Here is a 288,358-nt window from a genome sequence, read left to right as displayed (position 1 = left end):
TGATGAAAACAGGTTCATGAAGGGAGTTCTAAGAGTGCGAGATAAATCCCGACCTGTGACTCCCTTCTCAGGGAGGAAGCTACTCGCTGGAATTCGAGTGGAATATGAGAACAGTGATTCAAGAAATTGCTAATGAACGGCAGAATCCTTGAAGAGCTAAGGGGCATATTATTGATAATATGCCCTTGAGAATTCCCATAGAAGCCCATGTTCTGGTGTCAACATGGGCTTCTATGGGAATTCTCTGCGGCATATTATAAAGCCCATTATCGCCACTTTAGCGACAGTTTTCTGCCGCTAAAGCAGTGATAATTTTAACGCCGTGCTTGATAATATGCCCCTAAATTACTGTAACCGTGGGGTTACGACGTATTAATCTGTTATGATGAACTGTTGCTTTCTGTATGTAATAAAAATATCTTAAAGCCTTGAAAGGACTTGTTTGTAGATTTTGCAGTTTTACAAAACCAAGAGAAAAGGGAAATTAAATAAAAAAATAAAACAACATGCCGGTTGCTACACTTATCCACATCTCCATTACATAAAATTAAATTAGTACAGTTACGATATCCACATTAACATGAACGAGGTCTGTAGTCCAATAGTTTCTAATCCATGCGTATCAGCTCCTGGAATCCAGATCACCGTTCAGTAGTACCGGTCCTGCCCCACTCCCCCTCAATTCTTCTTCATCAGTGACTGGGTCTGAACCGCTTTCACTTTCACCATAGCTCTGAAGCTTTTTTGTTACCAACACCCTTGTTGCAATATCATCTTGTGCTTTCTCATCAAATCTAGACAGTTTAAGATGTTCTTTGACCACTGTCCACTCCAGGACATCTCTGACACATCTATTGAGGGGCTCCTGTTCCCATCTAGCCAAAGGTCACCAGTCTTTTTGACAAGAGGAGAGCAAGGTGTTTAAATTTATACAGCATTTTTCTGCCCTTAGGCTTCACCAGCCTACCCAACAAGCATGCCTCCGGTGTGATCGGAGTTGTGAGTCCCACAGCTGTCTCAATCCTTGGTACCACCTCTCTCCAGTATGCCAAAACATTCCCTACATGCCCACGCCAAGTGTAAAAATGTGGCCCCTTCCTTCCCGCATGTGGGAAGCTCTGTCACCTTTGTTAGATAGATTTTAGTAAGGGCATAGGGAGTAATTTAGGTCAGCTGAAGTTAGTTAAAATGTATAAGCTTAAACCTACTATTACACAAAACTTTACGGACCAACTCACAGGCCTGATTCCAGTTCGCATCACTGAATGGGTCATCTAGCTCCATTTCCCATGCAGGCCGAGCTTGCAGCAGCTGCTTGAACAGATCACCTTTAGTGGCCAGGTACAGGAGAGTTATCACGTGTCTTCACTCCCCCCATCGGAGGAGCCCACCCAGCACCTGGACGGGGCGGGCGTTGCTGGGAAAGTGCACCACACCTCTCTCGCCGAATTCTCTAACTTCGCATATTGTAAGAACTGACGGACTCCTACCTTAAATGCACCTTGAGCATCCTGAAAGGTAATGAAGATCTTGCCAGGAAAAAGGTCCCCAGCCAGCAAATAGCTTCCATCTTTCCACTGCTCCATGGACATATCGTTTATATAGCATCAAATGAAGCAAGGTCCCACAACTGTAGCTCCAGATCAAATGCCACCTTATGAAGCACCTTCGTGACCACTCTCTCCCAGATTCCAGCCATCTGACACACCAAATAGGGACTGGAAAGTCCGCCTGTCCCCCTCTCATGAGGAGTCGAGACAGCATCTCATCGCCCATCATGCCCCTCAGCAATCGTTTCTCCCAATTATCTAAGTCCACTAGCCACCTGGCTGCATATTGTAGATGGGTCGCATGATAATAGTGCAACAGATCCAGCAGGGCCACCCAGCCTCATCCTCCATGTCTCTTTTAGCATCAGTAATACAACTCTGCTGTGGCATCCTGCCTATTCTAAGGATATCAGTAACTGTCCAATTGCCTGAACACCCTGTGACTAATGGGACACAAAGAATTTGTGTATAAACATGGGGGGCGGCAGACCATCTTAGTTTTTGGCACCCTGCCCATAACAGAGAGGGAAGTGTGTTCCAGAATTGCACCAACTTACGGAGGTCCCCCAGCACACTTTCTATGTTATAGCGATTTTGTTGTATCGCTGTGAGCCACCATTACTCCCAGGTAACGAAAGCTCTCTGTTTTCCAACAGAAACCAAGCTCCAGGAGGTGCTATCGTAGGGAATCCAACAACTCATCCAGTGGAAACAGGAGTGTCTTGCGGTTATTAACCTGGAGACAAGTCACCTCTCCAAAAGCTGTCATATGCCACATCAGACACAGTACCGCCTCTCTGCGGGAGGGGACATATATGAGCGCGCCATCTGCATACAGTGAAATTACGTGTCCTCCATCTCCTGATGCAATAAAACAGCCAGGGGCTCCAGCGCCAAGGCAAAAAGCAACAACGAGTGGCGCACACCTTGAAATGTCCCCCTCCCCACCGTTCAGCCATCCAAAACTGTTCCCCCCTACCCTCACCAGGACTTTAGGTTCCATGTACAGTGCCTCATCCAGTCCCTAAAGGAATTTCCAAATCTCATTGCCTAAAATACCTCCATTAAGTAAGACCAGCCCACAGTGTTGAAGGCATTTTCTAAGTCAATAGCCTCAAAAGCCATGTCTTGCTCTGCATAAACTGTCTTATGTAGTACATGCATCAGTCTGTTTATGTTAAGAGCCATACTATGGCCTGGGATAAATCTTGGTCTTCATGCACAAGTTCCTGTATCACGACCAAAGTCTTGTCGCTAAGAGTTTACAAAGCACCTTTAGGTTGAAGCTTCACCTGGCTACAAGATGGCTGCACCTTGAGTGGGCTCTGCCGGCTGAGCGACATAATCCTGCAACATCCACTCTTTTGAGTACACATGAACCCTCGGTAATTGAGGACTTACAACCCCGAATATGCTGCGGTGCCTGATGACACCAGACACCGGTGACCGACCTTGCGAGGGCTGCGATGCCGCCTGAGGACGAAGGATGGAGGCGGACCTCTGAAAAACTGGCTGGTGGCGCGAAAGCCGCATCACAAGTCACGAGGCTGCCGGAAGCACACCTGCGGCAAAACTGGCTTCGTAGCACCTGGACGTTGCAGTACCAAAGAAGCAGTCTTGGTAGCCACTGTGCACACTGTGGAAAACTCTGGAGGCCTGTAGCTCAAGCCGCCCCTTCCGCGCTGTGAGAGGGCCGTGGGGCGGGCTGAGAAGTTAGTCAGAGCCGACCTCCCCAGTGGAGGGACAGGGCTGATAGCAGCAGGCCTGAAGTGACGGAGCGGCTGCGACCTGCAGTCTCCTAGGTGTGTGGCGGTGGCGCGGGGCGGAGCAGCCCAAAATTGGACCCTGAGTGCTCCCTTAACTGATGTGGCGGAGGGCCATTGCCTGACGCTGCAATTCACACAATGTGACCCTCCAAGGCCTAAGCCCGGACCTGTGCCGGTGGCTGCAGACAAGGTGTGCCATGGAATCAGAGGAAAGACGAGGCCCTGGGAAACTTCAGGGCAAGCGGAAGTTCATCCGTTCACCTCCAAGGTAGGAGACACAGCCACTGAGACGGGAGGCCGACTAGCGAATGGGCCGCAGCGGTGCTGGAATACAGACAGACGGCCCTGCGCACTGTACTGGTCCTCCCCCGCCTTCATTGCCCCGCACCGTGGAGCCCCCTGCTGGTGCTTGATTTATGCGGATATCCATCTCTTGGAAGTAAGAGACTAAAATTTGGACCCCGAGGCTCCCCCAATACTCACCAAGTCAGACTACCACGTGATCCCGCTCTGCAAGTAGCGCTCAAAGACTGGGTGACAAGGGGGGAAGATGGCACTGCCTGCACGGGGAAGTGCGGGCTGGTAACGTGACTCAAACCTCACCGCTTGCCCAATTCTTTATAACAAGACAATGGGGGTGGACCTGCAGACGGCATTGGGGGCATTGCAGTCCCCCCACCCCCATCGCACCACGAATACGCACACAGACCGGGCTTCAGGGTTGGCTGCCGGTCCACTATCTAAGACAATGGGTACGCCTGACGCTAAGCCGCCTAAACTCACGTTTGAGGGGCGCCATCATACCAGACAGGGTGAACCGGCCCAGGACCCTGACGCGCTGGCCACACAGCCGACCAAAACAGACCCACAAGATGAAGATTTTCCCTGGCTTCTAAGAGATGTCAAGTCAAGTCTGAGAACAATAGACTCCAAGATGGACCTCCTCATAGCCCGTCTGGACCAGATAAAGCACAGGGTTGACGCACATAATGACCAGCTAGAGCACATGGAAATGAGAATATCGGATCTTGAAGACCAAAGCACAGATGACCAAAAGAAGATACTGAACATGGACAAAGTATTTGAACTCATAAAAGCCAAAAACCAAGATTTACAACCTCGCTCCTGTAGAAACAACCTCGGAATAACGGGAATTTCGGAATCCACAAATTTTAATTAAAATGGAGGAATTCATCGAAGACCTACAACGAGAACTTTTTGGCACCCAACTATCTGCTGTCTTCGTTTTGGAGAGAGCGCATCGCACAATTGGGCCAAGACTGCCTCCTGGAGCACCGGCTCATCCCACATTTGCCCGGATTCTGAACTATCGAGACCGAGACACGATTATCCGCAAGGCCAGAGAGTGCAGGGAGGTGCGCCATCAGGGCAAAGTTCCCTCCTTTTATCCAGACTTCACCCTGGCAGTTCAGACCGTGAGACAATAGTTTTGCTGGTCAAGCATACGCTCCAACAATTTGGAGTAAAGTATGGCCTCCTATATCCGGCTAAACTGCGAATTTCACTGGATGACAACACAAAATTCTTTATGGATCCTGCAGCTGCAATTAAATATGCTAAGCAACTAAACAAAAACAGACGGGCCACGTCTAAATCTCTCTGCTTGTCTGAAGACGGTTGCACAAGTGACAATGACTAATTGCAGCAGGAGTCAGGCGCTGACGGCTCGCCTTCATTCATAGAGGCAAAAATGGGGTGATTTTGCAGCCTTGCCTCAGAGAATAGCAGATGCCAAGATCCAAACCTTTACAGCTGACAGCATATTCATCTATTTATTATAGTCCTCCAAATTCTGCTCGGCCACCCAAGTCCTAGTGACAGGGCAGTCCATCGGCGAACCCAGGGCCCCACGGGATGTTTTCCAAATATGTTACGGTGGAATATTTATGGGGCAGTGGGAAGAGGCTGGGTATGTTTTCTCAACCTGTTTCGGGAGGTTAGAGTGGGTGGCTGGGTGGGGGATTGCACACCTGTTTGTTCTAGCTGTTTGGAAATTCTAGGGTGGGTGGATTACTTTTGGACAGCCGTTCATGGAGAAGCATTGACTGAGTTTTTTCCAGAAATCGCATTTCACACTTGGTTGATCTCAACAAGTCACTAACACTGGAGACCCCTCGAAACACCGACGGACCAGCATTGACAAATATATTTACACCCTACCACAATGGTAAGCATTAACTGCTTAACTTGGAACGCCCGAGGCCTCAATGATCACCGCAAATAGCAACTGGTGCACTCATACCTAGCGCGACACAAGATAGACATATACTTTTTGCAGGAGACGCACCTGACTAATAGTATTCTATCCAGCCTTCAAGCCAACTGGTGGGATGAGACGCACCCCGCAATATACTCAAACTATAGCCGGGTTGTCTCAAGCCTATTCAAAAGAGGACTGCCATGGCACACTACAGGCTTTCATATAGACATAGATGGCAGGTATGTATTAATGATAGGCACACTATATAAGCAACCTACGATGCTAGTAGCTGTGTACGTCCCAAACGTTGACAATCCAGACTTCTTTTTGGGCATATGGATACGGCTGTCTAACCAGAGATCAGGGATGATTCTATGGAGCGGGAACTTCAATGTGGCACTATATGTGAGGAACCCGGAAACAAATTTGGAACCAGTGGTTCGTTATGTCAGGTATTCTGGGATCCAGACAAACTGGTCCAAATCGATTCTATTGCCACTGACGGAATCCCCAATGCCATATGCAGGCAAATGTTGGTTGAAATGGGCGAATGAACTAGTCAAATATTTAGGCATATGGCTGAGTAAAGACCTTGAAAAACTATGGAGAGCGAACGATGGACATGCCATGAAATGGCTGGAGACCCGGGTCCCACTATGGATCAAACTTCCGCTCTCACTCACGGGACGCGTAGCCATTGCTAAGATGGTGGTGCTCCCAAAGTTCCTGTACCTTTTTGTGAATATTCCTCTCCCACTCAGTACACCATTTTTTAAACGATTGCAGTCAAACCTGATCACACTCACATGGGCAGGGAGACAACCTAGAGTGTCATACGAAAAGCTAACACTACTGCCTACATGCGGCAGATTGGGCACTCTGGACATGCAACTATATGCACTGTGCGCCCAGGCACACCTTTTACATCACTGACTACATCCCACCCCCATTCAGCTGCATCTAGCAATTGAACCTTACCAGGTGTTGCCGTGGCCACTAAAAACTGCGGTGTTCCAAAAATATAAGTCCCCCAAAGCGGAAATCAGCACGGTGGAATGTGTACGCTGGACGCGGCAAGGCCTTGGTGGACGAGAGGGCCTCGCAATGGCATATGCACCCACTGCTTTCTTAGTAGACAACCCCGCATTCACTCCTCAGCAAGATAAAGGAGCGGCCAGATGAGCAGACACGCACGGTATCAAAAGGTTTGGCGACCTATATCCTGATGTAAAATTTATCCCCAGCTTACTGAACCCCGACTCAGGAACGTCAACATCCTCAGATATGCTATTATATTATCAAATCAGATCCACTTGCCGCACACTACACGATTCCTTCCTTGTCCCTTCCCATTTTTAAAGCTCTGGAATATGTCTTCGCAACTACCTCACCGAGTAAACTCATAATGCGGCTTTACACACTAACACAGACAGCCTCAACAATAGACACCACGGAAACCCGGATGGTCTGGGAGGGGGACCTACACTCTGTGATAACGGAATCACAATGGAATTACTCTTGCGCCCAAATTGACCAGTTATCCCCCAACTACAGATTGTGAATGATACATTTTACCTACCTACACAGGACGTATCGTTCACCAGTACAACTACATAGAATCGGCCTGGTGGTTAACTCACACTTTGTCAAGATGCCATAGCCCGGAAGCCACTTTTTTGCACTTAGCTTGGGCCTTGTATTGCTTCGTGCTTCGTACTTCCAGATAATACAGAATACCACTCTCCCACATGGAGGCTCAAACACAGCGAAGCAATAAATATAACACAACACCACCCGGAAAGGAATTTCACTTTATAAAATGAAGCACATCAAAGACTGTTCTCAAAATAAGGCTTGGGGTTCTATGTTTGCAATGCTCTCTAACAGAAAGGCTTTCCTAGATGTCAAATGAACAATATATATATATATATATATATATATATATAGATATATATATATAAAACAACACACTTGGCAAGTGCATCTGTTAAATGCATAGATGATAATAATAATAAAATGAACACAAGCAGATAATAATGGACGTCCTGCAAGAAATCAGAAAGATATGTACACTAAATACATCAGATGATTACCTTGCATGTGCACATGGACTCTCACACATCACAAAGTCAATACAAAGAAAACACCTCAGATGACTATAGCCACTGGTAGCTGAAGGTGCACACAGACAGTCACGCATCACAGTGACTGTTATAGCCACTGGAAACTCAATATGCACACAAACAGCCACACATCACAATTGCAACAATAAAAAAATCAAACACATCACCTGGTGCAAACTTCATCCTGGCCCACTCCAGACTGAGGGATTCACCGCTGGGGTCAAGAGACTCAGCAACCAGATGCCTACACTGATGATGCGTCCACTGTTCAGGCTCAAACAATCCCGGTTTCCAAGTCAACAAACCTCAGCTTTATAAACTCAAAACCCACTAGAAGGTTCCGAGAGGCCTTCCCACTGCGCCAAGGAAACTTACTGGAATTGCCACTTTCCATGCAAGTATTTTAAAAGGCAAAGGAGTTCCCACGTTCCTTCTGCATTCTCATGTGTTCCAGACTTTATCTTAACAAAGCTTACAAAAGTCTCCGGCAGTACATTCAACAACAATCTTCAAAAAATAAAGCACCCTTGAACGTGGATAACCTAAACAACTTGAGCAATCTGGGGGCCTCCCTGTGTGTGCAAAAAGCTCAAGCTAGACAGAGTCAGAATTCAAGATAACATGAGGGCATGTCAAAGCCAATAGCAAGAACTTAATAATACTTCCCAATATACAACACAATGCACATTGGTTCACCTATAGCATCACACACCACATCTCCCAATGTACAACATAATGCACATTTGAGCACCACTGCTTATAATACTGCACTTCAAGACCAAGAAGTACATTCCACACCTCTCTCTCTCTATCATGCTTTCAAATGCACATCCCACATGTTCTGTTCTTGGCAGGCTGTTCTACTCGGTGACAGCTCCCACTTTAAAACTACAAGAGATACGAAAGAAATCTTCAAGGCAAGAAAGGCACATGCAGGGATAAACAATGTCATACATTTAGGCTAGGGTAAAATAAAACACCAAAAGTCAATTAAAATTATGGAAGTCAAAGGTAATCACGTGGTTTCAAACCATAGCAGTGCCTCTAGCACTACAGGCCTGTCCTAAAATAGCACACTTTTGGACTGGGGTGCACGACAAACTGAGTAATATTGCCGGGCCACCACTCCCACCAGACCCTATTATCTGCCTACTGAACTATGTGGAGAATGTCCCAAGAGACTGCAGCTGACTCACGGCGATACTACTGCTGCTGGCAAAACAAAGGATGGCGATACACTGGGGAAGGTGGCCAGCACCAATTAAACAAGCCTGGATAGCAGACATTACATACTGCCAGGTACAACTCTCGACATACTGGGACCTAATGCCCCTAAAAATGTGACCCAAAGACATTCGGGAAGCTTTTGTATCCTACCTGAGACAAGTTGCTACAGCGGGGACAACCACACCAGATTCAAATACAGTGACTACATAGCTTGATCTATGAATGGCCCTCACCGCTGCAAACCGGGCCTATTATCGCTGATAGTGAGAAGGGTTGAAACCAATGTGTGCTGCTGATTTCTGATGTATTTTTCTCCAAACATTTATAGATGTAACACACTGTATTGTATACTCTAGAAATGAGACTTATCTTCACGAGTGGCTAAGTTAGAGAGGATGGGTTGACTGTTTGAAAAACGATAAATATATTTAAAGAAATGTTAGAATTTATCATGGTGAGGGGCCAGTATGAAGAAGGGTCTGCCACATCACATCCAGGCCTAAGAAGTAGGCACAAGACCCCCTCACGCATTGTGAACGGGGAGACCCCTTCCATCTGTGCCTCTGGAATACCTAACTGCTCCGACAGAAGTGCAGAGTAAGTCTGGTAAAACTCCAGCTGGAAGCCATCGCAACCGGGCTTCTTGGACTTATTAAGTTCTTGTAGGTCCTCTCTCAGTTTCTCCAGTGTTATGTCCACATCCAAGTCTTGCACACTTTCCATGAAGAGTTTGTGAAGCATCACCCTCTCGCGAAATACTCCTGCTGCATCTCCGTCATCTGCCTCCTTAGCCCTGTAAACAACCTGACGATGCTCTCGAAAGGTAGTCAATATGTCTTGTTGTCAGTAACAATCTCCCCCACAGGGTTGGAAGATGTAGTATGGCCAGCACCTCCTGCTCACACCTTAATATCCATGCCAGGAGTTTCCCTGCCTTGTCACCCTCCCAATGCTAGTGTTGTCTGTAGTGTGTACTCCAAAGTATTGTGGAAATATGGATTTTTATGATCAGTTATGTCCCCTATCTTGGACCCCAACGGTTTCATGTATAAATCACAAGTACATGTATGTTCCCTCCAGTTCCAGTTATGAAGACGCAAATACATGTGCGTTCACCGTTAACATGTCCTCTTTCAGATCCGCCATGAATGGGCCGGATATTCCATTCCTAAGTACGAAAGGCCACCGGCTTTATATGGTTCACTTATGCTATTTTTCAGTCCAGGCGAGTAGGCCCTGATTCTGCCATCAAGCTTTTCCTGCCTTCTGCCTCTGAGAGCTCCAGTCTGAGCCTGCATCTGTATCCATGAACTTTGTCCTCATTCTCTGCGCAGCTAACAGTGCCTGATCCAGCCCGTCGCCTGCCAAGAACTGTATTTCACCTTCAAGATTATCTCCTCCGTCCCTATCCAATGCATTCCTGTCTAGTAGTTTAAGTAAACATTCTTCCAGCTACCGAGCAAAGGGCCCGGCTTCTCTGTCTTTATGCAAGTAATTCATAGCCCTGTTACTATGGACGATTTCTGCCCCCGCATATTGTGTAGACACTTAGACGCTTGTACACGCACTCACAGTCAATATAGTCAGTATAGAATAAGGTTCTACTCCGAGAGACCTTTCTTTTTGGATAACATAGTTCTTTAAACATAGGATGTTAGATATGATTTGGGATTAGGTTGACATAACCCCAGACTTTTGTCTCCACATGTAGAGCTAAATGTCAAGTCCCTTTCTCCCTCTAGCCCCACGTCAGTTACACGTCATGCTCGAGTTAAGCACAAGTAAGGCAAAGTTCCAGTACAATTCCAGCAGATCACGCAACCCCCTCCAGGTATCCACCCACACATGACAAATTACCCATTATCATCAAGTGGACGCCCACATGGACGCCCACCTTCACGCCTACTTACACGCCCACATGCTCTTATCTCATTCTCTCTTGCTCTTTTGCTTACGTACAATTGAGAAATGTATATATACTGTACTCTGTGAATAATGTTTTGAGAATATTGAGAATACTTTTGAGCCCCTTTCCAGATCCAATTTTGGTGATGGAAATATTCTCCCTTTGACTCGAGTTATTGGAATAAATCCCTTTATGAATCTGATACCACAGACTCAGCCTCTTGCTTTATGCATGATCTTATTTATATACTTAAAAGTCTGAGAGCGTAATATTTTATTTACCACATAATGGCGCCCGAACAGTTTAATCTCTTTCCCCACACGCCGGAGATGAAGGTCCAGTTTTGCCCCCTTCCACAGCCGTGATGGACTTCAAGCGCGCACGTCGCGGGTCTTCCCGCCAACTCCCTCAGGCCAACGAAGGGGACAGACTGCGACCAGGCATCCATACGAGGCGGTGAGGAACGCAGATTGTCCTACCCAGAGCCCACCTGCGAGAGAGCTGTGTCCGAGGTATACAGAGGCCCACCAGATTCCGAAGTTCCGAAGTATCCAAGTCACGAGTCGAGTCCAGTCCAGTCCAGTTTAGTCCAGTCCAGTTCAGTTCCGAGGCCTTCCGTTCCGAGCTACCCGGTGAGTACCATTGCCGGGGAGGCGTTCTGACGTGCACATAGGTTGTGCCGGTCAAGACGGGTTTGGGTACACAAATCCGGTCTGCACTGTTTCAGCAGTGTATCTGTACTGTTTAGCAGTATATCTAGTATATCAAGTATATAAATTCAGAATAATTCAGTTAATGCCGAGTATTATGTTTAGTGATTAAGTTTTCCTTAGATCGTCATCATCATGGTTGCTCAGTTAAATGTTAAATGTTAAATGTTTTAAATACGTTCTGCATATTGTGGTGTGAATGACTGTTCATTATTGTGTTTATTTGTATTAAGTTTTGTTCAAGATCAAGTATCAGATCAGTTCTCAATATGCCGCTCTTTTCGAAATTAAGACAGATCACTACTAGAAAAGGGGTACTCGAAGAAGCTGTTCCTATTCCTCCTAGGGACACTCCAGGGTACTTCATGTATCATAAACACGGCTTAGACGCTATATTATTTCTTGATTTATGGGTAGACTACACCAAGGAATTACCAGAAAGTCAGAGGTGGCCCGCAGCTGGGACCTGGGATGCAGAGTGCATCATGAAAGTAGAGGAAGAGTTATGGAAAAGGAAAGTCAGACAGTCACAGAAAGACGCCGTTGAGTTATGGCGTAAAGAATAGCATAGACGCACAGAGTAAGCGCTCAGAAAAGAAGAGAAAAGTAGGGAGGATTCAGACAAAGCCCGAGAAAACGTGTTAGTTGAGGAAGGTATACGAGTAAAAGCAGAACAAGTAGATGGACAACGAAACACTCTTATGAAAGAGAAAATGTAGACCAGCTTGGAAGGATGCCATTGAGTTTTGGCGCAAGGAGTCACATAGTAGGTCAGAGTAAGTGTTTCACAAAGCAGAGAGGAGTAGACTGGAGTCTGGAAAAGCCAAGGAACAGATGTTACAGGAGTAATTGGAGTAGGTAAAATGAGCGCAGGCTGACAGAGAAAGAAATACTGACGTTGCTGGTATTTATCCCGTCCTTTCAGAGGACCTAGCAAGAGTGGCCCCAGTAGAAAGACCAGTTAGAGTGCCACCGCAAGTACCACGATACATATAATAATGATATAGTAGCCCAAAGGTTCTTGAGCCACCCACCAAATGAACAGCGCATAGCTGGTGTTTTCATGGTCCAACATTTGATTACGTTGTCAGATGAAAATTGAGAGGGGTGTAGCTGGAGAAGGAGCAACACCTGTGATTTGATGACACCCCTAATGTACAAAGTGTTAATGAAAAATAATTAGTGAAAAGTTTAGCTTGAGAAAAATTGTGGGTATTTCGAATTTACAAAATTGTTCCAGAATCCAGGTTTGTGTTCTTGGTGGTCCAGTGAGCCAATGTGCTGGGTCAAGTCGGTAAGATTATGACCCCCTGAGTGCAAATTGTATGTAAAAATAATTTTTCAATTGAGCGAATTATTGCAGTTTTTATGGAATTGAGTAGTCTTTTTGTCTTTGACAGCTTCAGAGTGAGGAGAAGGTGGGGGCTGTGTAGAGCAGTATGTGATACAGAAATCGGAGACAGATTCTGACCTTGTAGCCAGTGTAGGTGGGGGCCGGTGAGAGGAGCAGAACAGAGGCACTGCTTAGAAAGCTTCTCTGACATCGCATCTGTGTAATGCCTGCAGCCGGAACAACGAAAAAAGTTGGCTGGCAGCCCAGGCTCAGGCCGCGCTGAGGGGCTATTTTTAACTTCTCTGATAAGACAGGGCGGCTGAGAAATGTAAGTCGAGAAAGATTCCCTTGTTCTATTCTGTGCAAAACGAGTGCCCCGAGGAAAATGTCTATGGAGAAGATTTGTTTTATTTTTTAGCAAATGTTATATTGCTTCTGGCCAGAAAGTAAAATGTTGCTCTTGCTTGGAATTTTAAGGGCTATGTGCCTATATAAAAACGATTTTCAAATTCAGACATTTTTGAATTGTGGCCACAAGCTGCCACCAGTTGCATTGGATAAATGATCCAGTGGTTAAAAGTCTGTGAGGAGAGATGAGAGGTGCGTCTTCGTCTAGGACATTAGGGTACATTGTGTTGACGAAGATGCATAGCTCATTTTTATAAAAGAAAACAAACAGGTTCGTGTGTTCTTCGTTTTTGATTATTATTGCTGATTCTGTTTTTATAAAAGAAAACAAACAGGTTCGTGTGTTCTTCGTTTTTGATTATTATTGCTGATTCTGTGTGTCAGACTTGACACGGTGATTTCAGATGGGGGTGTATAGGGCAGGTAAATGAATTATTGATTATAAGCCTGACAAATTAAGCAGGCCAGAATGTTCGCCTCTGAGCTGTAGGTACTGTAATTGCGCATCGCTGCTCATTTATATATGTTAGTGCAATTGTCTATGCTTTCTGTGCTTGGTATACTGATGGCTTGGCATATGTATTTTATATATGTTTTGTTTTTGTGTTGTATTGACCAGTCTGTTTAGCGTTTAATACCAAGTTCTCCTGTGCAAGTACAGAGATAGTCGTGACGACGGCGATCTTTGCACAGCGCTTGGCTGGAACTTGTTCACAATTACTAAATTTCACAGACGTGATATTACCTTTATCATGCTGTCAAAATAGCAGACAACACGTTATCAGTGTATGTCTAATTGGTGTTGGAGATGAATGAAATAAAAGGAAAAATTATGCAAGACTAAAATATTTTTCACATGACTGCCTTTCTCTTATAGACAGGCAGCCTCGGTCATATGTTTCCAGATTGGACATTAAGGAACAATTATGATCTGTGCACTCGCATCTTAACTCTTGAAGGCCTGTTTTAAATAAGGACTGCCACCACAGAGTGACAAATGAGGCTCGGTATTTAGGGTAATGAGAAAATATCTGACAGGATTTCCTTTTTAAAGTTTGCTTTAGTAAGCTCATTCTTGTAAGTGGTGGCCCCAAAAGTTGACTTGTTTTTAAATTAGGCTATTTATTGTATAGGTGGAAATTATTGCAAAATGACTGATTTCTTTAGCAGATAAATTATTAATTATCAACATTAACAACTGTTCTTAAACTTGGTTTTCCGAATATTTAGGTAATTTAGCATTCCTATTAGGGCCTACTAGCATTAATATTGACTTCAGGTTGGTGTAGGTTCATGTAATAGGGACATTTGCATATGAGATGTCATTTGGCTAGCTTATGAGCTAACACAATGAGGTTTGTACATTAATTTGAAGGATTTCTCGCCGTTTCAAATACGCTGTGTATCTCCTATAATTTTGCTTACGCCCAGTAGCTACACACAGGGATTAATAGTGTTGACAAGACACAGGGTTTGATAGTGTTTGACAGCAGTGAAATCTGTTTCAGATTTCCTCCTGTCAAAAAGGGGGGGAAGGAGGAGAATATTGGCTTTCTGCTGGCCCCTGAGGAGGTTCGCTTCCCGCTAGCCCCTTAAGAAATTAAGCCCCTTAGAAATTAGCCCCCTTAGAAATTAAGCCAAGGAAATAGGTATGGTGTTTTCCCCTTTTTCTCATGTTTTATTGTGATCTTTCAGGGGAATTAGTCCAAGCCCCTAATACAGCTTCTACTAAAGTCCTCCCTTGGACACAAGAACACACTGTGGCATTTGAAGAATTAAAGAGAGCTTTATGTCAAGCACCAGTTTTAGCAAACCCTGATTACAACAAATCGTTTATGCTTTTTGTGACAGAGCGGGATGGAACAGCACTATCTGTCCTAACACAAGATCATGCAGGAAAACACGAGCCCTGTGCTTATTTTTCTAGTACATTAGACCCAGTAGCACAGGCTTTGCCTGCGTGTCTAAAATCAGTTGCAGCAACGGCCTTAGCCATAAGACAAAGTGACTTGATAGTGCTGGGCCACCCTCTGACAGTACAAGTACCACGCGCAGTAGAGGTTCTCTTGAACCGGACACAAACACAACACCTGACTGTAGCTAGACTGACAGGCTATGAGCCAACGTTATTTCAACCACACATAGAGATCAGACGATGCAACATACTGAATCCTGCTACCCTTTTGCCCTCCAGTACAGAAAGCGTTTCACCACACGACTGTGTTGAAGTAATACATACCGTGACTAAACCAAGACAAGACTTGACAGACGTTGCACTCCCAGACCCCGACCTAACACTATAAGTTGACGGCTCATGCATGAGGACAGGGGCGGGAGAATTAGTGGCAGCATATGCAGTGACTACTGATACTGTAATAATAGAGACTAAAAGAATAGACATATTGTCAGCAAAAGCAGCAGAGCTCATCGCCCTGACACAAGCGTGCATAAGAGCTAAGCACCTGAGAGTAAACATTTACACCGATTCTCTGGCGAGAAAGAGGTTTCTTGACCTCTCATGGGGCCAAGATACAGCATGGCCCCCATATTCAAGCCCTACTGGAAGCAATACATTTACCAACAGCCATAGCTATCCTAAAATGTAAAGCACATACTAGAGCCACAGATACCATTTCCCAAGGCAATGATCTGGCAGACCGAACAGCTAAACAGACAGCTCAGACCCCACTAGACATGACAAAGTTACAGGTTCAATAAGTGTCCAAAGCCATGACAGTTAGGGATCCTTCCAAGGATGTACAAGACATACAGACACATGCTACGATGGACGAATTAAAGAAATGGTCGGAACAAGGAGGGGTACTGACTGATCAGGGTTGGATGACAAAGGGCAAATCCACATGGTTTCTTTCTGATTCAATGGTACAAATAATCATAAATACCGCACATAGTCCTGCACACTTAGGAGAGAAAGCAATGATAGATAGCTTACAGAATATATGGTTCAACAAGCACCTGCGTGCAGCAGCGAAACAAAAGGTCAGAACATGTATGATCTGTTGCCAATTCAATGCAGGTAAAGGCATTCCGATGGAACAAGGTGGATTCCATCCACCTGACCACCCTTTTGAAGTGCTCCAAATGGATTATATCCAAATAAACAGATGTAGAGGTTACAAATATGTCCTGGTACTAATGAAGCAGGTGTCCCTTCTGTTAGGGTATACCTGGAAATTCCATTGTGTGCGACATCCTGAAGCAGCAGGCCTTGTAGAAAGACATAATCGGATATTAAAATTTGCGCAGACAAAGGTGTAGATTGGATGGTAGCCCTGCCGGTTGCCCTCTTTTACATGCGAATGGTAGCTCATTCTAGAACAGGCTTATCTCCCTATGAAGTGGTCTTTGGTAGACCACCAAATATGTGGGGCACTCCAATGCCTAAAAGATAATAACATGCTGACAGATTACCTGGCTTCCTTGATGTCTGCACTACTCTCTTGTTGTTCGCAGGTTGCTGCCGCCTTCCCTGACAACACCCAGGTCAAAGAATACTCCATCGCTCCTGGATGGAAGGCGCCAAAGTCAGTGCTCTGGACCACGGGGACGGCCGTTAAAGTCAAAGTGCACCTTCACCACTCTTTTACAAAGGAAAAAGACTTTAAACTTGGATTTTGGATTTTGAACACCATTTTCTAGAGGAGACTCCCCAGAAGTTTCCACAAAGCTAAACTTTGATCTAAGAAGTCAGAACCCGTTTGATCAATTAAGTCCATTAGGTGGTGAAGCGGTTGAACATGTATTCTGGCTTGCATAAGATCTTGGACAATAACATTGATATAAAAAAAAAAAAAAAGGAGCAAGATGTGCATCACGATAATATGTATCAGCTTAATACTACATGCTATTTTTCCTCCTATTGCCTCACTTTTACACTCCTCCACTAATGATACCATAAAGCACACATTTAGTGATCTGCCATCCTATGAGCTATCATATCGACTTGCCTTACGCAACAATACCTTTATTCAGATGCTGCACCATTCACATCAGACTAGCAATGCTACAGACTGCTGGGTCTGTGGCCGACTCCCCCCCTATCAGAACTATAAGGGAGTTTTGCCCCTCTTTCTTTATCCGTTCACACACAATGGCTCCTGTGGAGCATGGTTTAGTTTGATTAATTCCCTAGATTCGAATTCCGCAGTTTATCAAGACAACTGGGTATGGGGAAACCTGAACTTAGTTTTGCTTAAAGTCTGCTACCCTAACAAGGAGGGACTTCCCAAAAGAACAGGAACTGATCTAGAACATGAAGTATATGGATTAGGTAATTTTACACTTAACCTCATGATCCTGAACGTTGAATCTGAAGCTACACCAATCTTGCCCGCCATGTCCGTATTCCCAGTAAAAGGGGAATTATGTATAAGAAAGAATGGCTCCATACACATGGGCCATAGTAAATGCACCACTGTAATAAAATTCAGTGATCAAGGCAAGTCTACATTTAGAGCTTCTCGTCATTCCTACTTTATATGTGGCCAGACCGCATATATACGCCTACCTCTAGATTGGGATGGTACCTGTTACATGGCATTCCTCCTACCACCTGTTTTCCTAGCTCCTCCTGATTATCATAGAAATACTCATTTAGTACACAATAGACAGCAGAGAGATCTCCCAATTGTCGATTACACTGAAACAGCATGGGAAAAATACACAGATTTCAATAAAGGTTTCTTTCCCTATATAGGTACAGTTACCAATAGTAAGCTGATACGTAGATTAACCAGAACCCTTGAAGCAGTAGTGAACGAAACTATTTCCGCCTTAGGCAATTTAACAGAAGAGCAGTCTGCTATGCGGATTGTTGTGCTTCAAAATAGTCTTGTCCTTGACGTTATCCTGGCCGATAGGGGCGGAGCTTGTAGGGTCATCAAATCAAGCTGTTGCATTTTTCATACCAGAAAATTCGCCATCTGTATATAAAGCCATAACTCGCCTTCATAAGATTGTAAGCCAGATACACCAGAATCCAGGCACCTGGACTTGGTCCGGTTGGTTTTGGAGTGTATTATCTACCTTTGGATGGAGGGTCCTATCCTTCCTAGGTATTGGCTTTCTCATACTATTCAGTTGCTGCTTATGCCTACAATGTGGACCAGCGATTTGTGGTCTGTGTGCCACATCGTGTATTCCACCACCAAGATTTCGTTCGTCCCAGAAGAAAAAAAAGAAGAACAAATGATGCTATATGAACAGATCAATGGATTGATGAAGATTGATATCTCTTGACGGGCAAGTAGGGGACAAGGAGGGAATGTGGAAATATGGATTTTTATGATCAGTTATGTCCCCTATCTTGGACCCCAACGGTTTCATGTATAAATCACAAGTACATGTATGTTCCCTCCAGTTCCAGTTATGAAGACGCAAATACATGTGCGTCCACCGTTAACATGTCCTCTTTCAGATCCGCCATGAATGGGCCGGATATTCCATTCCTAAGTACGAAAGGCCACCGGCTTTATATGGTTCACTTATGCTATTTTTCAGTCCAGGCGAGTAGGCCCTGATTCTGCCATCAAGCTTTTCCTGCCTTCTGCCTCTGAGAGCTCCAGTCTGAGCCTGCATCTGTATCCATGAACTTTGTCCTCATTCTCTGCGCAGCTAACAGTGCCTGATCCAGCCCGTCGCCTGCCAAGAACTGTATTTCACCTTCAAGATTATCTCCTCCGTCCCTATCCAATGCATTCCTGTCTAGTAGTTTAAGTAAACATTCTTCCAGCTACCGAGCAAAGGGCCCGGCTTCTCTGTCTTTATGCAAGTAATTCATAGCCCTGTTACTATGGACGATTTCTGCCCCCGCATATTGTGTAGACACTTAGACGCTTGTACACGCACTCACAGTCAATATAGTCAGTATAGAATAAGGTTCTACTCCGAGAGACCTTTCTTTTTGGATAACATAGTTCTTTAAACATAGGATGTTAGATATGATTTGGGATTAGGTTGACATAACCCCAGACTTTTGTCTCCACATGTAGAGCTAAATGTCAAGTCCCTTTCTCCCTCTAGCCCCACGTCAGTTACACGTCATGCTCGAGTTAAGCACAAGTAAGGCAAAGTTCCAGTACAATTCCAGCAGATCACGCAACCCCCTCCAGGTATCCACCCACACATGACAAATTACCCATTATCATCAAGTGGACGCCCACATGGACGCCCACCTTCACGCCTACTTACACGCCCACATGCTCTTATCTCATTCTCTCTTGCTCTTTTGCTTACGTACAATTGAGAAATGTATATATACTGTACTCTGTGAATAATGTTTTGAGAATATTGAGAATACTTTTGAGCCCCTTTCCAGATCCAATTTTGGTGATGGAAATATTCTCCCTTTGACTCGAGTTATTGGAATAAATCCCTTTATGAATCTGATACCACAGACTCAGCCTCTTGCTTTATGCATGATCTTATTTATATACTTAAAAGTCTGAGAGCGTAATATTTTATTTACCACAGTATGCCACAGCTCATACAACTTCTGTTCTGTCTGTGCCATACCCCACCTTCCCTCTAAGGACTCTGCCTCCTCCCTCTAGTGCTCCACTAGCTGCTTCTCCCGCGTGGCTCTGTCAGACTCTAATTGCTTTCGTATCCCATAGGTGGTCCCTATGGACACACCTCTGATTACTGCCTTCATGGCCTCCCAGAAATTGGCCCTGCTAGATGTAGTACACCAATTTTGTGTCATGCAATCTGTCAGGGTATCTGCTAGTGATGCCTTACATGTTGGATCTGTCACGACATCTGGAAGTAGGCGCCAAGTTCTCCTATCACACACCACCTCCCACCATTGAAAACAACCCAGTAGTGGAGTATGATCAGAAAGAAAGCTTCCCAAATGTACTGCATCTCTCAGGGTGTTGTGCTGGAATCCCACCCCCAATATACGATCCAAGCGGCTATATGTATTGAGTCAAGGAATGGCAATTGTATTCCCATTACTCTGGGTGAAGTGCCCTCCAACTATCCATAATGCCCAGGATGCACATGACATCTGAGAGTGACCTAATCATCAACGGCGTTGTTCCTGTATGAAGTGGATGTTGATCTCTATGTCCATCTGTGACACAGTTAAAATCTCCCGCCCAGAGTATAGGGGAGCCAATGCTGTCTTGGAGCAACTAGTAAAGAAATGCCTATCATCCATATTGAACGTGTAGGTATTTAAAAGGTTATGGCCTTACCATCTAACGTGCCTTGTACAAATATGTAACCGAAAATATGGCCCTCTATGTATTATCACGATAGATAAGAGATTTTGTGGTTTTCGCTCCAGGCTGCTGTGGGGCGATCAGCACTCTATGTGCCCTTTCAGTGACCAAACATTTGGAGAGATCTCCCAGTTTCAGCACATCCTGCACCCATTGCTCGATAAATTGCTCTGTTGATCTTCCTTCTGAGTGATCAGGGAAGCCCAAAACTCAAACGTTATTGCGGCAGAATAACCGCTTCGCACTCAGCGCGACTGCAGTCTACTCTGCACCACTCTATGCCAAAGCACTCTACATCCCTTTACTCAGAACCAATGTGCTTTACGCCAATCTACACTGCACTCTACACCATTGAACTCTATTATTGCACTCTATGCGACCCTATTCTACCCAGCATCACTGTGTTCTATGCCACTGCACTCTTCTCCACTGCACTCTGCCCCTAAACACCCCTGCACTCTATTAAAGTATACTCTGCATCACTGCACTCTGCTACTCTAATTTATGCCACTCTGTGCCTCTGCACTCTGCCACTGAACTTTTCATTGTTCCAATCTACGCCAATCCATCTAATCTACTCTGCACCACTGCACTCTATGCATGTCAGGACACAGACTGGATAACCACTAACCTTAGAAGCCAGATACAGCGAGAGCGATGAACGATGCTACTTAACCCTATCCCCAAGTATGGAATGGCCTGACAGTACACAACTACAACTCAACAGGAAACACCATTTATGGGGAAAGGGAAAAAAGGGACAAAAGAAACAATAACAATGCGGCTGTTGAAACACACGATGTGGAATGGACCTGGAGCTGTAGGTTTCAATCCTAGTCTTGCCACTCCAGCTGTCTAGCCCCGCGTTTCCTGTAGTAAAACACAAGCACAACACATATGGAAAAGCCACAGTATTAGGATGAGTAAGGCACATAGGAATAATGTGTAGGCACTTACGTTTAGTTTTGCCGCACTCATCCTAACGTAAAAATATACTTAATCCAAAAATAAACCAATGAAATGAATAAGCACTCCTTCAATTGAAACCACAGTGCCTGTGCTCTTAGCCTACAGAGTAACCGTACCCCAGAAACAAAAAACAAGTGTACTTAGCTGGGTGGCTACAGGCCAGAGTTAAGGAAATGTCTTTTATCCATGACAGGGTTAAATCCTCAGACAATGTAATCCTGAATGTATCAGTTAGAGCTGCAACGCGGCTCTTGTGCATGCTCCAGCGCGTTGGCTTAAACAAAGAAAAAGAAAGAAAGCTTTGAGCCGCAACAGCTCGTAGACGCGCTCCAGGGCGTTTGAAAGTCCTACAAAAAAAAAAACAAGGAAAGTGCTCCGAGCCTCTCAACGGCTTATGGTCGCACTCCAGCGCATTACAAACAAGCATTGGCATAGCCAACAGGTCTCGCCTTTGGGACCTTATAAGTGTTTAGCCATGCAACAGTTGCACAACTAAATACTTATAAGGTCCCAAAAGCGAGACCTATTGGTTATGCCAAGCGGCCGTGCGGCCGCGAAAGTGATCGCAATCGCGATCAAACATCAAAGCAGCCGTGCGACCACGAAAGTGAAAGTAATCGCGGTCAAGCGCGGCGCGCGCGCCCGCGCACATGCACTGTAGCTCTAGGCTGGCCTGGTAGCACTTTTTGGAGCCCTCTTAATAAGTCTCGCCAGACCAGCACATGCGCTGGGTCAGGCGAGACCTAAAAATCCTCAAAAGAAAGGAAGAGAGCTCCGAGCTCGTAACGGCTCACAATTGCGCTCCAGCGCGTTGTCCGGGGTATGTACAAGGACAGCGAGAATGGAAGGTAAAGGGGGGGCAGGATGGAGATGTGGAAACGCAGAAGTCTCTTATCTCGAGCATACAGTAGCACGGCGTACCAAAGCAGGATTTCCAGCAAGCTGACATCTTTAGTTTGACAAGCAACAGGCTGCTCGTAGGCTCTGCTTAAATAATTTCTTGAGTGCAAAACCCATGTGATCCTCCCATCAGGGATTAGGGGTGATGTAGCCCTTAACTCACACACACCATTCATCCTGTTTCACGTATTCCTGCATAATGTATGTGTTTCCCCCCACGCTACCTATGCCTAATCGTGACAATCCACTTCACTCTACTCTGAAACCATATACTCTATGCCACTGCAGTCTATGCCGCTCTATTTCCCTCTCCACACCACGCCATTCTCTTCTACACCCGTGCACTCTATGCCACTGGACTAATCACCAATATACACCAATATGCACTACACCACTTTACTCAAAACCAATACACAGTATGACACTATGACAATCTACTCTGCGCCACTGCACGCCCCTATACTCAACTCTGCTCAACTGCACTCTTGCGTTACTTCACACTGCGACAAAAAAAAAAGTAACATTTTTTTTTGTTTATACGTGTTGAAGATTGACGATTCCCAATTGAATCCATCAACGTATAGGCACAGTATGTTGCAACAGCCTCCAGGAGGAAGTCATTGTAATCTTCAGTAAAGTATTCAGCCATCCAATCTAATAAAGTAAATGAACATACAGGTTCTTCGATAGCCGGAACCTCTAGCACCATCATAGGCAAACTTGAGTGTTCTTCGAGATAACTTTGCGCCAGGAAGTCATGGCCCGCTGCGCATATATCTCAATTTCCTACGATTCCATGCGCAGCCGCACAGGCCATAACCCCAATACCAGAACAGTCCAACACATAAGCCACTAAGGGACTCATCAGTCGATCATAATCCGGAGCAGGAGCCGCCGTGTTTGAGAGACACAAATCCAGGGCCCATTCAAATGAACAATCTAGGCAATGAAAAGCATGTTGCACGCAAGTAAAGTACGAGAACCGGAAGGACAATCCATAGGCTACACTCAAAGTGGCCAGAGGTATTGTTCCATAGTATTCAAGCATCCTGTTACGAAGTTGGAGCAGCTGGGGCAGGCTGTCGTGTGGAACAGATTTTGCAGCCATTGCGGAGCAAACAAATCAACAGCAGCACACCAGCAGCCAGGGCGAGGATTAATGGAAGCCCTCCGAAGACGCTGGAAAAAATGGAATGAAAAAATGCCAGTATCACACCAAATATTGTTTGGAACAAGGTCACAACTTTGAAAAAATGCGCCAAGCCAGTTGTTGACGAGGCATTGAATATAGTGTGAATCAGAGCCCCGAAATGAAGTGGGAGATCAGTAGTCAAAAGCGTGCTGTCATGCAGTGGTGATATAGAGTGCAGTGGTGCAGCACCGCAGAGTGCAGAAACATAGAGCTCAATAGTGTAGAGTGACGTATCGTGCAGTGGCATAAAGTAATGTTGTCGAGTATATGGGCATGTCGTGGTGAAAGGAATTTGGTATAGGTACAGTGGTGTAGGGTATATTGGTTTTGAGTAAAGTGGTGTATAGTGAATTGGCGTAGAGTGCAGTGATTTGTAGAGTGCAGTGGCATAGATTGATCGAGTGAGGTGGCGTGGAGTTGTAGAGAGTAATGGAGTAGAGTGCATTGGCGTAGACAGCAGTGTTGTGGAGTGGCGTAGAGTGGAGCGGCCTAGACTGCAGTGAGGCACAGTAGAGTGGGGTAGAATACACTGGCATAGAGTGGAGTGGTGCAGAGTAGAGTGCAGTGGCATAGAGTGGAGTGGCAGAAAGTTCAGTGCTGCAGAGTAGAGTGTCGTAGAGTGGTGCATAGTGGATTGTCGCAGAGTGCCACTGCACTCTACACCACTCAACTCTATGCCACTCAACTCTATGCCACTCTACTTTGTGCCACTCTACTTTGCGCCACTCTACTTTGCACCACTCTACTCTACGCCAATGCACCCTATGCCACTGCACTCCACCATGCACCACTTCAATCTACATCACCCTACTCTGAGACATTGCTCTCTCTGCCAATGAACTCTATGCCACTCTTCTCTGCCTCGCTCCACGCCACTGTACTCTACGCAAATCCACTCTAATCTACACTCTGTAACACTTTACTCTATACTACTGCACTCTATATCACTTCACTCTGAAACAGCCTACTCTATGCCACTACAGTCACGCTACTCTATTTCACTCTGCGCCACTCCACTCTATTCTACTCCCCTGCACTCTACACCAATGCTCTCTACACCACTTTACTCAAACCCATACACTCAATGCCACTGCACTCTATGCCATTCTACACTGCACTGTACGCCACTATACTCTATACCACACTATTGCACTCTGTCACTTTACTCTGCACCCCTCTACCCCACTGAACTCCATTCCGCTGCACTCTACTCTGCACTACTCTATGCCACTACACTCTAGGCTACTGTGCATCACTGTACTATACACCTTTCGACTCTATGCCAGTGCACTCTACTAAGGACTACTGCACTCAACACCACTCCAGTCTAGGCCACTCCACTCGGCACCACTTCACTCTGCACCACTCTACACCAATGCACTCCATGCCACTACTCTATACCACTCCACTCTTCCCTGCACAATGCCACTCTGAAACAATATATGCTAAGCCACTGCACTCTATGGCACTGCACTTTACGCCACACTACTCCACTCTACTCTGTGCCACTCCACTCTGCAATACTGCAATCTAAGCCAATGCACCGTACACCACTTCACTCGATACCACTGCACTCTACCCTGCACCACTCGTGACCCAGTACCACTCCACACCACTTCACTCTACTCTGAAACAATCTACTCTCCTCCACCCTGTGCCACTGCAGTCAACGCTGTGCTGCTCTACTATACGCCACTACTCTATGCCACTGCATTCTTCCGTGCACAACTCTATTCTGAAACAATCTATTCTATGCCACTGCACTCTACGCCAGTTTACTCCACTCTATGCCACTGCACTCTATGTTGCTCCAGTCTACCAAATGCCACTGTACTCTAAAGCACTGCACTCTAAAGCACTGCACTCTACACCACTGTACTCCAAACCAATGCATCCTATGCCACTACACCTATGCCAACTACCTTGCACCACTCCACTTCACACCACTATACTATTCAACATTCTACTCTGTGCTACTGCACGATACCTCACTCTACGCCATATTGCTCAATGTCACTGCACTCTACACCACTCTGAACCACTGTAGTCCATGTTACTGCACCAATCTACACCACTGAACTCTGACAGTCTACTCTGCACCACTCAACTCTATGCTCGTCTATGCCGCTGCGCCACTCAACACCACTGCACTCCATGCCACTTCAATCTATGTCACTTTACTCTGCAACACTGCTCTCTCTGCCACTGAACTCTACACCACTCAACTCTATGCCACTGCAGTCTAAGCTACTATGTTCCACTCTACGCCACTTCATTCGACACCGCTGCAATTTATGCTACTGCAATCTATGCCACTGCACTCTACACCAATGCTCTCTACACCACTTTACTCAAAACCAGTACACTCTGCACCACTGCACTGCATTCTGCTATACTCTATGCGACACCATTGTGCTGTCACTTTACTCTGCACCACTCAACGCCACTGCACTTTACAACCCTACAATCCATTATGCACCACTGAACTCCATGCTGCTCTACTCCGAGCCACTTTACTCCATGTCACTCATGTCACTGCACTCTACTCTGCACCACTCTACTCCACTACACTCTAGACCACTCTAATCTACTGTGCACCACTGCACTCTATGACACTGTACTCTACGTCACTTCACTCTACGCATCTCTACTCTACTCTACTCTACGTCACTGCACTCTAACCCACTTTACTATGCACCACAGCACTCTTTGCCACTTCACCCTACACCACTCCAGTTTAGGCCACTCAACTTGGCACCACTCCACTCTGCAACACTGCACTCTACTCCATTGCAGTCTACAACACTACTCTAACCACTCCACTCTTCCTTCTACCACTCCATTCTACGCCACTTCACTCAACTTTGAAACAATGTATTCTAAGCTACCACACTCTATGGCACTGCACTTTACACCACTCTACTCCAGTCTGCAACAATGCACTCTATGCTACTACTCTATACCACTTCACTCTAACCTGCACCCTGGAATATTAAAGTAATTTCTCGATGCAGTAAACTCTTGTAATTATGATCAGGTTTGTCCCGGGATTGTAAAATAATGAGACACTCCTATTCCTTAATCTAAAAGGCCTAATTGCTTTCCTGTTGATATTCTATATGTAGATAAATTAGATGAACATGTACAGATATGTAGTACTATTGAATTCTGGGCATCATAAACAGAAGTAATAAAACAACACCATTTCTGTCTAGTTTAGAAACGTCATGTAACATTTAGGACTTGATTTAGAGGAATATATATATCGACAAAAAAGCCAATGTCTTACCAGCCCTTTTTCTTGTTATTACTTACTATTTTGAGAGCAGCAGATGGTGGTATACCTTATGGTGTATATGCCACTGGGAACACGTATTCGGCAGCCTGACACTGATAGAAATTACTTTAGGTGACAGCCAAAGTAGCTTGTTTAGTAACATTACTGCTAGAGTCCTTTGCGGGAAAACTTGCCAGTCTCAGGAAAAATTGTGAAAATGCCAGTGAGATGGGGAAATCATTTTGCAGTGTATCAGGGACATTTCATATGCAGGACATGGAACTGGGTACCCAGTTTTGGGTTCTCTTTCTAGGACCCATCATTCAGGTCCACTTTGCTGCTTTGGACATTTTTCCTCGAAATTGACTCCCTTAGCGCAGGCAAAAGCTACTTTGGGAAAATTGACAGCCATTAATCTTAAAATTGCTCTCTTATTATATTAGTTATATGCAGCTATAATCAATTTTTATACCTTTACTTCAGAATAAGCTCTTCAGTATTTTGATGCCTCTGGTTGCAATATTACTATAGCATTTTAGACACCAAGGGAGGTTGTGAAGAGCTCTAATTTTCATCCAGTTCCAGACTGCATGGTTAAAAGGGTATTGCTTATGGTTTGGTATATATATATATATATATATATATATATATATATATATTACCAACTGGCAGTCGCCAGTAGGTAGTTATAGTTAGGACCTATTTTCCATAGGAAATCCGCAACATTCTATTTCGAATAACTTTGGCGCCCGTTGATGAATCTTCGGGAAATTTTCAAAACGTTTTGCCAGCTCCGGTCCGCTCCTATCCTGAAAGTCTCGGGATGATTGGTGTAGCGGGGGCTGAGAAAAAAGGGGGGTCCCAAAACATGTTTTCCCCATGCAATTTCCCATAGGACCTTTAGCCGCAGCTACAGCCCGAACTGCTGAACGGAATTACACCACATTTGGCAGAAAGGTAGACCTTGGTTCAGAGTCGTGCTTTTTGCTTAAATGGTGTAAATTCGTTCAGTAGTTCCTGAGAAAATCAAAAGTAAAATCACATATATATCTGGGCGGAGCCTAACCACACATCTCATCGTGAGATCTGATTGGCTGTCAGCACTTCATCCAAGAAGTGTTGGCAGCCATCTTGGGACCAATATACATGATATCACTTCATTAAAAAGCATTGCAGTTAATAGAAGGTTTTAAGACTTTAGTTACATTATAAATCATTTGTTGATGGTACCATACTCATTTTAGGAATTGTGGTATGTTCTAAGGTGATTTTACCATGTGAAAAAGTCTTCTGCTGGGATATCATGAATCAGGTTTGAGAGAAAACTATTTTCTCATGCTTTTCCCACAGAGGTTTGGAAGGTGATCTATAAGCTAAACTGAGAGCATATTTTCTGTAAATTCACATTATCTTTCTCAGTCATGTGAGAATAAAGTCTGACATTCTCAGTAAAACATGTACATCCAACAAGGGCAGAGACTGTCAGTTGATTCCTTTGTGTTCTACTGCAGCTTCCAAGAGTGTTCTAAAGAACAACTAGAGCACTAACAGTCCTAATTATGATAAACGTATGGCACACCTGAAGCCATCTTGATTGGAATAAAGTGGTAACTCTTAAAATATTTAATTTAAAAAGGAACAAAATGAGGGGGTTCATTTTGCCATAGAAAGTATGATTAGTGCTGCAGAAAGAAAAATTAGGGCACATTTTGAGTGACTTCTCAAATCCTCTTCTATTTCATTAAAAAATTCTGACATGAAGACTGAAACATGCACTTTTAATACCAGCAGCAGACTTCCCTGGTGAGCAGTAGCTTTACTACAGTGATCTAATGAGCAACTAGAGTGCTAACATTCAGAATTTACGGCAAATGTGTGACATATCTGAATACCTTCTTGATGGAACCAAAGTAAAAAACTGAAAGTATTTCCTACTGAGGAGACTGCAGTAAATGAGGAAATTAGGAAACTTCATAACAAATAAATCTCCCAAGATGGCCACCAGAGACAAAAGAGCCCAAATGTAGCCCAAATATCACCCAGATGTAGCCCAAGTATAGCCCGATGACAGAATGTTCCAGAGTGTTCTTAAGAACAACTAGAGCGCTTACTGTCTTACTTATGACAAAACTATGGCGCACCTGAAGCCATCTTGATTGGAATAAACTGGTAACACTTAAAATTTCATAACAAATACATCTCCCAAGATGGCCACCAGAGACAAAAGAGCCCAAATGCAGCACAAATATCACCCAGATGTAGCCCACATGTAGCCCAATCACAGAAGTGTGCAAAACACCTATTTTTTGTGTATTTGCAGTCTTATATAGTGCAGACTTGTCAGGTATTGGAGTGCTTTACATGAGCATTGGTTACATCACACAAGATCAAATTAATTTTGGTTGTAGACATGGGGAGATCAAGTGATTTGACCAGAATCACAGAATGTTGAGCTGAAGCAGAAACTCCAACCTGGTTCCCCAGTTGCAAAGTCTGCAGCTCTGGAAGTAACACCGCATCCTCTCCCCTAGGTGCAACATTTAATCAAGTGGTCAACTGGATAAAAAAACATAAAGATTACAAATAATTTAAAAGTTCTTTGTCGCTATTTGAAAACTCAGAAAATATGTCCTCATTTTAGTTTTTTAGAGCACTAACCATAATTTTGATGCAAATAAGACCCTCTCATATATTTAATTTCTAAAGGAAATGCTCTAGGTATTACAGTTTTGATTACATCAAGATGACGTCAGGCGTTCCACACTTTTGTAATAAATATAGAATGTTAGCAATCTAGCTGTTCATTAGGATACTGTTGAGAGGCAGAGGCCAGGGGCACGGACTCTGAAAATTGAAGGCAGGTAGGAGGGTGCAGAGGCAACAATTTGACCACACTGGGCAGGCAGGAAGGGCCGTGGCAGCACAACAGACTATGGAGGGTAGTGGAAAGGGGGGCAGGGGCAACAAACCAACAATACAGGACTGGCAAGAGAGGCTGTGGCAATATAATAGACCATTGTGGGCAGAAGGAAGAGGCAGTGGTAGTATAACTATACATGCCAACAGACCCGATTCAGCCAGGAAACGTCCAATGTTTTTAAGCTCAAATGGGCTTTATTTGATCTGTCTCCTGTCTACAATCTCCTCTTTTTCAATGTAACTCAAAGGGGAAAATCCATACCCCAGTTTTGTTTCAAAATCTCCCTCTTACCAAGTTCAAAATGTTCGCAAGTATGGTACATTGGATCATGGAAGGCAGGAGGAATTGGGGTAGGGACATGGACTCGGATAACAGAGGACAGGAGGGACATGGAGAGGTGCACCAAACTGACCCTGCAGGGCAGGCATCAGGCTTTGCAGCAGCACAATACACCACACAGGGCATGCGGGACGGGAGTGCAGCACAACAATCCATAGAAAGCAATAGGGAGGGGACAGGACCATGCACATGGACAACAGAGAACAGAGGGGAAAGAGGCAATTGTAGCTAGCTGACCATAATCGACAGACAGGAGAGAAAGCTGCAGCATAACAGACCATAAAGGGCAGGAGGGATGGATCAGGGGCATTACGATGGAACAGACAAGCCAGGAGGGAGGGAATAGGGGTCTGCACATGGAAACAGAGGGCTGGGGGCAAGGGGGCAGGGCAGGAGCAGCAAGATGACCATGGAGGTCAGGCAGGATGGGCACTAGAAGCAAGACACACCATGGAGAGCAACAGTGAGACTATGATGGCATACACACAGACCATGGAGGGAAGGAGGGAGGGGGTCAGGGGCAGCTAGCTGACCACACAGGGAAGGTGGGAGGGGCCGTGGCAGCACAGAAGACCATGCATGGCAAGCGGGAGGGTTAGTGGCAGCACAATGGCTATGATGGGCAAGAAGGAGGGTGCAGGGGCATGCACAAAGGACCATGGAGGATAGAAGGGAGGGTCAGGACCTGGGCACAGACAAGAGAGTTCAGGGGAAGGGGCCTCACAACAGACCGCGCAGGGCAGGCAGGAGGAGCAGTTGCAGCACAACAGACCAGGGAGGGCAGAATGGTGTGGCAGTAAAATGGACCATGGAGGGCAGTGGAAGGGGATAGGGGCATGGCATGTGGGCAGGCAAGGTGGAGGTGGCAGGGACAGGTTACAGTCATCTGACAATGCTAGGCAGGTGGGAGGGGAGTGGCAGCTCCACAGAACACTCAGAGTAGATAGGAGTGGCAGGTCCATGGAACATGGCCGGCAAAAAGGATGGAGCAGGGGCATGCACAAAGACATCGGAGGGCAGGGGGAAGGAGAATAGGGGCAGCAAGCTAAGCACAGTGAATAAGCAGGAGGTCAATGATGGGGCATAGAATTGGGCAATGGAGGGCAGGAGGAGTGGACTGGTACATCATGCTAAATGGAGGGCAGTGGCAGCACATCAGACCATGCATGGCAGGAGGGAGGAGGCTAGTCCATGGATTCAGACAACAGAGGATAGGGAGGAGGGGGATGGGGCAGCAAGCTAACTGTTCAGAGAAGGTGCGTATTAGGAACTTTATTGTTTTTAAAATGTGTGTCTGTGCGAACTACTTAAAATATGAACAAGTATGCAGCATTATTCAGGAAGAAGAGGACGTTTGTGACTGTGACTCCGGGCTCACTTGGCAGAAACACCCCCTGACCCTCCACCCCCCATCGCAAAATGTAATGCCCGTGAAAAGGGTAGGTGAACGCAGTGTTATATAGAACATAGTCCTGAGAGCACAATTGAAAATGATATAGTGTATGGTATAAACTATGCACCAAAAAGTGTGATATAAGATGAACTGGGCGTGAAATATAATATGCAATACATTGTGCGCAATGACAGATTCATTGGAGAGCGCGAGATAGTGCTGGAGCGGGTAATGCAAAATTTTGTATACCCACTCCATTTTGCATGTTGTTTTATTAATTAGATTAATTAATTATAATCGAACTAATGCTTTGGAGTGATGTGGAAAATACTTACCAACCTTACTAATATATGAATTACACGTGGGATTTGCACTTGCATGGCCAAATTAATACATGAACTAAATTCTATACGCATATTAATGATAGACAATTAGAATATTGCATGATATATGTCGCTTTTGTGATTTTGTGATGTAATTGTGATTTGTGCTTAATTTAGTAAGTATAAACTGCACTGAGTGTTGCTTTTGCTAGATAAATACATACACATATGGGTATTAGCCATTTCTATGTATTAATTACGTTTTTGTGTTTCCTTGCTTAAGTTGACCATTTCGAGTGGCCACAAAATGGCTGACTCCTGTATCCGATGAAACCGGCTCCATTGCACAAGTTTCTGGGTGAAGTGCGCATGCGTCACCGCTAGCAACTGTGGCCTGGACCTCAGATGAACATGTACCTTCCAAGGACAGCCTGGGACATCAGCCAAATATTTTGAACAAAGACTGTTGTGTGAACCGGAACTGACAAGGGTCATAACCCAAAAGACACTTTCGTGAGAACCCAAAAGGATAATCCCTGATTGTCCAAACAGCGAACTCGGATGCCCAAACTTTGATACTTTTTAACATCAATTTTACTATAAATTATGGTAGAATAGAGAGGTAATTACGGTTGTTTTCCAATTTCCTGATGTTATGCTGACGGAGAGGACGGTGACACTGCAGGACAGCTGTTTCCCTGAATCTTTGACAGACTGATCGAATGCCCAATTTCCTGATGAACTGAACTTTCAAATTTGACGGGCATAGATTGACGAGACTACTGGATTTGACTTAGAAGACGATATTTAGCCAGAATAGGTAAATATGATGGTCAGCTGCTTGAACTAATAAATGTATTTGCATTAATTAGATAAAGAATTAATTTGTTTCATTACAGAAATGAGTTGGTTTGTTTATTTATGAAAATGTATTAATGCGAAGGGAAAAGAGAATTAGATAATCATTTAAACAGCAACTAGCAGATCCACCGCCAAGATTATGGGAGGAATACCAAAGATGGAATATAAGGCCTAATGAGCAACAGTAGGTGGTGTAGATTTGTCACTCATTAGGGTAAAAGTGGTATTTCCTTCTCATACCAGCGTTTGGAAGATAATCGCCTCACACACGGACTAATGGTGAGTGAATGTTGGTGTTATGGGCCCCACCCGTGAATGTATGGATAATGTGTGTATGTGAGATCTTTGGTCTGTGATAGAGGGAGGGATTTTGCACTCCACGCTGGAGCAGTTTTCTGGTAGCAGAATGATGGTTTGCTATTGTTTTGGTTTGATGATTATTGCTTGTATATAGCTTATTGATTATCGATTGGTATTGATTTATGTACTAACACTCTATGTTGAGTTGCGTCGAGTTTAATGTTGTTGGAACGGCTTCTGGGATGCAGGAAGTCAGAAGTTTGCTCTCGGGAAAGACGGAATTGTTGTTGCCCTGTAGGTACACAGGGGAAACGTGTGACAATTGAAGTTGCACAACGCATTGTCTGGGTTCAATTCGGTAGCATCGTCGTGTGTTGCCATCAGAGACATTTATAGTGTGAGAGAAGAGTGTATGAAAGCAAAGGTTACCTGTGAAGTTCTGGTCTTAGGTACCAGGGATCCAACTGGCATTCTGATAACGCTTATCACTAGAAAGGTAATAAGTATTCTCTGAGCTTGTAAGAAGGACAAAGGAGAGGCAAGCGATGCTTTGTTAACGTATGTCATAATTCTGTAGTAGAACAGACTGTTCGCTGTTCTTGGGAAAGACAGGATTCTGTGTGAATGTACTACATTTTCTTGTATGAACGAGCATGAATGTAAAGGCATTCGGGTTGATTGCGAAACTCTAGGTTTATTTCTCAGGAGCATTGGGTCTCTAACTATGTGTCTTAAATACTAGAGAAACAATTAGCTAATGCTTGTTAGAAAGGTGAAGTAGAGGGATGTGCTACTTTATCAACGGAAGTAATGATTCCGTAGTAGGGCAGAGGTAAGCGCTGCTCTCGGGAAAGACGGAATTCTCGTGAGAAAGGTCTTTTTGCTGTTCTTTGGTTAGCGAAGCGGACAATGGAGATGTTTCTATGTTGTTACTAACAGAAGTGTATGAATTGAAACAAAAACTTACTGAGCAGATTTGTAAAGGAGGGGTAGACAGAAGCAGGAGCAGGAGCAGGAGCTGCCGCAGCGGCTGCTGACGTCAGAACGACCGCGCTGGGATTGGACAGTCGGTCAGAACTGTGAAACGCCCCGGATTGGTGCGTTAGTGTACGCTGCGCTAGGAGTGGAGAAATAAAGGGTGACGTAGACGCTCGTTATTGGTGCGTTAGTGTGAGTCACGCTGGGATTTGAGGATTGTGACAGTGACGTGGACGCTCTGAATTGGTGCGTTAGTGTGAGTCGCGCTGTGATTGGATAGACTAGCGGTACAGTTGTAAAGAGAGACTAGCGATACGCAAAAGGCAAGAAAATGTATTACGATCCACCAGAAAAAGAGAGAAAAACATGGTTAGGAAAAATCAAGAAGTGGTTTAAGAAGGACAAACCAGTTAAAACTAGGGAAGGACAGTTACTTCCTCTACCGAAAACCCCTGCATCTTATATGATTGCGAAATATGGGTATCATACTTGTATTTGGTTAGATAACTGGGTGAGATATACAAAGGACGACGGAGTATTAGCTTTTCCAGAGCATGGTTCATTTAATTTGGCTGTTCTGAGAAATTTGAGAGAAAAAATGATGAATTTAGAACCAACACCTAGACCGACGCAGTTTGAGGCTTTGACGGAATGGGAAGACGAAATGCATGAACGAGAGAGACAAAAAAATGGTAGAGGATATAGGTACCTGTTTGGAAGACCATACGGACATGAAACGCATAGTGATCGAATGAAAAGATGGCGGGATGCGAGTATGACTGAGGGTGTGTTCCCTGTAAGAACTGTTGGAGAGAATGAAGGACGAAAGTGTGTAGAAAAGAGGCATAATGTGGAGTCGAGAGGGTATGGAGTGAATGAGTCCGAGGATGATGTTCTTGATGATATGTTCTATAAAAATCCACCACCGTATCGACCCGAACCAGAAATATTAACTCCAAGTGCCCCAATGAGAGAAACCATATGAATTATAAAATCGGAACCAGAATCCCTAAGTTTGAGTAAAAACAGTGCTACTAGGGAAGTAGAAAAGAGGTCGGAAGAAAAAACAAATGGAGAAAATTCTGCAGAATTAGCGAAAACAACCCTGGAATTAACTGAGAAAATAAGAGAATTGACTAAGAATCTAGAAGCGGTAACTGTTCCAGTAACGATAGGTCCAGTAATGCCTATTTTTGACAAACAGAAGGACAGTGAGCATTGTTTGACAGTCCCTTACAGAAGTAATAAACCAGTAGAACAACCAAGAGTGAGTCAGAATGAGAATCCATGGAGGCAGACTATGAATGTAATGGAACCAAATTTTACAAATAATCCATTTATAGATCAGAATTGTGCAGAGAGACGTATGACAATGATAGAGGCAATGTCAGAAACACAAAAAGATTTTGGACACGGAAGTATAGAAAAACCAGTAGACCATCAACAGAAGAGTTAAGTGAATGGTTAAGAAGCTTGCAGAGGAAAGACAAAGAATCCCAATCAATTGATGTGGCCAAGTTACAAATGGTATTAGAAGAATTAATAGTAGGGACTATCCCAACAGAAAAATTGAAAACCTATCAGGATGAAGAATTACTATTTTTGTGCAAAAGTGTGACCTGGAGAGCAAAAAACGTACATGAAAGGTTAGAAGAAGTAGCAAACGAGATGGGCATTGATATTGAAAAGGTAAAAGCCTTACAGAAACCATATCGAGTAGATTTCACTGAAAAGGACATTGAGAATATGAACACCACAGGACGAATAGGTCAAATTAAGGACATAATCATTTTGTTGAGAAAATGGGGAGACGTTGATAAATGGAGAAGCAGGTGGTATAGAAAACGCGATGATGCCTCAGATAAGACATTTTCAGCCTTTCCCGTAAGAGAAAAGGAGAAGGTAGTGACAGAATGCCCTATGAGAGAGATTCCAGGAGGAGGATATGTACATGTCACATGGACGAGACAGGATATTTTGTCTTTTACGAATGATTTCCCTCGACTACATGAAAAGCCCGTCGAGTGGTACAGGCAGGTAGACAGATTTGTGAAATTGTCTAAAGTATTATGGATTGATTTGAATAGTCTGTTTGACATAATCGTACCAGCAGATCTATGGACAGAGTGCAAATTAATGATTAATTGGCCAACCAAGGAATATCCTAGGGATCTTAAAACAGGAGCTCCAGACCACGAGGTAATGAAGAAATATGAGCAGGTTATGGTATTTTTGAAAAATAAAGTGCCTCCTAAAGAGACAGATTGGGTAAAAATCGATCGAACACAACAGGAAAGTAAAGAGTCAGTACATGCATATTACGAGAGGCTAATACAAGCTTTTAAGCAGTTTAGCGGAGATGAGAATCTGAGTGAAAAGGATTTGAGTCATTTTGTATACAGATTTGTATATGGTTTACGTCCAGAAATTGGTGAGATGATTAAACAGCATACGGTAGATTGGCAAAACAAAAAAATAGATGAAGTATTGAGACATGCTAAATACTTCAGTGATGAAATTGAAGCAAAACAGCGGAAGCTAAAAGAGAAGGCAATTTGGGCACAGGTAAAGGTAGCGGAGAGACAAGAAGCACAATTAGTGGAACAAGCAGGGTCAAAGCTGAAATTTAATACTGGGAAGTATAAAGGGAATATTGAAGAAGCTAAAAAGAAATTTCCGTGTCATAATTGCGGCAGGATAGGGCATTGGAAATCCGAGTGTAAGTTTCCCCTGAGTACTAACAATGAAAATCCATCATTGAACCCACAGGTGCAGCATGAGGTGAGTGGTCAACTGCAGCAACAGAAGCAAGTTGTTCCCCCACAGAATCAGGTGCCAAAACCGCCTTTTCCACAGAGCAGAAACACACAGAAGTATAGTAGTGAATCGGGATGCTTCAATGAAGAACAGGTAAATAAGCCGCCACGCGCTAGCGCTGTCTCGCAGTATTGGCTACAACGCGATGAGAGTGACTCAGAAGAGAGCTATTGACGGTGCCGAAGGGAGGAAGGAGAGTGCATACTTGGTGCAACTCTAGAAGTAGACCAGACAGGACCTTTTGTAGATGGGAAGGTTAATGATGAAAATATTACTTTCCTAGTGGATACTGGTGCTACTCGATCAACTGTTAGATCAGCTGATGTTAAGAATCTTCCTCTCTCGGATGAAACGATCCAAGTAGTTGGTGTGTCCAACAGACAGATTAAAACATATCTTACAGACCCAGTGAAAGTTAGCATAGGGAAATTTTCAGAAATGCACCGCTTTGTGGTGTGTGACACCAGTCCTGTGAATTTATTAGGTAGGGACCTGTTGTGCAAAATGAATTGCACTATATTCTGTACTCCGGATGGAATAGCTTTTGAAACACCAGATGATGATGTATTGTACAAGATGACCATAGCTAACAGAGAAAATGAAGTTACTGAAACATATGCTGTATTCAACCCTGATGAATTACCTAAAGAACTGAGACAATCTGTAAAAGCAGAAGTTTGGGATTTCACTGGAGAAGATGTAGGGCTAATGAGAAATGTAGATCCAATCAAAATAACCGTAAAGGAAGGAGTAACATATCCAAATGTTCCGCAATACAAGTTGACACCTGAAATAATTGAAGGTGTGACTCCTGTAATAGAGAAAATGATCAGGCAAGGAATTTTGAGAGAAATAATGAGTAGTCCATGTAATTCACCGATAATGGGACTGAAAAAGCCTAATGGGAAATTCAGGATAGTACAAGATCTGAGAAAGGTGAATAAAATTGTGGTATCATGTTGTCCCATTGTACCAAATCCATCAGTGATTTTATATCAGATTACCCATGATGCAGAATGGTATACAGTGATTGATCTGTGTCATGCTTTCTTTTCTATCCCATTGCACCACGACAGTCAGCAAATTTTTGCATTTCGTTTTGGTGAGCATATTTTGGCATGGTGCCGAATCCCACAGGGGTATACTTAAAGCCCCTCAATATTCAATCAGTTATTTAAAAAGTCTTTGGAGAGTCTAGAAATGCCCGAAAGCTCTGTATTAGTCCAAAACATTGACGACCTTTTGGTGGCGTCAAAAACACGTGAAGCTTGTGAGGTAGATACAATAGCCTTGCTGAATCATTTGGCAGATGGAGGACTTAAAGTGTCGCCATCAAAACTACAATTTTGCAAGAAGGAAGTGCAGTATTTGGGACATAACATTGAGAAAGGACTAAGGAAAATAACCATAGACAGAATCAGAATAATAAAAGGAATGAGAGCTCCCATGACTCAAAGAGAAGTGAGGATGTTTTTGGGAATGGTTGGAGACTGTCGTCAGTGGATAAGCAACTTTTCCTTGATCGCAAAACCTTTGGTGCGAATAACGAGAAGTGATGTGAGAGATCCCATTGAATTAAACAAGGAGGAATTGGCAGCATTCAGAAAATTGAGAGATGGTTTGTGTGAAGCACCTGCATTGGGTATGCCTGACTATGAGAAAGAATTCGAGTTGTATTGCAGTGAGAGAAATGGATGTGCACTTTCTGTGTTGATCCAGAAGCATGGAAAACTGAGAAGACCAATTGCATTTTTTTAATCGATGCTTGATCCAGTAGCTGTAGCTTTACCTGGATGTTTGAAAGCGGTGGCTGCAACATGTCAAAGTTTGGAGCAAAGCGAAGGAATTGTGATGGGATATCCATTGAAAGTGTTTGTACCTCATGATGTAGCGATTCTGTTGACAAGGAGTCGTACTCAGTATATGACACACAGTCGGCTGACTAAATATGAGAAGGTCATATTGGGTGCAACTAATGTGAGTCTTGCAAGATGTTTGAATGTGAATCCTGCAACTTTGTTGCCTGATGCTGAGATTGTGGAAGTAAGAGATGACGTAGATCATGATTGTTTGGATGTACTTGATTTTTGTACAAAACCACGACCAGATATAAAAGATGTACCTTTGCCAGAAAGTGATTTTGTGATGTTCGTTGATGGGTTTTGTTTGAGAACAGATGAAGGAGTGCTGAGTGCAGCATATGCAGTATGTACAGTCGCAGCTGTAATAGAAGCGTCCCATCTGAAAGGAGTAAAATCAGCCCAAGTAGCAGAACTTGTGGCTTTGACCAGAGCATGCAAGATTAGGAAGAGAGTGACTGTGATAACTGACAGCCAGTATGGCTTTGGAGTGGTCCATGACTTCGGCCAATTATGGCTACAAAGAGGTTTCCTGACCTCGAGTGGAACTCCTATTAAGAATGCAGAAGTGATTGGAACGTTGCTTGAGGCGATACATCTGCCTAGACAATTAGCTGTTGTAAAATGTGCTGCTCATAGTCAAGGTGGTGATTATATCGCCACCGGGAACAGGTACGCCAATGACATGGCACAGTATTGTGCACGAAATCAGAATTCGGTCAATCGGGCTAAGGAAAGAGAAATGTCTTCTTGCTCATTGATGTTTACTAACGTTGTAGTGACTTGGGAAGAGGTAAGGCAGTTGCAAGAAGAGGCAGGAGATGAGGAAATGAGACAGTGGGTAAAAGCAGGATGTGCCCCAAGGAAAAAGGATCATGTGTGGGTCTATCGAGATGGAAGACCAGTTATGCCTGATAGCATGATGTCTACCATGGCACGGATGTATCATGGCCAGGGACATATAGGGAGAGATGCCAGGATCAGGTCATTTAAGCAGACCTGGTACAATGCAAAATTCAGACTTGTAGCAGAAAGTCTTTGTCAAAGGTGCTTAATATGTCAGCAATACAATCCTGGAAGGAAGACAGTAGTGAGTCTGGGAACAATAGGTCGGGAAGGAGGGCCTTTCACCAGAATGCAAGTAGATTTCATTGAGATGCCTCCCTGTAACAGACTGAGGTATGTTTTGGTTGTGGTCTGCCTATTCTCTAGGTGGGTGGAAGCATTCCCAACAAGAAGAAATGATGGGTTGACAGTAGCTAAGCTACTGCTGAGACAGTTCATCCCTAGATTCGGGTTCCCAGTGACAATTGAGTCAGACCGAGGAGGACATTTCCATAATGAGATTGTAGGATTAATTTGTGAAGCATTGAATGTACAACAAAAACTACATTGTGCCTACCGACCAGAGGCTTCTGGTGTGGTTGAACAGATGAATGGTACTATCAAAAATAGAATAGGGAAAATGTGTTTGGCCACAGATATGAAATGGCCTGATGTCTTGCCTCTAGTACTCATGACAATTAGGTCAATGCCAGACAGAACTACAGGATTGAGTCCTCATGAAATAATCATGGGACGTGCGATGAGACATGTGTTTATACCAGTCAACAAGCTGATGACTATAACTGATGACATGGTGTTGGAATACTGTAAAGGCCTGGCTGACGCAGTTCATTCTGTGTTTCATCAGGTTGGAGCAGATGCCACTACACTTGAAAAGAAGCCAGCCCATGATCTGAGCCCAGGTGACTGGGTAAGGATAAAGGTCCACAGGAGAAGAAATTGTTTTGTTCCAAGGTGGGGAAAACCACGACAAGTCATTCTGACCACGACAACAGCTGTGAAGTGTGCTGGACTGAAAAACTGGATCCATGCAAGTCATACATTGAGAATTCCGAATCCGGTGGACAGCACAGGAAAAGAATAGTTTGATGAATCAGAATCAAGTACTGAGTCAGATGACGAAGGGTCAAAGACACGAGAAAACTCTGAAAGGGGGAAACAGAACCAAGTCCAGCTTTGGTCCCCAGAAGTAGCTCTCTGAGAAGAAGATTGCAGATTTCTGAATCCAGCGATTCTGGAAACGAGCAAGAAGCACAGGATTCTAAAAAAGAACACAGAAAGAAAAAAGGGAAGAGTGCTGAAGAAACAATAAGAGAAATTCGTGAAAAGGAAGTACCAGATGAGAGACTGAGAGAAATTCCACCTGAAATAACAAATCTAAGTGAACAAGGGACAGGTACAGAGAGAGAGGGACAGATTTCTGCGGAAGACCCCCGAGGAGGTGTAGGGAACCGCAAAATCCAGTTAGGTGAAGGGACAAGTAGCCAGCAGGAAGATTGTGTGTCGGAGATCCGAGGAGGGACAGAAGTAGGGAAAACAAAACAAGTGGTGGAAGAAGAAGTCGTTGAAAAGACAAAGCAAGTTGAGCCAGAGTCTGAAGAGAGTGAAAATGAAATACCTGAAGGTCGAGTTCTAAGAAAGAGAGCTTGGAGGAATGAAAAGAATGACAAAGGGAGTAAAGTAAAAAGAGTTGCGAGAGATGATGTTTGGCCCAATAAAATAAGGAAACTGAGATATCGACTGACACGAGTGAATTCACCAAGAGCTGAACAGGTGAATGAAGTGACAAGTCAAGAAAAATCAAAAGAAGACGAAATAACTGAAGACAAAAAGAGTAAAAGAACAAGGAAACTTAACCAGAAGTATAAGTCACCGGAATGGACGTACGTGGCTCTGCCTGAAAAGGGAGAAGAGGCAGATAGTCAAGGAAATCCAGAGGAGGCTGTACTGAAAGTGGTTGAGGACGAAGTAGAATCGGAAATCCTGAGAGTTCTCTTGTCCGACATTGGAGAAGAAGAAACGGAAGTTCAGGAAAGTCTGTATTTAGATGACGAGAGGAAAGTGAAGAAGGATGAGATGCCAAACTGAATAAATCAAGAAAACTATTGATGAAGAGAACAAGATATTGAATCAAAACATAGAGACTGTTAGAACCAAATAGGTGTTATAACCTTAGGTTAGAAAACTAGTTGTGAAGTGAAAGAGGCTAAGTCAAAAGACACGGTCCATTTTAACAGAGATGGCTAACATAGATAGTAGAAAAGGTAGATGTACATTCATGAAAAGATGGTGTAAAATGTGTTGTTGTTGTACAGGATTATTAATGCTTTTATGGAGCATCCTTGCTCTTGTCATTTCTTTTACGGCCACTATAGATACATTAGAAGGACATAGTGAAAACAAAACTAATATAGGGAAAATTCCAACGGTAGTTCCAACTAGAATAGATAATAATTATTTGCATAAAGACAGGTCAATAACAGATTTTTCTAATAACATGTTTTCAAAATTATTGTATGAATATGTAAAGAAAATGGATGTGCGGGATTGCTACGTATGTATGCAGTTACCTGCATCTGTTTCTGAAGGAGTGACTTATCATCACCTTCCAGCAACGTATGGAATAACATGTAGTGTGATAGCTAGTTTATTTTATCAGACAGGGAAGTTAGAATATTATTTTTCAGATGTAAATAACATTTTTGCGCAAGTGCCTTCTTATAATAAATTAAACAAAGTAAAATCTGCTAGGATATTAGGTGAATTTTTCTTAGAAACTAAAGAACTAACATTAGAGTATATTTTTAGAAACAATTTGACATGCAGTTTGAAGAAGGAGGAAAAGACATTCTTAGACATGGTTGAAGAAAGGAGATTGAAAATGCAAAGAAAGGCAGCAGAAGGGAAAGTGGAGAAAACAGTCTGGGATATAGAAAAAGAAAAACATTTGAAAGGAGAAGCTAGTCCAACTATAGCTTTAGATTGGCCTCAGAAAGGGAAATTTTGCATTCGAAGGAATCAAACTGTGTATGATAATTATTTTCTAGGTAATAGTGAGTGCCATGATACATACCGAATCATGGGTGGATGGGGATTTAAAGGTGGTAAAGATCCAGTCTTTCCTGGATTATATTTTATTTGTGGGAACAGGGCATATTATCGTTTGCCAGACCATTGGTATGGCACATGTTACGTAGGCCTGGTCTTTCCGAAAAAATTTCATATGGATAGAGGAGAAGATGGTGTACATAGTTTAAGTAATCATTTAGCGAGGAGTAAGAGAGAATCTTGGGCAGAAATTGTAGGTGACATTTTTGAAGCATTGATACCAGCAGTGGGAATAACTCTGAATGCAAACAAAATTAGAAAATTATCAACAGTAGTGGATCGCTTGTCAACAAGCACCGCTGGAGGATTTTTATTGGTTAACACTGAAATGGTTGCCATGCGTCCTATGGTAATGCAAAATCGACTTGCCCTTGATATATTATTGGCAAAAGAGGGTGGAGTCTGTGGAATGCTGAAGGTTCAACATTGTTGTACTTACATTCCTGACGAAAGCAAAGATCTGAAAATTTATATTAGGAATATTACTGAATTGCATGATGAAATTGCACCACTGGAGGTTGAAGGTGTTTGGGAAAAGATTGGAAAGAAAATAGCTGCTATTAAAAATTTCTTAGTAAAGCTTGGTAGTACATTTATAGGCAAAATATTGTTTCCGTTAACATGTGTAATTTTCATATTATTAGTAATTAGATTAGGTTGTATGTGTTGTAAAAATAAGAAAAATAAGAAAAGAATAAACAGAGAAAAATTAAAAGGAAAGGACAAGGATCAAGATAGAGATTTGGAAGAGATAACATTAGAAGAATAGAAGGAGAGTATGTATAAAACAGCAAAAAGAGAAGAAATGGGTGAAAATGAATTATGATTAAGAGCAAGAAAACATTCTAAAGATTCCGTAAGACAGAACAAACTTTTTGGGTGGTATGGTGATAAAATCACCAAAGGGGGGATTGCTGGAGCGGGTAATGCAAAATTTTGTATACCCACCCCATTTTGCACGTTGTTTTATTAATTAGATTAATTAATTAATCATAATTGAACTAATGGTTTGGAGTGATGTGGAAAATACTAACCAACCTTACTAATATATGAATTACACGTGGGATTTGCACTTGCATGGCCAAATTAATACATGCACTAAATTCTGTACGCTTATTAATGATAGACAATTAGAATATTGCATGATCTATGTCGCTTTTGTGATGTAATTGTGATTTGTGCTTTATTTAGTAAGTATAAACTGCACTGAGTGTTGCTTTTGCTAGATAAATACATACACATATGGGTATTAGCGGGGGAATAACATTTAATTAGCCATTTCTATGTATTAATTACGTTTTTGTGTTTCCTTGCTTAAGTTGACCATTTCGAGTGGCCACAAAATGGCTGACTCCTGTATCCGATGAAACCGGCTCCATTGCACAAGTTTCTGGGTGAAGTGCGCATGCGTCACCGCTAGAAACTGTGGCCTGGACCTGACCCCAGATGAACATGTACCTTCCAAGGACAGCCTGGGACATCAGCCAAATATTTTGAACAAAGACTGTTGTGTGAACCGGAACTGACAAGGGTCATAACCCAAAAGACACTTTCGTGAGAACCCAAAAGGATGATCCCTGATTGTCCAATCAGCGAACTCGGATGCCCAAACTTTGATACTTTTTAACATCAATTTTACTATAAATTATGGTAGAATAGAGAGGTAATTAAGGTCGTTTTCCAATTTCCTGATGTTATGCTGACGGAGAGGACGGTGACACTGCAGGACAGCTGTTTCCCTGAATCTTTGACAGACTGATCGAATGCCCAATTTCCTGATGAACTGAACTTTCAAATTTGACGGGCATAGATTGACGAGACTACTGGATTTGACTTAGAAGACGATATTTAGCCAGAATAGGTAAATATGATGGTCAGCTGCTTGAACAACTAATAAATGTATTTGCATTAATTAGATAAAGAATGAATTTGTTTCATTACAGAAATGAGTTGGTTTGTTTATTTATGAAAATGTATTAATGCGAAGGGAAAAGAGAATTAGATAATCATTTAAACAGCAACTAGCAGATCCACCGCCAAGATTATGGGAGGAATACCAAAGATGGAATATAAGGCCTAATGAGCAACAGTAGGTGGTGTAGATTTGTCACTCATTAGGGTAAAAGTGGTATTTCCTTCTCATACCAGCATTTGGAAGATAATCGCCTCCCACACGGACTAATGGTGAGTGAATGTTGGTGTTATGGGCCCCACCAGTGAATGGTTGGATAATGTGTGTATGTGAGATCTTTGGTCTGTGATAGAGGAAGGGATTTTGCACTCCACGCTGGAGCAATAGCACAGGCACTAGCGCGTGCTATGCGATATGTGCCTTGGAGTGTAATATGCACAGAGCAGTGTTGTGTAACCTTACTAGTCTCTAAAGTTGTAATATAATATACGTGCTGGGGAGTGTAACGTTGCATATGCACTGTGACAAAGATATGGATCCCAGATTGTAATATGTATGGCATAGCGCTGTGCGTTATAACATAGGCATCGAGGAAGGCACGTTAGATGGGGCAATATAACCCGTGCGAAGGCAAGTGTGGCATGACATATTCACGGGGTGGTGTTACAGTGCACATGGGCTAGAGAGTGTCATAGCATACGCACTAGCTGGTGGAATACAACACAGAGGTGAGTGGCACTCGGCGGGCACTGGTGGGTGTAACACAGCATTGGGCTCAGCCAGGAGCGCGCTGTGACTCTCAAGTGAGGTTCGTCTCCTTTCCAGAGAGTAAAATAAAAAGTATTACATATCCGGTGGTGGATGTGTGTTTTATTAACCGTGAGGGGGGGTTTCTTGCATAGTTTTGGTCGAATTTTTGTCGAATCCCCTTTGAATGGCTTGGTGTGCGTGTGTATTAAATGTGCCCGTCAATAGCTACCCATGTTTGTATAAATAAACGACAAGGGCGTCTACTTGGAGAGTACCCATCGGCGGGGGCGCCGGGATTAGGCACGGTAGGGCGTCAGACACATCAGAGCTTCACTAGCGGTGTAAATACATTCCATGTGGATTCATTGTATGCATAGTCGCCTTTCAATGAATAGCACGCAAATCGTCATGGTGATAGGTACGTCTGGTTTGTCCAGCATGTCCTAGGTGTTTCTATAAATATATATTTTTTTTAAATAATAAAAAACAATGGCCGGCCACGGGGGATGGGGTCCCCGGGGCCACAAGTGGCCTGAGGAGGGGGGCAACGCAGCCCCCCTCCTAAAGAATCTTTTTTTTTTTAAAAGGCCATGCCCCGGGGGTTGGGTCCCTGGGGCCGATTAAGGCCTTGGGAGGGGGGCTACACGGCCCCCTTCCAAAAAAAAAATTCTTCAAAAAAAAAAAAAATTAGAAGGCAGGACCTGGGGGATGGGGTCCCCAGGGCCAATAAATTAGGAAAATAAGGATGGCCACACAGCCCCCCGTCTTAAAAAATAAAATGAATAAAAGACCGGCATTGCGCCGGAGGCCACGCCCCCCTCCTTGCAGCACTCTGCAAACGCGCCCCCTGGCGAGTTGTAAGTTGGGGAATTAATTCCCCTTCAATACTGAGGGTCCCTGAGGACCAATTAGCCCAACAGGTATCTCCAGTATGCGCCAGGGAGCTGCGTTGCAGACAGGTGTTCTGAGACCACGCCCCTTTTTTACACCTCTGGCGCTTACTGGAGGTACCTAGTGGGCTAGTTTGACCCTAGGAACCCTTAGGATTCAAGGGGACTTAATCTCTCAGTTTAGAATGGCCACAGGGCGCATTTACACAGTGGTGAAGGGAGGGGACGGGGCCTCAGGTGACGTGTGCAAACACGCCCTGTGGCGCGTTCTAAGTTGGGGAAATAATTCCCTTTCAATCCTGAGGGACCCTGGGGGCCAACTAGCCCACCAGGTGCTTCCAATAAGCACCACTGCGCTGCGTTGTAGAGAGGTGGTGCAGGCCGTGCCACTTTTTACACCTCTCTGCAACGCAGCTCTGTGGCGCTTACTGGAGGTACCTAGTGGTCTAGTTGGACCCTAGGGACCCTCAGGATTTGAGGGGACTTAATCTCCCAACTAAAACCGGACACAGGGCGTGTTTACACAGTGGTGAAGGGAGGGGACGGGGCCTGAGTTAACGTGTGCAAACACACCCTGTGGCGCGTTTTAAGTTGGGGAAATAATTCACCTTCAATCCTGAGGAACCCTGTGGGCCAACTAGCCCACCAGGTGCTTCCAGTAAGCGCCACTGCGCTGCGTTGCAGAGAGGTGGTCTAGGCCGTGCCCCTTTTTACATCTCTCTGCAACGCAGCTCTGTGGCGCTTACTGGAGGTACCTAGTGGTCTAGTTGGACCCTCAGAATTCAAGGGGACTTAATCTCCCAACTTAAAACGGCCACAGGGCGTGTTTACACAGTGGGGAAGGGAAGGGACAGGGCCTGAGGTGACGTGTGCAAACACGCCCTGTGGCGCGTTTTAAGAGGTAGTTTTAATCCCCCTGCCCTATTATATACTAGGGGCTTACAGAGGAGGCCATGCTAATCACAGGGTGACCCCAATGCATAGTGTTCCCTAGTGTATGTAGGTGTTTTCACTGTATTCTAAGTGTCTTTTAACATAGCACTGGCTCTAGGACTGGTTAGTCAGACTCAGTTACCACCAGTATCCGTCTGAAAAAGTTGAGGGTACAGGATGATTTTGCAACAAGGCTTCTTTCTGCTCTTCTGTTTGTTCTTTCTGCACGTTATCCTTCTTCCTGCACTTTTCTTCGTCTTTGAGGACTTCTGTTGCTTCTTTCTGCATTTCTTTTTTTTCTTTCTGTGCATTTTATCTTCTTTCTTCACATGTCCTATCTCTGTAGGCATAGTTAGAAATTAGTATTTAAAAAACCTTTGAAATTCACTGAAAAAACCATAGGTTTCAGGCACGTTATAGTTAGGAATTAGCATTTAAAAAACCTTAGAAATTCACTGAAAAAACCATAGGTTTCAGGGGCGTTATAGTTAGCTGGACTTTTCACTCGTACAAAACCATTGAAATTCCCCCGTTATAGTTAGTTCAGCTGTGTACTTGTAGTTAGGTCAGAGTTTGCACAGGAAGAGTTTTTTCCCCACTAATAACTTTAGTTGTTTGACAAATCTGCACAATGACTTTCCCCCCTAAAAAGTTCATCCACCTTGGCTCCTCCATGGAAAGTTTTATGTCATCCATCAAATGAGGGCCAAGAAAAATGGGGTTGGGCATTGCCAAAACATTTACATCCCATACAAATTCCTATTGGACACTTTTCTCCCCGATGCTCAAAAAACAAATTTTCCAAAAAAGTTGGACTTTAAAGTATGGTTTGTTATAAATCTGTTCAACAGTTTTTGAGAAATTAGCATTTAAATAGAGGCTCGGGTTGGGCAAGAAGGGGTTAATGCTCAGAAACAGTTAGGTTTTCCAGACAGCTGCTCCTGCAGGAGTTGATCACTACAATGTTTTTTTTTGTTTGTTTTTTAAATAGTGCCTAACGATTGACAGAGAGAGCCTTTTCTCCTGTCAGACATTTTAATCCACACTACTGGTGCCGGTGCAACAGGCCCAAATTACCTGACTAGCTGGTCATAACTGAACAAAATGTCGCAACCGCTATTACTTGATTTGGGGACTCTATCCCCTTTATCCTGAAAAAGTTTTTTAAACCAGGTAGGGACACCCTGACTTCAGGCAGTTGTAGGGTAGGACCAAAACCCCTGAAAAGAGATAATAAAAAAAAAAAATTCAACCCGCCGTTTCTTTGGTACACCTGCGGCCCTCCCATTAGGCACAGTAGGAGCCATTGTGCAAGTTTCTGCCCCCATTGTACCATGCTACATAGGGTGCAAGCTTGCGTAGCAGGTTCAGGTTCAGGAAAAGTACAACAGTCTCCAAAAACACAAAAAAGAAAATACAGGTTGGGCACACAAAGAACGTTGGTTGTATGGACCATCTGCTATGCAAAGTAGGTCTGTCCGGCTATCCGCGAGGTGGGGAGGGAGATTGTGGTGTAGGGCATGGCCAGAGGGCTAGCCATGACTGTGTGTGGCTGGGGCACTGGCTGCAGGATGCCGAAGGGGGTTGGACATATGTAAACGTCACTGAAAAAACACAAACGTTAAAGTGATGATGTAATTAGGTATGGTAATAAGGTCTTCACTTATGCTGAAGAAGAGGAAGAAAAAAAAGCTGAAAAAGAGGTTCAAGTGACGTGGTTAGGAATAGACCAGAAATACAAACTAACATTTAAAAACAAAAAAACAACTGCAATTCACCAGTTATAGTTTAAATTGCCCAACATGCACTGCTGATATCTCAAATGGCACCACCAAAAACACCATAGTCATAAACTGCAGTTACTGTGTATACACTAGGATTGCAGCATTTATGTAATGCTTACTACCCCCTATGAGGGGCACTGAAGCGCTTGCCTACATGAGTAACATGCTACACCAGTGTTTCCCAAACTGTGGTCCGGGGACCCCCAGGGGTCCCTGACACTTTCCCAGGGGGTCCGCAGGCAGCAGTTTAAAAAGCACTGCACTTGTATAATTAGCAGTTTTCCAGCAACATTAAAAGTGCCAAGATAACACCAGTGATTAATGTACCTGCTGGAGAGAGATGAGTTTTGTCCTGTGGCAGCTTTGAGTTACCTAATGTAGCACAGAGGGTTAATATGCCTATTGCAAAGAACGTGTACTGTGCATTTTAAATAATAGTATTTTATGTGCATAGGCGAGTGGGTTACTGCTTTTGTCACAAAGATTATTTTGTTACTGTGCAGTACATAAGTGACAACTGTAATCTAGCACAGTGACCTATAAACTGTCATCAAAGAGCTGCTTGCAAACTGCATGGTACAAGTTAGTAACTTATGTTTTTTCCCGGTCTTTCATTATCCCGATGCTGCTAAAAAGGTTTATTAGGGTGGAAATACATTTTTATTGTTAAAGTCAATGCTAACCACTGTCTTATGTTCTGAATCCCGAGTGTTTTGTGCTTCTCCAGACCAAGCACTCTTTAAAAATGCCTACCAGTATAAATGACATGTGAATCCTACACCTTGTAGTCCTCTTTGTCTTATGTATCATTTTCTATACACTGATTTACACTTATGATTAAATCTCTCTATATGTGTGTGATGTAAAATGAAAAACGTGTTGTAGACTGCACCATTGTTTCCTAAATTTCTTTGGGGGGGGAGAGCCTCCCAAAGCCCCCTTTGTAGTGGTCAGGCACATTCAATGCACTTGGTGTGCACCGTATGGGGACTGGTCTGAAAACATTTGCCAGGGCTGCTTTGGGTTTCCAGTCTGGCCCTGGCAGGAGTAGGAGCCTCGTACTGCGAAATAAAACCAACCATTTAAAAGTTAATCACAGAGATGCAACACCAACCTTCCCATTAAAATTTTAGTTTGCAAATTCTTTCAATATAAAATACTAAGGGGGATATTTACAAAAGAAGTGGTGGAGCGTGTCGTTAGCCTCTGTGGCTTAACGACACGCACCGCCACTTAAGAAGCGCAGGGCTGCACCATATTTACAAGAATATGGTGCAGCCCTACATTTTGCCCTGTGCTGGTGCTACACTTAGCAGTGTAGTGCCAACGCAGGCACACTTGCAACACAGTGCGAGGGTGTCTGTGTGCAGGGGAAGATTGTTTATGTAAAGGAAGGTCCCCCCTTCCTGCACATAAACAATCTTGAAATAGGGTTTTGTCACTTGTTTGTGTGCTGCTTAATGCAGTACACATGGAAGTTACAAAATGCCATTTTTTTAATGATTGTTAATGTGCAGGAAGGGTCACCTTCCTGAACATAAACAATCCAAGGCGTTTTGCTTTTTCCATGTGTGCTGCACAAGGCAGCACACATGGAAAAAGCAAAAATGAGGAGAAATAAAGCATTCCTCCTCGTTTCGCCAAGTTAGGACCTGGTTTTCCCTGGTGTTAATTTTGGCGCTGCCTCCTATTTACGCTGCCCCTGTGAATAGGGGGCAGCATCAAAATCAATGGGTTTTGCGATGGAATGCCCACTGCAAAACCCACTACCCAGCCCTTTCACGCTAAGCATTGCGCGAAAGGGGGCCTTATTTACAAGGCAGCGTTAAGCCATATTAAGTGGCTTACCGCTGCCTTGTAAATAAGGCGAAGCCCCTATCGGCACGCGAACGTTACAAAAAGTGATGTTTCCATGGTGGTAGGGGTTTGTAAATATGCGCCTAAAATCCTTAGTATTTCGAGTACTTGTTTTGTGTGCACACGTGTTTATTTTATTCGAATTACTGTTTTAACGTTCGAAATTTAAATCATACAAATTGCTTGGGGGTCCCCGAGTGGTGACTCAGTGGGGTCCTCAGGAGTCAAAAGTTTGGGAACCACTGTGCTACACCATATAGAGTGTGTGGTAAGATGCTTTTTGTCTTGATCCTATGTGGGAAGTGTTTCCATGCCATGCATGATGGCCATTGAACAGCAGTTATTGTGCTATGGGCCTCAGCGAGGAGCGCTGTGTTGGATGATGAAGTGTAAGAAACAGACATGCAGTTTTATGGTTTTCAGTATTCTGTTAGCTTGGAGACTCTCTGCATGTCTTTCATGGTATTTTATATGATATAGTCTGCTTCGCTGGTTACTGCAGTGCACTCAGTTGTGCAATATGAAATTTGTTTACTTGTTGTCCTGAGCTTGCATGGTTGGAGGGAGAGAGAAGTAAAAAGATCGGTTTGGACAAGCATTTTTATTTTCATCCCATTGCTGAGTGTCTATGTGAGATGTAAGGATGCGGTCAAATTGTACAGATGTTTTGGACCTGTAGTGAATAGACTATATTAAAGAGTACTCCAAAGTTGTCCACGGATGTGTGATCGATCTTTTCATTCCATGCCTCTTCATATGCTAATGCAGTTTTTTTTGGGCTGTACGGTGCTGGTGATGGCAACCCTCATAGCAGATATGTATTATGTGAATTTAATAGGTATAAGTTACAATATGTTACTGACCACCGCATATTATGGTTTTAGTGTCATCGTGGACCAGAACTGTTATATATGGAAGTACAGAAAGTTAGATGTGCATAGCATGAAAAAAGCAAAAGCTCTGGAGGCAAGTGTTGCTGTGCAAATTGAAAGATATGTATATGTATATATATATTCACTGAAAAAACCATAGGTTTCACACATGTTATAGTTAGCGGAAATTTTACTGATAAAAAACCAATGAAATTCCCCCGTTATAGTTAGTGCAGGCAACTATAACTCACGCGACCACAATCCTCTGCTGATGCTAATACTGTATTTAGACACTTATTTGCCCATGTCTTCTTCCATACATTTTTAGCTATACATATATTACAAATATTTTTTTTTCATAAAGACACATATGTCATCAGCAGAAGATTGCGGTCACGTGAGTTATAGTTGCCTGCACTAACTATAACGGGGGAATTTCATTGGTTTTTTATCAGTAAAATTTCCGCTAACTATAACATGTGTGAAACCTATGGTTTTTTCAGTGAATTTGCAAGGTTTTTTAAATGCTAACTCCTAACTATAACGTGTGTGAAACCTATGGTTTTTTCAGTGAATTTGTACGGTTTTTAAAATGCTAAGTTACTTTACGCCATTCGTGGCGTGCGCGCCCACTTAACGCAGTTCGTTCCGTGCGCGCACGGTGCGCTTCGCGCACCGTGCGCGCACAGTGAGCACGCGGTGCGCTTCGCGCACCGCGCGCCCACTTTACTCAGTTAGTGCCGTGCACGCACGGTGGGCACGCGGTGCGGTACGCGCACCGCGTGCCCACGTTACGCTAGATGGGCCATGTACGCACGATGCGCTTCGCGCACCGTGCGCACATGGAGGACATATGATGCACTTCGTTTTGAAAGGTAATATTTTAATTTTTCGTACATTTTATAAGCCATGCACAAATGGTGCCCTTCGGGCACCATTTGCACACGGGGTGGAGAGAGTGTGGATAATTTTTTTTTTTATGATTTTGTTTTTTTAATATTTTAGTTTATCTCAGCTCTAATAAGCCATGCACAATTGGTGCCCTGCGGGCACCAATTGCACACGGGGTGGAGAGAGTGTGGATAATTTTTTTTTTTTTTACATTTTTGACCGTACGCGTACGGTAAGCGGAATCGGCGAAATTACCGAAAAAATAAAAATTCCGTTTTTGGCCTTGGGGGATCTTTGGGGACTCCCTCAACATGGCTATGTGTGTGGGAGCTGTCTAAACAGCCCCTTTACATGTTTTTGGGCTTTATATTTTAGAAATCACTCTCAGTGCGAGAGAGAAAATGGCGGCCGCCGCTTCCTGGTTTCGGCCGATTCAAATGTTTACTAAGATCTAAGAGCCAATCAGAATCGCGCTCGCGCACGCCACCGTACGCGTACGGTAAGCGTACCGTAAGCGCACCGTAAGCTGGCTCAGATATATATATTGATTTAAAGGCTATTTTCTCAGAATCTACTGAACAGATTTACACCAAACCTACAAAAGGCACTTCCTTGACCTGAGGACTACCTCTCTGCCAAATTTCTAGTAATTCTGTTCAGCCGTTCGGGCTGTAGCCCTGTCTAAAGGTCCTATGGAAAAATGCATGGGGAAAAACGCGTTTTGGGACCCCCCTTTTATCTCAGCCCCCGCTTGACGAATCCCCCCGAGACTTTCAGGGTAGGAGCGGAGCGTAGCGCCCCACCTATTTTGAAAAATTCGCGAGGATTCGTCGACCGGCGCCAAAGTTATTCAAAATAGAATGTTGCGGATTTCCTATGGAAACGTGGTCCTAACTATAACTACCTACTGGCGACCGCCAGTAGGTAATATATATATATATATATATATATTTCACCATTTACAAAAAGGAGTTTGGGGTGCAAATATACTCCAACTTAAACAAGGTCAAGGCTGAGCACACCTGAGATGGGTTGCTGAGGTCTGTTTTAAAGCAGGTTGAGGCTTATAGCCAAAGCCTAAAATAAACCTGTGAGAAAACCCAAAGCTTCTGTTGACAATAGACTATCCATAGGGCTCCTGGTTTTATGGTATTTTTTTTTAACATTTCCATTTGTATTTATCCGTATTTATTTTTAGGCCGTTTTACCTGCATTTATACATACTTATTTTGTGTTTTGTGTATAAATGAAGTTGTAAACTACATTTCCATATTTTTTTCAACCGATGGACGAGCACTCATACTTTGATGTCTGTCGTGTTTTAGCTACTTATGCTGCCAAATATTACATAGCAATATATCCACTGGTAAATACTAGCATTATACCACAAATGTATATGGACATATTTAAGGAAATTTCATCCGGTTTTTTAATTTCCCATGCTGTCCATCTGCCCAGCTGTTCGTCTATAATTCATGAAAGAGAGTCACTTAAAAGCAGCAACATTTTTTGTATTTAAACACATTGTTTTTCATCTGTAAAAGTTCTTAAAAAACAGGCAGCCTTAATTAGCCACCAGTGTATATCTCGGCACATGCATATGTTAAATAGGTATACTACAGTGATATGGACAGCTCTATGTAACAAGGACGTTTAGAAGATGGGGATGTTCATTTCTAGAACTTAGCTGAAGAATTTGAGGCATAACACATTTTAGAATAATGTAGGGATATCCAATTTAGTGGTAGTTTATCTCACACTGAGGTTGGAAGCAAGGCTGTAGGTTTGTATGCCACTCTGCCCATCTTAGGAATGCGTGTAATTTATTTTAGCAAACAATGGAGAACTGGCCATAGGGCCTGGCAGAGGAGTTTTTTTTATTGGCAAGTGCATACGTGCCAAACTCTTCAGTGAAAATTCCTAGTCATGTGAAGTCTTTAAGAGGATCATCACATTAAGGTGAATTGTCATGTTATGACCATTGATTAAGAGCACATATCACCCCGAAGGGTCTAATGGCACTGTAGCGGAGCCGATTAAGGAAGAATCCAAGACATAAGAAAATGGATTAGAATAACCAAGTTTTCAGCTGCTTTTTAAACAATTTGTGATCTGTAATGGCTCGGATAGGAGTTGGAAGCTTGTTCCATTGTTGAGGAGCTAGGAGGGAGAAAGATCTACCTCCATGTTTGGCAGTTCAAACTCTAAAGGGGGTGGGGGGTCAGAAGATAATTTCCTCCAGACCCAAGATTCTTTTTTGGTAAATACTACTTGAGTTTCTTAGCTAGGTAACTTGGCCCAACACCGTAGAGGGACTTGTGTGCGATATACATAAGTTTGAAACGAGTACGCTTCCTGATTGGGAGCCAATGCAAGGAACTCAAGATTGGTACAGACGAGTACTGAGATAGGAGATTTAGCACTAGTCTGGCAGTGGTGTTCTGCAACATCTGGAGTCTAGTACATAAATCTTTGTTAATGGAAGCCACAAGTGCATTACCATAGTCATAATGGCGAATTATTAAACCCTGAGCCAACCAGAGGTATCCATTGGAAGATTTTTCATAGTGTTTGCACGATGCCCTAGCATGTGGCCAGGGAATGGTTTACGTGATCCTTCATGGACAGCTTGTCGTCTATTATGACTAGATTCCGTACCGTGGATTTCAGAGCTGAACAAGGACCCATCACTTCTGTCTTGCACGCATTAAGCTGTAGGTAGTTTCTCTGCATCCAGTTGGTTATGCGAGTCATACAGTTCATAAATCTGGTTCTTGTATCATCAGGGTTGGGTGCAAGGGTGATTGTCAACAGGGTATCATCTACATATGAGATTACATTGAAGCCATATGCTCTGATTACCCTTGCCAGAGATGGTACATAGAGGTTAAACAGGATGGGGCCAAGCATTGATCCCTGGACCCCTTTGTCAGCCCCTGAACTACAGATTAGGGATAGGGATTCTATTTGGACAATGCTGGTATGTCCATTTAAAACGTTTCTCAGCCAGTTAAGGACTTTGCCTCCTACTCCAATCTCTTCTAGCCTATGTATTAAGATTGGGTGAGAGACAGTGTCAAAGGCAGCCGATAAGTCCAATAGGACCAGCATTGCTGACTGCCTACCATCTAAAGAGCATTTTATGTTATCCACTACCTCCACCAGGGCAGTTTCCGTGCTGAAACCTGATTGGGAAGGGTCAAACACTTGATGGCTTTCTAGATAGGCCATTAGTTGGTTAACCAGGGATTAAATTACCTTTGCAAAGTATGGCAGCAGAGATATTGGCGGATAGTTATCGAGTTCTTACGGGTTGGCTGATTGTTTTTTAGAATTGGTTTAACCCTTGCTGAATTCCATTTGATAGGAACAGTCTCCAGATTTAAAGACATATTAAAAAGCTTGGTGAGACTATTAAGCAGTGCAGGAGACAGTATAGACAAAATGTGAGGTGGAGCTAGATCGTATGAGGAACCCGATTTTATCCTCCTGAGTTAGTTCGGTAAACGCATCAAAATGTGCTGTCCTATGTATGTTCATGCAGTAGTCCTCAACATTTAGATCTACTATCCTGGGATTAGAAAAGATGTTATACATTTTGTCTATTTTTTTCGTCAAAAAAGATAGAGAGTTTGTCTACCCAGTTTTGTAAGGAGGGGCTGACGCTCTGACAAGATGAGGGATTAGTGAATTAATTTATAATTCCGTACAGTTCCTTTTGGGAGTTGGCTGCACTGTCAAATCTGTTGACAATATAGGTTTTCCTGACTTCCTTAATGTTATTTAAATAATGTTTGCGGGTAAGTGTGTAGGTTATTTTGCCCTCTGTCGTTTTTGTTGCCCTCCACTTACGTTTCGCTCTTCTGTTTGCCAGCTAGTCCATTTTCAGAGAGTCTATGAACCAAGGTAAGGTTCTGCCTTACAGTTTACTTTGATAATGACCTTTGATATCGATGTAATTACATCCAGGGCCTAAGTGATTGCTTCCTCCAAGACGTCTAGTGCGAGGTCTATGCAATCTAGATCTTCCAATATGGGTGGACTAAAATGGGTGGCGAAGGAAGCATGGCTGATTTTTCTCCATGGCCTTGTCAATTTCTGTTCTGGGATCCTTTTTCCTTGAGAGGTTTTGTATGTGGAATCTCAATAGACTATGGTCTGACCAGATCAGGGGAAGGGTTCACCATGAAATTTGCTTCGTTTGTGAATACAAGGTCAAGTGTGTGTCCTGCAATGTGTTTGGGTCCAGTCACCCTTTGCCTTAGTCCTAGTGTGTTGAAATTGGTAATTAGCGGACTGGTGTCCGTATAAATGGATAGCTCTACATGGAAATTGAAATCTCCAATACGCAGAAAATTATCTGTGCAAATATATGGGGGGGGGGGGGGGGCAATAAGTTCAATCAGGCAGTTACTGAAATTGGTTTTAGGACCCAGGGGTCTGTAAACTAGGGCACCTCTCCAGGATCCCTTACCGGGTGTCTCAAATTTACAAATACACAGTTCAGTCCAGTCAGAGATGAGAGATTACTGTGTTTTGATCTTTGATCTTGCACCAAAAGCTATTGCCAGACCAACCCCTCTTTTCTTATTTCTATCTAGTCTAATTAGCTTGTATTCAGGAGGAAAGGCCATTGCCACGTCTGGAAGGGAAGGGCTGTAGGGTGTAGCCATGTTTCTGTTATAAAACAGATATCCTGCTTCCCTGTGTATAGCAAACTCCAGACCTATAGTGCATGTTTAGGGATGAATTGTGCATTAAAAATAAAACTCCAGTAGCTCTTTGTTAAGTTCCACTGTGTTCCTGCCCCTGGAGACAGTGGGAGAGGGCCTTTGGGGAAATATGAACTTACACTGATGTATGTGTGTACGGGATTTGTAAAGCGCAGGAATCACCCACGTAAATATTAAACAAGGTAGGGCTCAGACAAGAGCTCTGGGGCACCCCCTATTAAGTTTCACAGTTTAGGCACGGAAAGGACCCAAGTTGAGGTAACAATTCAATTTTGAATATACGAATTTCCATTGTGGTATCTAAGACTGAGTCAATAACTGACTTTCAGCGCCTCTTTAAATATAATGGCAAACCCGCCACCCACTTTCCCTACTCTATCAAGTCTAAGAATCCGGTAGTTCTCAGGGAGAGCAAGGGAAATATCAGGCATGGAAGAGGGTTTAAGCCATGTCTCCATTAAGAAGCCTAGGTCTGTCAGAGGAACATGGCGGCCGCTAGCTAAAGGTCGCGGCCGCACCTCACCTCGGGTTCCTTCTTCTCGGAGAATGGCAGGGGGCTGCGTCTCTTAGCTTCTGTGGATTGATTTTTTCGATTTCCTCTTGATTTTTCTCTTCCCTCGCCTCCCACGCGCAACACTGGCGGATTCCGGTGGTTCTCCCCCGTGAACGCTTCTGGCCTGGGAGCTCCGCGGCTGGAGGTGGGAGGAGGCGGCGAGGCATCGGAGACGCCGTGACGCCCCCTGCTTTTGGTTCCGGGTCACGGGGGCAGAGACAGCACCCGCGGCGGCTGGAGAAGTCTGCAAGCTCCTGGAGCCCTTTGGTGACAGCTGTTGGGGGTGAGCGGCTACACCGACAAAAGAAAGGGGTGTGCCCCCAAACCAACGGCGTAGGTGCGGTTTTGATCCGGGGGGGGGGGGGGGAGCGCTACAAGTACCGGTAAGACGAAAAGCATTTGCTAGTTTGTTTTACAGTGGTTTGCGGTCTGGGGGAAGTAACACCGATCTTTCTGGTCACTGTATGGAGGTGAAGGAAGGCGGATTTCAAAAGGAAATATCCTCGCCTCCGAGAGTGGGCCGGTACACTTTAAGAGCTAGAGTTGCATACACTTTACAGAAATCTGAAATTACCCAGCCAATTGTGACCCCTAAAAAAACGTCTACATTAAATCAAACAAAGGTGAAGATAAGGAGGTCGGCGGCCAAATTTGGTGAAGAAGAGGAGTTCAAACAAAGAGGGGTTCCCAAAATTAAAACCAGAGCAAAAAAGAAACCTGCTTATATCACCAAAATAACCCCCTCTCTAAAAACATACTATAGAGTTATGGCTTCCACCGCAGAGCTAAATGAACCTACAGCGGCAAACTTGGAATAATCGGAGGGAGTTTTCACCAAAGTAAAGTCGAAAATTAAACAGAAACCCACTGTAAGCGACGGGAGTGTTTCCCCCTCTATGACTCCTTTTTCGCAATGCAAACAAAGGGGCTTAAGCAAACTACCAACGCATCTTACTGATATCCTGGCGCCTTCGGTCTTGCAGCAAGCTGTGACCCTTTCAAACAGGTTCAACGTCCTAGGCGCACATGATGCCCAGGAGTCGCCCGTTTTGACTCAAGATCTCCCCAAAGAGAAAATAGACCCAATGGTAGAGGAAGGGATCACACAGCAAGGTACATTAACGGGAAGTCCGACCGGGAGTGTTGACGCTGTAGAGGGTTCTGAAGTACGATCCTAGTCTGACATACTGATCGCCATGAAGAAGGAGATGCTAAGTGGGTTCAAGGTGTCGGAGTTAAACCAGGCTGAGCTCGCCGGCAGGTTCTCGGTCTCTGAAGCAAACCCGGCGGCAATTAAGGCATCCTGCGAAGTCCTGTCTCAGAGGCTTGATGAGGTGGTGGTAAGGACTGACCTTCTAGAAGCAGAAATTCCTGGCATTAAAGAAGCTATTAGTGGGGCAGCAAAGGATGTGGTAAAGCTAACTCTACAACAAAAGGCTTTGAAGGGTGATATTGAAAGGTTGGAAAATCACTCTAGAAAGAACAATCTAAGACTCCCTTAATGTCCCCGAGAATCTAGAAGGATCAGATATAAAGGGGGTTTGTTATTTCCATACTACAGGGGTCGGTTTTGAAGAATCTGCCAGAAATTGATTTGGTATCAGAAATTCAAAGAATTCACCGAGATCCCTATAGGAAAAACCTGAGCAAACAGAAACCCCGGAAGATATTGGTTAATTTCCTTTCCTATTCTGTAAAGGAACAAGTATTGTCTATGGGTCTCAAGGAGGGGTCTGTGACTTTTTCTCCCAATGGTACGGATCCATTCACTTTTCAGGTCAGACATTTTTCATGTAACGGCCACAAGGCAGTGGGGGCAGATTGGAGGAATTGAGGAGCTTGGGAGTCAAGGCACATTTGAAGTTTCCGGCGCAGCTGCGTGCTATGTATAATAATCAGATGCACCTATTTCATACAGTTGAAGAGGTGGACTCCTTTATGACTGGCTTAAGGAAAGCAAAGTGAATTCAAATCAAGATGCGTCTGCAATAGTGTAAAATACATTTCTTGTAAATTTTCTTGGCCCCCTTCCTTTCATTCTCTTTATTTATTTTCTGTTTATTAGTTAAAAGCCCGCGGTGAGGGCGACCAAATGGGTTTACCCATCTGTAAGGGAGGGTTCCTCAAGGGGTAAGGGATACACACGGGAATGCAGGAGGGAAGGGGGGTCGTTGGGGAGCACTGGGTGGGGAACACCAGGGGTGGGAAGAAAATAAAAAGAAATAAAAACACCTCATCTCACTTTATGTATTTAATAAATGATTGGACAATCAGGGGAAAGGGTTTTGTGAACGGATGGCAGGTGCAGTAATAGTTCAGGCTGGTTTGAGTTTTATCTCCTGGGATGTAAATGGCTTAAGATGTATACGGAGGCAAAGATTAATAATGAAATATCTGGAGCTTGCAGAAGCACGGGTTTGCCTCCTGCAGGAAACTCACTTGACTGCCGGGGAGTCGAATAAACTATTCTCAGGAGTACCCTGGATTAAAGCCTATTGTGTCTCGGATCAAAACATCAACAGCCGTGGAGTGTAAGTTCTGGTTAAGCGGGGGTTAACTTGTTCGATCAAATCTATTCAGACCGACCAATCAGGGAGGTGGGTGATCGCGCAGCTGGATTTTGGGGGCTCCGTTTTAACGTGTGCTTCATTTTACGGTCCGAATGTTGACCATCCCTCCTATATTGTAAAGTTACAGTCTAGGCTCATGTTGGAATCTCCTCCTATAATTGTTGGAGGAGATTTTAATGTCCTGTTAGACCCCCCCATAAAGATAGGTCGAATCAGGGGCGTTACACTGGGACCCCTTTGATCAGATGTGCAATGAAGAATCTGATCCATGATTTAGGTCTGGCCGATGTCTGGAGGGATATGAAAGGGGACAGGGCAGGGTTTATATTCCATAGTAAGAGATACTACCATTTTTCTAGGATCGATTACCTGTTAGCTAGTAAGAGTCTACTTGATAAATGATTAGATATATCTATTCTTCCTAGTCATCTATCGGATCAGTCCCCGGTTTTGTGTCATTAAAAATGTAACTAAAAAAATACAATCGAGATGGACACTTAGCAGGGGAAGGCTAGATGATCTAGAAATAATTCAGGCAATTAAAATGTCATCTTTGGAGTTTTTCGACTTCAACATAGGCTCAGCAGCCATAGAGGTTGTATGGGATGCCTTTAAGGCCAGCTTGAGAGGCCGATTACACAGCCTCATTAGCTCAAAAAATCGTGTTGAAGGACGCGAATTAAAATTAGGTGACGAAAAGATCGGTTTATTAGAATCTGAGCTCCTTAAGTCATCAAAATTTCCTGAAAGACAAAGTAAGGTGCAGATTGAACTCGAACAGGCCAGACAAAACTACAGAGGAATTTTAGAAAAGAAGTGTAAGGCCCAATGGGAAAGGAAGAAAATGGAGAATTACGAATATGGGGAGAAGGCTGGCGCTCTCCTGGCATGGAAGGCTAGATCTGATCGCTCAAAAAATGATATGGACGAGCTTGAGATAAATAGTCAAGGGGTTAGATCGACAAATATAGGTGATATACAAAATTCCATGCTTACTCTATTTTTGGATTTAAATAGGGAGAATTTATTCCCCTCTAAACAACTAATTTGTGATTGGCTGAGCTCAAAATCACTCTCTTCATTAACTCAGGCTAGTAAAGACTTCCTCGACTCTCCAATTGCATTGGAGGAGAGAAGAACTCAAATAAAGATCTCTAAAAATAACAAACCTCTGGTACGGATGCCCTGCCAATTGAAGTTTACAAGTCCCTCTCCGATGAAGTAACCCCAGTTTTGGGATCCCTGTTTCGTTCATTTTATAGTCTAACAGGTCACATCCCAAGTTTCTGGAGGGAGGCAACTATTGTCTTAATTCTTAAGCCTGGGAAGGATCCTGCTACAGCGGACTCTTACCGCCCAATCTCCCTGTTTAATGCAGATTATAAGATCTTTATGGGCATTTTGGCAGGGAGATTGGGTAAATTAGTCTTGGGACTGGTCAATACAGACAAGAAAGGGTTTATTAATGGGAGATACATTCAGGAACAGACCCAGCTCCTTATCGGAAATATCGACCTGGCGACTACTCAGGCGAATCCTTGGCAGTGGTCGCGTTAGACGCTGCCAAGGCTTTCGACAGGGTGTGTTGGACCTACCTCTGGGAGGTATTGGAGGAGATGGGTTTTGGTCCAATTTTTATCCACACCCTGAGAGGATGTTATCAGGGTGCTTCAGCTAAAATCCTTAGCAATGGCTCACTTACTTCTAGCTTTGAAATTCAAAGAGGGACCAGGCAGGGCTGTCCTATTTCACCCCTGCTATTCGATTTGTACATTGAGCCTTTGGCTCAGGCTATAAGGTTAGACGAGTCCATTCCTCCGTTTAAGACTCAGCAATATCAGTCCACAATTGCACTATACGCGGACGATATAATTATATATACAAATAATCCTGAGATAACAATGCTAAAGGTTGGGTTTTTGCTGGAAGAGTTTGGCTTAATTTCCGGGTATTTGGCTAATTCCACCAAGACAGAGGTTATGTGTTGGAACATCGATCAGTGAAGCGGGGCCACCAGTAATACATTTAAATATCTTGGGATTATAATAGTGAAAGATCTTGAAAAAATCCTACTGATCAATTTGGATTTTTTTTAAAAGGAAATAGACCAGCTTTTTGCAAGGTGGAGGAACCTTCCTTTGACCATCTTTGGGAGGGTGAATCTAGTAAAAATGATCATCCTCATTTAATGAGGTTCCTTTGGGGTTTCCCAAGCATTCTATTTCCAAGTCGCAAAGTAAAATCGGGAGTTTTATTTGGCGGGAGAAGGGCGTGAGGTTATTGTGGAAAAAACGGAGGCGCCGTTTAGCCAAATGGGTATTGGCCCTTCCCGATATCCGTTGGTATTTGGCTGCTTTTCAATTTAAAGCTATCAGGATGCTCCTGGCCGAACCAACAGCAAGTGCCTGGGGCAAACTGTTAGGGGAGTCGGTCCCCACTGAAGGAGGGGGGTGTAAGGCCGGGTTTCTCTACAAGTTTGGTTCACCAATTTTTTTTTAAAAGAGTAAGGTTAAAGGTCATCAAAAATGCCTTGGAAGTTTGGTATAACATTCGTACTAGATGTGGGATAGGTTATTATTCCGACCACGCTCCGATTTGGGACTCCCCTGGGACCCCCCTCTGTCTTCAGGATAGTATGGCTGTCCCCATAAAAAGAGCGGAAGTCTCCATATGGTCGGATCTGGGGGATGAAAGCGGCATACACCCCTGGGAGGTATTAAAAGTAAGAATAGGCTCGGGGTTATCAAGATTTAAGTTTATTCAATTAAAATCTTGGTTTGAAACGGAAAAGGAAAATTTCTGAGGCAACAGGGAGGTGGAAGCCGTGCTTAAAATCACTCAACATTTGAAGAAGGAAATTTCAATATGGTATAGGTTTTTGATAAACGCAGATGATGCGGGTATTCCACAACAGGCGTCAGTATGGAATGACTCTGCCTTCGAAGCCGATATAGGGTATCTCTTGGAACCTTCTTTGAACTTGCTCTATAAATATACTAACTCAGCTAGCCTGAAGAAAAAACATTTTTTTCTTACCAATCGAATATATTATACCCCGGATAAAATCTCGAAATTTGCCCCAACCCCTGAACTGAAATGCCCCAGGTGTCTGCTTCCCAAGGCCAATCATATACACATCTTTTATGAATGTTCAAAATTAGAAGTATATTGGACAGGGGTGTGTAGGTATTTATGTAAGGTGAATGAGAAACAAAAGCCCGATTCACCTAGTGAAAGGGCAATCCCTTTAAGGACGTAATCCCTCACTCACCCTGGGTGACATGCTTCATCATATGGGATTCTCCTCCCAGAGAAAAATCCTAGTTTCTCTGGGGGCTACAACCCCCTCTATGAGAGGGAGGAGCTCAGGGATGTTTTGATTTTGCACTAAAGGATAGACTAAATCCACATATGAAGAGCTAGGTGTGAGTGAGGGGTGCAGTGCTAATGAAATGATAGTGCAGTGAGAGTGTGTTAAAACTAGTCACGGGACGGCAAGGAGGATTCTCTTGACACCACCGTACCGATGCTAGATTAAAAATGTGAGCACCACTAGTTCAATATAACCAATGGTGCAATGCAAAAGACAACGGTCGACATGTTTCAGCCAAGGCGCCTAAATAGGCTCGGCTTTCATCAGGACCTTGATAGCTACTGCAAGAAGGAAAGAATTGTGTGAGAACTACACAACAAAGGATACCGTGAACACCCCAGAGTTGCTTGTCGGGTGTACGTCACCTTTACAATTCAAACATCACCCGTAAAAACTGGGTGGGAAATTGACCTCCACCTGGCAACCGCTCAGGAAGGAACACCGCTCTCTCCGTCGGAACCGGGCCGGAATGAGTGCCCGGTTCCGACGGAGAGAGCGGTGTTCCTTCCTGAGTGGTTGCCAGGTGGAGGTCAATTTCCCACCCAGTTTTTACGGGTGATGTTTGAATTGTAAAGGTGACGTACACCCGACAAGCAACTCTGGGGTGTTCACGGTATCCTTTGTTGTGTAGTTCTCACACAATTCTTTCCTTCTTGCAGTAGCTATCAAGGTCCTGATGAAAGCCGAGCCTATTTAGGCGCCTTGGCTGAAACATGTCGACCGTTGTCTTTTGCATTGCACCATTGGTTATATTGAACTAGTGGTGCTCACATTTTTAATCTAGCATCGGTACGGTGGTGTCAAGAGAATCCTCCTTGCCGTCCCGGGACTAGTTTTAACACACTCTCACTGCACTATCATTTCATTAGCACTGCACCCCTCACTCACACCTAGCTCTTCATATGTGGATTTAGTCTATCCTTTAGTGCAAAATCAAAACATCCCTGAGCTCCTCCCTCTCATAGAGGGGGTTGTAGCCCCCAGAGAAACTAGGATTTTTCTCTGGGAGGAGAATCCCATATGATGAAGCATGTCACCCAGGGTGAGTGAGGGATTACGTCCTTAAAGGGATTGCCCTTTCACTAGGTGAATCGGGCTTTTGTTTCTCATTCACACACCACCTTTTCACCTTTCTTCTTTCCCCTTTTTGTAATTTTAGACCTCAGGGTTCTTAGTGTTTATAATACTTTATCTGGGGATATAATCCTGTGCGGTCTTAAAACTGTTCCCTTTGACCCTCCGGTATCTAACCGTTTTGTAATAGGTATTTATGTAAGACCTTTGGAACCGATATTGTTTTGAACACAGCCTTGATCTTTTTTGCCAATGATCAGGTGTCCACTGCATGTTTGGAAAAGTCTCAAAGAGGTTTACTGCTATGTTTGATTTTGCTGAAAAGATCCCCCCCCCCCGAAAACTGAAGACTGGTTAAAGTCTGCACTTGCAATGGCTCGACTAGAAATAATAGGAACTAGTTCCAGCTCCCCTAATCTCTGGGCACCATTCATAAAAATGGGTAGAGAACTGAGACTATGATGATACTCAGGGCTGATAAGGAACATGGTCCTATGATTAACACCTAAATCCCGGATGATAAAGGGGATTGGTTGGATAACCAACACAAGTGCAGGCGGTCGGAGGGCGCCCCGTTAATAACTAAGACCGGATAAGTTCTGCAAGCTGTTTATAGGTGAGATGAGGACAGAAAAAAACCCTAGGTCTGGAGATTCTGAACTCACCAGATTCCAGTGACGTGCTTAGGTATTGAGCGTACGTTTGCTAACAACCCCTTCCAGGAACACCGTTGGTTAGTAATGTGAGGTTTAGCTTGACTGTGAGATACTCCAACCTCCCCTGTCAAACTCTTACCGCCAACATTATCGCCTGGTGTGTTAGGTGTAGTGCCACAACAGTTGCAGCGGCAATCTAAGCAGGCAAAAGGACCTTCCAGATTGAAAAATGTAAAAGCATGAAAGCAAGGTATCATGCTATGCCTCACCTGTAGAGGTTGTGAGGGCGTATAAGAGAGCCTAGGAACTTTATCTAATAGCAGATGGGCAGAGTTCCTGTCTCCTGGCGGTGGCCTGGCACGGACGGGCTTGCCTTTGATTGTACTTGAAAGGTCATCTACTGTGGGATGCTAGCATAGAGGGATTGCAATACAGTGTGTGTTTTTAAACGCATCTTTCTCATTCAGCTGTGAGTTCCCTTTTAGAATAGCAGTATGAGGCCATTATTTGAGAGCAGGTAGAGGTTGCTAGAGTACCCTGATGTTAAAAAAAGGAAAAGGGCAGAGGTCCTGGACAGGTCCAAGCAGGCTTGCCTTTGTCCATGCCCTTTCCTGTCCTAAATAGGCAGGCGCTGGGGGAGGTAGGTGGCGAGATGGCAACTTGAGCCCTAACCTCACACCTGTGAGAGATCTCTGCTTCCTATCACGTGCGCTCTGTCCCTCCGCTAAAGCACCGACAGAGGGACGCTGGGTAAGGCAGGATAGGGGTAAGTGAAACCTAATAGCACCTGGTGGGTTGTAGATATGTCGAGAGTAAAGGTCAGGGTATTAGAGGCTAAACTATAGCTAAAAATGCCTTCACATATAAAGTAAGAAAGCACACAGTTAAAAATGTGAGACACTCCAAATAAAATACCCGTGGTGTGGGGTGAAGGAGACACAGAGTCCTCAACCACGACAACACTAACGTCCTGACTGGAGATTCCGCAAACTCTTTTTTTGGAGGGTGTTCAAGCTTTAAAAAGTGGGTAATCCCCATTAAAGTCTATAGAGGCATTTTGTGTGTGAGGTGGGAGAACAGAGTTTGAATAAAAATAAAAAGGGTAACATCCACCAAATTAGGATGACTTTACAGATATGCTATGTGTCCAGCATGTGATTAAGGTTTATATCTATTATCACATGGCTGGTGAGAGAAAACTGGCCACAAGTGTAGCGCATTTAATTGTTTCAAGTCAACAAACCCTACAGGACATTGTCACAATGACTGAATGAGGTCATCTGAGATGCCATCGACTAGGTCGTATGAGATGCCATGGATTAGGTCATTTATCATGTCACTAGAAATATATGTGTGATTATAAGCGGCACACGGTGGGGGGCACAAGCTATAGCTTGCTCAGTAAACTATAGCAGGTGAATTTCAGTGTTTGTTAATTTTTCTCTCATTTCAACACCTAACTAGAAGATCACCTTAACCTTTGTATTTTTTCAGTGAATTTCTAATTTTTTTTAAACAGAAGCTAAGATTTTATTACCATACCTAATTTAATGTCCCTTTTTTTTTAGTGAATATACATTTATACAGCTATATATTTTTTTCAATGGAAAACACTGAGGTTAAAGTGAATTTATAATTGGGTATGGCGATAAATAAACTAGAAATGTACTGACAAAAACCAAAAGGTGACGTTTTAGTTTGGTGAAAAAGTCAGACATTACGTCACGTTTTAAATGCAAAAAAAAAACAAACACGGAAATTCAGCAGCTATACTGAGCTAACTATAATTTGCGGCCCGTCCATGCACTGCTTAGGACCTCACAAATCACACGGCAAAGACTGTCCGCAGCACAAGCTTGGACACTCGTGCCTGGTTAATTGCCACGTGTTCAGCTATCCACAAAGTACTTGGTTAACCTAAGGAAGGCTGTATGAGTGAATGCCAATTTATAATTTACATGATCCTGCATCATTTTATACTTAATTTCATATGTAAAATCCTTTACTATCATATACAGAGCGTGGAGGAGGCACAAGGTATTGTTTTCGCTCAGTAAACTGTAACTAGTAAAAAATAACTGGTGACTTTTGTTGTTTTTTGCATTTAAAACGTGATGGTATGACTGACATTTTCATGTAAATAAAATGTCACTATAACCTTTTTTTTTGTGTGAAGTTCTAGGTTTTTCAAAATATAAAGTTAGATATTATTACCATAAAAACTACAACGTCACAACCCTTTTTATTGTATGAATTTCTGGGTTTGCTTTTTTTAAACATAAAAGTAAGATGTTATTCCCATAAAGAACCTCTGCAGGCAGTCAACCCCCCGCTGCTCATGGCAAAGCAGTCAAGCCCTGTAGGTAACCCCGCCCCTGTGTGAGTCTTTGGCCACAACCCTAATTTTCTCTATTACCACAGAACCACACAGGGCCCACGCTGAATTCAAATTTGTCCCCTTTGGGGGGTCCTTCTTGCAACCCCATACAAGGCTTAAGGGTTCGGGTATCCCTTACCCTGCTGTCTTCTGTATGCTTTAAAAAATATTTTCAGGACTCTGTTATGGCAGCCACAACATTTTACTTCATGTTTCAGCCGATATCATATTGATCGGTTCCAACCAACCCGAACTTATTTGCATTGTTTTTTGTTGAATGAGTCCAGTAGCACAAGATATCTATAAATTAGAAACTTTAATATCTATAAAATGGCTGAACAGAATTACACCAAATCACAAAATGCATGCCTGAGTAAAGATCTAATTTTCCTCCAAATGTGTTTTAATTCTTTTCAGCCATTTTTTCATATCCTTGTCTACTTTTACTCATGGAAACTGCATGAGGAAAACGTTTTTGGGGCCCCCACCCTCCTTTTTAGGTCTCGCCTGGCGAAAGCAACGCATGCGCTGCCCCAGCCAGGAGAGCAACTTTTGTAATCAATTCCGCAAGGGCTCTCATGCACGCGTCTGCAATGGAAAAAGATGGCTGCTCCCGCCATTTGTCCATTGCAAACAGCATGCGCGTGTCCCTGGGACTGTGGACAGTCCCACGCCATTTTGTTGCCATAGAAACAAAATGCAGCTTTGCGTGTTTTTTTTTTTATGTCAGCCCCCCCCCAGGGCACAAGCGGGCATCCACTTCTGTCTTTTTGCTGAGAACAGCTGTCCTCACAGAAGTGGATGCCTGCTTGTACCCCGGGGGAACTGCAGGGCAGCCGTTAGCATTTGCAATGCAATAGGTCTCACATTTATACGAGTTTGAGCTATTGACATTGCCAATGACAATGACTTTTTTTTATGTTTCAAAAACGAAAACAAGAATAAAAGCCATTGCCATGTCAATGGCTCAAACTCGCGTAAAAGCGAGACCTATTGCATTGCAAATGCTTGTTTTTCTTGCCTTCCAGGAAGGAGATCAAGTGGACTGACTTTTTGGGGAGAAAGTTTTGTGAAGATTTATCAAGACACGAACGTTTTTAGCCCCAAAACACTCTTCCTATGGAAAGTGTGACCTAACTAGAACTACACAATGCTGATCAACACGGGTGTGTGTGTGTGTGTGTGTGTGTGTGTGTGTGTGCGCATATATATATATATATATATATATATATATATATATATATATATATATGTGTACACACACACACACACATATGCAACAATGTCATTAATATCTGGTAAAAATATGAGTTGTAAATATCACATCCAAATCCTTTATTGGACCATAGTATGCATTGTAACCAATTGTGTATTTTTTTTTAAACAAGTAGTTAATTATTAGATTACACCATTTGGTTTTCTGAAGTAAATTAAAAACAAGTTTAATTATGTTGTGTAGAAGGTGGGGTTTTAGTGGATGTAGCATTTGCTGTGCTGTCTATAGTGAGAGGTTTTTGAAGCGCTCAGCTGCAAGTTACCGCTACAAATCGGCCGTAAGTGCATTAACAATGTTCAGGTTTTGTTTACCTTTCATGAATACCATGCTAATTAAATAAAGGGCAACAACAGTGAAACTCAACAGCGCGGTTTTTGGGTGTCATTATCCAAATTCATTATCATGTCTGGAGACTAATTAGAGAGGAATCCAAGTAAAAAAAGAGAGGATCCTTAGGAAAGTGCTTTGTCGGAGTCCTTCTACTTTAGGCCTTATGTGGCCCAATGCCACTGTTCCCTTCCTGTGCAGCATTTTCACACTCTGCTGCTGAAGGGGTGCTGCCCGTGAGGATTAGAATGGGCTCCAAACATTTCCAGGAAGAATTCCCAAAGCTGGTTCATTATAGAAATACAAAAGTTACCTTCCTGCGAACATTCGATTCAAAGGGCACATAGGGAAATTACTGTTCTCCTATATGATCCAATGTGCGCACTGTGTATTAAAGATACCTCTTTTGTGCTTTGTGCTGATCCTCAATCTCTCTCCTTTCATCTAAGTGAATGTAAAATCATTTCATACTAACAAGTTGAGCTTCCTGTTTTTCCGAACTATCTCAGACTCACACATTGAGATTACTGTTCTAACCTTGAAGGTAAATTAAAAATAATGAATGAGACTGCTGCCTTGAATGGTTTCCTCTGGAACAGTTGAAAGGCACCAGCAAACATATTTTCTGAGGCTGTATCAATTGCAGAATATGCGCTAAACAAAGCAACACCTAGTTTGCTTCTCATCTTCTAGCATCACCAGTCTTTAAAATAAAATACAGTTCCCGATGTCCGTATGAATTACCGGAAGGTACCTTAGGAAGACGCACAGAAAACTACCATACATGCTTTGCACAAGAGTTTAGATTGTGGAATAGACATATTTAATACTCTAGACCATTCCACCTTAACAAAAGATGTCTTGCTGCAACAAGATGACTGCTCGGATGCAGAGACAACAGGCTTAAAAGTAATCCTTAAATAGAAACGACAGCCTAGAGACCCAGCAAAATATTGAAATAGCACTAAAACGTGCTGATAAATTTGGTGGCAATGATGAAAGGAGACAGCAATTAAGGGTCTTAAACTAACAGAAGAATGCAAATGTCATGCAGCACAGAGGGTGGTTTGAAGTAGTTACCTCAAGGGATGACATTGTTCATCATTTAGATGTATTTTCTGGAACAAGGAGGGACAGAGCGATTTGAACAAGCAGAGAAGGAATCAGAAGGCAGTTGACATGAAATGAAAAGCTAGAAGAGTCCAAGAGGCACGATCCATTTCTAGAGGACTAAGCTCTTGTCCAGGGCAAAAAGTGCATTATCTAAAGATGCAGCTTGACTGTATTATCAACATGCCCACATATGTGACGACTGTGATTAAAAATAGGGATTTATGACCTCAACAACCTCATATCGAAAAACACTTTAAACCTGGTGACGAGGCGGTAGCTGGTGAACACAACAATTATACAAATTGAGGCAAATCAAATACTCTGCCCATCACAGTGGTCTGCATTCACTTCACGTGAAGATATGAATCCCAGATTAAGTGGTCCTACTGGTTAATAAATAAGAGACTTGCTTAGCTAGTCTCAGTTACTTTTGCACTAGGCCAACACACTCTTGCAGCCTTAGGGGTTAGGCAACCCAAACCCCTGCATTAAGTGCTTGAAAATGAAGGGGAGAACCTTTTTTTCTCTCAAGTGTGGAGCCCAGATTCTGGAAAACATTGTGGAGGGAAGATGGGGGGGTTAAAAATGGTGACCTTAGGCCAAATAACAATAAGGTGAATGGTATGTCCGGTTTTTAAAGTATTTAACTCAGACTTGCAAACTTCAGTGCAGGGACAGCTTTATAAGTATAAAGTCCAGCGAAGTGGGATGCATTTTCTAAGTGTGGAGGTCCTGTGTAAGGGCAGGGTACTTTTTACATTTAAAATACCAGCCTCTGGAACTTGTTGGCAGGAGCATGGGAGCAACCATGGATGTTTGAATTCCCATACTTCTGTGTAACAATGGAATGGGTGTTTACTCAAGTACGGTGCCTAAATCAAATGGTGCACTTGTTGGATTTACCAGCGTTGAGGTCGGACATTGGGGTTGGTAAAAAGCGGGTTAAGGGGGCACTTTCACAAATGTAAACCACATTATAACGAATATTCATATACTTATCTAATAACCTGATTTGTCTGTAGGCACTTAAATAATTTAAATTATTATCTCCCTGAATGAAACCTGTGACTACCAGGTCTCGGGATTTGTGCTCATTCGAAGTGGAGGGAAACATGTTAAGTCAAGAAGCTAGCCTCGGAAACACAAGGAACATTAGGAGTGATAGTGGTGTAAACAGGGACTTTCCAAGTGCCAAGCACATGCAGTTAAAGTCTCTACCTGAGATTCAGAACAAGCCAAATGGCTGTTGCATACAGAAAGTTCTTTCTTCGAACTGTCTGGCCCTTGCATGTACTTTCTTTTCGTGCCTTCTTCCATAATACACATACATGTCCCCCCCCTTAATTGATGGCAGGTTTGGAAATAAATAAGATGGTAATTATTTGGGATAGTATGGTGGGGCAGAATGTTAAGGAGGGGTCAAGGGAAGGCGGACATCAGTCTGCTACAGAGGATGGAGACTGGTCATATGTTGAAGAAAGATTGCACTGTCTGCGACTACCAGGATTTTGGGAACAATATAAATTGTTTGCAATAGAGATTATTTTCTAGAACAGAATATTAAATTTTTCTTAGAACCTTTTAGTTTGGGGAGAGTGAAGAGTTAGACCGAACACCAAAGTTCCCTAGAAGTTCCACTACGAACATATTTTTGGCACACATTGTGCACTTTAACCTACAAAGCAAGTAATGTCTTTTCTTGTCATATCAGGTGGGTGGATGGTTAAATTCCCATCTCTATAATCTATTTCCCAAGAAAGCAGGGCAAAAGAAGTATTCTGACACTAGGTGTGGAATCTCCTCAAACAAGACTTTCTAATGGTGTCCCACCACTGAATGTCATTTGCTTCATTTCTCCTTCGAGGACATTGCATAAACACGGCACATTTCAAGTTTTCCTTTAATTGTTTTCTATCTGTTCAATGTCTAATTCTTCATCTATATTAATTGTTTTCTATCTGTTCAATGTCTAATTCTCCATCTATGTGAAAGATACAGCTGCTAGTGCCACCCTCAACCCAGGATTCAGCCCCACGCAGAGCTCTGCCACTTCCCTGATCAGCACCCACCCTGTGCAGTTCTTGGTCTTCCCAGCTCACTCTCCAGTCAGTGGTGCTTAGGCTCTGTCCCAGGCTTGGCTGGGGCATTTGGGCAAGGCTCTCTCTGTTATTTCTGGGGTTTTCTGGAGCTTGAGTTCTTCTAAGGCTGTGCTTAAGCGCTGGTGCAGGAGTAGAGGTTGCTTCGGGGTTGGTGCGAGGCACTAGTGCATGACGCTCCGCAGTGCTGGTGAAAGTCTCTGGAACTGGGCTAGAAGCTGGAGTGGCGCCTGGCATGACATACATGTCCCAGGAACGTGTTCGCCAAGAAGTGGTGCTGGTGGTACTACGTGGGAACCGACTCTGCAGGCTACATTCATCCGTAGTGCTGTGAAGGCAGCTTAGGCTGTGGAACGTCAGAAGATCCTGTAAATGGAAAAATATTGATCAGTATAACTGCATAAGCAAATACATTACACACTGCATGGCTGCGTGACTCCCACTCTTCTCAGAAAACAAGAGGAGAACAGGAGAACACTACTGGTGTGCTCGTTATCATGTACTATGTTATGACCTGTGATCCTTGCAATCGCCAGTGTGCTTGAAGGGAGGGGAAATTGAAAGAGTTACATAGTTAACACAAGTTGAGGGTTTTTCAAAGAACTGTTATATTTAATTTGCTGACTTTGCATAGATAAATATTAACTGGTAACTTGCTAATTAAGGAATATTATTAACTAAAAGCTTGATTAACTTCCCGTGAGAAACTATCTGGATTGGGTAAAAATGCTTACAATTATTGATGCTCTAGAACAGCAACACTGTATAAAAAACCCCAGATGTTGGTTACCCAGGAGGACTTCTAGACTCAGGGCACTGTGAGAACCTTTTCAGGAGTCCCAGGGAGATGGTGATTACTGGGGTTAAACTGTGTCTATCAGAAAGTATTACTATTGGAGTCCTGAGCCTAAACTTACTATGGAGACCAAAACTGAGCACCAACGACACCCCTTCAGGATTTGTCCCCCAGTGTAGTGAAATTGAGCAATCCAAGGCTTACTCATAGAGATCGAGTGGGGTTGGAGACTCAGAGCTCTATAAAATAATTTATACAAGTCAATATGTCCTGCCAGTGTTCAATCCTTGAGAGAGAAAAGAAGAAAAAAAGGAGTACTTTAATTAAATCAAACGTAAACGTACAACACAATACTGCACATAATGTGTGCGAAGCAGAAAATTAAGTTAGGGATTATATTACTCTTCAGAGATTACTGAGAAAGACAGTTTAGGCTACTCCTGTAGGACAACCTCGTAAGATACTCTTGTGACACAAATCCAAGTGATTTCCTGGGGGTCCCCTCTGCTAGAAAAGGAGGATTCATAAAGTCTTTGTAAGGCAAAATGGCTGAACCATGGATCAGTTCTGCGATTTTATTTTACCAGTCAGATGTTCTAATTCAGAAACATCCCATATGTCATTTGGGTGTCATTAACGTACATAAATAATGTTGATCCTGCTTGATGGAATAAATGCAGTAATGTTCAACATATTTATGTTGAACAGACGTGGGGACAGGACTGAGCCCTGTGAGACTCTAAACTGGAGCTCTTTAGGACTGAAGAGAAAGGGAGGAGGTTGAACTATTAGTTTCCTGTCAGCTAAAAAGATTTTAACCAAGATAAAGATGGCCCCTTATACCTATCACCAACAGACTTGTTAACAGAATGGTACAATCTATAGAGTTGAACGCTGCGGAGTGTTTAGGAGGCATTAGTGCTCCAGGACCTCTGACATTATTCATCTTCCTAAGGTAGCCCAGCATTGAAATAATCAATTCAGCACTACAACAAGGACGAAACCCAGTTTGTTGGCAACCAAGAAAAAAGGGGCCTGCAACTGAGAAAAAGATATTCTTTCTATAATCTTGGACAAAAATGATAAATAGGGCAGTAGTTTTGTGGGTCAGCAGTTTCCAAGAAGGGTTTTTTTTTTTTAAACAAAGGATAGAACACTGCATCCTTCCAACAAGAAGGAACCTGGCTTGTGTTAAGTGACAGACAAGATAGTCCCAATTGCGGAGCTGAAGAAAGGCACCAATTGCTTAAAATATTTATCAGGACAAATGTCCAAAGAAAAGCCTGAGGGGTGGCTATGCTGAATCATTAAGTTTAGTTTTGATTCTGCAATAGGTGTAACTATTTCTAAACTAGGCATAAGGTCTTTAAAAAAACGGAGACTCGTAAGTTTGCCTTTAGGAGAACATCTATCAAGATGAAGTAAAGCAACAGTTTATTCCTCAATATAGCTCTGATTTTCATAAATTTACCTATAAAAAACTGAGGGCTGTTTACAAAATAGAAGTTGGATGCATGTCCAGATTCCAAACAACTGGTTATTGAAGTTCTTTTACAATTTTAACCACTTTCAATAGATAGGGCGACACAATCCTTTATTTTTGCATTCGATGGAGAGGTAACATTAACAATTCAATTTATACAATTTTGGGGGGGATGAGGGGTTGCCCGTCTGACCTTCTTTCGGTGTTCCTTTGATAAGATAAGGAAATGTTGTTTGCGTCATGTTATATGGCCCCAAAGCACTGATAGCGATGGAGAAAGTAGGCGCTTTGTAAACACCCAGATGATTTAGCCTGCCAAAAGTGTTACAACCAGCTGACCTTATGAGGCAAACTGTAAGCAGGATTTGAACAATTATATTGTTAAACTGCCTAGGCTTTCAAGAAATACCTTCAGGAAGTACCCAGTTGCTCGTGAAATAGGTGGTGAGTTAGTCAGATTACAATGTCCCGGATGAGACCCTGATAGGGTATAATGGTTCAAAACATCGACAAACCACCCTTTTTGGTTGCGGATCTCGTTTTTGAAATTTTCGAAAGTCATTGTTCAACCATTGGGTTTGTTACGGTCTCTTGTCTTGGTATTTGTGTTTAGCATATATGCTCACTATTTGAGCACTGTGTCGTCTGCAATACGATCACATTATATATTTCGCACCTTGCTCTTAATAAGACAGTGTAAGAAATTGTGTCAATAGAAAAGTGTACAGTACTTATTACAAATTATATTCAGTATTTAATAATTATTGAAATGTACAATTGAATATGTCTGAAGCAAACAAGAGGTTCCCTATCAGATGAGTCCCACCGAACAATTGTTGGATGATAGCATGTTATATTATCTGCACCAGAGTGAAATCTTACTTTCCTTAAGCTCATCTAAAAACTATGGGCGAGTTTATTCTGGCTGCCATAGGGAGATGTGTGGAAGGGCTTCTTGGAATACATTTCTAACCATCATACAGAGAATTTGATACAGACTTTCAGTAAATGTAATAGATGTTAGGCACTTTCTTAATGTTGATATTACTAATAATGCATTTGCTGATGCTTAAGGATTTACTATTAACACTATACATTCCCTAGTGGCACAGTTAGCTTTCAATAAAATTGTATGAACAGATGTATTATGATAGTTCAGAATGTCTCAGTGATTTGTGGTTACACCTATTCTGGCATGTTCTGAGGTAATCTGTATACTAATATTTCCTTGTGAACTATGCCCAAGAAAAGTCTGGTGAGACTCCTGTTTGTTCCCCTGCTTTGCAGATCACTAGGCTACACACAGCACATGGGTTTGAGTAGTGAGGGAAATCTACCCGAAGGGTGTAGGGTGGCGAGTCAGAATTACTGCAACTCAATTTGCTATTACCAGTTTGTATATTAGCAGAAGCAGCATTTATGTGCATCTAATCACTGTTATATGCTCTACTCGGGGGAAATGTAGCATAGTGTTACCAATTACTAGATACATATCATGCCAAGTGTGTCTCATCCAGCAAAGCTTTCGGACACTATTTGTCTGCATTTATGCTGCAGCCACCATTAAGTAGCTTTAATACAGCAATTCAGGCAGTAGGCCCAAATCAAACTGATTACTAGAATAATGTAATGCTACAGGTAATTTATACATTGCGAGATCATGTATTGACCATTGACTTCATTTTACTCCAACTACATTTTGTGAGCACGGGGGCGCTAGAGGGCGCCGAACCAAGATGGCCGCACAAGTGTGAGGCTCTCGCCAGACTGGGTGCTTTCACGATCATTCATGCCATCCTGACCAGACTATCCTCGACCTCACCTCCACGGCTGCACAGGCGGAAACCTGCGCTGCACCCAGATACTCGACTTGTCCCTGGAGCCCGCCGAAGCGCGGAGATACACGCTGTGGTTCCCCCCCGGCCGGGAGAGAGGGCCTGTCTGCGTCCGGCGCACTGCGGGGGACGCGCTCTACGAGAGCCCGGGGCTCCGAGGCCTTCGCGCCGTGGTGACGACTCTGCCTGGTGGAGCCGCGAGCGACGCTGGAGGACCGGATGGCCGGTGGCCACCCCTGCCTGCGACGGGTGCTGAGACGCGGGCTCCGGGACATCTTCGTGGCTGCTCGCACACCCTCCGCTAGCTGAGGCCTGCGCCCGTGACTGGCGCGCGCGGACTGCCGCTGACCCCGCTGGAGATCTTCGGGCGCGGCCTTGGGGGCTATCCTGTTCCCCCCCCCCCCCTCACGCATCTACGCTTCAGGTGCCATCCGTCCGGGGCCTGGCTGCCGGACCGCACCGAGTGGGACTTCGGTGCGTGACCTTGTTGGCGTGCTCTGCCCTGCAGGACCCGGCGGGACGGCCTGGGAGACCGTGGCGGCTGCTGCCCCCGCCTTGGTGTCCGTGGCTGCTTGTGAGGGGAGGTTGCGGCTCCGTGGACGGGTGCTGCCTGGAGTCCCTGGCCTGCTCTATCCTTGCCTCGCCCTAACCTGCCGGACTACTGGCCAATCCTCGCTTGCTGTTGGACTCCTCTAGGGACTGCCTGGGCCGGAGCCGAGCGGATTGTGACTCACCCTCTGCTGTCCTTCGGGTGCGGGTCGCGACCGACGGGGGTCGGAGGCTGCTGAGGCCCCCCCCCCCCCTGTGCTCGCCGGCTGGTGGCCCGCGCTCCCTGCACGCTCGATCGCCTGAATTGGCTACCTCCCTCGCTCCAACGATCCTAGCGGCAGATTTGGGGCTTCGTGCCGCCCCTCTCTATTCGCGGGGTCGCGGCCTGGGCTGGACGTGTCCCCTGCCTCGTCTGGACTGCTGGTGGGGCGGCCTGTACGGGCCCGGTGACGGGGCGTCATGGGGCGCAACGACGCGCGACAGTCCAAGCTGTCGTTTGACGCCAAGAAGGCCCCCGCGCCGGCGTCCGAGCCTGGCCCATCCGCTGCTGTCCCCCCTGATGACGACTGGAAGGCTCTCCTGCTGGGATTAAAACAAAGCTTAACTACCATAGACTCTAAAATTGACAACATTACTACCAGGTTGGATGGTGTAGTGGCCAGACTGGAGAGACACGACACCCGCATCACAGAGACGGAGGATAGGATCTCCGCACTGGAGGACGGTGCCACCTCTGCAGGCCGACATGTCACCCAAATGGATCGTCTCCTTAAAATAATAGCGGACAAGAACGAGGACCTAGAATCGAGGTCCCGTCGCAACAACGTCCGCATCCTGGGCCTTGCGGAGACCACCAACACCGGGAAAATGGAGGTCTTCATCGAGAATTTGTTGGCCGAACTGTTTGGGCGGGACTCCTTCTCTCCACACTTCATTGTGGAGAGGGCACACAGGTCCCTTGCTGCCCGCCCCCCTCCGGGCGGCCAGCCTCGGCCCATAATTGCACGCTTCCTTAACTATCGAGACCGGGATGTGGTGCTCAGGCGTGCACGGGAGATGGGAACGGTGCCCTACTGCAACACTACGCTGTCCTTCTTCCCCGATTTCACTGCATCGGTGCAGGAGGCCCGTCGGAAATTTGCAGTGGTGAAAAAGAAACTACAGGCCCGGGAAATTCCGTATGCGATGCTATACCCCGCTAAACTTAAGGTCTCACACCAGGGCAAACAATTGTTTTTTCAGCAACCGCAGCAGGTGGAAGACTTCCTCAAGCGGCAGCGCGGGGACTCGGCGGGGGGTGCTGCCGGGCCGCGGCCCTCCCGGTCGCCCTCTCCGATGGAACAACAGGACTGAACGTGTCGGGGGGGCTGCTTCCCCCCCTCGGACTCACTCTGCTGTTGGGACACCACATGCCCGAACGGATCATCATCCTGGTGAGGTACCTCTCTTTGTTTCATGCCTACATCATTTGAATGGGTCGCTGACACACTTGGTGCCCGGTCGCCCACCTCCGTCCCACTTTGAGGGCCTAGTGTGACTCTGGGTTCCCGTGGGTGCAAGTAGGGAGGTGGTTGGCAGGTCTGGCGCCCCTAGAGCACGACCCCCCAATGGGCGCACCCCAAAGTACCCCTTTCCTCATCAAGGCAGGGGTAGTTACTGTATTTTCTCTGTTTGATGGGTTGTGTTGGATAGTGAGGGGAGGGGACGGGTGGGTGATGTGTACCCGGCCAGTTGGGGTTGCCGGAGTGGGTGGTCGAATGTTCCGCTCTGCATCTGGGCTCGCTGTTTGCTCAGCACAAGATGCGGAGGGGTGGGTGGGGGAGTTCAATGGGGTTTTGTTATGGAGTTTGTTACTGAGTGCTACGCGCAATTGCCAGCTGCGATATCATGCCACTTATGCCTTTCAACGTGGGAATGGGGGATTTAACTGATAAGCGCCCTGCGCAGAACTTTCAGTTACTATCATGGAATGTGCGAGGGCTAAACGACCCAAGGAAGAAGAGACAAATCCTCGGCTACCTGACTCGGCAGGGAGTGTCAGTCGCCATGCTCCAAGAAACGCACCTGCAGCCTGGGATGACCCCCCCGTTTGCGTCGCGCTGGGCAACGGACAGGGTGTTCTCGTCATACTCAAGTTACGCAAGGGGAGTGACCATTCTAGTGAGACGGGGGATGGGGTTTACTCTGGCGGGCACTGAGGTAGATTCTGGGGGGCGGTACTGCATGGCTTGGGGGACACTGCACTCACATACAATTCTGTTTGCTTGTTACTATGGCCCCAACACGGATGACCCTTCTGCGCTCCTCTCGATGTGGGGTAAGATCCAATCCCTAGGTATTTCCCACATTATACTGGGGGGTGATTTCAACACTGCACTTCGGCCTGGGATGGACAGGTCACACCCGCAGGCATCACATTACACGCACACACAGCGCGCGTTGTTGAATATAGTGGACGACCATCGCTTAATTGATGCATGGAGGCACTTTCACCCCACGTTCCGACAGGGCACCCACCATTCCGCGGTACATTCCACCTGGGCGCGTATTGACTACGTGTTCCTCTCATCTGGCCTCTCCCCTTGGCTGGGTGGGGCGCTTCACCTGGCTCGCACCTTTTCTGACCACTCTCCGGTCCTTCTGTCCCTGCGCATTCCCCTCGCGATCTCCCCTTATCTGAGCTGGCGACTGAATCCTGCACACCTCACAGACCCGGTGTTTCATGCGGAACTTGAGCAAGACATAAAGGATTTCTTTGAGCGTAACATAAATTCCGTCTCCAGCCTTACTACAGTCTGGGAGGCGTTCAAAGTTACCGTGAGAGGATGGTGCATAGCTAAGGGAGGTGGGGTCCTTAAGTTTCTACGCGGAGATTTACTCAGGCTCGAGGCTGAACTCCGTAAGCTGGAGAGTGACATGGAGCGTACTGGGCGAGATCCTAGCACAGCGGCACAGCTGCGAGAGAAACTAAATGAATACTCGGAAGCCGCTGCCGCGGAGAGTAAGTTTCTGGGAAGACCCTTTGTCTCCCGAGTATATGGTGAGGGCGATAGACCTGGCAGGGCGTTAGCCACCGCGACCCGCTCCCCCAGGTACAGTAACTACGTTGCTACCCTGATGGATGAACATGGCACCCCGCAGCGGGAGCTTTCGGACCAACTCAAGGTCCTCACGGAGCACTACAATAGGCTATACACCTCCCAACGGACTGCACCGATTGCGTTACATGGATACCTTGATGACACCGCGCTGGCATGGCTGGGCCCCACACAGCAGCAGTTCCTCCACCATCCACTGGAACTAGATGAGATTACGGATGCCATTATGTCCATGAAGTCGGGGAAGGCGCCAGGGTCGGACGGGCTGCCGATCGACTTCTACAAAGCCTTCAAGCAGGTGTTGGCCCCCATTCTGCAGCAGGTGTACTACTCCTCCTTAGAGGAGGGATCCCTGCCGGCCACGATGCGAGAGGCCCTTATAACGTCTTTGTTAAAACCTGGAAAGGCGCCGGAATATTGCGACTCCTACAGGCCCCTCTCACTGTTAAATGCAGACGTTAAAATATTAGCGAAGGTCCTGGCTACGCGCCTTAATCTCCTGATGGAGCGCCTTGTGCTTCCGGACCAGGCCGGGTTTGTCCCCAACCGGGCAACTTCTCATAACTTGCGCACACTCCAGGCGGTGATTCAAGATATTGACCCGAAGAGCGAGGCTGCCGCGGTCTTTCTCGACGCCACTAAGGCGTTCGATTCCCTCGAGTGGGATTATCTACTGGCCTTGCTGGAACGGATGGGCATGCCCTTCAATTTCTTGGACTGGATCCGACTGTTATACTACCGGCCGAGAGCAATGGTGCTGCTTAATGGTGCCCGCTCCCCCCCCTTCGAGATCCACAGGGGGACCCGACAAGGATGTCCCCTCTCCCCGGTGCTGTTCGCACTAGCTATTGAGCCCCTTGCGGCCAAGCTTCGGCAGCATCATAATCACCGATCTCTCATATACCCTGAGCGCCAACTGCTCATTGCACTATATGCGGATGACATGACTCTGTATGTGCATAAGCCGCGTGAAAACTTGAACCCTCTGCTGCGGGAGGTCACTAAATTCGGCGCCCTCTCGGGGATTCAGATAAATTGGACAAAATCTGCCTTGTTCCCCTTGACTGACAGCACTACACAGTTCCCCCTGGATTATCCCCTGGTTTGGGAGCAAGAGGAGATCAAATACCTGGGCATCCAAGTGACAAGAAATCGGAAGGCCCTGATTAGAGCCAACTACGGGACAGTGGTGGATCAACTCACAGACAAAATTACCCGGTGGATCCGCCTCCCATTGTCAATGGCAGGTCGGATCTCACTGATTAAAATGGTGGTCCTCCCCAAGCTGCTGTATCTCTTTACGAACATTCCATATAGTCCGGGCGCATATTTCTTCCGCGCCCTCAATTCCCAGCTCTCTCGTCTTATCTGGGGAGGCAAGCAAGCCCGACTCGGGCTGCGAACCCTTATGCTACCCTATCACCAAGGGGGGTTTGACGTCCCCAATTTCCAACGATACTATGATTGCGCACAGGGTCACTTCGCCGCCTATTGGCTGCGCCCTCCCCCCTTTATGGCGCACTTGGCGGTCGAAGATGGGTATATGAGGCCGGAACAACCTTCCGGATATTTATACACACCAGCCCGAATAGACCATAGAGATCCCACCACGGTCGACTGCACTGTCAGTGCCTGGAAACGTCTGGCGGACCGCATGGAAGTAAAATTCCTATACTCCCCTCGTATGGCCTTAGCCCACGATCCGAGGGTGAGTGTGGCCCGAGAGGAAATTGGCCGTAGACTGCTGGCAAGGCTTGCGGTTCACACCTGGGGGGATCTGTACCACCAGGGGAGTTTCCGCACAGCTACACATTTCTTCAAGGATACCACTCCTTCCGTAATGGATACCTTTCTCTACATTCGGCTTCGGCAAAATATCAAGGCGATTACCCCCGATTTTCCGAGCGAGCCTGACACCGTGGCGCCCCTCCATGCACTGCTGCAGAAGGGAACACCGACACATGTGGTCTCTATGTTATATGCTCACGCACAGGCCGCCCCCTCCCCCCCTCCTCTCCGAGCGCGTAGTGACTGGGATAGCGATCTGGGGGAACCACTGTCGGACGCTCAGTGGGAGGAGAGCTGCTCCCATACCAGCGCGGTGACGGGAAATGCCCGCCTTCGCCTGGTGCATTTTAAATTCCTGCATCGCCTCTACTTTACACCCGCTAAACTACACCGTTTCGGCCTCCGGGACAACGATTGCTGCCTCCACTGCAAGAGGCCAGGCGCGGACTTCATGCACTTGGCGTGGTCCTGTCGGGCCGTTGCTGCCTACTGGGAGGAAGTGTTTGCAGCTCTTGCCGAAATGATTGGGGTGAGCATTGCCCCCTGTCCTAAGATTGCCCTGCTGGGCCAATCCAACCCCGATATCAAGGCGCACCGGAAATTCTTCGCGATGGGCCTACTGTTGGCAAAACGCCATGTCGCATGCAGGTGGGGGCGAGGGCGAGCGCCTAAATTCAAGACGTGGCTGGATACTATGACAACTTGGCAGGAACAACTGCACAACTATTCGGACCTTCTGCCTCACAAATCGCGACCCAAGGACCTGTGGGGTCCCCTCACTGCGTATCTCCTGAAAATGCGGCTCCCAGACGAGCCCACTGCAGGTACGAGCGGGGCTGTTGCAGGGGAAAGCCGGTTCACCTCGCCGGCTCCAGCGCCCAATTCACTGCCAGCTGACACTGCTTTGGCCCCCCCTCCCGCGCTCCCTTAGTTCCCCATACAAGCGACGCCAGCGCTCTCGCTGCCCTCGGCTGGGCTACACACGTCCCGTGGAATCACCTAACACCCATGGGATATGCGGGTGGTGGGTGCCGCGAGCTGATTGTCCCCCCCCTCCCCCTCCCTCCCCCCCACTACGACTTGGCATACGCGACGTTGCCGGCGGCAGCGTCATGTCCTGATTCTTTACTAGGGCCTTGCTATGCCCGTCCAGATCATTGGACTGTGTCCCGTGGCACGTGACGTCGACACCTTGGGTGGGTCCCACGTGCCATAGAGTGATGTGCAGCCCGCACAACCAGGCACCACATTGCCACGGCTGCCTCATGCTAGGTACGCTGGATCCTCGCTGGAAGGGCGCTGTTTATGTAGCACTTGTTTTTGTTCCGTTATTGAAGTTGAATGAAACCTCAGGCTCCTCATGCTGGATCACTTCATGCAGCTCTGATTATTCCCTACTACATGCCTACACAGTACTAGTTCCTATGCTTCGCGGCCGGCCCGATTGGGTTGTAGGCGACATGCTGTGTAAACTAGTGATTGCTTTTCAACATATGTTCATTGATGCCCCAACGCATGTGGTTGCAGCAGGCCTGATCATTCAGGTTGTAGGCATACAGCTGTGTACTATTTTTTTTATGCTCAATAAAGGTTTTTTAAAAAAACAAACAAAAAAAAAAAAAAACTACATTTTGTGAGCACGGTTTAATCTGGTCTGTCTGACCCTGCCTTTCAGCTGCGAACTCAGGCAGGCACAGGTTACTTGCGCACACATAATTGGTTATGTTCTCACTTCACCTAGTGTGAGAGATAAGCTGCTAGAATAGACAGTGTAGGACGTGTACAGAGTGCTAGAATGAGAAAGTTAAGAATTCAGCCTCAGCTCTCATCGCAGCTGTGACCAGCTCAGTTGAGTGACCTTGACGCAGTAAGTGCAGCCAGCACCTACGGCACAGATGAAAGGAGGGGGAGATTTTAGAAAATTCTCTCTGCGTTAGTAGAGTATAAAGATGGATACCTCTTGGCACTTTGACAGGAACTCTCCTGGGAGTGGACACGCTGCCAAGGGCTTTTGTGCCTGGTTGAGACCTCCGGCCTGAGACTGTCAACAGGTTCCCCAGGCGTCCTGGCAAGGATGATGCTAAACAGACAGCCAGTTAAGTATTTCAAGTTCAAATTATTTACTCTTGTGCACAGTTATCTTTCTATGCATTAATTCTTGTGTATATACCTTCACTATATGCATTTATTGTACATGTGCATTATTGCCTTTTGATGTTTGGGAACTTGCTGCAATAAATATTCTCCTTTATTTGCCAAATGAAATGAGTGTTGAGCTTTGTTTAGGTTGTATTTTAGTACTCTAGAGTCCTATTTTGAAGAGTGTTCAAGTTGTGTCTGGGTATTTTGAAGTCTTGCTCAGGTGTTCTGAAGAAACAGCAAGACATTTTGGCGTCACTTACAGGAATCAAAGTGAAAGGGGCAGAACGTATGGCAGGAAAACAAAAATGGATAAAGTAGGTTCCCAGATACTAAATGAAATACCAGGATGGGAATTCATTCCATATAGTCCGCTTGCTCAGGAGTGGTCGCATTTTACTGGGTTGAGGGAGAATTGGAGTGTGTGCATGTCTGATGCGCAGCCAGAAGATGTATTAATTTGCCTGCAAAAGGTGCCAATTGAAAAAGGAAAATAATTTTGTACATTGTGTCAAAGAGGCTCTACCCTCTGAAATGCTAATAGGAAAATGCATGAAAAATGTATTGTTAGAAAAGGAGCGTGAAGCAATGGAAAAACAGTGGTGGAGGCCAAGAATACTTCTGTAAGGCAGTCATTTCATAACAGATTGTTGCAAAATAAGTTGGAAACTTATCAGCTTGTCACTGAAAAAACGGCGATACGTGTGGCACAATATAAATGAAAAAAGTGGAGAGGATGGGCTAACAAGAGAAAGGCGCATTTGGCTATTGACAAGACTGGTTTCAAGTGGAATCCAGAGCAGTGGGATGGTAACATATGGATCATCAGACTTTAGTCAGATTCTGGAGGAGAGTGTTTTCAGGATATTAGTCACAATAAGACGGAGGGTCGAAAAAACATGCAAGTACAGCCAATATACCAGCTAAAGTTACAGCAACCATCCACAAAATCCACAGGGGGTTGTGCCGATCTCCTTGGAGGATATCACACAGCAGATTAGTGATGTGATATAGACAGATTTTGGCAGAGGTGGGATGAAACATGAATTGCACGGATGGTGCGCGTGCTTAATTTAGTTGCCCAGGGAGTGCATTTAAATCATGAAGTTTTGTATACTAAGCAGTGAACCTGTTGTGCAAGAAAAGTTTAAGAATTTCAGGAAAATGCGCAGACCACTTTCAGGTTGGCAGTAGAAGGATGTTCACACAAATACCCAACTGAATCAGATTGGCCGCCAACTGTTAAGCCCTGGTTTACACTAAAGGATGTAATGCAGAGAATGAAAGAGGATGCAATGAAAACTGCAATTCTCATGGGTGCTCCTCATGATTTGATGAAAGGATTGCTAAATACATCAGTACAAAATAAGATAATTTGTTTAGCTTCCTCAGCCTACAAACACGTTATAATGACGTTGTTGATTAATCAAACAGGCAATCCCTTGTCTGAGGTGCTTGATGCAGTACATGAATTGGGTGAGTTGGGGGGAGAGGAACAAGACTGAGGGGTCGTCCTCGTCTGAAAATCGTACTGATAATAATAGTGTCGTTAGGAGAGACATGTTTATGGTATTGTTGAAAGACAGGGTGTGAAGGGAAGAAATTGGTTCCATGAGCATGTGAGAGATGTAATGGAGGCAAGGGCTGGATAAAAAGGAAATTAGAAAAGATGAATCAGAATGTCAGAATGATAATAAACAGGTGAATCAGAAACAGGTGGAGACAGAGGTGAAAGCAGGAAAAAGAAGAGAAGGACCAAGAGAAAGAACCCCGTAGGGAAAATGAAAGAGAACCCTGTCTGATATGAGGAGGGGGGGTGGGGGAGAAGTAGGAGTTATGACCAGGCAGATGAGGACAAAAGCAAAAGTGGGGACAGAGATTAGGAGTTTCCTGAAGACCATCGGAGAGTTTATCTGGAATGGACATGGGCAAAAGTGCGCAGGGCCAAACTCCGATGTAGGAGTGGGCTCGCAAGGATTACAGACCCCACGTTAGGGTTGAGATTTATTGGAAGAATGGGAACATCCAAAATGTGCGAGCCCTGTGGATATCAGAGAGGAGGCCTCTTTAATACATGGAAACCCAAAAAGGTTTAAAGGACAATATTTTACAATTATAGGTTTGGGTGAAAAGGAAACACCAGCAGTATAAACTACAGTCTATAAAAGAGAAAACACTGTTTTGATAGTGCCAATTCTTGAGAAGATCATTGGAATTGGCATCCTGAAATGCATGACTTTGTATTTAGAGGATGGATGTTATCAGTTTGCATCAAAAAGGTACATCTCAGTAACCAGCAGGAGCGTAGGCCATTTAAAGATTCCTCCAGTGAAGGTGCCCTAGGCTACTTAGATAATTCATATGAAACAGTACAGAATTTCGGGAGGACCTGAGGAGATAATTGAGACCCTATGAGACTTGAAAGAGGCAGGGGTGATGATTCCAATCACCACCGCCTGGCATAGCACAATGTGGCTGGTGCGCAAAAGTGATAACAGTTGGCGCATGACAGTTGATTACACGAAAGAAACATGAGTTTGAGTGGGCGAGCAGCAACAGAATGCATTTGAATCAGTAAAGGAGACTATACAGCGTGCCTTGGATTTGTGGCTAATACGAGAGGGGGATATTGAGCTGAATGCGACAGTCCAGGGGCAGTATACCAATTAGAGTTTATGGTAGAAACAAGGAAAGAAGAGGGACCTTTCAGATTTTGGGCAAAGAAGTTACCAGATGCTGGAGAGCAGTACACTCCATTTGAAAGGCAGTTGCTTGCATGTCATTGGCCCCTGTTGGACACTGAGCAGTTGACCCTGGGGCAGGATGTGATTTTCAGACCTGAGATTCCTATAATGCAATTAGTGATGAGTTCCCCGAAGACTCATAGAATAGGGCATACAAAGGAAGATAGAATAATCAAGTGGAAGTGATAAATACAAGACAGGGCCCGAGTAGGCCCCAAAGGTACAGCAGATTTGCCTGAGCCGGTGACGCAGGCGCCAGTGTAAGATACAGAGGTGTTACAGGATGTGCCTGAGATACAGGAGTCCCCTGGGAAGTGGGGTGAACCGTTTGCAGCATTGTCTTCAGAAGACAAGAGACATGTAATGGTTTACTGATGGCTCAGCCAGGTATGTGTCGTACAGTTCTGTGCCCAAGAAATTGTTAACTACTACTAGTAGCCAGTTTGCAATACTGAATGCTGTGTATCAAGCTTTAAAGCAAGAATTACCTGGAAAGTATTATATTTACACTGATTCGTGGTCTACTGTCAATGGGTTAGCTACCTTGCTTCCCACATTGCATGCCCATAACTGGATGAGACATTCAAAAGACGTGTGCGGTAAGGGAGTTGTGGCAAGAGATCTGGAAAATTTTACCGCAAATCTAAGTTACTGTATACAACGTAGATGCTCACTACGCTACAGCTACGGTGGTGTCATTCCTTTACAGATGAAAAAGCCAGCATTTTGGAGGCTGAGGTGGAGACACAGGATTCTGATTTGGTGGGAATGGCTAAGTGGGCACACCAAAAATGTAGTCACCTGGAAAGAACGCCACTAACAGGTGGGCAGAGAACAGAGGGGCGCATATTCCCCTAGATTTGATCAAAACTGCGTTTATGTAATGTACCATTTGTCAGCATACACAACACAGACCAGTCCTACAGATGGTGAGAGGTCAGTTAGGTAGGGGAAAATTGCCAGGACAGATAGACTACATTGAGCCAATAGCAATTATTATATATTTTTTTACTGTGTTTTATATAGCGTGAACTTGACCCGAAGGTATAGGGTATCAGAGCGCTTTACAAGAGCACTAGTTGCTTTACATGAGGACACATTCATTTTTGTTAGGCACAGGGATATTAAGTGAATTGCCTGGGTCACAGGATGTTGCGTGTCACTGCCGCGCAATTAGTTGGGGTTGTCTGTATACATGTACAGTGGTGGATACTTACTCTGGCTACTTGATAGCCTTTCTGTGTGAACTCACCACTAAGCAGAATGCTTTGAAAACACTGAATCTTCTTATTTTGTATTACGGTATTCCATTGCAGATTCAAAGTGATAATGCTTCTCATTTCAAAGGCAAATGGGTGCAGGATTATTGTGCACAGCACACAATAGAGTGGATATATCATATCCCTTACTCCCACAGGTTGCGGGACTAATTGAGAGAATGAATGGATTGCTAAAAGCTCTGCTGAAAAAACACTGTCAGATGGGTCATTAAAAGGTTGGAGAGATAACTTGGATGATGCATTGTTAATTTTGAACAATAGACCTTTGACAAATGCAGTAACTCCATTAATGCGAATGTTGACACCAGTTTTGCAGATTCAGCCTCATATGGCCACTAATACTATCATGTACTGGGAGACCACTCACAGGGCCTTACCTCCATACTGGGCCACCCCAGATCCTGATTTACATGCTTTACAGATGCACAGACTGAAATCCAGAGATGTAGCTTTAATTGAAACCCGTGTTGGAATTCAAATTCCCCCGGGGCATTTTGGATTGATTGCCCCTCGCTCAGGCTTGCATTTAAAGGCATCTAAATTTTGGGAGCGGTAATAGACTCTGGATAACCAAGGAGAAATAAAAGTGATACTGTTGAACAGTGGAGACACTGCTTTAGTACTGCAACCCAGAGATTGAATTGCTCAGATTATCATACCAGTTTATGGAGGAATTGTTAGGAAGGGGACTGCCCCAGCCCTTCTTACTGTACGAGGAAAGGGAGGGTTCGGCTCCACTAATAGAAAGTCGGGAGCCAAATTATGGATCGCATCCCCCAACAACCCCCTTGAACCTGCTGAATTCATAGCTACAGGAAAAGACAATATCCTAGTTGTTGAGACCTGGAGAGGAGAAATGGAAATATGTGGCAACTGATTCATCTGATTTGCATGAATGAATCATTCTGGTTTGTTCGTTGTTCTTCTACATCACAGCAGTGTGTTTATGTCCCGATTGCACCGACTGGACTGTATTCGGGCGTGTCAGGAGGGGACCGGGAGGGTCTAAGGATGCCCACTGCCAAGGGACTCAACCGCCAGCATCAACTGATATTATTACAGCAGCCGGAGAATATGTGAACTTATCTGGCGTAAAATGTGCTCAACATAGCCCATTTCTGTATGCGAAACATTAAGAGCACCCTTAACGTTATCTCAACCGGTTTAGTTGCAATACCTACTCCTGTAAATGTTAAATAACACATCTTTAATACTACCAATGCTGATGAGGTGGTAGTGGAGAGAGCGATGTCAGAACCCACCTCTCACTATACGAGTATTGTAGGTTTAACCCTAAGATAACGGGAAATCAGTGGAAAAATATGACTCATCATTTACATGTAAATCAAAAACGGGAGAAGAGAGGTTTGGAAACGGAGGACTCTGCCTCCTAACTTTGCTGTAATCAACCAAAAAGAGTCCACCTGTGCTGTTTGGACTATCTTTCCACTCTATTTACGGAAAACAAAAGCTTTTTAACTCCTGAAAAGACCTCTCCACTCTTGCATCATCAAACTCTTCATAGTATTTGACTAAAAGTGCTCCCATGTCTCAGTTGGGCGCAGCACGGCCGGTTCTGCAGCAGAGCGGACAGAACCAGATGATGAAGCATGCCACCAAGGGGATTCTTGGTGGGTGCGGGTTATTTTAAGAAAAAACTTTTTCTTTCCTTAAATAGAGTGGAAAGATAGTCCAAACAGCACATGTTGGCTCTTTTCATATCAGAACATACAATATTTCTGCTGCAGACATTTGTTATAGTCTTCCATGTGATCTTGCCAAAACTAGGCAAGTGTCAGCAGCTAAGGCTTGACTGTTCTAGGAGTAACATCTCCAGACAACAACATACATTGCATCAGTTACGGAGTGATTGTTTGTGTACTACTGTACATAACAATTTAAGTAGGAAACAGGCTCTATATATACTACACCAAAATGAGGTATAGTGTGTATAGAGACCTGGTGACCCCAGAGGTAGGCAGAGGTTAAAGTTAGATAGAACCTTACTCTCTATTTGTGGTATAGTGGTCAAGCAGTAAGGCAGTATCAGAGGACAGTGTTAAGCATTTGATGTACCCACTCAGTCAGCAGATGTATTCACACACTCAAGAACTGAACTCTAGACCAATTGATTTTGTCTAAAAAAGAATATACTGTTTGATTTTTAGAACCAAGCAAGCCTGGCACAGGTAAACATTAAGTACTTTACAGTAATACGTTGCTGAATGTAGAACAGTTTGAAAACGCAATAGGAATAGTACTTTGTTTGATTTACAGGGGATGCAGTAGGTTGCAATACTTAGCAAATACAGTACATTGAAATGCATAAGCTTTTTCAGTAAATTACAGGTAAGTTACTTTTCTAACTCAGTGCTGGATACCTAGATTCAGCACTGGGACATTTCCTGGTAATTAGATACGTTTTGGTTATTCGTGCAGTTTTTAAAGAATATTTTTAGATTTCAAAACTCCACACTTAAAAACTTTTTGGAAGAAAATTGTCAATGTTATGCTATGGAGGAAAAACAGGTTATCGGTTCAAAGGTAAGTTATCGACTGTGAGAGTTAAGGTTCTGGAGTTAGACTTAGGGGTCCCCCAGGGTCAGTGATGGACTCTTGTTACACCCTTAGCGGTACTAGGGCGGCCGGGTGCAGAGTGTTGAGGCCCAATGTTATCGAATGGGGGATAGGGGCTCCCGGTTGGTGGTTGCTGGCAAGCAGGCCACTGGGTTGTGGGACCAAAGCTCCTGGACTTTAGCTCAGGGCAAATGGGGAGACAAAGTGGCACCAAAGGTGCACCCTCAGCGGCACTAGGGTGGTCGGGTGCAGGGTGGTGTTTCGAGGTCGGGTGCCCTGTTTTCAATGGAGAGACTCCGGTCGAAAGAAACACTGCAGGCTCGGGGACGAAGACCTTCTGGGTGCGACCACCACTGGAGGGGTAAGTTGGGGTGTCTTGGGTTGGCTAGGCACCGCTGGTTGTGGCACACAACCGTGGTGCATCGGGTGCAGGGGTGCCTTCTGGCGTCAGAATATCTGACCCACTCTTGGTCGCGGTAGAGGAGGTCCTCTGTATTTAGGCTGTAGGCGTCGGCTGGGGTCTTGAGGCTGGTCTGGGATCCCCGGGTCACAATCGCCGGGGAGACCTCCTCTTGGTGTTTTTCCACTCTAGCTCGGGCCGGGTTCGGCGGGTGCAGAGTGACTGGATTTGCGGTCTCCGGCTGCTGCCAGAGGTTGCAGTTGAACAAATCTGGTGTTCACGGGAGAAGCTGTCTTTGGAAGTGAAGGCAGGCAGGTCCTCCGGGCTTTTTGAGGTTGCTGGCTGCAGGACACACCGGGATTTGGCAGGAGCAGGTTTGAGGGGAGACAGGCCTGTAGGGCTGGGACCTAGTCAGTGGGCGTCGTCCTCTTGTTAGCTCTGCACGGCTCTTTGGTCCTTCTTATCTTCTTTCTTGTCGTTTCTGGATCTAAGGAAACAAGGTTCAGGGTGCCCCCTAAATACTAGATTTAGGGGCGTTACAGGTAGGTAAAGGACAGGGACCAATGGGTCCCTTCCCTGGGGTGGGTACACCCCCTATCGTGCCACACTCCAGTGGGAGGGGGGCAGGAGCCTGTCTCTGGGTGGTTGGGTCCCCCCCATCCTCAAGATGGCGGGGACTCGGAGGTGTGCTTCACCTCGCCTCCCCCACCTGAGGGGTGAAGTTGGCAGAGGTGGGCACACCTCTTTCCCTCGCTTGTTTTTTCCGCTGGTTCACCTGCCTAAAGTGGGGGGTAGAACCAGTGGGGACCAGTTGCTGAAAGCAGCAAATGGTCTGGGGAAGCTCACAAAGGCGGCATGCCTTTGAAGCTTTTGCAGTTCAGACACTTTGTACACAGATCACATTGCAAACCTATTTGTAAACCAATTAGTGCATGCTAGTTTACAAACAGGTATTGGCATATCAGACCCACAGTCTGCAATACAACCAATGAGATGCACACTAACCAGAACTTCGAACAAAAACACTTGTGTAGCTTAACTGTTGCACAGGTAAATCAAATGAGAGCTGGATCATTTGAAAAAGGTTGTGTTTAGATAGAAAGGTTATTGAAGGTACAAACTCAAATCCTGCCAATTATAGCCTTTTCTACACTAGTCACAAAAGGATCTTCTTTAGAAAAAGAGGAGTGAGGGCCCACTGTCTGTGGATTACCAAAATCAGGTTTATTCAGAGGCAACATTTGTTCAGAGGCAACATTTCTGCTGAAGGGACAAGCATACAGGCTACCGGAAGGCCACTCACCTTAGACGTGTCCCATGGTGCCAACCTAGCCAATGCGGAGACTGGTACTGCAAACTGACAGCTGGGTGGAAAGGTGGGGAGGTAGGTGGAAGCTGCACTTGGGACGCTAGATGCAGTAACAGGCTTCTCCTTAAGTGCCTTTTGGATGAGAAGTACTCTTAAATAGAATTGGATCTATAAGGCATGGATTAGGCAGAGGGGTTTGAGGTCTTAGAATGTTGTGATGTATTTTTACATGATGGCCTTGTGTCTTTTCACACAATGTCAGCAGACCTGGTCAGGAGAAAGGGAGTGCTCATCGTCCTCTGGCATCTCACCGTCACACTGGATGATGTATTTAGATGAGCCCATTTTACAGAGAAGACCGAGAAAGGCTAATTTGGACTCACAAAAACATTAGTACATATGAGAATATATGAGATGTCAGACAAAAAATTATTTTGAGGAGGAAAGGTGCCTGTAGAAGATGAAAAAGCTTGTGTCAAACACAAAAGGTGCTACTTGAACTTGCTCTATTGCATGTTAGAAAAGAACTGAGGTACAATGGCTGTGCATATGGACCCTTGACCACAACGTCAGTTCTGATCAATGTAAAAAACTCATTGCAGTTCGGATGTATTTTTCTGTAATTTTGCAAATTTATATGTTGTTTTGTAAAAGAAAAGGGTAGAAAATCATGTTATATATAAAAAAACTTGTTTCTCAGAGGAGCAGCTTTGCAGCTACAAATAATCGAACATTACGTGCCTGGGGAGGATCCTTTACTGGACAAAACCAGTCTTTTGAGTGGGTAAGGGAGAACATTTGGGGGAATAGGAGTTTTCGGAGTACAGTGATACAGCAAAGAAGTTACCCAAGTTTTGACTGGTTTGAGCAATAGGTTATGTAGCACCACAGACAGAGTTAGGCAAAAGGAAAATGGCGACGTGTGATCGGAGGCAAGGGAAGGAATTATAGAATTTGTCACCAGAAAAAGAGAAAGCATAGAAAAACGAATGATGACATGATGTCCAGAAGGAAGAGGTGCATAATGAGGGGAAAGGATGGATATCCACTGAGTTTTGGGTGATGGCAGTCATCATATGGTACCAATATACCAGGTATTGAGAAGGACAAGTGTGCGCTGGCTAATGCAAAGATGCCAATAAATCAACAAGAAGCAGAATGTAAGAAGGGTGATTTGATACAATTAGATATGTAGGCAAACAGCTTTTATAGAGGGCATTTTGCTATAGCAAGATTGTACGTGACCATACAGGCTCTTTGTAGGTAGGTGGTGGGGGAGCTGACTAAAGACAATCTTCTGTGTGTTGGGAGTAAGGGTTATGTTATCAAATGTCCGTGGTATTAACGATGTTTGAATAGTTCTTACAGTAACTACAGACCTTCATTTACAAAACAAAAGTTAGGATCTGGAGTTTACAGGCCAAATACAATTGTTTTAAGTATGGGCATGCGGTGGAATAAGTATTATCTCCTTGATGCAATACTATGTGTAAAGGGAGGAAAATACATATGGCTGTGTGTTGCGTGGCAGTCCCCAGGGGTTGAGAGGAACACAACCTCTGTGTGAATTGTATGAGGCCTCTGGGGCTTCATGAGCAGTGTCCATGTTTTGGGTACAGTAGAATACCCTATGGGCAGGAAAAGGTGGATGTCCTGGTATAGTACGATGGTGGTGCCAATAGCTGGGAGAAGACTACTATTCTAAGAGCAGTTGTGAAACTGATGTGAATAAAATAATGAATGTTCTAGGTGCCCTATGAAAGGGTTCGGTTTTAGCAAGAGTACATATTCTAGGTGCAGTGTGACAGTTACAGAGACTAAAAGAGTGAGGCTATTCTTGTAGTGAATGTAGCTAGACTTTTCAAAAGAGGGCTAATATAATGTGTACAATCTCAACATACACAACGGAATGGTTGTGATATACACAGCTGCACTCAAAGTCGGTCAAAGATCCAGTTACCCTCCTCTTTGGGTAACCCGTTTCAACATCTGTTAATTAGATAATTTCTAAACACTGTGAGGAGGCACACCAGGCGAATTACTAGTCATCTGATAAATTAAAAATACAGATAAGCTTCAAAATTCAAATTTCGATGTCAAAATGTCCAAATACGTCCAATAATCTATTTAAAAGTGCAAAAGTCACAGCAACAATTTGTGGAAGGAAGATTTTTTTTATTTTATTCAGTCTGATCATTTCCTGTATCAGGTCAAATAAGTCTTATTTGCAAGCAAACAGAATACCATGATGTCGTACTAGGTTACTGCGAGAAGAACGGACCCTTATGTAATGCTGAGAACTCAATCCACTATGAATCAATAGAGCATTACATCATACAACACATATTGGAAGGTTACGTACTTTATACAGCGGAATGAGCTGTTGGTATAAGGAACAAGACTAGATTTTGTTCACAACTCAATGCCCTGAAGAAGTCTCTTTGTCTATGGGACAAAACGTATTGGCTGTATTTCATATCAGATGTAACAAGAATAAAATTAAGAATTTCTTACACTGCAGGCGCCTCATATCTCGGTTGTACCAGGCCAGGAGGGCTGATTCGAATGGCCCTATCCCAAGGGCATTTGTAGAATGGATACGGACATAAAGGCACCTCTGGGAGACGGGGACTGGAAGATGGTGGGCGCTGTCACACACCATCTCATGTAATGCCCACTTCCGGCTTAATCAGTGTAATTATTTGCATCGTACATACATGACACCGGAGAGAATAAATCGTATGACTCCAGATAAACTCAACTCATGTCACAGGTGTCATGAGGCGGGGGCTACTTTCATGCATATGGCCTGGGAGTGCCACGGGGTACAACGCATTCGGACAGAGGAGGTGGAGAGGGTCAAAAGCAGTGTTAGCCGTCGTGTACAATTGACACCAACCCACTGCTTGCTAGGGTTAATACACAAACATAAAAAACAAACCAAGATGGTCTATAAGCTTCAGCAACTACTATTAGTGTTAGCGCAGCGTATAATTGCGATTGTCTAGATAGGAGTGCGAGCGCTTGAGGTCACGGCGTGGCTGAGGGATGCCCGTAAATGGACATTAGCAGAGGAGGTGCACATTAAAAGGTGTTGTAGAGCCGAGAAACTAGAAGAGGACTTGAAAGCGTGGAGAGCACTCAGGCAGGGGCATGTGGTAGGGGAGACAGGCCATCCCTAGTAGTACATCTGGGGGTAGCAGTTGCCCAAGCTCTGAAGAGGAAAGAGATTAGCTGGCTGGTGTGATTGGGAGGGACCCACATGGGATTGATTATCTATGTCCAATAACCGGGAATGTAACTATTGTAGATAATTCAAAGCTATTAATGAAGGCTCACTATGGAATGTACACCTGTGTTAATTGTTATTTAAAATGAATAAATAACGTGAATAAAAAAGAATTTCTTACACAAATTGTTCCTGCAACTGTTCGACATTTTAAATACATTATCGGACATATTTGGATGCTTTACTTTGGAATTTGAATTATGAAGCTGATCTGTATTTTTTATTTAGCAAGGGGCCAGTAATTTGTCTGGTGTGCCTCTCTCAAAGTGTATACACATTGATATAATGGGTGTATTGTGCTAAGATTTAGAATAACCATTTGGGTGTAGTTTGAGACTCCAGTTGTTGGGAGAAGGGGAGTATTCTGTGAGCAATGTGATCTCCAATAGTTAAGAAGACACTTCTGCTCTGGGTGTAGTGTTTTTAAGAAGCTGGAGACTTGTGGTGCAATCACAGGCAAGGAAACATGGCCATTACTATTTGCTCCCCTGGCAGGGGTCTCACCTGAGTCATCTTGGCAAGGTCCAAGGAAGGTCTTGGCTCTTGTGCTTGTGTTTTTTCTGGGTGCCTTCGCTTCATTGCTGCCTTCTTCTCATGGAGGACACATGGCTGGGAACGGCTCCGGGCCAGCCCTCCCCCTGTCCGTCTCAGAAGCTCTGGGGTGGAAGCAGGTGTACTGCTCATGGAGGGTGGGCCATACTCTGAGGAGACCAGCTCCCTGGAGCAGGAGAACGACCTTTGCATATCACCCACCATTGGGTCCTGGCCCCAGATCTCGCCAGCTTGCCCATAGTTGCCAGACATCCTGAGGGAATGGTGCCCAAATCCAGATGGCTCGTATGATGGGGAAGTGGCAGCAGAGCTGGACGGGAGGCTGAAGCTTGAGCTGCGCTGCATGTGATTGGAATCATAGGAGTAGTGCTGGACGCTGCCCCCACTGTAACATCGCCTCTTTTCTACAGGTGTCCACACTCTGGAGCCATGGGGTCTCCAGGAGGTGCGGCCTGAAGATCGCTCATCTGAGAAGGAAAGAGACCGACACTGGCGTTTGCTGGGAGGTACAGATGGGGTGGTACATGAGTCACTGATGCTGAGGCCCTGGATCAAGCTAGTCACCCCACCTGCACCAAAGGACTCCGAGACCTGGGAAAGGTCATCTTTGTCATGTTTTGGAGGGCAGTCCCAGAGAGGGGGGCTTGACTCGTCCATCTGCAGAGGACACTTCATGGTCAGACTTTCCCCATCACAAGGGTCCTTCTCCTAGAGGGGAATAAGAGTACGGGCGAGTTAATTCTACATATGAAATATTGTAAGATGTTGCATGGCATAAAGCACCATTACACAGGGCAGCACAGAGAAATAAATGCAACAATCAGAGAACCAATACAGAATGTTATGTATGTTTAACTATATGGGTATTTGTTTGGCGTGAACGTATCTAGGAAGCAATGGAGCGCTAAAAAGTCCCAAATTTTTCTGAAGTACTGAAGAGAGGCTATACCACATTAATGCTGGGACCGGTGATGGAAACTGATACGGTAAATTTGTTATATTTTAAAAAGTGGGATACAGAACTCAATTTAGAAATCCCAGAAAGCATATGGGATATAATCTAGTTTAGGGCTGCAAAGTCCTCAATTTGCTCACAGTACAAAGGAATATCATAAAACACTACTGAAATGATATTTCAAACTGGCAAGATTGAAAGCTATGTTTGGGCCTTCAGACCGATATTGGAGGGACCGTGTTGACAAAGGGACCATCTCACAAATGTGTTGGACATGTTCAAAAATCTAATGGAACAGGGCAATAATGCTACAGAGGATATAGATTAAAATAAGAATTTCACTCAGCATTGCATCGATGGTGTTAGTGTTTTTATTATACTGGGGATTACAGCGCTTACCTACTGCAATCATTTATGTGCAAAGCATTACACATTTTCTGTTAGCAGTCAGGCAAATCTACATCCCATTCCTAGAAAATGGGTAAACTCCACAATATATCTTTGGTGAACCAAAATATGGCCAACATATGCCATGGAGAAGCTCATATCTATCATCCATTATAGAAAGGAAGTTGGTGAAGGTGTGGACTCCATTAAACACAAATGTAAAGAGGCGAGAATTTGGTGGAAATGTTACAGTCTATATTCTAATCACAGTGAGACAATCCGATTTGTATAGCATTTCCCAACACCTGATTACTAAACACACTTGTGCCTGTGATAACTGATGACATTTTAACCATATTGTGGCATACTTGAACAACTTTACTTCCAGTCATGCATAATTGTGATACTCTGAATTAGTGTGCAGCTATGAATGCCCAATGGGAATGTGCTTGTAACTTTGGTGCTGTGAAACTCCTTGAAGGAAGAATTTGCAATAACTTCCATATTTAGATAATTATAACAATGTGCCAAATAATTATAAAGGTTTATTGACAGCTGTTATCCAGAAGTTAAACGCTGGGCTTAAGCTGAATGTCCAAATTTGAAAACACACCAAATGTGGCTGAAGCATGAACTGAGAAAGCTGTACAGTCCATAGCATCCAGTGGTGCCACACTAAAATAATAGATGTGGCGTACAGCGGATCTTAAAGAATCCCGTTTGTCATAACAATCGGAGGGTGTTTAGCTTAAATAAGAGGGATGCGTAGCGGTTGACTTTTACAGGTTTTGATGCCTTTCCCAATTGGAAGTACTCAGTCTCAAATAACACAACACGCACAGTACTTTCCACTAAAAAAAAAAGTATTAAGAGGATGATAACCCTTCCATGCTCTAAGTCAGTGTTGCTAACTTTGAACTGCCTTATGAGCTATTATGTAATATATTTTGCAATCTGCAAAACTAAATACAAAACTAATACCAGTTTTATGCCAAAGGAACTGAATTTGTACTCTTATGGGTTTAAAAAGTTTTTAAGGGATATAGGGAAGAGGTTCTTGTGTTGCCATAACAGTAATCGTAGCAGTAAGTGTATGAATGTGTATACACAAATATACACCATGAAAGCGATTTGGTATAACAATTTTGTTTTCATGTTGGAGGGTTTTCCACACATTGCTACATGTTTTGAAGGATGGGGTCGGGGATTTGTGGGGCAATAGTTTGCAGAACCTACATTCTAATTTAATTGATGTTCAAGTCATGCAAGAACATTATTTAGATAATAATGAACCTGACAAATGCCAAGACCACAACTTCAATGCATCATTGTTAGTATTAATTCAAAACATATTAAAAGGCTGATGATTTTATTTCAAAATTCTTGTGAGTATAGATTGCTACTTATGTGCTGATGAATTGTTGTGCCATTGCTAAGGCTCATGTGGCAGACTAAAATGTTTAGAGTGGTCAGCTTTTATGGAGCAAGCAAGGATGGTATTTAGGTGTGAAAACGGCTAGAATAAGACTTGCTGTGGCACCTTATCATGTATGTACAGTTAGCGAGTTTAATACCCCATGAGACGTGAATATAGTTACGTTATTTTCTAAGGGAAAACATACAAACATCAATCTATGTGTAAGTCATAGAGACTTCATAGCAATACTGTACTGCCGCATTTCAGGCACTACAATCCAGTTCTGCAAACTTTGAAATCCTGACTTAAGCACAGTATGTGGTTACAGCACTAACTCAACACAAAGCTCTACTGTTGCATCTTAATCCCAACCTGCATCACTCTAATATTACACTACTGACAACAAATACACAACTATGTGAAGGTTCCACAATGGTGACTATCAGCTATTCCAGAAAACACACACAACCACCCTTTGTCGAGGATTTTTGATCATGACCGAAGGCATACCATACTATTAGATTGGTAGCGCCATAAATCTTGGTCTATCAATGAATCTCAGTCCTGACCTGCAGCCCCCAATTACTGCTACTTGGGCACAAGCACAGCATTGCCTAAACACATCAGTTACAGGAATAGGACACCATGAATTACAGTATAACCCCACCCCCCAAAGCTCTGTTCAATCAAGACCTGCTACACCATCCATTATTACTCGATGAGACCACCCCTTGCAGTTCTGATGACAAGCCCCAATCCCAACTTGCAGCATCATCTGTATCAGAAATTCAGCTTTAACAATGCTTCCCAAAAATGGCTTAGTGCTTTCCCTGGCATTCCCCCAAGAAGTCCACACACACACACACAGCCACCGTACATCTCACCAACTGCAATTCTATGCAACGGAATCTACAATATACTCTTCTAGTTCACGTAGTTCCTGAACAGAAGCACCCCCTAAGACTAATATTTATTGAGGCATGTTGTTGAATCCTACCTGCAGTTCAGGCTCACAGCCTTGGCCTGGGAGACAGTATGCTTCTGTGGCAAATTCTGAAGCACAGTAGGAGACATTGTGATCCTCATTTCTTGGGACTGAGCACAGGGCAGCCAAAGGTCATGAGGGTGAGTCTAGTTTGATGCTGCTCGGCCAGCATTTCAAAGTACAGAAAATACTGCAGTAGGATCTGCACACAGAGTTTTCGGGAACACGAATCTCACCTAGAGAAAAGAGAAACATTTTCAAAGCATGCTCTTAACCACACAGGTGTAAATAAAAGGTAAATAGAGTATGAACAGAATCTATGCACATTCACAACTCCACTGACACTGGGAAAGTAACACAAAATATTGGAGGATCAACATAAGGCGTAAAATCACACCCTCACTTCCACGTCTCACCCCCAGCCCCACCAAAAAAATACCAACGAAACGGAGAATTTTTCTTCCATCAATCTCAGCCCGTTCCAGATGAACACACTGATACAGCAGCATGTTAGTCTCCTACTCGGCCTCAGTACAACTCGACTTCCGCTTCCGTTCCAGCTAGGAACGGCTGCGGCATGGTAGCCTGGATCCTACCAAAATTAGCCCAAAGGTAGCCTGTAGTGCTACTCCGAGGCAGGAGGGGCTGGGAAGTTTATGCAGCCAGGAACTCCCGCCTGACCTCCCAAATTAAACAGCCTACGTCCACATCAGAATCAGTGTGCAAAGTGGACAATTATGTTAAAATGTAAAAAATTCTTCATTCAATCAGTCCAATATTTTCAGCGTATTGATCTGCAAATGGCGACGCCTCTCCCTAAAATGTCAATCAAGTATTATGTCATGAAAAACAGGTAACCAGAATAATACAAACAGTGTTAAAACAAGCCTAGGTCCTGTAAATAGCAGGACCAAATGGCACACATAGCAAGAAGTTTGATACTGTCTATAAGGCACCTTCCAACAGAACTGAAAATACAATCGGTATCGCATTTGTGTGTGAGAGAGCCAATGGCATTTTAATTGGCAATGTTTTTTCCTATGTGTTATGGAATGAGGAGTAAAGCAGAGTAGAGCGGAGTAGAGCGGAGTAAAGCAGAGTAAAGCAGGGCAGAGTAAAGCAGAGTGGCACTGAGTGGAGTAAAGCAGAGTGGCATTGAGTGGAGTAAAGCAGAGTGACATTGAGTGGAATGGTGTAAAACAGAATGTAGCTGAGCAGAGTGAGTGGAGTAAAGCAGAGTGGCATGGACTAAAGCAGAGTGGAGTAAAGCAGTGGCGTCGAGTGGAGTAATTAGAGTGGCGTTGAGTGGAGCAAAGCAGAGTTGAGTGAAGTAAAGCAGACTGAAGTGGAGCAAAGCAGAGTGGAGTCAAACAGAGTGGTGTGGAGCGGGGTAAAGCAGAGTGGCATGGAGTAAAACAAAGTTGCTCGGAGTGGAGTAAAGCAGATTGGCATTGAGTGGAGTAAAGCAAAGTGGCGTTGAGGGAAGTGGAGTGAAGCAGAGTGACATGGAGTAAAGCAGAGTGACATGGAGTAAAGCAGAGTGACATGGAGTAGAGTATAGCATAGTGCTGTTGAGTGGAGCAAAGCAGAGTGTAGTAAAGCGAAGTGGTTTTGAGTAGAGTGGAGTAAAGCAGAGTGGAGTAAAGCAAAGTGGCATGGAGTAAAGCAGTGTGGAGTGGAGTAAAGCAGAGTAGAGTGGAGTAAAGCAGAGTTGAGTGAAGCACCCAGGCCTTCTAGCTTTGAAATCTCTGCTAATGTATGCACTGTAGGTTTAATTGCAGAGTTGAACATGAAGTAATGTGTAAATGGTGTTCATTATGCAGAAAAAATGAGATTCTGAAAGAATTCAAAGGGTTGAATGTCTCTAAAAAATAAATAAACTAAAATGTTGGACGCGTACCTGAAGCAATCAACAAATCATCCTAAAATTATCATGAACCAGTCTTTTTAATTAGAAGTCTGTGGTGCTAGTCAAGTAATCCGACAGTCATTTTCAAACAATCCTAAAAACCACCAGTAGCAATGCATCTTGTGAAGTAATCAGGTACTCACTTTCAAGTCATCCTGAAATCATCAGGGTTAATCACATCATGTGAAGTCATCAGATACAAATTTTTGTCATTTTCATATCATCGGGCTAAAGTTTCTAAACTCTGATTGATGACATTAGGAGCTTGATGACGTCTGATGACATGAAAATGACTTCTAGAGTAGTTGATCATCCAATGACTCTCAGATGGCTTCTAAAGAAATCCTGTTTGACCTGGGCTGTGTTCAACGAGCTGTCCTGGGTTAGCGTTGGGTGGGTCAGGAGAGATTATTCTTTATTAGTCACAGCGCTACTGCGTGATACAAGGATACGACAGCAACTTTTATCTCCTTTTGTGCTGTATCTTGGTTTTTTAACTGTCGCGGTACATATAATTTCTGGTACAACAGAGTTGGTTGGGAGAAGGTAGGGGTGATTCTCCGGCTGCCATGATGGAGAACTATGTGATCCACGTAGCTAACTGGAAATCCATAGAGCTGCTCAGGGGGCAAAGACTAGGCACGAGGTCATAAGGTTTGTGAAAGTAAAGGTATTCTGGTGTTACAGAACTGTCTCCAAGGCATCCGTGGTCCACAGAGCTGCCACGTCGTCCCAAAGACGCACTGGGAGCACACCACTAGTCAGAGGACAAGGGATCTCCCTGGGAACCAAGGGGATTGCCGGGGTGTCACGAAACCACTCTAGGATCTATTGAGCTGGTGTAGGGTATGAAGTTGCCATGGGATCCCAGAGCGGGTTTGTGGCTCTTTGCAATGCTCTAAGGGTTAATGAGGTGACCTTTGCACTTAAGCCAACGTAATGATACAACTACCCCAGAGACCAATGGTGTTGGGATTCTCGGTGGACCTGAGACATGAGATACTGAGGTCAAAGACCAACAACTAACACACTCACCAGCCCCTGGCTCGTTCACTCTCTATGGCCGCTTCCTTTTCCGCATCCCGCCGCGGGCAGCGTCAATGTCTGAGACATAGAAGGAGGACTTCATCAATCTCATAACAAACACAGAGGAGGGACTACTTGGCTATTATAGAAGGGTTCAATGATAAAACTAAACTGATAACAATTACATTTACCAAACAAGGGTAAAGACAGTTATGGATGCCGTCCTACGCATTCTTTAAATACAAATAATACAGCACGTTAGTTCGCTAGTAGAACTCCAGAGAAGTTATCGGAGAACCGCGCACCGTGATAAAACAAAAACAAATTACCTGCAGTAGCATGAGCACACGTGGAAAAAAGTGAGAATACTTCAAAAATGTCTATTCTTACTTAAGAACATTACAGCGCAAAACAGAGTACACAACTAGCAGGAGAATGGCCCGATCTGCTGCATTAACACAGAGGAGGGACTACAGCACCGTACTACGAATCAGCATTTCCGGTATTCTAAGGTAGGCGCTTCCTTGGCTTTTCTGTATAGATCTGTCGGTGATTTGCCCCGTGGATTTCCGGTCTACCATATATACGCTTCCACCCGATATGAGTGCGAGTGAAGAGCCGGAGCTCGACTCAGATGGCACGTTTTTACCTTCAAAGCTTGGCACCAAAGAACAGTGAGTACTTGCGCATGCGCCAGATTTACTGTGTACTGCCATGATGGAGCAGGCTAATAAAGCTGATGTTATAGAAAATAAGCAGCGTGGGTATCTTGCACGCGTTCCACTACCTTACACATTTCATTTAATAAAACTTGTTTACAGTGTGAAAACCATAAAAGTCACAATGTATGTACACATCCCATAAAAGAAGTACATTAAAATAATTTACAGTTCATAGCCATAAAACAAGAAAGGTTACGAATAAAATATGGCTGGTACAATATGTACATCTCTGTGCTAAAAATAGAGAACACACAAGAGACATACTTTAAAACTATGAGTACCTCCTCCCCCTAAAATAACTAATATTCCAGGCAGGCCCTGGTTCTCACCAAAGATTTCAAATAGCCTACAATAAAGATTATACAGTCTGGTTTCAGCAGCTGCAAATACAAAAGTGCTGGGCGAACCTGGTTAAAATGAAGCCTCTTTAAAAGGGGGAGTAAAAAATGTCTCCGAGGTACTTTGTAGAATTTACAGAGGAACATAAAGTGTAGCAGGTCCTGTGGAGACAGGTTGTCTCAGCCACAGGGTGCTAACACCTGTCTTCTGCTACACCATTTCGGAACGGCAACTAAAAGATGGGAAAAATCGAGAAGAAACCTAGATAGTAAAAACCACTCATAGGTGGTCCATGTTCCCAGAAGGTATGGCTCAGCCAATGGATGGGTTTTTAGGGTCAGAAATTTACAGACGCTTGGTTTGCATAATTCCTGTTCATCTCTTTCTAGCTTCCTGATGCAAATAAATGCTTTTTTAACCAGTTCCACATCCTATTTTGTTATAGTTGACGGTTTTAAAAAGAGTACCGGGCGACCCAACTCCGTAAAGCGACCTCTAACATACTGCAACCATGGAATTCTGGACATATGTTCCAGGGTCATACAGTCTGTTAGGATCTGCTGAGTGAGCTTTAGCCCCTTGTTTGGCCAGCACTTAAGCTAAAATACTAGGGGACGCAAGGCAAGAGTATCACATAAAAATGGGGCCCCCAGTTCTTCATGAGCTATTAGGTTAAACAGGTTGGCATTCCCAGTAGGCGCTTTAAAAAGTTATTCTCTGCCACCTGCAGCACATCTGCTGTGGTATACCCCCAGACTTCACTACCATAACATGCAGTTGACACACCCTTAGCCTGATAGATTTTTAGCATGGCTGCATTTGGGCACTTGCCCATCTTAGCAGCAAAGCTGAAAATGGCGGCAGTTATTCTGATAAGCTCCCCCTTTTTCCTTAGTATAAAGGGCCCCCACTTCAGGCGATCATCCAACAGGAATCCCAGGTATGAAAAAACGGACGTTGTGGGGACCTTCTCAGAACCTACGGAAAACGAATACTTTTTCGTGGGACGAGCCCCTACCTGCAAGACATAGGATTTTGCATTATTGATCGCTAAGTCACGGGACCCCATAAAGTTCAGGAAAGCATCTAGTAGAGATTGGAGTCCTCTAGCGGTTCTCGCTATCAGGGCGGCGTCATCCGCATATAGGAGGACGGGGAGACCCCGGCGACCCACATGCGGGAAATCCGCCCCCGTAGCTACCAGGGCTACTTCAAAATTATTGATGTATAGGTTGAACAGGAAGGGGGCCAGAATACAGCCCTGCCTCACCCCTCTTTCAATATTGAATTCCTTGGAAACCCGAAGATCCTGTGCATATCTAATATTTGTCTTAGTATCCCTATGCAGATCCATTAGAAAGTCCACAATAGGGGCCTCCACCCCCATGGCCCTCATTGACTGCCACAATTTGACCCGGTTTACACTGTCAAATGCAGAAGATAGGTCCATGAAGGCCATGTAGATCGTACCTGGGTTGGCCATCGTGTACTTGCCAAGGATCAGGTAAAGGTTTAAACATTCGGCCACCGTCGACCTCCCCGCACGAAACCCATATTGGGTGTCGGCGATTATATTATGCTCCTCTGCCCATAAAGATAATCTTTGCAGTAGTACCCCTCCCACCACCTTAGCTACAGAGTCAATGAGAGAGGTAGGTCGGTAGCAGTGCATACTGTTTCGATCCCCCTTTTTAAACACTGGCACGATGGTAGAGATGGCCCAGGATTCAGAGCTACCGTCCCTGGCCGCTGCATTCAATACAGCCACCAGGATCAGGGCCCAGAAAGATGGATCCGATTTGTAAAGGTCCAGCGGAATTCCGTCCGGTCCAGGAGCCTTGTTACTGGTTAGGCCCGCAATTCCCGCCTCTACCTCTGTTAACTCAAAAAAACCAGATAGTCAGTGTTTGTTGCCCGGGGTAACTGGTCGTGGTGACCCATGAAACCCTTAAACATGGATGAAAAGTGGGCCACCCATTCCTCTTCCGTGATGTGGGAGTCTAAGATGTTGCCTATGTCTTCGGAGAACAGGGGTCTGTTGACAATGCACCAAAACCGTGTGCCATTCCTTAATGGGCTAGACTCTAGCAGCTCCCTCCATGCCTCCTCCTTCAGAGCTCTCTTACTGGTAGCTAGGGCCTGCTTGTATCCTGTACAACATGCCCATATGTATGGGGGGTTTCTTGGAACAACTATCAAGGCCTTCTTTAACTTACGTGCTGCCTGGGAGCAAGAGGAATCGAACCATCTTGGGTTTGATTTAGATACCTTACAGGCTGGAGCCCTCAGAAGTTCCCCTGCTTTGCGTGAAATGGCGCTGAAAGCACTAAGAACATCCCTTGGTAGACTCTCCGGTTGGACACAAAGAGCAAGTCCAGCTACACATGAGTCTCTCACCTCCCTGTGGAAAGCATCTGGGTCGATCTGGGACCATTTAAGGTGGCGCCCACCATCTATAGGTCAGATAGAAATACACCACAGAGGTATACACAAAGGAGATTGTGATCACTATAACCACTGTCCTTGATGGTAAACTTCTGAAAAAGGGACTGAGAGGAGGAAGAAATTAAAATGTGGTCTATAAAAGACCCGGTACCTCTCCCTTTGAAGGTGGGAGTCAGGGTTTTACAGTTTGGGGCAGAGAGGGACATTAGTGTCAGTAAGTCAAATCCATTGACTAGATTGTTTAATTCATCCCCCTATGTTGAATGCTCAAAGTGAAACCCCCCTCATTCTGTGGCATCCCATGTCGGACATATTCGTGATCTTTGGGTCGCCACAGGGGTGAGTATTGAAATCTCCCAGCCCCATCAAGGGGTGTAAGCTGAGATCACAAAACTTCCTTAGATAGTGACTCAGCTGTATGATGTTACCTTCCCTCTTTTTGCTATTCGGTGGGTTATAAAAATTGATCAGGGTCATTGTGTTGTTCCCCTTCTTAAGTGTGATGGCCTGAAGGCCCTGGCTAAAAGGAGGGTGAATTTGTACCTGGCAGTTGACGGCCAGGGAGATATAAATAACCAAACCTCCTTTGACTCTACCACTGGGTGACGGGGAAGCAGGAACAAAATAAGCATTAAAACCCTCCAGCAACAAGTTGCAGTCCACTAACCAGGTCTCTTGAAGGCAAATTACTAAGAATTGCCTAACAAACTGTTGCCATAAGGGATCCTGGAACTTGCCTGCCAGGCCTGCTATGTTCCATGATAGAACATTACTGTCCGCATCGTGAGGTGTCACCTCTATTTGTGGTGATGAAAGGGGAATCATTTGCACTGTCTCTATCTCGGTTGCCGGGGTTGAGTGGGCCCTCTGTTGGTGCATTAGCTCTACTACGGCCTCGTCAGAAACATCCAGTCAATCGCATTCCTCCAACCCCGATAGCATAGAAAATCTGTTGGCTAATGCTAGGGTAGGAGGCACGACAGGAGCAAAGTGAGGCCCCCATGAATAACGTGTACTGTACAATGGTTGTGGGAACCCTCGATTGTTGCCTACAGGGTTTTTATAAGGCCGTCTGGCTTGTGAGAGTTCCCTATCCTTATTCCCCGTTTTATACCCATGAGCTTCAGCTCTATAGAAGAAACCCAGTGGAAGTACCTGTATTGTGGACCCATGAAATGACTGACCAACACGAATATCACCTGACAGGATTCTTTCAGCTACAGAGGCCCTGTTGAAGTTAACTATAACACAGTCCTCCCCCCTCCCAGCATTCTAGAGCTGCCTATCCATTCCACTCGACGTACCATAATGATACTGCGTTCTACACCACGACCCGCGGGGGTATTAGTTGTTAACCAGTGGAGTACCTTGTTCTTTAACTTATTATAATCCTCGTTTATACCTGGGCGAAGAGGCGTGGTGTTCTCCAAGACCACTACATAAGGTGTGGATTCTGGAGGAAGATGAATTGTGGTAGGGCGGTGGCAGACCTCCCCTGGCAGCACCACGGGGCCATCCAGCTGGCCTACAATGGTTTGAGGGTCCCGCCTGTGCTGAGGGACTGCCCGTGGCCTGCTAAGAGTCTGACCACCCCTTTGGCCGTCTATCTCCCCTTGAGCTGACTGTGCCGCATGTCGCTGTGCAAGCTGCTGGTCTTCATGTGATTTGGTAGGATTTTTAGGTATGCCTGGGCCATGTTTGACTGCTGATTCTGGTTCAAGGATCTCACTTGTAGCCCTGCGATTTATACGGATATCAGTTTTGGCCCCCCCTGCAAGACTTTTCTCAATTGATGTGAGCCTCTCCAAAATAGGACTCAGTTTAGTATCCAACAAGGTAGTCATTATGTCTTGAAAAGCCTTGGTAACTGTCGTATCTAGGTTTGTGGCTACCGTTTTGAGCACCAAAGATTTGATAGGAGGCTTGATGGCCGGGGTCAGTTTTGATCTTTTTGCTTTACCCCCAGTGGTTTGGAGTTTCCGTTTTGTGCTCCCTTGGATATTTAACCCCCTCTGGGCGGTAGATTGGCTAGGCTGGAAGAGCGAATGAGTGGTCATAGGATTCAATATGTTAGTACTGTCCTTTCCTTGAGGTGGTATAGTACTTCCTCTTCTTTCAATTATGACAACTGGGGAAAGAGATCTATGCGGGGTCGGAGAAGGCACTGGAGAGGGAGCTTTGTTTACAGGTGGTAACCCGTCAGTGATAAAGGAGACTGCAGGCGACCCCTGGCAGCTGTCGGAACAGACAGACGGAGGTTCAACAGGGGGCACACTAGATCTAAGTGTAGGCGGGTGCAAACAGTTAGAGGGTGACATGGAAAGACGCCTATTCACAAGTTCAATCTCTTTGTCAATAACAGCAGCTGCTCTCTGCAAAAAGGAGTCCATTGAAGTAACAGTGGAAGATGAACTAACGGCTGATTTAACCCCAGCAGTCCCCATCTGAACCTTTCGCCTCCCCATATTTTTAAGTGGCTTTGATGATACCACGACTAAATTAGAACAAATACAAACATAAATAAATGGATAAAATTAAATTTAACGGCGTGTATACAGATACAAAAAAAAAAAAGCAGAGGAATGCCTCTTACTCGTAATATGTCGTGGTATAAGTCCAGCGCGTAGTCCAGGGAAACTTCCTCCTTATCAAGGGGTTTAAATACCAGTGTCTGTATTATGCGCCCGAACAGTGTCTATATAATAGATTTTGGTGCAAGCCTACCTCCTTTCGCAAGTACAGGGTATTGATGGCCAGCTATCCAAATATCGGGTGCGAATCCGCCAACTGCTCGAGAAGCGACAGCCAAGAGAAATGGCCCAGCCCGGCCTCTGCCGGTCAAGGACGGGCCCGCCCTTGGTCCGGGCTTCGTCCCGCGCGCGGTGGTAGAGGCAGCGCTATAAATGCGATGGATGACGCCTCCCTCGCGGCACCTGTGGTGGTGCTAAGGATGCTGAGACTAGTAGTCCCTGTGCGCCTCGCTACCAGGAGCCCTCAGGATCCCTCAAAGTGGCAGGAATCAGGCGATAGGTTACCCTGGGACTCCAGTCCCACCAGGGTTCGTGAAGACAAAGACAGATCGGCGTCTGTGGGATTCTGTAGAGCCCTCCCAGGTCGGGGGGGGGGGCACATCGCGCTGACAATCACCCCAGGGCGTCTCACCGGTCTGGGTCCAGGAATCCTCGCCATCCGACCGGAAGCCAGAGTCGTGTTTCCTAAGGGCGGCCGGCGTCTTTCAAGACAGCACCGTCTATCCCCCACCACCCGACTCTGTCGTCAAGCCGTGAGGCACTTGATATTGAACCCTCCTCTGCCCTAGGGCGCGGTCACGATCCCAGGCCACTCATGCCCGCAGAGCCTCTCGCAGCCACTCTGTGTTTCCGTGTCTCCGTGCCTCTAACTCCAGGAGGGGCTTCTCGACAGCATACACAAAGTCCGCGTGTCCGAGCGTACAGAACCACAAAGCATGTATAGTATGTTGCAGGATCAGTGATATTTAAGTCTGCGAGTGCATTATTTTCGCGGGTTACTAGCTAGAGTTACTCATAATCTACATACTCACCTGAGCCCGTAAACATTCACACATAAGCTAGTAAGTACCGCTGGGGTCAATTTATTGTGATAATACCCGCAAGATGAATTTACCTTATGAATTCTTACCAACCCTTTTCTGTCCGTATATATTTTCTTCTAGTCAATGGACCTAGTTGTTAGCTTTGTAGGCACACTTCATTAGAAGATAATACTTTAAATCAGTGGTTCCCAAACTTTTTCGATCCACGGCTCCCTTGACCTATTGGCCATTAGCCATGGCTCACCATTATGTTACTTTTTTAGGTCTCGGCTCGAAGGCTGCGCTTGCGCAGTCTCGATCCGAGATTTAATGACTTGGAGAAGAGGGGCTTGAACCCGCCCCTCTTCTCCCCTGTTCTCTATTGGCTGGCCTCTTGAATGCTGGCCAGCCATTGGAGAAGAGGTCCGTCATTCCGATTAGACCCCGTCCTTTTCGGATCGGGGGGCGTGTTTTTTTCAGAAAGTCTAATTATCTCCTCCAGCCAATGGCAAGAGGAAATAAAAGCAAAACACGCCCCCGAATTCGAAACCGCCACTGCGTTTCTCCGAGGCATTTCTGCTCTGCCTCGGAGAAAGGCAGTGGTGTGTTTGTTAGCAGGATGTCTCCTTTCCTATGTGATTTTTTGGGGGGGGCTTGGTGTGTGCACGATTGTGGCTCCGTGTTTGTGCACGTAGACCATGCTGCCTCCCACTTGTCTATGCTGCTGTCCTGTTGGTGACTTGCCTTTGTTACCTGCGCTATAGATGTCTGCTTTACTTGCTGTGTGACCTTCCCGTATCTCTTCGCTGTCTATTGTTTCCGTTCTTCCTCCTGTGTAATTGTCGCATGTCTCTGCCCTTTGCGCTCTATGACTCTCTCCCTGTCACTAGGTCTCTGTGTTATTACTGCCTCTTACTTTGTCTATAACGTTTCTTATGAGTATTTGTAACGCCCGATATTTCAAGTCAATGCCGTGAAATGGCATCAGTAGTAGCAGGGTCGCCGCCCCAATAGAAACAGACAACGGACTAGCCCGTAGCATGGCAGACGCGCTCAGGTGCCGCCCTACCCTTCTGATGGCAGGCGCATTGCCTTTCCATGACACACACCATCCACGGGTGTACCACGCTTAAAACTGTTTTCTGTGGTGTCAAATTCGTTTTGAGGTAATTGCACGCCGATTTAGAAATGCCGTTTCTACAGATGCAAACGTGTATGTTTCCACTTTTTAATTCAAAAGCAGCCTTTGTAATTAGTTGACTAATACTTGGCGAGCATGGACCACGGATTGATAGTGTTGAATAACTAAGACTGGGGCGTCTACCCTATTCCCCCCCCCCCCCCCCCCCCCCCCGTCCGATGCTTTGGTAATTTTAAAACATTTGTTCCATGTCAGAAAGGGCTTTCGTTTTAAAAGGGTCCCGCCGTTTAACATCATCCAGAGACGAGGTTTCTAAGCGCAAAGTCTGCGGCAACTTGTAACTCTTTCTTGGTCTGCACTCACTCCCCGCAGATACCGTCCGGTAATCTTTGCGCAAAGTCTGCGCCAGCATTACCGTCCGCGGCCTTCGTGCCGTTTATCTGACCGCTCCGTACTTCCTTTCGTTTGGAGCCTCTTTCTGTTGTGTACTTTCTTTCACTTGGATCTTCTTTTGGTTCAGTACTTCCTTTCGTTTGGAGCCTCTTTCTGTTGTGTACTTTCTTTCACTTGGAGCCTCTTTCTGTTCCGTACTTTCTTTCGTTTGGAACTCTAGGCCTGCCCCCCTCTCCCCCTCCCCCTCCGCAGCCCTCCTTTCACCCGCTTCAATACACCACGCTTCTTTGCAGCGCTTCTGAGGGGGGTTCTGAGGGGTGACACTGCGGGTATTTCATTCCCCCGAAGGTGCTGTGACCGAGCCCGGAGCACGCTCGTGACGGAATTCGTGGTGGGAATTAGAGACATAGCTGTCAATAGTGCAGAAGGTGCAGCGGCATTGGGGCCACATATAGCTACATGTTTCTACCAGAGCGGGGTTGGAGAGGTGGTGGTGTTGTGGGGTTAGGGGCAAGATTTTTTTTTAGTTCTGGCTTGAAAGTCAGCTGTCGGTTTACCTATTCTTCAAAATATATAGTCTGGCCTTTGGTTCCTCCCAGAGTAGCAACTCTCCCACCATATGCGAGTGGCTGATGAGTGTATCATTCTACCTTCTAGAAAGTTCTTCTTTTGGAATGCACGAAGGACTATTGTGCATCTGAAAGGTGCCCTGAATCGTCACATTCGTTGCTTAACAAACTTCTCTCTGTGTTTTTTTCCCTTTATTTTCTTTGTTGTCTGTTTTTGTAGGAAGGACTTCTGCACAAAGTAACGAAACCAAATAATACCAGATACGTAGAAACTGGACCTCTTCCCCTCACATGTAGGCAGCGCGCACAGATTTTGTATTTCATGTATAGATTTAGTACGTGTGCGTTTTTAGGCACCCCGAACGGAAATGTTGTTCAAAGGTCACATGTAGCGGTGCAGAGGCCGTGGATTGGATGGGAAGCAAGAACGAGTGTGCGCGCTTTGGGAAAATCGTGATATAACGTGACTTGACGGATCTGTTGGAGTACAACGGGGTCTCCTGGCGAGGGCACAGGGAAGGGGGCGGTGGAAGACGGGCTCTGTGGTGTCACGGAGGTGAAGTGCTGCTTGTGGGGGCTGGTACCGGCTGCGTAAACTGGGCCTCACAGGCTCCCATCTGGCACGCAGCCCAGCAGTTCGTTCTTCTGATGTCTAAAATGGGTGCTATTGATTTGGGTAATAACTCGTATCATCGATCGGACGTGTACATGCATAGGAGTCTGGGAGGGGCGGGTGTATGTGTGAATACGAAAGGCAGGAAGCGGTGCTCTGAATGTTTGGCTCGGGGTGCAGTGGGGGAAGCCATCTATTTGCAATTGTGCATTTTCGCCCTTCTCAGCAGAACCGTGGGCTTTAACGGAATACACTAAAGTGCAGCTCCGGCGGAATTCACCCCACCCCCACTTGCGCATTCTGCTGAGCTTGTATATTTTTTTTTTACACACTTATCTAATGAAGTCTTATGTCTTCGTGGGCGAATGCATCCACCGGGAATTGAAATCCTGACGGGGCCTCTCAGCCGCCCATCCTTCCGGGCTCTGGGTAGCAATGAAGTTCTATAGCGCCGTGAGGTCCCAGCGCTCTTTATATGGTTTACACATACACCAATTGGGTAGTAAGTAGTTGCGTGGAACATTTTTATTACGTGTATGTGAAGTTGCATTTCGGAAGAGTTGACTGTGGCCCTTTTTAGGTCTCGGCTAGCGTAGGTGGCTCTGTGTGGGTGGCTCTGTGTGTGTGGGTGGCTTTGTGTGTGGCTCGGTGTGTGGGTGCAAATGCAATAGGTCTCGCATCTGAGAGAGATTAAGCTATTGACATTGTAAATAACAATGCCGTTTCTTTAAATGTTTTAAAAACAAAAACATAAACAAAAATAATGTCATGAGCAATGCCAATAGCTCTAACTTTAACAATGCAGAGACCATTGCATTGTAAATGCTTGTTTAGTGGGTGAGGGGATGTCAACCCTACCTCAGTAGAACTTCAATTTTTCTCCCTGAAAATAATTGCCATGAAGCTGATACAGGTATTATAAACATAGATGCAACTAAATAAACATATAACAGTTGTTTAATAAAATATTTTTTGGGGGTTTAGTCACAGCGCATTCAAAACAAAGTTAACCTTACAGGCCAGTGCAGGCAATGTATTGTGATGAATTCCCCCAACAGGTGGCTCAATAATAAACAGTGTATTACCCTGACTGTTTATGGTTAGTAGGCAATTAACCTGAACTCTTTTTGTAATCATATGAAATATTTGGATCTAACTGGTAAAGTTCAAGACTGAGGATACCTAAATCCAAAAGATGTTGAGGAAAGTCATGTCGATGACCTCTTAAAATTGGACTGCATACTAGTGTCAAAGACTACATTATCTGCTATACATGCCAATCCTCAAATTGCCTAAACATTGAAGGTAAAAAAGGGAAACAGATCTGAAAATCTTCCACACTACTCTGGACCCCACTCACAGCTCTTAGATTTAATTTTCCACCACTTGGAACAGTTGGACCCCCACATTTTGAATTAGTTTACTAGAAATATTTAATTTTTGGAATAAACTGCATTTTTTGTTCAACTCAAAATTTCCTACAGATTTCTGTTAAGAATGGGATATTTTACATTCAGCACAAATGTAGTTGATCTTTTCCCGACATTGCTCCAGAGAGGGAAAAATGCAGACCTCCTGTTCAAAGTGACCATGATTTCTTTGTTTATGAGCTATTTTCAAATATTCACAGAATTGTAATTGAAAATACAGAGCTTCCCCAAATGCCTCCAGTAATAAGAAGTTGCCATGTAAAGCTTCTCTCTGCACCATTTTGGAATGGGACAGGTTAACTGATGAAAACTGTGCAGAGAAGTATACCCCTACATGCACTTATACCACACCACTTTTACATCAGATTCAGGTGCTGGAGGGTTTATGCCTGAATCTGAATTTGCACAAAAATAGGAATAATTGCCTAAAATTTAAGTTTGGGAAACACTGGCCTAAATATCAGAATTGTGATTGTTTTCAAACAGATTTGAATCTTGCCATTATAAGAGCAAAAGCATTTTTCCTTCCTTTGATATCTTGTCTTTAAACCGCTCCGTGTAAATGTGTTTAATTGAGAAAGTTATAATGATTTTAAGGTATAATAAAGTAGTTTTTGAGTCTGACATGGAACATTTCTTGATTGGCTTGCAAGGTCGTGTTTTTAACTTGCTAAATTGCTAGGCTGCAGCAGCAACTTGATATACCTGGTCTTCAGAGTTGTGACAAAAAGTGAGGGCGCTGCCAAAAACATATCTGCAAACTGGTATTGTTTTAAAAGAAAACGTGTTTATGACAGGCCTGTACTGTGAGGGCAAAACAACATACCTTTTGGGACGAGATAGTGCAAATATTGGTTCAAAACAATTGTTGCAGCTAAGAAGTTATTAAAAGAATTAGGGGGAAAAAAGACTGCATTGTAAGACTATTTTGGCTGCAAGATGCACGTCTCAGGCAGTCTGACCTATTCAGCCTCTTGTTCGTGGAGAGAGAAAAAGAATGCAGAAAGATGAACAGAGGGTTTCCAAATGTTCCTGCCTGATCAGCTCTGACCCTGGGGTGAAGGTGGCAGGACTAGGACTCATCATCTGCCGTTGTGTGCGCAGCTCTGATTGTTTTCCCCTTGTAGCAATAAAGCTTTGCAGCCCGTGGTGTGCGTTTTGGTAGTGCATTGAAAAGTTATTTATTGGGTGTTTCTTATATTTCTCTTGATGTCATTTTCTCTTACAGCTTTGGTAGCAGAGCTGTGCAGTTCGGAAGAAGAGGTCAAAGGCCTTGACAGTGGTTCCCAAACTGTGTTCACGGCGCCCTTGGCTTGTTTTGATGGCGCACCAGGGTGCCGTGGCGCACAGATTGGGAACCACTGTTTTAAATGACCACAGACTCGGGAGAGTTTTAAATGTTTATCTAGTTAATTTCATGTGAACCAAAGAATACAAAGTACAACTCGAACATGGTTTCTTCCAAGAAAGGGAATCAATTTTAAGACAGAACAAGCGTTAAATAAAGTTATTACGATGACAGTACCTGGATAGGGAGAAAACAGAGAGAGCAGTGCAATGACATACTACCCAGAATTATAGTTACCTAGGATGGTGTGGAAACCAACCCCTTGGCCAAGGAGCTGGGAAGGGTCCCCTGGGACAAATAAGGTGACAAAGCCTCAGGACAGGATTCAGGGACAGGATAGATGACCTCTTCTAGATCAGACGCCTGCGTCACACCCCTCTCTGTCACTGTCTTCCTCGTCAATTCTTCCGTGATCTTCTTCTAGCTCGTTACCTATTTCCCTCCTTGATTCTTCCGCAATGTTCTTCTAATTTGGTTCTAGCTCTGAAGTTCGGTTCTGCTTTAGGGTCTGCTCAATTCTCGGATAGCATCTCGGTCTCTCAGCATCTCTACATCTCGAGCTCTCTCTAATTAACTAAACTACCTCAATTATACTTTCCTAATGGTGAACCCAATCCCTTAAATATTTCACATTTATGAAACTCCTAATTCTGATTGGACAAGCAAGGGGGGATGATCATCACACCATGCTAATTTTTAATATTTTTCTAAAGCTTATTGTTCGATGTTCCCGCCCATCAATTTATTTTCCCAAACTTTATTTCCTACCCGTATTCTCATCATAATCAATACAAAGTATGCAATTTTGTGTGTCGTCTTTTCCTTTCAGAGGATATCATGCTGGTTCCCAGGGTATGTTGCTGTTTTTTTTTGGATGGCATTCATGGTTTTGCATCGCGGCTCCTGTCGTGTTGTTACTGTGCATGCGAGACAGTCACATGTGGTACAAGCTTCAGTCCCACTCGGAGGTCCAAATGCGAACTAATAGGTCAAAGAGAAACATATTAAAATAAAAAATAAATGATTTCACTGTATACCACCTATCTCTACTCTAATCCCATTTACTTATAAAAATCTTTCGCATTAGCATTTTAGTAAACTTGCATAGTTTAGTTTCAGCAAAGCATGCGCATTATCAAATGGGTTTCAAGTGGCCATATTGAAAGCAACTGCGCAGCTTCAAAGATTTCCCTCCAAGCGATAGAACGTCATACTACGTAGATGCAGTAGACGCATGCGCAATACAGAATCCCGCGTTTAGCAGCCATTTTTAGTGTCACTCGGGTTACTTGTTAGTAAAACACATAGGCAAGCTTCCCCTAGATTTAAATGTGTGAACTGTAATGCACGTTAGCATTTAAAACCACAATTATTACGGTGTTACAAATTATTTGAGAAGATTGCATCTGAGCAAGTCTGTTTTATACGAGTCCTTGCTCCATCAATCCCCTCTCTGATGGCATTTAATGCCATCACTAATTTCCCACCACCAAATCAGTTGCCAACTTTAACATATCTCAATTCCTTCTTCAGTCTTTTCATTTTTCTTTTCATTATTAAACTGTAAATTCTTCATCTTTTTATATAGATCTCCTTTCGTTTCTTCTAATTGAATCTCATCGTATTTTCTTTTCTTTCCCTTTTCGTTCACTGCATATCTCTTTCTTTTCTTACAACATTTGAACCATGTCATTATTGCTAAAACTAATAGTGTTATTCCTAATACTGGCAGTATTATTTGACCTATAAAACTATTACCTATGTTAGAAAACCATCCCCCTATGGTAGTAATACTATTTGTTAACTTCTTCCATACACTGTCAACTTCCAGTGGTTTTAAATCTTCTTCTAATTTCATAATATTTTTAATATATCCTCCAATTTCGACACTTTTATCAGGGATGTAAGTGCAACAGTGCTGCGCTTTCAGGATTCTACAGACTCTGCCCTCTTTTGCCAATAATATATCAAGAGCAAGTCGATTTTGCAAAACCATAGATCTAATTGCAACCATTTCTGTGTTAATCATTAAGGACCCTCCAGCAGTATCAGTCGATAGACGGTCAACCACTGTAGATAACTGACAAATTCTACGTGAGTTTAGAATTACTCCCACTGAAGGTATCAATGCACTGAATATATCACCTACTATTTCTGAAAAAACAAGCTCTCTTCATACATGTTAGTTCCTTTGCGTCTTCATTGCTTCCAGTGATTCTTTTCACATGGTACACCTTTGGGAACACTATTCCAAAATAGCAACTCCCGTACCAATGATCAGGCAGCCTAAAATAGGCTTTTTTGCCACACACTTAATAAACTCCAGGAAATACTGGATCTGTTCCACCTTTTAGTCCCCATCCCCCAATTACTAAACAATGATGTTCACATTCACTGGAACCAATAAATGCATTGTTCTAGTCAGTCTTTAAACTATGGAGGCAGATCTTCCCTTTCTTTTCAAAGTCCAGGGACATAGCAGCACGAGTCTTGCCAGCTGTGTAAATATCTTCCTTCTCCACCCACTGAGGTATCTGAGGTTTCAGTTCAGAAGCCCTTCTTTGGAAGTCCTGTCTCCTTTGCTCAACTAAATTCAAAAATATATTTTCTTCTTCGCGTAATTTACATGTTAAATTGTGCTTGTGTGCTTCAGCTATATCTATATTATTTCCATAGTTAGAAAATATTCTCCCATAAACTGTGCATCCTTAGTACTAAGAACTGGGTTCATGCTCTTTCGCATAGGAACCTCAGAAAAAATCACACCTATATTAGAATAATAATATTGTAACTTTCCTGTTCTATAAAACAGACTTGCTAGAATACTACAGTATTCACTATAGGTGAATTGCATGGAATGCTCATTATTTCTCTTAGAATGCCTTGTTCAATCATTCGATCAATTTCTGCTGCAACACCAACTTTAACTTCGGGACTCATTTTATATTGCTGAGTGTTTGGATAAACTGCACCTTCCTTCACAGTTACTTTTACTGGGTCTACATTTGCCATTAGCCCTACTTCTTTTCCTGTAAAATCCCACACATCTGGATTCACTGTGATTTTGACCTCATCTGGTAAATCGTCTTTTGTCATCAAAGAATACATCTCGTCTACCTCTGTGCCTTGATTAGCTAACATGATTTTGTAGACTCCGTCTTCATCAGGGGTTTGAGTTGCAACACCGTCCAGTGTGCAAAATATTGGGCAGTTCATTTTGCACAGTAGATCTCTTCCTAATAAATTTACGCGACTGGAGTCACACACCACAAATTTGTGCATTTCCCTGAAATTGCTAATGCGTACCTCCATTGGTTCTGTAATAGGAGTTCTAATCTGTTTGTTTGTAACGCGCACTACTTGGATCGCTTCGCCTGAGAGGGGTAGGTTTGGAATGTCTGCTGTTCTCACAGTAGAACGAGTAGCACCAGTGTCCAACAAAAAGGTAATATCTTTTCCTTCTACTTTACCATCAATATATGGACTTGACTGATATATCGGTAAGGATGTGCCAAGTACGCACTCCTTTTCCTCCCCCCTCAGGCACCGTCATTGGTCGTTGTCATCGAAATAAGAATCCTGTAAAAGAAATTGTTCTATTACAGAATTTTTCTTACCACTTCCTCCCGGAAATCCGGTGTCCGCACTGTACTTGGCCTGGTTCACAAAATTTGGCATAGGGGCAGGTGGCAACTGACTCTGTAGATTTACAACCTGCTGCGGTTGACTCATTATCACCTCACTCTGCGTCTGTGAATTTAAATTTTGATTTGGGCCATTATTATTCTGAATATTTTTACACTTGTTTTTCCAATGCCCCAATTTTCCGCACCCATGACAGGGAAACCTTTTCTTTGCCTCCTCTCTAATCATTCTTCCCTTTTGTTTTCCCCCATTATTTTCACTTTGGCCTTTCCCCTTTCCTTGATTTCCTGTCTGACTATTTAGTTGGAGTTCCTGCTGTTCTGCTAGTTTTACTTGGGCCCACATCACCTTTTCTTCTAACTTCTTTAGTCTATTGTCAATTTCGTCTCCGCAGTACTTTGCCTATTTAAGAATATCCTCCATCGGCCTTACTTGCCAACACAACATGTGTTGATGAATCATGTCTCCAATTTCTATGTTTAATCCTGTCACAAATCGATACACAAAATGTCCCATATCTTTATCTCAGATATTCTCAACTTTGCTTTACTGCTTAAACACTTGCAGCAGTCGTTCATAATATGCTGGCTGTTAGTTTTGCAAATTCATACAGCGCAAACTGAACTCAAGAGTAGTAGAGACCTTTACAAGACACCCAGTTACATTACACAAGAGCACATTCACACAGGAACATATTGACTTTTAGAAGGCACGGGAGATTAACTAATTTGCCCAGAGTCACACATTGGTAAGCCAACGCCGTGACTCGAGCAACACCAGCTTCCGCACACGATCATCATGCATGATTAAACAATTAATCTCCCCATGATCCGCCTGTTTACTAAAAACAGGGTGCTAAGGAACATTCACATATGCTATAAGAAGGGAACACCCTGTTAAATCTGTTTCGTGTTCTATCTACTCGCCGTTTTTTGTATCTAATATTCAGCCTCTTTCTGCTCTCCCATGTGCCCCCTTTGAGATCCTCCTCACCATCCGCATTCTGCCAGCACCCTCCTACCCAATAGTCGTCCACCACCACGTCCACCACCATGTCCACCACCACCACCACCATGTCCACCACAACCACGTCCACCACCACCACCATGTCCACTACCACCACCATGACCACCACATCCACCTCCACCACGTCCACCACCATATCCACCACCATGTCCACCACCATGTCCTCCACCACCACGTCCACCACCACCATGTCCACTACCACCACGACCACCAAGTCCACCACCACATCCACGTCCACCACCACGTCCACCTCCACGTCCACCACCACACCACGTCCCCCACCACCACCACCACGTCCACCACAACCACGTCCACTACCACCACGTCCACCACCACGTCATCCACGTCCACCCCCACAACCACCATCACCACCATGTCCACCACCACCATGTCCACCACCACCACCACCACGTCCACCACCACGTCCACCACCACGTCCACCACCACCATCACGTCCACCACCACGTCATCCACGTCCACAACCACCATCACCACCACGTCCACCACCACCACGTCCACCACCACCATGTCCACCACCACCACATCCACCACCACCATGTCCACCACCACCACGTTCACGTCCACCACCACCACATCCACCACCACCACGTCCACCACCACCACATCCACCACGTCCTCCACCACCACATCCACCACCACCACATCCACCACGTCCTCCACCACCACGTCCACCACCACCACGTCCACCACCACCACCCGTGACAGGAAAAGTGTCACTGGAGGGCAGGAGTAATAGGAGTGTCAACCCCGGCTGTACATGGGACATTTAAGGATGCATTGGGTGTGAGAAGACGGGAATAGGGGCTAGAAGTATTACACCAGACCCAAGATACATTTTGAAGAGGCGCAATGCCACAGGGGCTCCTGTAAAAGGACTCGCAGCATCTCTACCTCACAGTGGCATACCTGCACGTGCCACTCACTCCGTGTCTCCACATGCAAAGCCCACTATCAATTATTATTATGGCTTCTATTTTGCTAGCCAATCAAATGTTTGCTTTTACTTTAGTAATTTACCAATACCAGAGCAGCTTCTATTCTTTCAACCAATCAAATTCTGTTTCACGCAATGCATTTAGCGGGATTCTGTATTGCGCATGCGTCTACTGCATCTACGTAGTATGATGTTCTATCGCTTGGAGGGAAATCTTTGCAGCTGCACAGTTGCTTTCAATATGGCCGCTTGAAACTCACGTGATAATGCGCATGCTTTGCTGAAACTAAACTATGCATGTTTACTAAAATGCTAATGCGAAAGATTTTTATAAGTAAATGGGATTAGAGTAGAGCTAGGTGGTATACAGTGAAATTATTTATTTTTGATTTTAATGTTTTTCTTTGACCTATTAGTTCGTATTTGGGCCTCCGAGTGGGACTGAAGCTTGTACCACATGTGACTATCTCGCATGCGCAGTAACAACACGACAGGAGCCGCGATGCAAATTTCATGATCTTAGTCCTAATGTCCTCGTCCAAGTCACTATCCTTACGTCCCACGTTCTCGTCCTTGTAGTGTTGCCCTTGTGATGCAAGAGGTGCGACACGGGACGAACCACTAATTACATAGCTGCCAAGGTTTGAAATTGCTATGTGTGACATTTTTATAAATTCAGTGTAATTATGAGTGACATTTCAACGACTGAGTGTGACACTGGCGAGCAAAATCAAGCAAGGAAGAGGAGTTTACCTAGTCATCTGAATAAATGCTACAGATAACCAAGTTTTAACCGTATACAATCCCATGGAGAAGCACATTACCATACAATAATGTCAAGGTACAAACTGCCTGTGCATTAGCTTGCACTGTGCACAACATAGAAAAATAGCCTAGCGTTTAGAGATTGTGTCTCTGCCTCATGCCTTCACTCAGCAATGTAAGTGTGCTGTGTATACAGGCTGTGTGTGTGTGTGTCTACACTCAGCACAGGGCACAAATAGTGAAGTGAAGGTCGCAGTGTGCGCATCTGGCTGTCTTAGGTAAATAAAGCACATGGTGTAAATGTCAGGGCCCCCTTGAAACCAATCAAGTAGCATCAGTCTACTCTAGGGCCTCTCTGTCCCACGTGGATCCGGCCGAGTCTCCCAGGATGTGAAAGGCCCCATCACATCAGCTGCCTGATAAAGCAACAGCACTCAGCTGACCCGACTCACCAAAGCCACCGCAGACTGGCAATGGGCAAGCCTCAGGAGAGTGAGGCTGAGGCACACGACATGTATAGTTCTAAACAAATTAAATAAAAAAGAGAGGTATGTTGTCATGATATGTGACCAAGCCAAGCAGGAAGGACCACGCGGATACTTGGAGATGTGGGTACTGTGGAGGAAGCCCTCATGGGTTGGCAGAGTGTCCAGCGCATGGAAAGAGGTGCACGGAATGTGGGGAAATGAATCATTTCGAGCCAGTGTCGATCCCTGAAGAGTCGAGGGCCCAGGTCCACCGTCAACATGATACCTGAAGCATGGAGAGTGAACAGTTATATGGATGATGACGAAGGAGAAGAGCACACCGTTCACTCAGCATATATGATAGGCGGACCTACCCAGGCATCACGCCGACTCCCACAACGTCAGTTGCGAGTCGGAGACCAAGACACCACGGCTGTCGTGGACACTGGAGCAACTATCAAATCATGTCCACAGAAGTGTAAGAGGCACTGAAGCAAGCTCCATCTCTGAATTCCGCAACGATTAAAGTCTTTGCGTATGGACAAGATCAGCCACTGGTGATGCGGGGAAAGATCAAAACAACCATCTCTTACGGCTCCAACTCCATAAGGTCACAAATATATGTTGCTGAGGATGGGCATGGCATGCTGCTAGGATGCCGGCCAGCGGAAGACCTAGGAATTGTAACGTTTGCCTTTAGAATTCACCAGGAAACGGTTCAGCACATTCTAGCCAAATTCCCGGCAGTCTTTGAGGGGATCGGGCGACTGTAAGGGAAAGAAGTACATTTACACATAGACCCCACGGTACAGCCAGTAGCCCTTTGCCACAGACAAATTGCCTTCCACCTGAGACCATTGGTTTAAAAAGAACGGACGAAACTGGAAGCTGCCGGAATTATTGAGAAGGTGACAGACCTACACTGTGGGTGTCCCCCGTGGGTGTCCCCCATAGTCGTCCCCCGCAAGCCGAAGCAGCCTGGGGAGGTGCGGACCTGTGTCGATATGAGACTGCCCAACGCTGTCATAAAAGAGGAAACACACCTCACTCCCACAATAGACTATCTCATTTGGGAGCTGAGCAGAGCCTGCTGGTTCTCAAAACTCGATCTCCGATCCGGATACCATCAATTAGTGCTGGATGAAGAGTCGCGATACATCACCACTTTTCCACCCATGTGGGCCTGAGGAGTTACACCCGCCTGAATTTTGGGGTGTCAAGCGCGGCAGAGGTATTTCAGAATATAATCCGAGAGTTGCTGATGGACCTTCCCGGAGTAGTGAACGTCAGTGATGACATTCTTATTTACTCTAAATCCATTGGGTAGCATAACACAAGATTGACCAAAGTGCTTCAGAGAATTCAAGAGACCGGCCTCACTCTTCACCGCAACAAATGTGAGTTCCTCAAACGACAACTACAATTCTTTGGATACCTCTTCTCGGTCTCGGGTGTTACCCCAGACCCTGACAGGGTACAAGACATAAAAATTGCACCTGCTCCCACCACTGTCACCGAAGTGAGGAGTTTTCTTGGCATGGTCAACTACTGTGGCCGGTTTATCTGAGACCTCACTACCCTCACTCAGCCTCTCTGGGAGCTCACCAAGGGCTCTGTCCCCTAGACCTGTGGTCCAGAACATGAAACAGCGTTTCAGGTGATCAAAGATGCTCTGTCAAATGGGATCTGATTGGCATCTTCCGGCTTGGGGACCTCTGGCGCAATGGAGAGGTCGTCCGTTTTGCCTAGCTACAAGAGCATTACGAAATGGCACGGGGCGAACAATTCCGATATATGCAAATCAAGCATGCGATAGATGCAGCCCTTCCAACAGCAGAAACACTCCCTGAATCGTCCCCTTTAGAGGACCGATTGCTTACCGACTACCTGCACAAAAAAGCGACTTCACTAACATATAAGGAAATTATTAACAACCGGACAGATCCACTTTACCGACTAAGGGAGCTCTGGCAGTCAGTGGTTGGGGACATGGATGACCCCGACTGGCGACAGGTGATAGTATTGCCTAAAGAGGTGGCAATCTCCTCTAGACTGCGATTGGTGCAGTTTAAAATAATGCACAGGACCTACTATACACGGGTAATACTACACAAGATGGGAAGAACTCCTGACCCATGCTGCCTGCGCCTGCGCCTTCGTGGCGACATAGGTACCTTTTATCACACCTAATGGGAGTGTACAAAACTTGCACCGTACTGGGAGGCAGTGGTAGGAACCTTCACGGAGGTCACAGAGAAACATGTCCCGCTTGAGCCTAAATGCTGCCTTGTTAACGTCTGGGGACCAACAGACTGAACGCCAGTGGGCGACGTCAGGCATGATAATAGCTAAACGGAACATAGCTCAGAAATGGGGAGTAGGGAACACACCGACATTATTGAATTGGTGTAAAGATATGGATATGGTCATGGTAGCGGAGAAGGCCACATTTGTTAGCAGGAAATGCCCAAAGAAATGGTGAAGAGTGTGGGGCAAATGGAACGTCTATAGGGGAAACATCTGTACGCCTCCGGAGATAGATAGTGAATCGGACGAGGACATGTAATATTACTAAAGTCATATATGTGCCAATGTCAAAATGCATATCGATTGACTGTAAGTGGCTACCATCATGAATGTATAATTGTGTACGCAGATCATTGTTGTTACAATAAAATCTTTAATAATAAAAAAAAAATGCTCTGTCCTCCAACACTACTTTGACCCGCGAAAGCTGACCATGGTTGCTGTTGATGCTGGTCCTCCGGGGCTAGGAGCTATTCTATTGCAGAGAAGCCAGGTGGAGGAAGATTGGGCACCTGTGGCTTTTGCCAGTCGCTCATGACAGACACGGAGCAGAGATATTCCCAAATTGAGAAGAAAGCAATAGCTATTCATTGGGGGTGTCGCCACTTCCATTTGTATGTGTATGGACATCCTTTTGTCGTGGATACCGACCACTAGCCTCTTCTCCCACTGTTCGCCGGCACTGCTTCCAAACCACCTCCTCAAATCGAAAAATGGATGCTCCAGTTGCAGGAATACAACTGTTGTGTGGAATACCATCCCGGGGCAGTGAATCCGGCAGACTACCTATTGCGTCACCCACGGGCGGCCACACCGGAGGAAGAGGCTGACGCTGAGGACACGGAGGAATAAGTTAGATGCATAACCGCCACGTCATGCCCCATTCCTGTGTCTCTGGAGGTGCTAGGTGAAGAAACCCGTCGAGATGAATGTCTCCAACGAGCAATACAACTCCTGAAGCATGATCGGGGGCAGAACGCCAAGAAGGAATGGAATGTGCTCACCATGGAGGCAAGACGGATCGTGGAGAGTTTGTATAACATCCAACAGGAGCTGAATGAGGATTTTACAGGGTGCCTTCTCCGAGGCCATCGCCTGGTCATCCCTACTGCCCTGACAACACGAGTCATCCAACTTGCACACGCCGGGCATCAAGGGATGGTAAAAACCAAGAGTCGACTGAGAGCCAAAGTGTGGTTTCCTCACATAGATTAAAAGGTAGAGGAGGCAATGAAGTCCTGTCAGTGGTGCCAGGCCACCGGGGAAGTCAGTCAGCCAGCCAACTCCTGTAATCACGGAACCCAGACCGGGCTGTCCATTGTCATGCGTCAGCCTGGACTTCTGGAGTCTCCCAGACGGGATGTACACCTTTGTACTAATTGACGATCACTCGAAATATCCTGAGGTAGAAATAATCTCGTCATTGAGTGTGGGTGAAGTCATTCCCAAGCTGGAGAAAGTGATGGCTACTCATGGACTGATCCAAGAGCTGAGAACTGACAATGGTCCCCCATTCCAAGGACAAGAGAGAGCAAACTATCTCTCCTCTCTTGGCATTACCCACAAGAAAGTCACACCAAGTGATGAGTACAGGCCCCAGCTAGGCCCGCAGAATACAAAGGTTCGCTCTCCTGTAACAAAAGCTAGAAGGAAGTTGGCACGGAAACTGCAAATACAAAGACAGAGTTTATTAACCCTTAAGGGTGGTCCTACAACCTACACAACACTCTTCAGTATTGCATAGAGTAGCACAAAGAACTTGCGTACGTGGTCCCCTTTTATACACAACAGAGGGGCTCATAAGTGGGTGGATACAACATAGAGCAAAATTCATTACCATTTATGGACATTTTCGATACAGGATCAATATGTGGGTGGAGTTAACAATTTCCTGAGCCCGCGAAAACATGGTCAAACAAGGACTAACTGATAACAGATGTGGTCAAGTCTGGACATGTGCCAGACGGACAAAGGAGCTATTTATAGACTGTTACTAGGCAGATTACAAGAGCAACTAGCGAAAAGGTAGGACTCTTCTCGTGCAAAGCACGTGGAGACATGACAATCCAAAATGGAGTCCAGACTTTAGTCAGCATAAGACAAGAAACCTGCTTTAACTGGAGAGAATTCATGTCTTTAGTGAATGCTTAATCATATCGCTGTTTTAGTTTTCAACAGACGACCCTTTCAGCATTTACTGAAGACATTCGGCTTGTCAGGATAATCATCATATATGTCAATTTTCATCATCTCTTCCACCTCTTTGTTTAAATGTTTCTGATAGGTGACATTGGCAATAGCTTTCTTATCAGGAATACAGAATGACACACATAAAGAACAGAGTAAAGGACCACACTGAACACAGATGCAACAGGAAAACAGAACTGCTACAATAATACAGAGACCAGTTAAAACTTTCCATCCCCATGTAGTGATCAATGCCCAAAACCATCCAGAAAAGGTCCAGGTGCCATTTTCTGTATGAATCTCAGCTGCGATTTTATGCAATTTATTAATAGCGTTATAGACTGATGACGTGTGGTCAGGAATACATACACAACAACTACTTCCGATAATTCTACATGCTCCACCTCTGTCTGCTAACATAACATCTAATACCATACGATTCTGTAACGCAACAATTCTAGTGATTTGCAATTCTTCCGTAAGATTCCCAAGAGCAACAGCAGCTTGATTCGTTACAGCCTCTACAACTCTTGTTAATCGTCGAACCTTCCTACTATTTAGGGCAGCTCCAACAAAGAAAAACAATCCTAAGTTAAAATCAACATACTGCTGTAAGCTAGTGTCAGTTTGATCAACATCATCAATAGATAGAGTACGTTTATACCTATTTACAGTTACATTGTTCAATAACTTCAAATCTTTATGATAGGATGCAGGTGCTAAGAATACAGGGGGTAATAAGAACACTACATAACATACTCCGGACCAGCCGGCTGGTAATCGATAATAACCCTTATTCCCACATACGAAATACGTATTATGGGAAGCTAAGAAAGTACTATTATTTAATCCATCTATATTCAAAACAATAATACAGTCACTAACACCAACAGGAATATGACCCACACTCTGAACACACAGGTCCGCTTGAGCTTGTGCCACTTGAATCACAAATTGTTCATTCCCAGCAGTGTCTCTGGTGTTCGTGAAGATGTAGAGGATCGATTCATTATCTGGTCGATATTCTTCCCACTCCCATATTGTCCCATTCGCTTGTGGATAGCCATCTTTATCTTGATGACATTCCCTATTAAGTCTAAAAAGTAGTCGTCCCACTGTAGGTTTCCGTGTGGCAAAAAGCAAAGTATACCATGCTCTACAAGAGCCATTATGAGAGAAAGGAAGAGGTATAAACGGCGTTCCTCCTTTCTTCTGATGAGCTGGCATCATACCACATATCCAACAGTTCGTAGCATTTGTAGCAACATGGGTATGATGCAACATCTGGATGAAAGTATTATTCAAATAAGACTGACGATGCTTCAATTCTTGATACGGAAGGGTATAAAAGTAGTGCTCCTCAGGCACTGGAGTAGTCAAAACAAGCAACTCACGGGCAGGAGTTACATCCTCAACAAACCACGTGGCTATACCAACAATAGCTACAATGATAATAAAACTTGTTGCACAAAAAATCTTCTTCTTCTCCATTTTATAGTAAAGGTCAATATCTTCCTGAAACTAAAAGGTTGTCAGAACTCTTCCCCTTAGGCAGCCGTTGATTTCTTCACCAGCGGGCCAAGACGGGTGTCACTACACTAATGCAGGGCTGATCCCCCCCCCCCTTGCCTCATTGGCTCTCCGTTTCACTAACCTAAGGGCCGTTCTGACAACGTGTCCTGATACAGAAAGAAATCACTTCCTCGGTCTGAGATGATATCTTCCTCCTCCAGGAATCGCTTGGTCCGGGAAGAGCTCCTCAGTGTCGTTCGGTTCCACAGCACGGCCTTTCTCTGCCGTCAGGATTTCTCGATGGTCGGTCAATACAGCAGGCTCCACTAATCCAGGCGGCACTTTACGACAGTGCAAGGAGTGGATCCAGTTCTTCCGATTGGAGACTCGCACAGCTGTCCTCGTTGCGAGCAAGACTTGCTCAGGACCAACCCATCTCGGCTCCAGACTGTTCGTCCTTTCAAACACCTTGATCATAACATGGTCTCCAGGCCGGAGGTTATGTCCTTCACCTGTGGACCGATCAGGGAGCGCTTCTCGAACCTGTTGATGAATAGAAACCAAATTATCCGTTAACTGTGCCAGATAATCATTCATCGTTACACAAGGTACATCACACACTGACTTCGGTTTCGGTGGACCCCAAATATTAATTGGGCGTCCAAACACGATCTCATAGGGTGTGAGACCGGTCCGAGAATGCGGTATCGATCTAATTGACAATAATGCCAGCGGTAAAGCATCTGGCCAAGTCAAAGAAGTCGAAGCTTGGATCTTAGCGATCTTAAGCTTCAAAGTACCGTTATATTTCTCAACCAATCCCGCAGACTGAGGGTGAAACACTGCATGGAATTTTTGGGTAATTCCCAGTCCTTTCAGGACATACTTGATAACGTCTGCTATAAAATGAGGTCCGTTATCACTCCACAACAATCTACAAACACCATATCGAGGGAAGAACTCCTTCAATAACATCTTGGCTGTAGTCATTGCAGTATTGTCTTTCGTAGGGTATGCCTCAACCCATTTGCTGAAGGCACAAACCACTACTAGAACATACTTCAGATTGTTACAGCGCTCAAGCTGAATGTAATCCATCTGCAAAACCTCAAAGGGTGCAGTGGGTGTTGCAAATCCTCCTGCTGGAGCTCGTGTACCCTTTCCGGGGTTGTACCTCAGGCAAATCATGCAGGTCTGCACTACCCTCTTTGCCGTACTAGCGATCTCCGGATGCTCCCAAACTCGTGTGAGTAATTTGACAATTGCGGAAGCTCCGACATGCGCTAGTCCATGTGCCATCTGAACCATAGGTTGTACAAAAGCTGTGGGTAACTTCCATTTATCCATCTGCTTACTTCTCCAACACCCTTCGTCATCTAATTCTCCATCATTGGACCATTGCTCCCGTTCCTTATCGAAAGCGGTCCTCTGTATCTCCAGCACTTCTCTCCTAGCATCGTGCCATCTTTCTGCCTGTGACTTTACAACATACATTGCAGTAGAGCCAGGCTGCATCGCCGTCTCTCGTGCCACCCGGTCTACAAAAGCATTCCCTTCTCCAACTTTATCAACCACCTTTTTATGGGCACTACATTTAACTATAGCAATCTTCTTTGGATATGTTAATGCAGTCAAAAGGTTGTGAACTAACTCCCCATACATTATCTGTGCTCCATGTGACGTTAGAAACCCTCTCTCCTTCCAGAGTAGGCCGAAATCGTGCACTACTCCGAAGGCATAGCGGCTATCTGTATAAACATTCACACACAATCCTGTACTGAGCTCACATGCTCGTGTTAATGCTATCAGTTCCGCTGCCTGAGCTGATTTCTGCGGTATGCGTGCTGTCTCCACTATTGTTTGTAATGTGGTAATTGCATACGCTGCTGAAGTCGTACCATCTGGTAGCTTCAGGCATGATCCGTCCACCCACAGTTCTCCATCTACATCCGTAAAGGGCGTATCCTGGAGATCAATACGACCCTTTGTCTGTTCCTCAGTCACAAGAATACAGTCATGTGCTTTTCGTGCTTCAGACTGAGTTTCCGGGAACGGCAACAATGTGGCTGGATTTAACGTTGCACACCTCTTTAACGTAATATGAGGAGCCAAAAGCGTCAACTCATATCCCGTTAAACGAGCACTGGTCAAATGCTGCGTCTTTGTCTGGTTAAGCAGGGCATCAACAGCATGGGGAACTAATACCAACAGCTTATGAGATAACACAATTCCCTCGCTTTGGCGTATTGACATAGCTGTCGCCGCAACCGAGCGAAAACAACCAGGCAATGCTCGGGCAACAGGATCAAGTACAGCCGAAAAATATGCACAAGGGCGCTGCTTGTCGCCGTGCATCTGCTCTAAAACTGATAATGCACATCCATCTTTCTCATGCACGTACAGTGTAAAAGGCTTCGTATAATCAGGGGTCCCCAACACTGGTGCTGAGCAAAGGGCTTGTCGCAATTGCTGAAAGGCAAGTTCACACTCATTCGACCAGGGAAGAGGAATTGGGGTATCTTTTGTCAAAAGTGCTAACAATGGCTTAACTATGTGTGAGAACCCCAATATCCATTGCCTACAGAAAGAGGCAAGACCCAAAAATGCACGCACATCCTTCTGTGTGGAAGGTACTGGCGTGTGCAAAATTGCTTGAATACGATCTGGTGTGAGTGCACGCCCCTCCTTAGACAAAAGGTGACCCAAATAAGTCACCTTTGGTCTACAGAATTGCAATTTCTTCTTCGACACTTTGTGATTGTGAGACGCCAAAAAGGAAAGCAAGGATAACGTACACTTCTCACACAGCTCAGGAGTGTCGGCCGCCAACAAGATGTCGTCGACATATTGTATAAGGGCGCACCATCAGGCAGAACAAAGGAATCCAATTGTCTTTTCAATGCTTGACTGTAAATACTAGGACTCTCTGTATACCCCTGAGGGACTCTACAAAATCTATAAGACCTATTATTCAAAGTAAAGCCGAAGAGGTATCGGCTATCGGGATGAATAGGAATCGAAAAGAAAGCATTTTTCAAATCGATAACTGAAAATGTGGTCGCCGTTGGTGGGACCAGAGTAAGTAACGTCGTGATATCAGAAACAACTGGATACTGAGGTATCACTATCTTATTCACCTCCCTTAAGTCAATAATAAAACGATAAACCCTAGTATCAGTGTCTTTTTTCAAAATAGGTAAAATAGGACTGTTGCAGATGTTGTAGGGAACTTCCTCCACTACTCCCACATTAATCAAATCCTGCACAATCTGTATGAGTGCCTCCTCCCCCTCCTGGGAAATACGATACTGAGGGAGGCGTGGTAACACCGCACCCTCCTGGACACTAATGTGGACAGGCGGAATCACCATCTGTCCCACATCAGTATCCGAGGTGGCCCACAAAGTACGAGGGAGAGAAGCTAATACAGTATCCTCTGCAACCACACACATCCGTTCTGTCATAGGGTGATTATCGTTTAATATCACACGTACTCCAGTAGAGGAGCAGCGGATCGTAGCTCTGAAGTGCTTGAGCATATCAAGACCCATAATGTTGTCAGGCGTGTTCGGGGCAAGCAAAAACGGACAAGGTGCAGAAAGTTGTTCAACACGAAATGCAAGGGGTCGGGATAGAGGGCTTCGAGAGAGTGTACCATCAAACCCTACCGATGTAACCATTAAGCCAGATGGGGGAGCCCTCGGAACCAATTGTTTGGACAGCGCACTGCGAGTAGCTCCTGTATCAACTAGGAACTGATCAGTAGAACCCAGAACGTTTGCTGAAACATAAGGACCCCTCTGATCAACCGGCACTTCAACTGATTCCAACCCCCATCCAACGCAATCCTACGCATGCTGCGAATCATGGTACCCAGAACGGTCATTCCCAGACATTTGATACTGATTTTGCCGATCAAATACATTAGGTCTATCTCGTTGCTGAACGTTAGGCTCAAAGCGAGCACGATCATTGGAATTCCCTCTGAAATTCGAAAAGCCCCCTCTACCTCTCGACGGTCCCTGACCACGTCCCTGACGGGGTGCATATAGTACCGGACAATCCCTGGCCCAATGACCCAGCTGTTTACAATACGCACATTGATTTCTATTAACATCTGACCGACCCGAAGGGGGACCATAGAATCCTCCTCTACCTCTTTCGACACCTCAACGAGGCGGACCATACACTTGTGCTAGCATCACCTTAGTTTTCAAATCTTTCGATTTCTTCTCCTCATTCCCCTTCGCTTCTTGTTCCTGACGCTCATAATACTGAGCCATAGTCAGGAGGGATGCCGGAGACGAGGTGGACCAAGAACTTTCACTCGCCTTCAATCGAGCTGCTATTCCCGGTAATAAATTTGCCACATACTTATCAACAAAAAGGTGTCGACCCGTATCATCCGTAAGCGACTGACCACTGAAATCATGAAATGTTTCCTCAAAGCGCGTAAAGAAGTCTGAAACTGATCCATCAACCTTCTGTTTACATGAGGCTAACATATTCCAGTCAATCTTTTTAGGGGGGATAATCGTTTTCAACTTGGTCAAGATAGCAGCAGGAAGATCTAAAATAAGCTGGGGCGGTTTTTGCACGGGTTTTCTCTCCCTATCCTCATCCTCAATCTCAGACCACTTAGCCTTAAAAGCGGCTTGATCATCCACCCTCCGCACAGATCGCCACATATCCGGTGGTAAAATAAGCCCAAAGAACAAGTCTATATCCGCTAAGGTCATGGTACAAGAATTCAAGGCCCCTTCGACCTCTTCGTAAAAGGCCGCTGGATTCTTGCGGGGGTCAGGCAATGCATTCTTTAATGCCATAACATCAGTCCTATGCCAGGGAGTATAAACCCAATTATACACAAAATATCCCCTAGCATCGGGGGAAGACATGTCTGGACTAGTTCCTGCTCCTTTAGGAGGAACATACAAAGGTGCCGCCTCTCGCATCGGTTTAGCATGCACTAGTTCACTCTTATCTGAATGGGAGGTAGACGATTGTTTTACGCCGACGTGTGAATCCGATTTCTCCTTCTCCCCTGTCTTTTGGCGCGCTCTTTCTTTAAGTTCAAGCATCGCGTCCTGCAATGTAAACAGCCGTCGAACTGCATCGGGTACCTTGGAGGGAGAAAAGACACCGTTACGTAATGCTTTAGAATCTGATACTACCTCATCAGGCTCAAAAACATCAGAATATTTCCGAAAGGCAGTATCCACTTCTTCAGAAAAAGTTCCAACAAAATACAACTTCTCTCTATCCTGCCAACTTTCCAAAAATTCCAATAATTCAGTAAGAGATAGCTTGCCTTTAAGCGCACGAAAAGAAATTTTCCGAAGCTCACCCATACGCTCAGTTGATAACATGGACCGCGTGTCTACCTTATCCGAAACCGATCCAGAATCCTGTGACCTCGGGGCAGACGCGCCAACATAAGGGGGCGGAGAGCGATCTAATAAATGAAAATCATCTTCGAGATTAGTAAGGACAGGATAAAGTGGCTGGCGGACAGCATATTGACCCGAGACTTGCAACCTACGCTCTTTCTCTTGTCTCTCCGCCAGTTCTCTTTCCTCCCGACGCTTCGCTTCCTGTGCTCTCACATGATCATTTTTCCGTTGCTCTTTATCAATCAGCGCTTTCTCACGTTTCTCTCGCTCACGCACTTCCTTCACCCATAACCGTACACATTCAAACATATCTTGCCGAGCATGCCGTTTACACATACACTGTTCCACATACTCAATCTTACGCATATCAAACGATCCATACAAAGGCCATCGTAACTCAGGAACCTTTTTGGTATATTTCCTCCACACTGTGCTGTACATTATAGAGGAAAGACCATGCTTCACATACAAATATCCCTATTAGGAGTCCCCTCTGGGGGGGCTGGAGCAGATTCCTCAAGATTTAACCGGTTTCCAAAGCAGCAGCACCACTTACGGAGTGCGCTAAAAGCAGGCATGCTCAAAAATAATGCAAAATATGCAGTATTATCAAAAATGGCACTTAAAATTTGCGCCGTTCAGATTTAAACAACTCCGGAGAAATATCTCCACATTACCTGCCTATATGTGTTGCAACGCATATATTCTCACAGTAATCAATACAAAATATGACCGGTCATCACAAATCAAACTCAAATAGCCAACCCAGGCTTCAAAACTCGAAGCAAGTACCGTACAACGGTTCTTACCAATCAAGAGTGTCCAGATTCCAACTGCCAAGTTCCAAAATTCGCCCAAACGGCTGTCACACGGCAAACCGACAGAAGAGGTCTCAGTTGAGGACCGGCGCCACCCAGATGGTCAGCTCGGAAGGGAAGGAAGAAAACCTCGGGATGCCAGGACTAAAAGACGCCGCTGGCAGTGATCACATCCCCGGCCAAATTCCTCACCTTCGTCACGACCAGTCCTTCGAGCATCCGAGTCGCCGATGAGCCCCACGTGACGGGCGCCAATTGATGAGTACAGGCCCCAGCTAGGCCCGCAGAATACAAGGGTTCGCTCTCCTGTAACAAAAGCTAGAAGGAAGTTGGCACGGAAACTGCAAATACAAAGACAGAGTTTATTAACCCTTAAGGGTGGTCCTACAACACTCTTCAGTATTGCATAGAGTAGCACAAAGAACTTGCGTACGTGGTCCCCTTTTATACACAACAGAGGGGCTCATAAGTGGGTGGATACAACATAGAGAAAAATTCATTACCATTTATGGACATTTTCGATACAGGATCAATATGTGGGCGGAGTTAACAATTTCCTGAGCCCGCGAAAACATGGTCAAACAAGGACTAACTGATAACAGATGTGGTCAAGTCTGGACATGCGCCAGCCGGACAAAGGAGCTATTTATAGACTGTTACTAGGCAGATTACAAGAGCAACTAGCGAAAAGGTAGGACTCTTCTCGTGCAAAGCACGTGGAGACATGACAATACAAAATGGAGTCCAGACTTTAGTCAGCATAAGACAAGAAACATGCTTTAACTGGAGAGAATTCATGTCTTTAGTGAATGCTTAATCATATCGCTGTTTTAGTTTTCAACACAAGGTGCCCTCAAGCTAATGGCGAGGCTGAGAAGTTCATGGGTACGTTAAACAAAGTCATCCGCATTTCCCATGAACGCCACCATCCCTGGAGTTGGCGATCTTTTCATTTCTTCGAGTCTTCGTCAACGGCCACATTCCACAACGGGGAGAGCTGCAGGGCATCTGTCCATGGGACGAGTGGTCGCGGATTCCATTCCACATCACCCTCTGTGGCGGCCGGAGGCACTGAATGAGGACAAGATTCAAGCCCGCCATCAATTTCGAAATGATCAGGCCAGTTGATGACGGGGAGCCCGGTCTTCTGATCTTAAAGTGGGCGATCCTGTGCTCCTACAGAATCGCACCATGCGTAGCAAATTTAGACTGCCATATGAAAGAGAACCCTGGGTCATCACCCACCAGAGAGGCACAAGGATCACTGCTCAGCGAGGTTATGAGACTGTCACAAGGAATGTGTAATTTTTCAAGAGATTTCACCCTTCAAAGGAAGGGCCCATGGACTTGACAGTGGCTGGACCTGCTATTGAGGACATCCAAGAGCCGGATGCTGGAGTGGGGAGGTTTGGAGCCGGACTCACCTGTGACTGTTGCTCCTGTTCCGGAATCACCGGTGACAAGTCCGGGTTCCACTGGCAGTTCCAATGTGGCGCCTCCCATCAGTGTGCCCGGGCGTCTTGACTGCACCCAGTACAGCCTGAGAAGGAAGTCCGAGCCATTCTGTAGACTGCAGGATCATTTCATGTAAGACTGTTCTATTTATTTTCAGAATGGGTGTGTTACTCTCCAGTTCGAGGTTGATGTGTAGCATTGCAATTCTTGTGTATGAATACAGTGGGCAGTTGGGTGGTTGTAGTTACTGTTTGTTGTTAGTTCCAGCAATTCTTGCATTTGTGAAATCTGTTTGGGGAGGCATGTAGTGTCGCTGGTGTGACGCAACAGGTGCGACACAGGACAAACCACTAATGAGGCTGGTCAGAGGGAACATCTTGTTACCCCGCCTCCTGACCTGGCCCGCAATGTAGCCACGTGGGAATGAGAATAAAAAGGGAGCCCGGGAGGATGTGACATCAGTGACGCACATAGGCGGGAGCTCTGTTACCACACACACTGTGTCTGCCTATAATTATTGCTGCGCTACAGACCCAGTTAACTTTGCGCAGTGCGGGATAGTCCCTGGAGTGTCAGACGCTGGGTGCGCGTCCCCGACACCACAGTCCTTGTCAATACTTTTGAGGCTTAACCACACAAGAAATGGCCTTCACGACCAACCAAAATATAAATGGAAAACCAGTGGTCGAAGTTGGGGGAAAAAAAGTAGGGGAACTGGGAGCAGAGAATCAGAGGGCGGGAATAACCCAAGAATTGGGTCAATGGGCGGAGTCAGGTGTTGCCAGAAAGAGTAAGTTATTCTATTTTTTTTTTTATTTATTTGGCATGTCACTACCCAGTTTCAGCTAATAACTTTATTTGATTCAACCAATGGCTACACGTTTATTTAAGGTTTAATTTGAGCTATTGACACTAAAATACATTCATAAAGTCTGATTAGTTTCCAATCACAGAATGTCCTAAATAAGCTTAAAATTGGAATCACAAGCCATTTGTCTCCAAGCCATGGAGTTTCTGTCATGAGCACTGCTCACTTTTTCCACAAGAGCAGTTCAAACATGAATGGCAAAATATCCTAGTCCTCAAATGCTTTCTATATAATTATGGCTCTGCAATATATGCTACATAATGCATCATCTGCTGCATAATTTGATGATTTTAACTAATAAATTGCAGCTCAAAGGGATTAAAAGTTACAAAAAATGTGATGAATTGCGTTTCTGCAAAGTTGGACTGGTTACCTTTCTCACTGCTGCATTTGTATGTTACACTGGTACTAATAAGGTAAATCTTTGCACAGACTGTTAGCATGTGTAAAAATGTCCAAATAATAAAATATCAGAAAATGTACCTCATTACACTGCAACATTTTTAGGTCTCGTCTAGACAGCGCATGCGCTGTCGCAAGACCTATAGTAAACATAAATATGGAGGGTAATTTCTCCTGTTGCTTGCCATTGGTTGATTCTGGCATTGGTCTTCTTATCTGGCTTATGGTTGGCTTTTGATCGGATACGTCACTTCCGTTTTGCCTCCGTTTTGCAGGAAGCAGCCTGACCAACTACAGTTTAGCGCCGCTGCTGGCTGTTATCTATTCATTTAGGGTCTACTTGTTTTCTTTGTTGCTCCCGATTTTGCACACAGCCACCACTGGCACATCTGTGGGGAGGCACGCATGACTCCGGCTCAGGCAAATGTTTTGCTTCTTAGCAATGCAGGCTGCTTCCTGTTGTTGTGAATTTAGATTCCACGTGCTCGGTGCGCCAGTGATTTCTGCACGGGCTCCCATTAGTACTGACTTAAGAAACACCCCCGCATGCCCCCCCTTCGCCTGCCTCTGCCCCGCGTCTTCCATTAAGTCTGATGGCAATCTCCTGCCGTCGAACATGGGTGGTCACAAAATGGGGCTAATTAAGCTGCAGCCCGTGAGCCGGGTCAGACCTTCGGGAGAAGTTGAAACTAATAATTGATGGGAGATTCAGAGGCGAGGAGTCGTCACTTCGTTCTTTAACCGCAAAATAGAATTGCATTTAAACAAACCTTCCAATTCTGAAATACTACATTTATAACCCAATTATCCGTGAAAAGAGGGCTTGTGCTAAAATAACCGTCTTCCGTAATTCTTCACACTTATACGACAGAGCCGTTGTAACCACGCTATGGCCGCTGTGAAAGGGTGAATAACTGCAACCGTACCCATTAGCAAACATTACAGATAGACTGTATAATCAATGAAAGCAAGTGAGGGGGACGTTCTTCTTTCAGTCCACTTCTTGGGTTCCGGAGTAGCATGCTACTTGCCGAAAAAGCGATTCGACTCCTCGTCAGGGGTAGTAAGCGCTATATAAATGCAATTACAATACTGTCAAAAGAGAAGCAAAGATTTGTATGTGCGGGCTATTTCAGCTCACCAGTCAGATTTCTTTTAACCCCTTGCATGCCCGCCCCTTTCCCCGCCCAGTTCCGCGCTTTGTATTAGCGGGCGGAGTTCATGACGAGCTGGACTCGTCATGGGCACAGCGCCACCGCAGCCCATGACGAGTCCAGCTCGTCATGGGCACTGAAGGGGTTAAGCATATCATAATGGAATTTTAAATTTGAGATGTTCTTTGTGAAATGATTGTATTTCAAATTAAGCAAAACCAAAGGGAATGATGGACGGAGTGTTGAACATTGCAAGCACTCACCCCCAGTCAACTGATCTGGGTTTAATCCATCATCGTTCTTTAGCTCACTCCGCCACCCCAGTTCAGAACAGGCTATCTTGAATCCAGTGGCAAAGTGAGCAAGGGACTGTTGTTTTTGCATTTGTCACCCCGAGTGGGAAGGGTATACCCAGACGTGGGTCCCGTGCTCTCCATGCCACTGGAATCAAGCTATCCTGGCTGAAGAGGGGTGAAACCCAGAAACCGGTCCTAGGATGCTTGTTTCCAGTCCAGGGAGGACCTGGCTTGGCAGTTCGGGCTGGACTGTTCCCATGAGGCACAGGGTCAAGACTGATTTGCATATGGCTGGGTTCAAACTGGAACGGCATGGTGAGCAAAAAAACAATGGATTTAGGCCCAGATCTCTATACTGGCTTGAATGTATGACATTGTTCTGCATTCTGTCCATCAACTGTTGTTTTTGCATGTATTTCAAATTAGTCACACGCAAAGTATCTGGACTAGCTTGTCTATCCACATTTAATGGGGTTGGCTGAGCTGCTGGATGTAGCATTTCAGTGACTGTGACAATCGTGCCTTTCACGGAGCTTTAAGTGAACTCAGACAGATGTTTTTGTTGTGAAAACTGGACAAAAAAAAGCGACGAAGATTCACTCTGCATTATTATGCCACTTCGGGAGAAGTTAAAACAAATGATTGATGGGAGATTCAGAGGCGATCAGTCGTCACTTCGGTCTTTAACCCCAAAATAGAATTGCATTTTAACCCCTTCGCTGCTAGGCCTTTACCCCCCTGTGCTAAGCCTTTTTTTTGGCTATTTGGGGTAGTTCACGCTTAGGCCCCTGTAACTTTTTGACCACATAAGGTATCCATGCCAAATTTTCGCCCTTTTCTTCCAACATCATGGGGATTCTAAAGGTACCCAGGGTTTGTGGATTCCCCTGGAGAAGACCCAGAAATTAGCCAAAATACAGCAAAATCTTGTTTTTTTGGGAAAAATGGGGAAAAAAGTGCTGCAAATGAAAGCGTCTGGGTTTTACCCTGCAAATGGTATCAAAAAAGGGTTTGTGGGGCTGAAATCCCCATTTCCCCAGCTTTTAGGGAATGACAAACTTTTGTCAGAAAACGAAAAATGTTTACAGTTTTGGCATTTTTCAGGGACATAGCCTATTTTTGCTATTTGTTTGTGCTTTCAACCTCCTTCCAGTTAATGGTAGAAATGCGTATGAAAGCAATAATGGATCCTGGAAAGCTATACATTTTAGTAAAGTAGACAAATTCTGAATTCAGCAAGGGGTCATTTGTGTAGATCCTTCAAGGTTTCTTTATAGAAACTAACAGTTAAATATAGGAAAAATTGAAAATTAGTTGAAAAAAACAGCCTTTTGTGTTAACGTTTTCACCTGTAACTTCTAATTATGACAGCTCTTTGGAAGCTATATATCGTTACATCCACGGGACCTTACTGGTTGTGGGGATATATAGGACTTGTAGGTTAACCAAGAACCCGACGAACCCAGAGCCAAAAACTGAGCAGCGACTTGTAATGGTTTTTTATAATGTACCGGTTATATAGCAATTATTCTGGGAGAATGTATACATGGAAAAATCTGTATGAAAGACACCTATGCATTTCTGAAATAGGAACAAAATATAGAGTTTAGAAACAGTAGATATTTGCACATTTCTGAAATTGGGAATACTCATACTAGCATGAGAATTATTGGTAATTTTTCAAAATGACTTCTTTTTTACATATTGTCTTTCATTTGGAAGGCAGAAATGCATTGAAAGTCAATAGGTAATAACAGTTGCTTTACAAATCTGAATTACCCTAAGTCTCCCGATAAAAGTGGTACCTCACTTGTGTGGGTAGGTATAATGCCCATGACAGGAAACGGCTCAAAACACAACGTGAACACGCCACATTCTCACAATGAAAAATTACCCTTTTTTTGCAAAGTGCCTAGCTGTAGTTTTGGAACCCTAGCTCTGTCTGCACCTAGGGAAACCTAGCAAACCTATACATTTTTTTAAACTAGACACCCAGGGGAATCCAGGATGGGGTGACTTGACTGGCTATCACCAAGTTCTGTTACCCAGAATCCCTTTGTGAGGGGGTGGACTCCGGGGTGCCATTCTTACATACTGTGAGAAAACGACAGCGACCAGACTCCGTCTCGAGCATGGAACGGATTACGAGGGTCGAAAGGAGGATAGCCACACCCACCTCTCGTGTTTCCCCACAGCGAGATGAGGAGCCGGAAAGGGGAGGAGCTGACCCACTAAAAAGGGATCAGGAACAGGAAGGATCGTCGTTGACCAGTAAAGGAGACCAGGTGTATGTGGAGCAGAGTGTGGGAAGAGAAGACGGAGACCGGAGCTACGTCGAAGAGGAGGAGACCGAAGATCGCCGGAGTGAAGAGTGGTGGTGGCCACCGGAGGAGGTTGAAGAGCGGCCGCAACTCAGGAGAGTTGCGGCGGAGCCGGTGAGTGATGCTAGTTCCAGGGAAGGTGGGGGCGGATACGAGGGAGGCGGGAGGGGGGTAGATAGCAGGCATGGGTTGGGAGAGCGGAACCCCTGCTATAATTTTGGGCACGAATCCTTTCTTTTCTTTTGTAAAGAATCACACCTCCTTGATATCTGTTTTTCTACCAAACCCCACCTTGACTCCTATCGGTCTTCGCTTAGCAAGACGCCATTGATTGCACAGGACTTTTCTCATATTCAGCTTAGGTTGCCTATCGTCCACCAGTAGATATGGTGAACAGCTGACAACCCCTAGGTATCACTGGGTGCAGGTGACGGGTACTGCTACTCAATCCGCTTGCTAAAAACAGTGTCACTGACGGCCTCCATTTTCTTCCCTCTCTATGAGCCTCCGGGAGGAGATCAGCACAACGGACGAGCTGAAGCAAGCCCCACTGAACACCAATCCTGAAGTGGAAGGAGCGGACCAAGCACTCTCCCACCCCCATCACAGGAGAGAGAAGGCAGAACAGGAAGAAGAAGACGACCAATCCCCTGTAGTAAAACCTAAGACTGTGCCCCTTGACAATAAGGCACGACCCTTTGGAAAATATATTCAGCCTCCACGTCTGTATATCCGACCTGCCCTCCCACACCCTTGCAAACCTAAAAAAATGCCCCAAAAAACACATTTTCCTCACATTTGTGAGGTGGAAAGTTCTGGAATCTGCGTGGATCCACAAATTTCCACCCACGCCACGTTCCCCAAAGTCTTCCAAGAAAAATGGTACCTCACTTGCATGGGTAGGCCTAGTGCCCGCGACTGGAAACGACGCAAAACGCAACGCAGACACACCACAATTTCACAGTGAAATATTACCCTTTTTTGGCAAAGTGCCTAGCTGTAGTTTTTGAACCCTAGCTCTGCCGGCACCTAGGGAAACCTAGCAAACCTATACATTTTTGAAAAATAGACACCCAGGGGAATCCAGGATGGGGTGACTTGACTGCTTCCCACCAGGTTCTGTTACCCAGAATCCCTTGCAAACCAAAACAATTTTCAAAAAACAAATTTTTCTCACATTTCTGTGGTGGAAAGTTCTGGAATCTGCGTGGATCCACAAATTTCCACCCACCCCGCGTTCCCCAAAGTCTTCCGAGAAAAATGGTACCTCACTTGTGTGGGTAGGCCTAGTGCCCGCGACCAGAAACGGCACAAAACGCAACGTGGACACACCACAATTTCACAGTGAAAAATGACCTATTTTTGGCAAAGTGCCTAGCTGTAGTTTTTGAACCCTAGCTCTGCCGACACCTATGGAAACCTAGCAAACCTATACATTTTTTAAAACTAGACACCCAGCGGATTCCAGGGAGGTATGGTTTGCGTGGATCCCAAAACGTTTCCTTACCCAGAATCCCCTGCAAACCTCAAATATAGCTGAAAAAATCACTTGTTTCACACATTTTTGTGTGGGAAAGTTGTGGCATCACCAGGCTGACACAAATTTCCTACCACCCAGCGTTCCCCCGGGTCTCCCGATAAAAATGGTGCCTCACTCGTGTGGGAGGCCCAAGTACCCGCGACGGGCAAGGGCCCAAAACATTTTGTGATAGGCAATTTTGATGTTGCCTCAATACGTTTTGGGCCCTTACCTGTCGGAGGTACTTGGGCCTCCCAGAAATGTGTGGGTTTGGTAGGTTTCCCTAGATGGTCACCGAGCATGGGGCCAAAAACCCAGATGACCCCCCTTGCAAAACCAGGTTGTTTTGTGATAAGCAATTTTGATGTCGCCTCACTACGTTTTGGGCCCTTGCCTGTCGCGGGTTCTTGGCCTCCCACATGAGTGAGGCACCATTTGTATCGGGAGACCCGGGGGAACACTGGGTGGTAGGAAATTTGTGTTAGACTGGTGATGCCACAACTTTCCCACACAAAAATGTGTGGAAAAAGTGATTTCTTTTAGCTAAATTTGAGGTTTGCAGGGGATTTTGGGTAAGAAAACGTTGGGGGATCCACGCAAGCTACACCTCCCTGGAATCCCCCGGGTGTCTAGTTTTCAGAAATGTGTGGGTTTGGTAGGTTTCCCAAGCTGGCCGCCGAGCACAGGGCCAAAAACCCAGGTGACCCCCCCCCCTTGTAAAACCAGGTTGTTTTGTGATAGGCAATTTTGATGCTGCCTCACTACGATTTGGGCCCTTGTCTGTCGCGGGTACTTGGGCCTCCCAAGCGAGTGAGGTACCATTTGTATTGGGATACTTGGAGAAAGGCGGGGGTAGGAAATTTGTTGTTTCTTTCTGCAGCGTGAAAATTTAGGCACATTATGCAAGGAAAATGTGACAGACATTTTGAGGTTTGCAGGACATTGTGGGTAAGATAACGTGTTGGTATCCGCAAGAGAGACATCACCATGTACTCCCATGGGTGTTTAGTTTACGACAATATCTACAGTTGGTAGGGTATTCTTAGATGGAATGTACACCTTGGCAGAGAGACTAAAAAGACAAAGATTACTTTACAGCCATCTATTCCTCAAGCACACACACATACTGGTTGGATTTGGCACGAGAGCGAGTGATGGTTCAGTATATAAAATTTTATTAACAATTTCACAAAATTGAATGGCACTGTCAATAATTAAAAGTACAAAAAACTGAACCATTGTCTTGCAGCTCGTGAGCTGAAAAGCCACGACAAGGCACCAACCGCTTTGCAGGCCATTCATACACCTTTCATACGTCTGACACATACAAAACCATTCACACCGCCACCTGCGGGCCCAGCACATTACAACACTCACAACAGCAGACAGCGCCATTTAAGGGCCCATCACTTTCACAAGCCCACATTCCAGACACAGCAACCTCACCAGCTCACTGATTGCGTGGAGTGGAGTTTAGCTAGCAGTGTGTGTAGTGACCAGCAGCAAGTCACTACTCACACACCGCCAGCCAAGCGCCCGTCCACGCACACCACCAGTCTAGCGCCCGTCCACGCACACCGCCAGTTTAGCGCCAGTCCACGCACACCCCCATCCAAGTGCCAATTCACGCACACCGCCAGCCAAGCGCCAATCCATGCACACCGTCAGCCTAGTGCCAATGCACACGCACCGCCAGCCAAGCGCCAATCCACGCACACCGCCAGCCAAGCACCAGTCCACTCACCGCCAGCCAAGCTCCAGTCCACTCACCGCCAGCCAAGCGCCAGTCCACACACACTGCTAGCCAAGCGCCAGTCCACGCACACTGTCATAATTTATTTTTAAACAAGAAAGAAAACACAAGCAACCTCTTCGCAAGCAGACTCTACATCTTTTACAGGGATTGTTTTTTTTGGCGTGGGAGGAATTAAATCAGGAAAGTGGCGATCTTTCAATCTAGCCACATCCTCCACCACTCCAACTCTAGGAACACTTGCCTGTTCCACAACAACAAGGCTGCCTATCACAGACTCCTGAAACTGAACAAAAGTCAAATTTGACGCAGGAGAACACTCCTTGAACCCAACAAAAGCATTGAAAGGTGCTAAATTGAAGAGATGGATGGCCAACTTCTTATACCAAATGTAATCCTTACGAATAGCAGTGTAAGGTTCCAACCTCTGATCTACTCTATCAACACCACCCATGTGCTTATTGTAGTCTAAAATGCACACATGTTTGCGCACTTCAGCAATCTGACCCCAAACAGCCACAGGTGAAGTACTCTCATCATGAATGGTAGTCAGCATGTACACATCCCTCCTGTCCACAAATTTGACAGCTAGTAGTTCATCACTACGCAAGGAACTGCACTGTCCCCTCTGAAGTTTTTTGCAAACATGGTCTTTTGGATAACCTTTATGGTTAGAGCGGATTGTGCCACAAGCAAAAGTGTCTACTTTGAACAATTCCTTAAACAATTGCACAGCAGTATAGAAGTTATCAAGGTACAAATGGTGGCCTTTGTTATACAGTCCTCTAGCAAGATCCCACACAATCTTCTCTGAAACTCCATAAGTGGATGGACAACCAGGGGGGTCAATAGTGGAATCCCTACCAGTGTACACACGGAAGTTAAAAACATATCCTGCCCTACTCTCAGCCAACATATACAGCTTAATTCTATAACGTGACCTCTTGCTAGGAATGTACTGCCTAAAAACCAAACGGCCCTTGAACAGGACCAAAGACTCATCAATAGATATTTCTTTCCCTGAGTATAGATCTCTGAAAATCGATCTACAAAGTGATCAAGAACAGGCCGAATCTTAAAAAGACGGTCACAGTCAGGGTGATTCTGTGGCCACGCCAAAGCATTATCAGCAAAATGCAGCATCTAAAGCAAAAGTAAATACCGATCACGAGTCCTAATTGCAGGAAATATGGCCGTTGCCATCAAGGGACTGGTAGACCAATATGAAGCCATGGACGGCTTCCTTATCATACCCATCAATAAAGCCAAACCCAAAAACTTCTTCATCTCTTCCAGATGGGCCTAAGTATGGCACTGTTGCCCCTCAAAAACTGTTCAGCATACAAATTAGTCTGCTCAACAATCTCACTCAAAAATACATCATCCATAAATAACTGAAAAAACTGTATAGGCAAAAAAATGTCACAATCTACTCTACACCCTGCATCATCACTAAAGGCAGGCAACACCGGCTGCACCATGTTTGGGATCAACCCAGAGTCCAGCACTTCCAATGGGAAGCCTTAAAGCCCCAGGCTGCAATCCAGATTCCTCTTGCATCATCGGCACAGCAGTGTCCTCCTCTAAAACAGGTACTTCTTCCGCACTGAGAGTGGCTTCATCCACACCGAGAGTAGCTTCATCCGCACTGAGAGTAGCTTCATCATCTGATGATTCCATTTGGAGAGAAAACTCACTGCCTGAATCTTCCCCTCCCTCCTCTCCCTCAGACGCACTGTCAGTCTCATAATCCTGCTCAGAGGAAGATTCAAGAAGCATACCAACCACCTGCTGAGCAGTCATTCTATGGCTAGCCATAATGCTTACTAAAGGAAAGTTGTGAAAAAAGTCAACAACAACAAACCCCTTGTATAAAAAAAAAGAAATAAACAAAATGTAGCTTGATCACAAAGACCTATATACTCCAACACTATACCACTCACTTGACAGAAGCAGCTAGACTCACCACCACCTACTCTGCACAGACACAGTAAGGATCAACAATGTCTCACTAAAAAAGAAAAAGAAAAAAAAATTACACAAGACCATGCAAAACACATCGCAAAGAATTTCATGCTCAGAACACTAACACATATGCTGCCATTATGACACCACTTACAATTTTTTTTATTCATGCATGAAAATAATACTCATTTGGAGTAAACACAATAAAAAAAATGTCTTACCAAATAAATGCAATTACGCAAAACTGCAGAACAACCACTGCCGAAACCGCAAACAGGAATCAAAAGCTTTACACTAGAATAAAAAGGAGAACAAAAACCATTACAATCACATATTCAAATAATGCACCAGTCCACACACAATCCACCAGCTAAGCTAAGGGGTAGGTGGGCCTAAGAGTATAAATAAAATATTCACCCCTCTAAAAGGGGAGCAACCCTTGCCCTTGAGGCCACTCCCCAACACAAACATTTAAAACCCCATGTTGTCTAGGGGCTTCTGTCCCCCTTGGGGGGCAGACAGGCCTAAAAAACATACTGCTGATCTGCCACGCAAAGAGGACAGAAATGGCCACAATCATCCTCCCATAAAGGGGAGCGATCCTTGCCCAAGGGGCCACTCCCCACAAACAAATCCCTGGTGGTCTAGTGGGCCCAAACATAAGCCCCAGCCCCCAAAGGAGAGCGACCCTTGCCCAAGGTGTCACTCTCCCCCCAAAAAATCCCTGGTGGCCTAGTGGGCCCTAGATAAAAAAAAAGGCGAGATCTGCCCCCCCCCCCCCCAATGGGGGCAGACAGACAAAAACATAGCCCCCAAAGAGGAGTGACCCTTGCCCTAGGGGCCACTCCCCACAAAGTATTCCCTAGTGGTCCAGTGGGCCACTTTAAAAAAAAAAAAGAGCAAAATCTGCCCCCCAGGGGGGCAGACAAAGCCAAAAAACATTGCACCCATAAGGGGAGTGACCCTTGCCGAAGGGGCGACTCCCCATAAACAAATCTCTGGTGGTCTAGTGGGCCAAATATGGGGAGAGACAGCCCCCAAAGGAGAGCGACCCTTGTCCAAGGGGTCACCCCCCCCCCCCAAAAAAAAATCCCTGGTGGCCTAGTGGGCCCTAGAAAAAAAAAATAGGCGAGATCTGCCCCCCCATGGGGGCAGATAGCCAAAAACATATCCCCAAAGGGGAGTGACCCTTGCCCAAGGGGCCACTCCCCACAAAGTATTGCCTGGTGGTCCAGTGGGCCAATTTTTAAAACAATATTGATAAATCTGCCCCCCAGGGGGGCAGACAAAGCCAATTATTTATGCCCCCATAAGAGGAGCGACCCTTGCCTAAGGAGCCGCTCCCCCAAACAGTAAATCAATTTCACATTTAAAAAAAAAAGAATTCCTGGGTCTAGTGGGCATTCCTGCTGCACGATCGCACGATCGTGCAGCAGGAATGCACAAAAGAAGCATCAGGGGAAAGGAAAACCCTTTCCTTTCCCCCGATGCCTCTTTTGCTGAAATCCCCCCGTCCCCAGAGACAAAACTTACCTCTTTGTGCCCCGAAGCGCTAGAAGCAAATGGCTTCCAGCGCGTCGGGGAAACAAAGGGAGACCTCCAATGACGTCAGCGCTCCTTGCGTGCTGATGTCATTGATGACGTGGAGTGGGGGGGAGGCAGGGGAAGGGCTTCCCCTGCCTTCCCTGGTGGGGGCATGAAGATAGGCGTCCCACAAGGGGAGCACCAGCCCTTCCCACGTGGGTGGGTGCCAGGACGGCAGGGAGCCGTCATGAGCACACGCCCACTGTCTCATGATGGCTCCCGGACCGTCATGAGCGTTGAAGGGGTTAACAAACCCTCCAATTCTGAAATAGTACATTTATAACCCAATTATCCGTGAAAAGAGGGCTTGTGCTAAAATAACCGTCTTTCGTAATTCTTCACACTCATACGACAGAGCTATGGCTGCTGTGAAAGGATGAATAACTGCAAACGTACCTATTAGCAAACACAACAGACTGTATTAACAATGAAAGCAAGTGAGGGACACGTTCTTCTTTCAATCTACTTCTTGGGTCCCGGAGTAGCATGCTACTCGCCGAAATAGCGCTTCGACTCCTCGTCAGGGGTAGTAAGCGCTATATAAATGCAATTACAATCCAATACTGTGAAATGAGAAGCAAAGATTTGTATGTGTGGGCTATTTCAGCTCACCAGTCAGATTTCTTTTAAGCATATCATAATGGAACTTTAAATTTGAGATGTTCTTTATGAATTGAGTGTCTGGACTAGCTTGTCTATCCACATTTAATGGGGTTGGCTGAGCTTCGGGTGAAGTTGAAACCTGCCATAATAGTGGTAAAGAACATTTTGAGCAATATCCCTAAACAAAGGGAGAATGATGAGCTATATAAACCTGAACAAGCATTTGCATTGCAATAGGTCTTGCATTTACGCGAGTTTACGCTATTGGCATTGTAAATGACAACGACTTTTTTATTTATGTTTTAAAACCGAAAACAAAAGTAAAAGGTATTGTTATTTGCAATGTCAATAGCTCAAACTTGCGTAAATGCGAGACCTATTGCACTGCAAATGCTTGTTTTTTTTGCTGGATAATTTAGTCAACACTGGCATAATTTTGTCCTCAATTACGGCATAATTCCAGTGGGCCCACAGCAGGCAGCAAAAGTTAAAAGTGCTTATGCATGAAGCGGAGAGACTGTGAAGTTTGTGAACCTAGTTTGGTGTGTGTGCAAATCCTGCACTGCCACCCACTGGTGAGTTGCAGCTACTACTGCTGAAACAAGGCCAATGGAGTAATGGGTGAGGCAGACTGGCCTCAAGGGCAGGGCCGGCTTTAGCACTGGTGGAGTGCTGTGCGACAATATTCGTTGGTGCCCCCAGTGACTCCCTCTGCCACGGATTCCCTCACTACCACCCTTTAACAGTGCCCCTCAAGCCTCCATAACCACATTCTCGCTCACATGCATTTAATGTGATTTGCAGCGCCACTGATACCAGTGTAGGGTGTAAGCACTTTACATCACACACATTACACAGAGACAATCAATCATATGTGTGTAAATCACTATGTAGAAAATGTTACATAAGACAAAGGTATACAAGGTGTTGGAGTCACATGACAACCATACTAACAGGCAGTATATTTTAATAGTGATTGGTCTGGAGAAATACCAACTTTGAATTTAGAACGTAATACCATAGTTGGGGATACTCTTCAATAACCAGAATCTATTTCTATCCAAATGAACCCTTTTTGCAACATTAGGATGATCAAAGACTGGGGAAAAAACCATAACGCTCTAATTTATACCTTGCAGTTTACATGAAGCTCTTAGATAACAGTTAATAACTCACTGCTCTATGTTAGGAGTTTGACTTTTAAACTGCAAGTAACAAAAGGATCTCATTTGCAAAAGCAGCAACCCACAGACCTGTTTACATTAGGTGCACTTTGTTTGTGATCTGCATGGTACATGTGCTTTGCAGCTGGCACCTTAACTCTCTGCGCTATCGTTCCACAAGTCAAAACTTCCACATGACAAAACCCCATCTCTTTCTAGAAAGAACATTAATCACCGGCGTTATCATGACATTTTTATTGTTGCTGAAAATTGCTGGAGTTCAGGAAGGAGGCTACAAGTGCTTTAAAAACTATAATATACTTTCAATCATGACTACCGCGCATGAAGTCAGCGCTCATTGTGGTCACACCGTTCACACCACCCTAGAGCCGACCCTTCTCAAGGGTCCTGTGACCTCAGTGACAGTCACTGTCGCTCTAGGGAAGGGGTCTTCAAACTGTGGGCCTTCAAACTGTGGGCCGCGACCCCCAGGGGGGGCGTGGAGCGATGCAAAGGAGCGACCCTTGACCTCCTGGTAGGTCGCTCCCCCCTCCGCTGCAGCTCCGCCTGCACCCCCGCTGCCGCTGCTCACTGACCGCTGCTGCTGCCACCGCTGGTGAAATCGAGGCCCTCCTCCACCCGCAGGCTTCCAACTGCGCCTCATCCCTGGTGGCCAGTGGTGGCCCATAGGTTCGTTGTTCACTGTTCGTTTTGCTCTGTTTCCTTTAGCTGCCGTTGCTCTGTTCCTGAATCTGTCCGTGCCCCCTGCCCCCGCTCTGCTGTGCGCCCCCTGTATTTTATACCCTGATCGCCTCTTTGCTCTGTGCCCCCTGCCCCCCACTCGCCGCTCCGCTTGTGCCCCCTGTAGTTTGCTTTCTGTATCCCGCTCGCCGCTCCGCTTTGTGCCCCTTGTACTTTGCTTTCTGTATCCCGCTCGCCGCTCTGCCTCAGCCCCTGTATTTCTGTATTGTGTAATCAGATCGCCGCCTGCTCTGTGCCCCTTGCTTTTGTTCTCCTTTCGCTCCTCGGTGCCCCGCGCCGGTCTCGCGTCCCCGCCGTTGCCTCCCCTGCGGCCCGCCCCCTCCGCGCCCATTCGCCACACCCGTCCCTCGCCCCCAGCGTCCCAGCTGCTCCTCCCTCCCCACCCATAAATGGCGGCCGCTGGGCGGCCGCGGCGCTCGCGCCCCGCGGGCGCGCCTAAGGCAAGCCCATCTGCACCCGTCCGCGCCTGGGCCGCGCCCAGCGCCGAAACCCCTGGCCCTCGCACCTGCCAGGCCGACCACCTCCTCTACGACGCCAAGACCCTCATCGCTCTCAACCCAGGAAGGACCCACACCTGCTGCAAGGTCGCCCCGAGGCGCACCCACGGCCCCTTCTCCTGCCGGAACTGCAACTTCTCCTGCCACAAAGGCACCAAGACACCCACCACAACGGAAGCCAACCAGCTCAGATGCATCCTGATCAACACCCGCTCCGCACACAAACACGCTGTTGAACTCTGGGACCTACTCGACACCACATCACCGGACGTCACCTTCCTGACCGAAACCTGGATGAACGAAGCCTCCGCGCCAGACATCACCATAGCCATCCCAGACGGGTACAAGATCACCCGCAGAGACCGCGCAAACAGAGCCGGAGGAGGCATCGCCATCGTCCACAAAAACACCATCAAGATCTCTACAAACACCAACGACACCCTCAGCACCGCCGATCACATGCACTTCCAGATCCACACAGACCCCAAGACCACCCTAAGAGGCACCCTTTGTCAAGAATTCCTGTCATGCGAGGGGAGGAAAACGGTAACCAGCGAAAACGGACTACATCTCCCAGGATGCTTAGCGGTTGAGAGCTTATGTAAACAGGAGAGCTGTTACATAACTCATGGAAAACACGCCCTTATGTAAACAGGAGAGCTGTTACATAACTCAAGGAAAACACGCCCTTATGTAAACAGGAGAGCTGTTACATAACTCAAGGAAAACACGCCCTATAAAGGGAGGAACCGGGAGGTACAACGCTGTCGGATATTGTGTTTACACCGACGTACCTGCTTAGTGAAGAGCAGTGTTCCGGAGTGGTGCTCCAGTAAGGCAAGAACGGAGGTAGGTCGAGTCGTTACTCCCTGGGCCGTGTCTTGCCCCATCGTCACCTGTGAAGGACCCGGAAGCTCTACCGGATAACCATTGAGCTTCGCTTTTTGACTCGGCTGAGTCAAAGCGCAGTGGCGCTTTTGCTGGTTGGAGTCGTAACTCCCAGCCCGACCAGAGATACAGGGACTGCCAGCTGTAACGCACACCAGGAGGTGTTTGCCGCGTTACAGACTCGGAAGTCCACAGGATCGATCGAGCGGCTGCTCTCGGTTCAGTCTTCTTTGCTTGTGATTGGGGTATCGGTGACGCATCACCAGGAGGTGACTCCGCGTCCCGGTGCAGTCTGAGGAAGAGGTTGAGCGGCTGCTCCCTTCAGGTAGAGACCCCGGCTGGGTGTTTCCCTGACTCCTCGATTCTTCCCAACACTCTTCGTGCCCCTCACAGCCTACCGATTGGCATTGTCGGCCATTTCATTTCTGCCCTCTGTTGGCATACGCCGGGATCGGCGTATATGCAGAGGACGGCTAGGACCATCCGTGCTGTGGGCTGGTAACGTACTTAGCCTGGAGGATTCCAGTGACTATAACCTTTGTTTATTCCTTGTATTATTTTTGCCTTCATTAAAATAACTAAACCTTCACAAGTGGTTGCGTTCTCATTATCGTGTCTGTTAAACGATCCTGAGACGTTCAGGGCGTTACAAAATATCCGACCTTAATAACACTAACTGTCTCCCGGTCGATAACAGACATGGCAACACTTGATGATGTGCTGGCTGCTTTAGCGACCGTGCAAATTGAATTGGCTGCCTCCAGGCAAGAAACAGCCGATGTAAAAGCCAGACTGGATGCTATCCAATTGGACCCGCTCACGCCCAGCACCTCCCTCACGAACCAGACCCCTGCGGTAGTAGTGGAAATGCCGGTAGCCGTCCCCTTGGCAACACCAGATAGGTACAGTGGGGATCCTAACACAGTGCAGGTATTCCTCACACAAGTGGCGCTACATTTATCGTACAAACCAAGGGCGTTCCCCACGAGTCAGGCTCGTGTGGCTTTCCTTATATCCTATTTGGCTGGAAACGCGGCACAATGGGCCGTACCTCTGGTGAGCAGGGACGACCCCATCTTATGTGATTGGGGTGCTTTTCGCGAGGAATTCCTGAAAGTCTTCGACAGAAGGGCTGACTCGTACACGGCGGACCGTGAAATGCTTGAGTTGAGACAGGGATCCAACGACCTGGTGCAGTATCTCAACGCGTTCCGAAGGCTGGTTGCGGAAACCAAGTGGCCTGTTGCTAAACAGACGGCGCTCTTCCATCACGGGCTGTGCGATGAGCTCAAGGACGCCGTGGCTCATATTGACCCACAACCCAAGACATGTGAGGGCCTTATCAACCTGGTATTACGGCTGGAACATAGGCTAAGTGAAAGAAAGGGGGATCATGGGAGAAAAGGAAACTCCCTTCCATCCTATGTGACAGTGGGAAGTCCTGAAACTTCCACCGCATCCAAGGGAGAACCCATGGACATCGGCGCAATACGAGCGAGCCTCACAGCCACGGAGAAAGAGTCACGCCGTAAACAAGGATTGTGCCTATATTGTGGCAAAAAAGGCCACTACGTACGTGAATGCCCTGCCAAACCGAAGACGTCACGTTATCGGGCCAACCGGTCGGTAACAGCCGTGGTGGACGTACCGGCGGAAAACTAGAGGACTCCCAGACCAAAGAAGGGGCATCTCGGAGTCACTCATCCATCCCTTCACTTTCCAACTCGGTCACTAAGGGACAACGACACCTGTTTCTCACGGTGCACGTGGGAGTGCATGACCAGTGGATACCCGTTGTGGCCATGGTGGATTCAGGGGCCACTGGCATGTTTATGGACCACAACGAGGCATGCAGGCTAGGGCTAGTGCTTCTTCCCAAAGCTGTACCCGAAGACGTCTATGCTGTAGACGGAAGGCGATTGGTGACGGGGCCCATCGGGCAGCACACGGGGGTCCTTCCGATGAGATGTGGGAGGAACCATTTGGAACAAATCGATTTTAACATCATCCGAGCGCCCCAATATGGCGTCATATTGGGATTGCCGTGGCTACAGAAACACAACCCCTCTGTGGATTGGCCAACACATCGCATCGAACTGACGTCACCGTATTGCATCCTGCATTGTGGAATAAGAACGGAATCCCTTGACGCAGATGAGAGCGGGAGTCAGACGGTGGCTACAGCGGCAGAAAAAGATGTGGCTCTCCCCCAGGCTTATCACAGTTTTGAGGATGTATTTGATGAGGTGAAGGCGGAAGTGCTACCACCACATAGACAGTTTGACTGCCAGATCGACCTGGTGCCAGGGGCCAGCGTTCCCAGTGGCAGGCTGTATGCCCTGACGGAGCCTGAAAACGTGCATCTCCGGGGGTACCTGGATAAACTCCTCAAGCTAGGATTCATCCGCCCGTCCAAGTCTCCGGCCGCCTCGCCACTCTTCTTCATCCCGAAGGCTAATGGGGAGCTGAGAGCCTGTGTGGACTTTAGGGCATTGAATGCGATAACCGTAAAGGATCGGTACCCCTTGCCTCTCATCAGTGTACTTCTGGAACAGGTCAAGAAAGCTCGTATCTACACCAAGTTGGATTTGAAAGGGGCATACCATCTGGTGCGCATGAGGGACGGAGACGAGTGGAAGACCGCCTTTAAGACCAGGTTCGGCCTTTTTGAGTACCTCGTCATGCCGTTCGGTCTGTGCAACGCCCCGGCAGCCTTTCAGTACTTTTTGAATGAGGTATTCAGAGAGGAGTTGGATATCTACGTGGTCGTATATATCGACGACATCCTCATCTATTCGTCCAGTGTGGAGGAGCACGTACACCACGTCAAAGCTGTGCTCCAAAAGCTGAGGGAAAACATGCTGTTTTGTAAACTCAGCAAGTGTGACTTCCACGTCACATCCGTGGAATTCCTCGGAGTGATGCTGAGTCCAGAGGGACAGGAGATGGCAGAACGAAAGATCAAGGCGGTGAAAGAATGGCCGGTGCCCCAAAGCGTGAAGGACGTCCAAAGTTTCATTGGCTTCGCCAACTTTTACAGGCGGTTTATAGATGGATTTTCAGGATTGGTGGCCCCAATCACACAGCTACTGAGGAAGTCCAAGGAGTTTGTCTGGTCCCCTGAAGCGAACAAAGCCTTTGAGGCCCTGAAAAGCGCCTTTGGTAAGGCGCCGGTGTTGGCTCACCCCGATCCGGATCTCCCCTACGTGGTGGAAGCGGACGCATCGGATGTAGCGCTGGGGGCTATCTTGTCCCAACGCAACCACGACACAGGGGTGCTTCATCCCGTTGCGTACATGTCCCGCAAACTCAACGACGCCGAACGCAACTACCATATTGCAGAGAAGGAGCTTCTCGCAATCAAGGACGCCTTCACCGAATGGAGGCATTGGTTGATGGGGGCAAGACATGTGGTATCGGTGTACACGGACCATCGGAACCTACAGTTCATGACGGCCACAAGACACCTTTCTCCCAGACAGCTGCGGTGGATGATCTTCTTTGCGGGGTTCAACTTCCGCATCACATATCGGCCGGGGACGGAAAACCGGAAGGCGGACGCCCTGTCCCGTCAATCTGCAGTTAAGGAACCATTGCCTGCGACCGAGCATTCCATCATTTCCCCGAGGATGGTATTGGGGGTTATCCAACCGGATACTTTCCTGAGGGGAATAAAGAGAGGGATCAGGTCATTCGCATGGCGGAGGTGGCTCCTCAGTCACAGAGAATGGCAGCTGAAGGACGGGATACCCCTGAAGGGTAGGTGCCTATTGATACCCACGCCTAGGCTAAGGAAACAAGCATTCATCTGGTGCCATGACTCTCCATGCGCAGGTCATTTGGGCTTTGAAAAAACGGTGGCTAGCATGGGACGGCATTTCTGGTGGCCAACCATGAGAGTGGATGTCAGGAGGTGGGGACAGGAGTGTCCTACGTGTGCTACCATGAAGGCCGACCATGGCCGAACCCAAGGGCTCTTACATCCACTTCCGACCCCGGATAGACCATGGGATAGCATATCACTGGACTTCGTGGTGGGCCTACCGGTAGACCAGGGGATGACGGCAATACTGGTGGTGGTGGATTACTTGACGAAAACGGGGCACTTCATCCCCTGCAAGAGAGTCCCTACGGCCGGGGAATTGGCGTCACTACTCCTAAAGAATGTGGTACGACTGCATGGATTACCTGGGGTGATCGTGTCGGACCGGGGGTCACAGTTTACTGCGCAATTCTGGAAGACTTGGTGCACTGCGCTGCATGTTAAGACCGCCCTGTCCACCAGCTACCACCCTCAAACGGACGGCCAAACCGAGCGCCTGAACCAAACGCTCAAACAGTATCTGCGATGTTTTGTGGACCAGGGCAGGGAAGAATGGGTCGACTTGCTATGGGTTGCAGATATAGCCTATAACAACGCCACTCACAGCTCCACACAGGCATCTCCGTTCTATAGCAACTATGGCCAACATCCCAGGTTCTTGCCATTTCTACATCCGTTCAGAGAGGACAGGATTCCCGCCACAGCGGACAGGGTGGCACACATAAAAGACACGTTGGTGCGCTCAAGGGCTGTCCTAATAGAGGCCAAGAGAAGATACAAGGCTGCGGCAGACAGGAAGAGAAGGCCCGGGCCACTGTACCACACTGGAGACTACGTCTGGATATCCACAAGAAACATGAGGTTTCGAAAGAACAGTGTGTTCCATCCCAAGTACATGGGCCCCTATCGAATTACCAAGTGTATGGGTCCCGTGAACGTGAAGGTGTGCTTGCCCCAGTCATTGCGGATACACCCTGTCTTTCATGTATCATTGCTCAAACCAGCGCCCTCCAAGCCGTCTGGGACACCTAGGCCGGTATGCGTGGAGTCGGAGGTGGAGTATGAAGTGTCGGGCATACGGGCGTCCAAATGGCGCAGGGGGAAGCTGTGGTACCTGGTTGCATGGAAAGGCTATGGCCCGGAGGAGCAGTCATGGGAACCGGCTGAAGGGGTTCATGCTCCGCGCTTGGTCTCCTTGTTCCATCGGAGTTTTCCTGCCAGCGCTGGAACCGTGGGGAGCCGCTGAGAGGGAGGATGTACTGTCAAGAATTCCTGTCATGCGAGGGGAGGAAAACGGTAACCAGCGAAAACGGACTACATCTCCCAGGATGCTTAGCGGTTGAGAGCTTATGTAAACAGGAGAGCTGTTACATAACTCAAGGAAAACACGCCCTTATGTAAACAGGAGAGCTGTTACATAACTCAAGGAAAACACGCCCTATAAAGGGAGGAACCGGGAGGTACAACGCTGTCGGATATTGTGTTTACACCGACGTACCTGCTTAGTGAAGAGCAGTGTTCCGGAGTGGTGCTCCAGTAAGGCAAGAACGGAGGTAGGTCGAGTCGTTACTCCCTGGGCCGTGTCTTGCCCCATCGTCACCTGTGAAGGACCCGAAAGCTCTACCGGATAACCATTGAGCTTCGCTTTTTGACTCGGCTGAGTCAAAGCGCAGTGGCGCTTTTGCTGGTTGGAGTCGTAACTCCCAGCCCGACCAGAGATACAGGGACTGCCAGCTGTAACGCACACCAGGAGGTGTTTGCCGCGTTACAGACTCGGAAGTCCACAGGATCGATCGAGCGGCTGCTCTCGGTTCAGTCTTCTTTGCTTGTGATTGGGGTATCGGTGACGCATCACCAGGAGGTGACTCCGGGTCCCGGTGCAGTCTGAGGAAGAGGTTGAGCGGCTGCTCCCTTCAGGTAGAGACCCCGGCTGGGTGTTTCCCTGACTCCTCGATTCTTCCCAACACTCTTCGTGCCCCTCACAGCCTACCGATTGGCATTGTCGGCCATTTCATTTCTGCCCTCTGTTGGCATATGCCGGGATGGGCGTATATGCAGAGGACGGCTAGGACCATCCGTGCTGTGGGCTGGTAACGTACTTAGCCTGGAGGATTCCAGTGACTATAACCTTTGTTTATTCCTTGTATTATTTTTGCCTTCATTAAAATAACTAAACCTTCACAAGTGGTTGCGTTCTCATTATCGTGTCTGTTAAACGATCCTGAGACGTTCAGGGCGTTACACCCTTGTCTACAGACCACCAGAACCCCGGCCTCAATTCTGCGACTCCATCGCCGACCTCATCAGCACGCACGCGCTGACCTCCTCCGACTACATCCTCCTCAGAGACCTGAACTATCACCTGGAGAACAACAACAACAGCAATTCCTCCACCCTGATGGACAATCTTGCCAACCTCGGACTCAAACAGCTCATCACAACGCCGACCCACATCGCCGGCCACACACTTGACGCAATCTTCTCATCAAGCCCCCACGTCAACTTCAGCCACGCCTCCGAACTCACCTGGACTGACCACCACTGCATCCATTTCTCCTTCCGAAAACCACTCACACACCACCGCACCCTACAGACCCCCCGCCGCCGCTAGGGAAAAATCACTGAAGAACAACTACAGACAAGCCTCACACTCAACCCTCCGACGAACCCCACCAACCCGGATGATGGTGCAGTCTCCCGCGAACGCTGGATGAACGATTGCGCCAACACCATCGCGCCGCTAAAAAAACCCCACCAACAGAGACACCAGCAGAAGAGTCAGCTGGTTCACCCCGGAACTCCTCGACTCCAAACGCACCTGCCGGAAACTGGAAAACACACGGAACAGCAACAAGACGCCAGAAAGCCACACTGCCTACAAAGACGCCATCCGCAACCACCACCACCTCATCAGGACCGCCAAAAAGACCGCCTTCACAGACCGCCTTGACAACAACGCACACAACAGCAAGGAGCTCTTCACCATCGTGAAGGAACTCTCCAACCCCAGCTCCAACGCCAACGACATCCCACCATCACAAGCCCTGTGCGACTCACTCGCCACCTTCTTTCACCGGAAAATCACCGACATCCATGACAGCTTCAGACCCCGGACGACCCCTGCCGACCACACCGCACCAAACCCACCGCACCCCACCGCCCACGACACCCTAATAACCTAACCTGGGCCAACGTGAGCATCGAGGACACAATCAAGACTATGGGATCAATCCACTCCGGTTCCCCATCCGACCCCCTACCACACCACATCTTCAACAAAGCTAGCAAGTCCATCGCACCCCACCTGCACAAAATTATCAACCTCTCCTTCGAGACCGCCACCTTTCCTGAGAACTGGAAGCACGCAGAGATCAACGCCCTACTGAAGAAACCCAAGGCAGACCCGAGCGACCTCAAGAACTTCCGGCCCATCTCCTTGCTCCCGTTCCCAGCTAAAGTCATCGAGAAGATAGTAAACACCCAGCTCACGCGACACCTCGAAGACAAAAACATCCTAGACCCATCACAATCAGGATTCCGCAGCAACCACAGCACCGAGACCGCCCTCATCGCCGCCACAGACGACATCAGGATCCTGCTTGACAACGGCGAGACGGCGGCCCTCATCCTCCTAGACCTCTCCGCCGCCTTCGACACCGTCTGCCACCGCACACTACGCACGCGCCTCACGACGCAGGGATCCGAAACAAGGCCCTGGACTGGACCACCTCCTTCCTCTCCGGCAGAACTCAGAGTCCGCCTCCTCCCGTTCCGCTCCGAGGCCTCCAAGATCATCTGCGACGTCCCACAGGGATCCTCCCTCAGCCCGACGCTGTTCAACGTCTACATGGCACCACTGGCACGCTTCGCCCGACAACACGACCTCAACATAATCTCCTACGCCGACGACACTCAGCTGATCCTCTCCCTCACCAAGGACCCCCTCACCGCCAAATCCAAACTCCACCAGGGAATGAAGGCCGTCGCTGACTGGATGGAAGACAGCCGCCTCAAACTGAACACAGACAAAACGGAAATCCTCATCCTCGGGTCCAACCCCTCCACTTGGGACAACTCTTGGTGGTCCACCTCACTGGGGTCCCCCCCGGCCCCCTCCGACCACGCACGCAACCTGGGAGTCATCCTTGACTCGAAACTCTCCATGACCAAACAAGCCAACGCAGTCTCCTCCACCTGTTTCAACACCCTCCGCATGCTCCGCAAGATCTTCAGATGGATCCCGACAAACACGAGGAAAACAGTACCCAGGCCCTGGTCAGCAACAGGCTCGACTACGGAAACACCCTCTACGCCGGATCCTCGTCCAAGCTCATCAGCAGACTACAGAGAATCCAGAATGCCTCTGCACGCCTGATCCTCGACGTCCCGCGCCGCGACCACATCACCCCCCACCTGAAGAACCTGCACTGGCTCCCCGTCGACAAAAGAATCTCCTTCAAGCTCCTGATCCTCGCACACAAGGCACTCCACAAAACCGGCCCAGCCTATGTCAACAGCCGACTCTCCTTCTACGTACCCAACAGAAAGCTCCGCTCCGCTGACCACACCCTGGCCACGGTCCCACGCATCCGGAGAACTTCTTCCGGAGGCAGATCCTTCTCCCACCGCGCCGCCAAGACCTGGAACAGCCTCCACCTACGCCAAACCGAAGACCTGCTGACCTTCAGCGCCTTGAAACCCGCCTGGGAATGTAGTGCGCTTTACAAGTTGCTTGATTGACTGATTGATTGAAAGGGGGTTGCGCATTCCCAAGCACACTTCTGCCGAGGCCCAAGGGATTCAGCCCCCCTCTTCCTCCATCCTGTGTCTCAGCCCGGGCTGCTGCAGTGCAACTCGAGCTGCTGGAGGCTCAGCTGGGCAGTGTCTGGAATCTTATCTCCGGCACGCCCGTCCAAGTTTTTCACAGGTCTTTAAAGACCATTTGCATATTTGCATGCCTTTGTGAACCGGTTACAAAGGCTTAGTGTCCCCCCCCCCCCCCCCTTCCAGTACCCCCTGGGTCCTCACTCTGCCTATACCTTACATTTGTATTTTAGATTTACTGCTGTAGTGTGAGAATGCATTTAATAAAAAGGAATATAAAGTAGGGCCAAAAGAAAAATGCGAGCCATGTGTTATTTAAAGAGCCTACAAAGACCTTCTCTTGACACCAAATAGACTTATAAATAAAAAAGTATGTATTCATTCGTTATGTGACTTTTCTGTTTTTGTTCTCTTTAATTATCAGTCATGGATCATTGCAGCAGCCCTAGAACACAATTAAAAGCGCTTTCTATTTATATTTGCTGTTCAAAGTATGCACAGATACGTGCTTAAAATACTGTTTTAGGTGATTGCTTATTTTTGTATCAACTGGGCCATCAAAATAATCTGCTGGCTACCCTAACCATAGGACTGGAAGTTTGTTGCAGGATCAGCACATTATTTATTTCCTCCACCCTCGATCCCAGATTGATGCCATAATAGCAATAGTTTAACTTGGATCTTAAACCCTACGCTGCCTCCAATAACATGCTGAGTTACTTCAAGTGCCTGGGAATAAACCCTGCATTCAGACAACTCACTCATCATTCTCACCCTTCTCTTTCACGCTTACCCTGCACTCACAGCATTCACAATGCACTCACACTGATTACCATGCACTCACACCATTCACCTGCTCACCCTGCACTCACAGTGATCACTTTGCACTCACAATGCACTTGCGCTGTTCACCCTATACCTCACCCTGTAGTCACACAAGCACACTACTCACCCTGCACTCATGTGACACTTCACTCACCTGTCCCCCTCACTGCTCAATATGCAACTCACTCAAACAAGCCCATCAGTAATCATACATTCATTCGTCCCATTCTGAACTTGCATCCACACTCAAATTCGTACGGCCACCTCACTCACCCTGCAGTCACTCCTCTCACCCTACTCTCACACTGTTGCATCTCTCACCGTGCATTCACATGGGCACTCTTGTCACCCACACAGTGCAGAGGGTTAATGTGCCTGCTACAAAGAATATGTACCATGCCGATCACAGAAATGAGTGTGACTAAAGTATGAGCAGCGCTATAAAAAATAAAATGTTTGTCAGAAAGCTGCTATAGAGAGATGAAGTGCATTGTTGGTGAGTGGTAGTGAGGGAATTCATGGAGAAGAAGGAAACGGGGGTGGGGCACCAAAAAAGACTGTTGCACAGTGTGTAACCAGTGTTGGGGCCAGCCGTGGCTAGGAGTGTTAGCCCCCACCCCCCGAAGTTCTGGTCTAGTGGCTCCCCTGCTTCTCCCTATTATTATTATTTACATTTGTAGTGCGCTACTGTTACCAAAAGATGTCCTGCGGCTAATAACCATCTGCTGTCGGAAGGACAATGAGAAACACACAGAAGGAGAAGGAGAACCAGCCAAATGGGGTGACCTACAGAGCATAGAGCCAGGTTTTTATATCTTCCTAAAGGATAATAGATTCTTGGTGGAGCGAAGCAAAGGAGGGTGCAAGTTCCATAACTGCGCGGCCTGCACCAAAACAGCGTGACAGACAACTCATACTTTCTTGAATTAGGGAACAAAAAGCAGATTGGCACAGGCCGAGAGGAGCATACGGGCCCGACCCGTATGCTTGGAGAGGAGCGATGAGAGAGGACAGCAAGGGAGTGAGAGAGTTAGATTGAAGAGGTCAGGGATGAGGAGAAATGTGAAGTGCCGAAGGGAAGTGTGGACACGCAAAAAGTGAGTGTGAGCCAAAGGTGAGTGCTTCTGTTAGAACAAAGGGTAGATGTGAAAGATGAATGGGGAGACTGGAGAGGTGTAAGATACAAATAGACAAAAATTTGAATGGAGAGACGAGGTGAATGAGAAGTGCTGAGGGGCACGGGAGGTGACGGGGCCAGAGAGGCCCTGAGATAAATGCGAGAGTCTGTTCGAGATAAGGCCAGTGAAAAGACAGAATGGCAAGAGGCGATTAAAGGTGAAGTGAGAGGTTGAATGGGGAGAGTTCAGAAGTTGTAAAAAGGGGTGAAATAAAATGGCCTGCAAAGTGAGAGAGGGATCCGGGTTTGGGAGAGGAGAGAGGGATGGAAGGGGGGAGTGAGTGAGTGAGAGGAAAGCTGCATGGATAAACTGCCTAACTCTGCACAAAACCGCCAGGGTTTTAAGGGACCCCTGCTTCTCCCGGCCTGGGCCAGGTGAGCTTCTAATGTGGCAGCACGTATTCCTGCAGAGTGGAAGGCCCTTCACAAAGGTTGACTAGAAATCTTTCGGATGTTAATTGCTGTATTTTGGTTATAAACGGGTACTGATGGGGTGGAATCTTTCCTCTGTGTTACTGTGTGCAAAAGTTTTATTTCATAATAATGAAGCAATGCTATCCCAAAATACGCTGCATCGCATAACATCATTTACATTTTCTTCCCACACAATTTAGTCAAGCCTGTTGCGTAATTTGGTCCTCACCTGCCTCATAATTCCAGTAGCCCTGCCTACAGGTTTATACATTTTTGTCAGGAGGGGGTCCTTACACCTCAAAATGTTGACAAGGGGGTCTCGGCATCCAAAAGTTTGAAGACGTCTGCTCTAGGGTGTGCTGCTTCATAGGCCTGCCTGCAAGACTGGAGGTGAACTTCAGTGTGGATTGTGGTGGACAGGCCTTCAAGGTTAACCCACACTTGCCACCGCTAGGGTCCACCTTCTGGTGTTAAGACACCAGGGCATCTAAGGTATTGCTGGGCCTTCTAAGGTCTAGCACAGGAATGTGTTTCCTCAGGAGAGTGGTCTGGTAGACTGGTCATGAAGGCTGAACCTGGTTCCCTAGTTCCAAATTCGGCAACTCTGACCATAGTTCCACATCCTCAACCCCCACTGAACACCATACTGCCCCACTGAGGAAAAACTCGCACTGCCTTCAACTAAAACCCAATTTTGCCCCGCTATTAACACCTGGATGCGACTTAATTTAAATTGCGCACTAGACAAGAGTAATAGGCTGCCTAACAACAACACAAAAGTACAAGCATTTGCAATGCAATAGGTCTCGCATTAGTAAAAGTTTGAGCTCTTGGCATTGCAAATAATAATACAACACCAATAGGTTTAATTTTCAGTAATGCGGGACCTATTTTTTTTTAATGTGGTTTCTCTCTTTTTAAAAAAAAAAACAACCACCCACATGCCCTGCCCCACTGCTGATGCCCAGTAGCAGCCGCTACTGCACTTGTGTTATGGTTGTTCACACTGCTCCTCTGCTATAATTTTGTGATAAACAGAAGTGTAATTCAGTGACGTGGCATAATGGCTTACTTTTGGAAATGTCCCGTAACAAGCAAAATGTGAAATACGTGATGTACGCTGGGTTGACATACATTTTACCCAGGACTAGCTTTTTAGGTCCTCTCAAAATTCTCATTTTGCGACTTGACCTATTGGTACATTGGATGCTTCTCAAGCTAACAGACAGGCCGTAACAAGTTGATGGGCAATTTACACCCATTTGCGACCTGGCAAATTTGCATCCATTTGCAACGTGGCAAATTTGCATCAATTTGCAACCTGCCAGGACATACATCAGGCACTCCAGCTGCACTCACATCCCCCAATCTTTTCATTGCATCTTGCATTTCACTTGCAATAAACAAGTTTCCACCATTTGCCAATCTAATCTCTTTTGTTTTTTTCCACGATGACATCTGGTGACAGAGGGGTGGGAAACTAAGCACTGAATGGATAGAATTGGCCAACTTCTGACTGGCCCCATTAGAATAGATATATTTTGAGACAGCGACCCTGTCCTGCACTCTCACCCATCTCTCACCCATCCTGAGAGCGACAGAGGGCTGGAGGAAGTCCTTTAGAAGATGCTGATCCACATTCGGGGTGAAACTGGTCTTGGGTTGCTTGTGTTCCGGTTCAGGTAGGACCAGGCTTGGCACTTTGGTTTGGAGTGTCCCTATTGGAGCAGGGTCAAGACTGGTTTGCATATGGTGGGTGCAAACTGAGATGGCATGGTGGGAAAAAAACTAAGGGTTGGAATGTTACCGCTAGGAATTGCCAGTGGTTAGGCTTGTTACACTCATTCCACCCATCACCTTTGGTGTTCTTTGGTGGTACATTAGACTGCAAACCCTCCGATGTATATTACCGACTCAAAGACTGCCCTAAAACATTAACAAATGTTTCGGAACAGGTGGAACCGAATTTCTTCTATAAGGCATCAAACAAAGGACTATTCGGCAAGTGCAACAGCCATGCAGAGGGCTGTTCTTATACTTGTTTCATTCATTGTTCATTGTAACTCAATGGCAGCCATGGCAGGTGAACACCATGATATATTATACTGAAACATCTACTGTTCTTTAACATGGAGGGAAAGTAAGCACCAAACTGAGTGACACGCCAGGTATGGGAACACATGGAGATAAATATTGCCTTTCAGTGGGAAATGGTATAGTCCAAAGCTCTGTTTTTAACATAAAATCAGGGCCTTCGGTGGTCATATCACTGAAAATACAAAATTTGAAAAATATATTATTGTCTATGGGTGCTCGTGGAAGACAATTTCTACGGACTGGAATCTAGAAAATGCTAAAGTGATTCTGGTATGTTACTGACCTTTGCTGATCGTTTTCTATCAAGAAAGTTAAATAGAAGCAGTTGCCAGAAAAAGGAAAAAAAGAAAATCTCTCAGCATAAAGCAATTCTGGTACTTTACTGAACTCTGCTGGTCGTTTTCTATTAAGACAGTTAAATAGAGGCCGTTGAACAGAAAAAAAGTCCCTAAGCAGAAGCAGACAAGTCCTAGGGCTGATCTCCAGAGCCCACAAAGTACATACACGTATAAATCTATAAATAAGTATATACTAAAGAATATATAAGAGGTCTTGAATGCTCGACCTAAAAAGACAGCTATGACCTGTATGTAGTCACAAGGTACTGCCACTGGGTGGTGTTCTCCTACTCCCCCATTACCTTGCCTTGCCTCCTCCATAAGGGGGACCACTTCCCTCCAGGTCATTATGGGCACAGTTTCTAGTCCTGTACGTCTGTGCGTCAGCCATTGCATTCTGGGTGTTGTAGTTTTGCTTAGCTTCCATTGAACTAATTTGACTAAAATACCTTAAAGCAATGATTTATATCTGAAAAGTTAATGGCTGGAGACAGTGTCCTTAAATAACCTGGAGCGAAGTGGTCGCCGTGCGTATCTCACACGAGAACCGACCAACAACAGGCACAAACTTCCAATTGAGCCCAATTAACAAAGCACCTTTCGTGCAGTCCAGTCTGCGCGCTGCACTAATAACCATAACATAAGATTGACTAGCAAGGCGCTGTTAATCACTCAAGATTTGCTCGGCGGTGGCAGGCGGCTGCGGTAAGTCACCGGGACGCCGCCGGTGAAATCTGGAGCACTTCCGTGCGCACCGCGCACATTAAAGGCCTCTCTGCGTTAAAGCACGCCGTTGACATCTGTTTCTCCTCCTAATTACAGATGTGGGGAGGATATCACTTACAATTGCAACATTAAAGAGTGGGCGCGCGGCGGTGCATGGGCGCGCGGGCTCCTGCGTGCCGCGTGCAACGGCCGGGCATGGCGCTGCGGCAATATGTCACCAGCACAGCTGGCCCATAAAGCGTGGCGGGGGGTCTGTGTGCGGGGAGGCTGGTCAGGGAGGGGGCGACTCCTCGCGCCGGATCTGCCGCAGTAGGTGCAACAGGTCGGGCTGCAGGTGCGCTGACAGAGCGTGCACGAGCATGTCAGCGACAGGAAGTGCAGGGTGCGTTGCACGCCTCGACTCAGATGCATTGTATTACCGTGGAGCTTCCGGTGTAAGAAGTGAAGGGGGTGCTGCCTGGCAGAGTTGAGGCTCAGTGGTCGATCTGTGCTTGGGAGTCGGACCCGCAAACGGGAATAGCAGTGTGTCTCATTGTCAGGAGTGAGGTGCAATGGCGGAGCTCTGTAGCCATGCACGGAATGACTCCATGTGGGGGTTTTTCAGCATTAAAAGATCGAAATGAAAATACTGCAAAACACCAAACACTCAAAAAGCATATATGGGAAATGCTAATGAGGTTATAGAAACACATTAACAGCTTGACTAGCAAGCACAGCATGAGACCGGCAGCGGCAGCAGCATGCGAGGCTACCCTGGAGCGTATGTGGGAACAAAAACTGCAACAGTGCCCCTTTACTAACAAGACAAGCCCGGCGGAGCGTGGCGCGCGCGCTTGGCGGGGGCGGGGGAGCGCATTCCACGCGGGGGAGCGGACCCTTTGGAGTGCGATGCCAAACGGATTGCATGGCGGCACGATGCGCGTGATTCTGCGCGTGCTCGCCATGCAATCCGCTTTTCGGACCAGTTTTGGGAGCCCCTTACAATAATCTCGCTTTGGCGATCGCTTACGCGATAGCAAGGTGAGACCTAAACATCATCCTGGAAAAAGTAAACACTCATATGGAAATGCAAGATTAAGTAAAGCATATGAAATGTAAGAAGGAACAACATGGTTAACTTAATGCATTTACACTCATTTCAGAAATCAATGAGTGTTTTTGCCTGAAAAAGTTAAGGACATGACTACAGGGTTCGGAAGGGACCCGTTTCAATGTCCATTGCTTTAATCCTCACAAAACGGAAACAGCATGGTTTAAAAATACCACATTCCTGAACACAGAGCTGCGGTGCACATTTCTTTTCCAATCCACCCATCAAGCATATATTGCACAATACCTCCAGGATTGGTGCACTTACCCACCCAGGGAAAACAATGTTGTGCAAAGACAAGAAAACGAAAGTAGCTGTTCAGTGGCAAACTCTGTAAGGTGGTGCTAATGTGTTTGGGTGTGAATAAAATCAATCCGGCCACTTTATCTTGCTTTATTTAGTTATTTTGAACGTTGTATTTCTCTCTGTCCCGAGGCTGCACTTTGGAATAGAAAAATGTATGAAAAAGACGAAATTTGCAGCAAAAGTGTTTTTAGTTTTTGGATCCATTTCACGGAGGACCAAATAAACAAAAGAAGAGGAAAGAGGGAGTAATGACCGTTTCTTGAAGTCACGGGTTGCATTAAGTGAGGAGGAGCGAGACAGAGACAGAAAGAGTAAGAAAGAGTGGGGGCAGCTGCTAACAGCAGAGCAGAAGTGGACACTGTCCTTGTCTTCTTTGGGCATGGAGGAAAGACAGTCCTTTCCCTTCCCTGCCTGCCCTGCCCGCCCCTGAACAGCCAGGAACACCGGGCCTGATCTGAATGTCTTGGCTGTTTCTGCCGTCCTGGGACGCGTGTTTAAAATAAAAAAAAGTAAGTGAACAGAATCTATTAAATTAAAGAAGTTGAGGCAGGCCGTGCCCTGCCGATCCCGCCCACTTTGACCACTTTGGAAAACACATTAGGGCAATCATGCTCACCAAATTGTAAGTAGTGCAACAACAAAAGGAATCGAATTATGTGAAAAATACTACATTCAATACACTTTCCCCAAAGGATTTACCCTCAATCACACTCAATACAATAATGCTTTACAAAGGTTTGGGCTGAGGAGCAAGTAGCTGCTCTACAAGATCTCCGACATGGGAATTCCGTGTGTTTCAGCCCAAGACTAAGAGGCTGGCAGCGCTCTACTGTATGTTCATTGAATCTCTTATGGTGAAGAAACATTAGATAGGAAATATTACAATACAGTAGTAGATCTAATGCATCCATTTAAAGTAACATTGGGAAAATTGTGACCCTGCTTCACATCAGCAATAGATCTAATCCATCTACTTGAAGTAACATTGGAAACATTGTGACCCTGATTTAAATCTGCAAAAGTCATAAAGAAAAGTTAAGACTCTAGATCCCTCAGACTGTTGAAGGTACATTTCAACTTTTAACATTCAACAAATGAAAAAGTTCCTCCCCTTTCGAGGATAGAAAAGGAAATAACACATGTAGCAATACTTCTTGTTCCCTGTGTAACTTGGATTCTACTTTCAGAAGGAAAGACTGATTATGTGTGAACAAAAACTCCTTTCTCCAGAATCTTTAAAAAAGGAGGTGTGCATAAAAATACCCCTAACTCCGAGCAGAGGTAGTAGCAACTAGGAAGACCACTTTAAACGGTAAATATTCAAAAGCAACAGAAATGAGAGGTTCAAATGGCACGCCTGCAGAGCTTTCAGGACTAAAGGTAAATCACAAGGAGGAACCGAGGGTCTAGTCACAGGCCTGGAAATGGAAAAACTTTAAAAGTCTGACCACCAAATCAAAATCATTGCTATAATCACTCTGGAATAAAAACAGCCTAGGAATCAATGATACACAACTTTTATTGTATTTTCAAAAATTCGATCTTATAGCTCTCCAATAGACCTGGCTAGACCAACCGCATCAACTACAGGGCTTCAAAGCATACCATCTGCCGATGGTCAGAAACGCTAAATTTGGCATTTAAAAGGTGAACAAACGATCTACACTTCAATAAGGAGCACTAATGCTATAAAGGAATTGGATATCAAACAGTCAAGGAACAACGGCATAAAAGCTATAGAACTGGATCTAGGACGCAACAAACCTAATCACAAACTAGTACTATTAAACATATACGGGAGAAAAAAGCAGGGATGAAACACTTGGTTTCGAAATTAACACGGTTAATATCAGGGGGGCAACCCCGAACATCATCATAACAGGGGATTTCAATATGCGCCACTCGGGGCCCATGGTTAGGGATCCCATATTGGAAGAGCAGTTTTCGGCAAGGGAGCATCCCGCATCAAGAAGAGAGCAAATGGGGAAAACAAACTAAGCAAGCAAAGGAATTTTTAAAGGATTTAGAACACTTGAACCTGGTGGCACTAAATGGTCACTCTCCAAAGGACCGGTAGCAGGTAGCAACTTTTCATAATTCATCAGTCAGCACAACAATGAACTATACATCTTCATCATTGCCACTGGCCAATAAAATTGCTGATTTCCAAATAGGAACAATGGATGCTAGCGAGCACTTACCCCAAGAGACCACACTAAATATACAAGGCATAATGCCAACCCTGCCAGTAGGGAACCCAAGTGTAACTTGCACAGTTAAACATAAAAGAGTAAAATGCAACACCTGCAACCTGGAAGGCTTCTAGGCTGAGGCAACAAATCTTTGGGAAAAGGGCAAAACGATCAATGACAGTATTGTAAACCCCTGGGAAACCTTCACTAACAGCCTTGGGGAAGCCCACTCAATCAGAGAAGACACCTGTGTAACAACTGAAGGACCATCACAAAGAAGGCCAACCCCTGAATCATATAGTGCGCAAGGCAACGATTTGACAACCGAGCAAAAATACAGCCTAAGGTCCCTCAAGAGAAACATAAACCGATTACTACAGCGGCTACGCCAAACGGGCCCTGACGAGGCCGCCCAAGAGGAATTAAGACACCTAAAAATCACTAAGAAGAAAATCATTTGGCACATAAAAAGGGAGTTGGAGGACTAGCTATGGGACAAATTATTGCATGATGCTAGAACAAATAACAGTGTAAGGTTTTGGAGTACAGTGAACAGCCTCCAGAACCCAAGAACATCTAGAATCAACTCACATCTGATGGAAGAAGCATGGGCCGACTATCTCTGGCATCACTTTAATATAACACCATCGCCCATTGTGAATGACGCTTAAGAAACCAGCTGCCCTACATCAGACCGGGATATATTACCGGATCCAGAACCCATGGTCTTCACGGACAAACAGATCATGGAAAGGATCGCGAAAGGAAAGACAGAGGGTGCACTGGGTCCTAATGGCCTTCCACCTATCCTGTATAAGCAAGACCCAGAATATTGGGCAGCAGCACTATTGCCAGATTTTAGAAGTGGGAATCATTCCATTCTCATGGAAGGGTTCAATTATGTCACCAATCCACAAAAAAGGCAGCAAAAACGATGCAAAAAACGACAGGCTTGTTGCCATAATTGACAACAATGCCAAATATTATGCGGGCCTCTTACTGGATGAACTTACTGACTGGGCAGCAGAAAAGGCAGTAATTCCTATTAATCAAACAGGCTTGTGCAAACACACTTGTACAACAATAAACATACTTGCCTTATCACTTCTAATAGACGCTGCTAAATCTGCCAACCACTCTTTTCATCTGTTTAATTGATTATTCATCTGCCTTTGACAACATCAATAGGAACACATTATGGATTGAGCTATCAAAAAGAAAAAATCCTTTGGCTTTACTGTCCCAGCTGATTACACTCAATACTGACACGTGGGTTCAAATCAAGCTGGGAGTCGGCGACTGTCTGTTGAGAAAAGGGCCTCAAACAAGGCTGCGTCCTGGCCCCGACTTTGTTTAACCTTTTTATGTCAGACCTCTCCCCCGAGCTAGATAACTGCAACTCCCATGCTCTTAATAAGGGTGGTTTTATCCTCTCAAACTTACTCTATGCCGACGATATATTGCCTTAATCAGTCGCACGCCGATTGGTCTACAACATCTGATCAACACAGCGTATAGCTACTCGGCTACAAACGGATTAAGTGTAAACTTAGAGAAAACTATTGTTTTTCTCAAGATTTTCATATCAAATCACATTTAGACTAGTGAAAAGCACAGAAAGGCGTATGCTTTGTCACACCATTTAGACCTAAAAAATCCTCAGATGAGCGATTCTCATATTTTGTTCCTCCAATCAATAACATATGTACTTTAGAATGTTTATTGGGCTCAGAACTTAACTTTTGAGGTCCACAACATTGGATTCTGGAAGATTCCAATTATCACACAATAGTAGAAAGATTATTCTTTCAGAAAAAAAAAATGTTTGCTTCTTCATACGAATTACAGAATAAAGAACTATCTTAGTGACATCATGCTTCTTCTGCAAGACATCCAGAAGAAAGGAAAACTTAGTGTTGTTACTAGACATTTCTGGTGGGCAACTTTAAGATCAGATGTGAGCAAAGATGTTAAACAATGTTTTCTTTGTGTGCAGATTAAGTCCTCCGACAGGTAACTTGCGGAGTCTTTTAGTTCCTATAACCACTCCGGAACGACTGTGGATAAAAATCTTTATGAATTTTATTGCAAACCTTCAAAGTAAACCTCTATGGTGTTAATTGTGGTAGACTATTTTACTAACTAGGCTCACTTAATTGATTTGCACAAGTTACAAATTGGGCCTCAAATAAGTATGATATTTTTTAAAGAAATAGTACAAGTACATGGGTTACCTTCAGAGATAATTGTGGAAAGAGGACATGAATTCATTTCTACGTTTTGGAATCCATTAGCTGATAGGTTGGGACAGTCCACTTCAAGTCTACCAGTCATCATCGAAAAAGTGATGGTCAGGCAGAGTGCATTAATCAGTCCCTTGATCAGTTCCTCTGGTGTAATACTATGAATCATCAGGAACTATGGATTTTGGCTACCAGTAGCGGACTGGCTTATAACAATTCACTATACTCCTACTTGAGCCACTATCCCTTCTTTAATCCTTTTGACTTTCAGCCTCCCTTTTGTCAGAGATCGTACAGGTCAACTCAGTCTCATCTGTTACAGCCTTCTATCTAACTTTTCTTCAGTAAAGGCAATACCCTACTTCATTTGCAGCAAGTCATGGCTAAGTATAAACTATTTGCTGATCCTTATCGACAAAAGAATACATCTTGCAAAAATTAGGGTTTGGTTGTCTACCGTTTGTGACTTTGCCCAGTTTCCACCCTAAGTTTGCACCTACATTTTTCAGACCTCTCTCAGTATCTCGAGTGGTCAAAAAAACAGCTGTGGCATTAGACTTTCCTATAGGCTAGAGAATACATGCAGCCTTCCACAAATCTGGGGTTAAACCTGCCACATGTAAAGCAACTTCTTACCTCGCTGTGCCCCCTTGACAGTCATCAAGGTTGGGTCTTGTGGGGTTTGGGGCTATATCTGCTTCTAGAGAGAGTTATGGGTCATTTGCAATACCTGGTAACCAGGAAGAGAGATAGGTCACCAAAAGACTCCTGGGAACCTTACACGTTTGTAAAGGCCTCTCGATTAGTAGCTTCCTTTCACCAAAAGTCCCTCACAAATCAAGACAGAAGGGCCATAAGGCAGGGGACACTGTCAGCAAAAAAGGTGTTATCTGGGGACGAGTATTCTTTTCTAGAAATGGATGTCATATAATTTGTATTAGAAAGCTAATTGGGTTGTGAATTTTGGCCATCGGGATCATCAGTGGTGAAGGTCAGAGGAAGGTATTTTCAGGTGCCTGGCAACTTTCTGTGTTCGATTGACTCCTTCTCTATCACCTCAGTTCGTTCAATGTTATTGATTTCCTCATCTTTGTTTTGTTTCCCTTCTCGGTTTCTTCAGTTCTTGTCTGAACACCAATTTGCCTCTGGATTACAATTTGGTATTGATTGCTGTGTTTGTTCTCCCACTTACTCCCTGAATTCTAGTTTCACTTTCGATTTGGAATTCTACAGTTAATGTTACTAGCTTCATTTGACTGCACTTTAGGTTCCTTGTGGCCAGTCTTTACAAAGCCAGTAAGCATTACCACTAATAACTTATTTTCTAAGCTAATTCAAATGTTTCAGTCATAGTAAAACCTTGTATGTTCTTGTGGCTTCAGTGTATGGTTGGCATTGACCATTTAAAACACTATTGTGAATCCCCTGAAGAACCAGAGGCATGTGGCTAACGAAATTGCAACACTCCTGCTCTCTCTTCTCACTCCCACTCCCCTTCAGGGTTTAGTACTGCTCTTCATGCGTATGACGAAACACGTGTCGGCTGGTTTTTCTTTCTGTATCTATTGAAGAAATGTGTCATAAACTTCTATTTGAAAGACATATCCTGATGTTGACCTTCATATTTTGTACTAACAATAATTCCAAATGATGGTTTTACACCAAGAACTCACACCCTGAGAAACGTGTGCGTAGGACTTGTTCAGAATTTTCAGTGGGGGTTTCTACCCACACTCTCGCAGGGTTTTTTTTAGTTGGGGTTTGTTTCCCCTGACCTTGCAGCACCGTAATCACTTTTCAATTCTTATATTCTTGTGTGAATTTGTTTGAGCGCCATTTCTTCCTGTCACAACCAAACCCTTCACCAAACCAGTCATTACTAGCTTCCTTTGACTGCACCTTAGGTTCCTTGTGGCCCGCCTCTACAAAGCCAGTAAGCATTACCACTAATAACTTCTTTTCTAAGCTAATTCAAATGTTTCAGTCATAGTAAAACCTTGTATGTTCTTGTGCCTTCAGTGTATGGTTGGCATTGACCATTTAAAACACTATTGTGAATCCCCTGAAGAACCAGAGGCATGTGGCTAACGAAATTGCAACACTCCTGCTCTCTCTTCTCACTCCCACTCCCCTTCAGGGTTTAGTACTGCTCTTCATGCTCCCTAACGCACAGGTGAAGCTCCATGCTAGAGAGTGGGGCAGATTGTCTTCATACTCTGTCAATCAAGACCCATGAATCTTGGCACCTCAGTTCTCACCATGTGGATCAAGGCAACACCCTGCTGAGTGGTCTTTCCGATACCACCCTAGCACCCCTGAAAGGGACCCTAAACCAGTGTTATGGCTGACCAAGGGCGCAAAGAAATTCAACCACATCACCCCCTTGTCAAAAGACTTACAGTGGCCTTCCCCTTCCAGATCTAATTATCTTGAAGCTGTGCTGTATCACTTATAAAGCCCTCAACACCAAAACCCCAGCCTCTTTGGCAAAAAGTCATGTCTGGGGGGCAGTGCCACTCTAGAAACTCAGAGATCACTAGACTGGAGACAAGTTGCAAAAACCCTCAAGGCAAGTCTTCTCTATTCATGCTCCCAACATCTGGAACAGAGTCCCTAATGACCTTCGATAAGCACTAACTCTACTACAATTAAAAAAAGAGCTAAAGACACTCCTCTTCAAGGAGCACTAACCTGGCCCAACATCTATCCTTGACTGTCCCCTAATAAGTGTGTGTTCCTGAAATGAAATGAAATTAAATGAAATACCAGCATTTGTAAAGCGCACAGCTACCTCCGGGAAGATTAAGCGAGCTATTGCCCAGAGTCACATGGTGCTGGGCTAACTTGCCGCGGGCACCGGGGATCGAACCGTAAGCCCCGTGGTCCGGAGTCAGCCACCCTGGCCACTGCCCCACACCTCTTCCTGGGGGCTATGCCACTGTACAGCTCTTGTGGTCTTCTTGACCCAGGTTTGTACTTTACAAATATCATCACACACACACACCCCCCCTGCTTCAGCACAAGTACAGTAAGGGGAATGTGGCATGGAGATTTTTGCTATTATACATGCTATTAGATGGAAAGCAGATATGTACGCATATAATATATATGCCCGAATGAAGATGACCATTATGTTTGGCGATGCTCAATGTTGTGTCACCCTGCATAGATCTGGCAATTCCTTGGGCTGCTGACATTAATTGGGTGCTTGATGAGAAGTGGAATAGGCACTCCCACAACAAATGCTACAAACCTGGCAATGTTGGTTGCCTAACTCTTTCTGATGTTTCTACACATGTTCGGTCTGCCTTGAAATTTAGGCAGAGATGGAAAATCAGCAAGCACTTGCCATGGTGTATAAATCTGTCTAAAGCAGGCTTCTCCATCCAGTAGCCCGTGAGCTACTGGTAGCTGTCCAGCTACCTGTGAGTAGCTTTCGTGTGCAGCTCAGTGAACTAATTTAGGCTTTCTTGGTTGAGTTAATATATCTATCCCGAAATTAAAAAGCGCGGATTCGAGACAAAAATGTGTATTATCAGGATTTATTGGCTGATGTTTGGAGAACAGTAGTTGAACTTCCCAAAAATATATAAAGCTGATATTTGAGTGATGAAAATCAAATGGTGTAGGGGAAACTATTACTAATATTATTAACTTGGTGCTAGGGGCATTGCTCTTCTTTTCACCAAATTGTAACTGCAGATGTTCATGCTGTATCATCTGTGTTATAGATTGGAAATATATTCAGTGGAAAAAAACAAAGGCTAAAGTGAAGTTCTAGTTGGGTGACAATGCCAGTTGCAACATAACATTTTAAACTAAAAAGCACTGAAACTCCCTTGTTATAATTAATTGAAGTAGCTATAACTCACGCCCTGAAGGTACTTGCAACTCTTGCCTCCACCATGCACAGTGTTGTTATAAATAATGTGATTGTAGATGTGATTAGTGATATTATCAATGCTGTCATTGAACGTGCCATGCATGATGTAATATGTGAGGGTAAAAGCAGTGCATGGTAAGGACTCAAGTTATTGTTATTTCAGGGTTACAATATCATATTTAAAGATCCCCTGGCAGTCTCCAAAGCCAGGAAGGAATACTCCGAGGCCCAGAGGGAGGCTAAGAAAATCTGGGACGAGAATCATTGGGATGACTTAAAACAAGCATCCAATGAGAAAGACTCTAAAGGCTTTTGGGACCTTATCAACAAGAGGGTTAGGAGTACCTCCCCTTTAATGTCTAACCATGTAACTGCTAACCAATGGCTGCTTCATTTTTCCAAGTTGTATTCTGCTGATGATGTTAATCCGCCCCTTTTCCCCAATACGGTTTGCCTTCCCTCCACTGGCATTCCTGTTCATCATCTAGACTCCTTTGAATTGGGTGAGGTGGTGACAGCAATAAAAAGTATAGCTCCAGGCAAAGCGGCAGGCCCAGACGGACTCCCTGGAGATTTGCTCTTGCATTTCCCTGAGACATGGGCAGTTTTCATCCTATTGACCCTGAACTTGATAGCGAGAGGATCACCTGTGCCTGACTCTTGGAAAGGCGCCGAGGTGGTCCCCATTTTTAAAAAGGGGAACAGGGAGGACCCTGCCATCTACCGTCCGATTAGTTTAATCGATGTGATACAGAAAGTGGTTGGCAGGGTCCTACTAGCCAGGATGGGAACTTGGATGGAAGATAACACCATTCTGTCCCACTTCCAAGCTGGCTTTAGGAATAAGGTGGGAACAATCGATCAGGTGTTCAGATTCTTCATGATCTATTGGAAGACAGTACTTCTGGGGAAGGGCAGTTTGTATCTGGCTTTCATAGATCTGAAGACCGCTTTCGATCTAGTACCACGGGGGAAACTTTGGCATACCTTACAACAACTAGGCATCCCCCGCTGGTCCTTGACATCACCCAGCGCTTACACAATGGCAATTATGCTAAAATAAGATGGGGGTCCCAAGGGCAACTGACCGAGAGAATTGCTGTGAACAGTGGTGTCCGCCAGGGATGCGTGCTGGCACCCACCCTGTTCTCCCTTTACATCAATGAGGTGGTTGACTTCCTGCGACAGGAGCCGTCCGACGCTCCATCCCTGGCCGGGGAGAAGATTCCGACCCTCCTGTTCGCAGATGATACTCTCTTGATCTCAAAATCACCGGGGGTCTCCAGAGGCTTTTGAACAGGTTTGGCACTTTTTGCGACTCGCATGGGCTGACAGTCAACACCACTAAAACCAAGACTATGAGTATTAACCTGCCCAAACGTTTTAAAAACCACTTTACCCTGGATGCTGTCCCGCTGGATAATGTGGAGGGTTTTGATTATCTGGGGATTCGTATTGCAAAGGACATGAAATGGGGTCCCCATCTCGACAAGATGCTTTTAAATCACAAGAGGTCTTCTGGCGCTATCTTGAGAGAACAGCGTCTTGCTGGGTGCAGGCCTGTGGCCCCTGTGCTTGTGGTCTATGCTGGCAAAGCGCTTTCGTCGGCCCTGTACGGTTCTGAGCTTTGGGGCTTTCAGAATGTTGGTGAACTTGTCACATCTGAAAATAAGTTCATGAGAGACATGCTTTCCCTACCTACCTTGACGCCTTTGAAGCCTCTATTCTTTGACCTAGGGAGGCACTCATTCCAAGATATAGCACATCTGCGCCCTCTTCTTTTCTGGGCCCGTATCAAAAGGACCGCCGAACTGACCAATTACGCGGCAGCTCTTGATGAACTGGTAGCAGCCGACTCTGGGAGTAAGATCAAATGGCTAACGGATCTTCGGAAACTTTTATCCGCCATTGGTCTAAATGAGGCATGGTGTAGCCAGGCCCCACCTACAAAGCTGGTTTTAAAAAAAATGTACTGGGAATGGGTGCAGATCCAGGTCACTCAAAATCCCAGACTGGGGAAATTGGCGGAGGGATTCTTCCAGCATAAAACCACCTGCACATTGGAACCTTATTTGGATTTCATCCAGATTCCCAGAGACAGGGCACTATGTATGAAGATGAGATTCGGGACTCTCCCTACCAACAGCTTAGTTGCATGCTGGAGAGGGCCAAACACGACACCTTTACCCTGTCCGGGTTGTGCTTATCACAATGAGTCCATTGCACATCTCTTGTTCGCCTGTCCGGCGTATAGGCTCCCCAGAAAGAGGTGGCTAAAGTCGGTTTGTCAATTACTGGGTCCAATGAGTCATCGTAACGCTCTCCGCATTTTATGTACAGATACCTCCTCACTTACTTTGATATGCGGGGTGGCCAAATTCTTGGGCTCTGCCTGGCTAGGAAGTTTAACTGCTTAATTAGTGTAGACACTAATTGTGATTAGCGTCCACCTAGCTAGGGTTATAGAACTGGGTCTCCCTTTTTTACATAGGGCTTCAGTTTATACTTTTAGTTTTAGACTTTGTATGGTTTTTATAAACAAATCATGAACAAAATATGTATTGGAAACAGTATCCGTATAAGCTGTTTTAGGTGATGGTTTAATTGTTTTTTAAAATTAATTCTGTAAATATGTTTCCCTTTTTATTCGAAAATGCACTGCTTTTATGATATTTTTATATTGAATAAAGCTTATACTACCACTACCACTATTTAAAGATATTCATCATTAATTATAGGTATTGCAATATTTGTAAATAAACATTTAAATAAAGCATTTGTATTTAAAACAACATTAAACATGTCAGAGTCTTTCTTTTAGTCCCCTCAGGCCACATAATGCAGCCAAAGCTCCAACATACAAGGGGTCACTGCGGTACAGAGCTGAGGAGAAAAAGCTCTAGCTCTGGGAATGCTTGAAAATATCCCAAGATTTTCCTGGGGTCATGTTCTGTAGATCCCAAGAACATAGGATTAACTGTTGTAAAGTATTTTTGTGGCTTTGCTGCTCTCCCTGCAGCTCCAACAACACTTAAAAAAACATTCAGGTGGCGTCCCTGCCCAAATTGGGGCACAACCATACAGTATAATTATAATATATAAAGCTTGAAACTGAATATAAAGGTCACATTAACGGATCTACGTGCAATAATTTTGGGAGTAAAGATAAAGATCAATGATCACGGAGGATTCGATTATTACTCGCTTTGGATAACAATTAATAACTTTTTTCATGCATGGCCCCTATTTTTGAGTTGATTTTGGCAACGTGACAGACCAACCTTAATATCCAAATTGAAAGAGTTCAAAATAAGTGAATGTCCTGTAAATATACCATAGGACAACTAAATAACGGAATCAATACACTTAAAAACTCACCCACATTTTTGGAGGGTATCTGATTTTTATACAGGGCAATTGTAATAATAAAAAATACGAAGCTTATACCAACGGATCAACGAATCAAATATATCTTTCTCTTTTTTTGAAGTCAGCAATATATTTGACATCTACATAGGGGGAATAAATTGACAAGCAGACAGGAAACGTGTAACAGGTCACTAATTGAAATTAATAAGAACAACAAGACCTGATGACAGTTCAAATATTACAACACAAGTTTTTGCCCCACTATCAATGAGAAAATAAAGACATTTTACTCAGTCAATGTGTCAACAAAACGTTTACCTTGAACAAAAACTCAACTTGGAATTTAAACAAATTCACTCCGCCTTCTTCTTCTTCATAAATAAAATCAAAAATAATGGCCGACCGTTGGACCAAACGAGAACAACTTCTAAAGGACATGTTCGACGATGAAGGGGAGTTAACAGTGGGACATAGCCAGCACAATGCCAAACCAATAGGATTAAAGAACTCACCAAAACAATTGCTTAAGGAATTAGAACAAGCAAGGATAGTAGAGATCAATAAATGGTGGGAGAGTGTTACTCTTAAAAAAAAATATATCGACTGCAAAAGAGTTCCTAGAGGTCTACGAATCTTCGTTTTACCAACTCCACGTGATTTGGATTCAGACCTGCTCTTAAAATGACAGATACCAATGAATGTTCTATGAAACTAATTAACACTCTAATAATACACGCGGAAAGGAGACTATCACAAACCATGGAAATAATTCAAGACTTGGAAAAAACATTGAAAGATTTTAAGAAGACACCAGAAGGTATAAAAGCAATTGAGGACATGCAAAAGAAACTGAACAAACACGAGGAAGAGATACAGAATAAGAAAATTCGGAAATTTCAGCGTGATAAAGTAGATTACGCCACAGGAAGAGTTTATACCTTTGCCAGAAGATATGATGCGAATTATAAGAAACAATCAATGGATCGGGCTCTAGATCAGACAACAACACATCAGGAGACTGTGAGAATGTCAAGTGCGGAGAGCTCTGAAGTGAGTTCAGGAGATGAAGGACTACCAATGAATAGATTGGGACTGGATTTTTCTGGGGAAATGCGTCTGGTGAGAATGACGACACGGGGAAGGGGAAGAGGCCTCCCCCAGAAAACGGAAAATCAACCAAAAGAACCAGACGGGGGCGCAAGAAGCAAATCCAGAAAAACAAAAGATCAAAAGAAATAGAGATCCCCGAAAACCATGAGAACAATCTAGTAGTCAACCTTTCCTCCAAAAAACTAACCAATAAGCATCTTAATCTACTTAATAAGGGATTAACATTCTGCCCTTCTAACAACATGGACTTGGCAATGTCCAGGGTAGATTTATATCTCTTCTGTCGGAAATTGAAATTGAAAAAGCATTTTGCCTCAATACCTACAAAAGTGATGGCTCATCAAACTCAAGAACCTTTAACGCCACTAACCCTGAATGACCTTGTGCCCCTGACAACAGCACATAATCTATTACTTGAAAATGATACTAATACACTAGTGGACACAGTGGACAGAACAAATACACAGATCTGTGAAACTATAGCAATTGAAACAAATCTACCTGTCAGCAGTCCATGCAAATCCAGGTCACGATTCTATCCACAATTACCAGCGGGTAATAGAGTTGATATATTTCAGGAATTAATGACCTGAAGAACTACGGACAATCTACATTAAAGAAAGAAGAAAGAATCATGAGAATTATGGGAATATGACTCAAGATGATAGATGGGAACTGAACGATCTAAAAATGGATGATCAGATCGTAATAAACCCTCCGATAAAGGGGGAAATGTTGTAGTTATGGATGAACAAAAATACTATTCAGAAATTAAACGTCAACTAAATGATCCATTTAACTACGAAAAGCTCAAGGAGGACCCAACACCATCAATCATGAAAATCTTCCACCATAAACTTCAAAATTGGCACCAGGCAGGATTACTCGATGAAGACAAACTAGGTTATCTATTGATCAAACATCCAATAACACCAACAATTTATGTACTACCAAAAGTACATAAAAGTCTAGATAATCCACCTGGCCATCCAATTGTTAGTTCATGCGGTTCTTTACTCGAAAACACCTCGCGATTCCTGGATTTCTTTCTATTTCCATTTGTATTAGGTCTACTATCGTATATCAGAGATTCAATGGACTTCCTCAACAGGATCTCGAATATACCCTGGAAGGATGAGTACACAATGATAACTGTTGATGTTGTATCACTGTACACCTCAATCCGGCATGAAGATGGAATTAAGTTTTGTGAGTCGTTCCTCCGATCAAGGTCATTGAATGTGCTCCAACAAACCAACATGTTAATAGAAATGCTACGTTTCTGCCTTACGAACAATGATTTCATCTTTGATAAAAAATATTACAAGCAATGCAAAAGTACAGCCATGGGGACTTCCTTTACTCCCACATATGCTAATCTCACCATGGGCATGTGGGAGGCAGAACAAATTTGGTCGGAAAGAAATAAAGACAAGTTGGAGCACATTATACTTTGGGTACGCTATATAGATGACCTGTTTCTGATATGGGAGGGAAACACAGAGGATTTGAACATCTTCCTTAAGGGTCTTAACAACAATTCCTTTCAATTGCAATTTACTTACAACATCAGCAAGACAATGATTGACTATCTAGATATCCATATCTACAAAAAAAATCAGAAGAGCTGTACAACACTTTTTCGCAAATCAACTTCATGTAATAGCATCCTCTCACCTAACAGTGCACATCCCAAGTGTTTAAAATGGAGTGTTCCATATGGAGAATTTTTAAGAGCACGGAGAAACTGCTCAGAAGAAGAGGAATTTCTCTCACAACTGGATGAGATGTATCAGAGATTCTTAATCAGAGGATACCCAGCAATAGTGTTGGATAGTGCCAAATCAAGAACCTTACAAAAGAAGAGAGAGGCCACACTATTGCCTAAAAGAACCACTATGGAACAAATTGAGAATCCGGATAACAACAAAATAAGATACATTACTCAATTTAACTCATCCAGCAAAACCATCAGAAATACGCTCCAAGATCATTGGAAAATCCTGAGAAGAGAAGATGACTTAAAAGAAATGACATCAGACCATCTCAATATTACATACAAAAAAGCTCCATCTCTGAATGATATCCTCGTACATAGTCATCATCAGAGAAGTGAACGAGGTGGAAGCAAAATACAATGACTAAAAGCAAAGGGATTCTTCAAATGTTAGAAATGTAAAGCCTGCCGCCATGGTTTGTACATACAAAAAATTGACATCATGACTGGTGAACACAAGGTTATCAAAGAGAGGATCACTTGTGAAACCACACATGTGGTCTATGTTCTTAAATGTGAATGCAGCAAGGAATATATTGGTAGCACCGTGAACAAACTAAAATTGCGAATTTTACAACATCTAAGGGCTACGAAGAACAATGATTTCTCCTATGCAATCTCTAAACATATCTGGAATGTGTATGGCGGCAATTTTGACAACTAAAAATACTATGGAGTCGAACATATCCTTCAAAACATCAGAGGGGGAGATCGTGATCGTCTTTTGAGACAAGCTGAATCAAAATGGATTATCCTCAAAGGAACAGAGTTACCATGGGGTTTAAATGCAGATGCTGAATTACATAATTTCCTATGAGAACTTGGAACTACTTTAATTTACAGAAAACATTGATCCACAATGAAAAGTGAATGTTTGATCAAGTTACACATGTTTGAGAATTCAACCATTTAGTCTTTGATGTTACATTCTTATAAGTTTATTCTCATTTTTTGAGATAATGTAAAAAGAGTTGAAATCTAGTAGAATTATGGTGGCCAATTTAAGTCAACTGAACCATTACAGGCAATTTGAACTCATTAACATAAATATATTTACTTTCCTCTAGAGCGTTTCAAGGTGTCACACAAGGTGATCATGGGAATTAGGAACATGATCTGTATTAGAAATTGTATACTAATTTGGTGGGCATTTGAAGTTCCTCGCCTTCTTCCTAATAATGGGAATGAATTAGGTTTGGAATTAGCCGTGCTCCATATCACCCTGTGTACCTTGATATCATATGATGGTTTTTATCATATATTTACTTCTTGAATCTGGTACTTTACCATGATTATTCAACACCTACGGACTGCTCTAGTCTCTTAAGATCATGCTTATATATATGGTTGAATTACCAAAAGAATCCATCTGCTGAGGGTCCATAATTGATGTGATGTTGTGCCTCACATACTTTTAAATGTGAAAAGGATGTATAAAGTTGGGGATCCCACACACATCCTATATGAGACATTTATAAACTCTTTTAAATGTTCTGTAGTGCCTGATGGAAAAAACTTTCTTTCCTTTTTCGTTGCGATAAGAATAGTATACATTTATGCCACATAATGCAATTGGAATTGAGTACTTTCCAAGTCTGTATATGCATTTATGGCGCTTCCAAAAAATGTTCAAGCTCAAAACTAAATGTGCTTGTTTGTTCCCCTTTATGATACATTTTTTCTTTTAAAATTTGGGATTGTTTGTTAATTGGGGGCGGGTCAAACCAACCCCTTTTTAAACACCCCTCACTGATCATCACATGACCCAGACGAAGGCCTTTAGCCAAAACGCGTAGGTCGTTTTTTTGTTACCTGATGCACTTTGCTTGTTGAAAATCTAAGAAGAGAAAAAAAGCAAATAAACACGAAGTGAGCAACTTGAAACTAACCTGGACTCGCTGTTTGGTGTGCTGCCTTTCTGTGGCCCACCGGGACTTGGTGATTATTTCTGAGGGCTCTACACGGAAAACCTATACCTATACCTAAGAAGGGCATTATGTGGTGCTCCTTGCCAAGAGCAATGAATAATAAAGGAGCGATCATTTATTATTCTTTCCATTTTTTTATTTTGGTGGGTGTTCTAGTTTTACCCAGGACACCCATCGCTGTCTTTTTGTTAGGGGCTGTGGGAGGGGGAGGGGATCCCCAGAGCCCCCAAGGCCTCTTCATTAGGAGATATATTAATGTAAAGTCATTTACCCCTTGTAAAAGCTTGAATTGGCTAAGTCAAATTTGGCTTCTGGAAATGAGCATGGTATCAACATAACTACATACAAATTGCACAATGGAAATCAAAAGAAAATAAAGGAACATATTGCATGTGAAACAAAATATTTAGTTTATGTCTCGGAATGTCCCTGTGGAAAAATGGGAGTGCCACCAATAAAGTCAAACGTAAACTCCTACAACAACCACGGGCAATAAAAAATCATGATTAGTCGTTCCCCATAGCAAAGCATTTTTGGGAAAGACATGAAGGCAACATTGGGGAGCTACATTATTATGGGATTAAACACTTCAAAGCAAGAGATGAGGCAGAAAACTGAGAACTAATCCTGAGAAGAATAGAATCGCAGTTCATTATTCTGATTAGGACAGGAGCTCCCCTTGAACTTAATCTAGATGCAGAATTTTATATTAATTTATGAGGGAAAATGTCATGTATTTTGAACTGGATAAAAAAAACTCTTGTGCTCTTTTTGCTTGTTTACATGTCATCATGAATTTAAAACTATTGAGATGAAGTGATCTTTTTACCAGCATGAATAAGGATCAATGTCAAGGTACACTCTGATTTTAACTGATCTACTGCATTAGCACTTTCTCTATGTACTATAGTACTTTGTGTCATTATGAATTCCGATTCTCTATTATCGAGTGATCCCTGACCTAGTATGTATAATGATTAATGTCCAGCTATACTCACTTTCTCCATGCACAATTGTGCTTTCTTGTAAGCCAAATACTTGGTAGTGGCCCCTCCTTCTCTCACCCTCTTTGTTTAATAAGTTTAACCCTAATAGCTAATTGCCACAACTATTAGAAGTTGCACCACCAGGAGGACATTGTACCTGTCAAAAGAGGGATATTAAGGCTTATCGGACTATTCATAGGAGTACTTGCACCTTTAATGAGCATATCTTTCTAATGTGGAATATAAAGAATGTCTAGAACAAGTTAAGGGGAGGTAAAAGCCTACAGCCCTTAAGAGGGAGGAGAGGTCCTCTAATATGAGGATGGAGGGATACGTCCACCCTGAGATATACTATAGACCAAAAAAGTATCCCTTCCGGAGCGCAGCCGGCTCCTTGGAGGCTAGAGTAGGACCAATGGTACGCCGCATGATGACACACCCACCGTTAGGGGTGGGAAGTTAAAATTACCCTTTTCTTTATATAACCCTCACCCACTCTAGTAGTGGCATGCGAAATCGTCGGGTTCACCCCGACTCCTATTGGTCAGGGTGGGCTCAACCATATTCCAAGGAGCACTTATGAAGATAGGGTGTAACTTTTATATAAAATTCCTCACCCACTCTTAAAGTATCCTTTATTAGAATGGGAAGGATGAAATATATTATAATAGTGTGAGGATATGATGGTCCTATGACGCTAAATCACTGACCTGTTTCCGCCCTCTTCTACCGGCCTATGTGAGGTCCTGGGCTTTCATCAGGGTGGGTAGCGAAGAGGTCACTCCCCCACTGATGTGACTAACGTGTGGTTATTACTGAGAGCATGCAATTTGCATGCATAAGATTTGTAAAATGTGTACTTGCCGCTGTTGGGAATTACCCAAATCGAGCGGGACATACGGTCCCACGGAGGCATGAGACAGAGGCCTTGTAGTCACACTTTCGTTAAAGGTCCCATCCCGTCTGCATACCTAACTTAGGCTCAGCTCCCCTACTTGCGGTTACAACTATTAGGAGTTGCACCACCAGAGGACATTGCACCTGTCAAAGAGGGATATTGAGGCTTATCGGACTGTTCATAGGAGTACCTGCACCTTTAATGAGAATGTCCTTCCAATGTGGAATATAATGAATGCCCTTGAAGCATTATAAACATAAAGCACTTTGTAGACAATTAAAACTGTAAGAATTTTATGATTGGACTGTTCATAGGAGTACTTGCATCTTTAATGAAAATGCTCTTCCTTTGTGGAATACAAAGAATGCCTTTGAAGCACTTTATAAACTTGAAGCACTTCATAGATCATCAAAAATAGCAAGCACTTTATGATTTTTTGTGTATGAACTGAATATTTAGATATCAATCACCAAACGAATAACACTTAGGTCCCCTAACCGATACCCTTTCCTACTTTAGGATCATGCCATATGGTTTTTAGAAGCACTTGCACTTTTAACCGGTACACAAGAAAATGTTTTGGAATTATTTTATTAAAATACTTTATGGAGGATCTTACCTGTATTTTACTTTTATGGATCATCTACCCAGTATAAGTAATTCAAAACCTCCCCGTACAAACTGCATATTTTTAAAGGTTTGTATATATGTGTTAAAACTATTAGCACCTAGTGGGCACCTAACGTTCAGGAGACGAGACATGTACTTGTATAGTGTCATGAAACAAAAATTAGACATAAATTACGTAGCTGTGATCCCATCCTTATTAAAACAAGAAAAGCATTAGAACTTTAAATCCCTCAGGAACCTCTACAGTCCAGACTATCTTTTGCCTCCTCATTCTATGAAAGAGCCACCGCTGTCACCTGTAAAACAATATTATAAATCTCATGTACATAGGAAGAAATGTGGAAATTTTGTCATGACTTCACTAATAAATATTTTTCTTTTTTTTAAATGAATCAGTCGGCCTATAGCGAAACACGTCTGATCTTGTTTGTGTTATAATGATGCCTATTGAATTAATAGATTGTATATTTCATGTATTTTACAGAATTGTAATGATCTGAAGTCAAAAGGTAAAATGGCGACATGTTGTTGACACATTGTATTAATATATACAGTCTGGTCTTCTTTTTTAACTAACCAGTAACAAATGACCAATTTTGGTGTAGGCACTTTAAATAGACTCTAGATGTGGGACTCTATGTTCAAGTCGAAGGCACCAAGCCGAAATGTGTCGACCGCCTTTTCTCTGGTTTTTTGCACTGATGAGTTGGAAAAGAAAATGTACAGCTCATGGTGCCGCATCTTCCTTGCCATGAATAGAGTACGAATTGGATACACATACATATATATATATATATGATAGAAAGATATGATTGCCACTGGGTACCGTTTGAGGAATCTTCACAAAATTTCCCCAAAAAGTTAATTTACCTCAGCGCTACCCTCGAAAGGTTCTCGGTGATTCATGTAGTGAGGGCCGAGAAAAAGGAGGGGTGTTCCAAAACACATTTTCCCCATGCCCATAGGATATGTGTCATATATATATCTTACACACTAACGTAGAGCCCTAATTTGAATGACTTAAATACTGAAAGTTCTCACAAGCATCTTCTTATATTCTAGGCGTCAACAGGTAATGAGTGTACTCTGACATGCACCACCTGATTGTTATTTATTTTTAACTCATGACACCCTTTTGTTAGATTTAACTAAGGTGGGGTGAAATGCAGACTTTTTGCAGGGGATCCTTGTAGGCTGAATTGCAGCCCTCGAAGTTCATAAACCTCATGACTTATTCCCTCCAGGTCAGAGGCAACATCTCAGTGGATGCAACACAAATTATGTGGCATAATGCACCACATTCTGGTATAGTATCAGTTCATTATTTTGTCATTTTAGTACATTAATGCTATTTGGATAAAAGTTTCACATCATTAGTTCCTGTTTAACCCCAAAATACAGCAATAAGTAACTGAAAGGTGACCAGTCAACCTTTTGTGAATGGTTTTCCACCGCATGGCTACGCATGTCACTGCATTTTAGCAATGTTTGGTCTAGAAACACATTTTTTTCGCTAAAGTCTACAAATTATGCAGCAGATGATGTGGCAAAGGCTGCCAATCCATACTTACGCAAAAAACGCAGCAGAATTGCATAATTTCTGTCGCTTTGCGCATATGAACCCTCCTTCTGTCCTATCATTCAGCATCTCTCAATGGTGCAGAGGTGGCTCCCATAAATTTATTTTTCACTGTGGTGCTATACAAGCATATCTAGGTAATGCAGCACGGTTAATAAGCGCTACAAGTTGTGTGTACTGTTAGTCGTAGTTGACTCATAGGCCCCAATTCGTTTCAAATCACCTGTGAGATGGCCTGCTTCCCAACTAATTACCAGTGTACAGAAGTGTGTTTTGTTCGACTGATGCAATCAACTCTCTCTTCCTAAGAGCCATCTTTAAACCTTTCACCATCTGGCAGCCATTTTGTGGATTAAGGAAACCTTTGAATCCATACTTTAAAACAGCCACTCGTTTTTCTAATTCTGTTATCCAGCACAACTCTTGAGAGAATCATAAATTACTAGTGTGGTGAGGCTGAATTACAAGTGCTTGTGGATGGGGTGGTCAAAGAGGATGTGCAGCTAACAGGACATTTGGTGTCCAAGACACGTGACAATTGTGGCATCAAATTGTTGGAAGGTGGCTCTGTATATACTATACCAAAGTAGGGTATAGTGTGCACAGAGTCCAGGGAGTGCGTATAGCAGAGTCTAAATTAGGTAACTACTATCAGCTCTCTTTGGGGTAGTGTGGGCGAGCAGGCTTATCCAGAGGGTGTATTAAGCATTTATTGTATTCACTCACTCAAGGACTGATTACACATACTCAGAGACAGAATCCACACCAAATGGGTAAGTGTAATAAAGTATACTTATATTTTATTTATATAACCACGCAGGGCTTGGTACAGGTAGGTAAAATGTACTTTTCATTGTAAACCTTTTCACAGAAATGCAATTGGGAATGGATTTGCAATTGTCACAGGTTGGTATGGTTTCAAAAAGCAGTTTAAATTGCACAGTAATTACTTTTAGAAAGTTTTAATTACTTTCAGATTACATCCACTACTTAGGGGGATATTTCTAGGTAACCACACCGAGGGATCTCACAATACAAGGCAAGTAAGATTTTTCTTGGTTTAAGGTATAGTTACGTTTTCCTGTATAAAAAAAAGCAGTTCAACACTAAACATTTTAGGTTTAATAACTCATAACATGGGTTTCTATGGGAGACAAATGGTTGTCGGTTTCACAGGTAAGTAAACATCTCTGGAGTGGGAGTTTTTAGGGTTCGGACCAAGGTTCCCCAAGGTCTCGGTAGACACTCAAGTTACACCACCAGCTGCACTGGGCCGGACGGGTACCGAGTGCAGGAGCCCAATGGGGCTTAGGGCAGGCTACACTGGTGTGGGAGCAAAGCTGCTGGGGTTAAGGTCAGCATTACACAGGCCAACGACAGGCACAGGAGCTGCACCACCAACGGCAGAGGGGCGGCCGGGTGCCAAGAAGAAGTCGGGGACCCTGTGGTTTCCAATGGAGACCTTCGGTTTGGCAAAGTTGCTGCAGGTTCAGGCAGGGAGACTTCCTGAAGGCGGCCACCGGCTGGAGAGGTAAGTTGGGTTCTTGGGGGATGCCTGGACACCGTCGGTTGGCCCACCTGAAGGCATGGGGCATCGGGTGCAGGGGTGTCTGTTGGCGTCTTGTTTCTTCATCACCTCCGGTCGTGAGACCCTTCAGGTTGTGGCTGCATGCGTCGTCTTGAAGCTTGAGGGAAGTCTGGTTTCCCCAGATCCCAGGTCAGGATCACTGGGGAGATCTCCTCGTAGTGTTGGGCCACTCCAACTCAGGCCGTGGACGTCAGGGGCAGAGTGGTCCAGAATTGCTGGATCTGGATTCTGTGGGTGAGTCTTGGCTTAAGCAAATCCGGTGCTCTCGGGAGACTGAGTCAGTTAGATGAGTGCAGGCAGGTCCTCCGAGCTCTGAGGGTTGCTGGTTGTTGGACTCGGCGGGGTTCTCACTCTAGACAGGTTGTAGATGGGACAGGCTGGTAGGGCTGGGGCCCAAGCAGTTGGTGTCCTCTTCCTGGATCAGAATGGCTCTTCGGTCCTTCTTTCTTCCTCGAATCTGAGGAGGCAAGGTTCAGGTTTGCCCCCAAATACAAAATCTAGAAGCATTAAAGGGTTATGTATGCAGGTCAGGACCAGTGGGTCCGTTACTTGGGGTGGGTACACCCCCCTATGATGCTACCCTCCACTGGTAGGGGGCATGAATGAGCCTTTCCCTAATTGGCTAGGTCGCCTCTTCTTCAAGATAGAGGGGACTGAGATTTGTGCTTCACCTCGCCTCCCACCCCCTGAGGAGTGGGGTTGGCAAAGGTGGGCACACCTCTGCTCCTAGTTTGGTTTTCCAGCCGATTCTCCCACCCAAAGTGGGGGGCAGAACCGGTGGGAGCAAGTTGCTGGGGCCAGCATAAGCCAGGGACAGCTTACAAAGGTGGCAGGCCTTTTAAAGCTTCCCCTTCGTTGACCCAGCCCATCCTAGGGGAGTAGGCATGACACCTCTACCCAGGATGGGCTTTGTTTCTGGACCCAGAGAGTGGAGGTTCTCTACCAAGGAGTCCAGAAACCTATCTGGTGGTGGCAAATGGCGGGCAGCCATCTAGGAACCACACCAGGGCTGGTTGTTTTACAGGGGGCATCCCTAAGATGCCCTCTGAGTGCATTTTACATTAAATCTCACACTCTCATCAGTGTGGGTTTAATGTTCCGAGACGTTTGCTACCAAATTTTCCAGGTTTTAATAAAGCCATTACGGAGCTGTGGAGTTCGTAATGACCAACTCCCAGACCATATATTCTTTAAGGCTTTATGGATTTACTCAACTTACAATATTTAAGAATGCCACTGTACCCTCACCTGAGGGCTAGTGCACCCTGCTAGAGGGATGACTTACCTAGGTTTCACTTTTCTCTGCACCAGAATATGCAGCCTGCAATGGCAGTGTGTGGGTGTTAAAGTATAGGGCCTTTAAGGGTGGCACAATAGATGCTGCAGCCATTAGAGGCTTTCCCTGGTCACAGTGACCTTGGTACCATTGGTACCTTTTACAAGGGGTTTACCTGTGGCCAGAAATGTGCCAGTTGTGGGTACAAAGGTACAGTTTTGGGAAAGAACACAGGCCCTGGGAACCTGATTGGGCACATCAAGTCAGGTTGCATCAGATGTCAGGCAAAAAGTTGGGGGTAACCATGCAAAAAAGGAAACTTTCCTACACAAATCACGGATAAAATAAATCCTGTGTCTGCACAGCCCCTGACTGTGGATGAGTGCAAAAAATGCTTTGAAGACCTTAAGCATCAAGTTCAGAACCGAAAATATAGGTGTTTACATCGCATGCGTTTACAACGCATGCAATTACAACGTGGTCGTTACAACAACCGCGTTGTTACATCGCAGTACCATTACAACGTAAGTCGTTACAATGACTGGACGTAGGAATAGTATAATTTACTATTCCATCTCCAGTGTGTGCAACAGTAGGGAAGGTGTTGGAATAGTAAATTATACTATTCCTTAGTTTAGAGCGTTGTAACGACTTGCGTTGTAATTGTACTGTGATGAAACAACGCGGTTGTTGTAACGACCCCGTTGTAATCGCATGCTTTGTTTCGCATGCAATGTGAGGGCTGTTTCCCTCAGGACCTCCTCTACAAATAAGTACTGGAAAGGTTGGCCACTGGTGGGGACCTGCTCCTGAAGTTAAACTAAGTCCCCTGGAGGAAGAGGTGCACAGTATGATATACATTACCAGCTTAGATGGGATTGAAGGAGGAGTAAAGACTGGAAGTGTAGAGGAACCAGGTGAGTGGAATACCACTTAATAACATATGTTTAAGACTCATTATAAAACATCGGCACACACATATCACGTTGAATTGTAAATATTACTGTTTGCATGTCCTTTACATATTTTTAAAATTGATGTTATTACCAAAGAAATTGAATGGTTTGTTACAAAGCCCAAGATCACAATTATGATTTCGTATTTTTAAACTGTGTTAATTCAGGGTGATATTTTTTAAGTACAAGTATATTTTAACATTATATGATCTGTTCCTCAAAGTAAACTCACCATAAATAAATTTACAGAGACAATAGGACCATATGAAGTGTTTCAAGTGCAGCGTCACAGCCTGCCCTACACCCAAAATCAGCAATATTCTCGAGGAAGCATATACCGCTACCCCTTTATAGTGAAAAGATTTGCCCTGGGCTTACGCCACCATCCTCAACTTGGCCTCTGCCAACCCACTAGACCCAACGTATCCAAATTTGAAATAGATTATAGATCCTAAGTAGCGTGTGTTTTTTTCATCTGATTGTTTCTACCTGTAAAGAGTAAATAACTCCTTATTGCTGGTTCAAAGAGTTTATTTTTTTCTTAATGGTGAAAAATTACACCAATATCTTAGATTCAGAGTCACCAGTATTCTTACCCCAAAAACATTGACAATGATTATCATGATGTAAATGTATGTATATTTTTCCACAACAAAATATGGAAAATTAGGAAGTGGCACTATTGCTTCAACTGCACAGACACTGCCGGTTCTGCAGGCAAAACACCTCTATGTGCCTAAGGTCACAACTAGACCCATCACATCAACCAAGGCTGCCTCGGCCATTGTGACCACTTCATATAAGCGAAGTACAATAGCCACAGTGCCCATTGCCCAGATACTGTTGTTGGCATCCATTCCTCAGTGTTGTTGATGTGCCCATGGCTAAGTGGGAAGAGGAGATGGAAGAGGACCCCATGAGACAAAAGGGCTGACATAGATTGGAGCCTATCTGGTGAGAAAGAAGAACAGCTTGTTTCTGCTGACATTCCACCACCTGTAACCACAAACTTAGTTGTAGACACTTTTGCCAAAATATCACAGAGATTTTCCATTATAGGAGAAACACATACGGTTTTTAGGTCTCGGCTAGCGAAGGCTGCGCTTGCGCAGTCTCGCTCGCGAGATTTAATGACTTGGAGAAGAGGGGCTTGAACCCACCTCTCTTCTCTCCTCTTCTCCATTGGCTGGTCTCTTAAATGCTGGTCAGCCATTGGAGAAGAGGTTTGTCTCTCCAAACAAGCCCCGTCCTTTTTGGGTTCGGGGGCGTGTTTTTTCGATTCTTTCTCTCCTCTGGAATGTAAACATTCCAGCCAATGGCAAGAGGAGAGAAAGAAAAAACACGCCCCCGAATCCGAAAATGCCGCTGCCTTTCTCCGAGGCATTTCTGCTTGACCTCGGAGAAAGGCAGTGGTGTCTGCGCAGAGCGGGTGCTAGCCAGAAGCTTCTGCCATCGTACTGACGCCCGGAGGCATGAGCTACAACGCGGAGCAAGCGGGTCTGTCTGCCAGGGGGGCCCGCGTCACGGATGATAAGGGTTACCATAACCAGTCCTAAAGTAATACACTGTCTGACAGCGAATAAGACACGTCTCCAAGGGTTGTGAATACAGCGCGGGTGACCATAATTTACGGCTCTTGTGGCAGAATAGTAAAAACACACGTATTGCGGACAGATCGTAACTTTTCTATACATATGCTTCCATCGGTTTACCGCTCTTTAAACAAACATTTAACATCAGTTGTCCCTTTTCACTTTCGGCACTTGCTTTCGCATAGGTGTTCTACGGCTCTAGTTTGTCCTCTCTGGGCGCACGTAGTTCTTCCCTGGCGCCAGCGTTTGGTCTGCAGTGTACTTTGTAAAGTGGCAGAGCGGGAGCTGGCTTGACTCAGCTACGAAACTTCCAGGTCTGTGTTGGCGCCGCTTTTGCTGGTCCTTCGTTAGTGCGATTACAGGTGAGTATCAGGTAAAAGGATGTTTGTTTACACTTTGTTTACTAGTGTAGCCACGTAATCTCCACCCAGTAAAATACTGGTTATAGACCCTTATTTTGCCGTTTTGGGTGGAACGTTTCTATACTAGTGTGGGTTAGTCTGATGCAACAACGTGGCCATTAAAAGTTTAATTTAACAAGAACCAAAAACGATATTATAGTCATGTGGAAGATTACAGGGAAGTATAGCCACCGTTGGCATCTCTGCTTCTAAAACACCGCGGAGGGACCCGCAAGGTGTCCGGAATATAGAGTATATGTTCACCACAGGGGAAATTCAATACAGAGGTCGCAACATTTTTTTATATATAAAGAAGTGCAAATGTGTTTGGAGAAACGTCGCACTATTCACGTTCGCAGGGTGCTGATAAGTTTTTACTGTAGTAGAATCTCCGGGTGGTTGGCTGCCCCAGTTGTCACGATCCACCCTGACATCGGCAAAGGGATACGCTCAGTAAGGGGTTTAAGTGGGATGAAAAACTCGGGGGAGGGGAGGGGGGGACGGGGGTCTTTCAGAGAGGCGTGGTCGATTTAATTAAGGGCGTGGCTTAAAACATTTAAGTGAAAAAAATCTGTGCTTAGCATAGTGTGCTTCCCGACTAGTATTTTGTCTCTTTTTTAATTGTATCTAGATATATAATACAACATGTAACTTACACCTACAACAAACCATGACTATTGGCTTTGTCAATGGTTGTTAGTTGCATAAGATAAATAAGGAACAACTATGGCTTCGTTGTATATAATGTTGAAAATGCTTCAGTTCTGAAAGGATGAGGCTGTGGAGGAACTATAACAAGTCTCTTTGATGTTACATCACAGACAGTGAAGGATGTTCCTGCTGCAGAGTTATGATTTTGTTTCACCCTGATGGTGAGGGCAAACATGGAGAGCCCGATAGCCGCGCCTCAGCATCTACTTTTTAAAACTACTGGTGCTGACCACCGGCAGGACCTGGCCCACTTAAAGCCCTGCGCTTAGTACAGTTATTGGCAGCGGAACACATAGGCCAATCTGTATTCTTAAAGCTGAAGAGGTGACCTGCTCAGTGTGTGATCTTTGCGGTGCAGGCTCAATGTAATTGTTAAAAGAGTGTAGCAGGCTGCATTTACTGAAACGCACCATTTGAGAGAGATTAAGCTATTGACATTGTAAATAACAATGCCGTTTCTTTAAATGTTTTAAAAACAAAAACATAAACAAAAATAATGTCATGAGCAATGCCAATAGCTCTAACTTTAACAATGCCGAGACCATTGCATTGTAAATGCTTGTTACAGTAGAATCCACATCTGCTGTCATTGCAGTGAGCAAACGGATGGAGTCTCTGTGTGACAACACAGCCAAATGATCAAGCTGCAGTGGCAGCAAAATAGGGCAACTACACACTATAGGATACAGTTAATACATGATATGAGGCCTTCTCAACAACGAGTGGTTGACCTTTCAGAACAAAGGGCCAATCAACATGCCATCAGCAGCATGACAATTTAGCAATTTTGTCATGATTCTCTGATTTCTGGGCAGAAAGGTAAAATAATTACAGAGGACCAAATGAAAAGACAGTTTTGAAAATGTCTGGAGATACATCGCCTCTTGTTACATTTGTGCTCAAAGTACTATTGAAACTAAAAAAAAGAGGGACTACTCTTCAATACTTAAATACCTACAAGACCTTGGAAAATAAGCTTCACGGATTATCAATTTAATCATCGATTTAATTTTAAGATCTCAAATGGACTAATCTTTTAACAAGACATATGATTCATTCCAACTAAATATAAGACGTTTCAGAGGTGAGGTGGTAGAAGGACATGTAACCTTCCTTCATTCATTACATGCACATGTCCTTCAGGATGGAGCATTGAGACCAATGTCAGGTAGGTAAATCCATCCACCCACCACAAGCTCAAGCAACCATTCCCTCCCACCATCAAGCTCTTCAACATTTTCGGAACAAGTCTCCCTCTTCAGACCTCAAAGGAGGTCTGTCTGATATAAGCACAATACAGTACTGCAATAAAGTGTACACCATAAGTGTCATTAATAGGAGGAACATGATTTTTTTTTATCTGGTATTTTGTCACGCATATATATTTTTTATTAATATGTTAATTGATTTCCTTGATAACTATAGATGAGACCTTCACTTTCTTTTTAACTATTTTTTTTGTATAATTTTATGTAACCTGTGCGATGGAACATAGCCGTTTTTAAAAATGTAGTTTTTTTGCTGGGCGCGGAGGGACTATTTCAAGCACTTTACAACAAGACCCGGGCCCTGATAGGCCCAACGCAACACACACTCCAGATATGGAAATTAGCGCACAAAAACTGGGATGGCATAATAAGATCACACTAGCAACGCCCCCTGGGTTACAGATAAATTGGGTCGGTTGGGAAAGAGCAAAGGCTTCAAGCATTGGGACAATATTGGAAACTCCAGGGTGGGAATCTCTAGGCATGAGGAAAGGTGATCCCCTTCACACAGCTCCAGGAGCAATATGAGATGTCACCCACGGAACAATTTCCTTATCACAGATCAGATACGCCCTAGAAGCAGCGATTCCCCCTAACACTACTCTGCCTGAGGCCTCACCATTAGAGGACAGATTGCTAACAGATCATTTACACACCAAAGCATTCTCACTGACATATCGAAAGATCATAAATAACTTGGCTGACCCCATGCCAAAGCTACGGGAAAAATGGGGGGAGGAGGTAGGCGACCTAGACGAGACTGAATGGCAGGAAGCATTAGCATCACCCAGAGAGGTAGCAATTACATCCAAACTGCGCCTCGTGCAGCTCAAAATGCTCCATAGAACTTATTACACGAGAATATCTCTCTATAAGATGGGCAGAGCGAATACCCAACTCTGCTTAAGACAATGTGGGGCGCTTGGTTCCTTCTTCCTCACACTCTGGGCCTGCCCCACCATAATGCAATATTGGAAATCTGATAAGAACGAAAATGTATCACATTTGTTATATAAATGTATAACTTCATACTGCCATTTACTTCTAAATAAAAAGTAATGAAAAAAAATGTAATTTTTTCTGTTCTCAATATATATGTTTTTGTTTGATTCACGTAAAAAAAACCTATAAATGGTTAACTTTAAAGCATTAAAAAATATTGTAGTTGCAATTTTATCTTTACCACATGGTAAAATCACATGGGGTTTATGCACACGCAATTTTCTAATTAGTAAATTTGCATGCAAATTATTATAATCGCTTACAGAAAACTTGTAATCACATGGAGCCAAATTAACGCATAAAGCCATGCAGTAATTTGGTCAAGCTGACTCGTAATCAGGGCTATAGTAGTTCAGAAATGATCATTATTCATTGGACACCAACTGGCAAGCTATTAGTATTTCCAATAAGTTCTACAAACAATCAATCAATCAGGGGGTTTAAAGCACGCTACTCACCCGTGAGGCGGGAGGGGGGGATGCAGTTCCGGTTCATAGGAAAAGCCAGGTCTTGAGGCCTTTCCCGAAGGTGTGTAGCAGAGTAGGGGATCGTCTGATGTTGACTTGGAGCTCGTTCCAGGCTCTGGCTGCGGTGTACAAGAAGTCTCTCGCACCCGCTCTGGTTCTGCGGATGCGCTGGGCTTTTACTAATGCGGGGGCGGCAGAGCGGAGGTTCCTTTTGGGTACGTGGAAGGAGACTCTTTTGTTGAGGTCTTTGTGTCCGGTGTTATGGAGGGATTTGTAGGTGTGGGTGAGTAGCTTGAAGTTGACTCTCCTTGCGATGGGGAGCCAGTAGAGGTCTCGCAAATGTTGGGTAATGTGCTCATGTCGTGGGGTGCCGAGGACGAGTCTGGCCGCAGTGTTCTGGATGGTGTGGAGTTTTTGTAGCAGGGTTTGTTGATTCCCGGCATAGGATACAATGCTGAGTCCATGCTGTCTGACGATGGCTGCAAGAGAGGGTTATGTAAATGTTGAAGAGCATGGGGCTGAGCGATGATCCTTGTGGTACTCCGCAGGTGATCTCTGTTGGTTCAGAAAGGAAAGGCGGGAGTCTGATCCTTTGGGTTCTGCCGGTGAGGAAGGAGCGGACCAGTCAAGGGCGGTTCCTGTATTCCTGCGTTGTGCAGTCTGGCTGCAAGAGTGTGGTGGGAGACGGTGTCGGTGGCTGTGTAGAGGTCGAGTAGAATGAGGGCTTAAGAACGAATCACTGAAAGAATGAATGGCAACTTTACGACATAAGATGTTCCAGCCATAGTGAAGTCTGACAATGGCCCGCCCTTCAATAGACGAGAGTTCAGAGATTTCTTGAAGCATTTGAAAATAAAGTATTAACAGAACACACCTCTGTCGCCACAAGCCAGCTGACTTGTTCGGTATTTTATGAGTGCACTTAAGAATGCATTGCAGAGTGCCACTCTTGAGAAGCTCAAATTGAAAACTGTATTGAATTCTACCTTGAGAGCTTATCATTTAACACCCGCACTTGACCACCGGGAAAAGTCCTGCGACTTTGATGTTCAGGATCGCAATGAACACCAAGTTACCTCAATGGACCAAACGGAGAAAGAAAGATGAGACGATAACTCATGAGAAGGACTTGGTTTACAAACAAAAGATGAAAGTGTATGCTGACAAAAGACAAAATGCCTAGAACATCGTCTTTAAAAGAGGAGATTTACTGCACGTACGACAAATGCAGAAAAGAAAATCTGTGACTCCTTTTGATGCAGAAGAAAGTGGTGTCTACCAAGTGACACATGGTGACTGCCCAGCGACCTGTAAAGTCTATTACCTAAGACTCTTTTGATTTCAAGCACTTGACCAATCGTTCATCAAATATAATAGTTGAAAAAGAGACTGGTTCTGAAACATTAGCAACTACTGTTGCTACTACACCGTTGGCACAGATCCTGGACATTGGTGATGACACCTCCCAGTTTCCTAGAATAAGATCAGGTTGTACAACTAAAGCACCAAGGAGATTTATTAAATAAATTTGAATTTATGTGTCCATCTATGTAAATATTCTGTAAAAACAGAGGGGGAGATGTAGTTTCTTACAAATTTGAAATGATGGAACCCTTTTGGCTCCAGATAGACTCCTTAGAACTGTGACGTAAGTGTTAGCGCAGAATGCACTGAAGGCTGGTGTGGAATGCTGAATTTGCGGTTACATGCAAAAGAATAAAGACTTGTATTACTAATCTTAGTGTGTGGCATAGTCCTTTGTGGGCACTCAGGCTGGGGAGGACACTACAGTAACCAGTAGTGGAAAACACATATATTATGGCAATCTGGGAGCTCCATGTAACACACTACCTCACTAGAGGCTTTCACATAGTACACATCCACCCATAAAGGCCTTTTGGCTTTCAAATATGCCTTTCACAATAAATAGGTGGAACCTACTGCCTTTATGTAACTTTTCATAGTAAACTGATCCGGCCCATGGTGCCTGCCATAATTTTTCCCCAATAAACCAATCAAACCTACAGCCTTTATCTTTGGATTGTCACAAACCAACTTACACGTATTATACAGAGCATTTCTTGTAGAGAAAATGATCATCACATGGGAGAAACCCATGCCCCTTTCTTAATACTGCCCTTTAAAGTTCTTTCTGGTGATCAGAGAAGATCTGGACTTGAACATTAAAGTTTTATTCAGCTTGGAATGGAAACTTTGCTTCTTAAAGTCATGGATGTCATATATGCACATAAAGTGAAGTTTAGGTTATAGTCCAGCGAGAATGGTATTGATTTAGTATGAGAGGCTCATATTGAGTTGGATCTTTCAAAAGCAAGAGTGTCAACATAATCAGCAATGTTTTATTGATGGAAAGACATCCTTTAAAGAGATTACAACCAAATGTGTTATTGATGAGTTGAATTTGAGGTAAATTCACTGCCATTTGGATTAGGTTTTCGATAACTTGTGCCCATAGATGTCTAGGATGACTACCGCATCGAAGACAGAGGGCCTGGTCAGGGTACCAACTTTTATTGACAGGGGTTTTTCTTCTACCATTTATTTTGTTCTTACAGAGGGTCTGCACCCTCATATTTGAGATTTTCAGGTACTTCGCCTCTTAGTTTTGTCGCTTAGCTACACAAGTATCTGCCAAAACCAGTTGCTTGGCCCATGCAGGCTTACCCCAGTTAGGAACAGAGGGGTCTTTTTAAAATGCACTAAAATCAATCCCTCATTAGTGACCTAATTTAGAATACTGGGGCTGAGGTTATGACATGTAATGATTCTAGCAATCAGTCAAACATTTTAGATACATTTGATCTTATATGCTCATCTCTCAATAGGTTGATGACTTTTTACGCCCATCGCCCTTTAGAGAAGCCCTACAGGTGGTTCGATAATGAATGCTCCACCGCCCACAAGAAACTAGTAAGCCCTAAACGAAAGACTGCGCAATTCACCTGTCATACGGGCCTGCAGACATGATCATAGAAGGGCGCTCCAAGCTAAGAAAATCACCATTGTGGATGATGCATGGGCCACTCTTCAGAGAGCTAATGAAGAGTGTGAAAGCAGCAGTATTTCAGAGATGCTATCACATCTTATCTTGCAAATGTCCTGCCTGCTTCTAAGGGAGTAGAACACTTTCGGAATACCTATGGTCGTAAGAACACAGGAAGCAATGTACTGAAAGAACTTGGTACGGGCCCCCTTACCTATGCTACTTTGATGTTCTGGACATGAGGGCAGCAATTAATAAAAGTCTGAAAGGGAAGATGCCTGGGCCCGATGGGATCTTTTTAAAGATATTAAAGATAATATTGATCTTTTGGCCCCATTAGTCAAAAATGCCCTTATGGATGCTTGTGTGCAAGCCCTCCTTATTCTTGGATATGTTTGATTATTGTCCCAATATTTTTTTAAAAGAGGACAAATTGGGTCCTGCCCGTTACAGGTCAATTTTATTATACACAATAGGGAAAGTTCTTGCCCATTGGGAAATTGGGCGCATGACATTTCTAGTTTCAGTCTTTATCTTTCGACATCTAAATACGCTGCGGGTAAAGGTAGGGGCCTGTATTGAGCCTTTATGGATTTGTCCTGAGCTTTTGATCAACTGAATCACTCAAAATCGTTACACATATTATTAGCTTTGGGATTGGATCAGGTAATTGTTTACTTTTTGCCACAGCTTCATACCAATAATAGAGCCTACGTTTGTTTCGGTTCATCAGGTGAATAGACAAATTCATTTGGAATTAGCAGGAGAGTTTGTCAGGGGGGTGTACTGGCCCCTTTTTGTTTCACACTTTACATCAATGCTCTTAAAGTTCATCTCAGGTCTGTGGGCTGCGGCATGCCCATATAGTCTTTCATTCAGCTGCAGTGCTTTTTTTGATGTGGACGATGACTCTTACTGCGAACGGATTGCAAAAACATTTAACTTCATTCACATTTTACATGAAGAATGTGGCTTTGGAAATAAATCTGAGGGAATCTTTTGGCATGGTCTGCAGCCCTAAGTGTACAAAAATCAAAACCCATTCTATAGAGGGCACCCCAATTCAAAAAGGTATTTTAGCACTAAAGATTTGATCACTTGAATTTAGTTTCACTATGAATTTTAGGTTTTATCATGTATATGTATAAGTTACTATCAAATGGTTTTATTAACTGTTTGGCTGTCAGGGGCGGATTGGTCACTCATTGGCATATATATGATTTAAAATGTTTTTGTGCAATAGCATCTTTAATTTTAAAGCTGAAACTATCTGATTTCCTTTTATCTGTCATATTTGAAAAAATTGAATTGAAAGTTTTTATCAATGATTTTTAACTCACCATGTAAATATGAATCTTGTATATTTATTGCAATGGTTTTAAGTAACCACACAATTGTCTAAATAAACTTAAACTCCTAATAAACTCCAATTCAACAAGGTGGTACTTTTCAATACTTGGAGAGGTCTCTCTTTGACTGGGTTTTTAATTGGAGTTATTTAAGGTTGTACAGGTTACAGCAGTTTGAAAGAAATACGGAAGCAAGTTTTTACTTCTCTAGTGAACTGGGTTTAATACCCATTAAAGAGATGTTGTCCATTTACACCAGTAAGTGTAACCCTGCTTTACATATGGGGTGGAACTTTGGGCTTCTACTGACCTGAGGGGGTTTCAACAGGCAGAACATGCCTTCTTTTGTAGGTTACTATCACTACCAGTCAGTACATCATCTTTCGTTTGCCATGCTGAAGTGGGAATCATTAGGTTGACAGACTTTAAGTTCTGCCCAATGGCACTCTAGTCTTCTAGGGGGGAAAAAACAAGAGACCTCCCTCAAACGTCTGATTAGTACTGATTATCTTGAATATGGGCTCCAAAGTCCATGGTTGAAACTTGTAAAAGAAGGGTTTTGATTGGATTGGGAAACCAGAGTTTTACTTCTTCTGCCTCAGGTAGCTCACCTACAAAGTTGAAAGTTCTATTTGAATCTAAATCGAAGGAGACCACGATTTTTTTCTGAGGTGCCCAAACCTATTGTGAGTTCCTATCTTGCAATTTCTGTGTCTGTGGATATCGAACTGTATCTTGTATTTATAACTAATTATTATCACATATTTCTGTTAACCCGTTTTGGGTTTCATCTTGTGCATTTTCTAGTGACTCTTCCTGTGAAGGGTCAGTGGAGGGGCTTGTCCTGTTGTCCGTTTAATAAACAGTCACTCCAATCAACCATTCACTTCATATTATTTTGTCGTTTTCACAAAGCACAAAAGAATATTTGTGTGTTACCTATTTTAGGCCAGTGCAATTTTAGATTTGACAAACTTTCCTTTGTATTTTTACAACTTTCTAACAAAGCCATTTTTTCATTCAACGCTGAAACTTAGAAGTTTACTGATTTGACTGTAACTAATTAAATTATAAAATGTTCTTCTATATTTTTATTTTTAAATTGTCTCTCATTTTAATTATATGGACATTTTTATGATATTCCTAAATAATTGTTATCTTTATTCATATTTATTTATCTTTTATGGCAAATCAGCCGAATAATCAGTAATCAGTAAAAAATTTATTTGATCCAGACCTCAACTGAGATCAACAAATACAGAATTAAAATTATTATTAATACTCATAAAAATGATTAGATAAAAAAACTTTAGCTTTTTAGACTCACTATAAGATGGTACAATAGCAATATTCTACCACCTACCCATACAACATTCGAAAAGAATAAGATAAAATAAAATCTTCAGATTGTGCTTATAACTTAAAACAGCTTCAGAAAGCGTTTTAAAAACTTAAACAAGCTGAATAAAGATTATTTTATTGGCTAGCGTATTAAAACATCTATCTATGTTGTTAATCAGGTTTCCCAAGATCTCTGTATTGAATGTCCCCAAGCGAGCGGCTCTACGCACCGGCCCAAGAGGCCGGCTATCCCAGGCCAACCGAGGCTCCATGGCACTGCGGTATCATTGCGGGTTAGGGGGGATTCTGACTTAGTGGCGTTCAGTCTTAATCTCACAGATGGTAGCTTCGCCCCATTTGCTCCTCAGCCAAACACATACACCAAATGTCTGAACTTGCTGTACCTCTCACACTGAGCATGATTACTGTTGCAACAACACATCATCAGTAGGGTAAAACCACCCTGTCTCACAATGGTCTAATCCCAGCTCATGTTCCCTGCTTAGCTCAGAGGATGACTTTCAATAGATCAAAGCGAGGTAGCTGCTCTGCTACTTACAAAACCCTGACCCAGAATCAGGCTGTCTACGAATGATTTAGCACCGGGTGCCGCATGAACATGCGGTGCACTAAGGACGATGGAGGCGGCCCCCTTCGTCTGCACTCTGGTCCTCAAGCGAGCGGCTCTACAGAACGGCGCGGGAGGTGGGGGGGTATGTGAGGCCCCCCATTACAAAGAAATTAGCCCAGGCGAGGCACCCCTGTTTTATTTAGTAATAGCCCTAGGACCGTTGGGGGTAAGGGGGTCCGCTCAGCCCTAATTACACAATATAAGCTCCGGGGAGGAGGTGTATCCCTGGGGCATAAAAATACACAAGGTGGGGAACCCATGCACCCCCGTCCTTCAATTTTGTGTTAGTTCTCCTGCCGTCTGGACTTGGCCCACCCGGCGCCTAATAAGAAGTGAATCATGGGAGCCCGCGCTTTTTTTATTTTTATTTATCAACGGGAGCTGGGGGTCCAGCATGACTCCTGCCGAAAATAAATACTTTTTTCCATGTGGGACCCCCTCCCAAGAGGCGTAAGGGGTCAGGGAATTCCTGCCAAGCGCCCTTCTCTTTGTAAATAACATTTTTTAGGTGAGACACGGCTGAAGCTGAGTCCCAAGATAGCTGCCAACACTTCCTGGTTGAAGTGTTGGCAGCCAATCAAATCTCAACATGAAATCAAGAGGGTTTCTACAAATTTAGATTTCCCTTAATAGTTGCAAAACTACTAAATGGATATACACCAAATAATAAAAGCTCTCTTTCCGGACCAAAAACTAACTTTCTGCCAAGTTTGGTGTAATTCTGTCTAGCAGTTAGTAGTCGTGTTCAAAATTCCCTATGGAAATTAACATTGGAAAAAGCCTTTTTTTGCCTCCCCCTTTTTCTTGGTCCCCACTTGACGGATCAACCCGAAACTTTCCATGCGCAATGAGAATCACCTGCACACTTATTTGGGAAAAGTTAGTGAAGATTTGTTTAACGGCGCCAAAGATATAGGCAAGTCAAAAAACCGCTTTTCCTATGGTTTTCTAACTAGAACTCCCTACTGGCGACTGCCAGTAGGTAATATCTGTACATGCAAAAATACTTAAATTTTCGTTGTAAAGGCATGCGTGGTAAAGGCATATGTGTTGCAAAATTTTGCATTGTAAAGGCATGTGTGGTAATGGCATGTGTGGTTCCGTCATACATCCTAACCCACATGGATACTTTCATGGTATGAATTGGACCTGCTCATCAGCCAACTTTAGAACTATTGAGAGATCCAGAAGGACAAGACAGGCAGACTGTTTCCCATCACCTCAATGCAGAGTTTACCAACTGTATTGTTTAGTGTGGTGGTTTTGATGCTCCTACCATGTCAGAAACCGAATTATTAAGGAACTAGACTATTGTATTCAGAAATGGGTCAGGAGAGTTGGAGAGTCATGTGTTTTAATGTGACCGTAACCTAAAAAGTGAATTTGGCAGTAGCCTGTTTGTGCTTTAGAAATTCCATGGTCCAAAGTAGTTTGTGTAGAGTCGATCAACTCTCCCAACTTTGAAAACATTTTTGAAAGTAACTAAGAGCAGCAATGAGGTTTTTGTTTTTGTTTTGTTACCAGATATGGACAAGACTGTTGAAAGGTTTCACCTTGCTAGAGGAAAAATCACTAATGAAGTACAAAATTTGTTATTAAATTTCAGTCCTCTTTTAATATTTTCAATAAGACTACAGCATTGTTAGATGAATTTTCATTTGGTTTTGGAATGACTCGACTAGGACCGCTGAATTGTTCTGGTGTTTTATTTTCCTGTGGTTACTTTGCATTTTAGTGGTGTTACTTGTTGCCAAAAATGCTTCAGCTATGGGTGTTTTTTCTTTTGTTATAGTTCAACATTTCAAACGTCCTTAAAGTTTTGATGATTTTTTTTGTTATAATAATCTGCTAACATGTTGCCATCAAATGAGAAGTTTGTGGGGAAAGATTAAAGAATGGTTGGCTTGCAGAGCTTTACAGGAAGATTTTGGTCTGACTAGTCCACTACAATTCCGATTTTGTAAATAGATATGGTGTAACTTGATCATGCCTAATATTTTTGGGCCTTTTGGAATTAGTGGTTGTAAATTAGCCAAGATAATTTGAAGCAAGTATTTCTTGGTTTATCTAAAGTAATGTCAGAAAGAGATCATTTGTTGTTGAAGGAAATCTGGATCTAGATTTGACGTCTTAATTTATAACTGGCTTTAACTGAAATTTGTGGTAACAGTAACTCATTATTACAAACTTTAAAGTCGAGGTCTTTGTTCTTTTTCATAAGAGTTAATTTCTGCATTGCTGAATAGGCTGTTGTGATATCTTAGAAGATAATCAAAGCTCTTTTTCAAATTATCTTTTGTTCAATCCCATAGTCAAAGATCTTTGTCTTGGATTGGCTTTCTATGGGCATGCAATTTCTATATTCATCCTTAAATTTATAATGTATCCTACCTAGAATGCACCTAAATATTGATAGCAAATAATTACAAATTAATGTTTATTTATATCGATTGATTATTGTGTTTTTTATTTGGTGAAGAATTGCCAAAAATAATTGGAAAACAACCTGAATTCAGTCTAAATTCGCTGTTCCATCTTCATAAGTACAAACCTCCTGTTAATGGAAGAGCTCTGTGATAACTGTCAGGCGTGCCTGAAAATCTAGTAGTAAATTGATTTAAAAATTAAAGGATTAAAAATGTGAATCATAGGTGTTTTTGTTGTGCTCTGTGAGTGTAAGGCATTATAGTGTAACCGTGTCTCATTTTTCTGTCATTGCAGTTGGGACAAGGAGTACAGACGAGAGCTACAGACATTCCTGGAATATGGCGATCCTGGAGAAGTGTGGTGAGCTCTGGGAAAGAATATATGTAGCAATTTTTTTGATGCTGAGGATTCTGTTGCTATGGATCGTCTGGGGATCTGGTGATACTGGGTGTGTGCTGAGGATTCTGTGATGCTGCCAGTTCATAGGATTTGCTGATGTTAGGAATGTGTGCAGAGTATGTGGCGATCCTGAAAAAGCTTTGTATGTAGTAACTAATGCTGGGGAAGGATGATGAGTAACAACATGAGCATGCACAATGGAGCCTGTGACGGTGGTAATACTGAGGCTATTAGGGCTTGCAGAGGATCTAGTGATGTGCTGCAAATGATGCGAGGCTGGCCATAGTAACCATATGATTATGCTCCAAGTGTGTGCTGGGGATGTGGTGATGTGGTTGTGCAATGAGACTTGTCAATGTTAAAGCGGTGTGTGGTGGAGTAGGTGATTCTTAAGGAGTGGTGAATAGCTAGTGATGTTTGAGGAGTCTAGTGAGGATTTATTTTTGTTGGAAGAATGTAGGACTCAATCAGTGCCTCACCGATGATGCCCAATTAAAACGAAACCAGTCTGGCGTTGCTTATGTTTCCCTTTAAAGTGCACCGTGCTGGACAATTCTGCCTGGATTGTATCTACTGGAGCAGGACCAAGGGTGTTTTCATTATAGATGATCTCTGTCAAGAGTGGCAAAGAGGCCAAAAAAACGATAGACAGGAATGCAGCATAGGCAATCCCCAGTGACTGAGAATAAATCTAGCATTCCTTTCATCAGCCATCACTTGGGAGGATTATAGGGAGGATGTGGTTTATGCCAGAGGATGTGGGGATGTTTGAGGAACCTGCTGAGGATATGATTACACCAATGAAGTGTGGTAAGAACATAGATGCACTGGAATAGGATAGCAAAGAAAACAGTTCAATTCTACACTGTGATTATAGTGAAGCTTGGTGTAGATGAGATTATGTCTGAGGCTGTAGTGAGGATGCAGTGGTGTTGGAGGAGCATAATGAGGTTGTGTGATGCAAAGGAAGTGGAAGTGAGGGTCTTCTAATGTTGGTGCATGGCTAGAATGTAGTGATTAGAGGGGGCAAAATTGCCTATTTATGCTCAGAATCTCCAGATTTTCTTCTCCTGCACCCAGTTTTCTACCATAGGTGTTTATCTTACACACATGTAAGATACAGGAGAGGATCAGTGTGTCATTCTTTGTCAATCTAAAATGCTGTTATTAGATTATTTTGTGAGGTTAGATTATTTTTGTATGATTTAAATCGCTCTTTAATATGCTGCGTTTAGGAGTCCAGATCTTATAGAAGGGTGCTTGGTCTGCTATTCTTTCTTGTATACAGTTATCTGATTTACAATCCTGGATAGTCTTCTTTTATACTTCCTTTGAACCCTGTGGAGGATGCCTAGCCGCAACATGTGTGTATTTGCTTGTTATTTTAACTTATTTTCTTCAGCAGTGATTTTTTTTGCCTATCCTCGTCTCTCTGTAGTGTGTTTCATCAGCGTCTGTTACCTGGTGCTGCTTTACTTAAGTAAGGGCTCATATATGTCTGTCTAGCCGCGTGCTCCACGTCACTGTGATCTTGCTAACTCATAGGCATGTTGTGGCCATGCAATTAATATCTTCTGGACCCACATATGTGGGGTGTTAGATCCAGTAGTCAGGGGATGTGGCCTTCCAGGGTAATGAAGCGGAGATGACAAATCTGCCTCCATCTGTGCCCGATGCCTACCTCGAACATCTAAAACCCTGGCAATGGTGATCTTGGAGGCATAGGTGAAGCATTACGACACGCTGGCTGATCACAACAGAAGCCAACACCCAGACTGGAGGATCAGAGTGGCCACCATCTTGTGAGGTCAAACTGTAGGAGGCCACTGCAGCCCCACTGAGAGGGCCATTTGGACGTCCTAGGATCTCCTCCTGGTGTCGATCAGAGAGTAAAGGGAACCTTGCACCCCATGCTGACATAGTGGGGCCGGTACATAGGGTCACATAGTGCTCCCAATCTCTGACAGTGACGTCCCTTACAGCCCAAGCTGAAACAAAGAAGCTTTCTTGAAATCTGCCATTCCAGACATACTCATGATAGCAGAGGGGTAAATAATCATAGGGGGTGACTCGAAACGTGCGGTGGGTGGATGGGTGGTACAAGAGAGTGCACCTCTCAAAGATACGGAGGCTAGGGCATAGTTTCCACCCACTTATGGGAGTGGCTTGCCTTGCTGAGCTTAAGGACTATATGGAGGACGAGCTACTCAACTGACATTGACTACTTATATTACTCTCTTCTCACCAAGAAGGTGTAAAGCATTCCTCAGGACCATAAATTGTTATCATTCTGCTATTGATTGGAAATGTAACAATATCTATTATCTGATATAAAGAGTACAACCAGTGAACTGTAGTTCTGTAACAATTTTCACCATTCTAACTACCCACACTGTTCCAGCCAGAGCCACTCTGGCTGGAACACACAGGGCTACGACTCTTCACACTCCACTGTATGTCAAGTTGCCTGCCGAGGAATGCCTTACACCTTCTACATAGGGTTTGAATGAGGCACAAACATGTTGACCCCTGCATTACGATTGGGTTGGAGGCATTTTAACCCTATCTCTTGGGAACACAGAATCCCTTGTCAGTTCACTTAGCAGTAGCTTTAATTTCAACTTGTATATTTGCAACCTGCATCACCCACCCACACCTCTAGCAGACACAGGGAACCCTCTATACCATCCTGTAAAGTGCTCCTACCCCTACGGGAGAAGTTGTAACCTACACCCCTAGCATTCGCAAATGGGTTGAGGAGGAACCCTAGGATGAATCCACCTTAACAGTGGAATCAGCTAGTAAATCAACTAGTGAGAGAAATGCTTGAATGAGCCGTTCATTGTGGTCGTCAGTCAGATTCCCATACCACAAGCATTCTTGTGTTTGTGATATTATTGGGTGCTGTGCAACTTGTGTGTTTTTGATTCCTACCTTTATGCCATTCAAACATGTTCCACCATGAGCTAATGAATTTACTTAGTACTGCATTCAACAGCAGTTTGTCTTCATAAAACCGCTTTTGTAGAAGAATGTACTGTGCCCAGCTGATCGCGATAACTTCTGTCGCATTTCTCAGTCACCACTAAACCGCTAGAGAACACAGTTGCCTTAAAACTGCAGACCTCTGCAGAAATGCACAATATCTTGTATCCGTCTCAATCCTGCTCCAGCCCTTTACTGAGAATAGAACTGGTCCTTCTCTCTGCTCTGGATTGGCAGATGATGAGGATGGATAGTGTCAGTGTTGGAGTTCTGATCACATGGCATCTCTCGCCTTCCTTTGTCCTCCTCCAGATTGTCCGAGTATGATGTTGGTGGCTGTCACTACATCTAGCTAGTGTGATTACCACCTTCCGAGTGAGCACTTTGCACCATGAATTGTCATGTGTGGCCATGGTGGTGCAAACCAGCCACAGCTTCAGACAACCACTTATAAAGCCATGCCAAGCTCATGCTATAGCAACGAATGCAACTAAGCCTCAAACAACTGTTTGCACCACCTGCAGCTACCAAGGCTTATCTTTCCACACTCAGACCTACACAGTTACACTTCTGTTCAGCCTTTATTGACAGTGGAAACGGTATCTGTTTTTAGGCCCCAGCTAAACTCATTCACATTCAACAGTAGACAAAGAATTCTACAAGAGTTGTTTTGATGCTCTCAGTATCACTGGCATTCCTGCATTGGTTCCCTGAAGCCAAGAAATGTTTATCCAGGTGATGTGCCTTAATGTTTGCAAGACAAACCACCATTGTCCTTGGGAGGAAAAACCAATAGAGGGGAGTTTGCAAGGCAACTGAGATTCAGGGTGCGGATCGGTGCACATGGAAGAAGCAGCACGGTGTGCAGAGAAACCAACATGGAATCCCATAACTTCACACATTTCTGAATTTGCCCTGACCTGTCCATCTGCTCCTGCAGGTGATTTTGCGTGAATGGAATACTTATGTGGTGACGTTGAAGGAGTGAGGCAAGGATGTGGTTTTGTTGGATGAGGTTCTTGAGAATATGATGATGCTGGGTGCTCTGAGATAGCATCCCTTAACACAGAGCCTAGTCATTTTTGTCTTTTGTTACAATGGCGGCACTCGCCCTTTAGCTTTAAACATCTCAAGCTAAAGTGCGGGTGCCGCGATTGCTTCAAAAGTAAACAACTAGGAAAAAAACTGCTGCTGCCTGCTTTCTTTTTCTATTTACTTACTTTTAGGTCGAGCATTCGAGACCTATTGTAATTTCTTAGGTTGGGTTAAAGACTTCCCCCAGCTTTTGATTTGTTTGTTTCAGTGTCCCTCAAAAATCCTTGCTTGCCAGTGGTCAGTCCTGCTTCTTTGTCCCTCTTTTCTCTTTTCTGTTCCTCCCAGGCAGCATGGACTAAGTACTGTCTCATTACGCAATGGTTCTACATCTGTTCGTTGGGGGACTATTTATTTTCTTGGTTTCCTGCTCTGTTACTGTTTGCCTGTGTTCAGCTTTGATGGCATAGCTGTTTAGATTTAACTGTATAATTTCTCCCTCCCACCTGCTCTTTTTTTACAGTTGGGTCAGTGCTGCCTCCCACGCAGCACCTCCCACTTCATTGGTTTTATTTTTTTAACTTTTCTGCAATTTTCCATGTCGATCGGCAGTTGGGCTTTTGTTTGGTAGGATATGGCTTTGTTTGGGCTTCTTTTTAAAGGGGATTTGCTGATCGGCAGTTGGGCTTTTGTTCGGTAGGATATGGCTTTGTTTGGGCTTCTTTAGAAGGGGAATTGGTTTTTTTTTTTTCTCCTTGACTCAATTTAGTAAGGCACAAAACACTAGCTATATACTTTAACAAAAAAACGTATATTTGGGCATTGTTTGTCCTTTTTTAAAACGATGCAGCAGCCTTAGTGCTCGGTGTGAAGATGGTGCTGTGCTGCTCTGCTTTTAGTTGTGGGAACAGGTACAACGAGGAGATGCCCATCTTTTATCACAAGTAAGAAAATATTCTTGCTCTTGCGGCGCTTTTAGCGCAGCACTGTTTACTTTCTTGTTATGGTTAATATTTATTAGGATGTGTCTGCATCTTCATGTCTTAATTTATGATTTGAGCCTATTTTGCTTCCTTATTCTAGCTCACTCCAACATAGCCACCCTTGTCCATGTTCTTTACTTTCCTTTTTTCCCATTGTGCACGCATGCACTGTATTTTCACTAATCACCTTTGCCTCTTTTACTTTACTGGTTTCATTCTGGCGTTCGTAGTCCTGACGCCATGCTCACTGGCAAGTGCTGCCCCTCGCTCTACAATGAAAGTCTCTGTGAGGGTTCTCCTTACAATTAATCAGCATGCCACGTTTCAGGTTGGCGAGTTTATATTCTTATTCTATCAGCTGAAAAAAGCAATGGAATGGTTCAAGTGGAAAACAACTCTCTCTTGGTGTAAGCAGGGACACAGGTTTTTTGTTATCTGTTTTCTTTAATAACAGCATTTCCTTGGCACTTTATGTGTAATTTGCACTAACAGAAAATTAGACGAAACGTGAAAAATAACAACGTCTGGAAACTTGTCAGCCGGTTTCATGGAGATGGCGTTACTAAGAGTTGAATAGGTCAGTGGAAACAGAACACCCTGTCAGCCCTGCATCCTCTTTGTATGCACTGCAAACAAACAGACAGGGACATGCTTTCATAAGGTTGGCATACATGTTATAGTTTGTGTTATCAATGCCTTCCACCCCCAAACCTGAGCAAAGTTTACCTTGAACGCACGTTCTGATCAAGTACGGACAATAAGGGGCATTCTTCGCCTGCCACACACCCTTGCACCAGATGTAGCCTGTTGGCTGTTCTTATGCGCATTCTGAACAATGTACAGGAAGAGCCCAGTGGTGACGGGCACTTCAGAGCCACTGACTCAAGTTACATTCAGAGTTCCACACATGTAATCTATGCGCCTACCCTAACCTTTAGCGCAGTTAATGTTATTCTCAAGCAATATCAAATAAAAGTATCTCTTGGAAAGTACTTAAAAAAAAGAATTGGTAGCAGTCAAGTTTTTCACCCACATGAGGATGGCACAGAGAGCACATCAAGATTGTGTAGAAATCAAAGAATTGAGCGTTTTTTCTGTTTCTTTTAATCTTAGAGGGTGAGCTAATAAGTGGAGAAAACCAGACAGCATTACCAGCAATGTACACTCCTGCCTGTGCTAAAACAGTGTCTCCGTATAGATAAATGTGAACACATTTATATTTACAACATTCAAATACTTATATGCTTAAACCCACTTTCTTAAGACCTTGTAGTCCCAGCTATCTTTAAACAGAGCATACTTGTGTCATACTCCTCTGTTGCAGCTGCATGAACCATATCCACCATCTGCCATGACTGCCTACATACAGTGCATGCCTGTGATTGACCTCTGGTGTCCATAAGTGGGCTCCAAGTAGTGTTTCCCATGACTGCGTTCACTTTACTTAGTTACTTTGTTAACATAGCCATAGCTTTACTGTACAATTGCTATAAAAAGCTTATAATATGGTAAGGTGTGCACTTTTTTATTTATTCAAGCTACCCCAACAAAAAAAAACATAAACATCATTGCCATTTACAATGCCAATAGCTCCAACTCCAGCAAATGTGAGACCTATTGCATTGCAAATCCTTGTTGGTTATAATGGAGGCATTCGCGCTTTAGCTTTAAACATGTTAAACTAGAGTGCAGGTGCCGTGATTGCTTCAAAAGTAAAGAAATAGAAAAAAAAGGCGTGGGGCTGCCTTTTTAAAAAAGATTTCTTTACTTTTAAAGCAATAGCGGCGCCCGCCCTTTAGCTTGAGATGTTTAAAGCTAAAGAGCGAGTGCCACCATTGTAACAAAAATACATAAACAGAAAAAAAGGCATGCAACCGCATTCGGCGATCGCAACTAACAATAGGGAAGGTGCGGCTGCCATTACTCCAGCTTACGCTGGTTAGATTAAAAAAAAAAAAGCGTTGCGGAGAGCGTGTTCTGCCAGCAAAAGCAGGCAGGAGAAAGCCATTTAAGAAAATAGTAATCAAAACGCACCAAGTAACAACACATGTAACAGAGGGTGTCCTCATGGGAGGTTACAAGAACAGAAAAGGCAGTACTAAGGAGGGACTACTAAGCCTATTGACCAATGAAAAGCCACCATTTACAAAGGACAGTGACAGAAGCCAATTATGGCCAAGATGGGGCGGCAAGTGGGTGGAGCTTCATACCCATTTCCTGAATACAGCATGTCTTGAAAAGACAGCGCAAGCGCTGCCTAGGCGAGACCTAAAACAAATATATCAGTGGGCAGGGTAGGGATACTCTACCCCCAAGCCCCATGGGGAGGGGGCACAGAAGGACCCCCCTCCTTTCGTCAAAATAAAAAAAACAAATTAGCAATTTTAGCCACAATACCGCTGGACTCCTAGTTTTATTTACATTTTGGACCTGGAGATGGGGCTTCTGGCGCCTGATTAGGCTCAGGGAGGGGGCCGCGCGCCCCCACCCTTTATTAATCACTCAGTCCCGGGAATGGGGTCCCAAGGGACTGATAAGGCTAAGGGGGGGCTGTACACCCCTAATTTTTTTAATTAAATTTGGCCCCAGGAGATAGGGTCTCTGTGGCCTATAAGGCTCGGGAGGGTGGCTGCATGCCCATTCCTCTTTATAATGGGCTTTGCTGCAGGGGGACAGGGTCACCGGGGCTGATCAGCCTCGGGAAGGACAGCCGTTCAGTCCCTTTTCCCTTTTAAACAAGGGTATGGGTCCCTGATGGCCTTTGAAGACTTTGAAAGGGAGGCCACACGGCCCACTTCCCCGTTTTTTTATTGGTTTTGTGCTGGGGGCTGAAATCCCCTGGGCCTAATAAGGCACGGGGAGCAGCGCAGCCTCCCTCCCCTTTTTAGGTCTCGCGACCTGCGAGAGTCCTTTTGTCCGGGGTTCAGAAATGGACCCTGGAATCGTACACGCTCGTGTGTGAGTTTTCTGATTTGGGATCTGTAATTGGGCTTTAACTGCGTGTTTTGTTTCAACAGAGCACGCAATAGGCCAAAGGCCTATTGGTGTCTGTTACGCGCACCAAAGCCCATATGTTTTCAATTATCGTGCCCAGACACAGGCGCGATAATTGAAAACATATGCCTCGCAGTGGCGCGCACGCACCACTCGCGGGCGTGTGTTTTTTTACAATAGCGATCGCGAAAGAGATCGCTCAGTGCCGCTTGTTTAGATGCTCATGCTGTCACTCTTCATGGTCACGGATCTGGTAGTCATAGATGACATCATTCAGTGTCTCTGAAAAGAACAACTCCATTTCCTCTTTCTCCCGCGAAAGATTCAAACATAGTTGTGTTTTTCCGCAGTTGTAAATTAAGAGTTAGGACTAGAGCCAGTGTGGGGGCGGTGACATTTTGAGCATCCTGAAATCAGCAGCCGAATATAATTAGGAAAAGAAAGGAAGAGGAGCTGAATCCGCTTTTATCCCACAGTACTATGTATTGAGGTGCTTTTACAGCGCTGAGCGGTGAGATCAGACTGCTTCAAGGCACGTATTTCTTTATTTTAATTTCGGGGCAGGCGAGAGCCCTTTGTCCGGGGTTTGAAAACAGACCCTGGAATCGCACATGCTCGTGCGATTCCAGGCTCCGTTTCTAAACCTCGTTTAGATGTGGTATTTACCTGGTGCGGTATTTCTGCATAGTTCGAGTTTCACGCCTCGATTTGTAGAATAACTCACTAACAAAGCCTGGGTATCCCTAAACCAAGCTGCAGATTTGGAACTGGGGGAGTGTGTGGTTTTCTTAACACATTTCTGCCTGGTTTATTATAAGTGTACATTCCGCTAAAGAGAAGAAGCGGACTTTAAGTCGCTAGGAGCTAAACGTCTCACTCTCTACCATCTTAGAACGGTGCCGGTTCTTGTCATATTACACAGGTTAAACGTCCTCTTAGACAATGTACAAGGTGTTCCAATGCTTATTCAGCTGTATGGAAGCAAAATTCTTCTACATCTTTTACACGATGCTTTGGTATATATTTGCAAATTTCTTTATGATTTAGGAAAATGCGTAACAACTTACAGTAATTTAAATGTTCTGTGCCTCCGAGGTTTGTCACCTGGCTGTTGTTTTTATTAGCGGCATGACCACTATTTTATTAAACCAGGCGTTTTAAAATACTAGCAAAATCACCTAAAGCTGGTATTTTCTCTTCCTATCAGAACATACTTAAAGCAGTAGAAAAAAACAAGCATTTGCAATGCAATAGGTCTCGCATTTACCCGAGTTTGAGCTATTGACATTGCAAATAATAATGCCTTTTATTTTTGTTTTTAAAACATAAATAAAAGGCATTGTTATTTACAATGCCAATGTACAATGTACGTGTTTGCTTCAGAAGATAGGTTATCTGTAAAGTTTTCATCACAGTATGAAGGCTGCAGGTAGTATGATCTTTAGCACCTTCAAACCTTGGTTATTTTAAATGAATAGACACTATTTAGACAAATATTGCATAGAGTGTAATTTTTTCTTAAAAAATAGTTTTTAATGCTCTGTGCTGTATTTCTCATGGGTTTCCCTGTCTGAAAAAAGTGTAGTACAAAGTAAACTCTATCTATAGAGTAAACAGTGTTACTAGTATCCACTTCTCTACTCATTAGCATTCTCAATGTAGGGTCAGTGAATGTCAGGGGTTTGATACAGCTAAAGACTGTCCGTAGTAGGGCCTTAGTTATGTAACATGGTTTGAATATCTGGAGAAATTTAGTTTTCCCTGAACAGTTATATACAGATTGAACATCATGTGTAGCACAGGTTACCCTTTAACCTGTGGTTCATAGTCAACATGAACTTGGCTACCCATGAAGTGTATGGTATAGGGCCAATGTTGCACTTAGCACAAGCTTGCTTCAACTAGCGGGGTTGTATGTATGATAGCAGTAATGACACTGACTTCACATTATTATGAGCTATTTTATACTTACCTTCTTAGCTCTAATGCCATACCTGTTTATAGTGCAATGTGTACAAAAGAAGCTTGGATGATGTCATCAATGATGTCATATGAGATGTCATCAGCGATGTCATAAATGAAGTCACAGACAGCAAACCCGGTGATTCGGTGGCGGCAGGTTTGGACATACGGCGGAGGTGCAGCCGCAACAGAGAGCAGACTGAGAAAGGCTCCCTTATCAATGCAGCTTCATCCCTGGGAGAAACACTGACCTCAATCTGCGTTGATTACATGGGGTGATGGGTAGGAAAGATACCATACAAAAAGACGCAGTCGTGCTCTCCTTGAATGCCCGTATGGCCTTCAACACGATCAAATGGCCATATTTATTTGCAGTCTTGGAACGCATGGGGTTCGGCCCCAAATTTCGGGCTGGGGTCCGCCTCCTATACATGAAATCCCTGGCATAGGTCGTAGTAAACAGGCGGCACTCGTGCACCTTTCCTCTTGGGAAAGGAGAGTGGCAGGGCTGCCACTTGTCGCCACTCCTCTTTACCCTGGTTCTCGAGCTGCTAGTGCCCTGGGTCAGAGGAGACTTGCTAATATGGGGACTACTGTGGACAGAAGAATGGGAGAACCGTATATCATTATATGCGGATGATATTTAATTACATATTGCAACCCCACGTCGATCCATTGCTAGGATAATGAACATCTTCACAAATTTCAGGACGTTTTTCGGCAACTCAATCCCTCGATCCCTGCCGCTGTCCCTACTAGGACGCGTGCCGCTTTTAAAATTGTTGGTGCTTCCACGGTTCATTTACGCTCTCCAGAACACACCATATCCGATACGGCAATCCTACCTCCGAGCAATCAGCACGGAGGTGCAAACGTTGCTCTGGGACAGAAAACTGCCTCAAATAACGATGCAGAAATTGGTGCAGGGATGGTATGATGGGGGTATTGCACTACCGTGCATACAGGCATACTACTGGGCATCCCAACTAGTGGTAGTTATTCAATGGGCACACCGGGAACGAATCCGGAACTGGCTTATCGAATGGATGGGTTCCTCCTGGGTGCGGGGGATTACTTGCGGGCACTATACGCAACACCCAGATGCAACACACTTACAGAGCCCACAGCGCAAACAGTCCAACTCTGGAATCATGTGCATAAAAGGTTAGGATGGCATAACACAATAACGCAAGCCACTCCGCTTTGGGAAACTGAGGAATTAGGCCGGCTGTCTAAATCCCTGGATTCAATAATTGGGATCTCACAGACCTCTCCAAGGTGGGTGACCTATGGACTAGGGGAGGCATTCACAGACCTACAGCGCGAGTACAATCTTGCCATGACCAAAACCTTTAGATATCTCCAGGTCAGGCACGCCTTAATGGCAGTCATGCAGCCAGGCAGTACCCTCCCTGAGGCTTCCCCACTGGAAGATATATTACTAACGAACTACATGGATCGCTAGACGATGTCCATGACATACCAGAATCTAGTAAATAACACTGTGGATCCACTGCAACGTCTCTGTGAGCGGTGGCGAGGGGATGTTGGGGAGCTGGAGGACAAGGATTGGCAGGAGGCCTTCGGTTCCCCTAAGGAGGTGGCCATATCTTCAAAATTACCACAAATCCAATTCAAATTACTTCATAGATCCTACCTATCCAGAGACGAGTTAGTCAAAATGGGTATAATAGATACCTCAACATGTCAACGCCAGTGTGGGCAAACGGACATGTTCTTTTACATTTTATGGAAATGCCCAAAGATTAGATCATACTGGGAAGCTGTTACAGGCACAAAAACACAAGTCTAGTGGGACAAACCTATGGCCCAAGCCTAAACGGTGTCTTCTTAACATATGGGAGGTGACAGATCTCAGTTGGAAAAGTCAAATTTTGGTAACGCTGGGTATAATGATTGCTACACGAAACTTAGCCAGACACGGGGGGGCGCACATTGCCCAATCCTCGAAAAGTGGAAGAAAGGTATGGACTGGACCATGACTGCCAAAAGAGACGTATACGAAAGCAGGGGTTTGCTCAAGAAAATGGAAACGTGTGGGGAGGGTGGAACACCTTCCGGGGGCTCTGTTCTTTCCCTTCCCTAAGCTCCAGGGTGACAGAAATGAAGAGGAATCTTCAGGGAAGCCATACTAACTAGACAAGAGAGACTACTCCAAAGTAATGTTGAAAAAAAATGTACTGTATTGAAATATGATAAAAGGAAATATGTGGCCGTGATATTATCAAGATTGTAACTAACTTGTTTGTCTTTTTGTTAAAATAAAAAGATTTTTTTTAAATAAAAGAAGTCACGGAATGTCATGAGTGGTGTAATATGTGAAGTTATACGCAGTGCATTGCGGAAGTGCAAATTCTAGTTAGCTCTGCTAACTAGAACTGGTGAATTTCTGTGTTTTTTTTAGTTCAAAAAGTTAATGTTGTCACTGACATTCACCTAACTATAGTGTTATGGCTGTTTCAGTGTGTGTGTGTATATATATATATATATATATATATATATAATATATATATATATATATATATGTATATGTATATTCACTGAAAATACCATAGGTTTCAGGGGCGTTATAGTTAGCTGGACTTTTCACTCGTACAAAACCATTGACATTCCCCCGTTATAGTTAGTTCAGCTAACTATAACTCGCGCACCCACAATGCACTGCTGATGACGTCACATATTACATCACTCATGACATGGTCAGTGACATCACTCATGACATCACTGATGACATCTCAAATGACATCACTCATGACATCATCCAGTGAATGTGTGTTTTTCTGAAAAGTACATATGTTTTATATATGTATATCTCAAGGTCGATGGAAGAATAAATGGGTATATAAGTGTCTAAATGGATGATTTGTTTTTGAAAAATTGATTGTATAACTGACTGATTAAGTGTATCTTACTGAATACATTGCTTAGTGAGTAATGTTTAAATATGTAAATATCTGTATCAGTCTCTCACTTTGTGTATAAGTGGCTGCATGGGTTGGTGAGTAGCTACATGAGTGTTTATATGTAACGCCCTGAACGTCTCAGGATCGTTTAACAGACACGACAATGAGGACGCAACCACTTGTGAAGGGTTAGTTCTTTTAATGAAGGCAAATAAAATACAAAGAACAAACAAAAGTTATAGTCACTGGAATCCTCCAGGCTAAGTACGTTACCAGCCCACAGCACGGATGGTCCTAACCGTCCTCTGCATATACGCCGATCCCGGCGTATGCCAACAGAGGGCAGAAATGAAATGGCCGACAATGCCAATCGGTAGGCTGTGAGGGGCACGAAGAGTGTTGGGGAGAATCGAGGAGTCAGGGAAACACCCAGCCGGGGTCTCTACCTGAAGGGAGCAGCCGCTCAACCTCTTCCTCAGACTGCACCGGGACGCGGAGTCACCTCCTGGTGATGCGTCACCGATACCCCAATCACAAGCAAGAAGACTGAACCGAGAGCAGCCGCTCGATCGATCCTGTGGACTTCCGAGTCTGTAACGCGGCAAACACCTCCTGGTGTGCGTTACAGCTGGCAGTCCCTGTGTCTCTGGTCGGGCTGGGAGTTACAACTCCAACCAGCAAAAGCGCCACTGCGCTTGGACTCAGCCGAGTCAAAAAGCGAAGCTCAATGGTTGACCGGTAGAGCTTCCGGGTCCTTCACAGGTGACGATGGGGCAAGACACGGCCCAGGGAGTAACGACTCGACCTACCTCCGTTCTTGCCTTACTGGAGCACCACTCCGGAACACTGCTCTTCACGAAGCAGGTACGTCGGTGTAAACACAATATCCGACCGCCTTGTACCTCCCGGTTCCTCCCTTTATAGGGCGTGTTTTCCTTGAGTTATGTAACAGCTCTCCTGTTTACATAAGGGCGTGTTTCCCTTGAGTTATGTAACAGCTCTCCTGTTTACATAAGGGCGTGTTTCCCTTGTATGACAGGAATTCTTGACATTATATAGGTTATTAGTTGGTTTTTTGAGTATCAGTATGAGTGTCTGAGTGTCTGTATGGTTCGGTGGGGGGTATTACGTAGTGCATAGGTGCATGAATGAGTGACTCCCTGTTTGTGTTGAAGACAGCATGTGTGCAGGACTGTATGGGCGGATGAGTGTGTGCATGGGTGTGTTAGTGAGTGAATGACTGTCTCAATAGTGTCTTTATGCGTAACTACATATGTTTTAAACTAGTATATGTGACTATTGGTGTATATAAGTGAGTATATGTGAGAGTGAGAGATTGAAAGAGTTCCTGTATGAATAAGTATGTGTTTCTATAAGTGATTGTTTAAAAGACTAAGTATGTGTAAGTTTCTGTAGAAATAAGTGTGGTGGTGTGTGTATAACTGTATATTCAAGTAAATGGATGTTTGATTCTTTATTAGCATGAGTGACTATGTGTGTGAGTAACTCTATGGATGAGTGGCGTTGTGTAACAGGATGTATAGGTGTATGAGTACATATGATGAGTGAGTACATGTATGAGTGACTGTATAGGACTGTTGGTGAATGAGTGGATGTGTATGTGGATCTTAGAATTACTGAATAGGTTGTTGTAACTGCTATTGGTATGTCCATTGTTTTGAAAATTTTAGTTTCTATTTTTGAATGTGTGTATCAAAGGTTATATTAGGGGGAGAGGAGGTCTGCCACTCTATCAGCAAGGATGATGTCATCAGTGATGTCATTTGAGATGTCATCAGTGATGTCATGAGTGATGTCACTGACCATGTCATGAGTGATGTAATATGTGATGTCATCAGCAGTGCATTGTGGGCGCGCGAGTTAAAGTTAGCTGAAATAACTATAACAGGGGAATTTCAATGGTTTTGTACGAGTGAAAAGTCCAGCTAACTATAACGCCCCTGAAACCTATGGTTTTTTCAGTGAATTTCTAAGGTTTTTTAAATGCTAATTCCTAACTATAACGTGCCGGAAACCTATGGTTTTTTCAGTGAATTTCAAAGGTTTTTTAAATGCTAATTTCTAACTATGCCTACAGAGATAGGACATGTGAAGAAAGAAGAAAAAACGCACAGAAAGAAAAAAAGAAATGCAGAAAGAAGCAACAGAAGTCCTCAAAGACGAAGAAAAGTGCAGGAAGAAGGATAACATGCAGAAAGAACAAACAGAAGAGCAGAAAGAAGCCTTGTTGCAAAATCATCCTGTACCCTCAACTTTTTCAGTCGGATACTGGTGGTAACTGAGTCTGACTAACCAGTCCTAGAGCCAGTGCTATGTTAAAAGACACTCGGAATACAGTGAAAACACCTACATACACTAGGGAACACTATGCGTTGGGGTCCCCCTGTGATCAGCATGACCTCCTCTGTAAGCCCCTAGTATATAATAGGGCAGGGGATTAAAACTACCTCTTAAAACGCGCCACAGGGCGTGTTTGCACACGTCACCTCAGGCCCCATCCCCTCACTTCCCCACTGTGTAAACACGCCCTGTGGCCGTTTTAAGTTGGGAGATTAAGTCCCCTTGAATCCTGAGGGTCCCTAGGGTCCAACTAGACCACTAGGTACCTCTAGTAAGCGCCACTGAGCTGCGTTGCAGAGAGATGTAAAAAGGGGCACGGCCTAGACCACCTCTCTGCAACGCAGCGCAGTGGCGCTTACTGGAAGCACCTGGTGGGCTAGTTGGCCCCCAAGGTCCCTCAGGATTGAAGGGGAATTATTTCCCCAACTTAAAACGCACCACAGGGCTTGTTTGCACACGTTAACTCAGGCCCCGTCCCCTCCCTTCACCACTGTGTAAACACGCCCTGTGGCCGTTTTTTGTTGGGAGATTAAGTTCATTTGAATCCTGAGGGTCCCTAGGGTCCAACTAGCCCACTAGGTACCTCCAGTAAGCGCCACAGAGCTGCGTTGCAGAGAGGTGTAAAAAGTGGCACGGCCTGGACCACCTCTCTGCAACGCAGCTCAGTGGCGCTTACTGGAAGCACCTGGTGGGCTAGTTAGCCCCCAGGGGCCCTCAGGATTGAAGGGGAATTATTTCCCCAACTTAAAACGCGCCATAGGGCGTGTTTGCACACGTCACCTCAGGCCCCGTCCCCTCCCTTCCCCACTGTGTAAACACGCCCTGTGGCCGTTTTTTAAGTTGGGAGATTAAGTCCCCTTGAATCCTGAGGATCCCTAGGGGCAAAATAGCCCACTAGGTACGTCCAGTAAGCGCCATTGCAGAGAGGTGTAAAAAGGGGCACAGCCTGCACCACCTCTCTGCAACGCAGAGCAGTGGCGCTTACTGGAAGCACCTGGTGGGCTAGTTGGCCCCCAGGGTCCTTCAGGATTGAAAGGGAATTATTTCCCCAACTTAAAATGCACCACAGGGCGGGTTTGCACACGTCACCTCAGGCCCCGTCCCCACCCTTCACCACTGTGTAAACGCGCCCTGTGGCCGTTCTAAGTTGAAAGATTAAGTCCCCTTGAATCCTAAGGGTCCCTAGGGTCAAACTAGCCCACTAGGTACCTCCAGTAAGCGCCACAGAGCTGCGTTGCATAGAGGTGAAAAAAGGGGCGTGGCCTCAGAACACTTGTCTGCAACGCAGCTTCCTGGTGCATACTGGAGATTCAACAAAAAAGTACTGGCACACTGTAGCAAAACTTCCTTGTTATTCTGGACTAGGTAGGAGGAAGTGTGCTTTATCACAGACCTCCAACACTCATTTATATTGTATGGAGACAGCCCATCCAGAATGCTACAAATTTAAAAAAGTTAAGTAGATGAAAAGTAAGAAGAAAGGAGAATGTGCAGTCAGTCCACAAAAAGATACACTCTACAGAAACCCTCAATAGTAACGAGGTGAAAAAATGTGTAGACAGAGAGTACCTCACGTGCGCACCACCAGAGGAGCTACTGGTTGGTTCTCACCAGCTTGCCCACGTTTATTTCATCATCGGTCACTCTCTCTCAAGAAAAAAGTGTGCAGTGTCCAGTGGAAAAACACATAACACAAGACAGTGTAGTGTGAAAAACAAAGAAACACATAAATTGTGCAGACAACGACAGTAAAAAATGGTGAGGGTATATAGACTCACAAATGGTTGTTTTATTCTGGTTAGGAGTCTATCACCCTGTTTAAAAACACAGCATGTTGCATACCTTAATAATGACGGCCAACATGTTTCATTGCCAATAAAATTTGTGGCAAATTCATCAGGGCAATAAGGGGTCAAGAATCACCTTCTCTGGACACACACCTTTAAAAGGACTAGTTGGGGCTATGGGCCCACATACCAGCCACCAACCAGTCGCAGGGGCGTTCTAAACTTTTTACTATCGCCTTCCTGCTCGGCAAAGCACGACCGTCGTTGGTGCCTGCACCCTGTCTCTTGTACAACCAGGCGGTACCTCTGTGTTTTTAAACAGGGTGATAGACTCCTAACCAGAATAAAACAACCATTTGTGAGTCTATATACCCTCACCATTTTTTACTGTCGTTGTCTGCACAATTTATGTGTTTCTTTGTTTTTCACACTACACTGTCTTGTGTTATGTGTTTTTCCACTGGACACTGCACACTTTTTTCTTGAGAGAGAGTGACCGATGATGAAATAAACGTGGGCAAGCTGGTGAGAACCAACCAGTAGCTCCTCTGGTGGTGCGCACGTGAGGTACTCTCTCTCTCTCTACACATTTTTTCACCTCGTTACTATTGAGGGTTTCTGTAGAGTGTATCTTTTTGTGGACTGACTGCACATTCTCCTTTCTTCTTACTTTTCATCCACTTAACTTTTTTAAATTTGTAGCATTCTGGATGGGCTGTCTCCATACAATATAAATGAGTGTTGGAGGTCTGTGATAAAGCACACTTCCTCCTACCTAGTCCAGAATAACAAGGAAGTTTTGCTACAGTGTGCCAGTACTTTTTTGTTGAAACTATTGTTGATTGGAGGGCGTTCTGGCACGTTTTTCCCTCTCTAGCTCCTTTTGTGATTGCATACTGGAGATACCTGTTGGGCTAGTTGGCCCTCAGGGACCCTCAGTATTGAAGGGGAATTAATTCCCCAACTTACAACTGGCCAGGGGGCGCGTTTGCAGAGTGCTGCAAGGAGGGGGCGTGGCCTCCGGCGCGATGCCGGTCGTTTATTTATTTTATTTTTTTAAGAAGGAGGGCTGTGTGGCCCACCTTCTTTTTCTAATTTACTGGCCCTGGAGACCCCATGCCCCAGGGCCTGCACCCTAACTTTTTTTGTTGAAAAAAATTAATTTGGCCCTCCCAAGGCCTTAATCCGCCCCGGGGACCCCAACCCCCGGGTCATGGCCTTTTTTTAAAAAAATTCTTTAGGAAGGGGCTGCGTTGCCCCCCTCCTCAGGCCACTTATGGCCCCGGGGACCCCATCCCCCGGGGCCGACCTTTGTTTTTTATTATTTTAAAAAAATATATATTTATAGAAACACCTAGGACATGCTGGACAAACCGTATGTACCTATCACCATGACGATTTGCGTGATATTCATTAAAAGGTGACTATGCATAGAATGAATCCACATGGAATGTATTTACACCGCTAGTGAAGCTCTGACGTGTCTGACGCCCTACCGTGCCTAATCCCGGTGCCCCCGCCGGTGGGTACTCTCCAAGTAGACACCCTTGGCGTTTATTTATACAAACATGGGTAGCTATTGACGGGCACATTTAATATACACGCACACCAAGCCATTCAAAGGGGATTCGACAAAAATTCGACCAAACTATGCAAGAAACCCCCCTCACGGTTAATAAAACACACATCCATTGCCGGATGTGTAATACTTTTTTATTTTACTCTCTGGAAAGGAGACGAACCTCACTTGAGAGTCACAGCGTGCTCTGGCTGAGCCCAATGCTGTGTTACACCCACCAGTGCCTGCCGAGTGCCTCACACCTCTGTGTTGTATTTCACCAGCTAGTGCGTATGCTATGACACTCTCTAGCCCATGTGCACTGTAACACCAACCCGTGAATATGTCATGCCACACTTGCCTTCACACGGGTTATATTGCCCCATCTAACGTGCCTTCCTCGAAGCCTATGTTATAACGCACAGTGCTATGCCATACATATTACAATCTGGGATCTATATCTTTGTCACAGTGCCTATGCAACATTACACTCCCCAGCACATATTTTATATTACAACTTTAGAGACTAGTTAGGTTACACAACACTGCCCTGTGCATATTACACTCCAAGGCGCATATCGCATAGCACATGCTAGTGCCTGTGCTATCTCGCGCTCTCCAATGAATCTGTCATTGCGCACAATGTATTGCATATATTTCACGCCCCGGTTAATCTTATATCACAGTTTTTGGTGCATAGTTTATACCATATACTATATCTAGTTTTCATTTTCAATCGTGCTCCCAGGACTATGTTCTATATAACACTGCGTCCACCTACCCTTTTCACAGGCCTTACATTTTGCGATGGGGGTGGAGGGTCAGGGGGTGTTTCTGCCAAGTGAGCCCGAAGTCACAGTCACAAACGTCATCTTCTTTCTGAATAAAAGTGAGATTATGCTGCATACTTGTTCATATTTTAAGTAGTTCGCACAGACACACATTTTAAAAACAATAAAGTTCCTAATACCCACCTTCTCTGAACAGTTAGCTTGCTGTCCCATCCACCTCCTCCCTATCCTCTGTTGTCTGAATCCACGGACTAGCCTCCTCCCTCCTGCCATGCATGGTCTGATGTGCTGCCACTGCCCTCCATTTAGCATGATGTACCAGTCCACTCCTCCTGCCCTCCATTGCCCAATTCTATGGCCCATCATTGATCTCCTGCTTAGCCTCTGTGCTTAGCTTGCTGCCCCTATTCTCCATCCCCCTGCCCTCTTTGTGCATGCCCCTGCTCCATCCTTTTTGCCCACCATGTTCCATGGACCTGCCACTCCTATCTACTCTGAGCGTTCTGTTGAGCTGCACTCCCCTCCCACCTGCCTAGCATTGTCAGATGACTGCCACACCCTTCTGCCCTCCCTGGTCTGTTGTGCTGCAACTGCTCCTCCTGCCTGCCCCGTGTGGTCTGTTGTGAGGCCCCTTCCCCTGAACTCTCTTGTCTGTGCCCAGGTCCTGACCCTCCCTTCTATCCTCCATGGTCCTTTATGCATGCCCCTGCACCCTCCTTCTTGCCCATCATAGCCATTGTGCTGCCACTAACCCTCCCGCTTGCCATGCATGGTCTTCTGTGCTGCCATGGCCCCTCCCACCTTCCCTGTGTGGTCAGCTAGCTGCCCCTGACCCCCTCCCACCTTCCCTCCATGGTCTGTGTGTATGCCATCATAGTCTCATTGTTGCTCTCCATGGTGTGTCTTGTTTCTAGTGCCCAACCTGCCTGACCTCCATGGTCATCTTGCTGCTCCTGCCCTGCCCCCTTGCCCCCAGCCCTCTGTTTCCATGTGCAGACCCCTATTTCCTCCCTCCTGGCTTGTCTGTTCGATTGTAATGCCCCTGATCCATCCCTCCTGCCCTTTATGGTCTGTTATGCTGCAGCTTTCTCTCCTGTCTGTCTATTATGGTCAGCTAGCTACCATTGCCTCTTTCCCCTCTGTTCTCTGTTGTCCATGTGCATGGTCCTGTCCCCTCCCTATTGCTTTCTATGGATTGTTGTGCTGCACTCCCGTCCCGCATGCGCTGTGTGGTGTATTGTGCTGCTGCAAACCCTGATGCCTGCCCTGTAGGGTCAGTTTGGTGCACCTCTCCATGTCCCTCCTGTCCTCTGTTATCCGAGTCCATGTCCCTATCCCAATTCCTCCTGCCTACCATGATCCAATGTACCATACTTGCGAACATTTTGAACTTGGTAAGAGGGAGATTTTGAAAAAAAACTGGGGTATTGATTTTCCCCTTTGAGTTACATTGAAAAAGAGGAGATTGTAGACAGGAGACAGATCAAATAAAGACCATTTGAGATTAAAAACATTGGACATTTCCTGGCTGAAACGGGTCTGTTGGCATGTATGGTTGTACTACCACTGCCTCTTCCTTCTGCCCACAATGGTCTATTATATTGCCACAGCCTCTCTTGCCAGTCCTGTATTGTTGGTTTGTTGCCCCTGCCCCCCTTTCCACTGCCCTCCATAGTCTGTTGTGCTGCCACTGCCCTTCCTGCCTGCCCAGTGTGGTCAAATTGTTGCATCTGCACTCTCCTACCTGCCTTCAATTTTCAGAGTCCGTGCCCCTGGTCTCTGCCTCTCAACAGTATCCCAATGAACAACTAGATTGCTAACATTCTATATTTATTACAAAAGTGTGGAACGCCTGACGTCATCTTGATGTAATCAAAACTGTAATACCTAGAGTATTTCCTTTAGAAATTACATATATGAGAGGGTCTTATTTCGTTCAAAATTATGGTTAGTGCTCTAAAAAACTAAAATGAGGACATATTTTCTGAGTTTTCAAATAGCGACAAATAACTTTTAAATTATTTGTAATCTTTGTTTTTTTATCCAGTTGACCACTTGATTAAATGTTGCACCTAGGGGAGAGGATGTGGTGTTACTTCCAGAGCTGCAGACTTTGCAACTGGGGAACCAGGTTGGAGTTTCTGCTTCAGCTAAACATTCTGTGATTCTGGTCAAATCATTTAATCTCCCCATGTCTACAACCAAAATGAATTTGATCTTGTGTGATGTAACCAATGCTCATGTAAAGCACTCCAATACCTGACAAGTCTGCACTATATAGAACTGCAAATACACAAAAAATAAGTGTTTTGCACACTTCTGTCATTGGGCTACATGTGGGTGATATTTGTGCTGCATTTGGGCTCTTTTGTCTCTGGTGGCCATCTTGGGAGATTTATTTGTTATGAAGTTTCCTAATTTCCTCATTTACTGCAGTCTCCTCAGTAGGAAATGCTTTCAGTTTTTTACTTTGATTCCATCAAGAAGGTATTCAGATATGTCACACATTTGCCATAAATTCTGAATGTTAGCACTCTAGTTGCTCATTAGATCACTGTAGTAAAGCTACTGCTCACCACGGAAGTCTGCTGCTGGTATTAAAAGTGCATGTTTCAGTCTGCATATCAGAAGTTGTTTTAATGAAATAGAAGAGGATTTGAGAAGTCACTCAAAATGTGCCCTAATTTTTCTTTCTTCAGCACTAATCATAATTTCTATGGCAAAATAAACCCCTCACTGTGTTCCTTTTTAAATGAAATGTTTTAAGTTTTACCAGTTAATTCCAATCAAGATGGCTTCAGGTGTGCCATACTGTTGTCATAAGTAAGACAGTAAGCGCTCTAGTTGTTCTTAAGAACACTCTGGGACATTCTGTCATTGGGCTATACTTGGGCTACATCTGGGTGATATTTGGGCTACATTTGGGCTCTTTTGTCTCTGATGGCCATCTTGGAGATGTATTTGTTATGAAGTTTCCTAATTTCCTTATTTACTGCAGTCTCCTTAGTGGGAATACTTTCAGTTTTTTATTTTGGTTCCATCAAGAAGGCATTCAGATGTGTCACACATTTGCCATAAATTCTGAATGTTAGCACTCTAGTTGCTCATTAGATCACTGTAGTAAAACTACTGCCCACCAGGGAAGTCTGCTGCTGGTATTCAAAGTGCATGTTTCAGTCTGCATGTCAGAATTTTTTTATGAAATAGAAGAGGATTTGAGAAGTCAAAATGTGCCCTAATTTTTCTTTCTGCAGAACTAATCATAATTTCTATGGCAAAATGAACACCCTCATTTTGTTCCTTTGTAAATTAAATGTTTTAAGTGTTACCACTTTATTCCAATCAAGATGTCTTCAGGTGTGCCATTCTTTTGTCATAAGTAAGACTGTTAGCGCTCTAGTTGTTCGCTAGAACACTCTGGGACATTCTGTCATTGGGCTATACTTGGGCTACATCTGGGTGATATGTGGGCTACATTTGGGCTCGTTTGTCTCTGGTGGCCATCTTGGGAGATTTATTTGTTATGATGTTTCCTAATTTCCTCATTTACTACAGTCTCCTCAGTAGGAAATACTTTCAGTTTTTTACTTTGATTCCATCAAGAAGGCATTCAGATGTGTCACACATTTGCCATAAATTCAGAATGTTAGCACTCTAGTAGCTTATTAGATCACTGTAGTAAAGCTACTGCTCACCACGGAAGTCTGCTCCTGGTATTAAAAGTGCATGTTTCAGTCTGCATGTCAGAATTTTTTAATGAAATAGAAGAGGATTTGAGAAGTCACTCAAAATGTGCCCTAATTTTTCTTTCTGCAGCACTAATCATACTTTCAATGGCAAAATGAACCCCCTCGTTTTGTTCCTTTTTAAATTAAATGTTTTAAGAGTTACCACTTTATTCCAACCATGATGGCTTCAGGTGTGCCATACGTTTGTCATAAGTAGGACTGTTAGCGCTCTAGTTGTTCTTTAGAACACTCTGGGAAGCTGCAGTAGAACACAAAGGAATCAACTGACAGTCTCTGCCATGTGAATTTACAGAAAATATGCTCTCAGTTTAGCTTATAGATCACCTTCCAAACCTCTGTGGGAAAAGCATGAGAAAATAGTTTTCTCTCAAACATGTTTCATGATATCACAGCAGAAGGCTTTTTCACATGGTAAAATCACCATAGAACACACCACAATTCCTAAAATGAGTATGGCACCATCAACAAATGATTTATAATGTAACTAAAGTCTTAAAACCTTCTATTAACGGCAATGCTTTTTAATGAGGTGCTATCATGTATATTGGTCCCAAGATGGCTGCCAACACTTCTTGGATGAAGTGCTGACAGCCAATCAGATCTCACGGTGAGATGTGTGGTTAGGCTCCGCCCAGATATATATGTGATTTTACTTTTGATTTTCTCAGGAACTACTGAACAGATTGACACCATATATGCAAAAGGCACATGCCTGACCTGAAGACTACCTCTTTGCCAAATTTCAAGCAATTCTGTTCAGCCGTTCGGGCTGTACCTTCGACTAAAGGTCCTATGGGAAAATGCATGGGAAAACGCGTTTTGGGACCCCCCTTTTTTCTCAGCCCCCGCTTGACGAATCACCCCGAGACTTTCAGGGTAGGAGCTGAGCGGAGCGCCCCATTAGTTTTGAAAATTTCACGAAGATAAGTCAACCGGCGCCAAAGTTATTCAAAATAGAATTTTCAGATTTCCTATGGGAACTCGGTCCTAACTATAACTATCTACTGGCGACCGCCAGTAGATAATGTGTGTGTGTGCGCATATATATGTGTGTGTATATATTTATATATATATGTGTGTGTGTGTGACTCGCACACTTCTACAAAGGGTGTATAAAAAAAATTATTATTTGGGAATCCTAAGTAGTATTTACAGAACGTTAGGTAGGATGTTTAGTGGATGTGATATGAATTAAAAAAGTATCTTTATTATTACATTCACTGAACACCAGTGTAACGAAGGTGCATGATCAAATAGTTCAAATTCCCATTCAGCAAGTCTTACAACCAGATGTTGGTAACCCCTAAAACAAATGTCTGCTAGTGCTTTCCCCTTAAACCAGCCCTACTGAATTCCTTGGTGAAGGCTCACCCCAGACACTTGGTTATAAGATCCCCGGGTGCTTTTGGCTACATATCATCTCTTTTAAACTCCAGAGATCCTCGCTGGGGCTCCGGTAAATGACTGTGTGCTGTGTCGAAGCCTGTTTCTGTCAGGTTGCTAGATTTTTACCTGTTGTATTTGAGTTTTAGGTGCCCATGATTTCTGTGTTTGTGCTTCATGCAGTTTTGACTTTCACAGGTTTGGAGAAGAAAGTACTGCTCGATTGCTGAGGTGGCTACAAAAGCAGAAGGTGCCATTGGATACCTCAATACTGGATATTGGAACCGGTAATGGCTTGTTACTGGTTGAAATGGTTAGTAATCAAAGACAAGTGGGTTTGGGACATGAAGAAAGTGTTTTACGTTTTACATGGCCTATTGCTTCCTATCTATTCTCGGGGTCACTGGAATTATGCAGCAGGTCCCCTCTTTCAGTCATGTGTATCTTACGTTCTCAGCGCCGTCATCCATTGTATGGCCTTCAGCTCCGTCATTTTAAACACTTCTACATCCGGAAGTGTACTTCCTCTGCCAGAAACCTGTAGGTTCTCTTCAGTCCTCACAGGAAAATGGCGTCTTCTATAGTCCATCCAGCCACTGCAGCAAGATAACACATATATTTTGAGACATGCAGACACAGATTGCTCACAAAACTGCCAAAACATTCATTCACTTATACTACTAAATGTACTGGGCTACTAGTAGGTTACCCCCAATATCCCTTAGCCCCATCATACCAGGTTTTGAACTTTGCCCCTAGAGCTCTTTACAATCTTCTGAGACATACTCTTGCTTCCTCATATCACCAAACTGTCTGTCTCTCAGCCAGAAATAAAGACATACTCAAGTTGTTGAACCTGGAACCCAAGACCTGCTAGCGGGAATCGCCTAGTTACATCCAAACTGTCCTGTGTCGGTTTCACGTTTCTGTCCTATTATCTACCAACTTCACTGGAACTATCTACCACGTTTGTGCTGCCATCTTTCAAGAAATTTAAAAAAATCAAGTTTCATCTAATTCAGCTTGAAAGACAAGAATGATCACTGTCTTGCTCACCCCACACTGTTTTAGATATGTATATTCACCTGCCTGTATTTCTCACTAGTTACAGTTGTGCAAAAATGTAGATACCTGTTTATCTTCGACATTGATCTATTTTAATTTAAATGACACATTTAAGCCATATCACAAATACGCACCTTGGCCTAAAGTTAAGTACCCTAACCTCGTATGTGCAGTACTTTGCTTGTAGACCGTTTCTGGTCTAAATGTTATTATTGTTTTCTTAATAAATAAAACACATGTAGAAATAGAGCGCATTGTATGATAACACCAAGCCTTAAACACCTCCCGGTAGATCATATAACATGTAAAATCAATAAATACCAGGTTTTGTAGATGGCGTTTAAGCAAACAATTCTATTATATTGTTCAGTGAGACAGTCAAAAAAAAATGTGAAAACTCCCAATATGAATGTATTTTCAATATTTGTCATCAAGTTCATTTACATGTACAATTCTTCTAAGGAGGTCACACTTCCCATTCATCACTTACGGGCTAGTAAAGTTCTAGCCACCTATGGGATCAGAACGATTAAAGTTTAGTCACTGTTATCCTTGACAACTCCCATGATGGCACTCCATGCATAGTCATAGGATTGAATTTGGCCAGAGTTGATTTTTGTTCACCTTAATGCCACTCATTACTTGCTGCTGATAAGCGATTCTGTGTTAATGGCACAAGCCCTCAGAGAAATCATTCAGGGTTGAGATGGGCAGGTGTGGTGAAGTATAAATCTAACTAGATCAGCCTGGTTGTCGAGGATCCCGAGACCATTCACAATTTATTGTTGATGTTGTGAAGAGTTATCATTCCAGACACACGCTGAAATCCCATTAAAGACCCACAAGTCGTTAGCAGTTTGTATGAGAAAGACACTGGGGTACTTAACCAGCTTAAGTGAGTCATCTGGAACAGGGATTAAAGTGAGTTTTCCACCGCGGAGGTTTATACCAACAACTTCCTCAGGGGGCGTATCTTGAAGGGCAGTCTACCCTCTCGGTGAGCATTGCTCTGGCCCCAGGGTCCACATTACAGCCTCATTGTGCTTACACATTCCCTTTCATTTCTGTGGTGAACATTTGTTTCAGACCTGGCCCTGATTGCATTTTAGGTCCTGTCAGCACATGTGTTGTGCAATTTGGACTTTCACTTTTCTTTACATAAACAAGGGGCTGTTTAACTTATGGTAAGGAACAGTTTAAATATTTGATGGAATAGGATATGCAAGTTCTTTTATTTTAATATTTTTTATTTCATTAGTGTACAAAACCATTGACCAATGTATGATGATATAGTGGTAATTAACATGATTCCCATAAGTTGAGGGCAGAAGGGGGCCTAGCAGTCCCGGACTTCGAGTGGTATTATCTGGTGGCTCAACTCCAGTGGCTTACATAGGCGGTTGCCAGGGAATACAGGGGTCCGGAGGGCCCACAGGGCAGGTTGATTCCGCGGGATGTGCTGGCCTTCATAGTCTTACAGCAGAGGCTGGACCTTGCCCTGCTTACGATGGAAGAGCGTACACTCCGGCTGTGTTGGAACCGGTGCCAGAGGAGGGCGGCGATAACTCGCCCATATGCCCCGGAGATTCCTTTGGGAATGTGTACGGCGTTCCCGCATGGAGGCGACTGGTCTGGGCTGGCTGTTTGGGAGGAGTTGGGCGTGCAGATGGTGGGCGACTTATTCTGGGAGGGGGTGCTGCTGCCTTTCCAGGAGTTGCAGGACTCCTATGGGCTCCCACATGGGGACTTTTTACTTCACGCGGCCCTGGTAGCGAGCCTTCAGCGGCACTGGAATGCGGGGCTCTCGGAGCCACCGGTAGCTGCAGGTTGCCAATATGTAGTGATGGCGGCGGGGACGGCCAAGGCCATTACTTGTCTCTACCGCAGACTGTCGTCGGAAGGCCTACCGCCCCTTGCCGCCCTTAGGGGCAAGTGGGAATCGGACCTTGAGAAACCAATCCCCGAGACTACCTGGACCACGCTGGTGCGGCGGGCCTGGAAGGGAACGCGCAATGCCCGGTTCCAGTTGGTTCAATTTTTTACGCTGCACAGGGCATATTTGACGCCGGTTAAAATATTGCAATATTTTGGGGGTGCGCACTCGCAATGCCCGCGGTGCGGAAGAGAGGGTGCTGATTTTCGCCACATGTTTTGGTCCTGCGTTCAGTTGGGTGATTATTGGGCAGAGGTTATGGATTGCCTAAATCAGGTGACGGACCGTGTTATTGACCCGGACCTGGGGGCCTGTTTACTGCTTTGGTTCCCGCACACCCGCCGGACGAAGGTCACTAGCAAGTTTTATGACCTAGGATTGATAATGGCCAAGAGGGAACTGACTATGCACTGGAAGTCCAGGACGGGGCCTAGCTTCTTGCGGTGGAGGGCGGCCTTTGCGCGTTGGGCGGGGGCTGAGGGTGCGCTCCGGTTGCAATTAGCTCTTCGGAGGGATGACGAAAAGGCGCTGGCGACGGCACGTGTGTGTGGGAGGCGCTGGTGGTGGAACTTCAGGGGCTGATGTCTAACAACGGGACAGAGGGGGACACATCTGGCGGGCAGGAGGAGGCGGTGAACGGGGAGTAGAAGGGGAGGAGTAGCGAGCACTGGAAACAAGGGTGCGGCTAGGCGCGAGGGAAAGCCATGGTGCTCTAGTGGAGGTTGGGCACCCATGTATGCTTTATGGCAGGGAGGGGGCACATCAGGAGCGAGGAGAAAGACAGGAGGCACACTGACATGGGGTGGGAAGGGAGGGGGGAGGGCCCGTATGGGCTGGAAGCTTATTCTCCCGGATATTGGCTGGGAACTCTGTATGTGCAATACATTCTTTGACCGGGGAGGAAGCGGGGTTTGTACTGAGTTGTTGCTATGAAAACAATAAAAAATGTTTCAATAAAAAAAACATGATTCCCATAAGTTAATTTGCCTGATGTAAAAGGCATAAAAGATACCCTCTCAACTCGTTTAAGTGTAAGCATCAAATAAAGGGGAGCAAGTCTATAATTGTATGCATTACATCGCATACCATTTGTCCTACTGTTAGTGAACCCACACAAATCTACTCCCCTCGCTAATAGTTTGTTGCATATTTACAAAGTCCTCCTGAATTAGATTTTGATAACTGAATGTTGTAGAAATGAACTTCGAGGACCAGACTGAAGAACCCCTCTTAGCACAGTTGTAGAGTACCTTTCTAGTCATTAACCAATGGCTTGTACTGGCTTCTCCTTATTAATGCAAAATAAAAATATAGGCTGCACTGAAAAGATTGTATTGGAAAATGATAGCAGCAGCCAAGTCTAGGATTTAGGATGAATCCTCTCTAGCTGCTAGCCTAATGACCTCAGTCAGTTCCTAGTCTCAACACAGACGTTTGCCCTTTGAATTTGGGAACCTTGAAGAAGAGACTTCAATTTTAATTCTGTTTTCTTGGTAGATGGCTTAGTGGGTGGCTGGCACTCCACGCCTCACCAGTACTTGGCAGGACTGAATTTCCAATAATGCCTCCTTAGCCTTTCTTCTTTTAGGGGATCATTACAATAAGGGAAATTCAATTGCATAATAACCTCTAGCTGTGAGAGCCTCTTAATGACAATCCATTCTGTGATGTGTTTTTTATACATTGTACTGTTCTAGTTATTATTATTGAGTTGTGCACTATTATTGGTACTCAGGTTCTCAACCTTTGGGGTGTCTTTTTTTCAAGGCAAAGTCTGGTTACACAAACCTCACAGGAATTGACTACTCTGAAGCTGCAATCGAGCTCTCCCAGAGCATCTTGGACAAAGAAGACCGCTGCAGAAGTATCAAGCTGAAGGTACTGAGCGAGAGTGGAAAGGCCTCTGTATGGCGTTGTTAAAGGCAAAGGGATGGACTCAATGGATAGGTGCAATTACTACTAATGGGTACGTATTACATAGTAAAGTATGGGCAGATGCCCAGATCGTTCATAGAGATGAGTGTATGTGAACAATATGTTGTTCACCCTGGTATGAGCCATCTCTAAACCCAGAGTCCAAAGGAGGCAGAAGTAAAACTAGGAGGACTGTTTTTGCATAGAGTTGTTTTAGAGCTTTCCTAAGTTTATTAGGGGGCTTGCTTGGATGCTCTTATACCTTGTTCAGCAAGGTAAACATTTATGAACCAACCAACATGCTCTTTTGGTCAACAGCCATGCTCAGTTAAAGCAGCAGACTAGTCCAGTTGGAACAAGTGACTTGCTCTGTGATTCCAATAGACACAGTCAGTATGACAAACATACAGACTGTTCAGAATTTTCAGATACATGGTACAATGACCTGGCACTTTTGTGATTTATATTGATGGCCCCTCCTCCCCCAAGTGTCTCGTGATCATCTCCTTTCTCAATTGGTGGCTGACGACTGGCAGTGTTTCCTCCCTTTTAGGCGGATATTCTTTTTTTGTATTAATTTATTTTTTTGATTATGTCCCTTCTTCGGTGTTGATGCCAGCCGCGCTGTCTGATGGGGTGTCCCTTACTGGGTAAAGTTGTTCCCCATATCTGTTACTGGAGATGAAGCACAGTAAGGCTCAGTCCAACGAAGTCTCACTGTGCAGGCCATCCGTAGATGACGTCTGAGTTTCTTTTGTATTGCACATTGCACACAAGCAGTGATGCCAGCACCCTATCCAGAAGGGCTATTTGACAAGAGTTACTGTTCAGTTACTGTTTGAGTGTTATCAGCTCTAAACTGATTTAATCAGTAATACCCAAAGGTAGAAATATTACCTTGTTTGGACCTTAGACTGAACCTTGAGAATTTAATTGCAAACATTTTGTCTTCAGGGGCCCTAGAAATATATTGGCCCATGGTCCACAGTTCTGCAATTTATTGGGATTTTTTTTTTTTTAAAGGCTACGAAGGGAAGACTACTGTGAAATATACACAATATGCTGGGTTATTATAAAAATTTCACATTGCAGTTTTCTGACACACAAATTCAGTGCGAACTGCTAAATGCTAGATTTAGTGCAAAAATGCACCTCTACAAGAATTGCACATCACTTAGGTATGTTGTTTCTCAGAAAGGCACGACTAAATGAAGGACATTAATCAGCCATTTGTGGATCGATGCTTGAAGATTTCAAAATTCATCTATTCAACTGAAAATGTAAAAGGTGCACTGATTTTTATTGATCACGAGTACTTCTATTGTTTCAGGCTTTGCCACAATACCGGATGGGAGTATTTGGTGCTTAAGCAGTATTACCCTAAAGTTTCACCGTCCGGGATAGTGTGCTGCCGAAAAAAGGGATTCCTTCAAATGATTGCTTATTATTGTTTAAATGTGTGGGTAGGGACTATTGAGAATAGAATGATATTCTAAATATTGCTTATTAAAATGGGAACCTCCTTTGTATTTACACACGCTGAATCGTTACTGAAATCCAGGAATCCCCACTGAATCACTACTTGAAGCTGGGGACCGAGTCCTGTGACAACATGTTAAGAACTACTGGTCATTTCCCAGGGGTGTAAATACCAAGTGATATCAGTACTGAATGATTCCCCAAATGGCGCTCACATCTGAATCAAAGGAAACAAGTACTATCTAAGAATTGCCTTACCAAGAACCACATTTCATTGGAGCTAGCAATAAATTATACTTTTAATGTATGGGCTACCCTCCAGTTGTTTAGTACCTAAAGAAAGATTCAAGGCCAAATAAAGGGAGAAAAATAGAGTTTAAAAAAATGTATTATTATTTGGGGTGAGTGACTACCCACCTCAAGTAACATTCACAACCTTGTCAGTCACTAAATTAGCCTGAGTGCAGCCCTCTGGGAGCTACAGCACAGAGCAGAAAGGCTTAACTTAAGGCACTGTGTGAAGTGTTTATACATTACCAAAACAATAATAAAGTCAAAATACACAAACCTAAAACTCCGAAACCAAATTACAAAAATAAAGTAAAATTAAATAAACAAAATGACACAAATCCAATAAGAGTAATTCTAAAAGTTTTTTTAAGTTGGAAAAGTGCCAATAAGCATAAAGTGCCAATGATAGTCAATGGTCACAGTAGATTGGGACCTACGCACAGTTTTAGGCAGGCCGAGATGGAACGGGGGCCATAAACAACAACCAGGTTCATCCTGGTCAACGGTTTTACCTTCTTACTTTAGTCCTTTAAATCTTAATCCACCACAGGAATATACTTCTAAAGCCTGCCAAGACTTCAGGAATGGTAGTCACTTAGGAACTCACAGGATATCAGGCAGAGGGCAACAGCAGGATCCAATCCAGTTGCCACTTGCCAGAAGGGCAGTTTCAGAAAAGGCCTCTTGTAGCTTGTTGTATTCCAGTAGCTTAAACATGAGGTCTGCCTTATGAGCCTTGGAGTTCACTTTGTCCTGGGTAGCAGGTCGTTCAGGGCTACTCTCACGTCACAGGACCAGTCCTCTTCTGTTCTTCCTCAGGTCCAGCAGTGTTCTGAAGTGGGTGCCTGGAGGTGCCAGATTTATGCCTGGCACTGCCTAGTGGGTGGGAATGGCTCCTGGGCACACATTCCCAGGGGTAAAAGTTCTGAGGGTCAACATTACCCACTTTGGTCATTATCAAAATGGTGAAAGTCTTCGGTCATACTAAACTTGGAGTCTGAGAGCTAGGGGTGTGGAGGGGGTGTACTATAGAACTCCTAGTGGCCTCCCACATCTAACACCAAACTCCAGTTTGAAGAAGCCACTGTACCCCCTCAGTAAGCCCAGAGACAGAAGTCTGGTAGAACAAACGCAGGGTTTTCCGGCAACCAGATTGTGGATACCCAAGAATAGCACTGGCATCCTGTGTCCTACCTTTCAAGTGTGGCTCCAGTGTTATATGCAAAACCAGCAGACCTGTAAACCAGCATTTGACAATGCTGTGTCAATAAAGATGCCTCCAACCGCCCCCCCCCCTCCCCCACCCTGCATATTCAGTGAGGTTCAGATTTAGGAAATCTCTGCCCATTCAAGTCTGCCTAATGTTTGCTTCTGAGAGGCAATTTACACCTTTTTCACACCTATTCAAAGTCAAATTACTGGCTGGGAGAAGCTGGAAAGCAAGTGCAAATTAGTCTTCAGTAACTTAAAGCAGGGAAAATGTAGCTTTTTAAAAAGTATTTTTCCTTAACATTCATTACTAATAGACTTAACCATTGAATTCGATTTTTAATAAAAATAGTTCTGTAATTATTTTTCTAGTTAGTCCCATCCCAAGATATAGTATTAAGGGTTTTAATCTGTACCCTGCCACAGTGGAAAATAGCATGTGGGTGCTAGTCACACTAAGTGCATGTTATCATCAATTTTATACATGTATTACTTTTAAATACCATTCAAACTGAGTTGTTCGCCACATGGCCTGCACTGGTGTGACTTCTTAATAATTAAAAGAGAGGTTATGACCTGTCAAAAGGATTTATTTTGACAGGTCGAATTGTAGCTGCAATGATAAGCCTGAAGCCATGTTTTACACTGGCACTGTAGTGCATTGACCAATAGGTGCTGCTGACCACTAGTGACATTTAACTTACAGGCCGTTGGTAATATATACTAGGGACTCATAGGTAACTTAAATATACCAAATTCGAGGATGCTAATTTGACCATGGTTATAGGGTTAGCAAAGGCACTTTACCACTGGTTAGCAAGATTAAAGTACAGAGAGTTCTAATGCAAAAATTTAGAGTCCAGCAAAAGGCGCAAAATATGGAGTGAACACACAGATATAACAGATTTCCTACAGAGAGGAAATGTGGAAAATAATCACATCTGCTTCAGTGTATCACAAGGATATTTTGTTAGTTGAACCACTTACTAAAGCAAAAGGACAGTGAAAGCATCTAACTCATCAAAGGCATTGTTCAAAGTTCTGAATATCTCGTGATTATATCCATAATAGTTCAACTACTTCACAGAGCATTGTAATAAATCTCTCTGCTTCTTGAGTTATCAAAGTGGAAAATGTAGAGAAATGTATGTATAGGAAACTAATGAAGTAGATTTCGCCATAAGTCAGCACAGACTTAGGACTAAGCAAGGTCTTCACTTACCAACATGCTGCTGCTTTAGATATGTAAAGAGAGATTTTGAAAACAATGACAAGAATATTACCTTTTATGTGAACTCTGACGTATAGGCACATGGAAAGTAGAAAGACCCTCTGTGGCTGGCCCATAGCTACACATTCAAGTCGAGAACATCAGGAGGTAGATGGGGAAATAGTGCTTTCAGGGTAACAGTGGCATATTGAGGAATAAAGCCTCGGAGACATTATAATAATGCTTGGTAACAGTGGCTGATTTTCTACTTCATTTCAGCTTGCACCTGAATTGTGTCCTTACACCTTTTTAGTTTTTCCCTTGGTTTGTTGTGGAGAAATTTGGGGAAATCCATCGAGAGAGCAAAGATGGCGATCGCCAAGACCCATCGCCCGCCCACACCACTCCTCTCTCCGCCTAATGACCGGCCGGACAATTGACTGCTTTATCTAAGCAGAGGCCGCTGGCTTCTTGGTGTCCAGACCACGGCTCTGAAAATTATTTCCAGGGCCGGGAGGTGGCTGCATGAGACCAGAGCCACGGCTGCACTCTTCGTCATGACGGGACGTGCAACAAAGTCAATCAAATCGCAGACAACCGGAGCAATTACTACAGGCAGCAAAAGTGTAGGAGCGGGATCAGAGGCAGCAAAGGAGTCAAGACAGAAAGAGAGCTCCACCAGGACCAGATGGGACCCAAAGGTGCGCAAAAAGCAAGCGGTAAAGGCACTCTTAGGTAACGGGCTGCAGGAGGAGGGACTCTCCAACCAACTATTGCCTCCTGGCTTGCCCCCCCTTGTTAGGGGGGATAGGAAACTGTCGAACACTCTCATGAGGCGAGTAATACTAACTTATGTTGTGATGCCCCTATATTAGGATAGGAGCATCCCCAAACTAAAATCCCTGTAGTGTCTGGGACTGCTGTGGATCTGAATGCTGAGTTGGGCAGGGGCAGTATTAATCCTCCTACGATTACCCCCGGTAACGCACAAAGTTGTAATCCCATTCTGTATTTGAATTTGGGGTAGGAAACTAGTTTCGCCACGCAAGAGTTAGATCAAACGGGGAGGAAGAGGTGACCCCCAGAGTAATTAAGCTAAAGGATACTACCATACCTAGCCCCGGGAATATAAAGTACAAACAGATTATATGGCATCGGGTAGATGCTCTTCCTACAAATGACACTGTATTGCATTGTCCTTGATTTATGTAATGAGAATATTTGTTTTATGATTGTGGGAATTCTGATTGTAACATACTGAGTTGCTCTGTGGAAGAACAAGTTAAAATAAAAAAATATATAAAAAATAAAGTACAAACAGATGGGAACACTATCCCCCCAAATGGCCAGGGGGCGAGAAGTTTTTTTCTCTGACGGATAGGTCGGGCTCTTCCAGACAGGAATGTTCATCTCCTGGAAGCGAAGTTTCTCTGGACTCTGATAGTAGTGTTTCCCTGGATGATCCCCAAAACACGCAAAGAAGAAGAAAGTCCTCAAAGAAGAAACACAGGAGGGTAGGGGAGGAGGCTCCACTCAGGAACAGCAAGCAGAAGTTGAAATGGGACTACTCCAATGACCAGCTCTCATTCCAAGATCCTGGGATAAGCGACAAGGGCTATGCGGAGGAAGGACCCGCCGCTGGGGGACAAGAACCATCTCTTACCACCATTTTATGTCCCTTAAACAGATGCAGGAAGAGAACCATAGTGAAAGCCGACGGGCACGAGTCGCCTCTAAAAAACTACAGGTTGGGATGCGTAAGCTAAGTAAAGTCTGTGGAGAATTTGCGGACCTACTGACCACCGTTGAAGGATGCACAGAGTACCTGGAGACTCGAGTAGAAACCCTGAAGGCCCAGGTGCGGCTTTGGCTGATGTAATACTCAATTTAGAAGATCAGGAGAACTGCCAGCGGCAGAATAACTTATGTCTGCTCGGTATCCCTGAAGGGGTGGAGGACGACAACCCAAGGGACTTTGTGGTTAGTCTATTAAGAGGAGCCTTTCCCGGATCAAGTAAATTAGGATTGGAATGCAGAGCTCCAACGGGCACATCACTTCCCCCTAATGGCAGGGAAACATCCTCGGAATGAATCTGAAAGTCCCAGGGCTATGCTTGTCTATTTTGTCAATTTTTTACTGAGGCAATACATCTATGATAAGGCATGACCAAACGCTAAATAATATTTCGAAGGAGTGTCATTTTTTTCCAAACCGGACTTTGCACATGCTACTGTGTAAAGAAGATGACCCCTCCGGCAGTTAATCAACCCCTTCCAAAGGTTCGGAGCCGAAGTTTACCTCTTAAACCCAGCCAGGCTAAAAGTAATCTTTAGAGGGAACACTCGTAGTTTCACATCGGAGATACAGGCCCAAGACAATTTGACAGAACTGAGTCCAGGGAACAGTAATACTAATGTCAAATAACATCAATGACATTTAGGAGGAAACTGCAAAGTCATTGCTTGAGGGAAGTAGTAGGAGAGGACTAATGGGGAAGGAATGTTGTTCTTCTCTTTATTTGCTGTGTTTCTTTTAATTTATTTATTTTTCTCTTTCTTTTTATTTTTTTCTTCTCCTTACATATTTTGTGGAGAGAGGGGCGGGGGGGCAAGGGGCTAGGGACACATCCCTCAGGCTATGCCTGATTGCTCAGTTTTCAGGGACAGGGGTTGGGGGTGCCGTGAGGGGGAGGGGGTGGGAACATGGATGAATAGAATCACACAACTTGTTTGTATTGGGTGTTTGATTTTTGATACTGGACATGTTTACAGTTCTAGGCACAGGCGTGGACGAGGATGGCATAGTACACTATGGCAGAACGAATGATGGGTGCTGGGAAGCTTTGTATAGCCTCACTTAATATATGCGGGCTAAACGATGCCAAGAAAAGACAGAGGGTATATCTAGGGCTGCAATCACTGTGTGCAGACATTGTCTGCTTGCAGGAAACTCACACAGAAGAGTCAAGGGTGGGTCTATTAAGAAATTTGGGTTATAAGCTGATAGGAGGGACCACTCAAGGATCACATACCTGGGGTGTTGCCATTCTTGCCAGGCACAATAGAATGCAGTTTTCACAGAAACGAGTGGACTCAATGGGGAGATGGGTGATCACTAAGTGCAATTGAGCAGGAATGGACACTTTTACTCTCTGTTCTGTTTATGGGTTTTAATGTCAATCTACCAAATAACAGAGTACGCCCTTTAAATATGTAGGGAGAAAACCCAGTGTTTCAAGCGCTCTCATTTTATGTAGTACACATTTGCTTGCAGGATGTCTGGGCAACGGGGCGGCCACTAGAAGATGGGTTTACCTTTTTTTCTGCTCCCCATCACAAACATGCACGATTGGACTATTTTTTTGTTTCTTCCATGATCCAGTAAAAGTGCAAAATAGATAGACAACTCAGACTCCTATCTGACCATAATTCGCTCATATTGGAACTTACAGGGATGGGGGTAGGCTCAAGTTCCCCAATATGGACTTTTGAGAGGGCACTGCTTCTTGGTGAAAGCTACAAGAAGCATATGAGGGATTGGATTCCGGGATTCTAGAGTGGAAATATAGGTATAGCCTCCCTAGTCAATGTTTGGGACTCTCTTAAAGCTGGCATTCATGGGGAGGGCATCCAATTTTCCCTAAATAAAGGGAAATACAATAAACGAAAGCTACAGGAACTTCACTTAAGACTTGTTCAAGCAGAATTAAAATTTGTAGCGGCTGAACAGACAGGGGAGGGGGTTGGCTAGACCCAAATGGAGGTCGCTATAGCAGAAATTAATGATGTCTTTACGAAAAAAATAGTTGATAGGGCCCCACTCCATCAAGAAATGGTTTATGAAAATAACGAGAAGATAGGGCACCAATTGGCAGTACGAACCCGACAGGAGTATGTACGTAGGGAGGTCACTAATATCAGGGATCCTGATGTGGGTATTGTCACCAACCCCAAAGAGATTCAAGCAGCTTTCCAGAAATATTATCAGAATCTTTATACCGAAGAACCCGAGAGGTTAGCCCATCAGCGACTTTACTCAATCAGTAATTACTTAGATCTAACACCCACGACAATACTGATAGAGGAAGATAAAGAGGGCTTAGAAGTACCTCCGGGAATGGATGAGATACTTTTGGCACTCTCGAGCTTATCAGATGGGAAAGCAGCGGGCCAGACCTAATACCCTCTGAATTGTATTAGGCTTTTGCAAACCAGTTAAAAGATGTACTGATGGACCTCTTTACCTAAACTTTTAATGGGGCTACTACACCACAGTCATGGGCAGAATCTAAAATTGTTGTTTTTCCCAAAAAGAATAAACATATGCAAGAGCTAGGCTCCTACCGCCCTATTACCTTGATTAATTGTGATGCAAAAGCTTATTCAAAGGTACTGGCATCCCGTCTGTCTAGAGTAATTGATAAAATAGTGGTTAATTACCAACATGGATTCATTCCCGGTAGGGGGACCATTGATCACATCAGAAGGATAATATCCCTATTTGATGTAGGACATGACAGGAGACCCTACGGCAGCAATCTTGCTTGATGCTGAGAAAGCTTTCGATAGGGTCTCCTGGCATTTTTCTGTAGCTCACTATGCAGAGGAAGGGGATTGGCCCAAACTTCATCAGGGCAGTCAGGTCCTTGTATACCAACCCTGTGGCTAGAGTTAGTATAAATGGGGAATCATCGGGACTCCTGAGCATTAGAAGAGGAACGCGGCAGGGTTGCCCCTGCTCTCTGCTGCTCTTCGCACTGTATATTGACCCCTTCTTGCAAAAACTGGAAGGTAATCCAAATATACCCCCCGTCGTAACACAAGGTCATAGTACCTCTGTTCTGACATATGCCGACGACTTGGTGGTGGTCACCCCGTATCTCGATCTAGCCATAAAAACTATAGAGGAAGAAGCAGCAGTCTTTGGGGAACTGTCAGGGTATTCCCTGAACAGGGGGAAAACGCAGATAGTTATCGACTAACATGTTGTAACAATGGACAGTAGGGTGGTCGAGAGTGCTAACTATCTGGGAGTTATAATTAAGGCGGACTTGGACACCATTGTAGACGTGAACCTAACACCTGTCGCAGAAAAAAACTAAGCTTAATTTGAGGAAGTTGGATAACGTTCACTTAACACTGGTTGGTAGATGCAACTTAATTTAAATTATTTATTTATCCAAACTGCTGTTTCTGATGAGAGCCATCCCCTTTTATTCGCTAATTATTGGTTTAAAAAAATCGAAAATATATTTTCTCAATTTATATGGGCCTATTCGAGACCCAGAAAATCGGCCACATGGTTGACATTCCCCACAGAACGTTGTGGGTTGGCTTTACCTAATCTAAAGCTATATTATAAGGCCACTGCATTAGTGCACTTTACGATCCTTTTGAGACATCTCCCCAGTGATTATCCACCACAACATCCCTCAACGTATCAATTGTTGATTGGTACTGAGGATGCCTATGGCATCAGTTAGAAATGGGGTACTATAAAAGGGTAAGATTTAAGACTCTCATGACAGCCTACAAAATATGGGTTCCTATTCATCGTCTTCTGGGATTAGGTAGGCTCAATTATTATACTCCCCTCCAGGACCACCCACAGCCGCCAGAGAAAAAGGGCTTTAAAATATGGGAGCAGCTGTCCAATTGGTTTGATCTAACAAGGGATAATTGAAACAGGATCGATCGCACATAAGAAGTATATAATCAGTGATGTATTATCTTCTTTGTTTATGCCATGTGGCTTACTTGATCATGAGGCTGATCTCTGATCAATTTCTTCCGAATTGCACATGCACTTTATAGAATGCACTGAATTTGATGCATTGTATGAAATTCACAGATCTCTACTTATTTTAGCGCTTTGTATATAACTGGGCCATAGACTGTATTTGAAAAGTTTTTTTTAATCTAATAAAAAATATATACAAAAAAGAAAAGGTTTGTTCTGGAATGTCTGTCCGTATGAGGTTCTCCGTGATCTTTTTGCTTTCTGATCCCTCCTGCTTTAAGTTTATCCATACCTACATCCTCTGGTATACTGATTTTCTGCTTCGCGGTACCACTCTCTAGTTGTTACCCTGTAACTAGGGGCTAGTAGTTGTACATTGCTGTCGACAGCCTTACTCCAGATATCAGTGATTAGCTAAAATCTTATTCTATACATACCTGATCTTTGACATGCTTCATAATCTTGTATGATCTAATTTAGTGTTAATATGATCCCATTACAGGCTGGGGTTTCCACCAAAAGTCCTAGGCTGTCTGACCTGAGCAGTGAGGAGTATAAAAGGTTGCTTTTGACACAATCCCTGGGTTTTTCTTTCTATCTACCTTCCCCTTTTGGACATTATGAGTGTATTCTTCTAACCTGATTTAACACAGGCTTTGGTTCTGTTCAGACAGGGCCGGACTGGAAACCCAAACAGCCCTTCCAAATTTGATCAGACCTGTCCCCATACTGTGCATAGAGAGCGAGTACAGCTTGCGAGCATGACCCCTGCAAGAGGGGAAGGGGGAAGTCTCCTTCCAAGAAAATTTGGCAAAAGAAAGGAAAACATTGTGCATTTTACAACACATACTTCCTTACATATTTAAAAGTATTAACTTTTAAAGCATAATAAATGATGACCTTTACAGAGCACCAGGTTACCAAGTCATAGTCATAGGAATTCTTATGGAGAACATCAAAAAGAAAGATTGACCAGAGAGTAGATTAACAGAAAACACAAAAATTAAGACAGACCTGTCCCAATACAGTGCAAAGCGAGCAAGCTTAACCCTTAAACCAGCGTGGGAGAATGATGCATTTTACAACACGTTTTTGATTATTTTAGGTTATTATTGAATGTGTGAACTCAAAGAACTACAAACAGGGCTCATTTTAGGCCAAGGCAATACAAGGTGCATGCATGGGTGCTATCGGCAAGCATCAAACGCTGCACCTCTTTTAGGGGGTCCTCACCAAAAGGTCACTTTGCCAATTCAAAAAATCTCGGGGCCTAAACCTGCCTAGAGTCGCGCTGATAACTTTACTCAGAAAAACAAGGCATATAAACACCTAAAAGGACACGCAGCAAAAAAACGACTTCAAGATTTGTGAAACACGTTGCAAACATAGCCAACATGAGTATCTCGACTGAAACTATATTATTTATTTCTGACGCTAAAAACATCCTTGGGTATTTGAAATCCCTACTCAAGGATTGAATAGCAAATGAACATACGCCTTTTTTAGCAGTGCGCCATAAGCCGCCATTACAAGTGTGTGACGTTAGACAGGGACACAAGCAGAGCATTTCTCGTCCAAAGCCTGCCCTTCCCAAACGAAGGAAACTGCTTCTTATCTACTGTTGCTTTCGACAGTCACGCATGCTGGTGAAGTAAACCAAGATGCCATGCGTTTTCCAGTTTGTTTCAGAATGAGGTACAAATTAAAAAGACTAGAGAAGAGAAAGGCTCCTCTTAAAGAATAAAGTAAACTGTACTTCAACCCAACAGTCTACACTCCAAACCGTCCTCCCAAAGCACTGTCTCCCTATCTCTCCCTCTCCACGCACAGCATTTTCCTCGTTGAGTTCTGACGAACTTCTTTCCTTAGCAGTAATTACAAAATAACTAGGGGAGTTTATAAATGATCAGGGACTGCAAATACCTGCTGCTTCTGTCAAGAAAAGTGCTTACACCTTGGGCCTGCTCAAAGTGCCTTGGGTTCTGCCATTAGAAGCAGTATAAGGCCGAGGTATAGGTACACATGCAGACTGCATCAAGTGTCTCGTCCCATAGCAAAAGACAATAACATTAATACCATGCTGCGGGAGTGCACGGCTGTTTTAACTGTCTTGCATATGCTTCTACAACCTCTCTTTGATGTCTCCTGTGCTTGTTCGCTCTGTTATTGTGGGCAGGTGTCAAGATATCCATGGGTAAGTGTGATCAGGGTGCTTGCCGTGGTGTAGAGCCGGGCAGCCCTCCTTGCAGAGGTAAACAGAAACAGCTAGGCTGGAATTCCGTCATGTAGAGCCCTTGCAGTGTCAGCTAAGTGCTTGCCTGATCTAAACAAGGAAGTGGCTCTGTATATATAATAAACAGTACCCATGCTGTCGTGTCGAAGCCCCAGTCAGGCTGCAACCTGTTTATTCTAGATCGATAGCTCTGTTGCCCATCGGACAGTAACAGTTATGACATTTGCGTGGTGACCCTTATCGCTTGTACTGAGTGTTTAAGGTGTAATGATTGGGTGCCTATGAAATTGAAATGTAAGCAATGCGGTTTCAGAGAATGTTATCCTACATGGACACGCATGCAAATGTGTGTCGAAAGTCAATGTGTTTGGAAAAGAAGGCAACTTAAGAAGTGGGAGCATATAAAATGGTGATGTTTCTAACCGGCCTGTCTTGGCCACATGACACTGGAAAACTCCAGTGCTAGATCTTAAAGGGAAAATTTCGGTTGCATTACAGTAGATAAGCAGTTTGTCTCTCAAAACAAACATTTCTATGTAGAAGCTGAAATACCTGCCAAGATTGTGGCATGATTAGATTGTGGAGCATCTGGTTATTTTATGACTTTGACTTCTCAACAACAATAGAGCATGTCCTGTGATAACTTATTTTTATCCGTCATAATGGACATATTAAAATTGCCATATCATAAGAATATCTTCTATATAAAAATATTATATGTTTCTTGAAGGGATTAGAAGTATGATCAATGTACGAGGTCTACAATGCATGTACATAGAAAAATGCTAAACGTGGGGCGAAGGTACTGCCCATAGACGTCCCATGTACCTGAAGAAAGAAATCTCCTTCAAATTAAAAATAGTTTTGTGTCAAGGCATGTGTTCACAGTCCAACACAAAGTCCTTTGGTGTTAGCTTAGCTCACTTTTTTGTTTTTTTTAGTAAATTTTTTTATTGGCGTTTAGCAATAAACATGAATACGGCAGTACACAAGAAATCCCTGGGTAGGGAGTTACAAGCTTGAGAAATAAGCATGCATTACTTCAATACACAAAGTTTCCTGAGCATAGCTGAGCCCACTCATGGCTAGTGGCCCAAGAGCAGTCCTGCCCTATATGAATGTGTGTCAAACTGAACATATAATGAAACCGATTTATAAGTACCCAGCGGATTAGGTCTGCAACACAGGGACAGCGCAACTAAAATATAAGCTTACCTTACTACTTGCAATGTCGCTTCCTATGGGATGCTAGTAAACAAGGTCCCCTCGTACAAACTCATCAATACCTCTTTTTTCAGTGTCAAAGGGTATGTCCCTTAATGAATTTAAGACATCCTTGGTGTCCTTCAGAAAGGATGGCATCTGTCTTACAGCAGGTCTAAAAAAAATAGTCACAAAATTGCGATAGGAGCTCAAGAATCGAGCCTATTACTGAAATTATGCGGCATCCTAGTCACGGGGAGGTGGGGGGTTAGGTTTGTTTGTGAACTTTGGGCTGTATTTAAAAGTATGGGATAGGAGGTTCTTTTTAAATAAGAAACTCAACCTCATGTGTAGTCATATACCTACTATCAATGCCTGTACCCACCAGAAATGCAATTTCATCATGTGTTTCTGAAGTGGAATCCTTTGAAAGACGTTTGTAGTTTGGTGTATCATTCAGTAGTTGTAAGCATTCATTGTTATACATAATTTTTGATAAAATGTAAATTGCACCACCCTTATCAGCAGGTTTTCTTGCTATTGTATCTTCTGCGGCTAATTGGCTTAACGCCATTCTTTCTTCCTTAGTGATGTTATTAAAGGTTGTGCATTGCTCTGTCCTTAAAGAATCTATTTCTCGGTTCACTGCCTTTTCAAAGTCAAGAACTGCAGGTGGCATTTCAAAGGAGGGGCAATTAAAAGTTGACTTTAGTGTAGGCCTAGTGAGATGGGTGTCCGTCCTCAGCCCGCCTGCCAAGTTCGTAACTTGGGTGTCATCATCGATGATTCACTAACTATGCAACATCAAGCTGTTAAGGTAGCGGCCACAAGTTTCACCATCTTGAAATGGCTAAAAAGATTATTTGGATGCTGCCGGAGCTCACCCAGAGAACAGTAGTCCAGGCGCTTGTCACCTCTAGACTGGACTACAGTAACATTCTTTATCTGGGGACCAATAAGGAGGTGACTCGTAGGCTGCAGATGGTTCAGAACTCTGCTGCAAGATGACTTTGCTGGGTTCCTAGAGCTATCTCTGTTTCCAGTCGTCTGCGGGACCTGCACTGGCTCAGGGTAGAGAACCGAATTAAGTTCAAAGCCCTGAGCTATATGTTCAAAATCAAAATAGGTGTGGCCCCTCAGTATCTGCAGTCTTTGGTTTGTCCCTATGTGCCTCCTCGTTGTCTTCGCTCATCTACCCAAGTGAAATTTTCTTTGCCTCGAGTCAAACTATCCCGGATGGGTGGTCGATCGTTTGCATATCTTGGTCCCTCCCTATGGAACTCCCTCACTACATCAATTCGGAATGAAACGGTGTATATCCAATTTCGCAAATCCTTAAAAACCTGGCTATTTAACCAATAATTATTGAGCTGTTATCTATTCTTTGGTCTGGTCAGCGCTGGGAAACCCTTTTTGGGTAGCTGTTGCGCCTTATAAATTAAATTAATAATAATAATAAGCCCCATGATCATGTCAGTAGGTTCACTCATGGGCTGTTTACCAAAGAAAACTTTCAATCTAATCTTTCATAAAAGCTCTGCTATTTACAGTTTAAGTTGAAAGAGGTTTTTCCTTTGGTGTGGGTACAAACCCCAGACCTATATTAAGTCCACTGTTCTGTGCCCTGGAGAGGGTTTTTCCCCCTGTACTTAATTGTAATGTTGGGCATGGATACTAAGACTTACTTGTCCCCAGTGTTGTATCCTCATTATAGGGGCCCTTTGTGATGTCTCTGTGTTTTGCCAGGTTACTTTTTGATCCCTCCTTTTGCACATCCTCTCCCCTTTTCTAAAAAAGGCTTATTTTGATACTATTCTTATTATTTGCAGCATTTATTAAGCACATGGCTACCCATAACGGGTGTCCCATCGCTAGCCATCCTTGCCGGAGACCATCCCCCTTGCATAAACAAGTGAGTTTTCAATTGCTTTCTAAAGCTAGACAGGTTGTCGTCCAGTCTAAGATTGACAGGCAGATCGTTCCACAACTTGGGAGCCAGGTATGCAAAGGGCCGGCAGCCACATCTGGTCTTTTTAATTCTTGGAACAACGAGAAGACCTAGCTTGGCAGACCTAAGATCTCGATTTGCCTTGTAGGGTTTGAAAAGATGATGCAGAATCTGTGGACCAGGTCCATATTTTGCACGGTGGCCATACATAGTGCCTTGATTTGTACTCTTCTGCTTATTGGCAGTCATTGTAGTGTGGCTAGTGCTGGGAGAACTGACTGGAATCTTGGTATGCCCAATAGCAGTCGGGTTGCAGAGTTCTGCATGATTTGCAGCCTGTTGGTCACTGAAATAGGGCTGCCTAAAATGGAGTGTTACCATTATAAAGGCATGTGCCTGTACCACAACTCTTCGTAGCTCCATATAGAGCCATTTGATGGTTTTCCTCAAAGCTCTAAGGATACCGAAGCAGATGGCTGGTACTTTTTTCACTTGCAGAGCCATGGAGAGTCGGCTGTCCAAAATAACACCCAGACTTTTCCCCTCTTATTTAGGGGAAGGACGATCGCCTAAGGATGGAGGGCATTTAGGCTCGTCCCATAAAGAAGAGTTATTTCCAACCACCATGACCTCCATTTTCTCCCTATTTAACTTGAGGCAACTCTCTACCATCCACTTGGTGACTCTCTCTAAGCAGTTTGTGGAAAATGGGATTACCATTAGGAGAGAGAGAGACAATTATCTGGTTGTCATCAGCCTGAGATAGCATAGTGAAATCAAAAGAACATATAATGTCAGATAGTGGACAGACATGTACATTAAAAAGCGTGGGGCTGAGGGAGGACCCCTGTGGCACACCACACTTTAACTGATGCATGCTGGCCCAAAATGGTCCTTCACTAACTTGAAATTTTCTATTGTTTAAGAAGGGTGCTAGCCATTTTAAAGCAATGCTTGTGATGCCAATCTTTTCCAGTCTGCGAAGGATAACAGTGTGTGACAGTGTGTCAAAGGCTGCACTTAAATCCAGCCGGAAACGTGCAGCCAACCCACCCTGATCTAAGGATTGCTTTAAATCTTCTGTTGCCATTAGCAATGCAGTTCCCGTACTATGACTCTGACAGAAACCTGTTTGCATGGGATGCAAAATGTTGTTCACTTCCAAAAAATCTGCAAGATATCAAGTAATCGCTTTCTTCAGAATTTTACTAATCCCAGGAAATAGTAAGATAGCTCTATAGTTATCTATCTGTTCCGGGTCCAACAATGTTTTTTCCTGGACTTTTTTTCCAATGGGCGTATAGTAGCATGCTTCCATGCATCCGGGACCACCCCACTGTCCAGGGATACCTTGTAGATATCTGCCATAGCTGTAACAGTGACATCACCTCTTTTCAGGAGGATGTCTAATGGAGCATGGTCCAGCGGGGAGCTTGCTTTGATCAGCCCAGCAATTACAAGGATATATTTTTTCCCCATTGGAGGACACATTTTAAGCTTAGGATTTGTTTGACTGACAATGGCGCTCGCAGAATTCATATTGTCAGATTCCGCTATAGCCGACAAAGCATTTTTAATAACTTTACCTAAATAGATTTTGGCCAATAGCTCACACCAAAACTCTGATGGAGTTGGGCCTGTCGCTGAGATAGCAGGTTTTAAAAACAAATTCACAATCGTATAGAGTTCCTTTGAGGAGTTCTCAGTGTGACTGATCCTGCTAGCAAATTATTCAGATGAGAGCTCTCGGTATAGCATATTGATACATTTTCAGTGCCTGTCTATAGTTCTAATTATCTATAGCACTAAAGTGGGCTGTCCACTTCCTTTCAGATCTCTTACATGCTTTCTTTAACTCAATCAGCTCTGTAGAGAACCAGTAGGCTTTAACGCAAGATTGTGGTTTCTTGCTTACTCTTAAAGGAACCAACCTATTTACGGTAGAGTTAATCTGATTAGTAAATGCTAGCTATGAAGTTGCAACGTCTCCATCCAGTTCAGGGGCAGAATTCTGCAATGATAATTTCCAGTCTTGCCGGTCAAATCTGTACCATTGACTGGTCAGCCTCTTGTCTGACTTATTTAGAAAATCTGTTTCTGTTTTTGGGATGGCAAAAAGGATTAAAAAGCGATCAGACCAACTGACTGGCAAAGGGGCCTCGGTTCTTATATTGGGAATATTTGAAAAAAATAGGGTTCAATATTTGGCCTTTATTGTGCGCAAGGGACTCATATAGTTGGGAAGGTGGAGTTCTGATAAGTCCAGATGTAGATTCACGGTCAATGTACTGCCCATGTCTTCAAAATGTAAATTTAAATCGCTTAACAGTGTGATATTTGCTGTTTGAAGTCTATGGGAAGCTATGATATCTGGTGCAGCAGAGACAAATTCTGATGCTGGTCTAGGAGGGCGATAGACAAGCATGCCTGAAAAAGTATAAGTAGATGAAGATGTGATTGAAAAGACTAGGCTTTCACATCCTAGAACTTGGCCATAAGAGCATCTACATTCATACTCCTATTTATAAATGATAGCAACTCCCCCTCCAATCTTGTCAGCTCTATCATTTCTAACAATTAAATAGCCAGAGGGAAGGGCTATAGCTAAATCAGAGTTACAGTCCTCCTTAAGCCAGGATTCCTTCCGGAAAATGGCTTCCAGCAGTTTTTCCTCTAGAAGGACAAAAAGATCTAGTTTATGTTTAGGGAGGGATCTACAGTTTATTAAAAACAGTTTCAGAGGAGCATTACTTGCTCCCCAACTATTGGGGCCGGGTGGTTTCAGAATGTAATGGCATGTTGTACACTCATTATTGCAGCAAGTGAGATCCAGTGAATGACGGCAGTTTGTTTGACCTCCCTATTAAGGCCTTTCAATCCCCCTTGGCATTAGAGAGGTATGGGTCCTGGCCCCTGACCCCAGCCAACCACGGACTGGCGCAGACGAACTTGCCTTAGGTACGCTTTCAGTGTGCCAGCGGCACGTCCGCTTCCCGGCACCCAATAAATAGAGGTACTGGGCGGATCGGCTAGTGCACTGAATAAAATGGCGCCGGACAACTTGCTCTGAACATGGCTAATAAGCCAGCAAAGCACCAAAATCCACACACAAGATGGAATCACGCAAAGGTCTGTTGGAGGGGGAGATACGTAGGAGGACCATAGTTATGTGGCCACATCCATGTGCTGTCAGTAGGCGGTAATGGTCCATAGAATGGCCGGGGAGGGAAGCCCCTCCTTCTCCATCCCTTTCTTCTTGGTTGCCTTAGCGTTGTGCTCTCATTCTCAGAATCTAAAGAGAAACTACTTCTAGACAAACTATCAGAGGGAGTAGTGGATTTGACGGTATAATCAACAGTTAAGTATGAATAAACCCTTTCATTTTTCAAAATCCTTTTGGAATTTCGTAATCTTTGATAGTCTGTTAGCAGTTTTTATTATTAGAACCAACCAATCTCTGGTGCAGTCTTTTCTAAATTCTTTGTTCTCTAAAAAGATCCGTGGTTCATTTGTAACCACTAAACCACGTAGTGCAGCATTCCTGTCAAGTATTCTGTCATAACCGCTCCATGGAGCAACATTTTAACCTGTGTCCTCTTGATTTCAATGTGTGTCCCAGTCCCCAGTTGGTACATAGTTTGTGTTAGGGTAGTGTCACCAAGCATAGGAGGTGCGGACGAAAAAGACAGTGCTTCATTATCAACAAATCATAATCCTTCCATAGTGGTTCTACTGGCTCCCATTCATACTGTAATCCAATATAAAGGTCCATCTACCCTCAGTTCACTCTCACAGGTAAGGTGCTGTACAAAAACCATGTAACACAAAATGAGAGGTGGAGGTACGCCAACACACACTGTAGGGGGTAAGGGCGAAAAAAACAGACCCCTTAAATATGGTTGTTCTTTGTCTCTTTATTTCAGGGAAAGCACAGTCAGGTTCTATTTATATGTACAGTCAAGTAAGTGTTGCTCTGGCTTCTTGCGGTTGGTCCGGTCGAGCGGCGTTCCCCCTGGAGTCTTCTTAAAACCAGAAAGCCTTGGGGAAAAAGAGAGAACCGAGGTGAGTGACCACTTACTGGGTCTCACGTTTTACTAGGGAGGGTAGTGATGGGGTTATTTGCACCTTTAAGCTAGGCGTTCAACAGTGTGAGGGGAGGGAGATATAGGCAGAGGAATTGATCCATCTCAATTCCCTTAACGTAGCTTAGGTAGAGTTAGAAACCCGCCTCCCTCTTAGAACCCTTAATTGCTCCTGTACCTCTGATAGCCACGCTCCTCCTGGAACGTGGCTCACTTGTATGTGGTTCCTTTGGTCTCTTCACTCTCCTCGGATGCTGTCCTTGTCTCTGCTAGTCCTGCATCGGAGTTCCTGGCCACAGCTTCGCCCCCAACGGAGAATTCCTCGAGAGACTTGTTACCGGATCCTTCGGCGTATTGTTCTTCCGTGGCTTCTTTCCATGACGTCTTTGTGCATCCTGCAATAGTCACGCCCCCTTCGGTGCAGTTTCCTGGGTTTACACAGCCCTTTTCTTGTGTTTCTATCGGATTCGGAGGCAGGCTGAAACTGACGTACTCTGGATGTGCGGACTGTAATCCAGGACGTGAACTTCCTTAAAGGAGCCACGGCAGTATCCCATGGGTGCAAAAGGGATCGCCAAGGGATGTCTGGGCTGTAACAGAAAAAAGGGCAGTGCATGGTCAGGTAAGGGGTCTTCATCCAGGTCGCTATTTACCCAACAGGCAGTGGCCCCGTGACACACACCCTCCACAGTCATCAAAATAAAAACATAAAAGTGCGATGATAATTGTAAAAAGCCAATTTTGGCCCCTACAAAGTTATTTGAGAAAAATATATTAAAAAGAGTCCCTATTTGGGATCACATGGAAATATATATATCCTGCTCTTAGAGTGTGAATTAGATTGGATGAGGAAGCCTCATCTATTAGTTGTGGCTTGCTTCATCATGGGTGACCTCATCTCACCCTGGTAAGATTGCATGTGCTACCATGGTGGTCTCAACCTCAGAAAGAGGAAGTTCTTAATAAAAGCTAACTGGACAAGTCTGGATCCAGATACACTAAAAATACTTTAAGGTAAACCCAGGGTAATACCTTTAATAATGGGTACCTTAGGCACGACTTAAATTGAAAATTAGGATGGTAAGTAGGTACAATGACCAAGCCATCTGTCTTAAGCCAATATGTTTCCTCCCCCGGTGTTGCCAGCGCTGGTCAGCTGCATTCTTCAGGGCCAAAGGAAATCACTATTTCTACTCCTTATTCTAAGTAAGTGAGTGCAATGTACGAAGTTGTCAAACCATGAGTCCTAACTTGACAACCCAGGAAACGAAATGGTTACTTACCAGTCGGAGTAGTTTTGCAGCTTGAAGAGTTTTCTGGATTCACATGCTGTGCATTATTCCGCCATCTAGTGGTTGGTCCAGAATAGTCTTTGTTCTGTTTTTTCTTCTCTTTGGGGCATTTTTGACCACCATTTGGTGCTAGGTACATCCCTTGTGTGATGTCAGATGGCGCCCCGGAAGTTCCTGTGCGTGATAGCCATCTTCAGATTCTTTTTTTTCCTGTAGGGAATGTCTTAAATTCTGCTTTGTTATATTATAGTTCTTTGGTTTGAATGATATCTTCCCCCACATGTTAGTATTCCTCATTATAGGAGAGGTGGGTGGGTCGGTTGCATGTGAATTCAGAAAACTCTACAAGCTGCAAAACTACTCCTACTGGTAAGTAACCATTTTGTTTTGCAGGATGAATCCTTTTCTGGATTCCCATGCTGTGCATTAGATTATGTAGCAGGTTCCCCCTTCTTGAGGGGGGGTGTGGTGAGATAAAGACTTTGCGAACAGGTGTTGAATTACCTTTTGACCTACTTGAGCTTCCTTAGTCATCTGTATATCCACACAGTAATGTTTGGTAAATGTATGTGGAGATGCCCATGTTGCAGCAGCACATATGGTGTCTATTGGCACATTGACCATGAACACTAGGGTTGCTCCTGTTGTTGAATGTTCCTTTGGCTGTGTTTTCAGGTTTTTACCTGCTAAGGCATAGCGTATCTGGATTGCTTCTACAATCCAACGTGCAATGGCCCCCTTTGTCACAGGCGCTCCTTTTTTGGAGTTTGAGTATGAGACGAACATTTGACTGTTTTTCCGAATTTGTCTTGTCTGTTGTAGATAATACAATAAAGCCCTCCTTATGTCTAAGGTATGGAGGCTCCTTTATAGTCGTGCTTATGGATCTTTGAAGAAGACTGCTAGCTGTATGCTTTGGTTTAAATGGAATCTGCTTACTACCTTAGGTAGGAATTGAGGATTTGTCCTTAAGATAACTTTGTCTTTGTGGATTTGCATTTATGGTTCCTCAATAGTCAATGCTTGAAGTTCACTTACTCTTTGTAAGGATGTTATGGCTATTAAAAAGGCAGTTTTGATGGTGATGTATTTAAGTTCTGCTTTATGCATGGGCTTGAATGGCTCCGTCATTAGTTGTGTTAGGACTGTGTTTACGCTCCACATCGGTGCTGGAGACTTTCTTGGGGGTGCAATTCTTTTTGATCCTTCAAGGAATTTTTTGATGACTGCTGCTGTGAAGGAACTTTTACATGATTTCACCCTGGTATAGGCTACAGTTGCTGCCAGGTGCACCTTGAAGCTTGAATAGTTGATGTTACTGTTGAGAAGGTGTGTCAGATATGTGAGCACTGGTTCCTGTGTGGAAATTGAGCTTGGGGTATTGTTTGCTGTTACCCATATGGTGTACCGTTTCCACTTTGCAGCATAGCATTGTCTTGTGGTTTGCTTTCTTGCCTCTTTTAGTATTTCCATTGATCTTTGTGGTAAATTCAAATGTCCGAACCCTATGTACTCAAGCGCCAATCATCTAGGGTGAAAGATTTGGCCCCCTTGCATTGTGAGCTTGATCATTTGTCCCTTGGTCAGTTCGAGCAAACTTGAGTACCAAGCTTGTCTTGGTCATTGAGGGGTTTTGAGTATTAGATTTGTTCCTGGTTGTCTGGCTTTCTCAAGGAATCTTTGTATTAGAGGAATCAGAGGAGAAATGTATGCAAATGCCCCTGACCAGTTTAGTGACAGGGGTATTTTGATAGGTGGTGATGAAACCTGGAGGTGAAGAATTGGCATTTCTTGCTCTCTATTGTTGCAAATAGGTCTATCTCTGGGGTTCCCCAGAGGTTGAAGATTTGTTGTAGGGTCCTCTGTATCATTTCCCACTCGTGTGAGCTGCTGTTCTGGCTGCTGAGTTGATCTGCTTCTGTGTTCTCTTTTCCTGGCAGGTGAATTGTCTTTCTTTGAATTGGCTCATTTTCAAATCTCCTGTGCTAGTTTGCTTAGGGTGAATGACTTCGTACCACCTTGCTTGTTGAGGTAGAACATAGTTGGGGTGTTGTCCAGTTGAATTAATACTGTTTTCTTATATATGTGGGCTTGGAACACCTTCAGTGCCACGAACACCGTCTTCGTCTCTAGGAAGTTGATGTGTTTTATGGAGTCTTGGTCGTTCCATTGACAACGTACTACAGGTGTCCTGAATGTGCTCCCCAACCCTTGTGAGACAAATCTGTTGTGATGGTCACTGAGGTAGTTTGCATCTTGAAAGGTCTGCCTAATGTTATGTTTTGGAATGCTCACCATCGTATCTCCATCTGAACTTTTTGTGTTACAACCACTAGATCTTCCCAACTTGCTGCGGCTTGTGACCAACTGCTGCAAAGCCACTCCTGAAGAGGGCGCATGTGAAGGTTTGCATGAGTGATGAGGGGGGTGTATGATGCTATCATGCCCATGAGTTTCATGATAGTCCTCACTGTCAGAGACTGACCCTTCTGGTACAGGCGAGTTTTCTGTGGTGGGTATGCTCTTGCAAGCTGGGAGTTTAATCTTGCTGTTAAGAAGGTTTTTTCTTGTTCTGGCGTTGTGGATGATTTTTTGTGGTTTATTGAAAAGCCCAACCTTTGGAGTGTGTTGATGTACATGTGTGTAACATGTTTGCTTTGATTTTGCCTTTATTAACCAGCCATCTAAGTAGAAGTAGATGTGGATCCCTGCCCTTATTGGGGATGCTGTAACTGCTGCTAGGCATTTTGTGAAGATTCTTTGTGCTGATTTTATCCCAAAAGGGAGTACTTTGAATTGGTAGTGAGTGTTCTTGTGGAATAATCTGAGGTATTTCTTGTGAGCTTGGTTCATGGGGATGTGTAGATAGGCATCTTTTAGATCTATTGTTGCCATGAAGTCTCCTTTTTGCAGCTATGGGATTATCTCTTATAATGTCGTCATTTTGAAATGTTGCGTGCAAATGAACTTGTTTATGAATCTGAGGTCTAAGATTGGTCTTAGTGTAAGATCTTGCTTCGGAACTAAGAAGTATGATGAATAGTTTAATTTGATGTGTTCTCTTTGTGGTACCTTTTCTATTGCTTGTTTCTCCAGTAGTTCCCTTATTTCTATTCTTAACTGTAAGAGTTCTGATTTCAGAAGCTTTTTTATTCTTTGGAGAGTTTGCTGGGAGTTTGTTAATTCTACACAATAGCCGTGTTGTACCAAATTTAAAATCCAACTGTCTGTGGTGATGTATTCCCATTGTTGCAGGTGGTGTGCTATCCTGCCTCCCACTGGTCTTGTGTGTGGGTCTTTTGTTGTGGGCAAGTCACTTCGAATTTGCACCTCCACCACTCGAGGGCTGCCCTCTGCCTCTTCGTCTGCCTCGAAAGGGCTGCTTTGGCTGTTGTTGCCAAGCTTGGTATCCGGACAGCTGGTTTGACTACTGTTTTGATGCTGTTGCAATTGTTTTTGCTGGCCTGTTGTGAAGACTCCTCTTCCAGTGGGTCTTCTTGTGTTAAAACCGCCCCTTTTGAACTGTGCCTCTCAGTTGTAGGGCTCCCATGGGCCTAGCAGTTGTATTGTCTTTCTTTATTTGTTGTAATGACTTATTTACTTCCTTTCCAAAGAGGCCGTCTCCTGTGAAAGGTCTGTTAATAATTGAGTTTTGGACCTCTTGTTTGAAGCCCGATAATCGTAGCCAGGCATGCCTTTGTAACGTTGTACCTGTGCACATTTGTCTGCTGGCTGTATCAGCAGCATCTAGGGCTGATTTTAGGCAGGTATTAACTATGTTCTTACCCTCTTGTATGATGGATTTGGGTATTTTCTTATCTTCCTCTGGGAGCTTGCTCATGAGTTCCTCAATATTATCTCACTGTTGGTGGCCATACCTGTTAAGAAGAGCATTGGAGTTTGCAATGCGCCTTTGTGTTGCTTTCTCCATTTTACTCTCCACCATGTTCACTCTTTTGCGCCTGCTCTCTCTCTCTCTCTCTCTCTCTCTCTCTCAGGAAGTGGGCCAGTGGAAGAGTGGGTGTTGCCCCTCTTTCTTGCTGTGGTCATAATGATGGAGTCTGGCACAGTGCTCCCCTGAATGTGTTCAGGGTCCTTAGTTGAGGGTTTATATTTCTTTTACACTCTTGGTGTTATCCGTTTAGCTGAGGCTGGTTCTTTAAAGGCCTCTTTTCCATGGTGCAGGATGCTTGGTAACATTGGGAGATATTGTGCCCCCTTGGTGGAGGGTGTCAAAGTCGCTAGGAGGAAGCAGGAGTCTCCTTTTTCCTCCTCTAAGTGGACCCCGAAGGTGTCAGCTGCTCTCTTGGTGAGGCTGTTGTAGAAGGCTATGTCATCTGGTGGTGAAGCGTTCAAGGGATAGCAACAGACCTCTTCTTCTGGGCTTTCTATGTCAAGGTTGTTCCATTCTTCCTCTAAATTCTCCAAGGCTGCTGCTACTTCTAAAGCACGGAGTTCTTCTTCAACGTATTCTTTGCATGGTTCGGGGGCTGCTGGCGAATCGAGGATCCCTTCCTCTTCTTCGGCGTCCACGGTGGGCTTCGTGGAAATACTGAATTACTTAAGCTCTTCATCAAACTCATCAAACTTCGTCAAACTCTTTGAAGGAGTGCCACTATTTCTTTTCTTTTTCTGCACCTCAAGGGCCCTCTAGGCGTCTGAGGCCGGGGAGTTCCTCTTATTAGGTGTGTTGGTTGCTGGCTTCGAAGATGTTGTCTTTCCTTTTGTGGCCTCTCGTTCGGCACTTGTCTTGCGCGCTTTCAGCAATCTTCCCTCATCGGTATCCCTGAGATGGGAGACGTGGGGTTCTTTTGATAGCGGCTGACCCTCGATCGTCTTTTTCTTTGACGCTAGGGCTGGGTTTTCTTGTGCCTTCTTTTCGTGTCTCTTGGGTTCTGACAGTTCAGGGTTTCTTACAATGTCCATCATTTTCTCGGCGTCCTTAGTCGCTTTCTTCATGGTACGCTTCTTCTCTGCGTCCCCTTCGAGTATTTAGACGTCCGAGCCTCCGTGTGTCGACTCTGCGGATTCTGGTCCTCATCTCTTGAGAAGCCTAAGTCCCTCAACAAAGGTTGTTTCTGGCTCTGTTGCATGGCTGCGTAGTGGTGTCCTCTCTGCTCTCGACGTACCTTGAGTGTCTTTGACATGAACACCGCGCAGGCCTCGCAGTCCTTATCCTTGTGATCCTCTGGCAGGCAGAGGTTACAGACGTCGTGTGGATCACGCTGGGCAAACTTGTGGTGGCACTTAGGGCAGAATTTGAAAGGGGTATTTTCCATGCCTCCTACCTCGCCCTCTGTTGTTCCAGGTGCGTCACTGTTTTGTCGGAGTTACTCAGCAAAAAGTGATATCCAAAGGTTCCTTCTATTTTCCGGTGTCTTCGTAGTCAAAGATCAGTGGTATTTGTAGTTGAATTCTTTGAATCTTTCAGGGATTTTGTCCAAATTTTAGGAGAATCTCCCTTTGCTTCCAGACCCAACAGTGGGAAAAAGAATCTGAAGATGGCTACCACGCACAGAAACTTCCGGAGCACCGTCTGACGTCACACAAGGGATGGACCGAACGCCAAATGGTGTTCGACAACAATCCAAAGAGCGAAAAAAAAAAAGAACAAAGACTATTCCGCAGCCAACCACTAGATGGCAGAATAATGCACAGCATGTGAATCCAGAAAAGGATTCTCGCTGCAAACCCAGGGTTCCTAAAACAGAAGTTTTATATATATATATATATATATATATATATATATATATATATATATATATATATATATATATATATATATATATATATATATATATATTAGCAACATTCCATTATAATTGATGAAATGGTACATGTATAACACTCAAGTGATAGTTGGCATGCAAAGTGATAATATACAATTAACAATGGTGCAGTATACTGTGCACTGTGTGACACTGCACTGCAATCAAGGGAACACACTTGTGTTGGGTGGACACATGCTTGATCCTCCTATTAAAAGTGCTTACCCTGACACTAGGAAACTAGAGCTTCATGGTCTTGAAGGAGGTGGTATCCTCTGTAGTTAGACACTGCATTTATGTGGAATAGAAAAAAGAAGAGACTGCTCACAAGGTTGTCATTTTACCTCATATTGATAAATCATAGAAAAGTGTCAGTCTATATTCTCGATATGCTGATTTCAATGGGGTGTATTTTCTTGATTGAATTCGTAACATTTAGCAGGCATTTCATTATACACAAAGTAGTGCGTACAAAATTAAAATAAATGATTGAGGATGAAAAATAAAAAGAGATCAACAATTAAACCAAAAAAGGTGTGAAAAAATACATACTACTGAACAGCTACCCCAAACACATATATGGAAGCTCAAACAGAAGTCAACTATTATTACTCAAGGGATTCTTTTTTATGAGCAAACCCACTCTCACTGGTGGCAGTGGGGAGTCCCTCTCTCATATCCCTCCAAGGCCCACCATAGATTGGTAGCTGTGGGGGCATTCAAACACAGTCCTTTTACGCATCAGAGACAATGTGATATGTACCCGGTATAAAAATAGTAAATGACTTACTTCTTCAAGAGGTATACTAGCAAAGGACATAAATCATCCCTGTCACTCAGCAGCTCAATACCCAAATGGAGAGCCGGTATCCTTAAATTCAAAGAATGGCATCGAACGTTATTGACTCGACGTGCATCAGACCCGCATACGCATGACTGAAGGTAAATGTAGCTCACTGGCCAACCGGTCACCACCTCAAACCAGAACAACTACCCTGTCATATCCAGGGTCTGCAGGCTCCCAAACGTCATACAGACCCTTACATATAACTGTGTGGGAAGGAAGGAAAACAGAATTAATTTAAAATCATTTATACATCTGATCCCAACTATTGTTCATTCCACTTTTCCTGCAGCTAAATCCCTCCTAATACACCCGTAAAAAGGCACACCTTCTACCTGTCTGCTGTTTACCCTTAGTCAAACTAAGGATGCTTAACTGAAGTTTGCAGACCCTCACAGACAGTCTCATCCTCAGTATGATTTACTGTGGTTATCCTCTAGATACCTTTCCATATCAGGCTAATGCCCTAAGGGTGCCCCTCGTATTGTAGTACTATTCAATAATGTGCAATTGATAAGGTCAAGAGCAGTATAATTGATACTTATATGTCATTAGCACATTGATTTTCTGGTACATGTCTCATGGGCAAGGGGGCCTCCACTCCAGCCTGAGTGTTCCTCCTCCACATATTCTTGTAAATGGGTATCCAGAATAAGAAGTAAAAGCAGTGCTTAGTTTCTAAATAAAAGAGTGTAAATGCTATAAGCTACTACTCAGAAGTCCACGTCTTTGTCTTGCTCCGTCTTTCCTATGTGTGTGTCTTTACATCTTATATTCCCGGGGAACATCTGATGTGGAAAAATAAGTGCTGGTGGCCCCCACCAGCAACTACCGGCTCAACTCAAGCACTGAGTAAAACAGATTCTTGAATCATGTCTTTCATGGTAAGAGTGGCAGAGTAGGGAATAAAGCCCTAGAGGTGTGAGAACAATGCTTCGCAACCATGCTTACTTTATCGCTTTATCTCAGTTCACAACTAAGTTGCGTCCATTCACCTTTACAGTTTTTAGGTCAAGCATAGGCAGCGCTTGCGCGGTCTCTTCAAGACATGTTGTATATACTTTGTGGTCCTAAAGCCTGCCCATTGCTTTTCATTTGTTTCTTTGAGTGTCCTGAAAAAAGCGTTGCTTCCAAGTGGCCAATCTCTCCTATTTGTCCCTCCTTTCGTGGGTTGACCCCTCCCACAGCGCGCTCGCGTGATAACAGTGAAGTTGTATTGCGAAACACTGAAATGCCCCCATACAGAGTGCACGCTATATGCAATTGCAGATTACATCCATAAGCATACTATATTCCTGTCTTTCTTAAAGCCACAACGTTATTTTGGACCGAGCTATAGTTACAGTATTGAGTTGAACAAAAAAAGTATATATTAGTGCAACACTCCTCCCTAGCAATGGATCCCAGGCAACTTCTCTATTTGCTTATCGGCATGAAACATCAGCACAAAACTCACAGGGGAGAGAATATGGCATTACCGCCAGAGCTGCCTACTATAGAGCTGGTGAACAAGGTTCGTGTCTCAGCGTTGGCTCACCATCCTGAGATTCTGGGCAAATCACTTCATATTCCCGTGCTTAAAATAAAAACATGTTTAATGTAACTAGTGCTCAGGTAAAACACTACTTCTGGTCAGGTCTGCAATTAATGCGAACAAAATTATGCAGAAGAGGTCAGTGCATGTCTCGCACCTCGAAGGCACTAAATGCTACACATACTAGGGAGGGTTCAGGGCAGGCCACTGTGTATACAACAAACAAAAGCACATTAATTGTGTCTAGTTCTGCATGTTTGAAAATTAACAGATGAAATTGGGCACTAATATTAATTGTGTACCAATTTTCACTTCTAATACATGCTCACGAGGGCATGTGGAAAGAGGGTCTCAGGTAGCTTTCCCCATCCACCGAAGTGTTCAAGTGCATGCAGCATATATATAGATATATGTATATTCACATGGAGCAACAATGATTAAAGAAAATAAAAATTCTGGCACACTGCACTGAATTTAACATTGCTGCCGCCATATTGCTCCTCGTAAAAGCAATTTAAGGCTGAGGGCACTTCCGGTGCCTCAACTGACGAGTGATTACCAAAAATAGGGTGGGGAGTGCATGCAACGAAACAACCTTTCTTTATTTGCCATTTGCATGAATAAACCAATAATACAGTCACAGAACTTACCTTACCTGATAAGTAGTGTATTGGGAGGTTTACCATTGTCAATGATCAGACAGTGAACTGTTGTGAATGTTTATTATACTTGTTCGGATCATGCAGTTGATGGTGCTATTAAATTGTCGATTGATTGCTGTGTCCAGGGCATGTTCATTTGCCATGACATGTTGTTCTAGCAGAACTTCGAGAGTGCTTCTCTCATCGGATTAACATTTTCATTGCCAAGGTTTAGTTTTTGTGTGATATCGCTTGACTGTATGGATTTAAAATGGCCTCTCTCTCCTGGTGTGACCATGTTTAACTTCCGGTGCAACACCATTTACTTTGAAATGTATATATGCTTGCAGTGCGGGCACAATGTGGTAAAGGTAAACACCACACTACAAAAGTATATGCATGAAATATGCCCGCCCTTTCCATATTGTAACTGCTCCACCAATCCCTCAGTACAGCATCAAGCCACCAAATTGGTGGGCACACATTCCATGACACCTTTGGCTTGGCACCAGAAGCCTTTAGCAAGCATAAAACATCTGACCCTTCCAAACCATGAGGTTTTTGCTGCTCTTCTGTGCGCAGGGGAGATTAAGTGTTGTGACCAGAATCACAATATGCTCAGCTGACACCAAGATTCTAACCTACTTCCCCAGTTCCAAAGTCAGCAGCTCTGCCCATAATCACATCTCCCTGCTTCATCCTCTGAGCCTAAACCCTTGGGAAGGTTTTACAGCTAGCAACATATGTTGTTTTATGTCTCCTTTTGAAGCCAAAATAAATACCTGGTAAAGTTATTGATTCACTTTTTATTACAGTCATGCTGCGGGCACAAACAACAGAACTTAGAATAATGTCAGGATCACGGATAACAATACAAAACACCACACTGCTACCTTAACGCTAAATAATTGTAAAAGAAGAAAACAAAGTTACACAACTAAAGAAATTTGCAAAGCCAATAGCTCCCGCGGGGACGAGACCTAGTGGTGTTGCCAATGCTTGTTTATCTTTGGTTGCTAGGTGCGAGGTTCTCCTTGGCCTTTTTGCTTTCAGCTCCCTGTAGCAAAGTTCACTGGAGGCTGCATCGCTGGTTTACTGATTTTGTGCTCTATAGCAATAATATGTAGTTGTATCCTGGAGACTGGGAGATAGTTACAGCACACATTAGTGGTAAGCTAAGATGTTAACTGTATAATTGCCTTTTATTTTGACATTCTTTACAATCGTATATAATCTAATTTGAGGTTATGATGCGCCCTTCATAAGCTGGCGTTCTACAGAAAAGTCCTGTGCTATCTGATCTCAAAAGCGAGAAATTGGAGGGTTGCCTTTCTTTCGACCCAATGCCTGTGTTTCTCTCACTCTCTTTCTCCCAGCTCCTTTTTCTTCCTATGAGGGCTTTCATATAGACCTGCGTCGCCACAGGCTATGGTTCCAATCGGAGAGGAGACAGTGCAGGTGGACCTCCTGTTCTGAGTAAACACACTGAAGCTTCCAGGGCTTCCCATGAATGTGTCATCCATCTATCCCACCGTATCCTGCTTATTAGAAAATACTAGATGTAGAAAGCAAAGTGTTGTGTTTAGAAAGTTTTACACTAAAAAAGAGAGAGGTAGATGGTTAAAAGCAAAATTATTGACATTGGAAGCTGTCCAAAGACAAAGTGTTACACCTGATTCGCCAATGCATGCTTTCACAATCCACAGTGGAGACTGTCCCCGGTTGGGTGCTTGTCAAATTTGAATAGGAAACATCAGGAGGATTTTACTACACAGTCACAGGCGTAGGGTGCTTTTATTACCATGATAATACCAGAGTTGAAAAAAAGCTAGTTTGCTCTTTGATATGCTAATAATTTTAAGACTACAGTGGCATTCGCAGTGGTCTGGTATATCTCGAAGAAATGGGTCAGTGGCTTTTTTTTGCTGCAGCGCCTCGGGCTCGAAGTCCTAAACCCATTAGACTCAATCATGGTAGAGAGACAGCCTTCTTAAAACGTGGGGTGAAATATTTGACACACAGACAGGGGAAAGACAACAATGGTGATGTTGCCGGACTGTTTGCAGTGATTGACGCAGAGGACCATGGGAATTTCCAGTTCTGACAGCACTCACTTGGGAGTGTAACAACAAAGGCTTTAGAACGTCTGCTCCTTTTTAGTATGTATTCTGCAATGCGTTATTATGGAGTGCCATCTGCATGCTCGGAGTGTGTGGTACCTTGAGGTTCCCTACTGTGTTCCCTGTGTTCAGGTTCACCAGCATATGCATAATATACAGACCCGAGGCCAGAAATTGAGTCTTTTTATATGTTCAACCTTGGAGGTGCAGAGAAGGGAAATTCAGTATGAGAAGCAATAAAGAAAATGCAGCAGATCACATAGCACTCGGCTGTCCAGTATTGCAGCACAGGAGAACTGTGATAGACTGAGTAACAGGTATTTTTTATTCTTAAAGATACACTTTCTGTTTTGTGCAGGATTTCTTCATTCTGAGGTGTGGTATGAAAGCTTGCAATTATAGATAAATTGCATTAATCCACAGTAATAAGATTTAAGTAGTGAGATTTCGATATCCAGGACACAAATATTTAGGAAAATCATAATAAAAATAAAAAAAGTCACTGTCCTAAAAATAAATTATAATACTTAAGGTCTAGTTATCAAATTTGGTGTGAATGTACCAGTGACGTCATAAATTAACCCAGTGTCTAATCCTTTCAATGTTAAATGAGAACGCTAAAAAGAATTTGTCTTTTTTTCCACAGGGAAAACATTCCTTTACAGTGGTGGGAGGACAGCTGTGGTTTTATCAATTGTCATTTCGTCAACTGCAGTGCTGTATAAGCAGAGATTACCATAAACATATTTAGCTCCAAAGGGTGAAAAATGCATCAGTATAATTGGTTACTGAGTTAGGCAGAAAATGACCTGTTAAGCCAGTAGTCCTACTCACAAGTTACTAGATTCACCTAATCTAAACGTGGTTAATGGATGCATTTGGGGTTAAGACCCAGCATGTCCTTCTCTGGAAGCCCCTTTTATGCACTTGGTAGGGTTGTAAAGTCTAGTTGTGGTAGACACTTTACCATCCCAAATTTGTGTTGCTTTGTGCTAGGAGTCAGGGTGTTTTCCTAATGGGAAGGAGAAATTTGTATGAAATAACCTCAACCTCACACTTTAGAACGAGAGTCAACTTGTCTCTACCACAAGTGAATGGTAGCCATCATTCCTGCAGATTAATACCAACAATTAAAAGCATTCAATAAATGCCATCACTCCATCTCTCACTCTTGTGCGGATATTTTGTCTATTCTGGATTAAGATATTCATTGTCATCTGTTTGTGTTCCTGCTTTGGCTATAGTCTAATGCTGGGTTCCCATGTTGTGCTTTTATTATAACTACACAATATTTGTTAGGTTGTGGACTTTCTGAGAGCCCCTGAAGACCTTCTGGGCTTTGATCTTTGTGTGGACAAGGGGACGCTTGACGCCATTAGCCTGGATCCTGACTGTGCCACTGAGAAGCGACGAGAGTACCTGGCCTCTCTCTGCCGTGTCCTAAAAGACAATGGACATTTTGTAATCACATCCTGTAACTGGACCCGTGAGGAGCTGATCTGCCAGTTTGCAGAAGGTGAGAAAGTATGTATATTATGAGTTTGTATGTGACAGGACACATAGAATGTAGTGGGTGTCCTCTAATTGGAATTCCTTAAAAGTGTCACAAAAAATATGCAACTTTCCCAAACCAATTAAAGAAGCTCGGTTTGAAAGAAAATCTTGTGGGAGATAGTTTGTTCCCAAATCAAAAAGAAGGTCTGTTATCATGAAGGCTCTTCCTCCATCCAAGACTGAAAACCTTTAATATTACAAAGGCAAAAGTTAAGCTGTGTTATATTTATTTTAACCTATAGGTCTCGTATTCTCAAGTGTCCGAGAGATTTATGGTTGAAAGACAGAGAATGCCCAGATGTGTCATGTAATGCATTGTCAAAAACATCTGCTGTGCCTCTCCTGGATCCACAACTCAGTTATACAAGACGTTCAAAGAGCATTCTGCCAGCTCCCACTCGTGCCACACTATACCCAGGGAAAATAACTATACAGAATTGTATATCGAAAGCTCGGTAGAGCTAAGCTGGGATCTTGGAAAAGGAATCATAAATATTTCTTTTAAGGTGGCATCCCTGTGGTTTTCCACTAAAATGGTAATGGAACAGCATTGTGTAAGCTCATGCCCATACCCTACCTCAAGTGAAGGCTTTAACTCTGCATAGAGATGCACATTTCTTGACCCAGAGTCAGACATGCCTACTCCGTAGCTATAAAAAAAAACCTCTGTTCTCAGCGTCTGTGATGCCTACTGTTTAGACAGATGTGTGTTCTGCCTGTTTTCTGGGTGTCTGCTGCCTGCTTCCGATTAACGGTGGACGGTGAACTCCGCTCCGCCACCAGAGTTCACGGAGTTTCGCAACTCTGCACTCCGCTTGGAGGGCAGAGTTCAGCGATGACTCTGCCCTCCAAGGGGAGCGGAGTTACTGCCCAAAAACTAAAGCATGCAGTTTGTTCTGAGCTCTCTAAAGCCATCGTTTCCACACTCCTCATTTGTCTTCATGGTGGGGGGGCTTGGGGGGCACAGGCCACTGATGGGATATCATACATTACTTTTAGCACTTTGATGCACTTATGTATGAGTCGCGTGCATTAATGACGCGGTCACTCCTAGACACACAACCCCATCTCTAGCCTGCTGTGTTGCCTCGGGATCTGTGTGTCTGCGACTGAGGAGACAACATCGTTTGGGTGCCCTGGATGCAACCCCACTCTTCAGTCCTTCAGACGTTTTCAAAGCATAATCCTACCTACATATAGGTCTCTTCAAATGCTAATGTGATGGTCTCTACTCTTACGCAACAGTGTCTTCCCCAGCTAATGCAATGGTTTCTTCCTAACACAATGATCTCTTCTCCAATACACCAGCCTCCTCTCAGCTAATGAGATGGCCTATACCTTAACACTCAAAATCCAAGGGACTCACCCTTATATAAAGTAAAGGGACGGGGGTATGTATGACACTGTTTGCAGCAGGCCAGTTGTGCGGTCTGCTGCCGAGAGCCACGCAAATTATACCTACGTCATGAGCATGAAAAGCTCTCCATCCGTACGTCTGCAGCAGCTCCGTTCCAAGAACTCTGCGCGGCGCCTCCGAACTTAAGAGTTATGAAGACTGTCCAGGGTGTATGCAGGGCTTGGTCCGTCCTCAGCGCCTCCGAGTGGGTGGCTCTCCCTCTTGGGCTTCTGCTCCACCGAGGCCTGCAGCTTCCTGACTGTAAGTAGTGGGAAGCCGACATCGCTATTACTTTCTGTGTCATATTAATAATATACAACGCCGTCACTGAAATTGCCCAAATGTAATTATGCTAACGGGCAGAGTGTGCTTGCGGCAGTGCAGCTGGGACTGTCTGCCCTGCTCTCCATGTCATCAGAGCCCATCCGTCCCTTTCTCCTGTAAGATGTGCACTGCAAATTCAGATATGGCCAATCAATGACTGGACGCGGGACAGACAGGTCAGATCACTTTGCCCACACGCGGAGCTCACTCCGCCCAATCACAGCGTTTTAGGCAACTGCACGGAATTCCACAGAGTGTGACTCTGCACACTACGCCCAGGCTAACTTCTGATGTCCCCGCTATATGCACCTTGGTGTCTCTGCGGTCTGTTAACTTGGCATGTGCGCCTTTTTTCTAGTCTCTGTACTCGTGCATTTTGGATGAGGACTAATGTGCTCCCTTGGGTACATGTTTTCTGCTACCTGTGTGTATGCAGTCTTTGCTTCAATGGTGTGTACATTGTGTAGTCTCTGGATGCTGCATTCTGTAGTCTCTGGGTGTGTGCAGTCTATGCTATATGAATATTTGATACCTGCTGTCTTCTTGTTTGCTGCCTCATGTGTCTCTCTTTGCCTTATTTTTTGACAGGGTTCACATTCCTGGAGGAACTACCTACCCCAAAATTCAGCTTTGGAGGCCAGACTGGAAGTAGTGTCACTGCGTTGGTTTTTCAAAAGAAGCATTGACTCTCTCTCGGATGATAGGAGCAAACAAGCGGTCAACGTCTGAGGCTTTCCATCCTTTACCTCCACCTTTTTGGGCTCTTACTCAATATTTCCAACCACTTTACTCCTGCTTCCAGAATGTATCCTTTGACAACTTAAAATACTCCTTTCTCGCCTCCCTGGCCAATGTCTCCTTTTTTGGGTTTCGCAGCATTTTCTGAGTTACCCTTCCAGTGTTTCCCCGTCTCTATCATCCTGTGCTTTCCATCCTTAAGCCTCCGTCACTTCTCCATGGGTGCCCTTCCCTGCCTTTAAGGACTTTCCCCTCCTCCGGCTTCTGGGGGTCCCTGTCCTCTAGCTTTCAGGGCTTATTTTCCCACCTTCTCATAGGATCAGGTCCCTCCATCCATCTTCCAAACTGAAACCTCCAACTTTCAGGTCTCTCCCTACACCTGAGCCCAGTTCATCTGATGTTTTATACGAAACCAGTGAAGCTCTTGCACCACTGTGCGAAGGGGTCTCTCTTAGCCCTGCTGGTGCCAGCTGCAATTGGAGACTTTGTATATAGTTTATATTTCAAAGGGTGAGCCACTGGAAGCCTTTATCTTTGTCCAGTTTCAGGACTTACCACACAAGAAATGAAGAAGGACTGCTTCTACTACCTAGTCGCACTACATTTACTATTCACCATGTTCTCTTCTAGAAAAGGAGTAAATACTCATGATGCTCTCCCTTTGGCCTGATTTAGAGTTTGGCAGAGGGCTGCTCCATTGCAGACTGGACGATTGTTCTCTCCAGTGTATTACAAGTGCCATAGGATATAATGCACTTATTTTGAGGTGGATGGGATTTTCGCCACGTTTGTCACAGAACAACCCGTCCAGCAAACTTTGAATCAGCCCCTTTGTTTCCTTTCTGTTGGTGTGCACTATAACCATAGCTCATCACTTCTTCCTGTTTTTTCTTTGATTAGCACCCGTTTAGTAGTGTAACTATTGCTGGCTCTTCATGGTTTACTACCTCCAGCCCTAAGCATGCTTTCCTTAACATCCTGATACCCTTAAACCATCATTCTTCACTTTCATTGCTAATTCTTCTTTTTTCTTTACTCAAGGTGGGTCGAACCGACATACACCATGCTATCACAATCATCGCAATGCTCTCCTGCCTGATGGGTCCCAGGGACCCCTCTCCTACAATAATTCTAACATTTCTCTGTGAGGCTAGGTATCTGCAATACAGCCATCTTGCTGCCTGATGTCACTTGGCTTCCCATCTCTTGGCTGTCTCTATTGTTCGTCATGGTCTGTTTTGCCTCATCATCTCTTTTGTACCCATACCCACCTTTCACCTGCTAGTCACCATTGAGGTTTTACGCTTTCCTTTCCGCCTCCACATTGGAAGCCATGACCAATCCAGCCACCTCTCGCATATATCTGCTGTTGAACAGCTCCAAGTTCATCCACCCTCTGCTTTTCGCTGCTCCTTGATTGCAAGTGAACCTCAGTTCTGCCACTTGAATTCCTTAGTGTCCCGATCCTTTTTATGCAAGGATATGCTCCTCCACAGCACTCCTTTCATGTACCCCTTCACTACTTTCCTCTTCACTCTCAGGTCATTCCCATTCAAGTCCGGACTCATTCATCTCTTTTTCCCATGCATTGTAACTGAAGTGGCGAGTGCTCAGTAATCAGCCTCTCCTTCCTTTCATACTGTGGACCTCTCATAACTTACCACCTAAGCCATCATGCTGCAATACGTCACCTTTCACTTCACCTCCAAAGTTAGTGCAGCCTAAGTGTCCAGAACTATGTTGACTCTGGTACCCTTCCTTTGGCCTCTCTTAGCCTTTTCTTAACCTCTTCTCCAGAATTTTCTTGACCATTTTCCACTTGCTTTGCTTGGGCCTCCGCTTGCATATTATGTGGTTCTTTTCCCCCCTTTTTCACACAGGCAGCAAAAGCAAGAACTAGCTGAGAAATGCCTATTGAGTACTTTATTGGTTTCTAATGATGCCCCTCTGCTTTGTTGCCAATAAACCAATAAATCCTAACTCCAGCCCTTAGAACCCATATGGGCTTCTCCATGCCACATTTTCTGTTGATGGCAATCCTTTTGAATGCCTCTTCTTCCAGCCTTACCCAGAACATACAAAAACATACCAGTCTGTTATAGGCTCTTGAGTCTCTCTTCCATAACCACTGTGTTCCTATAATCCTCCTTTTGTCTCCCCTTTTTCATGGCTTCCTACTCCTACTCCTCAGATTCTATTCTCCACATTGGCCACTGCAAAAACTGTCTACAGCACTACTGGCTCTAGGAGCCTGTTACTGTGATTGTTGTGCTGCACGTTCACCCCTCTTAACCCATTCAGTGAGGCTCCTGTGTGCTGCATACTGTCACATCCCTGAAGAATGCACTAAAAGTTCAGTATACCTATTCCATGAGAAAGACAGTGCATCAGCTCTTCCTATCCTGCTTCTTCTTCATGTGAGGCAAACGCCTCACCGGTGTCCCTGCACTGCTACTTCCCACTTCATGGAAAGGCATGACTCCAGAGCTACCTCTAAATACTTGTCACCCAAGATAACACCCTACATCTACTTCTACATCCACATTAGGGCAGCACTTCACAGCTTACTATGAACTCATTTTACATCACTTCATTTGAGGTAACTACCAATAGTGCTGTCTTCATATGCACAGCTCCGGTTCAATATTAGGTAGTACCCTACAGCTAGTCACCCCCCCCCCACTCACCAAGTAACACCAGCCAGCTATCTTTACCCTCCTATACAGGTGACACCTCATATCTATCTCTTCAGCCATCTTCCCCTTTGAAGTACTACCCCACCAATGTCTCTACTCTTCCCATGGACATCACACCTCACAGCTAAGCCTACTATCTACCTTTATAGATAAGCCCTCCTTTGTTTTCCCCGCATAGCTCCTATTACAATGGGGGCAATATTCCAAACGTCTACAAGGGAGGGAGCTGCCTGTATATTTCACTGTTCAGCACACCTTCTCTCAGAGGCAATAACGCACACCTCTCACTGCTTCTGCTCTGACGTCTTAGAGCGTAATATTCCAGAGGTCTGCCTCTAAAGCTTAATCTCCAACTAAGACCCCTAAATCCCCATGCACAGTCCACCGTGTGGTAGGCAACAACAGATATCTGTGAGAAACACCACAGTACATCTATCTCTGTGACCTCTTGCCAAAGACGACCACCACAGCACCACTCCAAAGGCAGAAGATACCAATTCCTCTCTGTGCAGGCACAGCTTCTGCACTGTAGAATGTAACAATCCAAAGCTTCCTTGACTTCGTTCTGACAGGCATCACCTCCGTAATCCCTACCACCACTCTATCCTTTAAGTAATATCTGATAGCTCACCTTGCACTGTTTCTATTCCATTGAAGGACACATTGCCAGGTCTCACCACACAGCTTTCTTTCTATGGAAGGCAGCCCCCTACAGCTCCCTTTCCACAGGTACAATTTAATAAAAGGCAACAAATCTCAGCTCTCTCTAAACCGCGCTTCTGTTGACACCCCTACCAATGGGGGTGTATGCCTCTTAGCCATCCTATTACAAGTCCTCTTTCTGAAAAGTTTTGCCTCAAACTCTCCTGGCCTCAGAAAAGGATTTGGTCATATAAGAATTATTTCAGTGCTATGTAAATTGATATGTTATTTTGCTTTCATTAAAAACATTATTTTCTACAGGCCGCGTACTTATTTTTTAAAATAATATATATAAAAAACGTGCTTGGAGAGTTTGGAATGAGTGAGACTCCTCATAATTATTTGGGGTCAGTAATGCAGGAACTGATGACCCTGTTTTAAAGTGTTTGAAGTAAGTAAATGAGTGAAGCTTTATAGGACGAGTGAGGAATGAAAGAGAATCTAATAAGTGCATAGAGCCAGAAAGGAAATAAGTGTTCAAATGAAGTGTATGGAGCCAGATTCCAGTTAGGTGCATGTGGATAGGGTGTAAGGGTGAGCTTGAGCTGAAGTTCATAGATGCTTTGCTATTGATTGCCGAGGGCAATGGGTGAACTGTCATTCAAATCTGTGTGGCCACCGAGGACTCAGATGTTCCACTTACACACACTGAGCCAGTGTGGAATGAGTAGTGACGACTGAGACAGTGACTTGGTAGAAAATGAGTGAAACTCTATTGAACATTTTGGGACCAGTGACAAGCATGGAATCTAGATCCCCTGTTTGTTTTTTGAATAACCAAGGGCCAGATGTATTGGAAAACAGCCTTTAAATTGGGTTTTTGCCACGTTGTGCCTTAGAAAACATGTTTTTAGCACTTGTATGCCTTTACAATGCATGCCTTTAGCATGCTTCTAAGGTAAGTTGAGGGGAGTCCCCACAAATAGATTTATATATATATATATAAACAATGCATGTTAATGGCATGCATTGTAAAAGCATATGCGTTCTAAAGAAATGCGAGGTGAAAAATACATTGTAAAGGCATGCAAAGTATTTCCCCGTGTTTTTCCGTCATACAACTGATGTATAACACTATTTTGCAGTTGCAAATGGGCCAATTTTCAGAATTGCCACAATTATGACGGCAAAAAAGCATTTTAGTATGTATCACAGCCAAACTGTGATTCGGTAACACGTTACTGAATCGTGATTTTGGTTTGCAACCAAATACCGATTTGGTATTTGGAAGGGGCATGCCTTCCAAATACCGAATTGGAATAGTATGTATAATTTTTTTGCAACCAAATTCCGGTCCCAAATCATTTATAATTTACTGACTACAGAAGTGTATTGGTAAGGCATTTTGCCTTTGTAAATGTAAAAAAAAATGTTTAAGAGAACGCATTGGTCCACAAGAAAAAAAATGTTTTTCCTTTAAATAAAAGCAATCACAGACATGGTGCTCTGCTGACGTCAGCAGGACACCATCCCTGTGATGGCGTCAATTCTTAGTGGGTCGCAAATTGCAACCTAACTCATTAATATTCATAAGGTAGGTCGATTTGCGACCCACGAGGAATCGCTATTTAAAAAAAAAAAGTTTCGAACATTAGTAATTGCAATTTCTAAAATATGATTTGGTAATAATCACAATTTTGAAATCGCAGTTACTAATGTGGATACATATGGCCCTGTTAGAAATGAGGGTCTCTAGTTGACAGAGGTAGGTACCTTTGACCAAATAGGGAGCCTTGCTTCTAGTCAGGGTAAGGGGGATACACACTTTAGGTAACCCCTGCTCACCCCCTTGGTAGCTTGGCACGAGCAGACAGGCTTATCCAAAAGGCAATGTGTAAAGTATTTGTACCAACAATCACAGTAACACAGTGAAAACACCACAAATGGACACCACACCAGTTTAGAAAAATAAAGTATCTTTATCTAAACTAAACAAGACCAAAACAACAAAAATCCAACATACAGAAACTCAGAATGTCTTTAAAAAGGGTTGTTGCAAAAATAAACTTGTAGATGATCAATGCGACACTTTAGTCTCCAAGTACCTGGGATGCGTAACGCAAAACCAACAAAAGGGGCACAGAGAAGGCGATGCGTCGGTTCTTCCGGCGCTCCGGGTTCGGTGCGACAAGATGGCGCCTCGATGCGTTGCGACGATCCGGTGCAATGCGACAAAATGGCATCTTTGTTACGATGCGACAATGTGGAGGCGATGCGTGCACGCTCGACGGCCGTGCGGTGAACTCACTGGTTTCCTGAGCCGCAACAGGCCCTGCAACACGCTTCCCCGGTGATGCGGCGACACCCTTGGCAACTGCGAAACGCTTCTCTGGTGTTGCGGTGGTGATCAGCGGTGGTACGCTTTCTCAGCAATGCGACGGCCCTGCGACACGCTTCTCTGGTGGTGCGACAGCACCCCCTGTGTCGGCGGCACGCTTCTCCGGTGTTGTGATGGCAAACAGCGGAGGCGGCGACACGCTTTCTCGATAATGCGACAGCGGCTGCTGCGGCTGCATCACGCTTCTCTCTCGTTTCGTAGCGCTTCCAGCTCCCAACAGCAAAAAGGCCTCACACACAGTTACAGGCCCTCCTGGCAGACTGGAACTCCCAGCAAGGAAGTTCAGGGAAGCTAGGGGTGAAGTCCTTTTGTGCATGGGACAGGAGGCCAGCTCTTCTCAGGCCCATGGAGACTTTTCTTCAGATGGACACAGCACACAGCAAAGTCCTTCTTCAAGCAGGGGACACAGCACACAGCAAATTCCCTTAGTTCTCTCCTCAGTAGAAACAGCAAACTCCAGGCCAACCCCAGGCACACAGCAAGGGCAGTACTTCTCCTCAGTCTCTTCAGCTGATCTTCTTTGGCAGGGATTCCTCTTGATCACGAAGTAGTCTGACTTTCAGGGGTCTTAGCTCTCATATTTATACCCCAAAAGTCTTTGATCTATCTCTATGTGTGAGGGGTCCTGGACCCAGTCCAAACCTGTTCTGGGTGCACTCTGCCAGTGCACATCTTCTTCCTTTGTGAGTGTGGGCCAGGGCTATCAGATACACCGCAGGGGGTGGAGCCAGCATTGTGGAAGGCAGGCACAGCCCTATTCAGGCCCAGGTGCTACTCCTCCCACCACTCCAAATGCAGATAGGTCTATTCAGCCTAATGATGACTCACCCAGCCTCCTGGAGCCACCCCAGCCCCTGTCACTCTCAAACCAGACAGTCAATCCACAAACAGGCAGAGGCACACAGAAAGGTTAAACAAGAAAATAGCCACTTTCTAAAAGTGCTATTTTCAAACACTGAATTAAAAAACCATCCTCGGGGGGCGTGGCTAGCAGCCGACAGCAATGGCCGCAGCCTAGGAGAGGTCCGCGCTCGCTAGATCTCGCCCCGTAAATCCTGCCATTAATCCGCTTCCACGGCGACGAATAACGTGTGCACCGACCACCGAAGGCACTGTCTCAGGGCTGTCGGGGCTGCCTCAGGGACCACATCAGCGGGGCCGGGGGTGCGGCCTGCTTCCCGGGACTGCGACCAGGGACTGGAGTGGAAGAACGCGGCCGGGGAGGCGGCGCCCGGCGCGGGACCACTCAAGGGATGGAGGCGGCGCGCCGGACGATGCAGCGGGGCCTCGGCCCGATGAAATAAGGGGCGCTGGCCCTCGGTACCTCTCGGGAGGCAGTACAGACGTGGACCCGGGCCTCGTGACAGTAAGAACCCCCCAAGGAGACGCCAGGCGGCAGTACGGGGTGCGTGGACAGAAGAGGGGACGAGGTAATCCGGACTGGAAGCATTGTGAGACTGGGGTGCTCCGGAGAGGGGAGGACACAGGAGCCCGGGCCCCCCCCCGAATCTGCAAAGTGGGGGCGCCCCTGAAGAGAAGTTGAACCGGTTCCCTGGGCGCTGGGTTCGCGGCCCGAGATCACGTCATGTCCCTGGGTTTGGGCTGGTCTGGCCCCAACGGAGAACGCGGTGATGAGCCCGGGCCTGAATTTCGACACACCGGCCACTGGTATATTAGGAGAGTGCTCTGGGGCCGCAAATCAGCTGGTGAAAAGCGACATGCTGAGCAAAGGTGACTGAATTTCGCGCCGGTCCCCCCCCCCTCGCAGTCCTACCAGGTTGTAAAAGAGACACATATCGGAAAGACACACCGCAGCGGCAGTGGGCTGCGACGGTGCTCCCCAGTACGATTCTACAACACGAACTGTGAAGAGCAGGCGTATACCGGACAACGACTCCCTGCACAAACGGCGGCGAGGGAAGGAGGGAAAACCGAAAGGCCGAGCGCTGACCTTTCCGGCGCAGTCTGGCAGCGGCGACTACCGACTTCCCTAACGACTGCCCACTACGCCGCGCAACGGGGTAAGAACCATGGGGGGGAAAGGCCAACGTGGGACGCAAGCAGGAAAATTGGACAAGTATGCTTACCGCGTAGTGAGGTCGCGGACCCCAGAGACTCACGGGAAGAGTGAGGACGAAGTGCAGGCCGGTCAGCCTAAGGAGATTACCTTGCATGATGTAATGCGCACACTGACTCAAATGCAAACATCAATAGGTACGACGTGTCCAAAATTAATGACAGGCTGAAAGAGGTGGAGGACACGACGGCGAGCCTGTCCACAGAGACAACGCTGCTACAAAACAAAGTGAGGTCTCTGGAAAGGGTGCAGAAACAACTGGAGGCAAAACTGGATGACCAAGAAGGGCGCTCCCGCCGCAATAACATCCGCTTCGTGGGAGTGCCGGAGACCGTACGCGGTCTGGCACTGGACTTGTTTGTGGAAGACCTAGTTAAGACTAAACTCCAACCTAGAGGTCTGTCGGGGTTTTTCTCAGTGGAACGTTCACACAGGGTGCCAGGAGGGGCGCACAAACCAGGAGCCCCACCACGACCTATACTAGCCAGAATTTTCAACTTCCGCGACCGGGACGCCATTTTACAGACAGCGTGAGTCGCTCCCCCGCTCCAAGTGGAGAATAGCAAAGTAGAGATATACCTGGACTACACGGCGCTAGTAACCAAGCAACGAAGAGACTTCCTGGAGTTGAAGAAAGAACTCAGGAGGAGAGAACTGAAATATGCAATGCTCTTCCCCGCAAAGCTCAGGATAGAGGCGGAGAGCAAGACATGGTTCTTCATGTCACCGGAGGAGGCAACAGAATGGCTAGAGGGTTGGCGGAAATCCACGGGACGCAATGGAGCAGCGCAGAGACCTGGACAATCCACGGACAGAGCGGAGGAATCGGACTTATCGCAAAAGGGGGCAACCGGAGGAATATGAAACCATGCCATGCAGGCTGCACCACTGGGGCAAGAAGAACAGCAGCAATGGCACAACGACCGGTGCTGCGCCCGGGAGGCGGCCTTGGGGTTGGACTCGGGCTGCCTCTTCGGAGACTCTCACCGGCACTGAAACAAAGTACCTTCCAAAGCTGAGGACGGTATCATACTGATAGAGGCTGTGAAAGAGGCTCGCACGGCCAGAACCTGGGACATCATTACAGCCATGGACATATTGAACTTCTGAGGGGGAGACTAGGCCTGGGTGCAACTGGCATCTCCCCCCTGGCACGCAAGTACAAAGTTATGGGGAGAAAGCACTCTGCTCAGTTGGGGTGGTGGGTAGTTTGGAATCCGCCGGACAGGGAAGCAGGCAGGAGGGTGGGGGGTAAGGGGTAAGGGGTGTTTACAGGGGGTTTTGTTGCAAAAAGTTCATCTGCATACCACAAGCCTAATCGACATCTGCATAAATTCTCTTCCCTACGTTCATTGTACAGTACGCATACAAGACAACATAGCATATGGGGCCGGACATGGAACAGTCATTAAATAAGACTGACAACCCGCACATCACAGACCACACCAGTAATTACAAGCACCTCACGGTCCTGTCATGGAATGTCAACGGGTTGGGGGACAAGATAAAACGGGGGCTGGTATTACAATACATTAAAAGGAAGGGACCGGCGGTGGCGCTATTACAAGAATCGCACTTGGTAGGTTCCGCGTGTCAAGCCTTAGACAGATGGGGGTATAAAATGGGAGCCCATTCGGAGTTCACCTCCGGATCCAGGGGTGTAGGAATACTGATCCACAAGCGATGTCCATTGGTAATACAACAGACCTGGACCGACACGCAGGGCAGATTCGCGGCATTGGCGGCCCAGTGGGAAGAGAGAAGGTACAACTTTGTGTCGGTATATATCCCGCCGGCATTGCATGGTTCCGCGCTCCCAGACCTAGGCGCATTTCTGCTTTCGCTCCTGCAAGAAGCAACCATTCTAGGGGGGGATTTCAACGCTGTGATTGATACGACCATAGATAGGAAACCCCCTAGAGGATCCAGCAGCTCCAGTTCAAAACTGAAAGACTTCATAGACACGATCGGCCTAACGGACGCCTGGAGAGCGAAATTCCCACATGATAGGCAATACACTTTCCACTCAGGAGTACATAACAGTGAGTCGAGGATAGATCATATATTTACCCAGATGCTAGGGGTGGAACAGATAGCAGAAGTGGCGCACTTGCCCAGGGGAATATCGGACCACTCCCCGATACTGATAACCTACTCATCAGGCATCCCAGACAGGCGTAGGCTCTTCCCGATTTACCCATATTATTTAACAGTTAAAGAGATTAAGAAAAAATTGGTCACCGCCACAAAACAATACTTTACTGAGAATGAACGCACGGTGAAGTCACCAGCGACGCTCTGGGAAGCCTATAAAACGGTCCTGCGGGGCCAGGCCATATCATCCGTGTCACACCACAAGAAGCGACAACGCCAACCACTCCATTCGTTAGAAGAAAATTTGCAAAGGGCAGAGGCGGAACATGCCACCGACATCACGGCAGCAACCACGCACGGGCTACAGCTAGCACAACAAGAGTACAAGACATTTGTATGGGAGGAGGCGAAATCTAGACTTCAGACTACAAAGCACACAGTATACGAACAGGGTGACAAAGCAGGTAAACTGCTGGCATGGTTAGACAAGAAAGACAAAGCAAATAGGTGGATAGCGGAGCTAGCCACACAGAATGGCACAACAATCACAGACCCCCAGGCCATAGTAGAGGAACTGGCGGCACACTATGAACGTATCTATACGCCAACAGCCACGGCCACCATAGAAGACAACAGAGCCTTCCTGCACGACATCCAAATGCCAACGTTGGCTCAGACGGCAGTGCACGCACTTGAGGCGGACATTACACAGGAAGAAACGACTCAGGCGATACTCGCGCTCCACACTGGTAAAGCCCTGGGACCTAATGGTATCCCGGTGGAGCTCTTCAGGCACATGGCTACGGTCCTAACACCCCACCTATTGAACATGTACAAAGATAGCTTAGAGAAGGGGGAACTTCCCAGGGACCAGCGCCTGGCAACGATAGTAGCGATACACAAGCCGGGCAAACCGACAAACAGTTGCATGTCATACAGGCCCATATCTCTGATCAACGCAGAAGCCAAGATACTTGCCAAGGTGCTTGCAATGCGGCTGCAGCCCTATTTGGGGGCGGTGGTTCACCCGGATCAATCTGGGTTTATGCCTCACCGGAACACGGCACAAAACCTGAGGCGAGTGCATAGTGTCATGGCACGCAAGTCCCTAATTAAGGAGGACGCTATAATTCTTTCCTTGGACGCACAAATGGCGTTCGATATGGAGGAATGGCCATTCTTATTCGCGGTCCTTCACCATTTGGGTTTTGGTCCCAACTTCATAAAATGGGTGGAACTGCTCTATACGAAACCGATGGCACAAGTGGTGGCCAATGGGAGAATCTCAGACACCTTTCCACTGGCAAAAGGGACACGGCAGGGATGTCCATTATCACCGCTCCTATTCGCACTAGTACTGGAGCCCTTGGCGGCGTGGATACGACAAGACCAAGTAATCCGTGGGCTCCGGGATGGGAGGACCGAATATCGCTCTACGCGGACGACATACTCCTTTATCTGGCCTTGCCGACCCGCTCCCTCAATTACCTCATGGATATCTGTGCGACGTTCGGCCGGGTTTCAAGATATACAATAAACTGGACGGAATCGCATATTTATGTACTCTCAGGCGATCAGCCTCGCCTCCCACGCTATTGTGCTGCCAAGATAGTGCCGGAGGGGTTCAAATATCTGGGCATCCATATCATAGCGCAGGATGCCCACTTCATAGCTGAAAATCTCAAGAAACCTCTGGAGCGGTTCCGCAGAGATGTGCAGTGCTGGCGTGCATTGCCGCTCACCCTATTAGGCAGGGCGGCCCTCTTTAAAATGATGGCACTCCCGAGGTTTCTATACGCCCTGCAAAATACACCATTTCCGATCACCCCAGCATATTTCAGGGAAATCAATAACGAACTAAACAAGCTGCTGTGGGATGGCAAGGCGACGCGTGTAGCGATGCACAAATTAGTGAAGGGCTGGTATGATGGAGGAATAGCGCTCCCCAACATTAAGGTATACTACTGGGCCTCACACCTGGCGGTAATTAACCAATGGCTTCACGCTGCTCAGGAAGACCCGGCCTATCGCATGGATAGGCATCTGTTGGGTGTAGACAATCTTATGGGAGTACTCTACAACAGGAATCAACGTAAACATCTCATAGGCCCCACAGCCCATACAATTAAGATCTGGCACGAAGTACAGAGGGATATGAGTTGGGAAGGAGTCATCACACAGGCGACACCACTCTGGGACACAAATAAGCTGGGAAGGCTAAAGAACATGAAGGGATTCAGACAATGGGACCTGATCGGTATCTCGAGGGTGGGGGACGTGTGGAAAAAGGGGAAGACCATCCCGTTCACGCAGCTGCAACAGAGCTATGGGTTGGCCGATACAGAGACGTTTAGATACTTACAAATATGGCATACACTAACAGCACTAATACCACACGGAACGAAACTGCCAGAATGCTCACCCCTCGAAGACAGGTTCCTTACTGACCATATGACGAAGAAAGCTATCTCACTCACATACAAAAAAATCATAAATAACCAACCAGACCCGACACAAACCCTAAAAGCTAGATGGGAGACTGACGTGGGTGAGCTGGATGAGACGGACTGGCAGGAAGCGTTAGCATCCCCAAAAGAAGTGGCGATTTCAGCTAGATTTAAATTAATACAACTGAAGATACTGCATCGTACCTACTACACCAGGACACTACTGCATAAATTGCACAGAGCCGATACACCGCTTTGCATTAGACAATGTGGGGAGCCGGGCACGTTCTGGCAAATAATATGGCAATGCGTAGCAATCCAGAACTATTGGAAAGCAATAGTGCGCACAATCGCGCAGGTCACTGGTATAACACTGGTTCCTGAACCAAGGGGTTGCATTTTAAACGTCTGGGACGGCGTGGACCTCAATCAGGCAGTGCAAACATGGGTAGCACTAGGGATGGCCTTAGCAAAAAGAGATATTGCGCAGCAGTGGGGAGCCAGGCAAGTCCCGACACTCCAAAAGTGGTGCAATGGAATTGACGAACTAATGGTAACCGAAAAATCGGTCTACATACACAGAGGTTGCCCCCAAAAATGGAATAAGATATGGGGGAAGTGGAATGAATATCGGGGCAACATCTGTGATCCCCCACAGGAAGAATCCCTATCAGATAATTCCGACTAGCTGGGGTGTGTATAAAGAGCACTGATGAAAGGTGTTTTGATGTGGTTAAAGAGGCGGGTGCAAAGGGACTGGGGAAACTGAAAGGGGTCATTATTGCACGACAAAGGCTGATAAGAGAAAGATGTAAAGTACAATGTGTAGAACAATATGGTATTGCAGAAATGGTTGGAAATGAAAATGTTCATAAAAAGAGTTTAAAAAAAAAAAAAAAAAAACATCCTCCCTAAAATATGTGTTATTAAATTCTGAGTTCAGAGATACCAGATTCCAAATCTCCATCTTGCTCCTATGGGTAGGTATGCAGGTAAACATGTTACACAGCATTCCCCATTCTGTCCTATGGGCAAGATAGCCTTTCAATAGTGAAAAACGAAATTGGCAGTATTTCACTATCAGGACATGTTACCCACACTAGTACATGTCCTACCTTTCACATACACTACACCCTGCCCAGGGGGGTGCCTTGGGCCTACCATGGGGGTGTCCAATGTGTAGGAAAAGGGAAGGGTAAGGCCTGGCCAGTGGGTGCACGGGCCCAGTCGACAGGGCAGTTAACAAACTGCACTCAGGCACTGCGGTGGCAGGCCTGAGACCTCTTTTCAGCGCTACTCCAGTGGGTGGCACAATCAGTGCTGCAAGCCCACTAGTAGCATTTGAATTACCAGCCTTGGCACACTCAGTGCACTTTACTAGGGACCTACTGGTAAAAAAAAATAAGCCAATCATGGATAACCAATCACAATAACAATTTACACAGAGAGGATATGCACTTTAGCACTGCTCAGCAGTGGTAAAGTGCCCAGAATCCTATAGCCAACAACCACAGATCAGGAAAAACAAGGGGATAACCCTGCAAAAAGGGCCATTTCCAACAGGCCCAAAGTAATTAAATAGCATTCAGATGAATTTAACTAAGAATGATATCCGTGCTTTTAGGCAATTTTCAGTTTTGAGACACAAAAGCAAGGCAAGGAACAATTGTAATGTTGACATAATAATTGTCAAAAAGAGAGCGGTTTTACAGTTAGCTGAAGTAATCTGTGATTCGAAATTTGAATTATCGTGTGTATACAAAAATACAATTTTTACAGAATCGGTGATAATTGCTCTCAGGTTATAGTGGAAACTTGGAAATTGATTTTTGGATTTTTTAATAACTTTGTTGCTGTTTGACTTAGCTTGTTTGGCGGTTAGTTTACCCATCCAGCTTAGGTTTTCCAGTCAACACGAAACAAAGTTATTTGGATCAATCTGACTTGGAAAATGGATATTTACTATAAATAAGCAGTTTCCAATACGTATTGTAAATCAGAGGTTTGCAAAATATTTGCCTTGTGAAAAGTATTGGACAGGCTTTGGCCGATAATTATGTTTCATATTTGAATTAATGTTTCATGAATCTGCATCCTCTGAGAATCCTCCAAAACGTTTCACATCCAGTTGTCTGAAGAAGCATTTTCTGCCATTTGCAATTGTGGTATCCATGAATCTCTGCGATCTGATCGGATGTTTGCAACAAGAAAAGTTTATTATGGTCACCATTCCATATTGCAAGGGATCAGGAAATATTTTCAGCTCATGCATCACAGATATAAATTGAGGCGTGGGAACTAGAAAGAAACGATTCTCCTGAGCCCAGGGGGAAGGAGAGTAGCATCACAGAAAGTCGAGATGCTGACCCCCCCCAAAGTTTTTTTTGAAAATATTTTTTACGTTGCAGGAGCCATAGATCCCAGAATGCATTGTATTTGTTTTCTTGGATCCACGGAGCTTATTTGAGCTACATCGATTTGGAAAAAAAATTCTTAAATGCACAAATGGACAGTGGCTGAATGAAGGTAGGGTGTTCCTCAAAGGATGATTCGCTACTGACAGCTGAAGCCCATACACAGTAAGTCCTGGGGGCTAAGTAAAGGGCGAGGCTGGAAGCCACACTCATCACCCACTGCATTTGGGTGCACAGTGGCTTGGAAAAGGGTCTGACTAGGAAGCACATCCTGCACACAGAGGATCGTTTGCACAACAGAATGCTTTGGTCAGCTAGTTCTTGGAAAATTGGGACTGGTTTGGGCACAGGGGAATGGTATTGCCATTGACCAGATGCTCATTAATGTTGTTATGGTTCTGTGGGCTGTGAGATTGGCTAGGGACCAAAGAGTATAATTTAGAATTATTGTTTTTTTTTTTTTTTGGAAAGCGCATCTTTCACCCAGTGGACATCTTGGAGCTAGTAACTGTCAGTGGATAATTGGAGAAACATCTTATCAGTTCTAGTTGTTAAGTCATTTCTGATATTCATCAAGTTCCATGGTTAGAGCCAGGTTTTCAGGTTCTTTCTAAAACTGAGTAAATTAGTGTTTGTTCTTGGGAGGCGGGGGGCTTGATCCACAGTTGAGCACCCCGGACCTGAAAAGTTCTGCATCTGTATCATAGTTTTTAAATGGTGGAATTGATATATGGCCTGCCCTACATGACCGTGAGGTTTGTGCCGGTACATGTGGTTTAATTATTTGTTGAAGAGCTTTTGGTCCATTATTATTTATAATCCTGTATGTGATACACGGGGCCTTTAAGATGCCGCTGTCCTTGACTGGCAGCCAATGTAGTTCTTTTAAGGTTTTTGTAGCGTAGTCCCTTCTCTCTTTGTTTAGAGCAAGTTTGGCCGCAAGTACTTGGATCCTTTGGAGTCGTTTAAGAAGATAATCTGGGCTACCTAGTAACAGTGAGTTACGGTAGTCCAGTCTGCTCAATATTGAGGCTTGTATCACTGGTTTCCAATGGGGTTGGGAGAGCAGAGGGACAATTATTTTTAGATTCCTGAGTAGTCCATGGCCTACACCTACTGTTTTGTTGACCTGGGATTCCATTGAAAGTTTACTGTCGAACCGGCTACCCAAGTTCCGAACCAGACTCGGTGTGTCCAAGTCTGCGTTGTTTGCCCATGGCCAGAAGCTGCTTAGCCGTTGGTGATGTATATTTGCTGGGGCACAGCATAGGAATTCAGTTTTGTCCCCATTAAATGTTAGCATGTTGTCATCCAACCATTCAGACATTTGTTTAAGGCAGACGTGGAGATTATTCAATTGGGTAGGGTCGGATTTGTCCACGGATATTATTGTGTGTCATCTGTGTAGTTTACCACTGATATTCCAAACTGTTTTATCAGTGTTAACAGTGGTTTTAGATATATATTGAACAGTATGGGGCTCAGGGTCGAGCCCTGGGTAACCCCATGCTCAATTTCTTTATGGTCCAAGGTAAATGGTGGAAGAGAAATTGCCTGTGGTCTATTGGCTAGATATGATTTCAGCCAGTTAAGCACAGTACCTCTCACACCTGTCTCTTTCAGGCGTGTGATCAGGGTTTGGTGGTTGACAGTGTCGAGCGCTGCGGATAGACCTAGCAGGATCAGTACTGTAGTTTGACCGTGGCCATGAGCAGTGCAGTCTCTGTTCCATGGCCAGGTCTAAAGCCCATTTGTTCGGGTAATAATAGATTGTTTTCTTGAAGGAAGTTAGCTAAGGTCTTACTAAGGAATTTTTCTAATATTTTGATTGGGAAGGGGAGCCTTGTGATGTGGCGATAGTTGCTTGGCTCTAGACTATCTGCCAGGGGCTTCTTCAGCAGCAGAGTTACCAGTACCTTCTTCCATGCTGCTGGCACCACCCCGGCACTG

The 288,358-nt window shown here is 44.7% G+C and overlaps 2 protein-coding genes across 5 annotated transcripts; one reads left to right on the top strand and one right to left on the bottom strand.

Annotated features, from left to right (window-relative positions):
* Positions 1-70,201: 70,201 nt before the first annotated feature.
* Positions 70,202-103,649, bottom strand: FAM53B (family with sequence similarity 53 member B). 4 transcript variants are annotated; one of them, XM_085601532.1, is made up of 5 exons: positions 103,458-103,649; positions 103,138-103,206; positions 100,206-100,429; positions 96,402-97,157; positions 70,202-72,976 (listed from the first exon to the last, which is right to left on the bottom strand). In XM_085601532.1, the coding sequence occupies exons 4-5, from the start codon at positions 97,122-97,124 to the stop codon at positions 72,458-72,460; spliced, it is 1,242 nt and encodes a 413-aa protein (XP_085457658.1). In that variant the 5' UTR covers positions 97,125-97,157; positions 100,206-100,429; positions 103,138-103,206; positions 103,458-103,649; the 3' UTR covers positions 70,202-72,457. The 4 variants fall into 4 exon arrangements, with proteins under 4 accessions (XP_085457658.1, XP_085457667.1, XP_085457685.1 ...); XM_085601541.1 differs by lacking the exon at positions 103,138-103,206; XM_085601559.1 differs by lacking the exon at positions 103,138-103,206 and having other exon boundaries at positions 103,519-103,649.
* Positions 103,650-103,675: 26 nt separating this feature from the next.
* On the top strand, positions 103,676-275,296 carry EEF1AKMT2 (EEF1A lysine methyltransferase 2). Its single transcript, XM_085601573.1, has 6 exons — positions 103,676-103,802; positions 206,509-206,574; positions 231,321-231,435; positions 235,888-235,998; positions 268,928-269,144; positions 271,491-275,296. Exons 1-6 carry the CDS (start codon positions 103,729-103,731, stop codon positions 271,586-271,588), a joined length of 681 nt encoding a protein of 226 aa, XP_085457699.1. The 5' UTR covers positions 103,676-103,728; the 3' UTR covers positions 271,589-275,296.
* Positions 275,297-288,358: the final 13,062 nt, after the last annotated feature.

This window comes from Triturus cristatus, chromosome 1_2, assembly GCF_964204655.1.
Source record: "Triturus cristatus chromosome 1_2, aTriCri1.1, whole genome shotgun sequence".
NCBI lineage: Eukaryota > Metazoa > Chordata > Amphibia > Caudata > Salamandridae > Triturus > Triturus cristatus.
This window is presented reverse-complemented; position numbering and strand designations above follow the sequence as displayed.

Excerpts from the sequence above, each read along its gene's own strand:
- EEF1AKMT2 (XM_085601573.1), top strand. The coding sequence starts at position 103,729 with ATGAGTGCGAGTGAAGAGCCGGAGCTCGACTCAGATGGCACGTTTTTA. Across the intron at positions 103,803-206,508 it reads AAGCTTGGCACCAAAGAACA|TTGGGACAAGGAGTACAGAC; the intron begins GTGAGTACTTGC and ends CTGTCATTGCAG. Across the intron at positions 235,999-268,927 it reads GCAGAAGTATCAAGCTGAAG|GTTGTGGACTTTCTGAGAGC; the intron begins GTACTGAGCGAG and ends AATATTTGTTAG.
- FAM53B (XM_085601532.1), bottom strand. The coding sequence starts at position 97,124 with ATGAAGTGTCCTCTGCAGATGGACGAGTCAAGCCCCCCTCTCTGGGAC. Across the intron at positions 72,977-96,401 it reads ACCTTGCCAAGATGACTCAG|GATCTTCTGACGTTCCACAG; the intron begins GTGAGACCCCTG and ends TTCCATTTACAG.